Below are 243793 nucleotides of genomic sequence, written 5' to 3'. Positions count from 1 at the left end.
TTATAAAAAGTGAAAAAGTAAATTTGTGTACCTGGTAGAGTGTAGGGCACATGTGTGTAATTATACAGTGTAGGGGAACAGGTGTGTGTACCTCGTGTAAAATTAAGTACAGGTATATGAGTACCAGGTACAGGGTAAAGGTACACTGTGTAACTTAACATGTGTGCACTTTTACAAGTTATAGAAGAGTTTTATCGCAGATAGTAACAAAATCAATAAATTAAGTCTGATACCACAGTGAGATGATGACTCCGTCATTTGGTATCGTTAGATTAGGAACAACATGTGCTAAAGAAACTCTATGCCACCGGTTGCAGCAAAATTAAAATCGTATGGTCAAAACTTTTACCACCAGTAAGGTCTTGTCACAAGGAACACCCTTGCCAAATATGAAAGCTCTTACTGTGTACTAGTTATGGACAAGGTTAAAACTGACCACGGATAAACAGACAGCACAGAAACAGATCTTACGATCCGGGCATTTGGGGTACTGTAAAATACCGAATATGATACAGGAGGGTTAGTCTGTTTGGTAGTGAGTGTGATTCAGAGGGGGTAGTCTGTATGGTAGTGAGTGTGATTCAGAGGGTAGTCTGTATGGTAGTGAGTGTGATTCAGAGGGGGTTAGTCTGTATGGTAGTGAGTGTGATTCAGAGGGGGTTAGTCTGTGTGGTAGTGAGTGTGATTCAGAGGGGGTTAGTCTGTATGGTAGTGAGTGTGATTCAGAGGGTTAGTCTGTTTGGTAGTGAGTGTAATTCAGAGGGGGTAGTCTGTGTGGTAGTGAGTGTGATTCAGAGGGTAGTCTCTATGGTAGTGAGTGTGATTCAGAGGGCAGTCTGTTTGGTAGTGAGTGTGATTCAGAGGGTAGTCTGTTTGGTAGTGAGTGTGATTCAGAGGGGGTAGTCTGTATGGTAGTGAGTGTGATTCAGAGGGGGTAGTCTGTATGATAGTGAGTGTGATTCAGAGGGGGTAGTCTGTATGGTAGTGAGTGTGATTCAGAGGGGGTATTCTGTATGGTAGTGAGTGTGATTCAGAGGGGGTAGTCTGTATGGTAGTGAGTGTGATTCAGAGGGGGTAGTCTGTATGATAGTGAGTGTGATTCAGAGGGGGTAGTCTGTATGGTAGTGAGTGTGATTAAGAGAGGGTAGTCTGTATGGTAGTGAGTGTGATTCAGAGGGGGTAGTCTGTATGGTAGTGAGTGTGATTCAGACGGTTAGTCTTTATGGTAGTGAGTGTGATTCAGGAGGTTTATGCTGTGTTGAATGTAGCTTCGTTTTTCATATTATGGAATGCAATATCTCGATATCAATAATCAAACAAGACATGCTAACGGTGAGAAGTATATTTACTCCTGCTGACTCCGAGTTTGGTCTCCGTTCAACAATTACTTTTGAATGTTGCAATAGGGTTTAGTCGGTGACCTACTGATCGAATTTCAATGATGTTTGCCAGACAAACTTTTATGAGGTTCGTACCAGGTCAATTTTCGCTTCGAAGCTGGAACTTGTTAGATCAGTATAAGAACAAAAAATATCTTGAACATCGATTTTTTTATATCCTCTGTCTGTTTCATAGTGATTTGGATAGATCATATGAAGAAAATTATAGTCTACCAAAAATTGGGATTGTTGTATGCCAGAAGCGGTAAGGTGGCAGTATATATAAATTGGAAATTCGGTGCTGTTAAGTAATGGTTTCGTTCGTAGTCCTCTGTCTGAAGCGCTGCTCAGCTATAAATTCACTTTTCAATATCTTCGTGGAATTAACAGGAAATGGCCGTCTGGATATGAAACAAGAAAATAATTTCTTATGACAACCGCAGTCTGGTACACAAATCGGCGTGAAGAATTATGTATTCGTACAAGTACATCGTAGGTTTGGCATTCAACAAAAATCAAATGTCTCGAGATGACTTCAAAGTACAACGAATATTTGTTTATTCAAATTATCTTTTCTAAAACGCAGTCTAAGACATCGTACTAATGACACTTTTGTTGAAATTGTATGAATTCAACACCTATAGTCAATCTAGTCTTGAAGGCTAGACGAGTTATTTCCCTTTAAAGCGAGGCCGATTTCGCTGTGATTTTAATCATGACTCTAGAAGCATTATCCATGCCCTTGAGTAATTGAGCCAAATGGACCGATTAGTCTAGTTAGATGTACATTTGCCTCCGTCTGCTAACACACACACCGAACCTAAATACAGGCTCAGCTACGACTTTGACCAGTCAATACAATTTATCTAGCATATGAAGCTATTTCAGTATTTTAAATACCTTTGGCAATATTTGTCCTCATATCTTAGAAAAGTACCAGCCAAGTGCCATGATTAAATGCGACTCCGTTCACCAGAATAAGCCATATGAGCATTTTAATAAGTTTGACTCCTGATACCTTGAATATCGTGTCAATGTTATTTCTTTTTGTAAACTTTGTCCGGCTTTATCCCAAAAACCTATAGGTGAAATGTCGTGAATCTATGCATTTCAGACATCTAATCGTTTGAATTCGTTTGAACATTTTAGCGACTTTTATCCCCATAGCTTTGAATATAATGTCAAAGTAAGGTCAACGTCACGTTTAAGCGTTTTAGTTGATTTGGCTCTAGTGACCTTGATTATGGATCAGCCTCTGATGTGTTTATCGAGATCTGTTTTAAATGGACTTCGTCTGTCTCTATGGCCAATTACTGATATTTTTCATTCCAGGTTCCAGAACACTGAGATGGTAGGTGGTCTCTCCTGTGGATGTTTAGCTTAAGGTCTGGATTTGAAATTAGTTTTACACTTTCTAAGGAGACTTCTTCGAAAGATAATTCCATTTGTCTACCTGTCTTTTAAGGGGAGCTAAACGTCCGCACATTTGTTCTTTGAGATTTCTTAACAATATTTTCGTTGTGTCCTCTAAATGTTCTGCTACTCATTGTAAATAAGGTGTTGCTATTACAATTGCCTATCCAATTGAGTATCCTGTTTACTTTTTATGCCAGTTCTTTGACGGCGGCGGAGAGTAAACCTAAATGAGATAGCCTTTCTTTTTAGTTTTGATTCTCTTTGGTCATGCTACCTTTGTTTTGGTAGTAACTGCATGCTGGTTTCTAGATTATTCCCAATTGTAAATATGATTTTGTACATGTGCACAAGTGAGTTTTGTTCAGAGGTTCAAAAGTTCTATTACTCCAAGAATTTCTCGACTTTTTATTTTTTTATTTTTGTAAATGAGTTGCCATTTATTATGTGACTAGCTCTGTAGCTGGTCAGTGTTATCAATGTCATCTTGAAACTTTTTTCTAATCTTCCTCACTGTTGATATTTGCATATAGTTGTTTTGTTGTTGTTTTTTTTGTTAAGTTCTGTGAATAATTTCAGTGTTTGAAATTCCTTTTGTGATATCACGCATGCGTCGATGTACATGTATGTATTGTATTCGACCATTTCTTTTCGTAAACCTTCACGTTGTTGAATTGAGAAGCTATTTAAGGGATTTTTTTATCATCGGAGGGGCTACGTGTACTGACGCAGTGCCACGTGCACGGACGGCATAACGATTTGCCTAAAAGCATCCAAAATACCACAAACTACCCTAAACTTGACATCCAAAACCTTCTTCAAAACATTCGCAAACTTCCCGAATCACCCAGATACTACTCCTATATCTGTTATCGTGAGTAAGGGTTATACCCCTTCCAAAACAACGTCGGGAGCTGTAATTTCACAAGGGTATGAAAGTAGCTTTGGGTGTTAGGGAGTAAATCGTTCTGCCCTTAGCGGAAGCTCTTAGTTAGCTAATTAGGCCCTTCAACCAATAAGAGCTAACTTAACGCCGTGTCATATATATTCAGACTGAGACCTGAGATACTCAAATCTAAATTTAGTTGACTTTCGAGCTCCCCAGCTTCGAGTCCATACGTGTACCTTCATGTCAACAATGTATTGTATATGCAATACGAAAGTAGATATACATAGCAACATCTCCAGTAATCTATATACGATACATGCTAAAATATGTCATTAAATTCAACTATCTAAATAACGCCTTCGATTACACTTCCATACCCAAACGACGGCACACGTGAAGTTGTAAACCTAACGTCTAATGTATATACATGGTATATACAAGTACAAGAAGTTAGTCACCGTTGAAGCTCTTTTGTTTCATGAGGTAATAAAATGGTACGACTCAGTAAACAAGACGGAACTGTCATGGATCTATGCCTATAGCCCGATTATTTATCGATAAAATGGCATCAATCATTTGCGATGTCGTCGACAAGGACATCGTGCGATGCAATGGAACGGATTACAAAGCCGAGGAAAGACTGACCTATAACGACGAATGGTTCTGGATATATCTTGGCATTTATGTCGGTCTCGTGCTTATGGCCGGTACGTCTAGCAATATCATCTATCAGCTGTCATGCAGAATGCTGATGAAGACAACCCTAGTTATAGACAGTTTTATTGCATCTATACTTTAAATTATCGCCAGTCGAGTACCTTGTTATGACATTAATCAAATTAGGATTGGTGTAAATGGAAGAGGATATTACATGTACAATTGGACATTATGTAAATTGATTAAAATATAAAAATGCAACCAGGGGCATGTACAAGGAAAATACTATTATATACAACATCAGAAACACACAGTAGTTTGGGGAAATGACAAATATTGTAATTTGTTTTAACCATAGCACAATATACTTTCGAGGCAACAAGCCATTTTTTATATTGAATACCATATACAATGTACATCATTTAACTTTTTAAGTTACAGTTGTTTTTGTAGGTGTAATGTTGTAGGCTTTGTCTATAACAACATTACAAAGGAAGAGACCAGGTATATATATTAGTATCAACATCATTGCAGCCACAATGTATAAGTACATACAACACTAAGGGACCTATTGTGCCATTGTAGGGAAGTCTGGAATCTAACCTAGCTGACATATGATCCCTTGCAGCCAGTATGTATGGAACCAATGTTCGACGAGAAATTAATCTGAAACTCATGCTTGAGTACATTCATCATGACAGTCAGTGAGAATGTCATCACATTATTAGTGATCACTGTACCGGGGCATCTACATGTATACTTCTAGTAATGACAAATCAGTCTGACAACATCCACGATTTCACATTCATACACAAACAAGCCTTTAGCAATTACATAACTGTGATATCTTTCTGGTCACTCATGCACTTGCATTGTCTAGCCAGCGATATAAGAACACAATTGTTTTGATTGTAGGAATGATGTCTGGCCTGACTATGGGACTTCTGTCACTTGATTTGATGAGTTTAAAAGTGATGAAAGATGGAGGGACTCCCAAGGAGAGAAAACATGCAAAGAAAATTTTACCTATGGTGTCGCGTCATCATCTCCTTCTCGTTACTCTGCTTTTAGCTAATGCTGCTGCAGTTGAGTCAATGCCTATCTTTCTTGACAAGATTTCAGACCCAGTCACTGCCATTGTTGTCTCTGTTACTGCTGTACTCATATTTGGGGAGTAAGTTATTCTCAATATATATGTATTGTAAAACACTGAGTCCGATAACGAAAAAAAGTTTGAGTCAGTTGAGCTTCTTAATGTTTTTGTTGTCATGAAAAATGAGAAAAAGAGTCATTGTGTAAGTACTTGGACATCTAAACTTTTTCCTGATTGTGTTGTAATAGATGATAATTTGGTATAGTTGTTTCCTTTCAGAGTAATCCCACAGGCAATATGTACAAGATTTGGGTTAGCAATTGGAGCAACTTTATCACCGTATGTATATATCGAACAAAATTTTCAAATTCCTTCAAACTGGTATACTTAAGTTTTTAAAGTAATTTTTTTTATGTAGATTGTGAGATGAATCTGTGAATACAATTTGAACATTCAGTACATGTAATCATGTTTCATGTCAGACCCTGTCAGTAATCTGTCATTGGTGTAATTTCATAACAGTTCAATATCTTAATTTCATAACATTTTAATCGCTTTACAATGTCCTTCATTTAGTGTATATTCTACATTGCATTATTTAATTAACACTTCAATGAACAAATGGTTGTAGTTATGCAATAATGTTATTATGCAATATATCAAACTAAATGAACCATAGAGAAACCTATATAAATGTACCTTAGACAAAATTTTTGCAAAAATTGTTACCTACATAAGGCTTATGTCACTCAACTGAAAGGGCCTGCTACTTTCTTATCAGATTGGCAGGATTGACTTTTTTTCCTATAAATTCTAGTATGGTATATTTCTCTGCTGTCTGACTGCAGGTTGGTGTACTTTCTGATGGCTATATTCTACATCATTGCTTGGCCCTTGTCCAAGATCTTGGACTGTCTGTTGGGGAAGGATCATACCACTTTCTACAGGCGTGCCCAGTTGAAGGTCCTGGTCAACCTCCATGGTCCCAATGGCTCCAGCCTGCCTCCTGATGACTCCTCTGACGAGCATCAAGGAGAGCACCTTAGCATTGATGAAGTTCTTATCATACAGGTAAATAAATTTGTCAAGGTCACATAAGACCAGCGTTTGATCTTGGCAGTATTTTCCTGCAGATCACACTTCATGCAATTTCTGAATACAGACACTACTGTATTTCATCATTTTAGACATGGAAACAGTAACTCAAAGATGCAATAGAGAAATTTTAATTTGGAGATCTGTAATTAATTACTGCAATTATCATCTTAGATAATTATGTTACCTGTAATTTATGTTAGCAATAATCATGTTATGAGTCTGTGGAGGATGCTTCAGTTAAGGACAATTTCACAGAGAGTAGTAGATTTATATCACATATTTAAACCTCTGTCACGTATTGTATTCCTCACAGGGTGCCCTGGACATGAAGACCAAGACTGTCAAGGTTGCCATGTTACCTCTGGACGATGTGTTCATGCTGAGCATCACAGACAGGATGGACAAGGCCACCATGTTGATGGTGAGTAAGGAGACTTAACCCTTGTTGATACTTAATGATAAAGTAAGATATAGATTCTTACATGGTATGGCATTAGAAATTGAGACATGTTTCATAAAAAGAATGTTATTATCTTAATTTCAATATTGTTTATGAGATAATCTTAAAATGGCTAACATCTTCAAAACGTTTTGCATTTTGTGAAATATATCATTTGGTTTTGTAATTTTCTATTTTTAACATCATTTCATATATGTTGTCCCTCAGTATCTCACCAAGTCTCTTTTTAACTCCAAAATATCTGTGGAGAAAGGATTTGTCTGTGGACTTATATAACCTGATTGGTAGTACTTAACCATTGTAATATTTCTGTGGTTAAAAATATTTCAAATATGCCTTTGGTAAACACTGGTCACACATATAATGTTCTGATTTATTTTACAAGTGTAATTTTAAAATGGTGACCTCTGAATATTTAATCAAAATCAACTAAACTGTTTTGTATGATTTTGTTAATCTGATAAATGTCGTAAATTAAAAAAATAATGGTGGATTAACTTTATAATAGGTCATGGAAAAAGCTCACTCACGGATCCCTATCTATGATGGTCCATACACTAACATTATAGGAGTAATACTGGTGAAATCTTTGATATTACTTGACCCTGAGGATGCTACACCCATCCGTACTCTACTACATAGTCAGGCAGTAAAGACAGTCATGTTTGTTGATGAAGACATGCCTCTATTTGACCTCCTCAATATATTCCAGACTGGCAAAAGTAAGTGTCTTTTGACAAATAAGTACTGTAATTAAATCTAAAGGGAGTGAAGGTCCTGGTCATATACAGTAAATCAAGTTAAATCTAATGAGTGGTATGTGCACTTGTATAACAATAATACATATCTAAAGGATGAAGATGATTTTAACCTTTTCTCTCTGCTACAGAATCAAGTACAATGTGCTGTCTTAATGCTTAGTTTGGCCCAATCCAAATTATGGGAAATAAGTATTAACTTTTTCCGAAGAAAACAGCATAATGATGACTACGTTCATCCATAGTAATTGATCTACAAGCAATATAAAGAAATTGCTATTTGTGCAATCATATTTTAGCGTAATACTTATATCACTGAAAGCACTAAAATAAAATATCCACTGTAGGTTTACATAAATTGATCAGAATACTGAATATGTTTAGTCACGTTATATGTATATTTTCCAGGTCATATAGCTTTTGTACAGAAAAGTTCTTCCAGGGAGAGGCATGATGACCAGGCAGATGATGTCCATTTACTGGTCACCACAGCTGATGAGGATTGTGTTAGTGCTAGCGCTCAGTCCTCTGGACCAGTAAGTGTCTCGAGTTATCTCCCTTATGGATATTTTCCAATAATCCCTGTGTTTATCTAGTATTAGCTCTATATCTTTTGTTCACTCATCATTTCAAATTAGACAAGTTTAATAAAGGAACATTATTCAGCTAAAGGTTCAAGAATAGAAAACATAACAATTATTATTGTTAAGTTTAGATTTTCTAGTGTGGGCACCCAGTTGCTAATATTGATGGTGCACACATGTTAATGACATATAATGTACATAATGTACCTTTTACTAGATATCTTACTAGGTAGAGAATTTATGTTCATACTCAGAGAAAGTTAGTCATGAACTTAAGAACTAAACATCCCCCAAGAATGTCTTTGGGCTAAATTCAGACCTTTGAAGTAGTACAATAATTTTGAAAAAGATGAAAATGTCATTGAACAGATGTTATATGTGACCATGTAAATGAAAGTGGGGTGACTTACAGTTTGGAAGAAACTGATTAGATTAGATGCACTGAATTAATTGATTTATTTTTCCAAAGAATCTTTTGATGTAGTTGTCAAGCACTGACTGATCTACTCTCCATTTTGTAGGTTGTAGGTATAATAACTTTAGAGGATGTGATTGAAGAGCTCATTCAAGAGGAGATAATTGATGAAACAGATGTTTATGTAGACATACATAAACGGATACAGGTAGCAAGGGCACAGAAAGCTAGGCGAGATCAAAGGGTAGGTGGTGTGTGCTCTGGAAATTTCTTTATTTTACTGATAAAATGTCAGAAAATAAAGAAAAAAGATTTGTTTTCGTTTTAACTGGATGATTAATAATTCATGAAGTTGTTGATGAAATGTGAATTAAGTGAATAAAAAATGTTCACCTATGTCAAGATTTGAGAACTTCTTCATGTTTACTTCAAAAGCATGCAGTATTTACATTAGCTTTGCCACAATATTTTGTTTAAAGCAATTTTCTAATTTTGGCCCTGTGTACAAAACTTCATAAAAATTCAGTTTTGTTGATTTATCTTTTGTTTTTCTCTATCTTTTGTGTTGTTTGATCTTACGCACTTGATATTGGTTTGTAATTATGATGACTGTATATTGTGGTTTTTTATTTCTTTTTTTTTTATTTTGATGGCAATATTTCTAGTTACTCCTCAAACCATTCCATTCTATATTCAGTGATGGGGAGCAGGACACAGTGTCCTCCTCCGTTTAACTTATCTGGTTAGGTTGGCTGTGTATAGTTTTTATTTAATCCTGTTGTCAAGGTCATTAGGTTTGCCTTCCTTCCCAGTTATATGCACTTCCCTTTACACAGATCCTGCATAGTCGCCAGGTCTCCATGGAGAACCAGGGGGCTGACTCCGGGGTCACCACTGACCCTCAGGGATTAATGGATTCTTTAGACCTTGTGAGTTCCAAATTATAAAAAAATCTGTAGTGAAGTTGGAACTGAATGTGTTGCCTGTTTGCTCCTAATATACTGTACTAACCTGGCATACTTTAAGATCCAGCTCATTTAACTCATAGGAAAGACCTTAACATCCATTTCTGTATGCAGCCTGCTAGAAGTTCCTATTAGAATATATACACCCATTCTCAACTTGACCCTATTCTGTGTGAATTTTCTACTAAATCTCTACCTGTACATATTTGCACATACAGAGGGACATTTCAGTCCTTACATTTCTATTTTTGACTATGTAATACTGTCAACAGTCAGTGTTGGACTTAATGACAGTTTTAGCTGTTAGTCTTTGTTCCCCTACAGGTATGATTCTGTTTGATTCTGTTTTTTCACTACCTTTTTGCTATGTTTTAGTAGTTTCCTATTTTCTTCCAATTTTATCTGTTTCACTGTAAAAACATCTATATGTTGGTTATTTCTTATGGATTGTAGCAAAATCCTTGATTAGTAAAGTGTTAAAATAAATGAATGTTCTCAAATTTGATTGTGTTTAAACTATTATCAATTAATCAACAAGCCTTTTTCTGAAAACATTATATCTAAAATATGGAAACAATGAATGATAAGAATTAGTATGACAGAAAAATCTCTGTAGAGAGTTCTGTTTGTATAATTGTTATGTAATGTTGTTGTCAACTTTGTATTTCACAGTCAATGTTGAAGAGTCGATCCAATCCAATCATGAGGAATGACCGTGAAAAAGAGGTCGTGGATTGTCACACCTCATATTCGATGCCAGCAACAGAGAGTAATATCAACAGTGACAGAGAACCCCTTCTTGGGCCTCCAGTAGTATACACCTAGGGTATATTCAAATGCCAGCGGTGAATTCAACATCAACAGTGGAGAGAACCCCTTCTTTGGCCCCAGTATTGATAGCCAGTAGTGAATAATAATATCAACAGTAACAGAGAACCCCAGTTGGGGTCCCAATGATGTTCACTAGAGATGAATCCTTCTTGAAACTGTGTAAATGTATTCCTGTTGGTTAGAACTATTCCAATGTTCTATCAGCATTTTTTTTATATTGGCCTTGATGTTGATATTTTCTCTTTATAACAATATACATTTAGCTGCCGAACATTTTCATACTTGTGTCATTGTCTTTGGATTTGTTCAGCCTCTTGCCAAATCAGACTGGGATCATGATTCATGATTCACAATGTATATAACTTGGGTTTTAGTCTTGAACCACGGCTTTAAAGTTTTAGTAGTGACTGAAATGGATCCACTCTTTATAAAGGAAACAGGAATGTAAACCGCAGTAAAGTATACAATATTGAATTAAATGAAAGAAATGATTAACTCATTTGACAAAGATAAGCTTATGGGGTCATTAAAAATGGAGAAATAATGTGAAAATCAACATTGCTTGTTGATGTAAGTGGATTTTTCAAAAAAAATAAAAAACAAATCCTGGATCTTCCTCATGGTATCACATGATACTACTTTTCTTTGTATCTATTGTGTGTAAGTGATTTGAAGAGAATATGTGTAAAATGATTTACATTGGTATGAACAAGTGGACCATAGTCAATCTTAGGATGATGAAATGTATTAAGTATATGTTTAATTCTAAATGTACAATTGGTAGTAGCAATTCCAGATCATGTTCATTTGTATTAATGTGTTCCTGTGTACTCTATTGATAATATGATGATATTGATAATACTTTAGTCTTTAAATCGTCATTATCATTATACAAGTGTATATACTAGTATGTCTTTTTAACACTGGTGTTAGAGGATGACTATACTAGACTTACACCTTTGCTGTAACACAAATTTCAGATTTCATTTTCCATAACACAAATATAAGTTGCATTAGAATTATTTGAAATGGTTTCAGCTTGACTTACAACCACGCAATATGTAACATGTTCATTTATTTTTGTCTCTGAACTGATGCAGCTTTGAGATTCTCCTGAAGATGTAGATATTCAGATAGTGATCATATTGATTTTTGTGTTCACCTAGCCCTAGATATTAATATATATAAGTTTATTTTTTATATCATTTTACACAATATTAGGAACTTTTCAGGTTTTTTCTCCTTTTTTTGTAGATTTACTTACTTAAGTAATAAAACCCTAATATATGAATAAACAGTAATAACAAGTAATCCTGGGGATGGCTACTAATTGTACAACACTACAGATTATATCACTAACTGCAGTCTCACTCCAGTCTTCAAATGTTCTTTTGTCAACTCTCCTGGAGCCCACTGTGTTCCGCAAGTCACTAACACTGGCTGTTGTAACTTACTTCATTAACAAATTATGATCAAAGGTGCTTCTCTCTAGACTTCTATATGTGTTAATGGAAAATTTTATCCTTCCTCTTGTACTTCACATTTTGTATTCCACACTCTTGAGTCTGTGATAATGATATTTTGTTTTCTTGATCAAGATCTAAGGATACAACCGGGTAGATTTTATATATTCTGATCATGTACTTCTATCAACTTTTAGGAAGATTAATTAATGACGCAGTTCATGTTTTTTTTATCTGTTTTACATATCCTGGAGATATTGTTTCACTGAATCAGATATGTTACAGTATAAAACATTTGTTACTTGTTAGAATATTACATGTGTTCATGTGTAGATTTGATCTCCCTACATCTATAAATATTTTTCTGTGACAGAAGTTTTGGTTTGTACAAGATCCTGGATCAAATTAAGAAAGAAATCAGAAAGATAAAATGATCAGTTTGTCTGCTACAATTTAACAGCTAGATTAGAATTTTGTTATAATTTGTTGTTATTATTGAATAGTTACCTTGATATCTTTGAAGTCTCATTACAGGCATTCATATACTACTGTATTTTGAGAAGCTTTATCTGTTTAGTGAGGCAATACTTGTAAGCCTTCAGTTTTCATTTCTCTGTATCTGTAGAGCATATAAATGTATATTGTACCCACACGCAATTTAATTGCTGATTCCCCTTATAGTATTGTGCTTGATGCTTTTAATATTACTTTGTATGTCTGGATGTACCGTAATGTTTGTGACCTTACTTATCAGTCAAAAAGTGAGATGTTGTATATGTATGTAATCCACCTTCCTTGTCAGGGAAAGTGAGATGTTGTATGTAACCCGCCTTCCCTGTCAGTAAATGTGGGATGTTGTATGTTACCCACATTTCCTGTCAGGTAAAGTAGGGTGTTGTATGTAACTCACTTTCCCTCTAGGATAGAAAGAGATGTTGTATGTAACTCACCTTTCCTGTCAGGTAAAGTAGGGTGTTGTATGTAACCCACCTTTCCTGTCAGGTAAAGTAGGGTGTTGTATGTAACTCACCTTCCCTGTCAGGTTAAGTAGGGTGTTGTATGCAACTCACCTTCCCTCTAGGATATAGTGAGATGCTGTATGTAACTCACCTTTCCTGTTGGGTAAAGTATGATATTGTATGTAACCCACCTTTCCTGTCAAGTAAAGTAGGATGTTGTATGTAACTCACCTTCCCTCTAGGATAGAAAGAGATGTTGTATGTAATCCATCTTTTCTGTCAGGTTAAGTAGGGTGTTGTATGTAACTCACCTTCCCTGTCAAGTAAAGTAGGGTGTTGTATGTAACTCACCTTCCCTCTAGGATATAGTGAGATGCTGTATGTAACTCACCTTTCCTGTCAGGTAAAGTAGGATGTTGTATGTAACCCACCTTTCCTGTCAGGTAAAGTAGGATGTTGTATGTAACTTACCTTCCCTTAGGATAGAAAGAGATGTATGTAATCCACCTTTCCTGTCAGGTTAAGTAGAGTGTTGTATGTAACTCACCTTTCCTGTCAGGTAAAGTAGGGTGTTGTATGTAACTCACCTTTCCTGTCAGGTAAAGTAGGGTGTTGTATGTAACTCACCTTTCCTGTCAGGTTAAGTAGGGTGTTGTATGTAACTCACCTTTCCTGTCAGGTAAAGTAGGGTGTTATATGTAACTCACCTTTCCTGTCAGGTAAAGTAGGGTGTTGTATATAATCCACCTTTCCTGTAGGTAAAGTAGGATGTTGTATGTAACCCACCTTTCCTGTTGGGTAAAGTATGAAATTGTATGTAACTCACCTTTCCTGTTGGGTAAAGCAGGATGTTGTATGTAACCCACCTTTCCTGTTGGGTAAAGCAGGATGTTGTATGTAATCCACCTTTCCTGTCAGGTAAAGTAGGGTGTTGTATGTTACCAACCTTCCCTGTCAGGTTTAGTTGGATGTTGTATGTAACTCACCTTCCCTCTAGGATAGAGCGAGATGTTGTATGTAACCCAACTTTCCTGTCAAAGAAAGTGAGATGTTGTATTTAACCCACTTTCCTAGTTGGAGAAGGTGAGATATTGAATGAGGTGACCAAGTACATACAGATATTAGTGTAGTGTAACAGAATTTGTTATTTAATTTCCTTTTGTAAAGGCCTTTAACTACTGTATATAAATCAGGGATCAATATTTATGTTATCTATCTTGCTCTGAAATTTTGTCATCCACAGGTTTTCTGCTGGTCTATATGTCTGATGACATGATCAGTCTGTGAATGTTATACATATCTGTATTTTGATAGGTCCTTGTATCACTGATGTTTGATGTATCATGATTACTTCTATAATTACCTGCACACTGTCAATGCATTTAATGAACAGGTGTTAGCATCAAAATAGTATGGATGTACATCAGTCTAACATATAAATTAAGCTGATAAGTGTGACTTCCTTCATCACACTGGGATACTGAATTTAGATATTGAGAAATGGTCCAACACCTAAGTCTATATTGGGAACAAAAGCATTCCTTTTCAATATTAATATCAGTCTCACCATTATCTTTATGCTGCTGACCATATGTGCCAAAATAAAACTTTATACAAGCATAAAAAAAATTGTGAGGAACCATAATAAGTATTTACCTTCAGTCTCACGGCAGACAAGTGATTTTGTTATATATGGGTATTAATCACACTCTACACTTCTGACAGTAAGTTATGTTTAATACAAACTGATAGCAGATGGATCACTGATATTGTTTTCTTCCATGCTTCACAGGTGCATTCCCATATTTGCTAGAGGAAGATAAATCTGTTTTTCCGTACACAGTCAACATGCTCCCTGCTGTCACTGTTTACATTCAGGTTGTATCATAATTTTATTTAGGTCAACAACTGCATTTGGATAACATCATCAATTTTTATTTTTTTGGTTTTGCAAGTCATTGATGATCACAAAGTTTGGGAGAAAAATAACCAATTACCTCTGTATGATGTCATTACAACCCTGGGAATAATATGTCCGAAGTTAACATTACTCACTGGAAGAGATAATTTTGGCAACAAACACACAAATGACTCTTTCAGCCTTTTATTTAATTATGTAGATGTTACCTGTAGATGCATGATATGACTGTTGTCTCACATGTCTGTAGTTATTTGTAGTGTATTAAACAGATCTTTATATGCAAGATTGCTTAGGTTAAGGATGGCATTTTTTTCTTTCATAAATATATAAAAACTTTTCTCTTTTATGAATATTAAACGCTTGTTTTCTCTTTCATAAATACAATGAATTGCTTTAATGGTTGTTTTTTTTTCAATGATTCAAATTTTTTCTGTGTTTTACTGAAAAACTTGATGCAAAAGGGATGTATATTTCACAGAAGCTGGATAATATTTTCAATGTTCCAGTTTTTCATGTTTTTTATTCCATCAACGAAAATATTGAAAAATAGAAACCTGTTAAATACAACTTTCAGGGCATTATCAAGTCACTATAAAGGGACATTTATCAGTAGATAAACATTACAAAGCTATATCAGTGATATACAGTGTGTACATACAGATGATGAGATATATCTGTAATGGAAACTGTACCTAAGATATTAGGTTTGATAACTTTTATAACACTTGCATTTTTGTTTAATTCACCATTAAGTATTTTCTATGTTACTATATTTATTATGCAAGCATTATAACGGTGCTTTTATGATATATCCTACATGTATATATTATTCCTTATTGTGCTGTGATATAGTCTAGAGTATCGTAAATAAACATGCATTAATCAATTCTGTTACCTTTTCATTGAAAACCTATGGTTGCATGATTAGCCTTGAGTTCAGTGAAGGTGGTATGATGGGACAGACCTATATGCATTGATCCATTTTTAAACTCCTTGTTCCATCACTTTTTTAGGATGTAACGTGTTATGGCATCCATCAATCCTAAACTACTGTTTTTGAATGGTCTCTTTGGAAGGTGACTGCCATTATTATCATCTTGCAAATCCTGAAAGGAAAGTGGTGTTGAGATGGGACTTCCACTATTGAGTTGTTTATGGTCAACAGGTGCTCCAACTGACTACAATACAATACGATATCTCCCACTTGTCTCTAGTGCAGGTAATGTACTAGGGATTACTTACTAGTGACGACTTTAACATGGGTCATCATACCTGTAGCTGAACAGTAACAAAATATATTACACAAATAAAATTCCTTAAAAGGTTTTTTCACTTTTAATTCAATGTATTAAGTATAAAGAAATCAATAAGTAAAGAAATGTGGACAGATAAACATGACAATTAATATACATGACTGTAACTACACTAAATAAACCGTGTCAAGAAATCCAACACATGTGTTAAGGATCAAAGTATGTATTTAAATTACGACGCAGAAACAGAAAAAAAAAATGCTAAAGTTATGATCCATCAGATTACAAATACTCTCCAGCAGGGATAAAAGCCATGGAAATGACGGGAAATGATTGATGTGTCATTCCACCCAAATAGGTCAGACAGGAGACTACCGAGTGAAAGCCTTTAAATCCTGTAACTGGTACATTTGTACATAGGAACAAAAATAGTGTGGGGCTGATCATGAATACATTATGTACTAAATTCAAATTACTAAATAAGATATTGGGTAAACAGTAACAGATTTGATGTGTCCACAATTTTCTGATAAGGATTCATTTACACAGATCCACTAAATATATTTAACAGTGACAGATTTGATGTGTTGACAATTTTCTGATCAGGGTTCATTTACACAGATCACCTAAATAATGAATTTAATCCACTAGTATTTCTTATGGTAATGGCTGTCGATTGACACATAATAACTTAGACTTAAAACTAGATATTTTCATAACATTTAAGAAACACATATACATAATGATACAATGTGAATCATGTCTGAATGCATTAAAGGCATTAACTCCATTAAGTACAAATGATAGAACTAATGCAGACATCCATATATCTAAACCTCATACTGTATAATATAGACCCTTTATCATGTATTCACTTTCTAGTTTCTGTAGTTGACTGAATATCTTATTGAACGATTAAATAACTTGAGGAATGCATGACCAACTGAATCGCGATCTGACCTACAGCTAGGTTTTATAAACATTAACAATAAAATACCTTATACATATTGATTTATATGTTACTATTTTAAGAGAAGTAAAGAATTGATATTTGTAATTTGGACTAACTCTACAAGAGAACTTGTCAAAGAATACTATAAAAACAACAATGATTTGGATGCCATTCACAAAGATTTTTTATATAATACACATAGCTTTATATAACTACATACAGCTATTTGTCACTTTTTTAAAGTTTTTTCCTTCATATCACATTGAATGGACTTGAAGACAAAAGCACTGATATCACATATTGACTAAATCTGAAAGGGAATAATGCTGACTACTAGCTTTCTTTTCCTGTGGACAATAATTTCAGAGCTTTTGTAAGGTTGTCTATGGCTGTTGGAGAATCCTCATACTGCAGGGCACTACTTGCATATTTACAGAACTTCAAGGCTTTTTGGTACTGGTCTGCTGTCAGTTGTACACCTGCTGTGAAAGAGAATGTCAAATATTTATTGTTATAAAGAAATAGATAAAACATACATAAATAGATATTAACAAATACACAGACAAACCTTATACACCATAGGGTATGTTTCCTTCACCTTGATCTTAAAGTCCAGCAGTGGTATACATGCCTATAGGTTGAGTATTTCAAATATTTCAAAATGTCAGCTCAGTCAACCTCTTCAGTAGGACATTGCAATGTGAAAATTCTTATATCATGACTGTCTTTCTCTTTTGATGCCCAGTAAGAGTGTATATGATTAATTAGGTTGGTATCTCAACTATGTCAAAAATATGACCCAGAAATTATGCCTCTTGAGGTGTGCCACACCCAAGGGTCCATACTTACATCACAAGTGTGTTTACCTCTGATACAAAGCAACTCTATATATGGTTATGGGATGGAGATTTCAACAGTTTAAAAGATACAGCCTAGAAATTAAGCCCAGAGGGGTGTGATCACACCCAGTGGACAGTCCTTACATTGTGATTGTGTTTATCTCTTGATAACCAGCTTTGTCATATATGATTTAGGGATGAGGATTTCAACTGTTTAAAAGATATAACCCAGAAACTATGTCTCTTGGGGTGGGGCACACCCCATGGCCAATTCTTACATCATGAACATGTTTATCTCTTGATGCCAATAATTGTTATCGGAGGCTATGAGGTGGGGATCTCAACAGTTTCAAAGATATAACCCATTTCCTCTATTGGGCCCCTCCCTTCCTACCCTAAGTGGCCAAGAACTGTCATTTATACAAAGTTGATCCCCTTTCACCCAAACAGGATTCTGACCATATTTGGACAAAATCCAATTATTCCTATATGAAGAGTAGGATTTTAAAGAATTAGCAAAATTTCCCCTTTTAGACACCAACCTTTAGGTCCTGGGGGGTCAGGACACACCATTTAAAAAACCAAAGTCCTTCAAAACCAAAATGAAATTTATTTGAAAGAGTTTTTTCCGCAGGACTTCACTCTATGTCACTCTTTGTAATTGACCAAATTTGGAACCTAATTTTTAATAACACCACAGCTTTATCCTCTCTCTGACATACCAGTGTTTGCAGGTGGCATCCATGAATCTGCTCCTCCTGCTGGTTGTTGTGGCTGTTGAGGTGTAGAGGGAGGAGCATGGGCCCCAGGGGGATACTGACTACCAGCAGGTGACGGAAGGTTGAGGTTCCCATAGGAGGGGTTACTACTGCCTGGCTGCTGAGGTGGGGGGCCTGGCTGCTGGGGTGGGGGGTATGAAGGCTGTTGTGGAGGAGGATATCCTGGTGCAGGGTCTGGCTTGGAGTAACTTGAAGGTCCTGGCTGAGATGTAGATGAAGTCACAGGAGCCCCACCAAATGCTCCTACAATAGACATGCATCACTAATGAACTATATTATTTCTATCAGTATACTTTATCAGTGGTAATTTGAAAAATTTATTAATAGACTATGTAATGTTTGTCCAAAAACCTGGTAACTGACACAATCTTGAATAGGAAGAAGATAATTTTCTTGATATAATGAGTGAAAAAAGGTTTGAAAGAATTAAATCCCTCAATATTTTAAAGGAAATGTTGCAAAAAAAAAGACATGTCACAATCAGTGTACCATGGAACTGGGAGAATGCTATAACTACAAACCTAAATCATTTTGTGGGAGTTAATCTTAAGTAATGGTAAACAAAAGTGGAGGGCACATAACAACAAATGGAACACAATGGTTATAGGTCATTCAACCATCCACACTGCTGAATTTTCAGTGCTTAAGTGATAGTAATAGCCTAATTTAGAGTGACTGTTTCCATATGCAGTTAAGTGACCAAATTATTTTTACCAATTACATTTTGCTATCAGTATATATCTAGGTCCAAAATCAGAAGCTTGATACTTCTTCAGAATAGTAAGTACAGGTTATTTTTATCTGAATTTACTATACTCCGAGACTTATAATACTGACCACCTTCTTGTTCATCTTCTTCCTCATTCAATGGACCAGGGACAGGTGTTTCTCCGTTTTTCAGACACCTATGTATGTAGGCTGCTTTCCATTTTGCATACTTTTTGTTCTTTTCAATCTTAAAAAAAACCCATAAATATACACAATGTATATGAAAATGAAGCTCTTTGTTGTAGTTTGACAAATTTTAGATTCCCATGTTTCTGACAGCTGTGGACCAAGAATGGCTGATTTAGTATGAGCGAATATGAATAAAGGTTTTGGTAATATGTTTTCTTCAAAAATAGCGAGGAAAAATTTATGAAGATAAGAAGTAACCCTCCAGCAGTTTTCATTACTTAGTAAAAATGTACTGGTAATTAAGAATGAAATAAAATGAACTTACATCTTCGCTTGGTTCTCCAAACACACTTAAAACATCAAACAGCATACCCGAGGAATAAAAAGATTTCACAACATTCCTGAAAAGTAAACAAAACTAATCATTCTTTGACTCTTCTCAATGATTAATTCTAAACCAACACTGAAAGTTTGTTGTCTTACTAAATTTCTATTCAAGTACAAACTGTACAATAATGAAATAAATAAAATAAATGTTTGAAAAGCTGGATATAATGATTTCACATTTCCATTATGTTCATCATTTTTTTTTCACTTTTCAACAAATAATCAATAGGCAGACAGGCACTTGAAACAAACTTACTTGTTAAATCTACCTGCTCTGTCCTCATTGTCTGCAAACAAGAAAACTTTGAGGGCATAGTCCTCCACATGGGCTTGTCCGACTACCTCATTGGTAATTGCCTCATCTTCAGTTGATGTCTTCATCTACAAATACATTCAGCTTAATGAAATGTTGAATAAAACTTCAGAATCAAAACTGAAATTATCCCTTCCATGCATCTTTATAAAGTGACACTTCATAAATATCATGGTATGTATGACTGTAAATTTTGTGTTGTGAAACTTGTATGACAGATTGTGGATCTTCTCCATTTCTTTGTGATACATTTGATTTACATGTATAAAGGCGATCATCAGCAATTTAAGAAAATCTAACAGGCTATCACAAATACACAAAAAATTAAATGGAGCATGATGAGCATTACCTGTTCCATATAGTCCATCAATGTCACTAGGAACGTTCGACATTCAGGAGACTGTCTGTCTATTTCCATTCCCTTCTGCATTGCGTACAATCGACCTAAATTTTCAGAAACAAAATTTAGATAAACAAAATTAAAATCAATAATACCAAATAAACAAATTTTATTTATATTGGAGCTGATGACCAATGAGTTGAAAAATTCATTTTATATTTCTTTAGTTTCCAATCTGCTGATATTAGTTTCTCAGCGAAATATAGAACATTTTGGAAATGGGTACAATTGTTGTGTCAGTTTACTTTTCAGTAGGTTTTTAAATTAGATTTTGTAATAGCAGCCATTACCAAAATGTGCTTGAAACTGTGGTTGGTAGAAAAAATGTTGATATATTTAGCTATAATGACCATCAGTTACTTTGACAGTTATGTAGGTTAGCAGAGATATATTTCATCCATCACACTGTTGTAAATTACATTTTCTTTTATGTGAAACATTGCCTGAAAGCTAAATCATGCACAGGGGGCTTAAATCCTGTGTGTTTACATGTATATAGCTAGGAGTATTCTCTCTATTGACCACAGCCAAGAAAAAACTTTAAACCACCAATACCAGCATAGATATGGTAGTCAGAACCCTTTGGACTACAGCATAGAGTATGGCTGTAAATGTATTCTTTCAGCATTTTACAGAATGATGAGCATTCCGATATCAATTCAAATTCAATTCTGGATTTTTGAGTTCTTGGAATATCATAATAAATATTAAACACCATTATGTGATCTTATCATCTAAATTAAGGTATAGTGCTATTTGCTTCATAACATGTTCTGCTTCAGGAGTTGTAGTAAAGACATATACAGTTAGATGTAGTTTAATTTCAACATTGCACAGTTAAAAGCTGGGATGGTTGTTTATAAGTTGGTGAGGAAAACCTGGTGTGTGTAGCTTAAGAAATTGTTGGCTCTGTAAATGTAGCTGTCAGAAAGAGATAAGGGTCGGGCGGTACAGTATGATTATGTATACAGGTAGTTATGCAGTACACTGTGATTTTGTATATAGATAGTTATAAGTGATGCTGTTAGCCTGTGGTACTAACTTAAAATTATGGAATATGCTGTTGCATTCTTCAGTGATTTTGACTCATGATTTTCCTGGTGAACTCCCTCAAATTTTGCTGTCTCTTAGTAATGGTACTAATAACAATTTTGGACAAATCACTGATTATTTCGATAACATGACTCATAATCACTCACAATATTATGTACAGGCATCAGCAGTAAATAACTACCGAGATAGTCATTCACGACTTTCAGGACCATGATAACAGCACCAAGTCCTTGTGATACTTACAGTAGTATGCCACAACTGGATCCCGTTTGTCATGTTCTATGGCTGTCTTTAAGTAATGCTGTAAAGCTTTAAGTTTAGCAGGGAGTGGAGGTAAACTCGACATTGTTACCAGTTTCTTCCTAGACAGAACTATCTAATAAGTCAACACGAACAAGAGTTACTCCAAAGGGAGCTAACTCCTTTCACCATACACGAAAATGTACTCGTAACACCACTACAATGTCTTGTGAAAGCGGTGTCGGGATTTAGTGTCTTATTAGTTATATGACTTTCATTGTTAGAATTGAATTGATAATTTATTTGGAGATAAATACGTCCAATGTTTCAGTGTCTTTACTAACAATAGTCCATATCAGGAAAAAAATGCACTTTAACTTCATTGTCGATTTCGAAGACCACTAGATTATTAGATGAGGGTCGGATAATACATTGCAGACCCCTTCTTTGATCATGATCTAATCAAAGTTGATGAACAGACTCCAAATTCCTACCAAGCCCATCTGCCAAAATTAACGCATCGTTTTAAAAAAAAATATGATTTAGCACACCAAATTCAGTATGGCTGCGCATGACAAAGGAAACATTTGACTGAACGGAGATTTTGAGGGGAATGTAAGACATGGCCAGTTTTGTCACACAGAGAGAATTGCATATTTTCTTTTAAATGTGTTATTGGTCCTTAGAGGATATTTCAAGATGGCGTTGACGAAGCACTCATAGTCTTCCCCTTTATGATTTCGTCAGACCTTCTGAACATAGAAGACAAGCTAGAGTGCGAAGGACACGCATTTTAAACTTAAATTGAACATAAAATTGCGCATTTTGAAAAATGTACATGAGTAGAATAAAAAAACAGGAGAGGTGTGAGAACAGCTGGAATCAGTTCATCTTTGAAGACGTCAACAGAAACACTGTAATGGCCGCAGGAAGGGCATTTCATTAGACAATGGTGTGCAGAAAGAAGGACCATTTGACGACGTCATTTGTTGCAGATTTACGTCCATCCCGCGGGGTCACAGCCACTTTCGCTCTCTGCACCCTGGAACATGTCACGGCAAAATTGAAGGTTCCACATGCGACACATTGAAGACAGGACGAACAGACTAGTTTGATCATTTGATGTCCATCAACGAATATCGAGGTACATTGTAATGGCTTTAAAGTTGAGTGTCGCTCCATTGTAATCTTTAACTGCAGCGTATCAGCCTCTGATTGGTCAGTTGTTTTTTTCTCTTCTGCTGGAATATAGAATCAAATTACTTTGCTTGTGTTATGGTAGTTATTGTATATATATATATGTATCTAGCGGCATGTCGTTGACCCCCCCCCCCCCCCCCCACCACCACCACCACCCCACCCCCTTCTTTTTGTTAAGGTTTTTTGTTGTTTTTTTATTGCGTTAACGTGGTCGCGGGTGTCCGGGAATTCCCATACACACACACACATGTGTATCATTTATACTAAGTTGGGCCACACTAGTAAGTTTTGGCCTTGTTAATGGGGTTTGAAATCAGTGTCACCACCAAGTACTTAAAATTGGCGGCAGAGCTTATATTACAACAAGTGGTTTTGTAGCGTGTATGACTGATAGTGAGGTAAAATTATTGGAGTGAAAAACCATTGGCCAATCTACTTCTCACCTGGCAACTGCTTCAAGGTCTGACTGAAGTTGTTTACTGTCACTTCGTAGGCAGTGTCTTAGTTGGGATTCACATGATCGGGATTTACAGAATCAATGTTGTAGATCATAAAGGATTTATTTGATTCAAGATGTGACATTTCATTACTGGTTATTATATGTTCAATGATCTTACAACATATGTAGGTCAGGGATAAAAGACGATCATTTCCCGGATTATGCTTTCCGCCGTTTTTTTTAATGATGACGCCATTTTTGTTAGGTTCCAGGCCAGTGGTGTTTCTTTTGTTTTAAAACGGTGATTATGATGAAAATTAATGCACTTTATGTTATTGCAGTTGTTTCAGTATACGACCACTAATATTATCTGGCCCACTGACCTTGTGAGGGTCAAGGTTGAGTAGATGTTTTTATTGGACACGACTGAGGCTTCAGCATGTTGACAGGAAGTGACTTCTGTATCCGGCTAAATGGTATTATAAGGTGCTTATGTGTCTATCGTATAACCTTTGAGATAGAATGTGGTAGACCCTTCTAGTGGACTTTTAGTTCTTCAAATATCAAATTACGAAATGTATTGTATTATGGAGCCAGTGCACCTACCCATTTATATTTTTAAAAATATTTTTATCACTTCAGATTTTTCTCAGACTACTTCCAGGTTTCAAAGATTTGGTCCTGAACAACATCGACGAGTCCCAGAATGACGAAACAGCTGTATGATGTAGCATCACTGACGAGTCCCAGAATGACGAAACAGCTGTATGATGTAACATCAACGACGAGTCCTAGAAGGACGAAACAGCTGTATGATGTAGCATCAGCTGTATGATGTAACATCACTGACGAGTCCTAGAAGGACGAAACAGCTGTATGATGTAGCATCACTGACGATTCCTAGAAGGACGAAACAGCTGTATGATGTAGCATCACTGACGTGTCCTAGAAGGACGAAACAGCTGTATGATGTAGCATCACTGACGATTCCTAGAAGGACGAAACAGCTGTATGATGTAACATCACTGACGTGTCCTAGAAGGACGAAACAGCTGTATGATGTAGCATCACTGACGATTCCTAGAAGGACGAAACAGCTGTATGATGTAGCATCACTGACGATTCCTAGAAGGACGAAACAGCTGTATGATGCAGTTGGATTTATTATTTTGTTCTACGTAATTAATTCTAAACTGTGTTTAAAGGTAATGCTAACGTATGTCATTTGTACAACATTTAGAAGCAACCAAGATGGGTATTGTTGTCGTTATTTCACCTCGCGATGCAAAATACCTGGATTGATGAACAACTGTTTCATTTTTTCGTTATTTCGTGTTATATGTATTGTTTGTTTCGTTCTGCTGCTGCAATAAAACGATGTTTAGCGTGTCAAAAAGGGATATCCTCGTTATAGCTATTTCCCGCGAAATAACAGTACGTGTAACACATCATTTGTATATGCCAAAGTGTTTTCGTATGAAGACGAAACAGTCAACGTCCCCGAGAAGTTAAATTGTGACCAGCGCCTGTGGGAGAGCTAACTCTATATAGTAATTATCGTTGTATTTAGTTTTTGATTGCTGGCAGACATCATATGAAATGATGATGGATTTGGCATTAAAACAGAAAAAGGGGCAGGTGTTTGTTCTGGGAGGATAATTAGGCAGTGACTGCTTTGATGCGATGACCCAGTAGCCGTATATGTACTAGTCACCAGTGTTTATTTACATTCACCATTGTTAAATAAAACACAGAACACATGTGCACAACGGTTTGAATGCTACATAGCGTAGCGGGAGTATAAATGGGAACAATTATAAGCGGGATGTGGACTTGTGGTGCTCCCAGCATCAGTAACCTATAGTCGCTAGCTGATGGGGTGTTCAGGGAGCGCAGTTGTCGTCAACAGACATGCGTCATTGACGCTGTATTTCTATCCTGTGTTACATAAAGGAAGGAAGTAGGATAGTTTCATATTGGGGCTTAAGTTATTAAGCGGAAGGACATGTATATAGGGATGAGCTAAAATACTTCAATATCCACTGCTTGAAGCTGTCATTCGGGAAAAAGTCGGTCGATGGTCCATCGTAACCATTCAGTGTACACAGAGCTGATAAAGCATTAAAGGCATTGACGTTACTATTTCTTATATCCAGAATGGAGACACCAATATTGGATCCCAACGATCGCCAAGGTTAGTAATCCTTATATAGCGATATACACATCGTACACACCCGAACTGAGGATCTATTTCAATGCTTTTATTTCCATCTCTTATCTCCATGTCTGGTCTAATTTTCCATCCGACGGCTTCTGATCTCCCTAATTATTACTTATAATACTATTTGATATGTAAATACGTGTACTGTATCTAGTCGTTCTTATTGGATTTTGTATAGTCCTTTTTCTGTGTAGTGATAGTGCTGTAAACCGCACGGGTCCATCCATGTGCCTTTTCTAATCAGAAGCTTGATGATAAGGTAAACTACAGTTTGAACAGTCGATCTAGACATACCAGATTCGATATTGATAGAAGCACTGGCTTTATAACACCAAGGCACGTGGCGAGGCGTTGTGCTATACATAGTGAATCTGCATGCAGACGAACTAGGCCCTTGACAAAATTTCCATAAACGCGTTTGTTTCCTAATATCGCTGCGCTTTGAAAAACTGAATTAAGATATCAAATTTCCGAAAACCAACTACATTTGATCTTTTGGTATTGAAATGATTCTTTATTCCTGGGTACACGTGAACAAAAGTTTTCCGCTGCCTAGTCGACGATCGATAGAGGAACAGAGGAATACCATTGTGAAAACGGGAAGCTAGGATATGCTTTTCTCACGTTTTTCAGTATTCCGAAGTTTTGATAAGGCCACATAACAAAGGTCATCTAAAATATTTGAGAGAGGAAACACGGAAGATACATGTATATATTTTACGTAACAAAGATTAAGGAAATTAATAGATATGTGCTTTATCTAGCTAAAAACGATTGCTTAACAAGTTATTTGGGAAGACAGTCTAGTGCTGTTATTAGCCCCATTGTTGCGTTGCTGGGGATCATAAAGAAAAAAGAACAGAAGAAAAAGATTAACTAAACGATTATTTCTATACCGTTGGTGTAGAATATCCGGGATCTGTATTGAATATTCTTAAGCCGCCAAATTTGTATTGTCATGTTAAAGGGATGATTATTGTCTCAAAAACCGTCAAGGCATCGTCCGTAACTTTGAGGTGCAGTATTAAGCGTGACATTAAAAACTGAAATCTGTTATCTGTTTTCATTCTGATGTCACAAACTCGTGTAAATTGTCTGCATCCTACGAACAGATAAATCAGTACTTTAAAACGGTAAGCTAATTTATAATCTCTGTATGATGTAGAGAGAAATCTCAACTCGTTAGTAAGACTTGGGCATGCTGCGTGCTAGACGTCAGAACACTTTTCCTGGTCTACTTCAGACCTATAGAAACAGAGGATGTTGTAAACACGAGTGCCCACGTCATTAGGAAATTACTGTATGTGTACTACAAATCATCAGTATTAAACAGAATTGACTCGAGTATAAGATTATGTAAAGGGTTGGAGATTTACTTGTAACCAAAATAAAAAAGATGCAATATTTGCCAAAGATAAGCGTTAAAAGTCTTTGAATTATATTTATTACATAATTCATATGTTTGGCTCTGACTTTGTGTCCTACATAGGCTACAGCATAAAATTATGTTTATTTGTGTCATGTAGCATAAAATGATGTTACTTTGTTTCCTACAGCACAAAATGATGTTACTTTGTGTCCTACAGCACAAAATGATGTTACTTTGTGTCCTACAGCACAAAATGATGTTTATTTGTGTTATGCAGCATAAAATGATGTTACTTGGTGTCCTATAACATTTATTACATCAGTCCATTATACGGCAGGCGAGGCTGAGGATCGTTGAATTTGTGGATGTATGGATATTTTTGTGTGACAAATTCAGTGACGCGATCCAATAGTGAAACATATGTAATCCATTCAGCTTTAGTGTTTATCGAGCCATGAAGTTGGGTATCGGCCAATTGGTTTAGGGTCGAGCATTACTTGAATTCACCAAAAAGCGTGTATAGCAACAGAGTTGATCTTCATATGTTTCTATAGGTACAATGTTTTCTGTATAACTTCATCAGCCCAATACCGATTCGATGAATTATATTTGTTATTACAGGAGGAAAGGCGTTTGGTTTATTGATGGAAGAGAAATTAAAACTACTGGAGAAAATCAATGAGGTAAGTAGAAAATTGTTCCAATAACATATAAGCAGTTGATAATTTTTCATATTCGATGGAACCTTTCAGGATGTCGCACACTGAATTTTATAATGGTTCATCAAAAGTGTTATGGTCACCATGGTGATCTCATTGAGAAATATTCTTTTTCTCTGAGCGACATGAAGCTGGACGCTTTTGATGCTCGATAGTTTGCCTGTTGGTTCCCTTGTTGTATACCGTCTTCTCGTTTGAGAACGTGACATTACTTATTTGGATTGAGCAAGGTTTACATGGCAGGTGTCGTCGATGAAGCAGAAGACGCTTACTCTTCCGGAACACATGGTCTTATCCTCATTGTACTTTTTCAGGGGTCTCCGTGTGAATCTTTCTTTTATTCATTTTTTGATCTAGTTTTATTGAATTTGAGTTTGAACTGTGATTATGTCTCCATGTTGCTTTTTTTCTTGATGTTTTTATAATTTGTTGTCAAAATGATTGTGTCTTGTCAATGTCTTTAGCAAGACACGTTGTCCTAATTACTCGGAATGAAATGCGACGAGTTTTCAGTATGTTTTTTTTCTGTAAGGAAGCTACCAGCTATTACATGGAGATTCCACCTCAAAATGATCATGGCTGTTCTCATGGCGATAAACCCTGCAAATCTTAAGTTCCAATGGGTTGGTTTGTCGTTGTTATAAATTATTATAACAACTATTTAGAATTACATGTTTAGTCACTTGATTCCCATCTAATGACCTCAGATAGACATAAAAACACAGACTGAAGTACTGCCCTATCGTTTTCGTCTCATTGCTTGTCTCACAGGAGAGGAATATTTAACAGAAAAAGCAGAACAGGAAATCACTATACACTCTTGATATAGTGCTAAAAGTCAAGTATCAAATCATAAAATGAACGTTTTACGTCAACCATTGTCAATTTTCTCAAGCAGCTTGACATGTGTAACGTGAGGCTAGGATGTGGACAAACTAGGAAACACGTTTTCTGCATATAATTCTAATTATACCGTCAATTTTCAGGGACGGAAACGTTGAAATGATAGTAAGAAGTAGAATAGTATGACATGTATAAAGTTCCGGAAAGCAATGCACTAGGCCTAGTTATTCAACAATTTTCTATTTATATCTTTTTATTTATCAAAAATATTAGATATTTATTTTCAACCTTGGTTTTGTAATTTTGTCCGACATACTCTATGCACGGACTTTTTATGTGTAAGCCCAGACTTTTTCTTTCCATGGAAGCTACGCCCCATAATTACCTGTTTTCTTTCTATCAGGTACAATGTGCATCATATAATTTCTAACCATTTCTGTACTTTTTGCAGGAATTTAAAGACGATGATACTTACAAAGAAATGGAGGATCTGGAAGAGAAACTCAATCAATATAAAGGTCAGCTTTCTAGTCAAATATTACAAAGAAATACAAGGGGAACGATAGAGTGATCAGGTCAAATTTGAGAGAAGTTCCAAATTGATGTAAAAGCTTGTAATATTTTTGTTCGAAATTGGTGACAACATGTTTAAATTTCTTTTTTAATGAGCCCATGTTTCCCAAATTTCCTGAACTTGAAACGCATTTAAGATAGGGACTAAACATAAGTGTCGATGTTATATGGTGGGTTTTATAATATGATTTAAATAAGAAATATTACGAGCCTTTAGATGACTGAAATAACAAATAACGATATTTAACAATTTAAACTAATATCATATGAAACGGAGTGCAATATTTTACAATCACATAAAATTTCTGAAAAAAGTGAAAATTCTAAAATCAATTTCACTGCAATACCAATGAAATCTGTATGTGTTCTAAATCGATTTATCTCAAATGAGAGCCAGCATTCGAGGCGAATAAGATGCAGAGGTTTGGGATACGTGGTTGGGGTAGGTTGGCATACTTTTAGTCACCTTCTCTCAACATGCAGTGGTATATAGCAAACCCTTAACTTGAAGGAGACATAATTGATTTATAAGAAAAAGTAAGAGAAATCTATGCATATTTTCTGATTTTTTATGGCAGTCTTGTGGTTACAGGAAACACTATATGAAAAAAGGCGATACAGTGTATGGGTAAAAATGGGAAAGTCCAATATGTAAGAGGAAATAGTACTGCGATTATTTCTGTTGACGGATTGCCACATATGTATATACCCTAATGCACACAAAGTTGAAATAACGGCAGCTATGAGACCGATCCCTAATATTGTGTGTGCCCTCCCCGAACAGCTATAGTGTCTTATTCAGCGTAGCACGGAGTTCACAAGAACATTAGTGTCATGACATGTTCCAGGGGGTTCGGAGAGCGAAAGTGATCGTAATCCCTGGAGTATCGATGATGTCGGTAAATGCGTTGGCCAATTGGCAGATGTCATTTGGGTTGTTTGCTTAATTCCGATTTGGGACATACTGAGGCTATATGGAGGCTTATAAATAAGGAAGATGTTCTGGGTTGCAAGAAAGTCCCCACAAACTCTTGCAACGTTTTTGAATAGTGTTATCATGATGGAAGTCAAAAGGTACCTTATAATGGAAGCCATGACACGAATTCTAAAGATCTCAACTCGATAGCGCACAGCCGTTAAATTGCCGTTAGTTGTCATTAATAGTGTCTGTAAACCATGAGAAATTTCTTCTCAGACCATAGTCTACCCATCCCCAATCTATCGTTCTCCAAAACACTTCGACGCCGGTACACACATTGACAGCAATCTGATCGAAATAACGTGAATCGAGATACAACCGTGAAGAGCATAGACCTCCAACGTCTCATAGGGAGACATCGTTAATAATAACATATTTTGAGTTTCAGAAGGTAACATGTTTAGTATAAGAATACTAATCTTCCACTCGGCCCTCCAAAATGATTAATCATCAACAAATACTAACAATCAGGTACATGTTCAGTCAACAATCGCAAACGACGTGGGCGTTGATTTGCCTCTCGCAGTCTATTTCTCAGTTTTCGGGTCGATTTGACGCTTTTTTTCACCAGTGGTATTTGGTGCTGTTTTGGCTGCCGTTAATTGTGGCCTGATTGACCAGAATCTCCTGTCACGTCAATGTGCAAACCTAATGAACCGATCTCGACGTCGCGATGTTACAGATGGACGTCGAGATCTCGGTCTGTCATTGACTCTTCTGAGTCACAAACTAACCGACTTAGAGTCGATTTGTGAACTCCAAATTGAGTAACGTCTGCTTTTGACACATTCGATACTCCAGCGGTTACGATCGCTTTCACTCTCTGATACCCTGGACCATGTCATATATCAACATGAAATAACTTGATTGGTTCCAGGAGATAACAACTGACCAATCACAGGCTGATACGCTCGTTTTGAAGGTTACAAAAGATCAACATCCAGCTTTAAAACTATGACAGTATTTTGTTATATTCCTCTTAATTTCTACACCACTAAGTTTATTCGTTACAAAATATTTTGTGGTTAAAGGAGTTACTGTTCTTTATCCCTTCAATAAACATCGCGTTAAGAGTTAGTACGGAAATGATTAAATAGCTTATTTCTGTGTGTCTTGATGGTAAACAACAAAGGTGCAGAACCGTACACGTAAACTAGGTGTAGAGACCACGAATTCCGAGTATAATTGTAGTATTGCACGTGAGTTTACTCTTCAATATAGAAAGTCTTTAGTGATAAAATATATTAATTACAGCCGTTGTTTTTGTTATAGAGAAGTTCCTCGAGTTTGACCTCGACAATTCTGGAGACATAGGTAGGTCTTTTGTTGACAGTGATCAGGAAAGTATCATAACGTAAAATAATCAGTAGTGACAATTATGTCTCTAAAGTATTTAAGAAAAACGCAGCTAATATAAAAAATCTAATAGATTGGTTACATTCTAGGAATATTTTCTGTGTTGTAACAATATCAGGACTGGCATTAGATTTCGTCAGGATATAATCTGTATATAAATTCATACAAGCCTGTGTTCCATGAAAAACATAGAGTACGGTTGGTTTTTAATCACTTGTGTAGTAAAATCCCGATATTCACCCTACATAAAACTTCTACAACTCTTCTCCATCATACAACAGATTTACTGGCACTGACAAGGATGTTGGAAAGACTGAATGCAACTAAAACACACTTGGATGTGAAGAAAATAATGGACGAGGTTGACACGACGGGCACGGGAACAATATCGTACAAGGAGTTCGTCACGATGATGTTGGGCGGCAAGAAGTGTATCCTCAGGCTGTAAGTACCCGGGCACTTGACATTTATTAAGTAGGTAGTAGTGTACATGTTAAATAGTTGTAGGTCATCTATAATGTACAAATGTGATTGCAACTTTCACATTTCTATCACATGTACCTAGCACCAAGGCACTGGATTTTTTATTTATTTATTTATTTTTTTTTTTTTTTTTTGGGGGGGGGGGGGGGGGGCGAAAGGGGATGGGTGGGTGGTTCTTTACTGTTTTCCTCTGCTTACCGTCATTTCAATAATAGTTTCAACGAGTGCAGTCTTCTTGAAAAATGCTACGTACTTATTTAACCATTAAATATCGGTCCGATTGTATTCATTGTCAGTTAGGACGTCATGATTATTTATCTGGCTCCCAAATTGCTTTCATATTGACAATAAATACAATCACGGATATTTAATATTGTTTTTCCCATTCAGTTTTTTTTCACCTCTTTCGATCAATTTTTATTTTCCTCAGCTGCATCTTAGTGTTAAAATTGCAGCCTTACTATCACTGCCGAGTCCTAAAAGGACGAAACAGATGTATGGTGCAAGTTAATTCATTATTGGATTTTACTGTATATAGCTGTTGATATTTTCTTTTATACAATCTCGTAATCAGTCGTACAGTCAAAGGTTTCCGGTTAGCCGTCCAGTTTGGCTATGGGCTAATCTGTATGACCTTTGAAAAATGCATATATCCAACAAAGGCGTTAACATGTACGATTTCAAAATGGACCTAACGATTGCCATATTTAAAAGATATAATTACCCTAGGCGTGGTAATTGGGTAGATGCTTACAAAATGTGTATGTTGTTAATGTACGAATTTATGTTAACGATATTTCAGGATATTGTTTTTCGAGTCTGCTGGACAGGAACCCGAGAAGCAGAAAGGCGTGGCACCACCCCGTACTCTCGACTCTCTGCCGTAACGTCTGACATAAATAGACCATTCCAATCTGTGGAAAGTCCATTGATCGTGCTAGCGTTTATGTGTCTGGAATACGCTAGTAAAGTGTTCTTATTATCCGAAACATCATATTTCCCAATGTCATTTTGCGTAATCTGACATCTTCTAAATTATTCACAATTTAAGCGCGCAATTTCCTCTACAGAAGTCTTGCTAGGTTGCATGAATGGTTTTCGATGGTATCAACTTTCCAGACGTTTAATTTTCAATCCACAGACGGACTTCATACATTTACTTTCTAGAGTTTGGAAATAGTTTCCCCAGTCGTTACAACCTGCTTTATTCACCCGAAACAATTACTTTTCATTGAAAAAGCTTAATCATCACCCATATAAGAAACATGATTTATAATTTACCATTATAACCCATATAAGGAATATGATTTATAAATGACAATCATCACTCATGTAAGGAAAATTATTTATAATTAACCATCATCATCCATAAAAGGTAATGATTCATAATTGACCATCATCACCCATATAAGGAATATGATTTGTAACTGCCATTTTGTAATAGATCATTCACGTCTAATATGTATACATTGTGTATAGTAATGAAGCAATATATTTTCATTAACTGTCGTTCTCAACAATTAGATATGTACACTGTTGTTTTTATATAGTTGTCTGCCATATCATACTTTCATGAATTAAATTAAATATCAGTGCGATATGTATTAAAGTGGAATGTTGTTTATAGTTACATAGCATCACAAGTAGTCCATCAAGGACAAGACTCCAACAAGGAACCATTAAAATGTACACTGACTGTTTCCCTATATTTAGCTACACACATTATACAATGAAATACAAAGAAAGTGCGAACGTCGCAGTTAGTTCCGTTTCAGAGATATTGTGAGTTATGGGAAATTTTTGCCTTTTACTCAACGGCGATCGCCTCGACATGGGTAGCCCACATCTGTGACGTCATAATACCAACGCTCTCAAAACAGCCCTAGAGAAATCATTTTCGGTCCCATCATTTTCCTTATACCTTACTGACAAGATTGAGACGAATTGCAGTAACTCTACCAGGAAGTTCCCATCGTGTGTTCGATATGCGGGCTTTTTGGCTACCTGTGTGATGTATTCTGTTGACACATACTTCTGTAGGCTATGTTTAAAGTGCTACATAATAAAGAAATGACTTTTTAACAGATTCAATTATGAGTTTTCCCATCTGAGTAGACGACGTACTGTATTTGGGTGCCTGATCATTCGAGATCTGACGTCGAATAAATCTGTTTTCATAATTCTTGAATCTAGCGACGGTAAATATTATACTTTTAAAAATTTTCCTCTGGAAATTATGACGAACCCTTAATTTATACAACACAAGCTGACAACTGGATAAAATTCAAATTAACAAAAGCGTATCCACCGCTCATATCTTTTGAAATGCAGATATGCTATATTAGAACAGATACTCTAGGGCAAAGATCTATGCTCACAATGAGAGGCCACAGGTGTATTTCAATCTGCAATTATAAAAAGCCTGAGACTGAATAAGCAGGGACGTATAATACAGTATTATACGTCCCTGGAATAAGTATGTAGTATTTGTGATAATATATCTGGAATAGTTGAATTAATTAGAGGTAAGGAAGTATACTTGTGATATGTACTAACCAAATTAAGGAATTTAGCAGAGAGAGCTGTCCATTTAAGTCTCACAAAGATAAGTAATACATCAATAAGCCATCTGATCAAACTTGCACATTTCAAACATCAATATTTTTCTTCAAATTAGTCCTTACACATTTCCTCATTATAATCACTGAGGCTATTGTTGTAAAATGGAAACTTGAAAGAAGCATAACCTACACCAATCCACTAACTTCAAGTCCAGGTTACCCCATCCCCACCTATTGATATCCCACTGATCTCATTGGGCCTCTTGTCATTTCAGCAAGTGACACATGTGTTTAGTGGTATCTACACCTTTCACACCTTAATAGACTAAAAAGTGGACTGAGATGATTTAATTAAACCAAGATTCTGTATCATAACTTGTGTATATTGCATGTATATAAAGATAAATGCAACCTCAGGATTCACTTATTATTTTGTGATAACTATAATTACTGAAATATTGTATCAAAGTCTGATATAATTCAGCATCACATAAAGAAGTATCTTAAATAAATCAAATACTTTAATTGTCCAATCTAACATAGAGGAATATATAATAATGTTAATTTGTCATTATGCTATATACATATTTTGTCATTCATCTGATCATTAATCAAAAACAGCAGACACCAAAGTTGAAGTTAGTTTAAAAATACTGATACATTTTTGTATTTTTGGACAGAAGTTGTACCATGGTATGTTACTTTGAAATACAGAAATTCTTACAGGAAAACATACAGTAAATTCCTCATCAGTGCTCAGAAGCTGTTTATAATACTACCAGGCTTTGACACCCTGGAGTCGCCGTTTGGTTTCAATTATACTCACTAGTAAATTTAATTAAGCTTCTTGTACTTATAGTAATCCCTGTGAAAACGTATGAGAATGAACATTGTGTTTATTGGATACAATGCTGTTTGGAAATCTCGCTGTAAACCTTAATTCAAATATCTTCAAACTAAAAAACACTGTAGCATATAATAACCAGAGGCCAAAGGACCTTCACAGTCACATGAGTTCTATAAATGCTGTAACTTGTTTTGTTTTAAAGCAGGAAATTAAGAATTACCAATTATATTATACATTTACATGTAATTTAAATGCAATATATGCATTAAAATAAAATATTGATTCATTCCATGTTTTTAATTCTAAGCCAGTTTGAATTATTTTGGATGGAAGTTTAAATGTCATGTTCAAAAATGACACTTGTTTAGATGAATTAAAGTAAAGTTAACACCCTCCTCAGGGTAAAGAAACTGAACATCCGTCCATCATGAGCTATTTGATTCTACCACTTTGAAAGATTTTAAAATGTCAGTCAACTTGACTCCTTTTTTCCCCCGCCCCTTCAGTCCCTTGACATGGGCACCATGATATAGTTAATATAGCTAACTATTCTGCTTCATCTTCTACTTAAAAGGATTCTTCCCAACTCCAAGGATCGTAACTAATTCAGGTGTTCCTGAGAAGTCCTGCGTTACCTAAGAATCCTGTAAGAATGGGCAGACAAAAGAAACAAGTATTGTTTAGAAAAATACATGCTCCATACTGACTCTTGCAAGCTGCGCTGTAATGATTCATATGTATTAATTTTCTTAAAAAAGGTAACAGTGACCTTGCCCTATCAACCCTGAAACTCCAGCTCGTCTGAGATCATTTGGTGCTTTATAAGTGTGTGGGTGTCATAAGAATCCCTCAGGGAACAGAGAAGCTAGAGTGCTGACAAGGATTTTCTAAAAATAGTACATGTAATAGTGACCTTGAACCAAAAGTCCTGATACTTGAACTTGTCCAAGATGTTTTGATGCTCAATGAATTTGATCAGAACCCCTCAAGGAATGAAACTGCAACAGTATTGACAATCTTTCACAGATGCAGGACGGATGGACTGAGAGGAAACTATTGCTCTACCCCTCTTTCCTTCTCTTCCCCCCTCTCCTTCCTTCTCCATTATTATGGGGCCCAAGAGAGCTGTAAGCTTTGACAAACTTGAATGCACCATTGAAATGTTTACAAAAACAAAAACATCTAATTGCAAGAAATTAGGAAAAGAAAAACACATCATTTCATGTTCATCATTCAGAATACTGGCTTTTACACGTAAATACATAAAACATACAGGGTATTTAATGGTTTCCTATTGAATTAATGACAGAATATACATATTTTTCAGGAGTGCAAAGCATGCATGGAAAATATAGACATTTTTTGTCACACCAGAGAAATATATATGATATTTAATGGGAAACTATAAAATTTTCTTTTTAAAACAATTGGGTAAAAAAAGGAAAAAGAGTAATAAATCCAATCTAAACATAAAATTAAGCAGTGTTCTAAGAGTCCGGGAAATAATAGGATGTTTTTTTATGTCAGTGAAATTATGATGGACAACATGACCATTTTCAATAGGCTGCTTTCCATTTATTCAACCATTTTATGCTGTTATCTAGTGCAAATCATATTCAAAACCATTATTATATACTAAATTGGAGAAAACAAGAAATGTACACAGGAATTATTTGATGGAAATTTCTTTGACTTACACTTCACTTCATTTGCATAAAAACAGGAAAATCTGAAAATTTCAATGAAGAGACTAGAAAGCACCAATATGGTTGGTCAATAGTATGAAAGTTTTATCATGACATGAAAAGCTTTCATAAATTGATAAATTTCTAAACTTCACTGGTAAAAATGAAATGAAAACTAACATAAAAATGTTTCACATCACACTTGCAATCATATTCATTGTTAGATCTTGTTCCAGTCATTCTCCACATCAGTTTCTTCTAACGAGTTCACACTGGTCTGCTACCACAATGTCACTTTAATATACTGAAACTACATAATCGTCACACACATACACCATGCACAAATTTCAACGCTGTTGACCAGATTTACTTTTTCCTGATCTATCACAAAGAAACCTTGTCACTATCAAAAGGAATCTTTTCAGGAGGGATGAGTGCTGCTGCGACATGTCTATCTTCTGCACTTAACATGTTAAAGAGACCACAGGCCTCCTCCTGAAACAAACAATAAATTAAGGTGTAAATATCACATAACATGTGATAGACTGATGAAATACTGTATTAATATCATTTATTTTAACAAACACTGACACAAATTAAGAAGAATACCCAGAGAGATCATAGCATCCATCATTTTGAGGTCTTCATTTTTGTCACATGTTTATATAAATTGAAATTTCATCTTTGTTCTTTTTTCTTAAATATTACCAGTAAATTGATACGGACATGCTGCAATACTATTAAATGATTGTACAAAAGACACACAAGAGAATAGCACCTTGATTTCTTTCGATTTTTGAATATCTGATGAGGAATTAAAATTTTTGAAATTAGTGGAAAGTAAGAGAGAGAACCATGAGACAGATCATTCTTTCCCTGACCAGTACTTACTGTTGGTAAAATTTCTACATTGATGCCCTTTTTTTTCATATAAATCTGGATATCAGGGTTTACCTTGTCCGTTGCCATACCCTTTCCAATTACTAACATGTCTGAAATTATAAAAGGTGAGAAGGTATGCATCAGTCAAAAAGGTATAAATGAAATGAAATGAATTCCAAATCTATTTATATCAATGCCGATATTTCAACTTCACCATACTGTAAAATCTCTCATTTTCGTGAGGCTTTTATTTTCGATGATTTTACAGGTCTTCTTAATGAATTTATATGTCCAAGAACTATCAAAATTAGTAGAAGACAATGTGTACAGGTACCAGAAAATTCTTCTGAAACTTGAACAGAAGGGAGGTGAGTATTTGTCAACGCTGCTGTATCCTTCCCTATGGTAATCTTTGCATAGGCGTGTTGGAAAACTGCTTACCATGCTAGTGTTATATGTTTGTACCAAGATGTCTATGGAGCCTGAACAAACTACATGGTATATATCACTTATATCATTGACCATGTATTATGTGAAATCTTAATTACCTGGTACCTACTTTCTATGATAATGAATTGTTCCTGAAAATCTTACCCAGTTTAGGTTCCAGCATATAAAATAGTGAAAGACTGTGTTTATCTATGTGTTTGGCTGACTTCACCTGTGGAAAGAGTTTATGCAAAAATGTATACATGTTATACACATCTATGGTTTATGTACAATACATTTTTACCTGTTTACAGGTATAAAGATTGAAAATTTACAAAAATTGTATAAAACTTTATAAATAACAGATAGTCGATATGATGCACTTGCAAAGATATATATATACATATCGTCTAGACATTTGTTACAGTCTGTTACAGATTTTGATTGGTCATATTGTTGAAGTATATAACATTAACTATTGATCTCCTAACCTAGAACTCCGGAAATTATGGTTAATGTATCATGTGACACTTCCCAAAAAGAGATAAAAACTGTAATTAAATCCAATCATCATAATACTTCAGGAGTATTTGTTTCATTGGCAAATTTGGGTACTTTTAATTAATACACATTTTTACATGTCAAACATCCTCCCAGATATCATTAGATAGCCAATCTATTCAATCTGATGCCAGTATTTTGTTGTCTATAACAAGTGAAAAAATCAACTATGAATAATAGGCCACGCCTCCTTGCATTTATCTTTACTACGAAAGTCCAAACATGCACATCTTATATTGAAAAAAAATCATGATTCTAAAATGATGACTGCATTCTGATTTTAATTACCAAGTGAGTTGTAGACCAGCATGTGAAATATTACATTTTTTGAAAAGTTTACGGTATGAAAAAAAAAGTTCAGTCAGAAATGTGGCTCATTAGAGAGAAAAAAAGATAAAACAATAAAACCTAAGGTATGAAAAAAAAAGTTCAGTCAGAAATGTGGCTCATTAGAGAGAGAGAGAAAAAAAATAAACCCTTCAATCTTGTCCTTTAGAAAAGGGGCAAACATAGACACAAAAATTCACCATTTTCTTGACATACTTTTAATTTTGATTTTTCCCCATTGAAATATCATTCCCATTCTAAATGAAGATTTTATATAAAATCTAAGCACTTCTTGGCCACTATCTGGCTTACTCAAGCTTTTAAGTGTCTCTTTGATTCAGTGATGTCACCAGAAACAAAAGTGTTGACATGTTTCCAATACACAGGTCGGCCATTTCAGATTAGCAAATCTGAGATGGTATTTGTGGATATCTTTCAGAAAAATACTCAAGATTCCTTGATCACTTAAATGAAAATGTTTTATAGTATGAACATATTTCAATACTTTTATGTATAAATTCAGTTGCAAATCATTGATGTAGCATTATGACCAAGATACAATTAATAAGGGGTCTGAAACTAATGCACTTAGGACATATTATTCATGAGGAAAGTCAAAATGTTCACAATTTAATATAATATCCCTTCCAACGTCATACATGTAAAAGAGGCATAACTCTGCAATACTACCCAAGAATCAGCTGAAGGTTTTCATGAGACTTTGATTACAGTAAAATACTGTAATCATATTACATAACATAATGAAATAATCACATGAAAAAATACTCTTTTACAAGGGGCCCCTGGTACTGGTGTAATGATAAAACATCTGAAAAGTGACATGCCTATAACCTAGAGCATCTTGATTTGTTAAGATTTAAGAATGATCTTACATTCCAGTGGAGCACAGTGTTAGGAAAAACTGTGATAGGTCCAACCACTTGGATACCTGGGCTGATCTTAAATCCAAGGTTGCTGAAACTGGAAATGATGATCTTTTCCTCAGCCATAGCAAACATAGACTTCATTTTTGTTGAGGCAAAATCTGAACGGTCACACATACCTCTCACTGTGGCACTACAAATGAGAAATAGTTTTGTATAAAAATAATGGCCATTTTTGTAACAGATCTTCATGTCTTATTTTGATTGTTGAACTTGAAAACATAGTAAAATAAAGATTCATCCTGATATTTTTTGTTTTCGGTTTTTAGCATTTTCATCTTTGAGATATTATATATAAGCATCCTTTTCTTTCCCTTCATTTTTCCAACATGAAAGATTTTAAAAAATCAAGAAACATGCTTCTTTCGGCAGACACTTGAAATGAAACTGAGATGCAATGTCCCAACACCAGACAATACAACTTTCTGAACTGCGCTACTTGGTCACTTGCTCCAAACCATTCCTATACATATACATGTATATCTGTATAACCCTGGTAAAATACTAGCTGCAAGACATGTACACCACTTGACTAGCAAGAACTTCTCTTTAGCTTGATCGGTTGAGTGTCACGCTAGTAAGCCAGGGTACCCAGGTTTGAATCCTAGCAGATCTAGAGGCATTGAAATAAATAATAACCTCTGTTACATTGGCAACCATGTAGGGATTCGGGAATAATACTTAGCAATACTTTCACAAGCATTGCTGTACCCCCTGAAAACTCGTCTTTCATGGAGGGGGAGTATATAACCCTGGTAAAATACTAGCAGCAATATACCACTAGGTCAGAGAGAAATTCTCATTAGCTCGCTCGGTTAAGCGTCAGACTAGAAATCCAGGTCCCGGGTTCGAATCCTAGCAGAGGCATTGAAATAATGACCTCTGACTCGGTTACCGCAGAGTAAAATTTGCATTGATCCCCATCATTCTGTCAACACATGGGTACCTGTTTGTAATGTTACATCACCTTTCTGAGAAAGCGCAGCCTTATGTACAGTGCAAAATTACAGTACTAGGCGGACTGAGCGTCTCCGATCACACATAAAGCTATTGCGTGGTTCGTTATTTATAAGTGCTATTGAAATTGAGTCACCAGTACCTGTGCTCCGATTAAATGAAGTGAATGATTTTGAAATAAATCATGATGTTAATTATATTAAGACTAATAGAAAAACATACCTGCTACAAGGCATCAGTCTCCGACTGAAGTGCCATAGAGCACGACTTGTTAGAGTCATGTTGATGTTCTCCTCAACCTCAACCTGCCGGTTTCATAACAAAAGTGGAGAGTGATCTCCCTTAGAAATTATAAAATTAGACCCAAGCAACGCTAATAATATCCGAATGGTAAAAATTATTGCCGCTACCGAGAATTTGATATTATGTAAAATGCCACTCACCTTTTCATCTAGGCAACCAGAATGGGATTTCCCGATTGGATATGTAAAGGTGTGGTGTCACTTTAGTTGCGGACAAAAAAAGACTGATACAGAGACTCTTGAAAAAGTACATAAGAATAAGACAAATATTGGTCAACCCAATTAATTAATGTTACGTTCTCAAATGAGAACAAGGTATACAAAACGGAGTCAATAGGCAAACTAACGAGCATCAAACACGAACAGCTTCATATCGAATAAAGAAATAGCATATTTCTCAGTGAGATAACTGCTTCTTTTGATAGCCGTGTTACGAGTTTGTCTTCAGTTGACGACTTCTTGCACGAAAATCGTGACAATGAGGACAGACACTTGAATATCAAATCAAATGCGTGGCTAGAGATGAAGGAATATTGGAATCCAGAAATGGAAATTTCACAATTGGAAAGTTGAAATCATCATGCTTATTATACAAGTTGCCGGTGACAAGCTGTCCGTGTTGGTTCCGTTGTTTTAAAAAAGTATATATATCTATATATATATCTGTCCTGTACGTTTGTTATATACACGTCATCTGGTACTTTCATGCAAATGCACATGTACCCCGCCACCTATTTTATATGTTTTCATATATTTTCGTCGGGTTCAAAGTTACTTTTTAATCACTATTTTGTGGAGTCTTCTAAGTTTCGTGGATAAAAAGAGCTCAATAAGCTTCTTATACTAGTTTTAACAGTTCGTGGACATACCAATTTGTAAATGGGGAGTACTCACGAGTCAACGAAAATTATTTCCTCACAAAAATTATGATGATCTTGCAGTAGGTCTTTCGGTTAATCAGAAACAGTTATTTAAAGATTTCAACACATTTTATCATTGTGACCAGGAATGTAGGTCAAGGTGATTTATTTTCGCAAACTTTGTTGGGCTTAATCCATGGAAACCTTTGAGTCATATATTTTGATTTTTGGCTTTTTGCTTTGAGAAGAGCCTATTAAAATGGGGGAAAATGATGCCAGACAGACGATGGATGCTACACTATGGCATAAGCCTACATGGTCCTTCCATCTATGTGAGCTAAAACACATTTTAAATATTTCCTCTGGACAACGTTTCAATAAAACATTTTTGTAACATGATTGTGCAATCATCGTTATTTTCTTCTCAAGTTCCACTGTTGAAATTTATCTTAAACTTGTCTTAAATGATATTTAGATGATCCTCAAGAGAATATATATATAAAAAAATTAACAAATTTCAGAACCGGTTTGGATTGTTTTAATTGCTTCAAAACTGTATCCATTTACACTACTATAACAGTACTTTAGTTTGCTAGTAAAATAAGATACTGGTTCACAGAAGTGCCTACATTTGTAGTTAATTAAGTGAACAAAGCAACACATGACAACTTTATAATATAGATGTATAAACTCTTATTTCTGTTACAATTCAACATGTATCACTTGGACACAAAGACATAACAGATATAGCCAATATCCTGTACATCCCAGAGATTCCTTGTTTGTTAACACACACACCCTTCACACTGATACAGATTTGACATAAACAGTTTTGTGGTGAGGTGCAAGGAATTTAAATTAATATCTACAGTTTTAATACAAACACTTATCAAATGTATGTACATTTTCTAAAACATATCCGTTGATAAAGTAGCTCATAAATCTAAGTGGTTTAATGAATTCACTTTAAAAAGAAAAAAAAAATAAATAAATTTTGAACCAATGTATCTATCTACGAGTATAAAAAAGTGTTTAAAAAAATTCTAAGGTTCTTTCTAAACGTTTGTTATTTTTGTTTCTTCATAGAAAATAAAACAATGATCAAAGAAATTAAGCAATGATTAAAGCATCATATGTTTTTTTTATAATGAATAAACATACAACCAATGGAATAATCAGTATGTTACCACTCATGTGATGTCAATACATTTACATGTACAAGTGCCTGATAACATGTCAACAGCATTTTCTTACAAAATCTTCAGTCTGCAGCAGGTTGATCAGTTAGATGGTATCATAACACTAGCTAAATAATTATTCAATTATGATGTAAATAATCACTTAATCCTAAAACCTCTATTTGTTTACATCCTGTATGGCATCAACTTAAAAAAAAATTATACATAAAGATGAAAGACAACAATCATAATATACAGAGACACTCCTTAATATCAGACAGATTATATCATACTACCAACCACATACATCATATACAGAGGATTTCAGGCAAATTTTTTCATTTACACTGTTTATATTTCCTTATATTAGTGAGCAAAAATCCAAATCTCATTGCAAGTTTTAGAAAAAATACAAAAGTCTTGGTTTTCAAGACAACTTCATCTCATAATTTTTTCACATATTGCAGACCCCATGCTTTTTTCATGTCCTTCCTAAAATGTTTGGCTTTAGGAAAGTGCAAGGCATGTATACACTTAATAACAGGCAGTTACATCATTCACACTGGAGATGATATACTTGTACACAGAACAACAGATATTGGTCACATAGGCACTTTTATGTAGAAATCTGGGAAATAATTAGAATATATCGACTACACATGATACATGATCACCTCAATAAAACTGGTGACACAGATCAATTCCAGGTTAAGACAATAAATCAGAAAATATATGTCATTCAAATAGCAGTCCACAATAAATAAATAGTATTTCTATAAATGCATGTTAGGCCAGGAAATTCAGTAATCATAGATACAAGTTGTTCATTCTGCTCCTTCAGTCAACATTCCACTGAAAAGATAAAAAAAAACATGCACTCTTATATGTATGGACCAGCTTAAAAACATGAGACAAGATGGATCAAGAGACACATTTTATTACAGTGCTACCTGTTCTGAGATACAACAAATCTAAGCAAACCTTTCTTGTGAGAATGGTCTGAGGTGATGTTTCTTGTGAGAATGGTCTGAGGTGATGTTTCTTGTGAGAATGGTCTGAGGTGATGTTTCTTGTGAGAATGGTCTGAGGTGATGTTTCTTGTGAGAATGGTCTGAGGTGATGTTTCTTGTGAGAATGGTCTGAGGTGATGTTTCTTGTGAGAATGGTCTGAGGTGATGTTTCTTGTGAGAATGGTCTGAGGTGATGTTTCTTGTGAGAATGGTCTGAGGTGATGTTTCTTGTGAGAATGGTCTGAGGTGATGTTTCTTGTGAGAATGGTCTGAGCCAATGTTTTCTTTTGAGAATGCTCTGAGCCATTGTGAGAAGGCATGGACCAAACGTTTCTTTTGAGAATGCTCTGAGCAATTTTTGTTGTGAGAATGCTCTGTACTCATCTTTCTTGTAAGAATGCTCTGCAGATCTTTCTTGTGATACTGCTCCCAGCCAATGTTTTGTGAGATTATTCTGTGCATATCGTTCTTGTGAGAATGCTTTGAGCCTGTCTTTCCTGTGAGAATGCTCCAGCTGGTGTCTTGAGAGATTCTAAAAGGCCTTTTCGCTTAAGTTTTAAGGAATGGATCAGAAAGTCTATTTCATCTTTCTTAATAGATTCACCAACAGGATAATCAGAGGACAAAATTTATTCCTTATCTTATGCTCTTTAACAACATTATAACATTGTCATGTTTATAGATATATATACACACTATATGGCAATGTAAACTAATATTTGCCTTCTTTTCTAATTTGAATCTAAACACATAATTTACAAACACAATCATTTCACCATAAACTCCTCAATAAAATGAAATGATCTTAAAAAACTTTAGAAAACAAACTTTAAGGTCTCCTCCTCCTCCCCCTCCCATTCTGGCTCGTTTATTTTCCTCTTCTTCAAGCTTTTTTTGGGCTTCTTGTTTGCGTTTGACTGAGGCTGGGTCCTTGATTCCTCGGTTGGCTGCATTCTCTTGTCTCTTCATGGCTGCTGCTGCCATATTCTCACGTCTTGCTTCCTTCATATCAATCATATCAGCACAAATTAAAATAATAAAATTATAAATTACATCTATCAAAATATAACATTATCTAAGTTTGTAACTGTTAATTTGCAATCATTAAATGAGAAACAATCCTTAAGTAAACTGACCATTTACTGACCAATAAGAAAAGAGTATGAAACAGCAGAACAACAGCACCACTAAAGACAGCAGGTGACTGTTACACAATGAATCTCACTTATGAAGAATCAATATCTTAAATTAAGTTTAAAATTGACGTCCCATCAGGCCCTAGTTGCTCAAAACTTGGCTAGGATTAACAGTGGTCATTGAAAATTTTCAAATGTTAATTAACCTGAATTCTGAAGACCTTGAAAATTCTTGATATTCAAACCTAAAGACAGCAGGTGCCCGTTACACAATGAATCTCACTTATGAAGAATCAATATCTTAAATTAAGTTTAAAATTGACGTCCCATCAGGCTCTAGTTGCTCAAAACTTTGCTAGGATTAACAGTGGTCATTGAAAGTTTTCAAATGTTAATTAACCTGAATTTTGAACAGTTATTATCATGTTACAGAGGAAGCTTTCATGAGAGAGGTCAGAGTGATAGGTTTGGATTGCAAGTTTTCCTTCGAGTCCTTGTTTTCTTCCATGACAACAAATTAAACTTTTCACTACTCACTGATTAACTCTTTCCAACTTTGAGCAACTAGGGCCAAGTTTTTATAAAGTTAGATTGTAGTCATTTGGCAATTAATTAAAACAATTGATACTTATATTTTAAAGCTTCTGTCTCCTAAAACAAAAAAATAAATTTCAATAAAGTTTATAATTTCTGTGCATGTTGCTATATACATGTACTGACTCCCTAACTGACACTCAGTTTTAGTGATGGTAAGGACTGTTTACCAGGTTGTCAGTGTAATGTGACTTCATGAAGTGCCATGCTATATGTACATACATAACTAACCCCCTGATTGACATCCAGATTTAGTGATGGTAAGGACAAGTTACCCTGTTGTCAGTGTAATGTGACTTTATGACGTGTATACATAACTAACCCCCTGATTGACACTCAGTTTTATTGACGGTAAGGACTGGTTACCCTCTTGTCAGTGTAATGTGACTTTATGAAGTGTATACATAACTAACCCCCTGATTAATACCCAGGTTTAGTGATGGTTAGGACTGGTTAACCTCTTGTCAGTGTAACATGACTTTATGAAGTGTATACATAACTAACCCCCTGATTAACACCCAGGTTTAGTGATGGTAAGGATCTGTTACCAGGTTGTCAGTGTAATGTGACTTCATGAAGAGCCATGCTACATTGTACATGTACAGAATCTTCATTTACATATATATATAATACTGATAAAACACTTGCCACAACATACTAGTCAGGTTAAAAAAAAAAAAAAAAATTCAGTTCAATCAGTAGAGTGTAAGAATGATGAGTCAGAGGTTCTAGGTTCAAAACCTAGCAAAGACATTGGACTAACTAATGTCTTCTGTTTGTGTTACAAATTTATATGTGGAAAGTGGTATACATTTCTTTTGTATCTGGGTGGAGATAAAGGGGAGAGCCTTGTTCTGGGCTGGGGACGCTAGATAAGTTATGCAAGGGTACTTACTGTCTTTCTATATATATGTTGCTATGGCAATACCTGAGAGCTATTTCTATTCACAGAGATTTCCCTGACATTAATACTGTGTACAAAAATGGGAAACTCAGATCATCAGATCATGGCACGACATCCATCATGAACCTGTGGTCAAAGCTTCTTCGTATTTTAAACAAAAAGAAAAACATGCATAGAAATGGTCGGGCTAAACTTAAAATTGTATGCCAAATCGCTACCTCATAACACTCAGTTAATTGGTCAAACAGAAAGTACATGGAGGACAACAGAGACCGTATTAACAGTGTCCGCGGAAATATTTAAAAAATAACACCATAAAACCAAAAACAAATTTAGGAATATGCGAACTTACACGCGTTTGATTATCATCGTATGAGGAATCAGAACCTCCGTCGAAACAAGGAAAACATATGCCCATTCTTGAGAAATTTTGACAGATTGGTAATTGTACGTGATGTAAGCGACTCAAACTATGGTAATTAGGGCACGTCAAATTCAAATGAGAATATCTTAGAATAATAATTAAAGTTAGAAAAAATCATATCTTAATTTTGAAAAATGCACACTCTACAGTAACAACGCAAGAAAATAAATTATTACATTAATGATATTTCCATTTCCGTATTCCGTGCGCGAACTAGAATCGCCTTTCCGGAGCCGCTTATGTATTGCAGAAAACAACAAATATTTCTCTGTTGTCGGAGACCAATTTGTGTATGGGATTGATATTTAGGTAAGCCATGCTAGATTTCTTCAGAAAAACCTCACAGAAATGTTATTTTAAACATTACTTCTGCTGTAGAATTAAATACGTTTGTACTTGTTATTTAAGAAAAACCTGGTGATTGCACTAAAAAATAATATGTGAACAGGTGATTGAAGATATCGAGTTACACACATATAAACGATGTGAAGTAAAGTAAAACTATGTATCATAAAGCTAAGACTTAAGAGTGCATCGGAAAAAGTTGTTCACTCATTTTTACTTAATGTGACGTAAAATCCCTCATCTGCAACAAATTGTAGCGTGAAATCTCACAGACCAGTATGTCACTCTGAGTCCCATGATAGAATTGGGCTTGGCCTTCTGCTTTTAGCAAATTTGCCAGATTAAGCAAATGGATCATCGTTATACTGTTTAACATAACCTGGTTGGGTCCTATTGTGGATTGCCTATCAGAGCAGTCAAGGAAGTTGACCAAATTATGTGGAAAGAAATACACATAAACATTTAGAAAACAATTAGGAATGAGTCAATGATGACGGGGTGTAGTATGTCATTGAGAGAATGCCAGACATTTCACCCCAAAGTTGTTTCACACCATGACGTTCCACACCCCATCAGCTGGTTCTTACCAAACTGAAAATTCAGAAATGACATTTCGCCCTCAATGAAAAATACTAGTATCAATTATGGAGAAAAATACATGTTTGCCCAAAGTTGTTTTTGAAAGTGTAAAACCACGTTAATTTATCATATGTCGTTGTTTTGACAAAAAAATATTACAGTTAATGATGTAGACACATGACACACAAGTGCTTCTTGCGGCATGCTCAGCAAGAGAAGATGAAACGATGGAGGAAATTGGTGTGCTCATAATGAGAGTTTTGGTGTTTTCGATACAACAAGTAAATGGAGGTATAAGTGATGGTTACTCCAGAAATCAATTCTCAACCATGTCATGTACAACATATACCTGTAAATATAAATCAATTGTCTTTCCTTAAGATATACATGGTGAATGTGGAATGAGCAACAAATTGTAATTAAAAAATATCATTTCTTTGTGTTCAATCTCAGTAAGGGATACATTTTTACCTAAATACCATTGGAAACCATGATTAAATGGAGTAAACTGTAGTTTAGATAACAAGTCTTTACTTCCTGGTTGAATGAAAAGTGGAAGAAATCAAGCGAAAGAGTTTAACATTTATCTTTATCTATACACAAAATGTAGACACAGTGAACATATAAATAGAATTAGTTATATCTATACTCATAATAAAAAAAATAGGGTGCAAACATTCGTGGCATTAGGAGCGAAACGTTGTGGTGCGAACGATGCTGGATGCAAAATGACTTTGTGCAAACCTGGTTGAATGCATAACATCAGGATACCATATATAGATAGGGACACCATAAAGAAGCCCAGAGTGGTGTAAAATTGAGTGACTATGAACTCAGTACATGTAGGTGGCCATTAATACCTATAGAAGTACTGTACAGTAAAATAAATCCAAACGTATCACTTGGACAAACAGTAGTCATAGATAAAGTTAATTTAAACATCAAAATGTGAACAGGCACCCTCTCTAAATTCACATTGTCAGCATGTACATAAGTAATTCAGATATATGAAACACAAGTGTAAAAACAGTACAAGTGTATAGAATAGTATATAGAATGTCTTTAACTGTGAAAAAAGGAAGTAACAATAGTATTGTACTATGTTGACATAAGTGATTAAATTTTCAATAGCTACATAGAGGTTTCACTAAATAACATATACTGCATCACCTCGTGCTGTAGTATACTTTAATTTAGAACCAAAACCTTTACTGAACTAACATGGATTCTATTCTGAATAATATCAAAATTAGATATCTTATATAACAATAACTGAAACATGAAATAGCAGAAGTTAGATTATATTTAAGGATATTTTTTCTCACAATTAAATATTACCTCCACATATATTCACTTTGAACTTGTATTGTACAGTATGTTAAAATTTCTTGCAGATTTTGGAGGTCTGTTCTGTCCAAATATTTTGACTGCCACCATTACCTGGTAGGTTCAGTGGTGTAGAAGATGAACTGATTATCATTCAGCATGCTGTGATCATACACCATGTTGCGACACAGTGTCAAAAAGAGGTGAGAGAATCCGTTTTTAAAAGATCGAACACAGAAAGATTGAGTTCATTCGAAGTATACTGATACAGTTAGTATTATACATACGACAGCTATACCTATACAACCTGGTCATTCATACCTTAATTACCATGCCTGGTTTTACATGTATGAAATTGTCAAACTTGTATGACCTTGTTTACACGTAGTTGTGTGGACTGGTCATCATAAAAAAATCAATTTCCCTTTTGTAAATTTTCCATTTCTTGAGAGCAACATTCCTGCATCCGCAGTCTGTGGTGTTTACATGTCATAAGTGAGTCGACATTCAAGGGCTTCTTTCCAATGTCACTGTTTTGTGCAAGATGTTGGCAACTAACTTTGATGGTCGTCATATTATATAATGGTCTCATTAGTAGCGAATATTCTATTTTTGTATGCGATATAACCTTGAATGTGTTTGATACTTGTTTGTTTACCTGATCGTTCAGTTGTTGTTTACAGTGTTCTCGTGTAGAAACATGACATTACATACTGTACTTGGATTGACAAAAATTTACATGGCAGATGTCATTGATGAAACAGAAAACACATACTTGTCCAGAGCATGTACACCTTGTCTTATTCTCCTTGTCCTTTTTTCTATTTTCATATTTTGCCCAAGTTTGATTGAATTTGAGTTTGGATTATGATTCTATCGAAATGTTGATATTTTCTTCTTTTTTTTTTGTATGAGTTTGCAACTGTTTAAACTGGTCATGCCTTGATAATATTGTCATCATGCTATAACAATCTTCCCATACCTGTGCAAATGAGTTATATCTGCAGTCTAATTCTACCCTGTATAGAATGTGTAAACTGGTCATAAACAAATATATAACTATATAACCTGTCTATACCTGTGTATAAATAATAAAAGTACATGTATGAGATGGTGACTGATCGTACCTTTCTAAAATGGCCAGAACAAGTCTGGTTCACATTATAATCTTTCTTCAATCTTTATTTTTACTCCAGTGCTAGAGAGAAGTTTATATTTGACCCTACACAGCGATGGCTGTCAGACATTCGATGGTCAACGGAGACAGAATGTATGAGCGTTTTGCAGGGGAAGTCTCTCCTCACAGAGATGGACAAGTATAGCCTTCATGCTGCTGTAGTGAAAAGTATGTACATTCAAAAATCAAAAGGAGGGGAATGAAAATTGTAATGTCAATCTGAAGGACATTAAAACATTTGAGTGATTGATATCAGGAATGAGGTTGTCTGTTGGTCTATTTAATGCTGGAATAATATGTATGTATATATATATATAATTTAAAAAGATAAATCTTTGTGTATCGTATATACAGAGAAAATTAATCACTTCACATGACAAACAAATATATCACTAACGTTTTCAGGCCTCGCGGCCATCTTCAGGTGATTAAATTACATGTACACTGTACATTACTTAGTAACCTACATTGTGAAGTAACATTACAATGTAGGTTACTAAGTAACCAAATCAACATGGATGCCATCCAGAATTGATTTTGTAAAACAATTAATTGATGATGGACTTTCTCCACACATTAATGCTAAATTAAAACCTACACAAAATATAAGTGATTTACAATATTTCCATTATTTGTAACAGATTGAGACTGATTCAATCTTCTCCCTGTACCCAGTAATGGGCTCATCAACAATTGGATGCATAGGTCTGTGAACCTTGCTGATATTTATACCTTGTTTTTATTTTTTTGTTTCCTCAGATGGGATTGACACGATAAGAGATGACTCTCACCACATCAGCAATGAGTTTACAAAACTCTTTAAGTGAGTTTTAACCTTAAACAGACTGCACTATGAGTCTGATATAAGTCTAATAAATGGATGTATATTATCTCATAGTAAACAATTATCTTGATACTTAAAGATTGTATTTTTTTGTTATAACTTGTTGATGATGTAATTATAAGGAACGATTTGATCATATGATTGTTTACTGACAATGGAAGGGGCTTGATGTTTTGTTTATCAGCTTTGTGTCTTTATAAAACTGATTGTAATTTGTATCGATGTACATTTCATTGTTTATCTGATTCATAGGTATGTTGAAGCTGAGAAGTGGTCAGCTGTGCGGTCACTGGTGATACAGCTGACTTGTCATATCCGGTCACTTATCCAAGAATGTAACCTTTGCCTGCCGGAGCCACCTTCGTATATACTGGAGGTAGGTGTATAAAATGGTTGCATGATTTTATGACCTTACATTTTTGTATGCCTGTTGACGATGGGTAGAATTATGGTATACTCTGTGCTGTCTGTTCATTAAGATTTCCTTGTTAGTGCTCCCTTACCTTTATTTATAGACTGACCTTACCTATATTTCTAGACTGACCTTACCTATAATTATAGACTGACCTTACCTATATTTATAGACTGACCTCACCTATATTTATAGACTGACCTTACCTATATTTATAGACTGACCTTACCTATATTTATAGACAAACCTTACCTATACCTTGACACACTTTCAAGGTCATAGGTGTCAAATATGTAAAAAAAATCTTCTTCTCAATAACTGAAAGGTCAGGGGTAATGATATTGGGCCATAAGCCTGTATCTTGCTGAGATGAAGAGCTAACAAGTTTGTGTAAGTAAATGTCCTTGAACCACTTTAAAGTTCACAAGGGTCAAATTTGTTTTTTTCAAATGACGTCTTCTCAATAATCAAAAGGCCCAGTGGTCTGATATTAGGCCTGTAGCATGGTGAGATGAAGACTAAGTTTGTTCAAGTGAGTGACCTTAATGCACTTTCATGGTCACAGGGGTCAAATGTCTGAGTAGTTGTAGTCATTTTCAGTTGGCATTCAAAAATCAGGTTGGAACTCCGTTGTCAAGGAGGTTCAATGTTTTGAAAACTTCAGTGCTGGCCCCTTAGAGTTGAATTTGTTAAAATTTCTGCGATATCATTTTAATCCACACTTGCTACATACATTTCTCTGCAGGCTTTAATTTGTATGCTTGATATTGGATAAATCAGTTTTGTCAAGTTTGTGGTTGTCATTTGTTGAAAACAAAAATTGAACTGAGGTGACCGTTATGGCATATGGGCCTCTTGTTTTATTTAACAGTTATGATAGTGTGAATTTTTGGTTAGAATGCATTATGAAAATTTAAATACTTACTGATGGAGGACTGGGTATCACAGCAGCGGTATCTCTTATCTTTTCTACAGCATCAAGAAACAGTGATGGGTGAATGTGCCAAGCTAGCCCAGCAGGTAGATAGGTAAGTCAACCTCAGTCCCAGTCTTATCAGAACAGATACCAAGGTAGATATGTATGTAAATGTCTTCAGTATACTGCTGTTGGTACTGACAAATGAACCATAACAGATATATTTTCACAATCTTCATGTCCTTATTTTGGAATGTATCATACTATACTATTAATCATAATGACACATTTGATTTGTGTGTGAGTGTAATTATGGTCCTTGACGAATGTTGAAGCATGCAATGTGTATTAGATTTCTTTTTATCTTACATTGGTACAATGAAAATACATCATAACTGGCACTAATATATAAAGTGTTGATTCAGTGATGTTTGTTGGATTTGTATGACCCTTCTGTTTTTTAGATTGCTGTGAAATGTGTTATAATATGTTTGTTTCTTGTTGATCAATGGGATCTCCGCTGATCGGTTTAGTTTGTGATTATAATAACACTTACAAAATTACATGTCTTTAGATACAGATTTATCCCCCACGGATCTATTATCAGTTTCCTCTATTAAGACTAGAAGGTTTATGAGATTTATTTCTATCTTTCATGAGAAATTGAAATGAATGAAGTGTTTTTTTCTATTCAAGCACAGTCGTTTTTCTTCCAAATCTTTTTTTATACCATCAGACTTGTGTTAGAAATAACTTTAATTAGATAGAATGCGAAGATGTTTTGTTTTTTCCAGAAAGAGCATTTCTTCAAAAGAAGACCGTACACCACCTAAGATCCCTGTCACTAACCAGCTGACATTCCTGGGTCAAGCTTTCAGTCGCCTAGTAGACCTGGCTCTTGGACATCTACTACAGGTTTGTCTTGTCTTTCTATAGGAATTATCATGAATAAAAACAATGAAGATCAATACTTAGAAAACATCAATTATGTTTCATTCAAATCATGGATTTAGGCACTTACTATAAAGATGTTAGGATGATTTCATGATTTCAAATTAATGTGATACATACAGGACAAAAAACGTCAAGGATCAGGAAATTGAAACAACATTGTTTTTCATACTTAGAACTGTGATGATATGTTTGGTTACAGTTTAGTCATTGATTACACATTCATATTTCATGTTAAATGTTACTTAGAGCAGATAAGAAGGAGCTCCCTGTAAATTAAAGTGTTCACAAGAATACAACACCTGAATCACAGGGACAAGAAGTTCAGAAAATGACATTAGAATCTCAATAGAGAACATGATCTCTGTTAACCTTACAACTGCCCTGCAACATTTGCACAAGCTTCTTATTAGTCATCTGCGACTGATCTGTGGGATACATTGTCATTCCTCTCGTAGTGCTGTCACAAGCTCATGGTGGTTTTATAGAAGGTTTGCCGAAGCTGAAAACCCATTATTGCAAGTAATCCCAAGCATGCTTGATTTGGTTTAAATAAGGAGATGGACTTTGCAAGTCTGAAGGACAATTGTTTCCCTCTGATGATAGTTGTCCACATTGGACCTAACAATATAGTGTAGAATCTATTCCTTGTAGTAGGCAGTGATTAAGGCTTCATTGTCAATGATGTAAGGGTCTGTATAGAAATAAATATTGATTCCTGCCTATCCAATGACACAAGTGCCAGTTTGAATTTTAGGACAGCCAATTGTTGTCCAGCTTGCTGATAAACTTGTCAGAATAGGTCACATTGTTAGTCTTTGAGCCATAGAATTAGTAGCATGGAGTCTGTTTCTAACTGTCTGTGATGAAATCCTTAGATTAATGGCCTTTTCAAATTCAATGTTTAGAACACTGCACAGATCAATATGGGCAACACATCATTTCATCTTCGAACATATCGTGATAACACTTTATGATCCGTGACTTATTTTGTCCAGTATATTACTACTTGGATTGATAATTACAAATCAATCATGTTCAATAAGGAAATTATAGTGTCATCAGTTAATTAAATAAATATCATCTATCTGGGAAATAGGGCACAGCATATGAGCATAACTGTGTTTGGTTTTCATGTTACAGAAGGTGGTAGAGACTCTGGATGAGGCCAACAATCTTTCGACCCTGTCAAGTGCCCTGGGGACAGTGGTCAGTCTCGGACTTGAGGGAGAACACATGTGCTATATATTTGCTAGGGTAAGATTTTTTATTGACAAAATCATGGAAATGTGAAATGTGTGTTACCCTGATCAAATACTAGCCACCATATACCAATCAGCTAGAGAGAACTTCTCTTTAGTTCGATTGGTTGAGTTCAGCCTTGTAAGCCAGAAGTCCTAGGTTCAAATCCTAGCAGGACATTGAAATTAACAATGACCTTTCTTACACTGGCACTTCTGTAGTGACTCATGAATAATACCCAGCATTACTTTCACAAGCATCTACAGTGTTGTATCTCTGGAAATCTTGGATGAGTTGATGATTTCCTATAGGGGGAGTATTTAACCTTGGTAAGATACAAGTTGTAAGGCTCTGGGCACTACTGAAGTTTTCTTGAGATTATGTATATAATATTTACCAGGGTAAAGGTTTCTCAGGTGTCACCTTCTATAATAAGAGATTATCTACCGAGGTAAAGGTTTCCTGGGTGACACTCTCAGTAACAGGAGATTGTTTACCTGGAAGTTTTTTTTTGTGACATGATATCTAAGATATTTGTCTTATAATGTTATACGTGATTAGTTGGTATGTGAAGAAGGATAAGTTCTGAGAAAGTTTAACGGAATAAGAAAAATGTTATTATTGAACACCCCCACAGCTCATGTACATTGGAAAATAATTGAATTTCATGCATAAAAAAGAGAATATCCATCAGAATGCCTTACATGTTACCTGAAATGAGTGTGTGTAGAATTAGTGTTATAGTATAGTACATGCAATTACTGCAGATATGAAAAATATTAGAATTTGTTACTGAAATAATATTTCAAATTACATTTTCTACTATGTTCATTATTCAGGAGGGAGGTGTAAGGGCATTACTGGACATCTGTCGGACAGAGTCCTTGAGCTTCGTACATCCACAGACTCTAAGGGCCCTGGCTACCATCTGCTGTGTTGCTGAGGGAATATTTGAAATAGAAAAGGTGAGTGCGTCATGGAAAGCCATTGCCTGATTCTGTGAAATACATGTATGCATTTAGGTAAAATGTAAAATTGTTGATTTTCTATTTTGAAATTAGCATTGTTTTTGCTTTTAACAAGACACTTACTGATTGTAACAATAAACCACCCTACCATTAATAAGCAGATACACAATATACTGTGATTTAAAAAAGAAAGCGGAGAAACAGGCTGGTCTGTGTTGTAGTGGTAATGCATCTATGGCACAATATTTGTAGGTGTGTGACAAGTCTCCCATGGGTTGTTTTTCAAAGGTCCAACAAAATTTGTTGCTTGACAATATATGACAATTTTTAGCTTAAATTTACTGTAAATGGTTATGTGATGTTACAGGAAGGAGGCGTAGAATGTCTGATGGACATCTTATGTGACTATGCTAACAGTGAAAAAGTGCGAGGAGAAGTAGCAGGAGTATTGGCACAAGTTACCTCCCCTTGTCTTGAAAACTTTCAGCAATTATCAGGCTTGGTGGAAAATTTAGATGAAATATTGCGGGCATTGATAGGTAGGTCATCATTGAATGTTTATTATTTTGACAGAGAATTGAATGATATTTGAAAGTATTAAATAAAATGTTTGCTGTTTAGTTTCAGAAAATTATATAACAATACTTTACAGATCTTCTGTCTTTTCCATTAGATTTTGGTATGACACTAAGAAAGTGAACTTGTAGAACAATATTTTTTTAGGGTTTTTTTTTGTAATGTGATGTATTTCAGTTTGCCTAATTACATTTGAATTGTGGGAAGTACATGTAATATTTTAAGTTTTTAGGATAAACTAGATTATTAATTGAGCAATAATTTTCAATTTCCATCAGAATTCTTATAAGGATGCTACATTACACTGTTATGTTTAAATATCAGGTTTATGTGCCAACACTCTGTCCCATGAAGTGTTCCTGTTATCATCAGCAGCTATTGCTAATATCACGTTTATGGACAGCATGGCTTGTGATATTCTGCTTAAGTATGATGCACCTCGTGTTCTTATCCAGTCCTGTGGTACAAGTGTAGCACAATCTCTCTTCGCCAAGGACCAGGTATATTTAGGAAATCACCTGTTAGTCTCAGTATATTCATTAGAAATATACTTCCTTATTAACCAATGGACAGATTAAGTATTGCTACGTAATTATGAATCGTTTGCTGAATTAATTAATAACCTAGAATACAGGTAATTAACTTTGATATCCTCAATGTCTGCTAAACAAGTGTCATGTAAGCTTTGTATACAGTGCTAATCATTTCCCAACAAAAAGAGGTACTGATAAAGACACTGATGATAAAATAAAGGAAAGTGTTAAGAAAAAGTACTTTGAAGCAATCAAAATAGTGTGAGTAAGTGATATGACTAATTTGACGAGAAGCATCACATACAGAACTACACAGTCTCCTGTGTTGTTTTATATATCACAGAACAATGGAACCTTATTTCTATTACTTGTATTACTTTTAGATTATACAGTATCAATGTCCTTCTTAGCTCACTAGGAAGATATTTAAACATGCAGACATATGATATTCCAAATCATTTGGTTGTTATGGCATTTGTTTTTCTTTTATCTGATTTATTACATCTTCATAATATCATTTAAACATGTTTCAGGTGGCTACAGTCCTTGCCAATATGGTAGCTGTTGACAACTGTAGACAGTGTATTATAAATAGTGGTGGCCTTGACCTTTGTCTGCAGCTGCTACAGGAACGACCTTTGACCTATAAGTCAGCAGCTGAGACTGCAGCCTGTGAAAGGGTTCAACAGAAGTCTGCCATTGCCCTGGCTAGACTCTGTAGAGAGGAGGAGATCGCACAAATCATTGTAGAAATGGAAGGTAGGATTCTTAAAAGATATGTATACTAGAGGAAAAAGAAACTGTGCATGGGTCTAATATGCTGAAACTTAGGAGATAAATAAGAAATCGCCAAAAAAAATTTCAACAGGGGGAGATGAACGACCAGTATTTCTGGTTCTAAAGAAAAAGATGAACCACAAGGGCCTATAACAGTTTTTCTGGGAGATGAGGGCTTGTATGTTATACTATAACTAGTAAAGGGACTAACAAAATACCAGAGAAACATACGTAGCTACATCAGGGAATTTACCAGTCTTGTTTCACTACATCAGGGAATTTACCAGTCTTGTTTCACTTTCAGTGTAATGGTAAGATGTGTAAATTTAGCCTGCTTTAATTTATGTTGTGTTTTTCTCTAGGTTATTTATTTGTGATCATTTTGGTACCAAAGATGTAAAAATTGAATGGTATATATCTGAAAACCGACAACTGAGGGTGGTGAATTTCTCTCTGGTATTCTGTTGGTCCCCTTTAGTTATCGTATACCATACAAGTCCTCATCCCTCAAAAACATTACTACAGGCCCCTGTGATATAAAGCCTACACCAGGGCATTTTAATCAGTTATTTGGCTAATGGGATAAACAAAACATATCATGACAGTTTAAAAGTTTGGATCCTTTGTGTTTAATTTTCTTGTGCTTTGCGGCTGATATGATAATATAAACTACGTAGATATGATGTGTATCTGATTAATAAGTGATTGTTTTGTTACTGTAGGTATACCCCGCCTGGTGGAGCTTTGTAGGAACAAAGGGGAAAGAAACAACAGTGATGCAGTATTAGTGGCCTGTCTGGTGAGTTACCAAGTACAGGTATTCAGGGTCCAGGAATATAGTAGTGTCAATACAGGTACTCGGGGTCCAGGACTATAGTAGTATCAATACAGGTACTCAGGGTCCAGGACAATAGTAGTGTCGATACAGGTACTCAGGGTCCAGGACTATAGTAGTATCAATACAGGTACTCAGGGTCCAGGACAATAGTAGTGTCGATACATAGTAGTATCAACTACAGGTTTATAGTAGTGTCGATACAGGTACTCAGGGTCCAGGACTATAGAAGTGTTGATACAGGTACTCAGGGTCCAGGTCTATAGTAGTGTCGATACAGGTACTCAGGGTCCAGAACTATAGTAGTGTTGATACAGGAACTCAGGGTCCAGGACTTTATAGTAGTGTCGATACAGGTACTCAGGGTCCAGGACTATAGTAGTGTCGATACAGGTACTCAGGGTCCAGGACTATATAGTAGTGTCGATACAGGTACTCAGGGTCCAGGTACTCAGGGTCCAGGACTATATAGTAGTGTCGATACAGGTACTCAGGGTCCAGGACTATAGTAGTGTCGATACAGGTACTCAGGGTCCAGGACTATAGTAGTGTCGATACAGGTACTCAGGGTCCAGGACTATAGTAGTGTCGATACAGGTACTCAGGGTCCAGGACTATAGTAGTGTCGATACAGGTACTCAGGGTCCAGGACTATAGTAGTGTAGATACAGGTACTCAGAGTCCAGGACTATAGTAGTGTCGATACAGATACTCAGGGTCCAGGACTATAGTAGTGTCGATACAGGTACTCAGGGTCCAGGACTATAGTAGTGTCGATACAGGTACTCAGGGTCCAGGACTATAGTAGTGTCAATAGGTGTATACATATACATGGAGTTTCACTATGTAATTAGGAAGACGTACAAATGTAATAGATGTGAATTCGTCAAATAATGATATTTATATTCAGGGCGGCTGGGTCATTCATGCCTTACAGATATTTTCTGGTTTAGTTTTTGTGTACAAATTATTATACAGAATTAAATTGTATGAAATTGTTTCTTTATGACAAATATGTACATAGTTTGATAATAAGATAACAATTTCTTATTTCAGGCTGCCCTGAGGAAAGTGAGTGCTTTATACAAAACGGAAAATATCATAGATATTGATTTCAAACAGCTGATTCAGCCACGACTCATGGATTCGTTTCTCATTTGTACAAACACTGATGAGAACTTTGTATGACAGATATCTAGAAATGGAGTGACAAACTAACTCTTATTTACAACGATATTCCCTGCAGCATTCAAAAGGCTGGAATTAATCTGTGTGTGAATATGTTATTCACAGGACAAGCTGAATCAGTTCTAAATGAAAAATGGTGCATGTAATTACATTTCAATAAATATTATGGAAAGCAGGCCGATTCAGAGCAAGATTTGAAATATATTGAATCTGAAGTTTCCTAAATGATTAAAACATGATGGTGGTGGTGATGAGACACACTGTTCAATGCTAGATATATGATATATACAGCAGTAGATTTACATACAAATGATTGAGAGTTTCAGAAATTAATAGATTTGAAAAAAAAAATCATCACCAGATAGTTAAGTGACAGGTTGATTGATCATTTTCTCTCCTTTACATGTGTTAAAACCTCAAGGTAATGTTCCTTTTTGTATTTGCCACCTAGACCTCTTCTTTGCATTATCATTAATGTGAAGCCAACTCTCTTTCACAACATTTTGCTAGATAGATGATGACAACATAACAAGGTAGTATTGAGTACAGGTCTTTAAACTGATTTAGTAGCCAGAGGAAGGGAAATGATGAGGAGATAAATTTAGATGATATTACAGCTTCTTTAGACTGAGCTGCTTAAAACTGTTAAAGAAAGACTGGATTTTTTGGGGTAAAAGGTAAATTGAGTTTGATAAGAAATTTTCGGTTTTTATAGTTCACACCATGGCTATAACATCCAAATAAATTTTTTTTCTAATTAACTGCATCGCTAATGTATCTAATTATAACTGCATTTGTTATACATGTATCTATTGTAAAACTGAGTTATCAAAAGCACTATATAGCTGAAGTATGTTTTTATGTCAATTTATAATTTTTACAATGAAATATTTTTTTATTTGATCATCATCTTAGTATCCCTGTTATTCATTGTTTGTCATGTTGAAGTCTCTTCTTCCTTGTACAGATTACAAATCAGATCTACACAATTTTACACCATATTTCACACAATGTGACAAACGTTTCCTTATGTATGTTCTGTAGCTTTGATTTGTTTCATATCTTCAAATTAACTTGATTGTCAATAGAATGTGTTAAGGCCTTTTAAATAGGTCTATTCCAGACTGGATATGATTTAGACATTATCAAAATATGTCCTTACCAAGCTGGGTATGATTTAGACATTAACATATGTTTCCCCTGGCTGGATATGATTTAGACATTAACATATGTTTCCCCTGGCTGGATATGATTTAGACATTATCAAAATATGTCCGTACCAAGCTGGGTATGATTTAGACATTAACATATATCTTACCTGGCTGGATATGATTTAGACATTAGCATATGTCTTACCTGGCTGGATATGATTTAGACATTAACATATATCTTACCCGGCTGGATATGATTTAGACATTAACATATGTTTCCCCTGGCTGGATATGATTTAGACATTAACATATATCTTACCTGGCTGGATATGATTTAGACATTAACATATTTTTCACCTGGCTGGATATGATTTAGACATTAGCAGAATATGCCTGAACCTGTCGATGTTTTGAAATAAGAAACATTAGTTTCAATTGGAATTGTAACTCAAATACCCTGTCAAACATTAGTGATAATATGTAAGTCATTTACAAAATATAGCATTCTTTTTTGGAAAAGAAAAAATTAGATAGAATATATTTATCAGGAGAAAGAGTTTAGATTTTTCAGATGTTTTTTTTTAGGAAAGACTTTGAAAGTGTTATTTAGAAGTAAGTGGTATATATTTTATATACATAGCTTGTGAAATTCTGTTGGATATCAGTAAAGTAATTATCCAGTAAACAAGGAATAGATGATATGACCTTAATGTTGAAAATTTGCTTGTTGAAATAACAATTCCAATCCATGTTAAGGGTAGAATGCTTGAAAGAAAAGATATTTTTATTGTTAGTGAATTCTATTCATTATATTAATGTGTCCTTTACACATACATATGTGTCTTTGTTTGAAGTCAAATTAGAGTCAAAACCCATCAGTATTCAACAATATTGAATTTACATGCCAGTGTAGTCATTTCACTATAGGTTTCAGTTATTTTAGACATTTTTGATAATAATTCTTTAATGTATTAATTGTGTTTATTTTGCTAGTAATTTGTTATTTTGGTCTCCTTTGCTTGAGGACATGATACACAGTAAAGGTTGTCTCAAAGATGATGTTTATGTGTGTGTCAAGGTTAGCTTTCTCCTGCTGGCTTGGATATAATATTATTGTTCGTTTCTTTTTAAGAAAATGATATTTACATTCCACTGTGACTGTGATCAAATGACTGGTAAAAATTTTATTTCTATTTTCATGCTTATACAAACAATTTGTATCTTTGTGTGTTTGAGAAATGTCTTAATAAGAATGAAGATATGTTTGATGTTAAATACTCACTTGACACACGTCATATTCATGTAATCAATTTTATGGTCAGTTCACTCAGTGAATGTACAAACTGCCATTTTTCTCTCTATTAAGATAACATTAGTACCAAGTAAGTTATAATCTGCAGGACAATGAAAGAAACTGATAATGGAGGTGGAAGTTTCAGAGTTTATTATCTTAATCTGATCAAGATTTTATCCACAGCAATAAAAACTCATCAAAATGTGTTCTGTATAAAAGTTCTGAATTACCTCATCAATCTTAATTGTGTTGATTTCATTCTGAGACATTGAAGTGTAAAACTCCACATCACACTACATGTAGTAGGTGAACTGTCTGGACAATCTTTGTGAGGGCTGATCCATGTTCTTTTTGTATGGATAGGGAGGGCAATGGTTCAAGAGTTTAAATATGTTTAAAAAGACCCCTTACAAATCACCTGTATGATTCTGAAGCATTTCCTTTATGTTGTCTTACGAAGATGACAGTGTAATCATGGATACATTTTCTGACTGGTTTTGATATAAAGATATCTATTCAGTCTCACATAATTATTTTGATATAATCTCAAAGTTGCTGTTTTTTGTTAACAGATATGCAAATGTATAGTACTTGTTATACATGGAACCTCATACCACAAACCACAAAGCTAGCTAGATGTTATATCATCACAATGGATGTTCATTCTTAATATCAATAATGAAAAGTTCATAAATATATTTAAGACAGTATGGTATGATTTAGGTCCTATGTGCCTGTACTGAATACACTGATATAAAGAAGTGTATAATTACATCTACATGTGGTTGATAGCAAAGTTTTCTTGTATAGTTTTCTTACACAAATGTTCACACAAGGTGCTATTCTACCAATTTGTTTTAGTATGTATGTGATTTCCAGCAACAAAGATTTGATATATAACTTTCATTAAGCAAGTTTTATCTGTTTTGCTGGTTTTTAGTAACATTTGAATTAATTCAAATTGCATTTGTACAGTATATTATGAAATTAAAGCCGAAGGAGACTTGATAAGGATAATGGAATTTCTTTTTGTCAATTCTCCTATGAGATTGATATCATGTTTCAGAACATTGCGTTCTTTAGAGGCGCTGTCAAATGAGTTTTGGAAAACATTTTATAACATAATACATGTATTGCATTTATGATTAAACGCCTGTAGCTACAGGTATGTAGAAACCATCATTGTGTCACGGTATCAATAGCTACATAATAAATGTATAGGTGTAATGTCACGTGATCACATTGTCATATCTCCAAGATAGGATCTAAAAGGTGTAACATTTGCCACTAAGTCAGTGATTTGTATAGATGCTGTGCTGTGTCTATTGATATCAGAAAACTTTATACTTATTGCAAAATAAGACACTGGAGACTACAACAGTCATATGATTAATTGCTCTGATGATCTTTTTTATACAAATCAAATAATATTATCACTGTATTGGAATTCTATCTCAATAAGGTTTTATAGGAGCATCAAAACTCTTTCTCGACAATGTTACTGTGAGTGTATTGAAACTCTGTCCCAATAAGGTTACTGTAGGTGTATCACAACTCTGTCCCAATAAGGTTACTGTGGGTGTATCACAACTCTGTCCCAATAAGGTTACTGTAGGTGTATCACAACTCTGTCCCTATAAGGTTACTGTTGGTGTATCACAACTCTGTCCCTATAAGGTTACTGTAGATGTCCAATAAGGTTACTGTAGGTGTATCAGAACTCTGTCCCAATAAGGTTATTGTAGGTGTATCACAACTCTGTCCCAATAAGGTTATGTGTAGGATAAGGTTACTGTATCATCAAACTCTGTCCCAATAAGGTTACTGTAGGTGTATCACAACTCTGTCCCAATAAGGGTACTGTATGTGTATCACAACTCTGTCCCAAGGTTAAGGTTATCACAACTCTGTAGTAGGTGTATCAGAACTCTGTCCCAATAAGGTTACTGTAGGTGTATCAGAACTCTGTCCCAATAAGGTTACTGTAGGTGTATCACAACTCTGTCCCAATAAGGTTACTGTAGGTGTCCAATAAGGTTAATGTAGGTGTATCAGAACTCTGTCCCAATAAGGTTACTGTAGGTGTATCACAACTCTGTCCCAATAAGGTTACTGTAGGTGTATCACAACTCTGTCCCTATAAGGTTACTGTAGGTGTATCACAACTCTGTCCCTATAAGGTTACTGTTGGTGTATCACAACTCTGTCCCTATAAGGTTACTGTTTGTATATCACAACTCTGTCCCAATAAGGTTACTGTAGGTGTATCACAACTCTGTCCCAATAAGGTTACTGTAGGTGTATCACAACTCTGTCCCAATAAGGTTACTGTTGGTGTATCACAACCAATCATAACGTCACTATAAATGGATCTATTTTCATGTGCTTTCACTTTTATCGAGGATGGAATATAATTGCAAAAAAGCGGCTCGCAGAAAATAAGACCAACAGACGTAATAATTGACTTTTTATAATGGCTTAAATGTCCAACCATTTGTTTCAAACTTTTGGTAAAGCAAAATTTTCTAAACTATAGAAATCTGTTATCGACAGTAAACCGTATGTAAATTTATTTCGTTACGATACAGTAGTCCTCGATAATCTGGATATCTTCGTGACTGACAAAAGTCGTCTGGATTTTCCACCCAGGCGAGTTTAATAACCTGCCAATCTGAGTTGATTACAGGGATTTGGTGTGATGCCACTGCTTGTTCGGTTGTATTGTAAAACTAATTAAATTGTTTCTTACCTTTCATGAGACAATTGTTAACATATCTCTATCACGTATACCTGTATGATCACATTTCTATTAACAACGATGATGTTTTGTGAATTTTTAGTTTTACATACTGTTGTCGGAACTTGTAGATTGGCGAGAGTAGTTTTTGAAACTGAAATGTGAAAGTGGAAGTTCGTTGCGCTATCACAGGGAGAAACTGGAGCACTGTATACAAGAAATTGTTCCAAGTAAACTGATAAACCAGAACATAAATCTGGAGATCCTAGATATAAAACTGATCCTGACGAAAAAAAGGAATATGTTTATAGTACTTATAAAGATCCCAGTAAGGAAGACATAACTGTATCTGATCAAGAAAAAACTAACGTTCCCGCGCACTTCTTTCAAACCTGACAAGAGAATCGAGATTGACAAGGTTAACTTAAAACCGATTGCGAGACTCGATATTACTGCGGACAAGATGCGAATCAAACTACTTGAATTGAAAAAAAAAATCAAAATCTCTGGGACCGGATATGTTTCATCTCAGAGTGCTGATATTCTAAACATCCGTAAGTACCGGGAAACCACCAGAAGACTGGAAATGCACCAATATAACCGCTCTATTTAAAAAGGAAGACCGTAAGGACGCTTCAACCAAACCCCGGTCTGTCTAACGTGTGTAAGGAAAGGGAGTCAATAACTAGTGAGGAAACATAAACCTTATGAGACAAAAAAAACTTTTTCAGCCAAGCACAGTTTGGCTTCATTGATGGCAGATTTACGTTTTCACAGCTTCTAAAGGTTTTCAATGAGTTGACTGAAATTTTGAGAAAAGGAGGGGATGTCTATGTTATTAATTTTTATTTTATTTAAGTATTTGATAATATATGTCATCTACGCATACTACATAAACTTTCTCTTTATAGCGAACTATGCTTATATAATGAAACAATCGTGTCTATTTTAAAATATGATTCTTTTTGCCAAAAAGTCAGTGTATTAGAGAGAGAGAGAGAGAGAGAGAGAGAGATAGAGAGAGAGAGAGAGAGAGAGAGAGAGAGAGAGAGAGAGAGAGAGAGAGAGAGAGAGAGAGAGAGAGAAATAAAAGTTCAACACGACTAATGTGTTTCGGTAACGTTCTCAGGCCCAACGGTTAACTAAGGCGATTGATAATTTTAGTATGTGGATATTGACACCATAGAATTTCCTTTTTATCAGCATTTAAATAAATATCATTTGAAAGCACTGCATGTAACGTGTAATCAAAACACTATATACGATGTGTCTATAAATACATGTGATATTGCCTTGGCTGTTATTTCCTGACCAATATTATATGTATATATTCTTATTGTATTCTTTTCAATTTGATTTAAATGAGGTTTTTGTCACAGAACTGTTAGTTTCCAGATAAAGGTGTCATCACACTGATAACCTTCATGGACTGATTGACCATATAATCACATTTTCATATATATATATTATATTTTATACCCATAAATAATTTTCTCAACTATTTTTTGTGTTTTGCCTCATTTACTACACTTACTGAATTCTTTTTGTACATATACTGACTTCACAACTTGTCGTGAATGAATTCTGTGAGCTATTTACTTGTGAACACACATTTCTTTTGATATATGTGTATTTCTTTTTGAATATTTTAGGATCAAGTTGCATTCCTTACGAATGTTCATTACATGAACGTGTACAGTATAATGAGATAATAAAACCATTATGTCAGAAATCACATGATGCATAACTTTGTTACGGTAGAGCGATATAAGAGCTATTTGTACAGTAGAATGGACTAAATTTACATATTCAATAGAAAATATCAAAAACTCTCCAGCTGTGACAGCAGCCTTCATTTCTAATTTAGAAATATGTATTCTTGACCTTCGACCTGGATTTAACAAGCATTGGATATACTAGCAGCAGTGTTGGTCTTTATGTGTGTATGTAATGATATTCTGTACATTGTTTTTGGTTATTTTTGTTACGTTCCTTTGTGAACATTCTTATCACGAATTCAGTCGCCATTTCATATGAACATGAATACATACTTAATATTTGTTTACGTAATGAAATCTAACATCTGTGTTAGCATGATAATGACAGTGGATTAGTACCCGAAGTCACGTGTAGTAGGTGACCTTTATAGCAATGGTCAAGGTGAAAAAGATGCAACTGCCGTTTATCTGAACGACCATGTATTATTATCCATCGAAATGAATACGTTGTTGAAGTAAATGTCATAATCCTTCGGTATTGCAAATCGTGTAAAATGCGAGTAAAAATAATTGAAGTTGAATAAAACTGAATCCGCATAACCTTACATAACACTGTACATGATTAGACGAAAGTTACGCCAAATTTATTTTTCGCATTTTCCCGGTCACAAACTTTTTTCTATTTAGTCTTGTCTTAATCTTGTTGGATGAATGTTATTAGAGGCTTTAGTCCACACAATCGAACATAAACGACTGTATCTTCTTGTTTTTCGGATCAGTCGACCTGGACAGACTGTTGGTGAAGTCAGGACTATATTTACTGGCGCCGGTTGTTCTGCCATACACATCCGTCACCTCGCGGAAGAATGCTGGCGAGTTGCCACAGCACAATCCAATGTACTGAACACCGAGCTCTTTGGCTTCTTCTGCGAACTTGCGTACCTCCCAACGAGTACAGAGCTGAGCTGACAGATTGTCAGGGTAGAGGCGATCACCTGTTGATGTCACAGAAATCAATTAACCTCTTCACAACACCGATTTATGAGCTTTATATGCACTTAATTAATGTCCAAGTTACTTCTATAATTATTACATGTCAGAACAAAAGTACAGCGTGGACGTATGTCCTTACCTGTTTCAGGGTCCAGAAGTGACTGGAAGGTTTTGTACTTGCCCCTGCATCGGAAAGGGACTGGGATAGCCGCAAGGGGACCCTAAAATGTAGTTCGGGTTTTGTTATGCAGTTTTCGTTGAAAGATTGGATAATAATTCAAAGGGTGTCCCAGTATCACGATTTCCGCATTTTTTTTTTTTTTCGCCAATCAAAGTTCAAACGTGTCATTAGAGAAAATCATGTTGAAGACTGCCACCGCTCGCGATCATGATACATTTGGAAACGTTTTTTGCGATATAAAGTTTAAGCAATTAGATGCACAGTGTCGTTTTCACTACTAAATGTCTCTTTATGAGAACGTGGCGTTCGATCAAGATTAAAATTTTCTGGAAAATATGATCCCATTATTCAGCTTTCTCCAATCAAGAACTAAGATATGTCTGCTTAAGACGTTTTTGTTACCTTACAGACTTTTCGGATCTCTTTCAGTAAGGGCATCATTGTTTGGGGTCCACGCGCACAGTTCAGGCCAACTACGGCAGCCCCAGCATCTTCGAGCCGTTTGCATGCCTCTGGAACAGGGACTCCGTCTAGCATTACATCCGGTTGGTATACCGTCAGTGTTATGACAGCCGGCAGCCCTTTAAACGGAAAACAATGATTTCTGTATATGCTTTGAACATTTAACACGAAAAGATATTCTTTTTCGAATTAAAACATTTTTGCCATAATGTTGCCTTTTCTTATAAGACCCCACATTGTATTTGTACTTATAAGGTAGCAAGAAATTGTACTACCGTTTCCGTGTTCCTTGATCATTTCGAGTGCAATCATGGCTTCTCCGAAGTCCTGGAATGTCTCCCCGATGATGTAATCAGCCTTTTCCTGAACAGCCCATTCGATTTGTTCCTGTTCAAACAAATATAATGAAGTTATGCGTTCAGCAGATATAATAAGGTGATACTTTCATGTAAAAATGGAGAAAAATTAAACAACAGTAAATAAAAAAGAATAAAAATAGTTGGTAGATATTTACCTTAAACATAGCTCTTAATTCCTTCATTGCTTCGGGATTATCGGGCTGGTAGTGCCAGGTATGTGAAATATCTCCGGCCATGAGAGACCCTGTGGCGTCCGCGACTTCCCGGGCCATTCTTAAAGCACGTCTGTTAAGTTCTTCCAGCCCTTCCTCAATGCCAATAGCTCGCAAGCGCTTTCTGTTGCCTAAATACTTCAAGTACGAGAAAATTCCAAAGTTTGAGCATTGAATTGAAGTGTTAATATTTTTTTTTTACTTTTTCATGTCTAGCTTTAGCGATTGCCAATTTTTTCAATACTTTCAATGGAAAATTGATATTAAATTGATATATTTTTGCGAAATTACAACAAGGTTGTATAAAAAGGAAGCGTCATTTCTTAACAAATAGACATTTTACCTTGTTTTTACTGGTTACTACTTAATCTATTGCTGCGCTCTCATATGTGACCTTGAATATTTGTTAAAATAACTCAGGTGATATTATTAGTTTGTTTGATTTTTTTGTTTTTGTTTTGATTTTTGTTTTTGTTTTTCTATTTTTGCATGGATATTTGTTTCTTTCGATTTTAGATAGGAGAACTGGAAAGCAAGCTATAAGTTTACAACTCATCTCCTTTCTATATATTTCCGCAAACGATATCTTAAAAGGAAATATTAAAATAGTGTAATTTATGTGTTATTTTACAATTGGATAAATTTTGTCGGAAACTTTATCTGAAATAAATTCAGTTGTTGGATTGAGATTTCTAATAGTTCAATGGCTATCTTTTGTGCATTGATAAATCTTACCGTAAACGCTTCGACGACGTCACTTCCTGCGTGTGCATATTCTTCATGCATTATTCGCACCACTTCTGGATTGTTCAGAACTACTTCCGGTGTGAACTCCCCGAACTTTACGTAACCCTTTCTCTCAAGTTCCCACATATATCCCTCCGCAATGATAATAGCCTCGCCATCATTTAATCGTTGTAAGAAACCTGAATGTGACATTTCAAATACAAAGGCACTGATACTTTATGATATCATGAAAGTAGATTTATTCACCTGTATCTAGAATGTAAACATCTCAAGCAAAAATCAAGTCCATTATGCATCATACAAAAGGTAAGAAACTCAGTCGCTGTAAGACGGAAATACGTCATTTCTATAGATTTTCAAGGAGCTGTTCGGTTGACTGGCTCTGGGGAGTTCCGACTGAGTGATATTTTTTAGAATTGAATGAAGTGCTTCCGTCTTACGATATGGATTGACAAGCTGAGAAAGAAAAAGTGACATTTCATGGCGAAACTTGGTGTGACATATGTTCTTGATGTTAAATAACGGTTAATCAAACGTGTTTTAGTGGTTAACTTGGCTTTCAAATGATGGAAAATTTCATTTTTTTCCGATCAGCTCCGAATGTCGTTCCCTGCATGTTTCTTGCCTTTTTTCGCTTGAATTGTGTGTACGTTCCAGATCAAGGTGCCAAAGGTATGTGTGAGAGTGCAAGTATATGCGTGTCGGAGATACAGTCTGTTTCGTGTTCATAGTGTGTGTCTACACTATAAGATGATTCGTTGTTAGTATGTGGTGTCTAAAATATGATATGTTCCGTTGTCAGCACGTGTGTGGTTAAGCTATAAGATGCTCTGTTGTCTGTTTGTGTGTGGCACAACAATAAGATGTTATGTTCCTGGCCATGAATACTTAAACGTCATTGTCACATAACTAAATAAAACTGCATTCGACTATTGACTAAAGTCAAATCGGCCCACAAACATAAGTGGTCGTATATCTTCAATGCCCTTACTCACAAATTCAGAAGAATTCTCACACACATCGTACATGTCAACCAGCTGATAAGGGATATTAATGTTTACGATATTATATTGCTAAGCGACATTGTAATTGGTCAGCAAAACGTTTTTCAGCTTATAAATCTAGATGATTCAGAAATTTCCATTTTATTTCCAGTGGAGAGGTATCTGACTGTTAAGTTAACCTAAACAAGCACTCTGCACTTGCCACACAGTTCACTGTTATATAAATGTAAGACTCTGGGCCATATGGCCTTTAAAGTCACCCAGCACTTTTTAATTGAAGTACTTGTATAGCTATGCCACAGAACATTTTAACATGTTTTATAATTCGAGAAAGAATGACTTTGTAAATAACGCTTGGTTACAATTTGACCGGAACACAAAACATATTCATACCATAAATTCAGTGGGCGTTTGTCTTGCATCAGTATAAGTACAATGGTGGTAAATTCTAATTCTTTTACTTTACATTATCTATTTACTCCCTGTAGGCCATTCCTTGTACTGAAACCCGTAAAGTACACAGCTATACAACCATAAACGTGTTTGTATACTTTACCTTTCGTTGTCATGCTGTAAGTCTATAAGATTTGAACGGTTAAAGCCCTCTGTGTAGGCTAGTGTGTGTCGTATCTGCGGGAACCGTCCCTCGAGCTGAACATATTTATCTAACTGATGTTGTCCCCTATCTAGCCGCACTTACGGAACCCGGAAAGGGACATCAGGAAAAAAAATGTTAATCCGAGGTCTCGTTTTAGCAATCCGTGGTCTCGGTTTATTAATCCGCGGCCTCGGTATAAGTAATCCGTGACCTCAGTTTAAGTAATCCGTGGTCTCGGTTTAAATAATCCGTGACCTCAGTTTAAGTAATCCGTGGTCTGGGTTTAAGTAATCCGAGGTCTCGGTTTAGCAATCCGTGGCCTCGGTTTATTAATCCGCGGCCTCGGTATAAGTAATCCGTAGTCTCGGTTTAAATAATCCGTGGCCTCGGTTTAAACAATTATACCATTTATAAATACGTAAATAATATGCACTGACTATTTTATTTAACTGAAATGATGGTTTACTTAATGGACTTGGCAGTGATCACCCTAAAGTGTGCAACATGACACGTCTTTAAATTATCAAAGGAAGATAGTTATCAGTATAGTTGGACGTCATTTGTAGCTTTCATGGTCACAGGTTTGTGGCTCCTCCACATGATCTAAACTAGTGAGATGTTAACTGTCATATGAAGCTACTATTTTACTACTGAGGTAAAGTTTTATCATGGAGGAGCATGATTGTACAGTAAAACAGTCTATGGAAATTACTGATCAATTTACGTAATGTGTACCAACTTCCGAAAAAGGGGAGATAACCGAACTACCTAAGCATGTTGAAATATCTATCATGTAGTTTAAGAGGGATAGCGGGTACATTTTTGCTTGCCCAGTGGCGCATAACTTTCGGAAGAAGGGAGTAACCAAATCTAATATAGATTATGTACATTAATGGCCAGCAAGTTTCGTTAAAATCCATCAAGTAGTTGAAATTAGGTGGAGTAGCTGGTACATCCACATGAATCGGGCGTTCTATGCGCGAAATATAGCTATTATACTGTAATTAAATAGCAGGGTTTCTATTGTTATACATGTATATAGAAATCCTACCATTCAAGTAGTATAACAGCGATATTTCACACAAAGAACATCCGACTCTTGTGATACATCTACAGACGGACTGACCACATGCTTTCAGTATATCCTACCCCCCACCTCAGGGGTATAATAATTTTGTTTCTTTTGAGGTAATGTTTTTCCATTTCAGTGAAATAATATACAATTTAAACACGTACATGTATATATATATTTATGGTGTAAAATATATTCCACTTCTGTGAAATAAATTTAAAATGTATTGTACCATATTGTTAAAAACTATCAAATGTTAAAAATGGCTTGCCATATTAATGGTACAATACACAGTCAGCTTGTGTCCTGCATTTCAAAGTCCTATAGTCTCGATCAGGTGAAAGATGACCCAGACGAGGTGTTTTCTGTTGATGAAGGAATACATATATGTCTAAATCTGTGAGGTGAGATGACGTGCCTGCTGCGTGTGATTAACACTTCATCAATGCAATGGAGTTTGTGGGATAAGAACAGCAAGAAAAAATCTATAATAACACATAACTACCAATTATCTTATTTTTTGTTCTTATTCCATGCATATTGATACTAGCTACTGTGCTTCGTGTAAGAAATATGCTGGAAAATAGAGATGCATTTTGTTGGAAAAACAAATAGAGACGGGGTGTGGACAATGCTTTTTTCCCATGATACAGGTGTAATCAACATCAACATAAAATAACAAACTAGAACAATAAAGTAGAACTTTTATTGAAATATCAACACATCTGCAGTAAGATGCAAAAACTGATTTTTAAAAAAAATCATTCAAAGGCAATTTTCTTTCTGGTAAAATATTAGATTTGGTTGCAGAATCTGAACCACAAACCCACAAACCACTAAACCGAGACCTCGCATTACTAAACCAAGGCCACGGATTACTAAACCGAGACCTCGCATTACTAAACCAAGGCCACGGATTAGTAAACCGAGACCTCGCATTACTAAACCAAGGCCACGGATTAGTAAACCGAGACCTCGCATTACTAAACCAAGGCCACGGATTAGTAAACCGAGACCTCGCATTACTAAACCAAGGCCACGGATTAGTAAACCGAGACCAAGAATTACTAAACCGAGGCCTTGGATTTAAGAAAAAAAAAACTGTGATGTCCCTTCCGGGGCTCCGTACGCACTTGATCATGTGACTAATAGCAAACTATACAATGCCCAGGCGACATACTTGCTCGCAAGCTGTTAAATTAATCTTTGATAGTGAATATTTTACGTCCTTAACCACAACCCTAGGAGTTCTGTGTGGAGACGGGATCCCTTAGAACAAATTCATGTTCATGATCTTAGATGATAGGAAAATTATGCATGAACTGTGTTAATCAAAACAGTGTTTCCTATATATATGTATAAGGGGTCTGATAGGGAAATGTACAAATACAGTATGCTGTGTGAAATAAAGACGTCATCTCGTAGCGATATTAATGTATTTCACGAAACATCATAGAAATGACATCGACAAACACACTCATCTTGTAAACTTTTCGATGATAATGATAAAAATTACAAAGTAAACACATAATCAGACATTGCGAAGCCATATTGCATAGCTTTCCTTTAATGTAATTTAAATCAATGTGCTTTTACAAAACGCGCCCTCATTTCTTTCCAGTTCCAGCGAATTCCCTTAACTTCGAATAACTTGGTTTACTGTCCCCAGCAAGAACACTTAACGAAAGGTCGGGTGAATATTTGCTGGCTCCAGGTCTCCTCCCATATACTTCCGCCAACTCGCGGAAGAAGAATGGCGCATTCCCACAACACAGTCCAACGTAATTTACACCAATATTCTTAGCTTCCTCTGCAAATTCCCGGATGTCGTCTCTATTACAGGTCACACAAGAAACGTTTGATGGCCAGGCGAACTTGCCTACAAAAATCCAATATTCTTTATTGGATATTAGTTTGTATAAATATATACTATTATTTTCGAGGACGGATCAAACAACACGAAAATAGAAACCTTGAAACTAACATGTACTTTTTGCAAGGTTTGGATGTAACAAAGAAAGGAACTACTTTTGGTCGTGAAAAAAAAGAGAATAGAAAAAATTATCACGAGGACTTTGAAAAACAGCAAGATGATACCAGCATGTTGACAAAACCATAATACAAACGAAATAACAGAAAAATAATTGAAATGATTTAGAAAAGGTTAGCACGACAACCCGTACAAAAGTACAATGTCTGAAATCCATGCAATGTCTCAATGAACCTTGTATATACTGACAAAGACATCATAGGACATACTTAAGGGCACCTGTAACTTAAATCGCACAAGACTGTAGGGAGCGTAATGGTTAGTGTATAACTACATCATTATCTTCATCTCCCTTCGTCTCTCGATTCTGTCTACGTCTTTCCTATCTATCTGATTCGCGATAGAACTAAGAAAACGATTAACACTTAGGAGAAGCAGAAAATGATTCCACGGTAAGTCGACAAACATGTCAACGGTTGTCTTTATCTAGAAGTTATACCTGTGTTCGGATCCTTCAGCGATGTCCATGTGCGGTTTTCCTGTGTAGTTCTAAACGTCACAGGAAGAGCAGCTATTGGACCCTATGGAAAACAGTATGAATAGTTACATACGTCAGGTGGTTCTAGGCAGATTGAGAGTGTCGGATTCTCAGCAGTCAATATTAAAACTGAACAAGTAAACAACAAATCGCCAATTCATTTACTTCAAGTTTTTTAGTATTGTTATTATTGAAGTAAATTAAGCGGAACCTTTGTTGGGTACGCATTGTATTATTATTATACAATAAAACGGTCACAACGATTACTTAATATCGGAACAACCTTAACCTTGCATGTTTTCCTGATTTCCTTGATAAGAGGTAACATGGTCTTCGGGCCACGCCCACAATTCAGGCCGACAACATCTGCCCCGGCCTCCTCCAGTCTGCGACACGCCTCCGCTATTGGCACATCATCCAGTGTCATGTCAGGATTGTAACAAACAATAGTTATCACTGCCGGAAGACCTGGGGTGGTACATTGTAATATATGACTCAGTGTAACATGTACAACATTTGTTCAGACTTACGGCCTTCGTATGGTATTTTGCATGGAACCATCAGGTCGTTTGCGAAAAGCAAATGTGCTGTTGACAAAAATGAAAGAAATATCTTTTTATCTTTCTTTGTGATTCAGTCTGAAAATTTAAATTACCCATTATATCAACTACACCGCCATGTTTATATGCTCACAAAATTACCATCTACCCCGCCTCACAAGACAGGCATATACACAGGATATATTAATTACCTTTTCCGTATTGTTGTATCGCCTCAAGAGCTAGCTTAGCTTCTCCGTAATCATTGATAGTTTCCGCTATAATGTAGTCAGCACCCTCCTCTACCGCCCACTCCACCTGTTCCTGTCACATGGTCATTTTTGTTTTGTTCATTATCATTTTTTGAGTATTTTCTCCGCCTACTTTGTCTGGCATCACTGACCATTGATAAATAAGAGAGCTTTGATCTGATATCATTACGTTAATTATGTGTTTTGTAAATTATAGGTTTTACAGAAAACCTCCAAAGAACCCTTTTTCATCGTTGAAACTCGAAACTTGGATTAGTATAGATCTTTGACATTATGACTATGTAAGTTACCTTAAACATAGCCCTAATTTGCTCATCTATTTCCGGTTGGTTTTCCTCATAGATAGTAGTACTACACAGTCCACCAGCCATTAGAGTCCCAGTCTCGTTTGCCACTTCTCGAGCGATTTTGAGAGCGGTTCGGTTGAGTTTCTCTAGGTCTTCCTCTCGACCTATTAATTTCAGTCTCTCCCTGTGTCCGTAATACTGACAAACAGAACATGTATTTTAAAAACTGACAATATTCCATCCCAATGCAACTAAAACCACTAGTGTTTAACTGTGTATACAACAATTTAGGAAAAATAAAAGATCTGTCAAAAAAAGGTTGGAAGTAGGAGCACAACCTGTCATTTTAGAAAATAATAACTATATTTGCTGATTTTTCGCGGAGTCAGAGTATTACATAACACCGGAAGTGCATGTCAATATTTTATATGTTGATACCACCTCGAGTGTTTCCCTCAGTTTTGCTCTTATTACCGTGAACGCTTCCAAAACATCTGTGCCAGCGTGTACAAACTCGCGATGCATATTTCGAACCACATCCGGGTAATCTAAAACCACGTCTGGTGCAAATGAACCAATCTTCAGATAACCTCTTCTCTCGGATTCCAACATGTATCCTTCCGCAACAAGGACGTTTTCACCATTATTTAGGCGTTCTAGCAACCCTGATTGGGAGAGGATATAACCAGTTCTTAAAAACTCTGGCACTAAATACCTATGTCTATGCATTATGGCGAAAAACAATAAGAAAATACCAACATGTCAATGAAATCACAATCCAAACTCAAGTTCCATAAAACTAAGGCAAAATATGAACAAGAGAAAGATTTACACGGAAAAGTGTTCCGGAAGAGTAGGCATCTTCTACTTCATTGGTTCTTTATAAATCCGAGCAGGTAATCAAAAAATCAAGTATTCCCCTCGTTTTGTAAGCAGATTCAACAAATGATGTTTTAGATTTGGCAGAATTAAAATCGTTTTTAATAATAAAAAAGACGAAATCGTATTCTATGTTTGTTTTTATTCTGACTCAAGTTAGTTGTCACGGGATGATTCAGTTCATCCGTTGGGTTAAAAATATGTGCAAAACAGAATTTCTCACGTATTAATATCAAATCTGATGTTTAATGTGTTTGATGTTTGTTAGCTTGAGAACGTGACATTACTTACTTGGATTGACCAAAGTTTACATGGATGGTGTTATCGATGACACAGAAGACGCTTACTCCTCCGGAACACTGGTTTTATTCTCCTTACACGTTTTCAGGAGTCTCAGTGTAAATCTTTCTTTGGTTCATATTTTGCCATAATTTTATTGAATTTGAGTTTGGAATGTGATAAAGTTGACATGTTGGTATTTTCTTCTCATTGGTTTTTTTTAAGATAAATATATTAAATCTGTCTATCGATGATCTCAAGATTCCTTATATCATCAATACAGCTTCACACAAACACAATTTAGTTATGACGAAAGTGAAGAGATTTAAAAAATAAAAATTGCAGTAAGAGGAGTCTTTTGAATGGTTCAAAATAGTCTGAATGATATTGATTTCATTTTAAGATAAAGCGATATCAACAAAACACCATTCTTAAAAATACGAGGTGTCATTCATAAGTAATAAGTTTTAATAGATGTGTTATTGTAGAGCCGTATTCATTTCTCTCGCCCTAGGTCTTAATGTGTTTCATGGTTCGTATAACATCTACAATAGACGACAGAAAGATGTTTCGCATGACTTGCTGTGAACATGTGGTTTCTAAAAAAAATAATCAAATATATTAGCATATGTTCATACATGATTAGGACCTATAACACACGAAAGGATTAATGAATAATTCGCATGACTCACCGTGTACTTGTGGCGTCTGAAGAATGATGAACGATATTATCGCATCTTCATGTCCCTCGATCACAACTCGGTACCAACAGTAAATTTATAACCTAACGGACTTCACTAGCACTTACTCATGTATGACTACGTGTTGTTAATGTACAGAATGTAGATATAGCACTGGTTTACAGGCAGACATGAATCGTAGAACGTTTTTCTTACCTTTTGTTGGCATGGTTTGTCAGTTGAGAAATTCCTGGTCAAGATTCAGGAGTACAGGACGTGTAAACAATTCTGTTGATATCCTACAAACGAGACTAAACGTGTATTTAGTTTGTGCCATCCACGTGAGCTTCAGTGCACACAAAATTAGAGCTATGTGTGTGTGCCTTCGTACGGAAGCGTATTCCGGCCAAGTTGTGTTTTATTTTATCTCGAAATTTCGAGATAGCAACTCGAAATTTTGAGTTAGTAACTAGAAATTTCGAGTTAGTAATCCGAAATTTTGAGATATTAACCCGAAATTTCGAGATAGCAACGCGAAAGTTTGAGATAGCAACTCGAAATTTAGATATAGCAACTCGAAATTTTGAGTTAGTAATCCAAAATTTTGAGTTAGTAAGTTGAACCCGAAATTTCGAGATAAGAACTCCAAATTTCGACTTACTAACTCAAAATTTCGGATTACTTACTCGAAATTTCGAGTTACTAACTCAAAATTTCGCTCGAGTTGCTATTTCGAAATTTCGGGTTAATATATCAATTTTCGGATTACTAACTCAAAATTTCGGTTAACCAACTCGAAATTTCGAGTTACTATCTCGAAATTTCGAGTTCAAATAAAACACAACGTAGCCGGAGTACGCTTCCGTACCTTCGCGATAACAGAATACGCAAGTAGGTCAACCAAAATGGCGTCGCTCTCTGGGAAAAGTATGAGACATATATATATATACATGTGTTCAATATGGCATCACTATACGTTAAGTGATGAAACATCGTTCCAAGTAAATATACCAAGAGCTGAAATAGGACTACTATACAATGAATTGATAATGGGAAAGTCACATTTGACTTGGGTTTCTAAATAATTATTTTTATTCACGGAACTTTTTTCTGAAATGTGGTCAATGGCACACATGGATGGCAGTAATGTATACAAAAATGAAACAATCTGCCATTAATATTATGTCTTCTATTTTCATGTCAGCTTAACATTTACCCATTATTTCTGTTCCTTTTAATCAACAACTGGACAGATAAATGTTCTATGAGACAGCATGACCGACATGCCGAATAATGTAATTCACACAGCCACTTCTAAACCGACAATGACAATCGGTTAGTACTGGTAAAATGATAATGTTGTAGTCATAGCGTTAAAGTTTAGTTTTTTTTATTCAGATCGTTAGCTGGATGTAAAAATCTACACTGTTAAAAACTGTTTGATTTCTTAATCAATTCGCAAAATACGAGTAGTATGTAACATTTTGTACCAAATCTATAATACAGTAAATCAGACAATATGTAACATTTTGTATAACAGGATTGAAATTTATAATACCAAATCTATAATACAGTAAATCAGACAATCGGCCAAACAGGATTGAAATTTATAATACTGTGAGACAGACAATCCATCAGTCAGGATTGAAATCTATAATACTGTGAGACAGACAATCCGTCAGTCAGGATTGAAATCTATAATACTGTGAGACAGACAATCCGTCAGTCAGGATTGAAATCTATAATACTGTGAGACAGACAATCCGTCAGTCAGGATTGAAATCTATAATACTGTGAGACAGACAATCGGTCATTCAGGATTGAAATTTATAACGCAATGAATCAGAAGATCGGTCAGCCAGGATTGAAATTTATAACACAGTGAGACAAACAATCGGTCAGTCAGGATTGAAATTCATAAGTACAAAAAGAAAGGGGATGCAAACCAGTTTCACAAATTTAATACTGTGTCGCATTAGTTGTAATATCCATTTTGTTCCTATCGGGAGACGTTCGTACCAATCCAGGAACAGCGGATTTTTTTTCGTTAGATGACTGGTAGCGTTAGAAATGAAGCTGTTTTTACCAACAATCTAGACATCTTGTGTTTAATAGAAACGCATCTTGATCCTTCCATTCCCTAACTTCTTTTCACAAATCTATCAACAGTATTCAGACAGAAATGCATTGGTGGCGGTGTCATGCTTGTTTCAACATATGACATGCTGCCTAAATGTAGACATTCAATCAATAAATGACGAAATAATATGGATTGAATTTTGTTCTGATAATAAGAAAAATCTTCCATGTTTATTATTTAGACATTCATTGCAAAATACGAACTTGGACACGTCTAATACACTCTCTCGATATAGCTTTTAACTATACTGACTTACTAACAGGAAATAACAATGAGCTCAGCATTCTTTCACAACAATATAATTTAATTAACCTGGTTACTAGTTGTACCAGTTTTAGACAATATTACTGATCACAGAGCTATCATTGTTTCATTGTCGTCATAACTGCCAAACCCTTCGTCATTCAAGAGGAAAGTATGGGAATACAATAGAGCAGATATGTTTAACCTTAAAACAGAAGAAGGACAGGCAAACGAAGTCATTTTGTTTTCACATGTCAAAACTGTATTTAACCTCGTTGACTTACCGTCTTAGTGTTGATTTACTTTTGTTTGGCGATCCTCTTTTATCTTATGACCAAAAAGTAGAAATATTGCAGCTACTCAAAAATTTATAAAATCGATTGAAAGATTTAGAAATAGTATCTAGCATCCTATCGATATAACCGGGGAAATTCATCAATTCATGTATTCATGTTTACAATATTTATACTTATAAATTATGCACTCTTGCCTTATTTTATATACCCCCTTTTCTTTTCTCTTCTTCCATTTTCTCTTCCTTTAGTTGTAAACTTGTTCGTTTCATATTATAAACATTAGTTAAGTTACATTATAATCAATTCACTATATGCTGTCAATGTAAGGGTTAACATGTAAAATTTAAATTGCTGTATTGATGAGACGGGCTTAGAATAAGTACATTTGTACTTGTTTCCAAATCATCTTTATGTTTTGTGTGTCACCAATATGTACATGTTTCACTTGCCAATACAAATAAAGTTTAAACTAAAACTGTAACTGAATGTAATTTATTTACTTACAAACTTATTTTCATTTTAGAGAAACATATTCCCCAAAAATCATACATGTAACTGAAAACAAACACGACAAACCATTGATAAAGATAGATATCTGAAAAGAAATAAAATGTAAAACCATATAAAGAAAAGACATTATAAGAGTGAAATTCCCATTCTCAGAAGCTAGATATAAACGTGCAAGAAACAAAGTTAATAATCAGTAGTAAACTTAAACACGTTTAAAAACTCTTTATGCTAATGTAGACGGATTCATCAACAAAAACTCTTTTATGCTGATGTAGACGGATTCATCAACAAAAACTCTTTTATGCTGATGTAGACGGATTCATCAACAAAAACTCTTTTATGATGATGGACGGATTCATCAACAAAAACTCTTTTATGCTAATGTAGACGGATTCATCAACAAAAACTCTTTTATGCTAATGTAGACGGATTCATCAACAAAAACTCTTTTATGCTAATGTAGACGGATTCATCAACAAAAACTCTTTTATGCTAATGTAGACGGATTCATCAACAAAAACTCTTTTATGCTAATGTAGACGGATTCATCAACAAAAACTCTTTTATGCTAATGTAGACGGATTCATCAACAAAAACTCTTTTATGCTAATGTAGACGGATTCATCAACAAAAACTCAGCTAACCCCAAAGTGTACTGTAAACTAGTAAACACAATTCTAACAGACAACTACCCTACTTATCGCACCCAAATAACAACCACAGATGACAACGTAAACTACAACATTGTAAACAACATTTTATCATCCGTTTCCGACCTTGATGACCCTAACGTAGATAGACCATTCTTCGTTAACCAAACAGGCGCATGCTTTACTAAATCTGTTTTCAGAGAAAATGAAGTTTTAGATAAAATTATCATTTTAGATATTTACGGAGAAATAGCTGCACCACTCTCCCTTCTATTAAAAGCTTGTCCCTCTGTACTTCTGCTTTTACCGATTCATGGAAATTTGCTGCTTATTTGGCAATCATCTTATAAAAAGGAGAACCTTAACTACAGACATATTTCGTTTCATCGGTATTTTTTTCGCGTGACTTATTTATAAGCACATTTACAATTACTTTTCATCACTCACCAATCCATAGTCTTCTATCATATTATACTTAGAGCCATGGAGAATCATGAACGTACTGCCCTGTTGTTGTTTTTTTTTATGTTCCTATTGTGTTCGACCGAATCTGGCACAAATGCCTTTTGATTGAACTAGAAAAATAAGAGGTTAGAGATAAACTTTTAGACTGGATTGTAAACTAATTAAGTAGCAGTCGCCATTCTGCTGTACTAAAAGTGCAATATCTTCAGAATGAACAAAAACCGGAGCTCCTCAAGGTACAGTATTAGGGCCTCTCCTGTTTCTCCTATACATCAACGACATATCAAATGAACTATAATCAGTTACTAGAGTTTTCGCTTATGACAAGCATTAGTACTCTTTTCCAATCCAATCTAAATATTCTAATTGGTAGGTTAGAAAACCGTTTATTTCTATTTCTAAGCGATTTACCTTTTAACATCTGACTGTCAGATTGGAGAGCCAAGATACATACGATGTCCTCTGACTATTCTAACTTTCCCTTCCCTCCACCCCTCTCTTATTCTAGCCTCACCAGGTCTTCTTACACAAACTGTCATTCTATATGTACATGTACTTCATTTATCTATTTATTTCACAGCTCCTATATCCATTCATGTCTCAGTTGTAAAGATTAGATAAAGAACTGTCTGGTTTTCCTTATCTGGCTGGGTAAATATTTAGGACTGTTATTCTCTGAAGGACTAGGTGTGATCACGGTGAAAGGCAATTTGCAGCGCGGGATGTGATGGACTTTAGAAAAAAAGTTTTACATGTGTAAAGATTAGTTGTGTACTTACGCAAACAAGATTAGAAAGATCACACATGTGAATGTGTGAATTAATCTAAAGCTATTGTATGATAAATCATTTTTGCATGCTTTTATTTGTTACTGAAAGAGCGTAGGTAAGATGTAATAACTTTTGTCCAATCCATTTGTCTTTTGTTTGAAATGATATTGATTTAATCTAAACCGCTTTCTCCGTTTTAACTGATTGCCATTGCAACTAAGGACACCAGCTGGCTGACCTGTTTTGAACTTTCTTCCGAGAAGGCTGATGGTAATTAAATGAATGTTACACAGTTTGATTCAAAATCCCTTTTTATTGGTAGACAGTGTATTGTAACAGTACAAAGTGTCATTTTGTACTAATTTTGCTTAACACTATAACCTTGTCACATATAACATTGAACAAATTGGTCAGGAGAGATTTTCGTGAAGGCTTCAAACTATTAAGAGACATGAAAGCGAGATGAGTTTCGAGAAAAGGTTTAAGATGTGTTTTGCTAACGTAGATATTCAAATATTGTCAACTCTAAGAAATTCTTTCATCATTTCTGAATGTTTTGTAGGTTTGCCAACACATGAATTAGCAGTTTTATCTGGTGAATATTTGCACGAGTCAGGTTTCCGCCCGAACACCTCTGCTACCTCCCGGAAGTAGAACGGGGCATTTCCACAGCATAGTCCTACATAATTGACTCCAATTGCTTTCGCTTCTTCTGCAAATTCCTTGATGTCATCCCGACTGCACATAACACAGGTCAAGTTTGTCGGATACACGTCCTTTCCTGTAAATTATGTTTTATGTTTATGTGAGAGATGTGTATTGCATACAGATATGGACGAATGTGTCATATAAATACAACAAATATATCGGTTATCGTTTACCACTAAGCTGTACGATTAGAGTGTTAATTTCAATTCCCTCTTGAACTTTCCTATTCTGGAAAGGAATGGCTTTAACATGTCGCAGCTGATCGATGTTCATGGACTTGTTCTCTATAACACGATTTCCGTGCAAGGTTTTCGGTCGACATACTGGTATCATCAGGAAATATCCCATTTCCTCGTGCGATTATCTTATTCTCATTTTGAGCGTGACATTACTTACTTGGATTGACGAAGATTTTACATGGCGAGTTTGTTTCGATGAAGCGTAAGGGGCTTACTCTACCGGAACATACAGTTTTCTTTTTGTACTGTTACATGGATAGGCGTGTAAAATTTTCTTTGGTTCATAATTGACCTTCGATTCTTTGAATTTGAATGGCGATTCTTTTGACTGGTCGGCATTTTTTTGGTCTACTAGTAATCTGTGTGACATCTATGTTCTTTACCATGTCACATCATGACTTACCAGTTTCTGGATCCTTCAGAGATATCCAAGTACGACATTTCTCTGTAGTCCTGAATGTCACAGGAAGCGCGGCTATTGGTCCCTGTCAAAAACACGTCATTTAGTTTGAATGGCCTTTTGTAATCAACTATCAACTTGTTTCCAAATACTCCTAATGTCATTCGTATTCATACTGTATTTTAATCATCTTTATATCTTCCTTGTAAATGGCGTTATAGCATAGTTATGTATCAAATGTACCAGTTCGTTCTAACTTTGTAAGCCTTAGATAAGTAATCACCATTTTACAAGTTCGTTCTAACTTTGTAAGCCTTAGATAAGTAATCACCATTTTACAAGTTCGTTCTAACTTTGTAAGCCTTAGATAAGTAATCACCATTTTACAAGTTCGTTCTAACTTTGTAAGCCTTAGATAAGTAATCACTATTTTACAAGTTCGTTCTAACTTTGTAAGTTTTACAAGTTCGATAAGTAATCACTATTTTACAAGTTCGTTCTTACTTTGTAAGCCTTAGATAAGTAATCACTATTTTACAAGTTCGTTCTAACTTTGTAAGCCTTAGATAAGTAATCATCATGTTTCAGTACCTCGTAATGATTATAAAATCTTGAACACAAAACAAGGGTTAGAGTTAGTTTCTCTGTAAATGTACTGATCTATGATTTTGTTGCATTGTGCAAGCATTATATTGAATAGTAATATTATAGAACAGGCATTTAAAAGACCAAAACGCATTTCGTAAAATTCCCCTTTATCATAAAACCTGATATGTTCAATCTATAGTGTCCGTTTCGTTCAGTTTGTTGATTCTAGAAAAACAACCCAATACATTACACTTATGTATAATATCTACGTTTTCATATTGTATCAACTATGAAATAGTGCAGGTACGTCCATAATTTAACTAACCTTGCACACTTTCCTAATTTCTCTTATTGTAGGTAACATTGTCCTTGGGCCACGCCCACAGTTAAGACCCACTACGGCCGCCCCCGCCTCCTCCAGTTTACGACACGCTTCAACAATCGGTAGTCCATCGAACGTCTTGTTCGGAACATAGCAAGTTAAAGTGATAACAGCCGGGAGACCTTTACATAAAATACAAATAACACTTATGATCAATTTGTGACGCATGTACGTCATTATGAAAACAATGGGATAATTGTTGTTTATCTGTTGGTGTCAGTGGACACTGTTCACATGTGATTGAAAAATTGCACCCTTATTCTTTCTGGGATATTTTGCGTTGTATTCAATATAAACTATATTTAGAATCAGATGGCATCTGACAAAGTGTGTTTTTTCAAGCTTACAACATGAAAATACCTTCCATGTTTTTATATAAAAACCGTCTATTTTTGTCTCAAACAATCAGTGTTAATCTGTAGCATTTCCGTCACACTACATACCGTATTCGACATACTAACATAGTATTTACGTTGTACTGAACTTGAGTTACTGTACTTTCACCATAGTAATTATGTGTCTAAGACAGAGAAGCAATCGAGTACGATATATCATTTATCTTTGGACCACCCGAATTGAATAGATTTAAGAAACGTCAGTGAGGTTTTCATCAAACTTCCATGGTTTACGATAACTTACGATCGCACTGGAGACATTTTGCTCGCGATATTGAACAAAAAAGCGAAAACTAATCAACTAATCAAAGTACTTACTTTTTACTTACAACGGAGTGTTAACCCGGAGCTTACTTTCACCATGTTTACCTTTTCCATACAGTTGTATAGCCTCCAGAGCTAGTTTAGCTTCTCCGTAGTGACCCATCGTTTCTGCTATCATATAATCGGCCCCCTCTTCAACCGCCCACTCCACCTGTTCCTGAAGTGATAAAAAATATAATCAAGAATCAAACAGTATATACACTTTCACTTCTTTTCATTTTATTGTAATTGTTAATGACTGCTTCCTTGCATGTTCATTATGGCTGCTTCATTACATGCTCATTATGGCTGCTATCTAGCATGTTCATTATGACTGCTTCCTTGCATGTTCATTATGACTGCTTCCTTGCATGTTCATTACGGCTGCTTCCTTGCATGTTCATTATGGCTGCTTCCTTGCATGTTCATTACATTTGCCTCCTTGCATGCTCATTACGTCTGCTTCCTTGCATGTTCATTATGACTACTTCCTTGCATGTTCGTTATGGCTGCTTCCTTGCATGTTCATTATGACTGCTTCCTTTCATGTTCATTATGACTGCTTCCTTGCATGTCCATTATGACTGCTTCCTTGCATGTCATTACGTCTGCTTCCTTGCATGTTCATTATGACTACTTCCTTACATGTTCATTATTACTGCTTCCTTGCATGTTCATTATGGCTGCTTCCTTGCATGTCCATTATGACTGCTTCCTTGCATGTTCATTATGACTGCTTCCTTGCATGTCCATTATGACTGCTTCCTTGCATGTCATTATGACTACTTCCTTGCATGTTCATTATGGCTGCTTCCTTGCATGTTCATTACATCTGCCTCCTTGCATGTTCATTACGTCTGCTTCCTTGCATGTTCATTATGGCTGCTTCCTTGCATGTTCATTATGACTGCTTCCTTGCATGTTCATTACGGCTGCTTCCTTGCATGTTCATTACGTCTGCCTCCTTGCATGTTCATTATGACTACTTCCTTGCATGTTCATTATGACTGCTTCCTTGCATGTTCATTACTGTCCATTATGACTACTTCCTTGCATGTTCATTATTACTACTTCCTTGCATGTTCATTATGACTGCTTCCTTACATGTTCATTATGACTACTACCTTGCATGTTCATTATGACTACTTCCTTGCATGTTCATTACGGCTACTTCCTTGCATGTTCATTATGACTACTTCCTTGCATTTCCATTATTACTACTTCCTTGCATGTTCATTATGGCTGCTTCCTTGCATGTTCATTACATCTGCCTCCTTGCATGTTCATTACGTCTGCTTCCTTGCATGTTCAATATGACTGCTTCCTTACATGTCCATTATGACTGCTTCCTTGCATGTTCATTATGACTGCTTCCTTGCATGTTCATTATGGCTGCTTCCTTGCATGTTCATTATGACTGCTTCCTTGCATGTTCATTATGACTGCTTCCTTGCATGTTCATTATGACTACTTCCTTGCATGTTCATTATGACTGCTTCCTTGCATGTTCATTATGACTGCTTCCTTGCATGCTCATTATGACTGCTTACTTGCATTTTCATTACGTCTGCTTCCTTGCATGTTAATTACGTCTGCCTCCTTGCATGTTCATTACGTCTGCTTCCTTGCATGTCCATTATGACTGCTTCCTTGCATGTTCATTATGGCTGCTTCCTTGCATGTCCATTATGACTGCTTCCTTGCATGTTCATTATGACTACTTCCTTGCATGTTCATTATGACTGCTTCCTTGCATGCTCATTATGACTGCTTCCTTGCATTTTCATTACGTCTGCTTCCTTGCATGTTCATTACGTCTGCCTCCTTGCATGTTCATTACGGCTGCTTCCTTGCATGTTCATTATGACTGCTTCCTTGCATGTTCATTATGACTACTTCCTTGCATGTTCATTATGACTGCTTCCTTGCATGCTCATTATGACTGCTTCCTTGCATTTTCATTACGTCTGCTTCCTTGCATGTTCATTACGTCTGCCTCCTTGCATGTTCATTACGTCTGCCTCCTTGCATGTTCATTACGTCTGCCTCCTTGCATGTTCATTACGTCTGCTTCCTTGCATGTTCATTATGACTACTTCCTTGCATGTTCATTATTACTGCTTCCTTGCATGTTCATTATGGCTGCTTCCTAGCATTTCCATTATGACTGCTTCCTTGCATGTTCATTATGACTACTTCCTTGCATGTTCATTATGACTACTTCCTTGCATGTTCATTATGACTACTTCCTTGCATGTTCATTATTACTGCTTCCTTGCATGTTCATTATGGCTGCTTCCTTGCATTTCCATTATGACTGCTTCCTTGCATGTTCATTATGACTGCTTCCTTGCATGTTCATTACATCTGCCTCCTTGCATGTTCATTATGGCTGCTTCCTTGCATGTTCATTATGACTGCTTCCTTGCATGTCCATTATGACTGCTTCCTTGCATGTCCATTATGACTGCTTCCTTGCATGTTCATTACATCTGCCTCCTTACATGTTCATTACATCTGCCTCCTTCCATGTTCATTATGACTGCTTCCTTGCATGTTCATTACGTCTGCTTCCTTGCATGTTCATTACGTCTGCCTCCTTGCATGTCCATTATGACTGCTTCCTTGCATGTTCATTATGGCTGCTTCCTTGCATGTTCATTATGGCTGCTTCCTTGCATGTCCATTATGACTACTTCCTTGCATGTTCATTATGACTGCTTCCTTGCATGTTCATTATGACTGCTTCCTTGCATGTTCATTATGACTACTTCCTTGCATGTCCATTATGACTGCTTCCTTGGATGTCATTACGTCTGCTTCCTTGCATGTTCATTATGACTGCTTCCTTGCATGTTCATTATTACTGCTTCCTTGCATGTTCATTACGTCTGCTTCCTTGCATGTTCATTATGGCTGCTTCCTTGCATGTTCATTATGGCTGCTTCCTTGCATGTCATTACGTCTGCTTCCTTGCATGTTCATTACGTCTGCTTCCTTGCATGTTTATTATGGCTGCTTCCTTGCATGTTCATTACGTCTGCTTCCTTGCATGTTCATTACGTCTGCTTCCTTGCATGTTCATTACGTCTGCTTCCTTGCATGTTCATTATGGCTGCTTTCTTGCAAGTCCATTATGACTGCTTCCTTGCATGTTCATTATGACTGCTTCCTTGCATGTTCATTACGTCTGCTTCCTTGCATGTTCATTATGACTACTTCCTTGCATGTTCATTACGTCTGCTTCCTTGCATGTTCATTACGTCTGCTTCCTTGCATGTTCATTATGGCTGATTCCTTGCATGTTCATTATGACTGCTTCCTTGCATGTTCATTACGGCTGCTTCCTTGCATGTTCATTATGGCTGCTTCCTTGCATGTTCATTATGGCTGCTTCCTTGCATGTCATTACGTCTGCTTCCTTGCATGTTCATTATGGCTGCTTCCTTGCATGTCCATTATGACTGTCCATTATGGCTGCTTCCTTGAATGTTTGCTGTGACTTTTTGAGTATTTTTCATTTTATCATACGGTCGGACTCCCAATTTAACTTCGCAATTTCAAACTTACTTCCTAGTCTGTTTAACTTTTCCCGCTAATACAATGGTAGTCTAAGAGATGAAATCATATTATGGCATGTTCATTACGTCTGCCTCCTTGCATGTTCATTACGTCTGCTTCCTTGCATTTTCATTACGGCTGCTTCATTATGACTGCTTCCTTGCATGCTCATTATGACTGCTTCCTTGCATTTTCATTACGTCTGCTTCCTTGCATGTTCATTACGTCTGCCTCCTTGCATGTTCATTATGGCTGCTTCCTTGCATGTTCATTACGTCTGCTTCCTTGCATGTTTATTATGGCTGCTTCCTTGCATGTTCATTACGTCTGCTTCCTTGCATGTTCATTACGTCTGCTTCCTTGCATGTTCATTACGTCTGCTTCCTTGCATGTTCATTACGTCTGCTTCCTTGCATGTTTATTATGGCTGCTTCCTTGCATGTTCATTACGTCTGCTTCCTTGCATGTTCATTACGTCTGCTTCCTTGCATGTTCATTACGTCTGCTTCCTTGCATGTTCATTATGACTGCTTCCTTGCATGTTCATTATGGCTGCTTCCTTGCATGTTCATAATGACTGCTTCCTTGCATGTTCATTATGGCTGCTTCCTTGCATGTTTATTATGGCTGCTTCCTTGCATGTTCATTATGGCTGCTTCCTTGCATGTCCATTATGACTGCTTCCTTGCATGTTCATTATGGCTGCTTCCTTGCATGTTTATTATGGCTGCTTCCTTGCATGTTCATTATGGCTGCTTCCTTGCATGTCCATTATGGCTGCTTCCTTGAATGTTTGCTGTGACTTTTTGAGTATTTTTCATTTTATCATACGGTCGGACTCCCTCGCCAATTTAACTTCGCAATTTCGGAAACTTACTTCCTAGTCTGTTTAACTTTTCCCGCTAATACAATGGTAGTCTAAGAGATGAAATCATATTATGGCATTTGCATTTTTGTCAGCTGTTACACACAACCGAGCTAAAGGACCAATACCTTGCTACGCCACTAAATTTAAACATAAATTGTGTATTCGGTTAAGAAATTGGCTGACATGTTACTTTCTTGATAAAAAGCTTGAATATCGATTCTTCATTACGATGCCAACAGCAAGAAATGCCGATGTTTTATCATTTTAACATTACTGAATATTGTCTGCTTTTGACTTCATCCTGAGAAACGGTTGATATACGGGTTTACGACATTCTAAGTTATGTTGTAGACTTCATAACTATACCTTGAACATTGCTTTCGCTATTTCATGTGAATCGAGATTATCTTGATCATAGATGTTGGAGTTACACAGACCGCCAGCCATCAAAATCCCAGTCTCGTTCGCCACTTCTCGCGCGATCTTAAGTGCTGTTCTATTGAGTCTCTCTAAGTCATCCTCTCGGCTAATACTTCGTAATTTCTCTCTATGGCCATAGTACTGAAATACAAGGCATAATATTCAAGTTAATCCTTCAGAACCTGTCCATTTTCGATAAATAAGCATATGTAAATTGTGTATATATTCAAATTGAAGTTTATTTCGAAACCACTTTTTATAACACTGACTCGATAAAGAACTGAAGATATTTAATTGATTATGGAGGATACGCAAGAGAGATAAAGAAAGCCTTATGAAATACACTTACTGTGAATGCTTCCACCACATCGGTACCAGCATGAACAAAATCTCGATGCACACCTCGCACTATTTCCGGATGTTCTAAAACCACTTCTGGTATAAATCCTCCCGATTGCAGGTAACCTCTTCTCTCCAATTCCAGCAAGTATCCTTCCGCTATAAGGATTTGCCCGCCATTTTCAAGACGTCCCAGCAACCCTTCGGTTATACATTAAGACAAATATAACTTTCCACCAAATACACAATGAATGTATATGTAGGGATTATTTATATCACACATATTCCTAAGTGGTGTCTCACATAACTCTTCATTTCTACTTAACTATACAAAATGGTGTAATTAAGTACAGCAAAAATATATAGGACATTGTGAAATAATGACTTGTATTTTCAAAGAACAGAAATTTACATGCTATCTGATATAAATAAATAGATAAATGATGTAACTTGTTATGATATACATCCAGGCTCCACACGACGAGCCTTCAAAGATTATCCAAAAGGCACACAAGTGAGTAGCACCATTGGTACAAATTTAGAGTTAGATACAGTACAGACTTCAGTATGTGTTATATAAACCGTTGTGTCACTTATTTAGAAAATAAACGCAAAAGTTATTAATAAATAAGGTCTATTTAGGGTTTGTAAAGAACAGTTTCAATTAACAGTATCTAGTGCTGTATAAAATAATGCTTTAAAAAATTGAGAACTCATGAAATAAATAAGATATTGTTTTCCTAAGGCCCCATCTCATTCCTATATTGATTCCTTTTTCAGAAGTATAAAGCAATGCATGAAAATAATCTACCATTTACAGGTTTTCTTCATTTACTACAAGAATATTTTTAATAACTTGATATTTGTTAAAATCATTTAACACATTGTACATAAGACACATAAGTGAATAGCACCTGATTCAGAGTGAGATACATTAGAGCCAAACCTCGAATTACACCGCATCATACAGTTGTTCATCCTTCCAGGACTCGATACTGATGTTAAGGGCCTAAAGTTTGAAACATAAGTGGCGACAAAGGAAAATCCAATGTGATCGAAAGAAAAGTCAAAATCTAGACGGGGAGGTGCAGCAGCCCCATGATTCGATAAATTTCCTAATTTTCATAAATCAGATAATTTTAGAATAGCGTTAAGTACATGTGTAACAAACTGAAATGTATATGTTACCGGCAACTTTAATGCTAGAACAGGAACTAGACCGGATTTTATGGTTAATAGATCTATTACAGTGATGATTGAAATATGAAAATTGTAGTAACATTGATAAATATGTAAACACATTGTGTAAATCTAAAGGTATCCGTTTAGTCAATGGTCGTCATACCGGTGACAAAGACAGAAGTTTTACACTTTGTTGTAACAATGGAACAAGCCTAATTGATTACTTATTAGTTGACACTAATTACATAGTTAATGTTATAAACTTTAGTAGGTCGATTCTAATACCCTTTCTGATCACTCACCCTTATATTTCTCTATCAATACCAGTACATGTAGCTATACTGTTACGAATGACCACAACGGTATTTTATGTACAGGTAAGACACTAAAAATATATGTCGGATAATGTGCATAAAATTTGTAATGGTCTTAATGTGATAGCTGAACAAAAATGTGATATGTCATTAGGTACTCAAAAATAACTCGTATGTCCGTCCCTACCACGTGACTTCAATATTCCTGTAGACTCATCGTGCTTTCATTCAAATGTATGCAAGTCTTATAGGGCATATGTACTGAAAAATATCAACATATTTATCCAAACAATACAATGATAATATTACATTCTTGTTTCCAGAACACGAGTAAATCAATTAATATTCTTCCATTCAACCTCGTTTGAGTGAAACAAGCTTGCTCCAGATATTGTCCCTAGCGACCGATTCGGCAAATTCAACCTTCCCACACAATACAAATAAAGACAAGACCTACCCATTTTATCCACTGACTTTTATCAAAAACTTATTTAAAAGCCAGAACGGTATGTAATTAGAGGTCAACAGAAGTGCAGAATACGTTGAAAGCACTCAGGTGTAGTGAACGGTATAGAGTTAGAGGTCAGCATAATTACGGTACACGTAGAGAGCACGCAGACGTAGTGTACGGTACAGAATTAGAGGTCAACATAATTACGGTACACGTAGATGGCACACAAGTGTAGTGTACTGTACAGAATTAGAGGTCAACATAATTACGGTACACGTAGAGGGCACACAAGTGTAGTGTACTGTACAGAATTAGAGGTCAACATAATTACGGTACACGTAGAGGGCACACAAGTGTAGTGTAGTGTACAGAATTAGAGGTCAACATAATTACGGTACACGTAGAGGGCACACAAGTGTAGTGTAGTGTACAGAATTAGAGGTCAACATAATTACGGTACACGCAGCTCATTTTCTACATGTAGATGTGTTTGTGTGAAAAAGAAATATCCTGCAAACGTAAGTACCATTTCATCATTATCGTGATGACCTATCGAGAAATGACAGAAATATGTTTATCTTCAGATCATACCTTTAGAAGACATTTTGGTTCAAGTCAATGTTGCTCCAACTGACGACGACGGCGGGTGCTGTTATAATTCAACGTTTCTTTTGGTGTATGTAACAGGTGTTCAACTATATGGAACACTCAGAGCGGTAAGAGAGTATTCGGTCTATATGCAACAACCTATTAATACATGCCTGGCGATGTATTCCTTACTGTGTATAAAACATTAACTAGTACATAGCCACCAAACAGGAACTGGAATAACTTATGTTAATTCAGTTCATGCACCAGAAGTCAATCTCTCTTTCAATAGAAATACAGCTTGCCGTTCTATAACATACAAGTAGTATACGTGATCATTCTAGTGTGACGCTATTATCCCGTTCGATGACTACACTGAGTCATTCAACTAAAACGACTGTGTTGCAAGGCAACACTAGTGTAACAAACAGGAAATTTTCATTTCCCGTCGGAGGTTCCAATTGTAACACAACACGTGCACAGTAGTGACGACACGCAAGTCCAAATGTTACTTAATTGTTTGCCCTGTGACTGCCGCTTTCGCTTGTCGTTCAATTCATCGAGAAGTTACTGTTGAGAAGTCTTATCTACGGAAGCGTATTCCGGCCACGTTGTGTTTGATTTAACTCGAAATTTCGAGATAAAATAAAACACAACGTGGCCGCAATACGCTTCCGTACTTATCGGATAATGGAGACAACAATTTATGACATGTGTAACTTTTGTAAATTTGTACCAACGCATTTATCAGCGTGGTTCAGTGAGCGTAACGAACTTTAGCTCCATCAGGATGTACAATTTTAACATGAAACAGACGCTTTACACTAAACCTTGAAATACCGGGTGGTGTCCGAGCTCGAAGCACATGCCGTGGTCGGCCATTATTGTTACACATAAATCAACCCAATGCTTCTCTCCGTTCTCAAAATGCCCCTAGGCGTTATTAAATAAAAAGCTCTACATATAAGTGCATCTCAATGCCATTTAACTCGTTTACCAAGTACATGGGCCCCAACATATCAACTCAGACACCGTCAAATTAAAAACAATAATGAAACGCACACAAACACACACACACCACCACCACCACCTCACTAACCACAACACACCCACACACCACCACCACCACCTCACTAACCACAACACACCCACACACCACCACCACCACCTCACTAACCACAACACACCCACACACCACCACCACCTCACTAACCACAACACACCCACACACCACCACCACCACCACCTCACTAACCACACCACACACCACACACACCACCACCTCACCTCACACACCCACACACAACACACCCACACACCACCACACACCACCACCTCACTAACCACAACACACCCACACACCACCACCACCTCACTAACCACCACACCACACACCTCACTAACCACAACACACCACACACCACCACCACCCTCACTAACCACAACACACCCACACACCACCACCACCACCTCACTAACCACAACACACCCACACACCACCACCACCACCTCACTAACCACAACACACCCACACACCACCACCACCACCTCACTAACCACAACACACCCACACACCACCACCACCACCTCACTAACCACAACACACCCACACACCACCACCACCACCTCACTAACCACAACACACCCACACACCACCACCACCACCACCACCACCTCACTAACCACAACACACCCACACACCACCACCACCACCTCACTAACCACAACACACCCACACACCACCACCACCACCACCACCTCACTAACCACAACACACCCACACACAACCACCACCTCACTAACCACAACACACAACACACAACCACCTCACTAACCACAACACTGATTTCAGACTTTTTCGAGCACGATCTCACTAACCACAACACACCCACACACCACCACCACCTCACTAACCACAACACACCCACACACACCACCACCTCACTAACCACAACACACCCACACACCACCACCACCTCACTAACCACAACACACCCACACACCACCACCACCTCACTAACCACAACACACCCACACACCACCACCACCACCTCACTAACCACCTCACACACCACACACCACCACCACCACCTCACTAACCACACACACCCACACACCACCACACCACCACCTCCACCACCTCACTAACCACAACACACCCACACACCACCACCACCTCACTAAACACAACACAACCACACACCACCACCACCTCACTAACCACAACACACCACCACCACCTCACTAACCACAACACACCCACACACCACCACCACCACCTCACTAACCACAACACACCCACACACCACCACCTCACTAACCACAACACACCCACACACCACCACCACCTCACTAACCACAACACACCCACACACCACCACCACCACCTCACTAACCACACCACACCCACACACCACCACCACCTCACTAACCACAACACACCCACACACCACCACCACCTCACTAACCACACTACACCCACACACCACCACCACCTCACTAACCACAACACACCCACACACCACCACCACCTCACTAACCACAACACACCCACACACCACCACCACCACCTCACTAACCACAACACACCCACACACCACCACCACCACCTCACTAACCACAACACACCCACACACCACCACCACCTCACTAACCACAACACACCCACACACCACCACCACCACCTCACTAACCACAACACACCCACACACCACCACCACCTCACTAACCACAACACACCCACACACCACCACCACCACCTCACTAACCACAACACACCCACATACCACCACCACCTCACTAACCACAACACACCCACACACCACCACCACCTCACTAACCACAACACACCCACACACCACCACCACCTCACTAACCACAACACACCCACACACCACCACCACCTCACTAACCACAACACACCCACACACCACCACCACCACCTCACTAACCACAACACACCCACACACCACCACCACCACCTCACTAACCACAACACACCCACACACCACCACCACCTCACTAACCACAACACACCCACACACCACCACCACCACCTCACTAACCACAACACACCCACACACCACCACCACCTCACTAACCACAACACACCCACACACCACCACCACCTCACTAACCACAACACACCCACACACCACCACCACCACCTCACTAACCACAACACACCCACACATCACCACCACCACCTCACTAACCACAACACACCCACACACCACCACCACCTCACTAACCACAACACACCCACACACCACCACCACCTCACTAACCACAACACACCCACACACCACCACCACCACCTCACTAACCACAACACACCACATTTCTCAATATAAATCAAGACATCATCGATAGTAGCAACTGATAACCAGGAAATAGTTTATAACATGAATTTAGAAAGGATGGGCGACAGTACATCAACGTTTAAGAGTTTAAAGGAGCATAAAAAAATCGTCCTTTAACTTTGGCTGTTTGGGAAACACCCAAGGAGCTACACATGTTAACAACGGATGTCCTGGAGTGGTCGCAACGAATCCCGGAAAAAGAGAAGCGAAAAGCGGAAACAGTATTGCAGAGATTAAATGATAAATCTAATTAACGGTATGTTATTAAGTCTCTAGGCGGAGTCTAGAACTAAGCATTCAATGGACGGAGTCTAGGAGAGTTGTAACAGTCAATAGACGGAGTCTAGGAGAGCCAAAGCAGTCAATGGACGGAGTCTAGGAGAGTTGTAACAGTCAATAGACGGAGTCTAGGAGAGCTAAAGCAGTCAATGGACGGATTTTGACGAAATGCATTACTTTTTTTCAGAATTAGTTGCAATCACCATACATCATCATCATACATTACCATACATTACCATATATTAACAAGTCTATATCATGTGGTACAGGTAAATTCATATCGGTTACGTGTTGGAAAACGCTATTTCTGTGAACGAAATTACGAGTATAAAGTTTAGGCCTAGTCTCCAATACCTACATGAGAAGGGGGAGTATTAAGATCAACCCATCAAGGAAGGTCAAAATGATAACATATAGAAAGACAGGTCTCGAGCTGACCAGGGGTAACAACGTGGTCACAATCATATGGTGTCAGCAGAAGGGAAAACTGCAAGGTGAAAGGAAGAGAGAAAGATACAGTGTGACAAGAGAAGAGAGAGTAAAGACAGAATGATAGTGAGCACTAGGACAAAAATGAATGAAATTGAGCGTGAAGTAAAGAAAGAGAGAAGGAGTTGTTAGATAGGAGGGAAGAGAACATAAGGCTGGTTTATTGCGATACACGTCGGAGTTCCGGTGATGATAGTGTAATTTTCGTGGATGGAGAGGGATTTAGTTAAGAAATAGTCAGAAAAGGATTGGTTACGATAAAACTGTTTTTGGACACTGATTTGTATTTATTTGTAAATGTTTATCATCACAATGACCAAAAAGGTAATCAGTGATTAGATCATGCATCAGCAGTAACTTTCATATCAGGGCTAATTTCTTATAAAACTTGCTTCCATTAGTGTAATTTTCATTCACAAACGTGTTCTAACCAAGTCATGTATTTATCTCTCAAATAGAAACAAAAAGAAACTGCAGATCGAATTTTTTGGTCTCTAAAATAATATTTTATTGACTAATTCAAATTTTTGAAAGTTGATTTTATTTTTCCATGGACGAAAAGAAGTCAGATAATGAGATATTGTAAACATTTGTTAATTCACTTTTATTTATTTATTTTTTTTTTGTCGTTGATGTTTTGGTAATATCGAGCTAATAAACATGAAATTATCAACTCATTCTCTGTCAGATATTCAAATATTGTCAACTCTCGTAAACTCTTTCATTCTTTCTGCATACTTTGTAGGTTTGCCTACAAACGAATTAGCAGATTCATCTGGTGAATATTTGCACGAGCCAGGTTTCCGCCCGAACACCTCTGCTACCTCCCGGAAGTAGAACGGGGCATTTCCACAGCATAGTCCTACGTAACTGACTCCAATCGCTTTCGCTTCTTCTGCAAATTCTTTGATGTCATCCCGACTACACATGACACAGTGCAAGTTTGTCGGATACACGTCTTTTCCTATAAATAAAGTTGTATATTTATGTTAGATATATATAGGATCTACAGATGTAAACGACTGTATCACATTAATACCACAAATATATAGGTAAACTAAAGCATACAACTGGTAGCGTGTTTCATGAAAAAATCCAAATCTATACAGAAATATACGGGACACAAATCGTCAAAATGATCGAAGTTTGGTCTTCCAACCGATTATTGGCATGCCTATAGAATAAACTGTGCTGCTGCCATGATGGACTTTATAAAATCGTACTAGATTGTCTAGCTTATCAAAACAGGTCACAAAGATATTACCAATTCAGTTTCAGTTGAAGACATATCAATGATTATTTGTCGTTAATGAAAAAGAAATTGATTGACCATATCCATTGCATAAATTAACATCAATTGGAAATTAAAGACACGATAGACTTCTACATCGGCAACAACAAAAACACTTTGGGCAGCTTTCCCAAAGCTTTATGATAGCGTAATGATGTTTAGAATTGGACGAAACAAGTATGGCAAAAGTAATACTGGGCAGTCGTGAACTTATTAATGTTGAAGATGATATCTGGGAACAGTTCATGATTATGAATAGTATCAGCATAGCAGCTATGGTTAAATCCCTACTTAAACACATATAATGTATTAAAGGACAATGATAACGGCTGAATAGCAATATATTTTGTATATAGTGTCTATTTTCTCAGTACTTTCTTGATCTATATATGTTTGTAATCTTCATATATATGGAGGAAATAAAGATATCTATCTATCTTGTCTCTATCTATCTATCTATCTATCTATCTATCTATCTATCTATCTATCTATCTATCTGTCTGTCTGTCTGTCTGTCTGTCTGTCTGTCTATCTATCTATCTAAAGAAATATAAAATTTCCTCGTGCGATATCAACATGGACTTGCTGCTTGTTGTTATACCAGGTGGTCCCGTTGTCGCTTATTTTCTTAGTTGTTGATTAAGTATTCCCAGGAATAACTAAGTTCTATGCCGTATCTTATCTTGATTTACCAGTTTCCGGATCCTTTAACGATACCAAAGTGCGACATTTTTCGGTAGTCCTGAATGTCACAGGAAGCGCGGCTATTGGTCCCTGTTAAAAAACACGTCATTTAGTTTGGAGGCTCTTTTTAAATCAATAATTTTCTTTATCTATTTTATCTGAAAGTAATCATCAACTGCTTCAGACTCGCGTGCTTCATAGGCGACAACACCTTTTATTTACATTTGTTTATTTAAAACTATTTTGTATACATACCGCATTTTATCATCTTCATATCTTTCTTATCATAACGTCGTTTTTCTGCATTAATCTTGTTTTTACTTTGATTTATCATTAGATAAGGGACATACTGTATGTCTATCATTTTTACAATAGCACATAGAAGTTATACAATCTTTGACACAAAAGAAGGCTTAAAGTTAGCTTCTCTGTAAATCTGCTGGTCGAACCTATTTCTATTTTCGCACTCAAAATGAGATTTTGTTAACCTGACACTATCTCGTCTGTAGAATGTCTACCTCCACCGTATGTAGTTTATACTACTGATTGTACACGTAAGATAAAGCGAGAGAGAAGGCAGGGATTGTCCTGATAATCAGGCAGACTAATGTTAGAACAAACGATCCTGGTCTAAAATTCTGTCGCGTTGTAGCATTGTATTGAGAAGCAATCTCGGTAATTTTTACAACTGGCATTGAAAGGATACAAACAAATATTTCATAAACTTCCTTAATTAGGAAAACGATATATTCTATCTTCAGTGTTCATTACAGCCAAGCTGGGTTTTTTCTAGAAAAACAACCCAGTGCATTACACGTATGTATAATAATTAATTTTTCATATTGTATCAACTATGATAAAGTGCAGATATGTCCATCATTTAACTAACCTTGCACACTTTCCTAATTTCTTTTATTGTTGGTAACATTGTCCTCGGGCCACGCCCACAGTTAAGACCCACTACGGCCGCTCCCGTCTCCTCCAGTTTACGACACGCTTCAACAATCGGCAGTCCATCTATCGTTTTGTTCGGAACGTAGCATGTTAAAGTGATCACAGCCGGGAGACCTTTACATAAAATACAAATAACACTTGTTATGAATTGGTGACAATCGAAAAATTCTTTCCCGATTTCGTTTAATTATGATGTGTTCGAAAACAACAACAACAACAACAACAACAACAACAACAACAACAACAACAACAACAACAACAACAACAACAACAACAACAACAACAACAACAACAACAAAAGAAAAACAAAAAAACACCGGTGCATGTTTTCTGTAACAATTTAACGACATAGTCTTCTTAGAGGTCAAGAAAAAAGCAAGTCCTAAACTTTTTTTGTCTGATGATGATTTTTTGAAAGGTTTGATTTGAGGAAGTAGATTAAAAACAAAACATCAATAGGTTTCCACACTATTTCTTCCGGTACAGTAGTCAAAATAAGTATAACAGGATATAATTCATTCTCACACACCAATCTTATTTATTATCACGATAACAGCCATTCTCAGTTATTTTCGTGTTAACCTTTTTCTGAAATAAACTTTCATTCATTTCAAGGTAAGGGTAAAATGTATGGACATTAAGAAAAAAATAGTGTGAAAATGTTAGGTTTTCATTTGATTTAACGAGGTTTTAACTGCATAGCAACCAAAAAATTAAAATGATCCAAAATGAGTTAAATCGTTTATTTGACCATCTTTTAGAATAAAACGGTTTTAAAGTCTTTATATTTGGATAGAAACATTTTCGATGATACTTTTCATGCTTAAAAAAGAGAATGTATCCGTCTTTCAATTTTTTGCAATTTTCACCAAAATAATCAGTTTTTCAAGATCAAGAAACAAGCTGAAACATCTGTACAAGGGCCCTAAATTCCGGGAAAGTGGTCCACCAAATTGAAATTAGCAAATCTGAAAAAGTTGAGGCTTTTAATCAAATCACACCGCCGACTACGCAGGCAAAAAGTAGACCATATGTGAAATTTCTTCAAAACGTCATAAAATCGTCCTTTTTAAGTTTACAAGTACAACTATAGATAAGAAATAATAAAAGAACAAACCAAAATCAAGATATTATGCTGGAATACAATTATATTGAATTATACCTTAGTTCCTGTTACATCCTTAAGGTAGCGTTTCCATACCTTTGGTAGTACTACTGTAGCCCTTATATCTACAGATTCCCACTCAAACCTTTACGGATCGTAGTCACGTCCATTCTCAAACTTCTAAATTTCACGACTACTTATGATCGTACTAAACACCTTTGGCTCAAAAATAAAAAAAAAAAAACGAAAATTCTCATTTTACCTGTTACTTGTATTCCCAAAAGAAAATCAACTTAACAAACTATTTAAAAAACGGATAATCAAACCCGTAGTTAACTTTCAGTGTGTTTACCTTTTCCATACAGTTGTATAGCCTCTAGAGCTAGTTTAGCTTCTCCGTAGTAAGCCAATGTTTCTGCTATGATATAGTCAGCCCCCTCTTCAACCGCCCACTCCACCTGTTCCTGAAGTGATCACAAAATATCAAGAATCAAACAGTAGAAACACTTTCTCGCCTTTTTTGTTGCATTTATTTATGAATGGAGAATGCAATTTAGAGGAAACATATTTCAACATAAATGTGTTTTCGGTTACGAAATGGACTGACATGTTACTTACTTGATACAAAATCTTGAATATCGTTTATTCATAACGATGCCAATAGCATGAAATGCTGATTTTTTTATCCTTTTAACAAAACTGATTTTGGTCCTGGGAAACGGTTGATAAACACTCTTAGTCAGTTAGACTATAGTTCATAACTATACCTTGAACATTGCTTTCACTTTTTCATGTGAATCGAGATCATCTTGATCATAGATGTTGGAGTTACACAGACCGCCAGCCATCAAAATCCCAGTCTCGTTCGCCACTTCTCGCGCGATCTTAAGTGCTGTTCTGTTGAGTCTCTCTAAATCATCTTCTCGGCCAATACTTCGTAATTTCTCTCTATGGCCATAGTACTGAAATACAAGGCATAATATTCAAGTTAATCCTTCAGAACCCGTCCATGTTCGATATATATATATAATTTTACTTTTCTTCGAAACCACTACCCATAACATTGTCTCAACAAAGAACAAAAAGATATTGAATTGATTCTGGGGTATACAACAGAGAGATTAAGAAAGCCTTATGAAATACACTTACTGTGAATGCTTGCACCACATCGGTACCAGCATGAACAAATTCGCGATGCACACTTCGCACTATTTCCGGATGTTCTAAAACCACTTCTGGTATAAATCCTCCCGATTGCAGGTAACCTCTTCTCTCCAATTCCAGCAAGTATCCTTCCGCTATTAGGATTTGCCAGCCATTTTCAAGACGTTCCAGCAACCCTTCGGTTATACATTAAGACAAATATAACTTTCCACCAAATACACAATGAATGTATATGTAGGGATCATTTATATCACACATATTTCTGTGGTGTCACACATGATTCTTCATTTCTACTTTATTATACAATTCGTTATAGCTACAAAGATTATACAAAATACTCACAAGTGATTGGCGCATTTTGCTAATTAAGAGTTAGATACAGTAAAGCCAAACAATGCATTTATCTGCATCATACAAATGTTTTGTCCTTCTAGGACTCGTCAGTGATGATAAGGGCTTAAAGTTTGAAACCTAGGAAGCGAAATAAGGAACAAGAAAATTGGAAGTTTAATAATAAGCCTAAGACCGTGATCAGTTTATGTATCTACGTACTGTTTTACAGTATCACCATAATATGAATTAGTCAAAACCTGACCAGGGATCAAGAGGTGTGAACCGTTTATTTAAAAATCAATGGCATGCAGAAGAGCTATGAATAATGATGATAATCTTGATCTATCTTATGCAAATGTGTCGCCAAAAATCTAATCTTCTACATGTTCCTAGAACCAATGAATTGACATGGTTAAAATGATATAGAAATCACTCTCGATAAATAGCCGAGGAGCTCAACACATGCAAGGCGTCCGATATCGATAAGATGTTTAGTAAGTACACAGAATACTTACTAGTAATATATAATTTTTTAATGTAATATTGAACTCTAGAGTAAACTATACCTATCTATAAAACATTTGGGTGATCCTCATGATACAGACAATTCCAAAGTCGTATCAATAGTTATCTCTCTCGTGAATTAGTTTATAGATATTTTGAATTACAGACCCGCTATTTACTCTATGCACATGCTATAATCTATCATAGTCAAGCAAGATTCTCGTACAGGGCGTATATCATTATATTTAATTGATAATAACTATGTATATACAACATTCGTCGACCCAGGGAAGTCTTTGTCACGGTATGGAGATTTATACAAAAGTAAACTTTTAAGACATGTTGTTTATAGTAATAAAAAAGCAGCATAATATCAAATCATATGAGGAATTTTGAAATCTACTAAATCTGAATTAGTTTTAGTTTTGTTTTTATTTTCTACTTTCCTTAATGATACTGAAGACATTTTTAGACAAAATGGTGTGCTATGTTAAGAAGCGATTAAGACGAAGCTAAATAATTTGGAAGAACTTTTGGACATGTTGTACGCCAATAATACCATTCTTCTGTCTGACTCTACAGACGATCTGCTAAAGCTCTTGATGTCTTTCAAATATATTATAACACGTGGAAAACTAGAGGTTAATGTTAATGTTAAGAAACTGTCAGTTTTGCAATTCGGTTTTTCTTTCACACTAGCATAAACTTCAAATATGTTCCTATCAAAGCTAAAGTGGATCTGAAATATGATGTTACGAAAATATGACCAGCGTTGAACAAATTCATTTGTAATTTTGTAAAGGAATTTTTTGGATTGATATATCAAGCATCCACTAACATTTAATGATATAAGAAAAACAAGGCTGATATCCTTTAAATATAGTTGTAAAGCATGGAATGACAAAGTTTTATAAATAATGACACTGAGTTTTCGTTTTCAGTAATTTTCGTGTTAGTAACTTTTTAGTATATCGATATAAATCGATCATTTTCCTTTCATTTTCCCCTGACAGTTGCGCATATTGCGTTTTGAATAATCTGAAAAAATATAATCAATATATCATAACCATATGTCTGATGTAATCTATACAAGATCTATTCCGTCGTTGACAACAAATGTAAGGCACCCTGTGATGTGTGATGTCGCACCTGTTGCGTGTGATGTCATATCACAGGTAGAAAGCAGGTGTGCAGTCATTCGAAGGCTCGCTGTTTTTCTATCCATTCTTTCCCCTGAAAGTTGCGTGTATTACGGCTTTAGATAACCCGAACAAATATTAGTTAAAATTTCATTGACCTGTGTTATTGTATTATAACATGTCATATGATGCATTTTGATACATTTGAGAAAGACAAATAAATGGTCGACAATCAAGAAACTAAACTGCTTTTATTTAGTGAATGAAGAAATTTCCCTATGTTTTATTTATACAGACATTTACTGCTGTTGGGCTTCAGATTTATCTTACAAATACTTAGTACATGAACAGTTGTACGACATTTACCCGATTGTATTTCTAAGTGTAACGGAGACTGTTACATAAGTCCTCAAACTGCCCATTCTATCGCAAATTAATGTAGGAGATAATTCTACTCAACAGCTAAGTTTATCTACACTATAGCAAGACACCTGACCTCTTATGTACATATGCTAGACCTGAGATGCATAAAGTGATTATCAACATGGGCAGAGTGGGAGAGCCTTGACAATCACCATAAGAAACAATAAAGTTTTAAACTATTAACTATTTCGCGGCCTTGTTAAATAAACAAAACTGATTGCACTGATGTGTTCCTTATGTAAGACCACATACATAATTTTCAGCAAAACATTTAAATCTCTCTTCATGTGGTGGCCATCTTGAATTTTTTGGGAAAATATGTCTAACTTATATGAAAACCTTTCCAAACATATCGATACAGAGAGAGAGAGAGAGAGAGAGAGAGAGAGAGAGAGAGAGAGAGAGAGAGAGAGAGAGAGAGATCTTGATAAGACAATGTAGTCATTAACTTTCATCTTTACACCAAATTAATAGATGCATTCTTTCATATTACAAACAATACCCATACAAGATTTCGACTGATTATCTCCCTCTTATCCTCCCTTCTACATGTACCAGGTAATATGGCCCATAATATCTGTGGAGGCAGATACTCTACCTCTATGTCTGAAATATCATATCTGCATTATTTCATACACATATTATTATGAATTTGATACGTATAATATAACTGTTTATGTCATTTTAGGACAAGGTATACATCAATAATGACCAGATCGATCTATTTACAACAACTTTTAAATACATTATATTCAGCAGCAACCATATCTATGTTTCTGTGTCAGGAGATAAACTTTTTACTAACATTGTCAATTAATTGAAAGTTTAAAAAAAAGGAGAAAAACAGAAACATTAAGTATGATACATGGGTTATGAACGGTATCTATGCATGTAGGTCTGATATTTGACATATGTTGAATACATTGAAAGTGAATAAGCTTTTTTTGACCTGCTATGAAACAAATAGTCTCTTGGCGGAAAACTAAAATGATACAAAGAAATTACACCTGGTTGGACCTAATTTTGGTAAGGGATTTCACTATCAAGCATACCATCAAACATGTTGCCCTAGAAAATGCACAAATTACTTTCAAACTGGAAAACACTAGGAAGCTTACTAACCTAAACATGAAACTGACAATTTAAATATTTTACAAAATCTAACTTATTATCACCGAAGTAAAAAGAATTTCTATCTTATCTTATGTTTTCATTCCCTGATAATTACTGTCAATTTGGATTTGTTTAAATTTGTTTTTTTATTAGCTTTAAAATATTTCTTAAGTCTGCATACACCTTTCTCCTTCAATGAATAGCGAAAAATGATATAGAAAAAAAATATATGTTTTAATATTTCATAAAATGTCTAGACGAAGTTGTAGCAAATTGGCAAACTGATATCCACGTACCTTAAAACATATCAAATAAAATTGTAAAAGAATTATCTTTTTCAAATATCTATAAAATGCTTTTAAGTTTCTTTTTTGTGTATTTTCAAAGAACACAGATCATGTCAATTTATGCTAATATGCCGTTAAAATGTGGCGTATCGTCGATCGGTGTACAACCATAAATATGCGCCTATCTTCATTTTAATGTTTACAGTAAAATTATGAGGTTATCAGTATGATGTGGTTCAAAATATATACTTACATCTCATTTGTGCTGGAAAATCATTACTTTCGATAGGATAAGCTGTTGTGGTGTCTGTTTTATACCCTTTACTCGCATGGTGTCAATTTGGGTACACGTATCTTGTTTAATTCCGCGAGTGACGACATATCATATCTACCGTTCTATTAATTAACACATGGTTTCTTTAAGTCCAACCAGCGCACGGAGCAGAAATTTTTGATCACTCTTCGTCAATATAAAACATTTGATCCGCGGAAAACGAAATATCATGGTTAATCATTGAAAAATTGGTATCATTTTTGGTCGCGTCACGTTTAATCCGTCCAAACTATACGATTTAAATATATCTGTAGACTAACTATGCATTTGTTTCTAATAAATGTTTTCCTTCGTATGCAAAATTCTTATAGGGAATGTACTGAAAAATATCAAACAAATAGTAGAAGGATAGTATTTTTTACATCCATATACACGTGTTTGTGTGAAAAATAAAAATTCTGAAACCAAAAGTGTAACTCTATTCCGTTGCATCACTCCCCAATAGGCTAACGAGAAATGACAGAAATATATATATAAATTTGTTTTCAATTCATACCTTTAGAAGACATTTTGTTTCGAAGTCAATGTTGCTGCAACTGGCGATGAAGTGAAAAGACTGACAGTTGCTTTGATGATCCTATGTCTATCTTGGGGTATGTAACATATGGTAAACTATATGGAAAAGTCGAGCGGTAAGAGAGTACTTGGTCCTTATGTTACAACCCACTAATATGTGTCTAGATTTGTAGCCTATATTGTATATAAGATATCATTAGTATACAAGATCATTATAATGTTTGTCCTGTTCGATGGCAATACTGAGTCAGCTCAAACGACTGTGTTAATAGTGTAACAAACAGGAAAATTGATGTCCTGTCGGAGGTTCCAATTGTAACACAGCATTTGCACTGTGGTGGCGACACACAAGTCCAAATGTCTGCCGTGTTTGCTTGCAGGTTTCGTTAACCACATTGAGATGTTACTGATGAGAAGGATAATGTAGACAGAAGTTAAGTTCGGCAATTTATGAGGGAATTTTGTAAAATTGAACCTAAATATTTATCCGCGTGGCTCATTGAGTGTAACAAGCTTTAACCTCATCAGTATGTACAATTGTAAAGCTAAATTTCGGGCGATGTCTGAGCACATGGCAGGATCGGCCATTACGTTACACATAAATCAGTCCAAAATCACTTTAAAAGTTCAAAATGATCGTAGGTGCTATTAATTTAAAGCCACTACATATAAGTGTATCCTCATGCCATTTGACTCGTTTACCAAACACATGGGCCCTAACAAACCAACAAACTCAGACCCCGTCAAATTAATAAAACACATCAAAATTCACCTTATAAATCAAAAAGACATCATCGATAGCAGCAACCGATAACCAGAAAATTGTTTAGCCTAACAATAGTATGTACTTGTCCTTTTACTGCTGGGAGAAAGACCCAAAGATCTATACGTAGTCATACGGAGCAAGAGAAGCGGAAAGTAACAATCGTTACAATAGTACCATATAGGATCAACTAAAGCAGTCGTTGCACTAGAAACTAAAGAACAGATTTAGTTATCTTGTAATTAGCCAACAGCGATTAAAAAAAAAAAAAGATCATAGGTCATTCAACATGTGTTCATGCTCACAATATAATCTTATCCTTTATTTTGTGGTCCTGAGTAAGACAAAACATGGATCACTTTCGATTAGGCTCTTAGCTTCACTGATGAGTTCGAAGAAGGACGAAACAGCTGTATAATTTATTGTTTTGATCTACTGTATATAACTCTAAATAATTCACATTCGAGAGTGTCTTTCCTACAGGTTTAAAGGTTTATATATTTATTAAAACTAAAGATACCAATGAAGTCATGAAATATTTTATCACTACAGAGAATTAGGAGGTTACAAGAACAAATCGACCAGGGTAGATGGCCAATAATACAGTGTCCTGATTATCAAAGGTAATGTATAAGATGGTCTACACGTAATGATGACGTTATCCCATTCTGAGTAGTCTACCTAATGAAAGATTTACCTTTTCCCTACCTAAAAACGCACTCCACATTATCGGTAATATCCGTTCAGTTCCTTGGGTACTTTCAGGTGTTATCAAACCTCCGTTCGAAAACCTTACGACTATAGGTACCCTCTTCTCTCATTGTAATCTGAACATCCATTTTGGAGACGTCCCAATGCTTTGTGTTTTGCTTTAGAAAGAAGAGTAGAGGTACAGTATGTGGCTTACCTCTCAGTGAAGAAAATGTTATCTCATAAAAGTAGGATAAATATTTTTCCCATCAAATCAGGTATACATATGATCGTAAATAATGTAATGAGATGTAACATTCACACTGGTTTTCCACAGGGAAATAGAGCTATATATTTGACGGTTAATCTGCAAAACTGAAATTAAGGTAAACATACGAGGGCTGGTTGATAAGTTGTGAGCCACGTATTTAAGAAGTTAAGCAGGGGTGTCTTTTTCAGCTCTACTATTCACTGATTATTATAAGACTCTTTCATATGCGTGTATGTAGGATAGGGATATTCCACCCGAGGTGAAACCCGAGGCTCTCACCATATTTTGTAACCCCGAGGGTGGAATATCCCTATCCTACATACACACATAATGAAAGAGTCTTTTTCTCTCATATATTTACCAAAAGTTTGGGAAAAGGACAGTCGGTAGGCCATTATCTTCATTTTGTTTTCATTTTTTAAATCAGAGGTTTTTATAAAAAACGAACTGGATATTCTTAACGATCATACCCATATTTTGCAAACTTTCAGTTTGCTGTCAAATTTCAAACCATTTTCGGTATATTGCAGGATGAATATATTATTCGCAGATGAGAAAAAAACAAAAATGATCTCTGTGTGATTATAAAGTATGTGTAAGTAAACAGCCGCGAAAAGAAATTGTTCCGTCAAATACTTCAAAGAAATCAACAAGGAACGGATTTTTATAATTCATCATATAGTTTTATCATCAAAATAACATATCTGATCATTTTAAGAAATATATCAATGTATCTTTTTACTGTTTTAACATTTTTTCAAAATACTGTGACGCTGACATGACGTCACCATAGTCAAAGGAATTCCATTTATAAATTCAAGGCGTGACGTCATACGATCTCCGATTCCGAGTCGCTGTCGCTCTCACCATGATTCGACGACGTTTGGGTGGTGGAACATTTGTGGTGATATTTACGGTGATTTGGCAATTTTCAATGTGAGAACCAGCAAACAAGGATTCGATGCGAGTTTCAGATTATCTATTGATAGCGTCTTTGATTTTCATCTAAAGTTGTTATTCTTGTATGTATTATTCATAATTGAAAAAATTGAAAATAAAAAATATGAATATATACTATTCAAAAAAAGTAAGGTAACACTACTTTATTCTGTGATTAATAAATTAACCCCTTCATAAATCCTTACCAATCATGTACGAATAAAGTAATTGATCAATTCTGATAAAACTGCAGTCATGGTTCATTATAAAACTTTGCTTTCAGTTGATTTTATTCGACTATAAAGGACGTTGGGGTCAATTTCAAAGGTAACACCATTAGTAACTGGTATGGCCACCGTTTGCGAAGTAAACAGCATTGCAGCGTCGTCGCATGGAACTCGTAAACCGGCGGATAATTCGAGGAGAGATGTTGTTCCAATCAGCGATCAAGGCTTGGGCCAGCTCCTGCAAGTTTGACGGATGATTTTGACGTTCTCTCACGCGTCGCCCAAGAACGTCCCAGACATGCTCAATCGGTGACAAATCATGTGATTTAGATGGCCAATCAAACACCTGTACGTTATTCTGCTGCAAGAAAGTTCTGCTGACGCGACTGGTGTGCGCTGGCGCGTTATCCTGTTGAAAATGGCGCCAAAGCCATGGCGTCTTAGGAATGGCAGAACCACTGGTCTTGAAATTTCGTCCCGATATCGAATGCCGGTTAAATTGCTATTTAACACAACAAGCTTGGTACGAGTCCCCCCCACAAATACCACCCCGAACCATTACACTTCCGCCGCCAAAGCGGTCCCGTTCTGCGACGCAGCAGTTCGCAAAACGCTCCCCTCGTCGCCTCCACACTCTGCGCCTTCCGTCACCGTGTTGCAGACAAAACCTGGACACATCTGTTTCTATTGTCGTAAGGCCCAACGATGGTGAATACGGGTCCACTTACGCCGATTATTACGGTGACGTCGCAACAAATTGGGTCCAGTGTAGGGACGCCGCGCTTTCAATTGGTAGGCCCTCAACCTGTTGCGGACTGCTTGGGGAGACACACGACGCCTAAACAATGTGCTTGTAGTCTCTACTGCGGTTACGAATCGATTGCGCAAGTGTATCAATCGTATACGACGGTCATCCCTGGCGGTCGTTTTACGGGGTCGGCCGCTTCGGGGACGATCGGATGTTGACCCAGTTTGGTTTAAACGACTTACCAACTGGTAAATTGTCTTAACACTGCAACCAAAATGCCGTGCAACTCGACGGCGAGACTCCCCAGCCTGGATCATGCCTACAGGCCTTTCTCTCTGTACTTCTGACAGCCGGGGCATAATGATAAAGTTGATAGATAACAAGATTCGGTGATTTCTCAGTCCTAAGGATCTAAGGAACAGTTGTCAGTTTGAAAGTTTATGAAATTCAAGCGAAGATACAAGTTAGTCGCAGAAAACCTCGTAAAGCTCTTTCGCTAATACAGACTTTCACGCTTGAATGATTTAGGTATTTTGTAATGTAAAACATTACCATTTTCTAATATTGCACAAACGTCATTTTGATTTCACTCATTTACAGGTATTCGCCAAGGAAACATGTTAACTTTTCTCTTTTTGTTGAGTATATTGTCCAGTTCTCTGAAAACGTGTTGAAATACACTCCAGTCAGTTGTACATATTTATAGACACCTGTATCCAGTATACAGTACACGCATTTTTAATCAATTAAATCTCAAATAAACACTTTGTTGACAAAGAAATATATTTATTACGTAGTAAAGTACCTTTTATATGTTTATATGTGTTTTTTTTTACATAATTTGTAATATGTGGTTATGTTATAAATGCTTTAAAATAGCATTTAAGGTGTCGTTCTTATGTCATTCCATGAGAGACAGGCTTCAGTCTAGAGCGAAAAATATGTATAAATAGATTTTCTATCTGATTATTAAAAGATATCCCTCTTAGTATAGGGACTTTCGCTACATTAAACTAAAGCATAATACCAAAGAGTTGAATAGATAGTTTTGTTGCTAAAACTAAACCTACACAAATGCCATATAGGCAGTTATGTCACGTTGAACAAATATATATAAATATATATATACAACAGTCACGTGGCAGGTAGGATATTGTGTACTTTAAACAAAGACATACAAGTTCAAGTGTCAAAGGTTCGCGTCACTTTTCAAGAAACAAGCACAAGTGTCACATAGGTTACTCAAACGTAAGATAAAGGCATTGTCGTCTTCTTACGGAGTTTTTATATGTGGGTAAATCTTCTATTATCGGTATGTAATTGTAACGTGCATTAAATGAGTACAAGAAGAACAGTGATAATACACTGTTTAATGTTAGACAAGAAGTCACAAAACAGAGACATTTCCTGTCGAAGCTGTAGCAATGAATCAGTGAGGAATCATATAAATTAGTTCGTCCTTACTGCTAAATAACGGAGTGTAGTGATCTAATTTCAGAAAATGTTATTGACATAACAATATCAAAAAAGTACTTAGTAATTTATTCATAACATTATTATTGTGAGCTCTGCCGTATCGGAATAAAGTGTGTATTAGAAAAATGGGACATAATTGTGTCTTTGTCTTTTAGGACATGTATGGTGGTAACGGATGAAGAGGATTGTAAAAAGACACTCAAGTGAATAGCACCTTTTTCACAATTTAGAGTGAGATACAGTAGAGCCAAACAATAAATTAAACTGCACCATATTGCTGTTTTGTCCTTCTATGACTTGTGAGTGATACTAAGGGCCGAAATTTTGAAGACTAGGAGGCGACTAAGGAAAATCCAAATTGATCAAAAGAAAAGTCAAAATTTGGACAGGGTGATGCAATAGCCCCATACCTAAATAAGTTTCGCAAATTCTTACAGAAGACAATTTTATTCTATAATTGTATCAAAAAGTGTTATTCGCTTGTTTGTCTTCCGTATAATCATTTAGGCTGTAGACATTATTGGTGGACCTTTAGACTCCAGTGTTTGCCGGAATCTGCATACTACATTTCGATTTATTCGAATTGTTACATAGTTCACAATATACGCATATCCTGGCGTTTTTACCTGAAATCATTATATTCAAACTCCAATATAAAGATAACTTGGATAATTACGAAATGACTGAATTATGAGGCTCATTCACCTCCTCATGGAAATTTTGACATTTTTTCCCCCCGATCACTTGGATTTTCCTCAGTTCACACAAAAAGGTTACACCGTGCTGTAATACCAGCCAATACCGAAGTTGTACTTACCTTTTTTACTCATATCCAATTATGTTGGTATCAGACAGCACTTGATGAAGTTCGATGCACACCTACAATAAAAATAATACGCTATGTTGATCGTGCCCCCTAAAGTGGACAGTAAATACGTGTCGCCAAACGTTATACCGTTCCATTTGGGATATGGTTATTTATTCCGCCTTGAGTGTTCATGCACATACATTGATGTTTGCTAAACTAAATACAGAATAATTTGACCGTTACTATTGTGATCTAATTTACTCGTTTGGCATGCCATGCTAAACGTCACGCTGTTTTTGTTTTTGTTTTTTTAATATGGCATCAATCAAACATACATTTATATTCGTTGTTTTGTTTAGATGTCCTATGATAAGGCCGTCTATACCTTTATTATTTAAAGACATTTACTTCTAGATATGAAACGTTGCTTAAGGAAAGATGTGACTAAAGGCTTATATATTAGGACAAAAGAACCGACGCAAAACCGAAAATTGATTTCCTTTTGACAAGGGCTACACCGACATTGATATTGTAAAATGTAGAGTACGACAACTAGTTCTGCTGTAAACATTTTTAGGGAATACCTTTTGAAAAAAGTTCAAAACTTGGTCAGGTTTGAAAAAAGTTTCTTCAGATATCATACTACAACATCGTCCAAAACACTTTCTATATCTAAATAAAATGTTAAGGAAAGATAAGACAATGACCTCGTCATCTAGGACAAATGGACAAAAAAGCTGCACCGACATTGATATCGCAAAATATAGCGCACGACAACTAGTTCTGCTGTAAACATTTTTAGGGAATACCTTTTGCAAAAAGTTCAAAACTTGGTCGGGTTTGAAAAAAGTTATCTAATTAAAATTTCATTAATCTTATTATTTCAGCATTTTCCTTTCAGACACTACAGTTTGTTTCGACGTAAAAGATTAACCGCATACTTTTTGCTGTGTCAATATTTCACATCATTTGCTAAAAAACAAAATTGGCGTCTGAAATTTACCTATTTATTCTACTTATGAATGTGATTTACGTTAACTATTTTACCTGTTCAGCACACATCTAATCACATACCGGCTGAACACGACAAAGACTGAATCATAGAACCTACCTGTAAGGGGTTCGTATATTTATATTTTACTCTGTATGTACAAGATAGAGAAGTATGTACTCGGATAGAACACCATTCCGCCAGCGATCTGACAACTCAGTCTCAGACTAGCCTTTACAAAGTTATTCCTGTCTGTAGGGTCCTACAAGATTCATGACGTCTTTTTTTCATTTATCGTGAACTGATACTAATATCAAACGTACCGTTATTGATCCGAGTGAGTGTAGCTTCTGTAACAGATTACTTAAAGTCTACATCCCACGTGATATGAATATCAGCACTATCACAATTACGTTTAAAATGATGAAATCATTACAAACGTTTGAATGACTATGTATACTTTCAGGTGGTCCAACGTGTTTGGTATGATAAGCAAATATGACCGCAGAACGGTGCTTCGGAAACCAACGGAGAGTACAAAGAATACTTGCATGTAGAATGAACAAAAAATTCCAATGAATATCGCGTTTTAATGATAACATATTTGTTTTTTCCATTCATGGCAGACATATTTACTAACATTTTTGGCTGGTATATACCTACATATTTTACTTAGAAGTTAAAGAACCGATTACACGATATTCTGAGACAGAAAACAACACCCCTCATCTGCTCCAAGACGTTTCCGGCTGCACAAACACTTTATTGGAATTGGAACAACAGTATGACTAACGCAATCACTTATTGTTACTTTAGAATCAATATTTACCCTGTTTATCGTTTTTTGGTGTACGCAATCGTCCATAAGCGCTGTTATGTACACCACTAGATTTGGTATTATGTTATTTTGAGTTCGTCTTTAGACGTTTGAATTTCAACATCATAGATGAACTCAAAAACACATAATATCAAATCTGGTGGTGTTCTCGTTTGAACTCCATGTGTTTAAATAATAGATGCCTCCAACATCTCGTTCTTCCTTGTCTCTAAGATGCTATCAAGAATTATGGTACGACCTGGTACAATTACGTCAATGCGGACCGAGGGCATTATCTTGATATTTATGTTCTCCCTATAACACTATTCCTTATGTATAATACTTGCGCCACCTCTCATATTACAGTATTAGGGCGCAGACATTCTTCTGAACATCATACTATATAATAAACATCATACTTTAAAATAAACATCATTCTTTATGATAAATATCATAGTATATAATTAATAGATTATTCAATAAGTCTATAATTCCAAAGACAAGGTTGAACTACTTTCCTCCTTAGTGCAGTTTTGAATAACTGTTATTACACGTATATTTCGATAATTCACTGTCTTTCAAGTTATTCATCAATCCACAAACGTCAGCATCAAAAGATTATTCCTATCATAGTATTGTCTGTAAAATAAATAATTATTTCACTCTTTGTATATTTGTTTCAACAACGGCAATCCTTTTCTCAAAGTTCGAAAAATATTAAAGCACTTTTTTGCTCACTTCAACGGTGTGTTTTTAATATTGTGTAACATATTAATGTAAAAACATTTATGTTCTCCCTATAACACTATTCCTTATGTATAATACTTGCGCCACCTCTCATATTACAGTATTAGGGCGCAGACATTCTTCTGAACATCATACTATATAATAAACATCATACTTTAAAATAAACATCATTCTTTATGATAAATATCATAGTATATAATTAATAGATTATTCAATAAGTCTATAATTCCAAAGACAAGGTTGAACTACTTTCCTCCTTAGTGCAGTTTTGAATAACTGTTATTACACGTATATTTCGATAATTCACTGTCTTTCAAGTTATTCATCAATCCACAAACGTCAGCATCAAAAGATTATTCCTATCATAGTATTGTCTGTAAAATAAATAATTATTTCACTCTTTGTATATTTGTTTCAACAACGGCAATCCTTTTCTCAAAGTTCGAAAAATATTAAAGCACTTTTTTTTCTTTTGCTCACTTCAACGGTGTGTTTTTAATATTGTGTAACATATTAATGTAAAAACAAATTGAGTTCTTAACATTTCTTTTATCCAATAATAAGGTGCTGTAATTTTTTTAGGTCCTGTGATGTATCCGAATTGTTCCATGTTTAGGTAGTAATCTTGGAAATATTTATATTCAATTAAGTAATAGGAATAATTTGCGGCTTTTCAACATACATTAAAGAGGTCGCTTTCTTCAATTTTTCCATTTGTATTATGAAATAATTTTGTTATCTACTATTTTTGTGTTTCCATGAAACCCATAAGATCGAAGAAGATTTGTGTATATTCTATGTTGAATGTTTGTTTCCACAGTTGTCGGCACTTACTCAGATTCATTGGATCAGTTATTATCCGTTTCCATTCGTAAGTGATTAAAATTAACATAGGCAAGTACATTATGATGCAACTTATGTTTAGCATAATTTTGAATAATTGAATTTTACATGTTAACTTCTAATAGTTCAGAATTGACTTTTTAAATAAGTTACTTAACTGATCCGATTATATTTTTTTTTCAGTTATGAATACGGATTTCATCTATTTCATTGCGTTTGTTAAGTATGCAATCTACATGTATATGTATATATCAATCCGCTGTTATTGATCAAATGCATTATTCTTTCTTTTTAAATGTGGTAGGGTTTTTGGGATCGAAAATTTATTGAGACAAATGAAAGCGATTGCATTAAAGGTTTGTATAATTCAACAATACTTTAAATCTCTGAAAGCTGGCGTGGCCGTTATTCAGAGAATTGTTTTCGACCTAAAAGGTGACTTTGAGGAATCGGACTAGCTTCTAAATATTTCTATTGCAGCTGAGCAATTTTTTCTTCCCTTGTTACACAAAATTTTCAATGTTGTGTTTATAGCAGGATACTTCCCTAAAGTATTGTCTGAGGCTTTAATTGTGCCTTTTTTTTTTTAAAATAGGCGACACGACTGACCTTAGTAACTGGCGTGGAAATAGGCCTTTTAAGTGATGTACTAAAATCATTCACTAAGGTTAAGTAAATGGGCAAGCGAGGACAATATATTATCGGATGCCGAATATGGTTTCCATTCAGGCATGGGAACAGTAGACACAGTATTTCCGTTACACTATATTATTTATTATTATTTTATTAATAATAAGAAAAAAACTGTATTTCTAGTAATTACCAAAAAGCATTCGATAATATTGACAGATGTTAAATGTGGTATAAAATAGATTGGTGTTCGTACAACAAAGATGTCGGTAGCAAAACCATTGAATAGTCTCATCAACTGCAGGGAAAATATCTTATTTTAAAAGGAAATAACAGGACCGGGGTTTTACAAACGGAGGTTATATCACCAATTCTGTTATCTTAACTGTTAACGATTGTGAATCTGAACTCTTACACGCCGGTATACAGTCGCTTGAATTACAAGACTTGTCACTATATTTATTATTGTACGCAGATGATATGGTTTTATTTTCTGAAAGTATACATGGTTTACAGGCTATGCTGGACAAACATGATAACTACAATGAAAAGTGGTGTCTGGCTGTTAATGTATCTGAAACCAAAATTGTGGTTTCTCGTTAGTCAGGACGATTATCACAATGGTACTTCAATGATCAGTTGCTTGAAAATGTAAATAGTATTTGTTACCTTAGCTTGCTGCTACATCGAACGGTAACTTTAATGCATCGCAAAAACAGTTAGCATCTCAAAGTAGGAAAGCATTATTCGCACGGCAAAAGATTTGTGTACCTATGTACTGGAATTTCTCCACATCAATAAGTCCCTTTGACACATATTTAGAAGGGTTGCTAGTTACAGTAGCTACGTATGGGGATTCGATACCGCCCCCGATTTAGAGAAGACACAATCAGATTTTTGTGAAAACATTCTTGGGGTTAAACGGTCGACCACACCAAACTTTATAGTATACTTAAAACTTGAGAGAGTTCCGTAGTTTCTTTTTCGTAAATAAATAATATTTAAGAATTGGTGTGAGATAATCTCTACCAATAATTGTATTTTAAGAGGATATTACGAGTTCATGTACGGCGAATGTAGGACTAACCCGTATTGTAAAAACTGGGTTGCGAAAGTCAAACACGATCTTGGGACTATTGTAAAACAACATTTGAAGGACATTTTCAAGCAATAGTGTGGAATAAGTTTTTGCCTCGTCTCCTAAATGTATTAAATATAAGCACGTTGTAAATCGTTAAACATTGTAAACCTATCTTTCAAACCCTATCAATATTAATTATAAAATGTTACCGTAAAAATACGTTTATCTTTGCATTGTCTTCTCATCGAATCTGGCAGACAAAGGAATGATCCTCGCCAACTACGTAATTGTTCTGTATGTCGTCATTATTTCGACAACGAATATCCTTTAAATTCACCCTGTCCTTTCTACAATGATCTGAGATAAACTTATAGCAAGTTTCACTATCGTTCGAGTCCTCCTGTAATTAAATTAGTTATTTTTTTATCATCTTCTAACATAAAAGAACTATATGATTAAGGAAAATTTATACCTTGCGAAATCAAATTAAGCCGACATAATTATTTAATAGAAAATAATGGAATTACCTGAAAAATGTAATCATTCTTAATACAAATGTTGTATCAATGAACTGTATAAGTATACGATGAATAGAGAATATTATTGAAATAAAGAGCTTGGATTACTTCTCAATCACATGATTTACAATTCAAATAAATGTATATACCTTGAGTGGACATTCAAACCAACGGGTTATGATGTGGTATACACGTGTGTTGTATTAAAGTTTTGAATGAGTCTGATACAACGAACATGATATAAACACAGGTTGAAGATTATATTGATGATTTCCAAGGGCAAATAAACAAAAATATAAAATCGCTTACATATTATGTTACAAACTTCAAGCCGAACAGGACATTTTTTACTGTCAATAATATTTTGGCGCCTTTGATCATATTAGAGTAATTACAAGTGGTTTCTAACGAAAGTCACGACATCGGTATATTGCATGTCAGAACAGGCTGTTTTGTGCTAAATGTATTTATCATATTAAAAGGAAAACATTCGAATTGTAGTCTGATATTATTTTAATGAAGAAGCAATCTTTACTTTTTAATTCTTTCCAAACGCATATTCCCTCAACTTTTGGAAAGATGCGTTGGTACTCTCCAACAGCACGCTTTGTGAAAGATCTGGTGAATATTTGCAAGCTTCTGGTTTTCGCTCGTAAACTTCTGCCAACTCCCTAAAGTAAAATGGGGCATTCCCGCAGCAAAGCCCAATGTAGTTCACTCCGATTGCCTTTGCCTCCTCCGCAAATTCGCGAATGTCATCTCGGCTACTCATTACACAAGCCAGGTTTTTCGGATAAATATGTTTTCCTATCAAAGAATAAGCAAATTCCTTCAAATTCAATATACTTTTAGCGTATGATATTGGAAATGACAAGGCACAAAAAGCTAAATATTCCACCTGTCAAAAGAAGAGCATTGAAAATCGGGAATGCTATTACTATATGAAATCTCAACGTGAAGAACATCCTATCCTTTAAAATATTTGATAACATAAATGAATTGGTTTTTTTTTTTTTTTTTTTACAGAATTACAACTTCTATTCCAGCAAAGTTAAAGTTTGATTAAATGTAGGGATCAAAATGAAATCGTCAAACTACCAGAGCTAAAGCTTTTACAACGTTTTTATGGAGAAGTGATTACCATTCAATAGAGAATAGTGTTAAGCTAGAAGATCGCTTCCCTCCTCTCAAATGCAACAAATACTGTTTGTAAGACTATTGACAATGAATTGCTTTCCTGTGTCATTTCTATCAAATAAAGAATAGTATAACAAGCGCTGTGGCTTGGCATAACTTATCAAATAGTATGTACACACCGGTTTCTGGATCCTTCAGCGAGTGCCAAGTACGGCAATCCTCCCTCGTCCTGTAAACCACGGGAAGAGCAGCAATTGGACCCTGAAAAAACAGTAAGAATTCTTAACAGTCATTTTAGATTGATAACAATAACTTGAGAACAAGATTAATACTGGCGTTATGTACATATTACTACCGTTCTGGAAGACAAGGGCATAAAAATAGATTAAATAAGACGAATGTTCCCTTCATTTACCTACTCACCTTGCATAACTTTCTAATTTCTTTTAGGGCCGGAAGCATGGTTCTTGGGCCACGCCCACAGTTGAGGCCCACTACTGCCGCTCCAGCTTCCTCTAGTCTACGGCAAGCCTCTGCTATTGGCACACCATCAGTCGTCTCGTCCGGAATTAAACACGTGAGAGTTATTACAGCAGGAATTCCTGTATTACAATTAGAAATAGATTAAGGAAAATAGTTTTTCTGATTAACTCTCAGATCCATATTCATCAAATTTTTTTTTTCAATTGCATTTAACAATACATTTTTGTGGTTATGATAACATTATGTGTACCTTTCCCGTGTTCCTTAATTGTCTCGAGAGCTAGCTTCGCTTCCCCGTAAGAGTGTATCGTCTCCGCTATCATATAGTCCGCCCCCTCCTCAACTGCCCACTCTACCTGTTCCTGTAAAATAAGAACTAAACAGGATAAGTTTTAGCATATTTCTTGTCCAACGGAAATTATTTCAGCGTTTGACTTTCTTGAATGACAGTGATTGTTCAGATGATATAGGCCTAGTCCACATGGTCGCTACTTCAATTGAAGACAGTAACCAGAACGTTACCACCGGAAAAGATATCTTACACTATCCAATAACACTTTGATGTTAGTTGCGTTTTCCTCTAAAATAAAAATATCGCACTAGAACAACGTACCTTGAAAATGGACCTGACTTTGTCATGTGTTTCCGCGACATCTGCTTCATATACAGTGGTACAACAAAGTCCACCAGCCATCAGAGTGTCGGTCTCGTTAGCCAACTGTCGGGCGATTTTGAGAGCCTTTCTATTGAGCATTTCAAGGTCATCTTCTCGACCGATTGATGCAAGTTTTTCCCTGTGTCCAAAATACTGAAATATGAATGACGACATTGTAGAGAGGATATTTCCGTTCGGATCTTGTCTATGTTTAGAATGGTTTGGGGTATATTTCCCTACGCGTACTACTAGTAGCTTTAAAAATGCGGCCAAAGACGCATAGCACAAGCAAACCTTGGTCAGGTACCTCAGATTTAGATAAAATTATAGGTCATATGATGAACAGAACCTGATATGAAGACATTGATGACATTTTTGTAGTATTTTCCATTTTTGCTCGCCAAATGTCAACAAAAATAGAATATTCAAAAGTCGTGTCATGTCTGATTCCCTAATGATAAAGAAAAAATATAAAATATAAAAATGGCAGCGTATCAAACATTACCATTAATGCTTCCACCACGTCAGTACCAGCGTGAATGAATTCTTGGTGTAATCCCTGAACTACTTCCGGGTGTTCTAAAACAACTTCCGGCACAAATCCTCCCGATTGTAGGTATCCTCTTCTCTCTATTTCCATTACATATCCCTCTGCTACCAAGACGTGTCCACCATTTTGTAGACGTTCCAACAAACCTTGGTATCAAAGATGTGTAAAATACGCTTTATCAACTCACCGAAATTGACATTGCAGTATATAGTTCAAAGGATTGTTCTCTGCAATTTCGCAGAGCATAACAAATCTAGGTCCTTAGCATCGCTGACAAGTCCTAGAAGGACGAAACAGCTGTATGGTGCAATTTGATTTATTGCTTAGTTCTTCTTCATCTGATTCTAAATTTGGATGAAAATGAACTGTGTCTTCTGTGTATTCTTCGAGATTACAGGTGGTAAAGTAATTTGCATTCTACGTTTACTTTCAATCGAATTGTGACACGGCTCACAATATACGAATTTTCTTGGCGTTTTTTCTGAAATTAATATATTCAAACTCCAATATTTATATATAACTTGCATCTATCGTAAACATATTACAAAACTGATAAATTATGGGGCTAATTCACCTCCTCATGTAAATTTTGACATTTCTTTCGATCACTTTGGATTTTCCTTAGTTCCCCCAATAAGGTTACACCGTGCTGTAATACCAGCCCATACCGAAGTTGTACTTACCTTTTTTACTCATATCCAATTATGTCGGTATCAGACAGCACTTGATAAAGTGGGTTAAAACGTGTTCGATGATCACCTACAATAAACACAACACGCTATGATCAACTGACCATGCCCCCAACGTCAAATACCTCTTGATCAATAAATAGAACTTCAAATGTATTGTACAACTGATTTGTGACTTTCATGTAAATTATCACAGTGTCTTTTTTTTTTTTTTTATTTCAGGCATGACAAGGCGATCATGCATAGAATTACTCATTGTACTGTACTATCATGTAATATATATATTAGTGTTGCATACTATTAGACTGTATATTAATTTGTCAATAGTGTTGCTAGGGCTTACACTAGCGGACTACTTTTTAAATTGCAATTTTGTTATCCTAAGAGTTTATGACACGAATTTGTATAGTCTAATTAATAATAAACAATCAACTAATGTTTGCAAAGTTAATCCCTGTGAGATATAATAGGACTGGTGAATAAAGTTTGTTTGGCTGAATATCTTTATATGTGGTAACCGCTTTGCCAAATGTGTGAGAGCGGGTTTTGGTGCAAGTAATATGCACATGCAAACTCTTCAAGGTCAGAGAGCAACTGGCTTTTTGTCCGGTATCTGCTCTGTTTGTATTTGTAATATGAAGAGAATAGTTCTTAAAAATAAACTGTGTATGTATACTCATACATATATTGAAATCTATATGTGAGGAAGCATTAATTTCTTAAAATTTCAGTTTTGTTATTTTTTTGAAATTGTGTAAAGTTGCAGCAAGTTCAGATAAAAAAAATAGATGTATGATAAATGTTTACAGCATGAACAGTAAGGATCGGTCTTATGCACGGACACACTACGGCGAGGTTTTACTTCATTTCAAATGCATGGTGACTAACATCTGCCATTTCGTTACTTACGCTGTCGCGTTGCTCCGATTAACACCACAACAAAATACTGCTTAACAGCAACTCTAAATAGCAACACATTATATATTGTTAAGCACTGTCCTTCTGTTGCTCCTTGACGCGAAATAACAGCTACTTCCTGTTGTTGCTATTTCACGTAAGTTTCTTTTTTCTCTCATTTCGTTATGTTACTGCGAAAGGCGGTGTTTAAAGTGGCAATATGTAGTCATCGTTATTTTGTTGCGACAAATATCAACAATCAAGCAAAATTTCGTTACATGTGAGTGCTGCCCAAACAAATAGACAATTCCAATTATCCTTTTATATATCTTTGTTGGGCCTTTCGAATTGCCCTTCTTTCATTGTTCGTAGTCAAGGCCTGCCGTTCTTCCACAAAACGTTTGTGCTCTCTCGATTTCCCCTGAAAAATGACTGACAGGTTTTTCTCTAATATTTACTTGTAGCTTTCAGTGGATTTTTTCGTCAGGAAGCCAATATCATAGGGTCTATAAACACCTGCAAGTGGGAGATCGCTCTGCAAATATGTATGTAAGTGTATGTGCGTAAACCTATAGACTGTAAAGCCCTTGGAGGCTTTTCAGTGTTGGTTTGTTTGTTTGTTTGTTTGTTTTTTTTTGCAATGATAAACAACCGTGAAATAATTTATTAAGAAATGCTCCCCTCTATGTAGTTTCAATATACGTATACGTTAGCTACATTTTTTGAAAATTCTGTTTATAACAATGTTTGGTCAAGGATTTCCCTGGCGGAATACTTGGTTAACATGTGGTGTTCTGAGGTTGTACATTTTGATGTCATTAAATGGTGCTGTAGCCATTGAATTCGATTTATGAGTTTAATTGTGTTTTAGTTAAAGCGTTGTAAAAAAATGAAGATTTTTTATTTAATCTATTTCATTGCTTTTGTTTAGTATACAGCCTATGTAACATGTATATTCTATATACATTGTTCTATTTATTAAACTGTACATCATGTATTGTTACATAGATTAGAAAGTAGCTCTAAAAGGTAACCATTTTTTTACAGACCAGTAAGTTAAGGCGTCACTACTTATGTTAGGAATTGCATTTTGTTATTCTATTCACCACATGTGCATTTGTTTTTTTTTTGTTTTTTTTTTTTTTGTTTTTTTTTTTGGGGGGGGTGGGGGTTTTCCTATCCCATAAAATTATCTGTCAAATTGCTGATAACTGAATAAATTATTAAACTAACATGTATGTATATCTATATTTTATTTATGGTTATTTTTTACTACAATCCTCTTTAGTAAGGTTTTCTTACTTTTCTATGTTGATTTTGAAAATAAGTAGATTGAGTTTAAACTTGTTCAGAATTTCCCTCGGAATTATTTTCTAGTTCGCTTTGCATCTATCCACCAGGTTTTTCCTCCAACCAATATTCAACATTTCTACAAGTGATTCAGTGTCTGTTCAAACAAGACCTTCGTTTGCTTAACCCCAAATTAGTACACTTTCAGATATGTTTCTTTTCTTATTATTTGGATAGCTGAAGAATTTATTACCAAAGATTTTCTAATCGTGGTTAAGTTTCTTTTTTTCCCCAGATCTTTTAACATTTCATCGGTGGTGGTTTCCGGTCAACCAGTTGTTGTTTTCCGATCAAAAGTCCTAATTAATTGAAAAGCCCGTTTGAAATCTTAAAATAAAGCGCCAATTTTTATATCGTTATTCCTGTAAATCTATTTTATGTGCCCGTTTTGTTCTGTCTGCATCGTTTTATGTATAATCTTTATCTATTAGCTAGTGCATGCGAAACTATTTTTTCTTATTAATTAACGTTACTAATCACATTTTTTGGTTTAATCTTCCTATATCGTTATATTCCATTCAATGCTTCCATATTTCCTGTATCAGACCAACTTTTTCATGGAATGCTACTGAAAATAGTGTGTATTGCTGTTACATTAGCCTCTTTCCATGCACTGTGCACAAGTACTTCAGATTCGTTTATGGTTTAGCCAATGAATCTGCTGTTTATCTAGTCTCCGCTTCTCCATATCATTAGAATTAAACAATCGTGTGCTGTTGTCTTTACATCTATTGTTCTATGTAATGAAATAATGAGTAACACAACTTTACGGACAAAAACATTGCGTGCGCTAGTTTGTTACCTGGATAACATTGATAAATAATTGATGATGGAAAAAATGAGAGAGAGAGAGAGAGAGAGAGAGAGAGAGAGAGAGAGAGAGAGAGAGTGGGGGAATCTCTGATTTCGGCTTGGACGTTAACGTTGAGCTTGACCAAGCTTTTGATGGAAGAAAATGAATTGAAGTAACACCGCGCGAGATCGGAACGAGCTTGAAATAAATCCGTGATCCGTGTAACATTCATCAACTTCCGTTTGATAACTACTTTCGATTTGTCTTACCGCTGTACCGGAAGACGTACATACATGTGGAGCACACATCTCCCAAGGTTATTACGTGTATGTGTTTTAAAGTTAACTGGAACTTTTCGACATCAAGGTTGCATGTCATGAATACTTAGCGCAATGCTAAGTCTGTACACAAACAGAATCACAACGATTGTACATGAATACACTGATAAAACATGTAATTGTAGACTCAATTCCAATAACATTTAAAAATAACAAACCACACAATAATCGACTGCTATATTAATCTGTTAATAATGTTCACAGGAGTCCGTCGTTCGATCCTTTAGAACATATGATAATCGCCGAAATAACCCACGGGCTATTTTTGAGCTATTATCGTACATCCTTATCGGCAGAACGTCGGACTCACGTAATCTGTTGTGGGTCGTATAGTTCGAATGGCGAAACCCCTTAAAATATAGAAACAGTTAACTTTAATTACGCGTCTGTGTTACACACATGTACCAAGTATTTTATGCATAGCTGCTTGTTACCATCACAATATACATCCTTTGTCTGGATACACGGAGGTATACAACGTGATTGAAGGATGTTATATACGTCACAATTTAACGATGGATATGTCTCCTCATTTTTAGTACCTTAGGGGTAAAATTGTGCCCTGAAAAAGGGCCCAAGAGGGCGAACTGGTGGACAACAATAAATTTAGAAACCATGCCTCTTCACCTGTTGTGATTGACTTCTATGTTTTAAAAGTATTTTATGTAATCAACCTGACAGTATACATCATACATTGCATACCTCTACATTTGTACATGTAATAAAAAATCACTCCTTACCCATCTTAGAGAATTTCTGACAAAATATCTTGTATTTATATAACAGTATTTGTTATAATTTGGCATTTACTTTCAGTTATTTTTCTTTGCAGGCTGGTAGAAAAGTAACGTTTCGTAACATGTCGTCCAGTGCATGTCTAAAGAATGTGCTGATATACAGAGGAGAGGGTGCTAAAGAGGAAAATGTTGAGCAACTGTTGAAACAAATATCAAAATATGTATCACCAGATAAGTACAAAGTCAGGACCATTTCTGCTGAAGAAACCAAACAAGGTATAGATTCAATTATTTCATTCCTTGAAAGTAATTTGATACTGTTTATAATGTTCAAATTTTTGGGTAAAAAAATTTTGTTGGAAAGAAAACGTATTTGTGGTGAGGTATTTTGAATTGTCATTGAGCTTGACAAAGATTAAATGTCTAACCTACAGATTGTACGGAGACTTGACAAGTTCCCTATCCCATCTCATTTGTATTATGATGTAATATGATTCATACAGAGAAGAAAAGTTCTCCAATGTTTGCCCAACTGCAGCTGAAGATCCAAGGTGCATGACTAAGCATTACATACCTACCCAAATTGGTTTATGTTTCTCAGGAGACAGGTCTGTGCAACTGTGATTGTGTCCATGGACAAGACAATTTACCCTTATTGCTCTGAATACCATACAACAAGACTACTGTATGTTCAGCGAGGTAGCCACCTGTTATTTCAGGAAACCCAACCTCAAATTAATCCTGGCTGTTCACAGAGCTATCTAACCAGCCATTAGAACTAGAACTGTCATCCTGAGAATAACTTATACACTAGATGTAAAGAGTTTAAACCCAATTATGGCCTAACATTAGAGAAAAAAGAGGTCAATGATGTTAAATAACTACAAACCATTAATCACAAAATTGACCTAAAAAGGAAGGCACTGAATTGCTAAGAAAGCCAATTAGCTTATGTTATATTATGAAATGTACATTGGTTACATTTAAAAAAACACAGTTCAAACAATGACTCAAGTATTACTAATTTGGAGCCTCCATTATATTTCCTTAAATTTCTGTAATTTCAATATTTTAGGAGCTTGGACATCAACCACAGCTTTATATGTGATAGGAGGAGGGTATGATCTGGGTTTCATTAGAGCACTTGGAGATGAGGGTACGCTGAAAATTCGTGATTATGTACGGGCTGGTGGCAGATATCTAGGTATTTGTGCTGGGGCTTACTTTGCATGTAACAGCATAGAGTTTGACAAAGATGGCCCACAGCAGGTGTGTGGAGACAGAATACTTAAGTTTTTCCCAGGTAAGTTTTTCATGGTATTCAGTTTTCAGAATTCATTATTTTCCAGCTTGGAACAACTAACAACTTCCCTGAAACCTATTCCCGTATATCATGTAAACAACAGCACTGCAGACACACAGTGACAAAATAACCACACTGGGGACATGATGATGAACAAAGATGTGACACTGAAGACATAAGAAACACAGAATTATTAAATATCCACTCTGACAAAATAGCCACATTCAAGTAACAATATTGATGATGACAAAGTAGTCATACTGAGAAATTGTGGTAAATAACTAGCGGTACCCTACAGACATGACTACAATGACCATGTTTAATCTTAGTCAGGTGATAAAGAAATAATGTTTTTGTTTCGATTTCCTATTTTGTAGATTTACTTAGCTGATATATTCTTCTAAAACCAAAGTTGTAGACTTGATACTTTGTCAAGATTAACACAGTATCAACTGTTGTATAAACTATCTCTTTTAAAGACAAATATGTTGGTCTTGTTACTACAACAGCAATGTAATAATAATAGACTTCATTTATTTTACAATTGCGAAACAAGTTTTTCCAGCTTATATTAATCACTCTTGTTGGCCGGGATAAATGCACATGAGGGGTCTTATTGTGGGGGAAAACCAGAGTACCCTTGATCTTAAATTTAATCAAGGTCATTCATATGAATAAACTTGGTAGCCATTCATGCAGCATGTTACAAGCCAATATCATTACACCTGGCCTTTCAATGATTTAGAAGTTGTTTAAAGGGAGAATTTAATGCTGGGCAGGTGGGCTTAAATTACAGGTAAACATGCGTTTGTTTTGTGTGCTATGACCCATACAACTACATGTACAATATGGTGGCAAGTTCCACTAGCATTCTATCTATACATTAGAGCCTTGTTGTATTGGATATGTATTACAGCTGAGTGTGTTTGGGTTTATGTAACAAGTGTTAGTATTGGTTTATAAATTACAGGTGTATGTGTTGGCCCTGTCCATGGCCCCTACAACTACAATATCAAGATCAGTGCCAGAGCAGTTCCAGTTGAATTCTCAGACCCTTACTGGAGCCCTAAACAGAGCATCTCCTTGCTTGGTTACTATAATGGTGGCGGGATGTTTCTGCCACAGGAGTTGTTCAACAGTAGTAAAATTACTAGAGACTCGGAAAGCTACGACCAAGACCTTAGTGGTGAGGATGACAAAATTCGTCAAGAGGCCAAGGACAGACGTGTTGGGTGTACTGGAAACGAAAACAGAAGTAAAACAAGATGAAAGCTTTAATTACAAACAATGCGGAACTGTAGAGAATATTCTTTGTCATTTTTCCGAGGTCAAAGGTCAGCCGTTAGGGGCCATAACATGTAAGGTTGGTGATGGATTGGCAGTATTGTCGGCCTTACACCTGGAGGTGGACAGTCAGAGTCTGGACGAACAGGACAAATTCTTACAGCCCATTATCTCAGAGCTGACGCCGTATGAGGGGCAACGAGAGAGGTGTTTTGGATCTCTCTTACATCATGCTGGACTGGACATTTTGATATGTTGAAACAGGAAGGACCGAAATAAATGAGAGTTGCAATCTACATTTACTACTGATGTGTTCCAATATTGTTACTCACTTTGATGTAGTTGTTGAACCTTTGTAATTAACTGGATTGTATACAGTGGTTAATGAGTATTGAATGTGACATTGTAATGTCTTGATATGGCATTTATGGTTGCTAAAAATGACACAGCTTTGCAGGCTAATGTCATAATGTATGCTTGCACAAAATGCAAAAATAGTCAGGAATTAGTTTATAATCCTACATTGCAATGTACTTGATCATTTCATGTTTATGTCTTATCAGTTTACCCAATGCCTGTGTCTGAACTTGTCCTACAACATTAGCTTTTGGGATATCTGTGGACAGTCATGATACATTTTGAATGTTGTTGGGAAGCAAAACATTAGATAGAAAACACAAAAGCTTTGGGCAATTATAGTGTGGGAGTGGATTGAAAAACTACTACCTTTGTTTTTGAAAGAGTCTGCCTAAAGTATGAATAAATAAGGAACTGTTTTGAAAACAACAACATGTATATTATCATGTGCAATTGTTTATTTCTTTTTCTGTTTAATCTACAACAATAATACATAGGTAAGCAAGTGATGATAATTATAACTGGCAACAGAAGATATGTTAAAATGAATCTGTGTACAGATACTTTAACACCAACTGTGGTTGGTACAAATGTATGCAGTACAAAAGGATGTGATTACTTTCTATTTCAGATTTTTGAGCAAAACACATCAGCCTTTATAGAGGCTTTCAGCAGTGAAATATTTTATTTCATATTGTCTTCATCATGTCATTCCTTATACATATATGTAATTCTATATTTATTGAAAATTATTGATGAATTAGTTTTAAAAAATGTTAATGAATTGGAATGTGTACTGGTATATGACATGTTATCATTTGAAAATAAAATTAAAAGAATAAGGTAATGCTTACATTTTAAGTACACTAGATTTTTCTTATATCTGACCAAGGAAAACAATACCAAATGTTTTTAATGTGTCTATTTATAGAAAGAATAAATTAGTTATTATAGTTTTATAAAACTTGCATCCTTCTCATACAGTCAATATTATTAATGTGGGTAACAAATTCTTCAACAAATAAAATTATTTTCCATCCAGGGTAAAAACAATGATATGTTTTTTTGCAATGATGAGATTCAACAATCACCACATGTAAGATGGTGATTACAGTGACAGGCATCTGTCAGACAGTGCCAATAAAAACTTAATGAAGCTCTCACTACTATTAAAACAGAATGTATCACAGGAGACAATACCCACAAGATGAAATCTTAATTGATAGAAAAATTTCTCCAAATTGAAAATATACATGTATGAAATTTGTACATGTCAAATCCAACCCAGTATCCAACTTTTGACACATATTACTAAAATTCCTGAACTCTGTAACAGCAGTGATGTAGAGCGATATATTAGTATATATCCCTGATAACAATATTGCTGCCTTGGTATAGTCAATTATGGGTGTTTTACAAAGATAAATATAACACTGAAATTAGCAGTAGCTCCTTTGAAAAGTAAACAAAAAAATACATACTGTATATATGTACATAGTATAGTTTTAGATGTAAACTGTTTACCCTTCACTGCTCCATACACATTACACAGTTAACCAGGAGACATGTTGGAATGGGACCTATGGTTGTACATTGTGTGATAAATATAAATTTTCACTGGTGCCTGTACAAGTTACCATAACAAAACAGGAACTTTTGACAATCTGATAAGTCTAGCATCCCATTCTCACATGATGAAGTAATATATATAACACACAGAAGAGACTTTAAAACTTAACAAACCAACCATGTATTTAAAAAAATGTCTATATCACAGCTTTGCTATATTGTGTGTCTCACACATATTGCAAAAATACATGTCAATCTAACTTAAAAACAACAGGTACTCACTTTCAATATTGAACCTAATACTCCACATATACTAGGTACTTTTTTGTACTATTGTGATTTTAACATAACAAACCCGAATCAATGCTCCATATTTATAACAATCAAATCTCTATGGACACAACATATTAAAAGAATAGTAACACAATAAAATGAAAAGCTTTAAGCAAAAAATGTAAAAACAGGAAAACTACCAACAAAGAATTCAAAATATGTAATGCTTCTTTTCACATAGGTAAATGATATATCTTCTACATGTCCTAATGTTGCTGCTGTAAAACCGATGAAACAAATAAGTGATTTCATGTTTTCCATCATTGGTCAATGTTAGTTTCCAGTTTATTTCTGTTCTATACATATACATGTACCAATAATCATTACTTGTGTAATTGAATAATGTTATAAATAAATTACAATGTGAAATGTTTATACATATCAATACTGCTATGATAAAAACCTGAATTTGAAAGATTTCTTCTTTCCATTGTACACAGTAAAAGCAAGTAGAAACAAATCCTTTCATATTATTAAATACCTGTAGTCTTGTTTGGATCAAATATTCCTTAAATAAGTTTTTTATAGAATATTTTGTCTATTTGAATAATGGAAAAAAAAAATTTCCTTCACCCTTTCTATGATAACTCATAGAATCAAGTTCCCTGTCATCAACCTGAAATCTTTTCTTTGAGGAAGAGAACATATATGTCACCCACCAACTTTGTCTGAATTTTCTTTGTCATAATACTTTGTTTGCTTTATTAACTTGAAGTGAAGTAGACTGGTAAAATATGGACTACATAGTGTATGAACCACAGACAATTTAGGCAAATGTTTCATATGACTTCCTGAAATCATCTGAAGATTTTAACAGACTGTTGCGATAATCCACCAATTCATCCCAATGGTTTTCATGTTTCATCAATTCTGTATTTTTACTACACTCATAGTGGAAGTCTGGACCTTTAGACTCATACCTGCAATGTAAAGAATGAATGTATTAATAAGAACCTCTTCATCTTTGAATTTACCTTAGTTTTTCATAATGACAAAATTGGGGCACAACATCACTGGGCCAACAAACTAAATGTTACTTTAAATGGTATGGTCCACTCCCCTGGAACAAATTCGTGAGACTGAAGAAGAAAAATGGAGACCAATCTTTATAAATAATACTCTGTAAGATGTCCCTCCACCCCCACCACACACCACCACTCATCCTCAAGATCTCCACCCCCACCACACACCACCACTCATCCTCAAGATCTCCACCCCCCCCCCCCACACACCCCACTCACACACCACACACCACCACTCATCCTCAAGATCTCCACCCCCACCACACACCACCACTCTTCCTCAAGATCTCCACCCCCCCCCCACACACACCACCACTCATCCTCAAGATCTCCACCCCCCCCCCCCACACACCACACACCACCACTCATCCTAAAGATATCCACCCCCCCCCCCACACACCACCACTCATCCTCAAGATCTCCACCCCCACCACACACCACCACTCATCCTCAAGATCTCCACCCCCCCCCACACACCACCACTCATCCTCAAGATCTCCACCCCCCCCCCACACACACACACACACACCACTCATCCTCAAGATCTCCACCCCCATCACACACCACCACTCATCCTCAAGATCTCCACCCCCACCACACACCACCACTCATCCTCAAGATCTCCACCCCCCCCCACACACACACACCACCACTCATCCTCAAGATCTCCACCCCCATCACACACCACCACTCATCCTCAAGATCTCCACCCCCCCCCCCCACACACACCACACACACCACCACTCATCCTCAAGATCTCCACCCCCCCCCCCACACACACACACACCACCACTCATCCTCAAGATCTCCACCCCCATCACACACCACCACTCATCCTCAAGATCTCCACCCCCACCACACACCACCACTCATCCTCAAGATCTCCACCCCCACCACACACCACCACTCATCCTCAAGATCTCCACCCCCACCACACACCACCACTCATCCTCAAGACGTAGCTCTACCTAAGCCTAATAGTTATCAAATGTGAGATGGCCAATGTGATATGTTAAATTTTAACTTTTCCAATTGATACAGCATAACAAACTTAATTGGTCTCTTGTTAAAATTTCATTTCTGAGAGAAAAAAAACAACAACAAAAAAAATACCATCTAGGGTTTGGTCCACGAATCCGTTCTATTTCTTCAAAGCGTTTCATCTCCAGCAGCCTATCCTGCTCAATACGTAGACGTTCCATACGTAGTCTGGCAATCTCTGGCTGGTATGGGGAAGTAATCACTTTTGATGACAAGGCTTTGAAAAAGAAATGGACAGTTTTGAGTGAAAACAAAATATATGTATATATATATATATAAAATGATTTCATTGCAGTGTAAAATTTTAAAAAGTACAAATTTAATTTTGGACACAAACCATTCCAAAAATCTCAGAGTTTAAGAGTGATATAAACTTGTTTCAAAGGAATCAGTTTGCTTATCAATTGTCAAATTCTGTGATAGATATTGATATACTGATGAGGCAATTGTCTCTATCAAATCAGATTACTGTTTATTGTTGTTAACAACATTTATCATTACATTTCTTGGAAATTTCATATAAGAAGTGATCCATGATTAGCAGCATACTACAGAAACAAAGAGCATAGTATGTAAAGAAAGGGTATCAGATATCTATATCTAAGAGAACAAAGAAAATAAGAATTGTCCTACTTCTTTTCAGCTTAGTAGATTAAAATAGTGCAATAAGGTACCTATAGGATGTGTGACAGAATTATCATAAAATACAATTATATCTGTAATCTGTGTTGTGGGGAAAGAGCCATAATTTCTCACTTGCATTTGATTTTGATTTTGGAAATGACTATAGTTCCATTACTATGGTATATCTTAATTTTTGTTCGTCTTCAATAAATAATAACTACAAACATTTTACACTATCACTTTCTCAAATACAGGTCATTATACCCAAATTAGTACATTTTTGTTTAAGGTTTCTCACTGATTTAGGGTTAACTAAAGAGAGCCTAAAACTTCATTAATTTGAACAGATTATATTATATTACAAACATTTCTTTTCCCACAAAGTATCTATACAGTAAACAAAGCATATATATGTGACTTCTTTTTTAAGTTTTAAGAAATGGTATTTGTAGATGTTTTACCTGTAGCTGGGGCCTCAGATGACATAAGAAACATTTTGTCTACATCACTCCTGGTGAATGGGCCCACTTTTGACTGGGATTTACTAGGCTTGGAAGTTGTAAAACGTGGAGCAGATTTAGGTCGTATGCTGTGTTTTTTTGTGGAAGGAACATTGATATCTAAATAAGAAAGTTCATAAGGAGCAGACATAGTGACAGGGAAGAATCTGAGAGACAGAGAGTCATTGGTACTAAGAGGGTACTCTATCTTTTCCTGCTTTGTAAATTCCTCCTCTTCATCCATCTCACCTTTGTAGGGATTACTTGTCTTGTATTTGTTGGTTATGTTTTGAGACATCCAGGAGTTTGATCTGTTTAACCAATCATTTTCATTTACCCTTAATGGCTGACCTCTAAAGCTCAAGTCTGAACTCTGTGAGCGGAGTTGGGATAATTCATCTTCAGTGTTAATGAAGTTTGTGAGAGACTTATTGCTAAATTCTTTGGATTGCAATTTTTTGCTGAAAGAGACACTTTTGTCAAGATTTGCACTGAGGTTTCCTAAATTATTTGCTATATCTCCCAGGGATTTGACATAGTGTCTGTCACTGTATTTTGCTGGGTTAAACATTGTGTGTTGACTTGTAAGCCTTGTCGAAGAATTTGTTATTTGGGAATTGGTCAAATAAGCTGGTTTTTCCCTGAAATTAGAAAAAGAAATGCTTAATATTGTTGTAATGTATTATTCGCTCATCTAAACATATCACAAATGTACACAGAAAAGAACAGTATAATGAATTTTGTTTCAGATAAGAAATGGAAATTTTTTCAAAGAAAAAAAATTAAATAGAACCTTATTGAAGTTCTTTTCCATTTTTTTCTTCTCTCTCTCTGTTTTTCCTTTTATTTTAAGCACACCTGTATAAAGCAGTATCAACATCCTTAAATTTGTAACTAGAACCATGCAAACAATATTTTTTATCAAACAATCCATACTAGCTCTTTTTTTATCTAATGGAAAGGAGAGTTGTAACTTGTTTTGTAGCAGCTCTTTATTTGTGTGACAAATTTATAACTGAAGTTTCAAATGATTTCTTGATATTTAGACAGAACTGTATAATGTGTATAGAGTAGAATGTACACAATGCAAAAATTAAGATAACTTTATGTTCACAATTTAAATAGTTTGTTTCAATGGCTAGTATTATCAGAGACGTGATATATACATCTCTGGTATTATTAGGAAAACACATACAGTTTATCAAGAATAAATAACTGATGCAGTGATACCACCAATGTGTTGTGAAAGTCAAACATTTATGTTTTGAAGATACTGTACAAGTTAGGTCTATGGTTTTTACACTATATATTTCGCTGCGTTTCAAATTTAGCAAATTGACTGTTATATCTTAATAGAAACTTCTGTGTCTGTTGCCAGAAAATTAGATTAGCTTAGACATACTTCTTTTGTTTGAACAAGCATTAACATATCTTAAATTTCCCGCCTTTCTAAGTATAGTTAAATACCGGTAAGTTATTATCAGCTGACGAACATATCGACTGATGCAAGATATTCAACAACTACAAAAAAAGCAAACAAATCATACATTCCAGTTTCATATCACGGGAAAAAATGCATTAGAAAGTTCTTTAAGTTTTTTTTTCTATCATTGGGAAATTGCAGAATTCTGCAGATGACAATTTGACATTCAAGAATGCAACGTTCTTTGCTATCGATCCTTTTATATTTTGGCAAAAAGTACTAAAGAATGCATAATCCTCATTTACCAGAAGGAAGAAGAGCGTCCATGCAAGACGAAATCTTCATCTGGATTCCTGAAGCCTGGACTTCGTCTGAAACTTGCTGTCGACATATTTGTTTACGGAAGTGAAAGTGATTAGAAACAACGCATGCGTGTTAAGACTTCCTCTCTTAGCAATAATCTGTGTCGACTGTGCTCTTCAATCCATAACAAGTTTTGACCTGTGTTACAAGGACATGAAAGACGTGGAAATAGCAAAGGCGTGCAATAGTGCTGAGGTACGGACGGAAAATAAGACTTACTTTACTCATCAGAACTGAAAAAGTATATTAAAACCGAGTTCGTATTGAGGGAACAGAAGCACAGATACCATGGCCGATCCCGAAAGATTTGATGGAATGTTGCTAGCAATGGCTCAGCAATGCGAAGGCGGAGTGAAAGAGGTATGGTAACAGGGAACAGTTACTTTGCATTTTTCCTGAAATTATTGGTGATGTTTGAGATATACAAGTACAGTAGTTTGATTATATATAAAAATACATCACTACATGTCTATATATTTACAAACTACATAATAATTACATTAGTAGTAGAGATTACATGTGACTGTGTACTGCTACCTAATTATTCAGTTGTGAAAACGAAACCATAACCTATGTTCTAGATTTTTCTGTGAACAGATCATGATTCTAATAAAAAGTTATCATTCTTTTTATTTGACCGATTGATCAATATGCATTTATTTGTTAAATAAAGTATAATCTAAACAAGATGTTGATTGCAAATTGCAGGCACACTGAAAATTTGTTCCGTTTTCTGTTAATGGGGCTGGGCATGACACAGCACATGTGTAATACAAGTGATCTGCTGTGTTGTCTGCATTTGAGGGATAGTTGCTGCTGTAACACAATGACTAAACACAGTGTTTACTTGGGTTGACTGAAACGTTTATTTCATCGTATAGTGGTTTTCCATAGTTAGTACTTCGCGTTAATATTCATTACAAAAGATAGTTCCTAATCAACATACAGCAGCATGTCGTGGCACCAAAAATAACCACCTGTGTAAGGCAGACAAAAACTAAACACTTGCCCGTCCATATCAAAGAGTTCCATACAAATGTCCATGGGCAAACTTGGCCAGGGGCAGGTCCCATATGGGACTCTGCCCGCTCCACGTCCAACTCCCAACTCTCTCTAGCTACTCGATCCCAGATTCGACTAGACTTCTGCTGGCTATTGTCTTTGTATAAATAATACCCAAATACTTAATTTCAGCCTAGTCCCAATTGGACAACAGCCCCCGGAGCATCTAATTATGAGGGCACGTGCGACTAGGAGTACCGTTATCAACTTCCCGTCTTTGATCTACCTAATACATTGTTTCTTATCTTGTTTACATACAAATATATTCGCCAGCGCGAGACATACAAAAGAGAGCATCTATCTGTCATGATCAATCATACTGGCTAGATTCTGCCACAGTGCTTCACACTGGGGTACACACCCCACCCATTATCAGGCGTGCATCACTACCTGTCACTCACAGGATTTTTACCTTGGTCCAGTATTGACTGACTTTTTACCTGATGTACTTTAAACTAAGATGCTGCTCTCTACGATACACATCCTTCCAAAGTTACTATTAAATCCATTTTTTACTCATTTTGTTACACTGCTTTGTGTAATCAAATTAGTTACCCAAATGCAGGCTCATCTCAAATAGAAACACAAAAAGTTCTTTTACATTCATGTATTTGCAACATAAAAAGGGCGTCATCTTTTGAACATGACATCAACATTGTATATATTTGCATGAGAAAATTAATTTGTGTTATCTGACTTTGTGCTAAAATGAGAATTTGTATCACTGATTTTGTTCTTCATTTGCTATAGTGTATAGAAATTGGGAACTATTAGTGTAAATGTCATAGATGGGCATGAATTTACACGTATTCTATCTTTGGTCACATTATAGGCAGTGGAGATTATAAAGATTGTGTTCTTTACCAAAAGTGAAACTATCAAATTATTCAGCTTTTCTTTAAAAATGTACAATATTGCATTGGTTAATGGGCTACATCCAAAAATATGATGCCCATTTTTGTTGCAATTGTATAAAAGAACTTAATGTAATTTTATTTCAAATGATACTGGATTTGGGGAACTTAATGATTACTTAAAGTGGTAATATTCCCTCAAATGCAGGACTATTACCCATACAACACATCCAGTTTAATTTACAATGCACCTTTGGAGATGTACAATAGTTGGAACCAACACATGTACATGTCTAAATGATCTTAAAAACAATAATGAGTCAGGTAGTACCTGGAAGAGAGAAGGTTATACGCCATAATGATGTTCTGTAGATGACAGTATCACAGGAAATATAACACAAGGAAGTGTTGATTGACTTGTTAGTGGCTAAAGAAATTAAGAGAAATTGGAACACTACAGTGAATGACTGCGATATTGTGACTTCATGATTTTGGTTTCAGTTAAACACCTTGTACTTAAAGAAAAAAAAAATTCTAATTTATGTGAAATCACACTTATGTTTAGTAAAAAGTTAAAGTATCTTAAACAACTTCAGGAAAGTAAAAATGTTGTTGTAGTTTTTTCATAAAGATAAGCTTCAGGAAGTGCAGAGCACCTATGCTCAATGCCTTTCTACTACTGAAAGATTTTTTTTCATTGTTGCTTCATGGCCTGTTATGAATTGAATTATCTCCCAAATACCGGTAATAACAATATAGAGATCTGCTCAGACATCTTTAACTGTTATTGCGTGGTACACATAAACAATTGTATATATAAAAGACTTTTTATGTACGGAGAAGAAGTTTTTAATAGTCTATGATACAGTAAAATTACAATTTCCACTACAAGCTAATCACATCACTAAGTGTGTTCCTGTGTAATCAGCGGACTAAACCTTATTTGATTTAATTTGATATTGTTTCAACTTTGAAATATTACAAGTGTGAGAGAATTTTGTAAATGATACGGTTGCCCTCTAGGTTCACACTTAGAGATAATTAGAGAAGGTTCCCCATGGTCCCAGGCTACACCCTCTTGAGTTTGGGACTGATAAGAAAAATAAAACTGCAAACAGTCGTCCATCTTTGATTTGATAGTAAGATTATTATTGCTGTTTTTTTTGAGAGAGAGGAATTTTAAGATTTCGTATATGTATGATTAAGAGGAAAGAAGTGGAAAGATCCAACTTGTAAAGACGAAATGAAGATTAAACATTAGTATGCACAGAGAACCCTTGAGATCTCTTGGTTAATGCCCTTGATTCAGATTTAGAGTAAAGGCTGTAATAACAACAAACTTCAGCACCAAATTTTTCTTTCTTGAAAATTGATACTTTTATACTGGAAACAGGACTCTTCAATATATTGAGCTACCTCTTCTGTTCATGTTGTTCTTGACGATCGCTTATGTCAAGTCTTGTTATCTTTACAATAAGTCAGAAAAAAAGTAAATGAAAAATGCTATCCCTGTTGTCTTTTTAGTTTGTGTATGATCCAATCATATACCATCATATTAAATCTGGAAGAATGCCCAGATTCTTTTGATAATCTATGTATTTTTTTTAACTGTTTCTTCAGATGGCAGGTGAGCATGATGACTAAAGGCTTTTTATTAAAACCATTTGTGTACATAAAATGCTTAAAGCATTAAAATCTTTTAATTAACCTTATCGTGGTCTTAATTTGAAAAATGTTTAATCCCATTTTTGCTTCATTTATGCAAATATAGCTTTGATATGAATACTGATTTTCTGTTTCAGATTCTGGATTGCGTTTTCAGTTTTTTATCAAGAAAGACAGACTTTTATACTGGTGGAAAGGAAGGTTTAGCTGAAAAAGTAAGATACACATAGAGAGAATAAAATAAATAGAAATAGTAAACATTTATGATGTGATGCAGAAAGATAAGCACATACTCTTGTGCTCAAGACATTTCCAAAAATGTAGCAGGAGTTTTTTTAATCAGTGTTATTATTAAAACTTTTTAATAACCAAAATGTGAAAACTGTACTTACTCTGATAATTCATGATGGATACTTTTATACACATGAATTTCAAGTTACTGAACATATTTTTATATGAATATGATGTCTTGTAAAATATGAGTTTAGCATGTAGAGTTTGTATGCATGTAGAGGTATTTTTTATTTCATCACTTGACTGAAATTTTTTTAATTGATTGGCAAGTGAAATTTTTCTTCGACGAAAATGCTTTCATATTTTAAGATTTGAAATGAAAGAACACAAATTGAAAGCATATTTGACCTTGTTTTATAACTTTTGAATAAGAGATAGCAATTTAGTCAAAATTGTGACCAAATGTCTAAAACATTCTATTGCTTTTTGGAGATTTTACATTTACAAGCTAGAATGTGATTCCTTTCTTTATTAGATTGTTATGGATGCATTCAAAACGTACCAAAAAAGTGCAGAAGAAGAAAAACGAAAATTAAGAGAGGAACGAGAACAGGAAGAAATGCGGAGGAAAGAACGTCTTGCTAAGAAAAAGGCAGAGACAGAGAAAAAAGCTCAAGAAAAAATAGCTAAAGAAGAGGAACCCAAAATCAAGGAACTTACAGAAGAGGAGGCCGAACAACTTCAGAATGAATTAGATATGGTATATTATTGTTATACATTCTCTTTATATTCTGAGGTCTTTCTTGTGACAACAGTTGTTGTAATATTCCCTTGTACATTGTGTAATGTGGAAAAAACAAACCAAACTTTTTGATTAATTTCAACTTATAATCCACTAATATTTTTAATTTGTTATGTAAAAGCCTTTGATAATCCCAAGTGGAAAAATAGTTGGTACTAGCATTTATTTTGGACAATTTGTTCATTAAAAGTCTTATGAGAGAAGATTTGACTGATTTTCCAAGTAATTGTTAAATTTTCTGAAGTTAAGATTACTTTTAATAGGAAAAATCTGGAGAAAAACCAACACCAACAGAAGAGGCTCCAAAGGCAGAAAATGGTGAAAAGGTAAAAAATAAAATACTTGAATGTTCTTGGAATGATATACTTATCTAAAATATATAAAACGAACAGAAAAAATTAGAGAAATTGTGTTATCCTCCTCCTATATAAAAAATGATATAGTTTGATCTTTTTTACAGACTATATATGTAATCATCTATGATTTTTTCAAAGGGAAATTACTTGATTTTGTCAGAAGGTAGGGCTAGTTTTAAGTAGTACCTTGTCTAGAGTACATTTCCTTCAACAAATATCACATATATTTATACTAAATTGATTTATTTAAATATCTGGTCCGTTCGATTAACCTTTCCAGTCAGATGATGAAGAAGATGAAAAGGACAAGGGGAAATTAAAACCTAATGCCGGTAATGGAGCAGACCTGCCTAATTACAAATGGACACAGACACTTGAAGAAATTGAGGCAAGTAATTACCATGATATATACACTGAGATAACAAAGTTTACATTACCACTGAAATTAGGCAGTTATATACATAGGTGAATAGGTTGTCAGTAACAACGATTACACCATCACCTTTAGCAGACTAATTAAAAAATATGGTCCTTTCAGTGTAAAGTCTACGAAACATAGCATTATTCAAAGTTCCTTGGTAATATGTTCATTGTTGGCGTAAATGTACATATAAAATGTAACCATTTACATTTATTTTACTACAATTTAATTGCCATGTCATACATTCTGTAAATTTGGTTTCTTAATGTGCTTGCTTTACTGGTCATTTGTCTGCTCAGGGTGACAGTCATCGAAATCTTGTACCTAAATGATTTATTCATATCTACATGTATTATTCCATAACTGAGAAATAACATGGATGATATAATAGTGTTATTGGGGACAACAGACCTACCCTGACAAAATATAAGATGATGTTTATATAATCACTATCATGAAGTATGAAATAGATTTCACCAGAATAGGATATGGACAGAAAAGGATACACGTTTCTGTTGTGAGAATAACAAAAATTACAGTGGATTATTGATTAGGAATAACATGTATTGATTTTCTGGTTATCTTAACAGCTTAGAGTACCCTTTAATGTTTCGTTCCCTCTGAAAGGAAGAGACATGGTTGTCCAGATTGACAAACGGGTAAGTTTTGTAAGAGCAGTGTTAAACAAGTTTAAATACTTTAAATTCACATGAATTGTAGGAGCATCATTTTTTTTCACCCTTGGCCACCATTCCGTCATAATATTGTTTCCACATATTTACTTTTCTACAGATATAAAACTGTAACTTGGTTTGTTGGTTGTATCCTGATACATGTAATCTTGAGGTAGAGATCTGATTTGGTTATGGTTTGTTGATTATTTCCACAGTTGTAGCCACTTAAAAATTTTGATTAAACTTTCTTTATCAAAATGGTAAGACCAATACTAAAGGGCCTTGCCAAATTCAGTGGGAATTTAAAAACACCCATCAACAAAATAAATAACAATAAAAAGTTCCAAACTTCTTGATTACTGATAGGGATATTGGTATCACTCCAATGTATCCAGTTTCTGACTCTGAATTGAGTATATCTTGTAACGTTTTGTTTGTTTACTGATTGAAAGTTAGACATGTAGTGACTTTAGAAATGAAAATACCATTACAATGTTTTACAAATTGCTGTAAAGGTTGACATTCCAAAGTTAACATGCACCCCAAGATTACAGTGGTATCATAGTAAAACGATTTTATTTTACAGATTTTGTTTGTCATTGCATATATATATATATCAAGTGTATCACCTTATGAACAGTACAGTTGGATTTTATTGAAATATACACATAAACAGAATAATTGTAGAAAAGAAATCTTTATCTGCTCATCAACAATCTGTAAACAAAAAGGACTTCCCTTCTGTATCATTTGTGACAATGTTCTCACTGTCATTTCTGCCCATCATCATGAATGAACTGCCAATTACAATGACAAAAAGACAAAGAAATATTCAAACAGGTATCTGTTATTGTCAGAATCATTAATTGATTGTGGAAGTATAATGATGACAGTACTGTTGTAGCACATCAAGGTGGGACTGAAAGGACATCCTCCTGTGGTCGAAGGTGAAACATACAATGACATTAAGGTGGAGGAGTCGACATGGTGTATTTTGGATAAGAAGGAGCTGGTAGTCAACATTGAAAAAGTCAGTCAGCATTGTATATTATTGTTTAGTATTCCTTAAGTCAACATTGAAAAAGTCAGATATCATTGTGAATTGTCATTTAGTGCTTTTAAAGTCAACATGAAAAAAAAAAAAGTTTGACAGCATAACATTAATATCATGAGGTGTTTCTATAGTCAACAAAAAACAGTGTAGTATATTATGATTTAGTGTTTCTGAAGCCGACATACAAAATTTTGAACAACATAAAGTGTTTTTGTAGACATCATAGAAAATATTGATACACCTGTATTAAACATAGTAAAGTGGACATTTTTTGACAGCTAGTCAACACCATATATGTTTGTATCAAAATCAACACAGAAAACTCTGTTGACATCTCATTCAATTTCTCTTTCAACTTCTAAAATTCCGTCAACATCACAGCTGTGGTCCTCATAGAGTTGTGTACCCATAAAGACTATTAAGTCAGCCTAGTAAACATGCAGCATTACATGCCATCTATTTTAAACCTGATTCTAACTGGTTTTGATTCTTGCTGTCCTCTTGTCTAGATAAACAAAATGGAGTGGTGGAGTAGGATAGTCACAACAGATCCTGAAATTAATACCAAGAAAGTTTCGCCTGAAAACTCCAAGGTAAACCTACAGCTTTGAAACCTGTTCATTACCTCAAAATATTCACTTTATTTCTTAATAAAATTGCAAACCACAAATTATCTTTTTCTTTTTAACACTCTGTGACATTTTAGATTTTTGTAGGTCAGTCGATTGTCAAAATGAAGTGTTGCTCCTTATTTCTAAAGTGTAACATCATACATTATGCTATTTCTTTTGTAACATATCTGCTTGGACAAGTTTGTATCAAAGATATGCTTGGGACTACAATGTAATTTTTGAAAATCAAAAAACTACTTTCTGTTTGTCAAACAGTTGTCTGATTTAGACGGGGACACAAGATCACTAGTAGAGAAGATGATGTACGATCAGCGACAGAAGGAGATGGGTCTGCCAACCTCAGAAGAACAGAAGAAAGCAGACATTATGAAAAAGTAAGTTAACATATGTACATATAAACATCATATCCACTGTTTATCCCATCTGGTAACAGTTTATTGTTTCTATTTCCATTTTTAGACATGTATATCGATCAATGAAATGAAAACACGGAATACAACGTTTGAATTTCCCGCTTATCATAGGGTTGACGTCATCAGATCAGTTAACGGAAGGAGCAATGGTATAGTTCCTTAAAATATAGTTCCATGTGGAGTAAGAAGAAAAACCACATACAAACAAAACCTTTGTGATGATGACTTTTATTTGGAATGCTATTGTTATATTTAAATTAATTTAAAGTAATAAAACACAACTATAAAAAAAAAGACGAGTAGCTATGCGACCAAATATATGGTGTAAACAGTAGTGAAGCGTCAAACCATGAGGCGATGCCGCCATGTTGGATATTGTTGAACGTTCAGAAATGTGTCTCTGTCTCACTTTCCAAAGTTAATAGTGCAACCATGAAGTGTTGCGTTTGTGAAGAAGCCAGGTGTGGACATCATCGCTGTATTAGACTGAAACGTAATCTGAGACGGAGCTGTCTAAGAATGTGTATTCATACACTTGACCAGATGGGCGTGTATAGCCTGATATACTCCCATCTGGTTAACATAGAGTTACAGGGGAAAATGATAGTAGAATGGAAATATATTAGAATGCCTGCCTTTTTAATAGGTTGAAATTATAATTACAGACGTTTAGAAATGAAATTGTAGATGAATTATTCAAACACCTTTAATTATGTTAGACCCATTAACTATACCTGTGACTCTATGATCACAAACGGTTTTTTTTCTTTGCAGATTTATGTCACAGCATCCAGAAATGGACTTTTCCAAGTGTAAATTTAACTGACTGCCTCTATAAAGGCAACAAATATTGATAGAAAAGGCGACACTACAGCACGTTTGATTCTAGTTGTGAATGTGAAAACATGACTATTCCTGTATATCATGAATGATATCACATCAAGGAGCTGTAGTATTCCTACCAGTGGGTATTACATATACATCCTGCAAGGATCAAGAAATAATCTGTAACATGAACAGAAAAAAAACTTTATACAGCCAGATAACGTGTTCCTTAACTACTGATTGATATATGTCTAATTCAGTGTTAATAGTATGTAACATTTCTGTGTAAAATCTTGATTCATTTAATTCATGTTTATCATTGATTACATAATAAGTGAAGCACACTCAATTTTCACTTTTTTATTAGGGCGCTGAATTGGATTTGAAATAAATGTTAAATGTTATATGCAGTGTTGTCTTCTATCTTCACATAAACGTTATGTTATGGATCTTTATTTTTTATTGATTCAAACATAAAATTGACATACATAAGGACGGAGGTGCAGCTATAAATTAAATTTGAAAAAGATCCATTCAGTATATCTCAGGAAAAAGCAATAACATTATTTACAGACAAACCGACCATGGATATAGGGTCATTTGAAAAGTCCACCATATGATGGTAGTTAAAATATATACCATAGCATGGAGGTCTGAAGTTAGTCATCCTGGTATTTTCTTTGCCAATAAATACCTTAGCAACTTGGGCTATGATGAGTTGTTTAATCCTTGTATTGAATTGATGCACACACCTTTTGTACATTGACTTGGTAGTAAATCATCTACACTGGAACAAGTGGTGTTGAAGAGTATGTAGTGTTTCAAGTGCATATGGTAAAAGGTTTTTATTCATTTTCTTATCAAAACAATACATTATTGATATGTTTGAAAGTGGAATGAAAAGACTTTAAATCCGCAATTTACATGTCATTTAGCAAATTCACAAGATTCAGAAAGTTTCTGAGAAAACTTCTACTTGAAAAAAATATGAAACTATTAAAAAAATTATGCAAAGACAATATTAAAACATACATAACACTTAATTGAAACAAATCGAAAATAATAAAACTGGTCCCCAATGAAAATATAAACCGATGGTTTACGAAGTTCCGCCTCGAAGAAAAAACGCGACTAATTTGCATACTCGGATTTACAGGTGTAGTAGGTGCATTTATAGAAAACGTGTGGTGTTGCACGATTTTCGTGATGGTCCAATCACAGGTAGAATGCAGGTATATTGCTTGCTGTGTAGTCTGATTAGGAACATTCACGGAAACGTTTAAAGTTTTCCCGACATCTATATTAATACAAACCCAAGGTATCGTCTTCGGTATTTCTCAGATTAGTTAATTCTCACTATAGCTATATAAACAATCTTTTCCATTTTTGTCGTAAAAGTTGGGTATATTGTGGCTTTAAAGCCGTTGGTATTTGTATTGGTGACCTGTATAAAATATTCAGGCTTAATAGATCAAATGCTCGTTAAGGGATGATACAAGTCCTTTTTTTTAGTAATTCTTTTATTTTTTGACATGTTTTTACATATTACACGATACACAATATACAAGAGAAACCACACAAAAACATACACCCACACTCTCACACTTGTGTGCTCTATATATATACTTGAATATGATACAAGTCTTAATTTTAAGTGTTTGATTCTGTGGGAAACATGCTAATTGGTCGGATCATTTCAGTCACCTGATATCACTCGGTGACAATGACATCAACGCCCTGACTCATCAAATTATTTAGTTGAATTACCTTAATACTTACTAATATTAAAGATTCAAGTTATAAAATAATTCAAGCACATCACATCATCTCTAGACAAACACTCTTATCGTGTTAACCTACGTTATATTCCCCACTTATAGCGTAATGTTTCCATTGTAACTGAATCCAATACTTTATCACTGTCTGCATAGAGTCCATACTGAACATCGTGTTTAGAATCAAAACGACCCATAAACCTTCTGTCAACCGGTTCAGAGGCAGGCTGCCATCTACAAATGAAGAGGGTATAGATGAAATCGTTATAAACAGTGAAGAAATCAGTATAAACAGAGAAGAAATCAGTATAAACAGAGAAGAAATCAGTATAAACAGAGTAGAAATCATTATAAACAGTAAAGAAATCGAAATAAACATTGATTGAAGAAATCGTTATAAACAGAGAAGAAATCATTATAAACATGGAAGAAATCGTTATAAACATTGATTGAAGAAATCGTTATAAACAGAGAAGAAATCATTATAAACATTGATTGAAGAAATCGTTATAAACAGAGAAGAAATCGTTATAAACAGAGAAGAAATCATTATAAACATTGAAGAAATCGTTATAAACAGAGAAGAAATCATTATAAACATTGATTGAAGAAATCGTTATAAACAGAGAAGAAATCGTTATAAACATTGATTGAAGAAATCGTTATAAACAGAGAAGAAATCAGTGTAAACAGAGAAGAAATCAGTATAAACAGTGAAGAAATCAGTATAAACAGAGAAGAAATCGTTATAAACAGAGAAGAAATCATTATAAACATTGATTGAAGAAATCGTTATAAACAGAGAAGAAATCATTATAAACATGGAAGAAATCGTTATAAACATTGATTGAAGAAATCGTTATAAACAGAGAAGAAATCATTATAAACATTGATTGAAGAAATCGTTATAAACAGAGAAGAAATCATTATAAACATGGAAGAAATCGTTATAAACATTGATTGAAGAAATCGTTATAAACAGAGAAGAAATCATTATAAACATTGATTGAAGAAATCGTTATAAACAGAGAAGAAATCATTATAAACATGGAAGAAATCGTTATAAACATTGATTGAAGAAATCGTTATAAACAGAGAAGAAATCATTATAAACTTTGATTGAAGAAATCGTTATAAACAGAGAAGAAATCATTATAAACATTGACTGCAGAAATCGTTATAAACAGAGAAGAAATCATTATAAACATGGAAGAAATCGTTATAAACATTGATTGAAGAAATCGTTATAAACAGAGAAGAAATCATTATAAACATTGACTGAAGAAATCGTTTGATTGAAGAAATCGTTATAAACAGAGAAGAAACCAACCGTTATAATCAGAGAAAAAATCAGTATAGGTACAAATCTATTGTGTGCGAAATTAAAAGTCTCGTGCAAGATTTAGATGAGAAAACATATGGATTTTTCTAACTCAATACATCTTTCGATGTTGATCTGAAGGTGGAGTAAAACTCCTATTATGCATACCGTGTGTCACAGCTTATCCGTATGAAATCTGTCAAATTGGAGGTCGACATATGGACAGTTCTGCAAGGCAAGGCAAACGAATAAATGACTATTCATACTAAACTACGTATATCAATCCTCTCCCTTGTTTTAAACACAAACTAATTTCGCTTCCTTCCCATCGTGTTTTCGCCCTCTCATTGCTTCGTGTTTTGGTCAAGGAAGTGATGAAGCGATAATCAAAATCGGATCTTAACGGAACATCACACAATTAGTATTTTAAATGCATATTATTCAGATCCATACATTAAATCATATTTAGTTATTGACTAAATTGTTCATGAAATAACTGTTAGGTAACTACGAAAAGGAGGCTGGGACACGATGATATATAAATGATATCTGACGTCACCTCATGGTAAACAGAAGGACGTCTCCAGCCTTGAAATCTGTTGTTTTCCATTGACCGCCGAACCTGGCACTGATCTCATCAGGATCGTGTGTGAACCAGCCGCTCCCTTCAAGTGAATTTCCAGGGATAATAATGAGTATTTTCAATAATGAGATAAATAAATAATTTTGGATTAAGAAATACAACTATCAACTTAATCGCAAATATTTCTGGTCTTTGAATCTCCTTTCAGACCAAAAAACTCAAGTCTTTCAAATAGCTTGAAAAGTAATCACGTTACAGATGGCCACAACAACTGATGACAGTATAGTCACGTTACGGTCTAGTCATCTTCCTTTCACTGTTAGAAGACAATCCATTTGGTAAAACAATGTATACTGGTGTTATTTCTATTTTTTTGAGAAAAGTATCGAGAAAACAAGGATTGTTTTGTTTCACAGCGGAACATTGAATAGACAGATAACGATATGTATGTGACAATGACTATTGATACCTCATAATGCATACCTTTAAGATTGGCGGCTTCGACATCTAAGCTACCGTATGTTTCCTGAAATCGCTTGAAGCTGCAATCAAATGAAAGTATAACAGATCAGTATATCTATATATGATTGACATACTTGTAGTACCATTTCGTACAATATGCTTCATCAGCAGGTCTAGTATACACAGGAGTTCTAAAGTTAACCTTGATTTATTGCTTCAACTACTGGAAGATGAAATAACGTTCAAAACCCAGCTTTATCCGTGGCTTGCCATGTTTTTTTTTTATCACATGACTGTCTTATTCAACTCATATATTCTTGTAATATTTTTGCGTATTGCACGTGTAATATAGTTTATTGTGACGTCAATCTGTAACAAAACTCAGGAAACCATATATGTTGAGCGGACATGACTTGAAGTTTGGCGAACCAATATTTTCCACAATATTTGCCTAAATAATCATGTTATTTAAAGTTCTTAAATTTATTTCATTGTTATATGATTAACGATTGTGAACTCGTAACGATTTTTTTTCATTTTAACTCATCAAAGGCTCATTTGTGGAAAATTTTTAGATTTTTTTCATAAATTCACATATAAGATATAAACTCATGTAAAATCCTATAGTTTATGTATTTATATACCATATCAGACACTACACACCCCTCGAGCTTGTGTGATCCCTCACACATGCAAAGCGTGCCCATTTCCACGTTGACGTCACCGAATGGTGTCCACAACGTCACAAGATTCTGACTGCCACGACCCATGTACACGTTATCCACATGCGCTCCGGTAAACGCGCGACGGTGGATCCCTCTGAAAGAGATATTCTATTTATACAAACGTTAACTGTTTTAATCTGTCAGTATAACTCTTCTAGTCATCAAACGGGCATCGATGTATAGAGAATGCATGGTCATTGTCTTAAAATATAGGCTGTATTATAATACACTGGCTATGTATTCCAATTTTCTCGCAACATTGACTGTAAATCAGAGTAGTGAAAATTAAACAGTGTTGTTGTTTGGTCTATGCCAACTTTACGTTGACGTTACGCCGAATTTTGCCTGATGACGGACGCCAAAATAATTGTTCCACGCATAAATTCCAAACTTTACCGGATACAACAGCGATTTTATGAATTCTCATCAATCAACAAAAAACGTTAGGTCCTTCAATACACGACTCTATGTTAGTTTGTATTTTATTATATCATGCTCTTCATTCTTCAACCACAGCACAAAAATTAAACACAACCATTACACACATGTAATAAGCCTGAATCATTATATAATGAACCGTCGAGTGCCTGTACAATCGCGCACTGTGTATGTGTATGGGTTTTATAAAAGAAATTCAACACGACACCTCGCTGACGTTAGCTGTTGTGTTACTGTAGGTATATTTAAGCCATTGTTCTCACAGGCGTATTTTTGGATTGATTGCGTGTATTCCGCTTCGGTACACCATTACCTGGAAAGCAAGTTAACAGATATATGCATGACTTAATCACTCTGTAAAATACATACACAAAATCTACATGCTACCTATGGGAAACGTGCACTCAGCAGACATCCTGTAGATAGGGAGCTGGCAATTTGTGATAATGAGTGCTAAGGTATTGCGAAGCTATGATCCAATGAGACACTATGTCAACAACGTGTCGGATTTCGACCCAGCCATTGTGAAAGCCTATCGAGACAAGGACTTTACCAAAATCAGAGAACTTCTTCAAGCTGGCGACAAGACGGACTACGATGTTTTCATTTGTGTTAACAGGAACTGGCATGCATTCGTTCTATGCGCGGCGAACAAGGTCGATGAGGAGCTTTTCGCGGATATGTTGTCTACAGACCCGTTTGACATTCCGGCACTTTTAATGGTGAGTGAGTTAGAATTATGTTTCGAAAACGAACAACTTGGGACTTACAAAATCAGGAAAAAGATGGACTTGTTCAAAAACATTGAACATAGAATCGCCAAATCGTATTACATAGGACATTACACGGATGTGAACATCAAGGCTTTCGACTTCGCAGCGTTAAGAGCAGCTCCACATCGGTATAAAGCGCTGCTTGACGATTGTGTAGAATTCGCCAAGGAGTTCTGCATTCAAATGTTGGCTTACTGTGGTAACCACCGCGACTTGGAGGCAGAGGTTAACAGACGTATCTCTGAGGCTACTGCCACAGGGCTCAGCGCAGAGCAGCTTTCTAGGAGGATCAGGAGCTCGGGATGGCTCGGCAACACATTTTTAGGAGGAATTGAGGTGACCAGCGTTTTGACTAGTCAACGGCCGACTACTCTCTTCCTGATCGTGTATACAATATTTGTAGCAGTTGTCGTATCATGTCTGACCGTTTATTTCTTGAAATGATATGGGACTGTATTCCCGTTAACCTGACTTTGTCAAACTATGTAATGTAGCCTGTTATCAATAACACACAACGACACAATAATAGCCATAATGTGTCAGCTTATGATAATGTTTTATCAACAAAATTTATCAGAGATTGGAAAACTAACATTTTGTTTTCAAAGACTCATAGATTCTGGAAAGGTACGCTTGATGTTCTGTAATGTTGTTTGCAGTATGTTTATACAACAAGTGAAAGCAGGCGAACATGGTTTGGTATGACATTTGTAACTATTTTTTTCTCTGAAAACTTCATTTCAAGTATGGAACTGTTGCATTTTACTGATAAAACTTTAAGTCTCGTTTTTTATCCATCTATTTGCAGTTTTTTTTAAAAAATATTTTTCATAACTTTAAGAAATTGTGTTTCCCACAGGCATCCTGATTCAACATTTCCGAAAAAAGCTATCACCCTTTATGAATTGCATAACTTGATGGCCTTATCTATTCTTATAGCGCTGGTCCTGCCCATTGCATTTTGCCTAAGCAAATTTTCTATAAATTATCATTCTTTGCAGTAGAATTTTTATACGGTCAGGATCTTCCGTTAATTCCGGTAATGTCAGTGTCAGTTGCAAGATAAGTTATGTTTGATCGTCTTGTTTACCTGTATTCATTGAACAAACAACTGACCCTCCAGTTCATGGTTATGTTCCGTTATCTTAACGAAATTAGATCCAGTCTAGAGACGCTGACTTACCTTAACCATTTGTAGTCAAAGGTAATACTTTCGGAACCGAACAGCTCTTTGAAGAATTTCTTGGCTGAAGAAAATAAATACGTATGGAATGTTGTAACACTGTAATAACATTTTAGCATCACTGTATGGGCTTCATCCTTTACAAATTTCTGCGTTTTTTTTATTTTGATCGATGATAAACTGATTACCCATACCAATATTCATGTATTATAATACAACATACACGTCTTTCCGAAACATCTGGAGACTCTATTGCCCTAGTGGTATCATCCCCTTGGCCTCTATTGTCCTAGTTGTTTCACCCCCTTGCCCTCTATTGCCCTAGTTGTATCATCCCCTGACCCTCTATTGCCCTAGTTGTATCATCCTCTTGTCCTCTATTTCCCTAGTTGTATCATCCCCTTGTCCTCCATTGCCCTAGTTGTATCATCCCCTGACCCTCCATTGCCCTAGTTGTATCATCCCCTTGTCCTCTATCGTCCTAGTTGTATCATCCTCTAACCCTCTATTGCCCTAGTGGTATCATCCTCTAGCCCTCTATTGCCCTAGTTGTATCATCCTCTAGCCCTCTATTGCCCTAGTTGTATCATCCTCTAACCCTCTAATGCCCTAGTTGTATCATCCTCTAATCCTCTTTTATCCTAGTGGTATCATCCCCTAGCCATCTATTGCCCTAGTGGTATTATCCTCTAACCCTCTATTGTGTTATTGGTATCTTTCCTTAACATCTTTTTCTACATTTGATATTAAAGGTGTACAGTATGGACACAATTTATAACAGAGATGGATTTTCTGATATTATAACCACACATACTAACTTACGCCTTGGACCTTCAAGTACCCGTATTACTTCTTCCGTATGTGTGATGTCATTTCTTCCCTGTAAATGCAAAAGTGTGGTTAAAACAAATCTTCTTCATCTGTGGCTATTTGTGCTCTTATTTCTGAAGTTCTGTCTTTCTTAAAAATCTTTTAACATTGTGACAGACTATGAGTAGGTCACATTATTATTTTTTTCTGATTTCGCCTTCCGTGTGATTGATTACAATTGCAACGTCCTGAGAATCTGTTTGGTCTGTAACACACTATAGGTATGTCCTGTCCAACTGCTGTAAGGCTAACGGTCATTATTCGATGTCGCTGATCCCATTATTAAAGATTCAAATGAATTGTGTGTTTTATATACACCAACATGTAGTTTAAATGTCCAACTTGAAAATAAGGGATCCTTAAGTTATAAAATACCTTCATACATTCATACTAGCTGAGTTACAATGGAAATGAAATAACACAAGAGCTCTCTAGAACGACATTCATGTAGATCACAAAAGAACCACCATGTCAGGATCTTGACCATAACACACTGCAGCTAAATTATCGTCATGCAAGACAAGATGAAGATAGAGTGAATTATATATGAATCAAACGAGAGGTTTTGTAATGTTCCGCAATCTTAAACCAATACCTCAACTGTAACGAGAAGAAAACCCATACATAATGCTTCATTTTTGGTTTTCCTATGTCGTGGACTACGTAAATATTAGTTTTAGTGTTGCAAAATGTAGACCGATGTACAATCTGCTTTTTTTAAAATCCAGAATCATTTCAAATTAACAGGAGCATGAAAGCTGATGGAAAGGGATAACATTGTGACCTGTTTGATAATTATGTCTACACAAAATGGCACATTAGTAAACAATACCCAATGGCATTTACAGACGATAAATATATCCTACAGTATTTATAAAACCTGTCAAATCTACAAGAATATCTAGGTCTTGTGGAGTGAATGTATTATTATATGTAATAGCATCTTTTTAATTCAGAATATCCTGTGTTTTATAAATACAACGACACGTGTGACACATGACGCTACCTCCATGAAGGGAATACATCCAATACCACATCTGGAATCAAGCACTCCTTTTGTTGCGGGTTCCATTATCTTTCCGTTGCCCCCAGAAGCCACATATCGTATAACTGCCTCTCGAGCTTGTAGAACCTCTTCTCTGTCGTGAAATCCTCGAAGAAAGAGGTACCTGGAAAAACCGACATTCAACAAGCTAACCTGTTCGTTACTTTATGTATTCAGCTCCATTTTATTACAACAGGAACTACGAAACAGTTTTTTGACATTTTCCGTCTGATCACAGCATTAATAGTTTATGTATTTCAGTTCAGTATGGATTACGCGGTCTTGTTAAGTGCTATATATACTTTCCTGCAAATCTCTGATTAATAAGATCGTAAATAAAAAAAACAACACTGGTCAATGCCTATACTTACATCCTTTGAATTACCCTATACCAATTATAACTAGAAATCAACTGAAATAAATTACGAGGTGTCAACTGTGTAATCCGTCAAGTGGAAGTCGCCATGTTCAGAACGATTACGTTATAATGGCCACATGTATGTCAATTATGATACTATAAATCACACTTCCTCTGTTTTGTGTATATAGTATAGCATCTTTCTATACCAATTTAGAACTATATACACTGTAGCCAAATAAAGAATAAACACGTATTATAGGGTTGTTCTGCCCTTCAATGACTCGCCATTGATGTAAAGGCCCTGGTTTAAGTGATAAAATTCAGGAGGCGAAAGAGTAAACTCCAAATTTCAAAATCGATATTATAATTATTGCTATCCACGCGATTAAATAGCATGCAGTTGTGTACTTCTTTTACTATGAACTATTCTAATAAGACTTGATTTGATAGTTGTAGCTGATCCTATATAAATATACCCTTGCTCGTGTAGTTTGTCCCGTAATGCCTGTGTATTTCCCAGAAGATGATTGGAATCTTGCAGTTGCTGGAGCTCTACCGAAGGAAACGTTACGACACGTGTTCCCAGCTCCACTGTTCGGGGTACATCAGTCGCCATAGTTATTGCAAGACCAGAAAAATGTGAAGATGACTAGACACTATAATATAAAAATACAAAAAGTTTAAATCATCATTAGTCACACCAGTGAAGTGTATTTCGTTCTTTGACTTGACCTATCACCTGCTGCAACGAGGACGCAATATCTTAATGGCTACTTAAGGTAACAGGATGTTATGACAGGAAAACATGAAGTACTGTTGTAAATTCACCGTTTAAACATACATATGTGCGTTGAAATATTGTGGCTGAGCTGACTCATATGCCATTGCATTATTTACAGCGCATTAGGTAAACAGGAATATAAAATATATGTTATTTACCTCGTTGTGGTTTTATTGCGCGCTACCTGGTGTCTTCTCTCCGTGCTATCAACTGAGGTATGTGGCCCTGAACTGTTGACATAAATATGATATACCTGTAACACATCACGATAACTATAGCTTCAGCCTGACGATCACTTATTTTAATAGAATCTTACTGAAGGTATTTACGTACACCAGATACAACTAGTCTCCTTGCAAAATGCGACAAATTACCAGAATATCACTGTGATCCTCACGTATACTTTGGTGTTTTTTTTTCGTTTTTTTTAAGATTTCCTTTCGTCTCCGAATCTCCTTCGTTTTTTTTTTGTTCCATTTGTGTCTATTTAACTCATTTCCTCGAATTTCATCAGATCCTCGAATCGTCTTTCCTTTCAATTTGACGTCACTTCTTTCCTTTCTGCTTAAATGTTATTTGCGCTAGCTCACTGTTTTATAATGGCAGATCGACACAAGCAATTGCAACAATTAACCAATTCTTCATATAAAACATTAAGTTATTCTCAAAGGATTTTACTTAATAATTATGATACAATGTTACAAATTGTTCTGTTATGTATATATTATTTTCGGGTTCTAACTGTAAACGTCGGTCGTTTAAAAAATATCAGAATAATCAACCGATATACAAATGACCAACAATCATGTGTATTGTACACTGCATATTCCAATTTAAGAAATGAGAAAGCCCATTAAAAATTTAGAAAGAGGTGTACATATGGTCTGAAGAATTTCACTTTCCTTCATTCAGTGCATGCGTTAAGTGCGTCGTTGTGCAAAGCTGACATATGTTTGTGTGATAAGTAAGGTGCATTGGTCTAAAGTAAGTTAAGCATAAAAGATTCTCTGGTCCTTCAATGAACGATCCTTTGTGAGTTTGTTTTTTTTTCACACGAGTCGCTCTACATACATGTAGTAAGTCTAGCAACAAACATAATTACACCTTTAACTGCGGATATGCATGTATTTCTAAAAGTTAAAATCAGTACCACAGTTCGCTTTCGATTTCAGGCCTAGAGGCCATCTTTAGTCGATGTTTTGTTACATGTTGTCTACAGAACTTTTTTTGGCTTAATCGCTCTAGATCTGTAAAATATATACACAAAACCTACCTGCTTCCTAATGGAAACGTATCAATTTTAGCATTCACCAGACATCTTGTAGATAGGGAGCTGGCATTTTGTGATAATGAGCGCTAAGGTATTGCGAAGCTATGATCCAATGAGACACCATGTCAACAACGTGTTGGATTTCGACCAAGTCGTTGTGAAAGCCTATCGAGACAAGGACTCTTCCAAAATCAGAGAACTTCTTCAAGCTGGCGACAAGACGAACTACGATGTTTTCATTTGTGTTAACAGGAACTGGCGAACAAGGTCGATGGGGAGCTTTTCGCGGATATGTTGTCTACAGACCCGTTTAACATTCCGGCACTTTTAATGGTGAGTGAGTTAGAATTATGTTTCGAAAACGAACAACTTGGGACTTAAAAAATCAGGAAAAAGATGGACTTGTTCAAAAACATTGAACATAGAATCGCCAAATCGTATTACATAGGACATTACACAGATGTGAACATCAAGGCTTTCGACAGCAGGTGTGGACAGCAGCTCCACATCGGTATAACGCACTTCTTGACGATTGTGTAGAATTCGCCAAGGAGTTCTGCATTCAAATGCTGGCTTACTGTGGTAACCACCGCGACTTGGAGACAGAGGTTAGCAGACGTATCTCTGACGCTATTGCCACAGGGCTCAGCGCAGAGCAGCTTTCTAGGAGGATCAGGAGCTCGGTATGGCTCGGCAACACATTTTTAGGAGGAATTGAGGTGACCAGCGTTTTGACTAGTCAACGACCGACTGCTCTCTTCCTGATAGTGTATACAATATTTGTAACAGTTGCCGTATCATGTCTGACCGTTTACTTCTATATTTACAGGTACAAAATGTGGGCTAGAAGGAACTGGTGTGTGTTTAAGAACAATGGATTTTAATTGCCCTAAAAGTATAGTCTCTTTCATAAAAATCAGTAGTTTACATTATATATGTATATAAGGGTGAATTTCTGACATTTTCTTATATATTGATATATTGATATATTATATTATATATATGCATTGCACAAATATTTTTACAAAAATATAAATATTCTCACTTTAACAGCAATATTGAAATAAAAAGCACAGTAAAACAATATACAAAATGTTTAAACTCATCCTTTTTATTTCAATATCAAAATTTATAAATTCATGATAAACATACAGTTTTTTACTCATCTAATTTTAATTCAAATGTAATTCTGTGAAATCTCATCGTGGCCAGAGGTGTTAATGGCGGTGTGTCGTCAGTGTGGTTAGTACCCGTGCACCAAGTTGAGGATGTGTGGTTTGCAGCACTAGAAAACTTGAATGACGACCGACCAGGAGTCATCCGATTCACTGACTATGTCACAGAGACCTGGGTGTAGACTGATCGCACAGAATTCAACCATTTTGACAACGACGGAGCAAGAACAACAAACCATGTGGAGGGATGACACAGCCGCCTTAACAAGATCTGCAGAAAACCCCATCCCAACATGTATGCTCTTGTACAGATGCTTCAGAAAGAGCAGGCAACCAATAAAGCAAAGATTATTCAAATCAATGCAGGAGGAAAACCAAGATCAGAGCGAAGGAAATACCGGCAGTTGGATTCCCAGTTACAACGACTGAAGGACAGATTCAGAGCCGGACAGATGGACGTGGTGCAGTATGCAGATTCAGCCTCTCATCTTATTCATGTGGAGTAAATGTGAAAAATAGTTTTAAAAGTTTGTCAATGGATATTTGATAGTAGCGATATTTTAGTTCTGTAAGTTTACTTTTTTCATGTGCTTTAGTATTTCATATACAACAATAAAATGAAATAAACAGTGTTTGTATTGTACAGTTATGTTTAAATTATAGTATATTAATATTTCTGTAGTGCTGTATGTGTGATGACTTTTTAAATAAAATGACTAAAAATGTTGTATATTTCAATTTTAGTATATGTTCAGTGCTGTTTTTTTAAAATGAATGACATTTGAATTAAAATTAGACGAGTAAAAAACACTTTGTTTATCATGAATTTATATATATTGATATTGAAATAAAAAGGATGAGTATAAACATTTTGTATATTGTTTTACTGTGCTTTTTATTTCAAAACTGCTGTTAAATTGAGAATATTCATATTTTGGTGAAATATTTGTGCAATGCATATATATAATACAATATATCAATATATAAGAAAATATCATAAATTCACCCTTATATACATATATCATGTAAACTATACTGATTTTTATGAAAGAGACTATACTTTTAGGGCAATTAAAATCCATTGTTCTTAAACACACACCAGTTCCTTCTAGCCCACATTTTGTACCTGTAAAATAGAATGTGGGCTAAGTGGGAATACAGGGAAAAGGTAATCATCAAAAAGAATGACCCATTGCTCTTTGTCATGGAATCCTTTTATATAATACATTGTCATATAAATCAAAGAATTCAAAAGATTAACAAAGCTTTATTCAATTAATTTTATTTAATTTATTGATTTATTTTGAGGTCAACAAAACTCTTCCTTTCAATAATGAGAAAGATGTTTTTCATAAATAAAAACAGACACATGAACAATGAGCTACCAAATAACATGATTTTATAGCCTTGCACTATTCAGCCACCTACAAAAAACTTAACCAACATCTGTAATGGCACCTTTAATCTAACATCAACAAAAGTCGTCACAAAGGACATTGCACTTTTAATCAATGGCTAACACCTCTTTTCCTTTCATTTGAATATAATGAATTTCTTGTATCAACAAGAGGCCTAGCAACTTTGACAGTCACCTGAGATATGCAATATTGAATATTAAGGTTAAAGGGCAAGTAGCTTTCAATTGCCATGAAAAGGAAATTGTGACATAGATGATGGTTAACCAGTTGCAATATATGCATACCATCAAAACTGTCATCCTATATTAATCATTCTTGCAAAGTTACTTCCAGTTGGAAATAAACATGTTCAAAAATGCTATTTTTCTATAAAAATTTTAGTAAATTAACCTCTTTCCCCAGGAAACAATGTGAGACCCATTTTCGTAATTAAAGCACCTGAAGACCCCACAGGGAATTCACAATTTTGGTAAAGCACCTTAAGACACTTTCATCCATGAAGGACTTTGATTCTATTATATCTGGGTGTTAAGAGAATATTTTTGTAATCCGAGTCAATTGACCCCTTTTGACCCGTCCAACAGCCCCTTGAGGTCAGCCAGGATCAACAAGGGCATACCATCAAGCCATCATCCTTCATACATTATTCTAACCAAGTTTGAAATATTTGCAATGGAAATTTAAAAAATTCTACTCAAAAATCTATTTTCCCCATATACTACAGTAAACTTTACATCCTCTCCACAGAGAAATGGACCCTGGGTCCATGAAATTCACAATTTTGACAAAGCACTTTTAAATGGTGTAGTCATAAAGAGCATATGATTCTGCATATCTTGGTGTTGAGAAGATTTAAAATTAAAATTTGAATAAATTTTTGGCCCCATCCTTCAGGTCCCTATGGAGCTATATTGGTGTTCACTATATTGGTTTTTGCAAAATTTCATTGAAACCAGTTCAGGGATGTTAAAATGTTTATGGATGCATGGCGCTGGACAAAGGTGATCGCAATAGGTCACCATGAGGCTTAGGTGACCTAAAAGTACGTAAAACACTTTAATATTTACCATGAGATGTACTATAGTACGGGTAAAAAGCAGCACTTTTTTTCTGCAACAGTGTTTTTAAACAATCTTTTGAAAAACAGATTATTAAGCAAGATGCCAATCTTGCCAACCTAGTCTTGATAGTCATCTAACTAACCATAAATACATATTGTAACTGTGATAGCAGGAACAATTATGAAAACATCAAAAACATTAAGACTTTTTTAGGAAGTGTATCATTAATTATTTTAACTAGTTTACAATAAATTATTTAAAAGAAGCATCTAAATGTGTAATCTTCCCTCTGACAACTGCCCATGAAGGTAAACCAAGGACTTTAAGGAAAATATTGAATTCCTGTAATTTGTATGGTTTTGTCAATATCACTTGAAAAGGGATGACATTTCTGGTAGTTGAAAACATTGTTCAAATTTTCAATATTTTACCCCTTTGGAGGCTACTACCCAGACTCATTGTGTAGCCAGGCCCCTAAATTTCACAATTTTGAAACTGAAAAGGTACACTTTGGCCATTTGAAACTGCCTTGCCCCAAGGACGCTTGTGGCCAATGAGATCAAAATTGGACAATCAGTTTTTAAGGGAATGTCAATTTATGTAAGGCAGATGGCACAGGATGGTCATCCCGACCCTTAGGTTTCCTTAGCAAAATGACTGCGGAAAAAAATAGGGGAAAATACTGCTATTTACTGGGCCACTGATATAACAAATTAAAATTATAAATAGTAAATTATTTACATGATTGAAATCTAGATTTATTAATACATATTCAACATTATTTTGCTGTAAGTGTTTGATTTTGGTGAAGGATATTCTCGAAAAACAGTTCATGTTTGTGATCAAGATGCAGTAGAAATCTGCGTATGCGTGTCTCCCTGTCTTTTGCATATTGTTGTACTCTATGCTGTAAACTAACTATGTCCTCATTACTATCCACACCACTTTGTTTAATCTCCTTCAGCACATTCTCATAGTCACTTTCTCTCTGTCTCCTCTCCTTCTCGGAATCATTCTTTTCCTTGGCATCCTGTCAGAAAAGAAAACAGCATATTGAAAAGTACAAAAAACATTTAAAGATGATTTATTGCTCCGTATACATTTTTGTACTGGTACATGTAATCACCTTCAGCTAAGTGTATTACTATGCTGAAACAAGTCAACTTTACAGTAAATATCCAAAATATTTTAAACTACTAAAATGGCATTTCATGTATCTATCTAAAATACTTTGTTTGAAAATCTACCATTGCATGTGAGCAACTGTTTAGTTTCTGTGTCAAACATTAGAGGTAATTTGTGAATTTGGATACAACGGTTCCTACACAACCATGATTTCTATCTAGTTCTAAGTAACTATGTACCATCATTATCTATATGTAACTATGTACCGTCATTATCTATAAGTAACTATGTACCGTCATTATCTATAAGTAACTATGTTCTGTCATTATCTATAAGTAACTTTGTACTGATATTATCTATAAGTAACTATGTACCGTCATTATCTATAAGTAACTATGTACCGTCATTATCTATAAGTAACTATGTTCTGTCATTATCTATAAGTAACTATGTTCTGTCATTATCTATAAGTAACTATGTACTGACATTATCTATAAGTAATTATGTACCGACATTATCTATAAGTAACTATGTACCGTCATTATCTATAAGTAACTATGTTCTGTCATTATCTATAAGTAATTATGTACCGACATTATCTATAAATAATTATGTACCGTCATTATCTATAAGTAACTATGTTCTGTCATTATCTATAAGTAACAATGTACTATCATTATCTATAAGTAACAATGTACTATCATTATCTATAAGTAACTTTGTACTGACATTATCTATAAGTAACTATGTTCTGTCATTATCTATAAGTAACTATGTACTGACATTATCTATAAGTAACTATGTTCTGTCATTATCTATAAGTAACCATGTACCATCATTAACTATTGGCAGTGGAAATTAGCATGGATATTTCTGTCAAGTAAGTCCAGACTCTAAACAAACTTTATCACTATGTTAACACTGACTTTATGTTTTCCTTCAGAAAGTGTGTTCCCTTTTTACTGTTTTACTGGCCAATGTGACATTTATAGAAACAAAGAACAAGTCTGTCTTGATATGGAAATAATTTTTGGTACATTACATAGTACTGAAACAATTTTTTGAATTATTTGAAGAGAGAGGTTTGTTGTAAAATCTTTGGATTTGATTTCATAGAAATTCAGAGGCGAAGTAAGGGAGGTAAGTCATGTTACCTGGAGAGCCTGATAATTCTTCTGGTAGTGTAGAACACCTGAATACAGATGCCAAATGCTGAACTCGGGCCACAGTACACTCACAAAGGCAAGGCAGCTGTATGCTGTCTGCAAAGACACACAGTACTTTTTTTGTTTAAAGAAAATAGAGTTGAACCTCGTTATCTTAAGTGGCAGGACTATGGGGAAACTTCACCTTATCCGAGTACTGAGTTAATTTAGTTTGAATGTTTGGTATGAAGTTTGGATGGGACTGATGAATTACTTTGAATTAAATGGGACCTTTAAGTTACAAGACTTGAAGATAACATGGTTTGACTATGCTCTTATTAAACAATATTGAAGAGTTCATAGCTTTCTGCTGTATCTTCATTATCATTTCAGTGACTTTCACAAATTTTGAGAATAATGACCTAAAATAGTGGGTTATGAATACTGGTAAAAATGGCATGCTCTGCAAATTCTAAAACGAGAAGTTATAGAGTGACTTCATTTTATTGAAATGCCCATGACTTAGCTGAAATTAACAAACACACTATATTTTAGATATATTCCTACCTGCCATAGAAGGAAGTCACTGAGTCGCACCTCTCCTGATGTTCGGATGAGAAGATCTGGATCTTTGGATTTCCTTGTGTACAGACAATTATCTAGGAGGTCCTCTGATATATCACTGATTAAGGAAAAAGATATTTTCAATTAACATGAGAAAAGTATAAACTACAAACATAAAACTGGAATCCGACCGAGTTCAGCTCTGATTATCATCCTCGACTAGTATATTCGTTCAACTTCTTTACAACACTTTTAAGTACAGGCAACGCATGTCACCAATGTCACAGCTACTGTAAAACGTTTTAATATTACATGTAGTGTACATTATACTTGCGTATACTTATCTAAGATAATGCTTATGTCAAGACAATATTGCTTTGTGTCTACCAGTTTATATACTAGTATTGAGATTGTAGAAACACATAGCCTTGGCATTTATTTCAAACCCTGCTAATAATTATACAGAGAGAGTGGAGATCTTTACAAATCTAATGAATGTAGTAGCCAACACATAGCCATGAACAAGGAATAGATGTGTTAGGAAATATAATGTGTTCTAGTACATGTAATTTACATTTAAAGAGTCCAACAATCCCCCTCAACTTCAGACCTATCCTGCTCAAATGAAAACTTCAGACTATTGCTACAAAAATGTGAAGGATCACACGGATACAGATCAAATATATCTATCCTTCAGAAGATCAATTAGTACACATACATCATACATAAAATATAAAAACAATGCTGTACAGACCTATATCTTACGTATATCATAATGGGAGCTAACTCTAGTAAAAGACAAACTGTGACAATCATATCAATTATCCCTGTATATTTAGTTTTCAATTTCAAACTGTGTCATTTTCAATCCATGTAAATAAACATTGCTAATAATGTAAAACAACGAAAGTGGTGCATACTTTAAGAAAGTTCCTTTTTTGTTCTGCAAATGTGACCCTAGCATGGATTATTAGATAGGTGGGGAATATTTTGATCATTAGTCAATAGTGCTAGCTACCATGATGAAAAGATCTAAGCTATCTTCTCCTTACATTGTAAAATCCTTTATTTCTGTTGAAGTTTTCTTTTTGTCAGATTCCTGGTTAATCCTAGTTCACAAGTTTATAGGTCCATAAAATGGTAAACAGGTAAAACTTAATATGGATATTAGTACGAAATCAAATGACGACAAGAATTCATATTTTGCAAAACCATGAAATTTGAACCCCAACAAAAATACAAGACTTCACAGAATTTACATAATAAATAGTGCATATGTATGAAGTAATTTAGTCCATCCTCCTCGACATATCAATAACACTCATTTACCTGGTTCTTATGAGTCCGTTTGAGACACCCTCAGCCAGCTCTCGCATGCCAGCACAAATTTCATCTCTGGAGGTGTATGCAAAGCACACATTTAATATTGCCCTGTCAATTATAAATTACACACGTATGAAGGTACTTTGTAAACACATTTATGTCATATATATGATACAGATATTGGCATCTCTTACAGCCGAATATGGTGTTTTTTTTTTACAATCTTACATTTTTCATAGATTTGATTGACTGATCTACAATCAAATTTCATGACCTGGTAATGTGAAGCTGAAGAAATAAAACTTGTTAACATCATCAATCATGTTATCAATGGAGGAAACTCTGGTTGACAAGACATTTCTATTTTCCCTAATGTCAATGTAAACAAAGTGAACTAGGGCAAACATTTACATATCCCCCTTCTCCTGAAGAGAAAATGGTATATGTGTGTCACTATGAGGTACCATGCAGGCATATTATTTCAAAAGTAACCAAGTGTAATCTTTAACTTCAAACACAAAACTCTTATTGGGAATTGAACTTGATTTAAAATACTGTGTTGCAGATGATGGGATGGAGAGACAATGTGATCACTTATTTCCTCTGCCTCCTTCCCCAGATCACCACTCTATTCACACATATCAAAGCATCACAGATCATCCATTATAGCAGATTTTGTGTTTCAATGAAAAATATTATGATTCAATATATTGTTACATTGCTTGTAGTTAAGTATTGTTTTACCATCCATGTAATGGAGAGGGCTTAATAAGTTGGAAAAACTTGTGCCCAATCCAATTGTACAAAGTTTTGCAATAAAATAATTATTAAATCAATTAAAATTTTGACAACATATACATAATACTAAATTTGGTAGTGTGATGCAATTCAAATCGAAAGGTTGGTAAAAATCATAAATATGGATAATGGACAAATATATGTAATAGCAGTCAGCTGACATTACACATCCATCATCTTTCAGATAGTAAGGGTTATCTCCCTTACCCTTTTAAAAGCAATCCAATGATCTGAATCACTCCATAGGATGACTTCCCTATTGATATTCATCATCATATGCCGGTATATATATTTTTTCATGAAAGAGAGTGTAGGAACACATTTTTAGAAATATAAACAACAAAATTAATGAACATGTAAATGAACAATTGATAGTTCCTTGCTAAATAAATTAAATATTTAAATAATATATCAAGTTAAAAAAAAAAATCCAGTCCAGAATTCCAATACTTAATTGAATTGTTTTATCAGAAATATCTAAAGCTGGATGAAGAGTGGGACCACATAGAAATTATGTTTTATTCTGTGCCCACAACAGCCTGCCAACTGTATATGATATATATAGTACGCATGCACAGGTACCATGCTGTGTTCCCACATGTTACAAACAACATGTGTGTTTCTAATAATAGGTATTCCTATACACAATCGCTTCAATAGCAACCATTACATCTCTGTAAGAGTTATTCATCTTGCAAAGATTCCAAATAATTTATAGTGATTCTTTTTTTTTTATTAAATATTTATTTTAGAATACAAAACCATTCAAAAAGAGTTTTACTTAATTCTTCAAGATTAAAGATCTAATCTTTTTACAAACTTTTAACCTGTGTATGCAGCTTTGAATTACTGAATGTTTGAGTGAATTGCTTAAAGTATGTTAATTTCTGCATACCTAGGTAAAGTACAGATCATGAGAAGTCTGGTATAAAAGGGAATCACAGAATAAGTAAGGCTGGGAGGTACGATTCTGTTGGATGCAGTTCTCATTGCCCTGTTTCATTTGGTGTGTTACTACCACAGTTTCAATAGTTCTTAGACTCCAATGGTGTACCTGGACCTCCCTTTTATAATTTTTAACATAATTGCAAGCTTTAAAAAAATTGACAAATAAGAAGAATTACATCATCCAATATTGATATCTGTAACAGTGTTAGTATTCATAATTCAGTAGAGATCTCACAATAACAACAGAATGGCTGATGATGTTGGGAGACAATAATGTCACTTAATTTCACAATTTTGCCCGTTTATTGTAGGGTTTTCTCCAGGCAGACAGATTGTCACTGTCTCTTAACCGTCAATATTGAATACACGCAAATTACCAACAAACTGTCAATTAGTTTTGTTCTGTTGAGTCAAGTACTTGTAATTGAAGAATGATATTGTATCACCTGGTATTTTTAAAATGGAACTGACTTTGAGGGCAAATGAGTTATATTTTGTGATCTCTGGAATGTTCCCACTAAAACTTTCATATCCAGTATATTGTAACCATCTGATGATCTTGACTAAGGATACATGTTTACAATCAAAAATGGTATATACACAATTCTGAACAAATACATGTATTTACTCAATGAAAAGTTACTTACTGGACTTTTTAAATTATCAAGCTTGATGTGGGTATCAAACTACAAATTTCATGGTAATTGTTTTTTATCTGATTATCCGAAGAAACAATTCAGCAAATCCTTTTTGTTTGAGATACCTGGCTATCAACAGATAAGTATTCCTCAGCCAGGTATCCACCATGTTTAAGTCTGTTCATACTATTCACATAGAAATCAGGATTGGAAACAAAGTCTTCAGCATCTGGAAGTTTTCTGGTCATTTGCAATTGGTTAGAATATAAGTTAATTGTATACATGTACAGCTGTTTCTCAAACTCACTATAGTTGTTAACAATCTATAACATATGACTCAACTCAAATTTCAAAACCATAGTCAAGGTAAAGGCACAACGACTTAATATTTATTAATTAACTAGCTACATGTACTTAGAAAAGTCTTACCTAGTGTTGTTCTTAGAGAAGTCAACAGCTTCTGCTACCACCTGTTGTATGTCTGGAGGCAGTAAAGACAGATTACCCAGAACCCTCACACAAACCTCATGCTTCTGAATCAGCTCACTACAGCATAAAACATATGACTACTTCACTACACATCAGACCGTAAGCTGGACTAAATGTTTGGGTGGTACACTGTTAACACACTTTTACTTTGCTGACCAGGGTTTGATTATTTAATGTGGAAGGTATGAGGTCACCTAAGTGTGATTTTTCTACATATTCCTTCCAGCATAACTTTTACAAAGCTTGTTTGGTCACAAAGCCACAAAAGGAAGTGCTATAACTTTTGATGACTTAGCAGTGTTCCTAATTACCTTTTGAAATTGGGGGTACAGTGTACCCCTTAACAATGTATTTACACATAAGAGAGGCTTGAAAACTGGGAGTAAAAGTCTTGAATTTCATCAATCTGTAGGGTTTTGTACCCTCAATGAGAAGTAATGGGGAACACCAAGTTAGCAGTTAAAGTTTTAAATCGATAGGGCACCATCAGAAACTGAAAGATATCTCTGGACAACATTAAAATGCTGAAAAAAGCAGCAATAACTCCTCCAAATATTGTTGCATCAAAATCACATTCAGGAATAGTTCATGTTATTGTTATAAATAAAGGCTACTTAAATGGCTAAAAACTTAAACAGATCTCTGAACAAGTTTCAAATGCTGAAAAACTGAAGGGAGATAACTCTTCAACTTTCATTAAATAAACCAACAATTTCCCTTAAATATAAAGACTACTAAGACTGAACACTAAATGAAGAGATTTTCATACAAGTGAACTCACGCCATGAGGGGTTCTAGTGAAGGAGATAAGTCTGCACAAACTTTTCTTTCACATTTGTCGAATGTCAACTTTTGATACATCACACACTGCTGCACCACGTTGAACCCATATCAAAAGCATGCAATTCAAGTCATAAATCCATTTATCAAGTAGTTACTAGGAATGGAGGAGACATAGCTTGGACAAACTATTTTTCATATGTAGTTCAAATGCGACATCAGAGTGACCTATTTTAGGTACACAACACATTGTCACCCATACTAAAACTATTAAGTTCCAGAGACAAGAAGTGCAGGAGATAAACCCCAGACAAGATAGGACTGGTGGAAGTACTAACACAATGCAAAACTATAGTCTCTCTAGATTCCAGTGGGGTACTAATAAAAGCCTTGATTTCCTTACCGTTCCTGCATTAGACGAGCAAACTTCTGTCTTGCTATTTCCATGAGGCACCCAACCTCTTCTTTGGAACGCTTGAAGTTCTCAATACTGAAGGCATAAACTGTTACTTCTGTTATGCCAAGATCAAGACACCATTCCAAAGTCTGAAAAAAATCATCGATATCTAATTTCTCATCAACAAAATATTGAACCTTAATTATTCAAATTCTAGAAAACATATAAAAAGCAATGGAATTTGAATTAAAAAACTTTTAATAATGTTTATAATTTATTGGCCGTGTTGCATGTAATGGAAATCCGGGTTATGGTATGGTGAATGTTGGGCGGGCGGCTAGGGGGAAAAGGGGTACCAGTTTTGTAGCATCAACTCCTCCTAGAGTTTTTGACATAGAAGCTTGAAACTTTGTAGGATGTTTATATATATGAAACCCCCTTAACTGTCCTTTAAATAACATGTAACATTACACTCATCCCGCGACCTGGACAATTATATATGAAAAAAAAAACAAAAAAAATGTGATCTTGTCATTTAAAAATGTTTAAGAACCTATAGTATACCCCCATCTGCATATAATTGTAAACAGATATGGGAATTAATAGCCTTGTATACATGTTTAATTTAATGCTCAAAGATATAATCCTTATTTTCCATTGCCTTAATGGACAATTTTGATAAAAGTTGACAGGCTGTAAACATTTACATTTTGAAAGACGTTTCTTATCCTAAGTTAATTTCTATGACACATTATATGCTTGTCCTATACACAAGAGAATTAAATGACATGTATTGAAATGAATACAAACATGGAAATAGAAAAACTAAATACCACAGGGAAAAACAGTGTGAAATGTTTTGATGATAAAGCCTTTATGGAAAAGGACTGGAAACTTCTGGACCATATCAAATACAGAAAACAAATGGGCAATGGACTGGAAACTTCTGGACCATATCAAATACAGAAAACAAATGGGCAATGGACTGGAAACTTCTAGACCATATCAAATAAGGAAAACAAATGGGCAATGGACTGGAAACTTCTGGACCATATCAAATACAGAAAACAAATGGGGAATGGACTGGAAACTTCTAGACCATATCAAATAAGGAAAACAAATGGGCAATGGACTGGAAACTTCTGGACCATATCAAATACAGAAAACAAATGGGCAATGGACTGGAAACTTCTAGACCATACCAAATAAGGAAAACAAATGGGCAATGGACTGGAAACTTCTAGACCATATCAAATACAGAAAACAAATGGGCAATGGACTGGAAACTTCTAGACCATACCAAATAAGGAAAACAAATGGGCAATGGACTGGAGACTTCTAGACCATATCAAATACAGAAAACAAATGGGCAATGGACTGGAAACTTCTAGACCATACCAAATAAGGAAAACAAATGGGCAATGGACTGGAGACTTCTAGACCATATCAAATACAGAAAACAAGTGGGCAAAGGACTGGAAACTTCTGGACCATATCAAATACAGAAAACAAGTGGGCGAAAACCTTGAAACAATATTAAATACTGAACGCAAATGGACAATGGACTGAAAACCTCCAAACAAGATAAAATACTGGAAACAAATTAGCAAAGGACTGAAAAACTCTAAACAATATTAAGATACTGAAAACAAATTGACAATACTTATCCAAAAAAATGTTAAATAAACTATTTCAACAAATAAGATTTCATGTTCTAGTTATAAAGCTATAAAAACTATTAATTGAAACCTGACAGAGGAGATCTCCAACCAATATTAAAAGCCAAGAAGAATAATTCTTCCAATTACAGTTACCGTATTCAACCAAATAAGCGCCCATGTCCCTATAAGCTCCCCCTCCCAATTCAGATACCTAAAAGTCTAGATTTACTTACATATCAGTCACAATCAAGAATTGTTTTAAGTCTGTTTATAAGGAGATGTGCTCCAGAAAAACGCAAAAAAACAGTTTATCTCCAGTCCACCAGTAACAGAGGAAAGTCAATAAGTGTCCTCTGTAACTACTACCACTATTTTCCCACTATGCCTGATAAAAAAAATCACCTGTTTTTGACAGTTCACTTGGAATGTGGCCCACTGTTTTCCCTTCTTTCATAATTCTGATTGCAAACTTGTCAAACAGATTATTATCCCCAATAACTGTATCAAGGCACTGTCCTATGAATGGTTTTCAACACTCTCTAAAAACATGATATCCCCTGACCACAGACGAATATTCATACATAAAAAACAATTTTTTCACACATTCCAAAACCACGTGGTACATGACCTTTACCTTGTGCACCTTGGTGTCGTGCACTCAGCCACAGTTACGACGACTGAATAGGCATAATCCATTACTTAACAGTTAAGATAGCCATTGATACAGCAGATTAAGAAATGATATTTTCATGTGTGATAGATTATTTGACAGAAAGAAATGAAGCAGTTAGATATCAAATGACAAATAAAATAGTTGTGCTAAAACAGGCAAGTATTAATGGAATTTCACATCTTTAACATAAATAAATTCCCTTTCGTCTCATCATATTAAGATGTTCTGAAACAATTTATTGACGAGCACATAATGACAGAGTGCACCTTGTTACAGAGGTTGACACTGAAATTATAGCGACCACAGACACATCACAATGTCACAAAGGGGGCCGAATCAAGTCGTATGAAATTTCTTTCAAGTTAGAAGTTGTGGAGCTTGCCAAGGAATGGAGAAATATCAAAACAGTACGGTATAGATTGGAGACAAAAAGAGAGTGAATTGAAAACCTCTTTACAAAACACCTCAAAAAGGAGACGTAAATTTTCGGGTGGAGGCAGATTTCTTAGCACTGAATGTGTTTCTTTTACATCTAAGATGGTCTCTAATAAGCGCCCCCCTTAATTGTAATTTTTTAAGCACCCTGGGTGCTTATTGGATCGAATATGGTAAATCAAACTGCCATAGGAAAATATGCTTTGAAAGTTTTTCAGAGAATGGTTGAAAATTGTGAAAAGCGAACATTTCTTTTGTCAGAATATTTTATTTTTCCACTCTGCACATCACCATACCCCATTCTAAACAGAAAGAATGTCTTCATTTTCTTGTTACACAAGTTTTCTCTTCCAAGAAAGATGAATGATGGTACAAATATGGTCATGACTTAGACAGAAGCACATTTCATGAAAAATACATCCAAATCAAGGAAGAAATACATTGAAAAATATAGAAAATCATAAAGTTTCTGGTTATCTACATTTTTGTTGAGTTTGGTGGTAAGATCTTCCAATAGACTTATAGACTATTTGCATACCTAAGGAAACTTACTGTGCTCTTCTGTTTGCTGACATTTTTCTGTTTTCATACAAGACTCAATTTATTGAAGATCTTATCTAACAGGTCACAAAGACCCTGCAAAGTCACAAATTCCACTTTTGAGTATACTGATGACTTCTTTTCTTTAAATAAAAAGAGAATTATTGACCATGGCCATCATATACCACCAGAATAGGAAATCAAGGACACAAGACCCTTATACATCAGCTGTATATCTCAATCTTTTCCTTCTACATGAATCAACATGGACAGGATGTGATGATTTCATTTCAACATTGTGAATTTCCCATTCTGGATAGCAACATACCTGCATCCCCAACCTATGGTGTTTACATGTCTACATTATCATCACCAACTGATGGACAAACTTGCAACAGGGTCTCAAGAGATGCAGGTTGATGAAAACAAGGGAAAGTTTTATGGCTATCATAGTGATCCCATTGAGCAATATTTCATGACCGTTGGTTTGCCTGTTGGTTTGCCTGTTGGTTCTGTTGTATACTTTGTTCTGATTTGAGAACATGACATCACTTACTTAGTTTGACTGCAGTATACATGATGGGTATTGTCAATAAAGCAGATGATCCTTACTCTTCCAGAACACATGGTCTTGTAATTTGCCCTAGTTTCTTTTAATCAGACTTTGGATCATGATTGTGTTGACATTTTGGTATTTTTTTGTTGTTATGTAAGCCCACATGATACTTTGACACATCACAACATCAAAATGAAAATTAATTTCAAAACCAACTGAAAAAAACTAGCACAAACCATGCAACAGGTCAGAGGCTAAGTATCAGCTAAGCTAAAAAAATAGATAAATAAACAGTCACAGAAAGCTTTGAACAACAACACTGCACACCATCATATGCATCTCACAAAACAATTTTGCAAAAATGATATAACCTACTTCTGCAAGCTTATCAAATCCCTTCAAATGTCCTTCTGCTCTCTCCATGCTGTTTTTCTTTGCGAAACGCCTATTTCCATCCATGATGATGGCCACATGTTTGGGGACAGGGCCAGTTTTGAGGATCTTTGTACACATCTGGTGTATCCATGATTTACTTGTCTTCTTCTCTGGAAACCAGGACATGATGTCAGTTTTTCTGTTAGAAAAAAAAATGAAGAAGTGTTACTGACACTGACCCTTGTATCTTTTTAAAGTCTCCCCAGTAGATAAGTTCTGTGCTTAAATTAAAGTAAAACTGTTTTTAAACATAATGTAATGTTAAATATACATTTATTATTACATTGATATTGAGTTAAGTATGTGATAGACTAAGTGTCAGTGTATTTATTAATGCATATAGTACATGTATCATCTAATAGTCACACATCTCATTAAAAATTTTCATTTGAACAGAATGATCTAAATGACCCATTTCTAGCTGTAATATGTTATGTAAATTTGACCAACTGCCCATATACCCTTCTCTCATATATATCTGGTACAGAATGCATAATCTACTCTTAGCGAATTCATCAACCTTAATACATCATTAATGGGGGGACAGAAATACAAAATGCTTCATCAGTCCTAAGCTCTATTGCATGTATATAATAATGGTAACCTTCTTAATTAGACATGGCCCACCTGATTTTTTAAAACGATATGGCAAAGATGACAACTTTTACTATTTAATCAAATTAGACCCGATGTTAGGGAGGTGAATAACAAAATTAGTTTCATTTCTTAATTGATGATTTTCCTTATTTTCGTTTTGTACTGACCCAATTAATCATCAACGTACAGGCCCAACTTAGAAATGTAATACAAAGGAAATGTGAACGTGCAAAATATTAATTGTAATGAAATAGAGAAGACAAATAGATAGTTTAACACCATGAGATAGAGCCTATCATACATTATTTCTCAAGCTTTCCTTCCAACTCATAAATATTGAAAGATGACTAACTGCATGACTGAATCTCCTCACCACAACTGATGGTGTCTCCTCGATATCAAATGCAGTCACATTAATCAAATGTTTTTCCAAGTAAAAGACATGTTAATGTGTACATATAATCTTCGATCAGAGTAGACCTAAGCCTGGTATCACAAACCTCATAGAGGCCAAATGTTCAAGAGTTGGTCTCAAATGTACGCGTGTAATGTTTACGTTTACACCCCTGAATCCTTCCATCAGATAACCTGATGTTTGCAATGTCAAAAATACATAATATGAATGGCATTTGTGTTGTTAAACGATCGTGATATTATAAATGTTAGGAAAAGACTGAAAATGAAAACCAGGAAATCTGACACACCCGATGAAGAATCAGCTGTACGCAAGGGAAACACACCCGCATGGCTTTCACGGTGCACAAGTGTACGTAGTGACGTATCGCTATAGGTGAAAAGGCTTGCACTACGCATCCGCGCAGTAAAGTAGGTCATATCGAACCGCACAAATTCGTAACAGTAACTTATAATTCGAACCTTGTGTATTTAACGTCCTTATATTTTAACAATGTATTTAATCGTTACTTAAAATTAAACTAATATCACACATAACTGCCATAATTCAAGAAGGTCAGTGACCTACATATTACTCCGCCCATATTCCGCGTGAAACTGTTGCGATCGATGGTCGAAAATAACACAAAAATGGCGACTCATTTCCTAACCTTTGGTTAGTTATCGTCAGATTTAGATGCCTGTGGATGTGTTCGGGAGGAGAACATGCCTAGCGAGGGTTCTTCGAACGTATCTCTTTCCACTGTTGAGTCAGGTAGTATGATATTTCTTCGAAAATGAGTCAAATTCGACCATTTGATGAGAGCACAAATTCACGATTTTCATTTTCTTTTCAGAACTTTATTTCCTAATCTCCCGGTTCCTCGCATCAGGACCATGTCAACGGGCTTCAGAGGTTAGTAGATGGTCTTTTGTCGATTTTTCGAACTTAATATTGTTTCTTGTTACTGACTATTTGATTTTCTTTTGTAGGCATTGAGACAGGAGCTGACAGAACATCAGGTAAGACGAGTCGTGGTGTTGTTGATTTTATTTACAAATTACGCGCTCTTTACGGTGTTTTCCGTACCTAACGTGGTGATTTTATGAAATTTTAAAGCTTGATTTGTATTAATTTCAAGATGTTGTCACATTTTCTAACACGTGCACGGAATTTTGGTAATATTAATTGTGATATATTTTTTAGCTTTTACCGAAACGATTGGATTGGGAAGGCAGGCAACACGAAAGAAGTTATGAAAATTTGGTAAGAAATGTGAAAGTGGATAAACTCGACATGTGGGAAGGATGCTGATTTTTTGTATTTTTTTTACATGTTTATTCGTCTTGGCTGATGCCGTCGTCATTTACAGCATTTTAATTAAATTTATTTGTCTAATTAGGTTACATCGAAAAAATTAGCGTTGTACCACTATTTACGTCCAAATTCGAATAATTTTCCTAAGCATTATCATATCAAATGTGCAAGGTCATATGCGTGATGTCATAGTGGAACGTGCCGCTCTGAGCCAATGAAAACTCGGGAAATCGACAAAGGTCATGTGGCTATTTATAGCCGCAGAGAAAAGGAAATGCCCAATAAATCTGCAATCTGATTGGTCCACATGTATAGATGGTAAACAGAAGCACGTGGTCATATGGTTGCGCGAAGTTCCAGAGTTTGGCACTTTGCTTTGGTTGTAATGTTTAGAAATCAATTTGGCCTTTAGAGCGTTTTTAGAAATATTGTTTTCCAAAGTTTTATCAAGCACAGTTTGAGGTAAAAATAATTAACTACTGATAAAAAGTCTTGCAGCAGAAATCTATCCATGCTTGAGAGTTATTTCCCCTGGTCTAGTGACATTAAATATTGCCATGCTTGTTCTTAGTTAACTTATTCCAAATTGGCAAATACTTTCATAATCACCCTGTTGTTTTTCATTAAACATGTTTTCAAAGATATTATGAATACATTTCTTACATTGCCTTGCAACATTTAAAACAGCAAAGATCTTGAAAATTGAATAGTTGTTGAAAGGTTTCTTTATTGTGTTGAAATTAATTTTATTACATCACTTGAATTTAGGTCAGTCTTAATCGCCACATATCTTCAAGTCATCTTTTGCAAATATGTCAACGTCTGGGTCCTCTCTTGGACAAGGATATCAATTCATCTGTGACAGGGTTACAGTCCCTTTTAGGAGCTGGACAACAGTCCCTTCTGAGGACCAAAGAATGTGAGTTATTCATACAGAACATTACTTCACACTAAATGAACTAACAGTATTAATCAAACTTTCGTCAATTTTACTTGTTAAGAAATGTTTTTTCACAGAACGTTTAGCTAGTCAAAGTTTAAGAGGAAGCATAATAATTAAATTAATAGATAATAAAATGTGAATATTTTTCTTTTGACATTGAAGCATTTACACGTAATCTATTTCAAGTGTATCGCAACAGTTTTAACTTTTCATTAAAACACCAAGAAATAAGCAGCTAACAGGACAATTGATGCAATTAAGTATTATTTCATTTGATTTGTATTATGTTAAAAACATTTTATGATTTATTGTCAGTAACTATATCAAATGATATAAAGTTAGAATGGATTTTTTCTATGAAAATTTGCACCTTTCAGCGGTGATCCATCCACGATGGCGACCCGAAAGGCATTTAGCTACTTATCATCACAGACCTTTGCTGCCACCTGTAAACCTGGTGGTGCCTTCCCTTAGTGAGTGCTACTGATCATATATACTTTTGAATACATGATGTGTTTTTTTTTATTCATTAAGTGAATTCTCATAAAATACTTGCAATACCAAAGAATCAGGATTTGAAAGTAATGGTTTAATAAACTTTCCTAAAAGAGAATGAATTACAAAAGTCTATTTGAGATTTTGATAAAGAACCAATATATTGGACAAGTTGTAGTTTCAGGGTCATAGCTAGATACAAGGTCAAAGTTGCTGTTTTAGAAAGTCCTTGTCAGCACTTCACTGGCTTTATATTCGTGGTGGAATTATTATCAAACTTTATATTCATATAAAGGACCAAGGTTGTAGAATCAAGGTAACTGTTGCTATTTTTACAAAATACTTTCTAGCAACTTAATTGGCAAGGCATTTTCATTAATTTTAATTCTAAGATCCTGTGCACCCTATAGCCATCACCCAGATCAGCTGTTAGCTTGCTATGGTATTTGTAGTCTGGACAGAATTTTACACTGCAAAAAGACCAAACAATGTACATATATCTCCTCAGAAAGGATGTAAAATGTGTTTTGAAATTAGTTTATGCTGTTAATTAATGAATACATGTAAATAAGATAAATAGATCAAAAATAAAACTAGAAAAGAAAATTAGAAGCTACCTTATTCTTTCTCTAGTTTGTAATTCAGCCAGATTTACAAGTGCCTTTATAGATTTTTTCAACAGCTCACCAAATCATTCCAAGCTTGATAATATATACTGTATCATTTTAGGTCATGTGACAAAGGCACGAGAGATGACAGGACAGTCTCGTAGGGACCTTGTCTGTCCTATCTTCATTCACTCCAAAGTGTCCATGCATGCCAGAAAGCTTGGCCATCTGTCAGCTGTATACTGCGTAGCCTTTGACAGGACTGGTCAGTACATCTTCACGGTAAGTACATAAAGAGAAGACGGACTATAAACTTTTTAACATGTGTCTGATCCCAATTTTATAAATGTATTTGCAACTAAGATATATATAAATCAAAATCAAGTAGATACAAGATATAGTTGACGTAGAGAATTTGGTTCAACAATTTGACAGGCTTTGTTATAATATTATCTATATCTGCTGCTTTCTTTCCATATTTAGACTTGTTTTGATTATTAATGTATTTCTCTATTGCAATAGACAGATGCATATTGTTATGCTTGGTTGTACTCTTGTTTTAGCTCTGTATTGAAATCATTGATATTTAGTTATTTTTTTTAGGGGGCTGATGATGCTCTCATTAAGATCTGGTTTGCAGCCAGTGGACGACTGATTGATACACTTAGAGGACACAACTCAGAGATCACTGACATTGCTGTGAACTTTGAAAACACACTGCTGGCATCGGGTAGCTGTGATAAGATTATAAGGGTATGGTGTTTGAGGACTAAAGCTCCAGTGGCTGTACTGCAGGCCCATACAGGAATGATCACATCTCTACAGGTACTACATACTTAACACTGATATCAACGCTAAAAGTAATGAGTGACACACCTCACAAAAAAGTTAGGATGTCTGATTAAGCTAGATCAGACATTTAAGTATCAAAATTGTATTGGTCATTTACAAGCATAGGAAGAGTGATATGAAGAAAAATCTTTGGAAAAAATATTAAATTTCATTTAGTGCAGTGTTTTTTCTGGTATATTGTAAAGGGGTTAGTGTATCTGTGTATTTAATTCATACTTCGTGAAGAAAGTGTGTACAAGTGCTGATGAAATGGCTTTACATTTGTTGTATTTTATTTTGTTTTATTGTGTTTTGATCGTATGTTGTTTGCAGTTCTGCCCTCAGGCCAGGGGAGAGCATCGCATTCTCTCCTCCACTGGAGGGGATGGCTGTGTCTGTTTTTGGACCTGGAATGTCACTACTAACAAATTCAAGTAAGTCATATTTATTCTGGTGTATATTATGTTATGCTTGTGTTTGTTATATTATTCAGGTGTATATTATAGTATGCGGTTGTGTATTACCAGGTGTGTATTATAGTATTTAGATGTGAATTGGAATATGCCTGTTGTTCATTTCACATTTGTATTAGGGGGTAAATACAGGTTTGTTCTTTACCTGTCCATAAGTTCATATATCACCTTAAAAGTTTTATGGTCATCATAGTGATCTTGGTGAGAAATATGCTTTGTGTAATATCAATCTGGACATATTTGATGCTCATTAATTTTCCTGTTTGGTTCCGTTGTCTTGTACCTTGTATTCATTTGAAAACGTGACTTTACTTACTTGGGTTGACCAAGACTTACATGACAGGTATCATCAATGATGCAGAAGACACTTATTCTGAGGAGCAACAACTTTCAAAAGCACTTGTCTGTCGGATTTAGTAACCTGGTAAAAATCATTTGTCCAGATCAGAAATTCTGACTAATCCAGAAAATTGCAATTTTTCTAAACCAAACATAGAGCACTCATACATCTTTTACCAGGCTTTGATTCAAGTTCAGTTGTGAATAAATCATACATATCTTGTGAACCTTTGACTAAAACTGTTAACAACAGTAAGTGTATTTATTATAAGTACCTGCATTCAATCATATCCTGTCACATTTATTCCTAGCTTAACAATTAGAAATGTCCAATGATCATACAAGTGTAAGCATCATCGTTTTGTCAACTTTTTTTTGACAAATACTGAGATGTTTATCAACGAACCTAATAAAACAAAGCGAACAGTAGAAAATACATATGTATTGGCTACAAATGATTTTGTTTTCTATCAAATCATATGCCTTGTTACAACTGTCTTAGGTTTACTTCAATTAACATAAAAAACTGAAGTTTAGATTCTCACTGAGCCATTTTCATTACAGATAGCATGTTATCACAGCAGTAAATAACCCATTTAGCTCATCGACAAACTTGTTTGGCGTGTTGAGTTTTCATTCTAGGAAGCATAAACATACTTAATGACAAGCTGACATTTTGTTATTTATTAACTACAAAAGAAATGCTGAATTTCTTCTGTTTGATTAATAATTGAAATTACTTTAAAAAAAGTACTAATCCAATGGACAAATTGCCAATAAAAAATGCTCTTCTGTCTGCATATTCTACTCATCAAGATGGTCAAATGAGTGCTTTTACCAGGCTGTGATAAAGTGTCAACTTTAGCACTCAATTTTGGCCTTATTCTTCTTTAACTTATGATTACTACCCTTTCTTTACTGTGGAAGACATTGCCAAGGCATATCTTGTTGATACTGGGTCAATTCTTACTGACAAATTTTACAGCCAAGTATTCTCATGAGATGGCAGTGTGTTACTTAGAAGTCGCACTCTCCATTATGTATGCTCCTATTTTGAAACATACATGTACTACCCTTTTGATTATTAATATCAAGATTTTTTTTGGTGAGGGTTTATGTTATGGGCATCTTAATTTATTTGTATTGATGGCAGACCAAATGTTAAACTTAATTCAAATAAGAAATATGTTGTTGAATTTTGCTAAATACAATGTTGACTATTGATTCAAGGCAGTGCAGGATTTTTTAAAGTTTTCATTTCCTATTAATTTTAGTGTATAATTGGACCAGTTGAAGCTGATTTTTAAATTAACATGTATTTTAAGCTTTTGCTCAATTGCTCTTTCAGCCCCAAACCAGCCAAGTTTATAGAGCGATCACGGGCTGGAGCTCAGATGTTGTGTTCTTCCTTCAGTCCAGGAGGGGTGTTTTTGGCCACTGGAAGTGCTGACCATGTGATCAGAGTGTACTTCTTGCATGTCACAACACCAGAAAAGATCTGTGAATTGGAAGCTCATACAGTAAGTGTCCCATCATGATGAATATATTATTGATGGGGAAATCAGTTAAAATGCATAATCAATTACCAGTTAAAATCAGATAGGCTTTTCAATGTAGTCAATCTATTAAATAATCAACTGACTGGTGTTCAATATTCACAGAAAGTGAATGTTTTCTCTGTTGCAGTAATTTTTTTTTAAACTTTAACCTGAAATACTTCACCTCTGTAGAATTTACATAGGAATGAATGCTATTGACAATGGTATCTTTATTAGGCATGATGTGAATTTTGTTTTTGCTAAATACAAGAAAATATTGAAGTACCGATGCTTGATTATAAAAATCACAGTAAAAATTGATGTGAATATGATATTTTTGTAAAATAGAATGCTATTTGTGTAACACATTATTTATAAGCTACAATGTTGTAGGACCGTGTTGATAGCATTTGCTATAGTAACAGTGGGGAGAGGTTTGTCAGTGGAAGTAGGGATGGGACAGCTCGGATCTGGCGTTATGACAGACAGGAATGGAAGTCCATCATTCTCTCCATGTCAACAAAACTATCCAGGTACTACGCATGTTTTGAAATCTGTTACATACTTAGATAAAAACTACTCATTTACTTGCTTTACCATAACTGACTAATATTTCTGTATCTTTCACTTCATTTTGTGTTAGCTTTAGATCTATTTAGCTTCCAGTGTCAATTTGCTCAAAGTATTTAATGCTGTTTCAAAGCATTTCATCATCTAACAATGTTTGTCATACTTGTGTGATGTTCATATAAGTGAATTGATGGTTTCATGTTACTTACAGTAACGTACAGATATCAGATGTAATCTTTGGAGGTTTTGTTTGAAATGATCGGGATGTTTTCTATACTGCAGAAGTGCTGTCTACACTTAATTGTAATAGTTAATAGCAATTTTTTACTGTGACGTTTATAACCTTGGAAAATGGTCTCTTAGAAACCATATCATTAATGGATATCAAATAAAAGTACATTTGCAATATTTGGATAAACTTGTATTCACAAAACTGCACACAAATCTGTCTGAACTACGGTATTTTCTGGGTTTTAAAATGCACCGGTAGATTGGCTGCAGATCCATTTCTTCTTTTTATTATTATTATTTAATCCACATATTAGCTGCACTAGAATATAAGCCAACCCTTTTCTTAAGATGTGGTAACCATGACCTCTACCATTCATTGATGTATTTCAAAAATTATTCTGATCATTCAAAATTCATAAATAGCAAATATCGAACTTGTTTGGCACACAGAAAAAGTCCTGATGTTACATATGAACAGTTTACTAAATAATCTCTCCATTATTGTCTGTACTGTTAAATATCAACGAAGGCCCTTGCATGCTGACAAAATTCTTACAGCTTCCTTATTTTTCTTCTCGTAATTTACACAAAGCCGTTGGTATTGTAAATAAACATGGTGGCCGTTCTAGAATTTGACCTATCACATAATGACCTATCGATCTTAGACGTGATGCAATAGGTTGATGAAAAGTTCCACCATGCCTTCTTGTAATTTCTGTGAAGTAACTATGAAAACCAAGATGATATTATGATCCATATCAAAAGTTATGATTACTTAAACCCACAAACACATGGTGGGCAGGTACTCGTAAAAGAAACACAGTACCATCTTGTACTGGTACACTACTTTTTGTGTATGTCGTCACACGTCGGTGGCGTCCATATAAAAGTTTTCCGGACTTTTTCTGGTTATGCTTTGAATTATCAAAATGAAATTAAGTATATGGATTCTTGTTGGAAGGGTACAGTTTAAGTTTGATTCCTGGCTGTCTGTAACCCTTCTTGGCAGAGTTATGCCCCTTTGAACTTAGAAAATTCTCTGGGAATATTGTTTTCTGGACTTTCTTTGGTTATGCTTTTAGTTATAGAAATGAAATTTGGTATATGGCTTCTTGCTTGGAAGGGTACAGATTAGTTTTGACATCCAGTTCGATTTCTGGGTGACCGTGACACTTTATGCAGGCAACACATACAGTTCCAAGGAACTCTTGTTTTTTTTTCTTTCTGCTTTTATTTTTTTTTTGTCCACATATAAGCTGCACCAGTATATAAGCGGCACACCAGGCTCATGAGGAAAAAAGAAAAAGTTGTGGCTTATAATCCAAAAAATATGGTACTAGCTCCAACCAGTTTTCAGCTTGATGACCACTGTTTTCAGATGTCCATGAAGGGGTAATAATATCACTTTTTGTCAGAACAAAGGTTGGCAATGTGTGATTTTGTAATGTTATTATTTTTTGTTTATCTGCAGTTGTGTAAAATCAGAGACTGAAGACAAAGGACAGAAACCACGGGTGACCATGGTTGCCTGGAACCTAGACGATAACTTAGTTGTAACTGCTGTAAATGACTGCACACTCAAAGTTTGGGATTCTCATCATGGCAAACTTTTGCATGTCTTGAAAGTAAGCTGATTAGATATGATCAATGATATACCTGCAGTTGTTGTATCCATACACTGCATTTAAACTTAATTTCAAGATTGGAATAATTTTTTTATTGGGAATGATGAAAGATTGAGAATATTGAGGGAAAAGAAATAAAGAGAAAAGGCAATAGATGATAAGTCTCTGTTCATGATTAATCTATGCCAATAAAACATTATATGATGCAAGTGCTCCAATATTAATCCATCGAAGCCTGACATCTAGGGGGATTCTTAAAACAAAAACCTAATTTAGCTATCGTGTAACTATGACGTGAGAATGAATAAAATTGATGTTTCAGGCTCACGAGGATGAGGTGTTTGTTTTAGAACACAGTCCTATGGATCCACGAATCTTCCTGAGTGCTGGTCACGATGGATATGTGATTATGTGGGACCTGAACACTGGCAACAAAATCAAGAGTTACTTCAACATGGTATGGCAGAGGTGTTGAGGTCTCCTCATATTTGGGAATCCAATGTTTCTTTTTATTTTTATCATTTATTGTAACAAAAATACTGATTTGATGAAATTAATTTTTGATGAACACTTTAACACCTATAACAGCACAAGATTTTAAGACATCCTTACTTTACTTACTCTCTTACTAGCACTTTTTCAGGGCTTTTCCAGAACTCAAAGTATGGAATATCTGGAGACACCTTTTCTTCTTTACATCTCACCACCAATCAAATATTGAAATTAGTTTAATGTAAGGCATGGTAGACAGGTGCCCCTCTCCCCGCTGTGAATTGATTTAGTGTGATTGTAAAAGCCCCTAAAGCAGTAGATTAAGGTATCTGCATGTAATATATTACAGATCGAGGGCCAGGGCCATGGTGCTGTGTTTGACTGTAAGTTCTGTCCTGATGGAAATAGCTTCGTTGCAACTGACTCCCATGGACATCTGCTTCTTTTTGGATTTGGTTCAAATGAAAAATATAAACAGGTAAACTATCAATACCTGCATTCAAGGATTGGAACTGTTTTCTGACAAAGTCTGTAGTTAAAGGACTGTTTCTTTTGGTTAACTGTTTAACTGCTGTTCAAAACATTTCTTAAAAATAAAATAGAATCTTTTGGATACTTCAGAAACATACTGTTCAGTTAATGTAAATAAGTTTAAAGTGTCTACTATTTCTCATCGTATGTATTATAGGTCTTGATTCTTCTTCAGAATATCTTGATGAATAAAAAAAATTAAGACCTTAAACTGAAATGTTTTAAAAATGGTTTTTACACTTCAAAGTTTTTTTTTTTTGGTTTTTTTTTTAAACAGATACCTCAGGAATTGTTCTTTCACACTGACTACCGTCCATTGATGCGTGACAGCAATAATTATGTTTTGGATGAACAAACACAGCAGCCACCTCACCTCATGCCCCCACCATTCCTTGTTGATATTGATGGTAATCCATACCCACCAAAATTCCAGAGACTTGTGCCAGGCAGAGAGCACTGCAAAGAAAACTTACTAGTACCTCAAATGGCTGTCAATGAAACAGGTAATTGCTCTGCAAATAAATGGTTTATACCTTCTGACAACAGATTAGATTTTTTAAAAAGTGAAACATTTGGTTCAAACCAGAACATGTTTAAGGAGTGGGTTTTGTTTGTTTTAGAGATAAGTAAATATGTGTAACTGTTTTTATATAGGGGACCAAGAAGTTGTTGGGGAGCGGGTGTCTGAGGATAATGATGAACAACTGATGCCCCCTCCTGTAGCTCCAAATAACCTTGACAGCCTTATTCAGCAGCTGCAACGTGAACAAGACAATCGTTTGGCGGCCAGTGGTTCTCCAAGGGTTGCAAGATCAAATTCAGGTTAGTTCAACAAATAATTAAGATTTAACACCAGTGTGAATTTATGAGATGGAATCTAGATCCAGTTTTGTTTTTAAAAAAAGGAGAGAAACTTGAAAATGACAATCATGATTTGTTAAATACAAGTAGAAGTTGAATACCTTGTTTTGCAATTATTGTAAAATAAATAAGGCTTATATAAAGTTTCTATAAATTTAGGTATGCAAATGCATGCCTAGTTTAATTCTTTCCTACTACAACTATGATGAAGAAATGTACCATTTGCTTAAACTACTTCTGTGATTCTTTGTCATCAAAATTGATTGTGATACTTTGTTTTATATCCCTGAGGCTTTAGGATTTCTATGCTTTTTTAACTCGGTCCACTGGAACTTGATTTTGATGTCTTGGATATTTACATGTTCTTTTGATTAGGGCTATTATTGTAAAACATCTACTTGACCCCAGGACTCCGGAATAAATCATTTCTCTTTGAGATTCAGTTACCAACCTTTTATTTCTAAGCAAATTATCAGTTAAAATCTATGGATGGTACTCCTTAACAAAAATTAGAGTCCTGGGGTGGAATAGATGTTTTACTGAAACAGCCTGAAATAGTATGTCAGTTTTATGGTTGTAGCTAGTGGCAGTAATCACGGTCATAGAGTGGGTATGAGGATGAGTGGAGAAACAGAAGGTGTGCGTCAGTCACTGGGCAACATCAACCAACAGGCCACCCAGTCGGACCTTGCTGCCTGGAGTAGACGCATCATTGTCAAAGAGCTCCACCCATCACTCCTCTCGTAAGTTTTCAGATTTATAGTGACTGATGTAAAAATATTATAAACCTTTAATTTCTTTCAATAAAGTATATAATTGTTCTTGTGCTTAAGAAAGCGTAATTCAGCACAATGAAACTAGTGTATTGTGATTTGAAAAAAACAAATTGAGCTATAGTTAGCCAGGAGATAAAATGTCTTCACATTTAAAGAGGCACAGGAATAGTTTTGTGATAGATTTCATATAAATGCTTTTTCTGCATTTATAAGCGTATATACAAAATGTTGTAAATTGTAAGATATTAGTATAAATCACCAATACTATAAAATGATGCTTATTTATGATGACTGGTAAACACCATGCCTAGATAACATTTGTTTTGAATGTAGGAGTTGTGAAGAAGTGAGAATGGCCCATGCTGAAATTGAGGCTAAGAAGTTCTTAGCAGAAAGAAAGAAGAAACCAGTATATTTCCATCATGTAAGTTAAATTTGTCTGTAACAGACAAACCTGTTACAGAACAACATATCACTTCTATTTTGTTGCCCATATTAAAGGCAGATGATATTAATTTTGAGATAAGGGAAGTACGATCCAAGAATAAAACACAACAGAGTTGTTTGACCACTTAGAGTCCAATGATCTGTCTCTTAATCTGATGATAAACCATATTTATTTCAGCAAGGTGAAGTGACCACTCCAGTAACACCACAGAACAAATCACGACGACGTCCACGGGTCGGTCAACATTCAGACACTACATCACCAGAAAATGAGGAAACGGCTACCAATAGACTAGCTACACGTGCATTGTATGACACAGAGGAGGAGGTAGCATACTTTGTATAATGCTTGTCATTTACATGTTGAAAGGCATATTTTTAAACTTAAGGAGATGATAACAGATTAGAGATGTTTTTTGAAAAAAATTCACTAAAGAATTGTTAAATTTCAAAGAAATTGTTCTTTCCGGGAGGGATTTTGGTTTCAAAGAGATTTTAATAAAAACTTTAGATTAAAACATATGTGAGACATTATATCTGTATATGGGTAAATAAGTTTATAATTAGCAAGTTATATGCGTTTTAAGAATGATGTCATAGAGATGTTATTTGAGTTTTAAATTTTCTTTTTTAAGGAGGATGAGAATGATCAGTCAGGGCTGTGGAACAGCAGCAGTGGCAGGTAAGGTGTTCTATCTGAGATTTAATAATACCAGGTTAAGATGTAAATACAACATTGCCTTTGGGTTTTCTTTTCTTTTCTCTATTTTTGTTCACAACCATTCAGGTGTATTTCTGGAGTAAATGTTACGCTAGGATAATTCTTCCTTATATAATGGACAGAAAGAAAACTGTTTTTATTTGCAGTGATTCCAGCGACTACTCAGACTGGGTGGGTGACAATAACACGACAAGTTTACAGCCACCCAAACGCACATCTCTACGGCGTCGAAAGCAAAGGCGTCTTACTTCGTCAGAGGAAGAAGATGAGGACCAAAGTGATACAAACAACGACAATGATGCAACGACGAGTAGACGGCCAAGACCACAGAGAAAAAAACCTGAGCCAAAAGAAAAGAAACCCAACAAAACAACAAGGGTAGGTGTTGGAATATCTGTTTATAGGTAACTTATAGTATTTTTAGTCCTAAGGGCCAAAAAGAACATATTCCATATAGTTCTATCCAGCAGTATTCAGATAAGGGCTAAGAGGAACATATTCCAAACCTACATGCCACCAGGAGTGGGATTGGGAATTAGGTCTTTGGGCCAATACTTGAATAATAAATACTTGGGATCAACACCTATCCACATTTCAACTCGTTGACACAGAAGAGTTAAAAAATCTGGCTACAAGAATTTGTCCCAGCGTCCGGACCCACATTTGGAAATCACAAGTGAGATCTTCACCCAATAACCATGAATGCCTTACTGGGCATGTAGAGGCAAATGCATAGCATTTGCTGTCTGGGAAAGGATGAAGTCTTAGTCCATGACTTGTCTAGTATTTAAGCATAGAAAGGGACAAAAATGGGGCAGGGACTTATCGTCAAATGAAACTATGTCAGAAAGAAAACTTGCTGCCTTATAAGAATATGATCAAGTAAAACGTAGACAATTAAAGCACTTCTTTTACATATTTAAACTAACTAAAATTAATGAAAGTAAAAGAAGGTGATGATTAAAATGTGATCTTTCTTATTAAATTAAATCAGAATTGAGATATCATAAGGATGGAAATGTTTCTAATATTTTTTGACTGTTTTGAGCAATGTCACTGAATGGTACATTTAAAGAATTTCAGCAATATTCACCTTTTGTTCAGATATTTACATTGTATTAAATTTTTGTACCCTATAGAGACGACAGCAGATAGTTAAAAAGATGGGTGGGGTTGAGGAGCTTCCAGAAGAGTTCCGACCCCCAGAGTGGCTGACAGACACAAAACCAAGGAAAACACCATATGTTCCTCAGATGGGGGATGAGGTGATGTATTTCCGACAAGGACATGCCCTTTATCTACAGGCTGTTAAACGCCATGCTGCCTACAATGTGAACTCCAATAAAAACCAGCCCTGGAACAAATATCCTCACCTCAGGGTAAGTAAAATATTGCTTTTAAAAGGATCTTCAGGTCTGTGACTTGTTTAGTGCCTGCATATATGGCACTGAATTATTCTGTCATTAAATATTCTCTTTGTAATAATATATCATTTTATCCACCAGGAACAAGAATATGTAAAGATAGTTGGGATAAAGTATGAAGTCCGTCCTCCCCGCCTCTGCTGTTTGAAGCTGGCCTTCATTGACCCAGAGACGGGCAAAACTTCTGGGGGGTCATTTAATATAAAGTAAGTTACATATTGTTTAATCACTGTTTGTGAAAACATTTTCTTGTTTGACAAAGAACATTAATTCATTTTCATCGTTTAAGATTTCTATGAGATAGCAATTTTACTCTTTTTTCGTGCATGTTTTAATTGCTCTATTTGACCTTTAACATATGGTAGCAAAATTGAATCTGTTGTAACCTAAAATGCTTATTTTTATGATCAATTGTCAGTTATATTGATTTGGACTTTTTGTCTTCCACAGGTACCATGACATGTCTGATGTTATAGATTTTCTTGTTCTTAAACAAACATATGATGTCGCCATGAAACGGAGATGGAAAGCAAGTAAGTATGAGCGTACATGATTGCACATTTTTGGAATTTTAGTGGTCCAATCCCAATGGTGAATTTAGAAAGGATAAAATCAAATTATTGTTTAAATGAAATTATTGTTAACACTCTTGTCTTCATATTGGATTGGAGTGAACAATTAGACAAAGTATACAAGATAGAAGATATGCTTTACTGTTTAACAATTACTACATCTTGAAAATCTTTATCATTGCATAAGTAACCTCATTTCTGGAGAGATTTTGAAGTGTAGAGAATGATTTAGATGTTAAAACAGTAATCAAGGTCTGCTAATTACAAGTGTAGAGAATAATTTTTATTGTAGTTACAACAAAAATCTCATGAAAATATTCAAGAATCTCCTACAATAGAATTGTGTGGTAAAAGTGAGCAGTCTAGGCTCTTTAATCTATAACATATTGAATTCTGAAAATGATCTTCAGATGACCGTTTCCGTTCTATGATTGACGATGCATGGTGGATGGGAACTATAGTATCACAGGAACCATTCCAACAGGAGTACCCGGACAGCATGTTTCAATGTTTCAATGTTCAGTAAGTGTGGAAAACCTACTTTGTATTTGATGGATTTTACCTGATATTGTAGGAATTACAAACATGGTTTAGTTCCTGCCTTGTAAAGATAGTGTAAGAAACATCTAGCCACACTTCAGAATTCTTGTACAATTTGATTTCATTGATTTGTCTTCTGGTGAATCATGAAGAAAAATCAATAAAAATCACATGTCTTAACAATTGTGTATGAAAATCACATCTAGACTGATTTTCTGTAAAATTCCCATTTGAAAGGTATTAAGAAGGAGAGTAAATTCTGTATGTGTTGCTTTATTGAGATTTGAACATTGTGTTACAGCTGGGACAATGGTGAGATCGAGAAGATCAGTCCATGGGATATGGAACCTATCGGACAATGTCGTAAGTATTAATAATATTGAGAAATATTTTTGACAGTCTACAAGTGCATGAATGACAGGTCAAATGTCATGTGTTAGCATCTTATTTAGAGAACATTGTTAGGCCAAAGGAACTTAAAATTGGTAAAACGAAGCTCAGAATGTGCCAAATATTAAAATGACATTATGTTAATTTAAATCCTATTTTGAAATGATGTGACATGACGAATTGAACATCAGGTAATATATTTTTTTATTGTTATGAATTCAAACATTTTAAAGGTATGTAAAAAAAAAAAAAAAAAAAAGAAAAAGGTATTTTGATATATATTTTCTAATAATCATTAACACCTTCCTGTTAGTGTCTGTTCTAAATTAATGCAAGATGTTGGTATGTTTTTTATTCTAGAGATGCCAGATGAGCAGGGAGGAGGCGTGCCTGTGACCCAGGATGAGGTGAAGTCCCTGATGTACACGCCCACCTCAGGTGAATGGCCGTCATGTGGGCGGGATGCAGAATGTGAACGCATTATAAGATGTATGGAGGCAGTAATGGAACACTCTATAGCGGAACCTTTCCTCACGCCTGTTGACCTTAACGCATTCCCAATCTACGCAATAGTTATTGAATATCCCATAGATCTCACCACCATCAAATCCAGACTTGAAAACAGATTTTATAGGTAGGTTATCTCCATTTGAAATGGCTTGATCACTACTTATATTTAACCGCAAGCTACTCAAAATTAGACTGCAAAAGAAAGGATATAATGGGAAATGTAAGCCTGAGATATCTGTTTTAAGATTCTTGTAAATTTCGTAAAATAATAACATCATTTTTGTAGCACTGAACTGTGCCTGTTTGACAAGAATTCAACATGATCAAATTTGCATAGCCAATAAATGAAGAAAACTTCTGACCCATTTTTCTTTTCTTCTGTTTTTTTTCTCTCAAAAATTTTCTCCAAAGTGATGTGGTTTGTATTTTTCATTTGAGCTGTACTAGGCTTCATAAAATACAGATATAGCAGTTACTTTTATACTTTTATACCATCATAGTTAAATTAAATCCTTATGAATTCTTCATTTTCAGGAGAGTCAATTCTTTACAGTTTGATGTACGATATATTGAAAACAATGCCAACACTTTCAACGAACCCGGAACCCCAATAGTGAAGAGTGCACAGATCACCACCGAAATACTCCTTAGAATCATCAGGTAAAAGCCTTTTGGTCATAGCACTGGTAGTGTGTTGTTCAGGATTTGGTACTTAATCTGAAGTATTCGCATCACTTTTAAGGTTTTTCTAGCAGCAGCTAAAACCAATATGATATGAAAATCCTGCAAATGTGTAGATTCAGATAGAAGTATTTTGTATGTATTTGAAGTACAATGTGGCCAGGTCCAAAAATACAAAATGAAATAAAAAGGAAATTAACATAATATATAACATTAAAAAAAACACTCCAAATGTTTGTTGTATGTTAGTTGTGTGTTATTTAGTAATGTTGTAATATTCTTGTATTTATAGTGATGAGGACTGTACAGATCCCCATTCTATCATCTCACAGCTGTGTCAGGGTGAGGAATTTAGCTGGGGATCGTCATCCTCTGACAGTGACAGAGAGGAAAATAGCCAGGCCAGGAAACGCAAACGTGTAAGTAAACTGGAAAGAGGTTACACACTGAGTATTTGTTGTATATGGTATTTCTTTCATTGACATGTAAAACTGACCAGTTCAGAAAAATATTTTAATTCATTACAAATTATTACAAATTATAACAAATAATTAATAACTTTGTTGTACTTACAGCAATGAATGATAGAAATCCATATTAAAATCAAATCATCACAAAAACATCTGTGAACTATATATTACACATCTTAATTTCTGCATGATTTCCTTTTATTCAATGCACAACTTGTCACCCAATAAAAAGATCAGAAATAATATACCACTATTGGTATAAATCATATACTTATCCAATTGTCTGCATGTTTGCACAATGATCTGAGACAACACAACATATTGTGATAGAGGGGTTAAAATAATTAACATCTTCTTTGACATTCTATTAATGTCTATTTTGCAGAATGCTTGTTATAGTTAATGTCATACACTGTCACCTATGTTGTAAAGTTTATTAGTCCAGTAAGGAATTTAAGTCATCTCATTGAAGCTACACGTGATATTGTTTGGCTAGTTGAAAATTAAAACAAATTCTTTTGTCGCTGTAATATGAAACTTTGACTATAAGCTTGTTAATAAGAAAGTTATGCTTACAACAATAGTTTTATACATCTCATGGATATGTTGGATCTATGATGTTATATATAATGTTTGAAGGGTGGTGACTCCGACATTCCACGGAAAAGACAGAAGGTGGAACAGCGACACAAGACCACTAACTCCTGGAAGGATGAGTGTCTCCAACTACTGGTTACAATGCTACATTGTGAGGATTCCGAACCTTTCAGGGAACCTGTTAATCTGGAAAGTTATCCTGTATGTAAATAAGCACAAGATTGTCCAATGGTCTAATAGTTACAATAACACAATTTGATCAGCTGTACTGAAATTACAATAACACAATATGATCTGCAGTCCAGTAATTACAACACAATCTGGTCAGCTGTTCTGTAATTGTGAAAAACCCAATCATATGAGATGTTCTGTAATTACAAAAACACAGTCTGATCAGCTGTTCTGTAATTACAATAGCACAATTTTAACAGCTGTTGTGTACTTACAACAACACAATCATATGAGATGTTCTGTAATTACAAAAACACAATTTGATCAGCTGTTCTTTTATAACAATAACACAATCTGATCAGCCACTCTATATTAACTGTCTGTTCTGTTATCCAGTAAGTACAAAACTGCCTTGTGATTATGAAAATAATGTAAACCAGATCGCCTATTGTTATGGCCTGAAAACATTATACTGAAAGAAATTTACTGCTTGCACTGTATTATTGATGAGTTCTATATTTGTTATGGTTTGCTGTAACACATAGGAACATGTAAACATAATAGAAAATGAGGCGACATGACTAGTATCATTAGACAGTGAGGCGACATGACTTGTATCATTAGACAATAAGGCGACATGACTTGTATCATGAGACAATAAGGCGACATGACTAGTATCATTAGAAAATGAGGCGACATGACTAGTATCATTAGACAGTGAGGCGACATGACTAGTATCATTAGACAGTGAGGCGACATGACTAGTATCATTAGACAATAAGGTGACATGACTTGTATCATGAGACAGTGAGGCGACATGACTAGTATCATTAGACAATGAGGCGACATGACTAGTATCATTAGACAATGAAAACTAGTATCATTAGACAGTGAGGCGACATGACTAGTATCATTAGACAATAAGGTGACATGACTTGTATCATGAGACATTGAGGACAATGAGGCGACTGACTAGTATCATTAGACAGTGAGGCGACATGACTAGTATCATTAGACAATGAGGCGACATGACTAGTATCATCAGACAATGAGGCGACATGACTAGTATCATTAGACAGTGAGGCGACATGACTAGTATCATTAGACAATGAGGCGACATGACTAGTATCATTAGACAATGAGGCGACATGACTAGTATCATTAGACAGTGAGGCGACATGACTAGTATCATTAGACAATGAGGCGACATGACTAGTATCATTAGACAGTGAGGCGACATGACTAGTATCATTAGACAATGAGGCGACTGACTAGTATCATTAGACAGTGAGGCGACATGACTAGTATCATTAGACAGTGAGGCGACATGACTAGTATCATTAGACAGTGAGGCAACATGACTAGTATCATTAGACAATGAGACTGACTAGTATCATGAAAATGGGCGACATGACTAGTATCATTAGACAGTGAGGCGACATGACTAGTATCATTAGACAATGAGGCGACATGACTAGTATCATTAGACAGTGAGGCGACTGACTAGTATCATTAGACAGTGAGGCGACATAACTTGTATCATCAGACAATGAGGCGACATGACTAGTATCATTAGAAAATGAGGCGACATGACTAGTATCATTAGACAGTGAGGCGACATGACTAGTATCATTAGACAGTGAGGCGACATGACCAGTATCATTAGAAAATGAGGCGACATAACTTGTATCATTAGACAATGAGGTGACATGACTAGTATCATTAGACAATGAGGCGACATGACTTGTATCATTAGACAGTGAGGCGACGTGACTAGTATCATTAGAAAATGAGGCGACATGACTTGTATCATCAGATTATGAGGTGACATGACTTGTATCATTAGACAATGAGGCGACATGACTTGTATCATCAGACAATGAGGCGACATGACCAGTATCATCAGACAATGAGGCGACATGACTAGTATCATCAGACAATGAGGCAACATGACTGGTATCATTAGACAATGAGGTGACACTCTATATTTGTTATTGTAGAATTACAACAGTATTATTGATGAACCAATGGACCTAGGAACTGTCAAAGAGAATTTAGAGAATGGTGAATACTCTGACCCAACACAGCTATGTAAGGACATCAGGCTGGTCTTCCATAACTCCAAAGTCTTCAACACCAACAAAAGATCAAGAGTGAGTTGTTTGGTTATTAATTGACATATATACATATAATTAACACAGCTGTGCAAGTGGAAACTTTGATGAAAATATGTGTCTTTAAAGTAAAACAAATTGAGCATGATACATTAAGAAATAATGTCAACTGATATTACCATCAATACATTATGCTAACTAAATATTTTATGTAACACAATTGTAGTTGTGTTAAATGCTCTGTCTGAATTTTTATCTTTTCCTGGTAGTCTACAGTAGAATTCTATAACGACTTACATTTACAGATCTATTCATGTCTATCTACAATTCTCTCTAGATTTATACTATGACATTACGTCTATCGGCCATGTTTGAAGAACAAATTAAGGACATTGTGATTGACTGGAAATCTGCCAAGAAACGAATGTCTCGATCCAGAAGTATTACAGAAAAGTAAGCGTTATTCTTGTATCTCTGTGTCTAGTGACTTATCATATACTTAAAATGTACAATAAGGTAGAGGGTTGTGTGATCAAAGATATAGTGTTTGTGGTGTTGTACAGTATCAATGACAGGGCCATTCCAGATGAAACAGTATAGGATAAGGAAGTATGACTTAGTGACAGATGGGTGATGGTTCTACAGTTCCTATGGAAGATGCTTGTCTGTAGAAGAAGGAAAAGTTTATGTATCAGTTCTTATCATGGAACAACTACCAAGATACATACTAACCATTAAAATCTTTCTTAGGTGAAATTCTTTTGGTCAAGAAATATTGTACAGCTGTTCCTCAAGTAACCCATGTCCTATAATGAGGACAGGTCAAAAACTTCACTTTTTTTCCATGCTGCTGCAGCTTTTGTTGTTACAAATTCAGAAAAGGCTTGTATGCTTCTAAATGACTGATAACTGTATGGTTATCCTCAAAATCACTCTTTTCTTCAACTTCAACAATTTTTCATGATTTTCACAGCTCGCGGTATACAGAGAGACGGCTGACCATAAACAGTTTGTCCTCAGAAGACACGCCTAATACAAGTAGTGCCAGACCAGGTCCTTCATCGTCGGGACTGATGGCAACTCGACGGACCCAGCGCTTGCTCAGTTCCTCCACTACTCAAGCTGATGATGATGAGGAAGAAGAAATTGAGGTGGATGTTGATAGTATTTCTGGCCCAAGTACGCGATCATCACATTCAAACTATGTTTCTAAACACACACGTAAGTTTACTCTCCTAACGAGACAGTCCAACACTTGTCTAGCTATTGTACAATTCCAACTTGGTAAAGTAATCACTTGGTCTATGCATACATGTGTGACGTCATTCATATTGTGATATTTACTCTCTACTAATAATCAAGAATTTTTTCCTTTAATGTGGAAGTGTCAAGTTATAGATTTTTTTAATTTATTTATATTATGTAATAAATTTATTATATATTATGTAGTATGTTATATTTATTATATTATGTGATATGTTATATTTATTATATATATTATGTAACATGTTATATTTATTATGTAATATATTATATTTATTATATATGATGTAATATGTTATATTTATTATATATGATGTAATATATTATATTTATTATATATTATGTAATATATTATATTTATTATATATGTTATTTTTTAAGATTTATATTCATGATTTATTCATTATCACTGTGTTTCAAACAGAAAAAAAAAACTTGCACAAAAGTGGCCCAAGTTTGTTTCACAACATTATCAGATGTCAATTATTTTTTAGAGATGTTTTGATTTAGTTTAAAACATTAAAAAATGTCACTAGATTTCTGATATGTTTAAATATCTGATATTAATATCTACAAAAAAAAATCTACATTTCTTTCAATGTTATTTTTGCTATTTGAGGTTAGGCTATATTATCACTTCATAAATAACAAATTCATTTCAGGAAAATCAGGAGTTAAGAAGGATGAGCCCAACCATTATGACTCTGAGACGGAAGTAGAAAGTGATACCGAGGAGGAAGAGGATATTAAACCATCAAACTCCCAACGGAAACGTTCTACAAAAACCTCAGCTCCTAAATCTGCCTCATCAAAATTCAGTATTAAAGGTTTGTAGGATTTATTTCAAGAGCAAATTCTTAGTATGTTAGGTGTTTCAGGTTTGTGAAATTGTCATCTGTCAGTTCAGGTGTGTAACATAAATGGGAAGTCATTAGGCAAAAGACCACTCTCAGCTGATTATCACTCTTGACTGAATTTACTAGTATAGTGGACCTTTTGTCAGTGAAGTCAGCTTCCAGCCAAATAAATTTTTACGTATTTGTTTTTTACCTTCTTGCAGAGGTATAAGTTCTCAGCTAGTTACAAGATATTTGTCCTTGCAACAGTAACAATCCATTTGTTTTGGTGAAATTATTAAATTACTGCATAATGCAGTTAAGATGGAAATTATGGCTTCAAAATAGAAACCTAATAAAAAAATTATCTTATTTCACTGAACTAAAAGTACGAAATTTACACCAATTTTTTTTTACCTTATTTTGATGAAGTAAAGTAAGAGAAAAATTGGAAAAAAGTATCACATATATACATTTATCTATATTTCTCCTAGGTAAGCAACCTGTGACATCAAATGGCCAGCACAAGACACGTGCTGCTACAGGAACAATCAAACCTAGGCGGTACTGTGTCGATGGATCTTTCACAGACGAAGAAAAAATGTCTTTAAAAACTGCATCACCTTCACATTCATCTTCATCCTCATCATCTTCAACAGAAGTTGACTCAAATGACAGTAGTAGTTCTTCAAGCTCATCCTCTGACTCTGATTCAGACTCGTCATACAACAGTATGGACGCTAAGCCTTCAAGACAGACTAGAAGAAGTAAACCTGTGCGACCCTCGGTCAAACCGAGGTTAAAAGCTTCTGATAACGGATTTGTGATAGATAAAAATAAGAAGAAAACCAATCAAAATTCTAAGGTGAAAAAAACTAGTAATAATGCTACCTCATCTCGGCGAACAAAAGCTTCAGGGACAGTTAAAAGAACGACAAGAAATCAAGGTCGTCAGACTGTGAGGTATCAGGAGGACAGTGATGGTGAACCTGAGGATTCACGGGGCCTGGAGGGGTCAGGGACAAGCTCTGACTCTGACTACAGTATAGGACATGATAGGCCTGACATTAGCACTAGTAGTAGGGGGCGTGTCAGGAAACTCACAGCCCGAGCTAGGGCCAGTCTCATGGGTGAATAATGAAGGAGACGTGTGTATGGGTTTAGTGATGCCAGTGTGTCATAAATTAGTGTTGCTGCCAATGTTCATTTCTTGCTACAAGATTATAACACAGGAAAGGAATGCTGATAAAATTTATGTAAAAACTTTCAGTTGAATAGAGTATCATTTTAAAATTGAATGAATCATAACAAAAAAATTACTAGAAGTGACGGAAATGTAGTCTCAAGATTGTATCAAAATACTGATGTTAAAGACTTCATTTTGGTCCAATTGTAATAGTATTCTGAATTCTGTAAACTCTTAAAGGAAAACCTTTTCTGAAATGTTAACATTGCTAGTTACTTGGAGGCACTGGTACCATCAATCAACAACGGACTCTACAGGAGGACTTTGATCTCAGCTTTTGTTATTATATATCATTTTGTTGCTATGATGATCCAGTATAAAGATAGCTATCACAAAGTGTTCCATTGCTGTAAGGTAGAATATTCAGATTGTATTTGTGTGAAGGGACCGTAAAACATGATAAGTTTGAAGCATTACAGGACTACAGTCACTAGTATATTACTTGTGTATTCATATCTAGGACGACATACCAATCTTAGTGCAATGGTCGATAACATCTCATATTTGCTGTACTGTGTTTCAGATGTGTATGGAAGTGTTTTCTGTAAGAGGAGCATAGTAGGGATAAAGAATGAACTTATGATCATCAGAGTTATATAGTGAAGAAGAAGTATTTCAAATTAAAAGTTAAGTTGTTTTAAGAATTAACAGGTAATGGGTAGTAAAAGAAGTGGTTGGAATGGCAAGGGGGGGGTCATCATGTTGTCTATACTCTTTGTAGCATTTGATGTCTTTCTGTTCTATTCTCCCTTTTACTAGCCCGCTTGCGACTGTTTCAACATGAAAAGAAACAAAGCAACGGTAACCGAGAGACAATTTGTCAATGGCCCATATCTGATGGACAATTCATAAATTTTAGTACACAAGAGCCTATTTCGGATAAGTTTTTTTAACAAATATTTAACGTGCTACTTGAAGCTTTTAAGAATTTGAAATATAGCTGCCCCTGGCCAATGCTACAGAAGTGCTTTGATAGTTATTTCAAAGGTGATCACCTGTCACCTTATAAAGTATTGTTAAACTTTCAACTTTCCCACTGCACAGCTCTCTGATGGCTGTACCTGTTTTCTGACTGGTATTGGATGATTGAGTATCCAGCGGACGAGGAGAACACTTCCTTCAGAAGAAGGTGATCTCAAGTTGTATTTAGAACAGTGAAAATATGTATCGAAAATGAGGCAACATAGACAAAAAAAATAGTACTATATGATTCTTGGCTTACATCAGATTGAGAGGTTGTTCCCAGTTCTTGTATACAAAAGCACCTGGACATTGTTTTATGAAAGAAATTCTAGATGTTGCTTATTCCACTCCAGTTTTCTCTCTGTGACAGATTTTGTTGTAGTTTTCTTCCAGCCATCTTGTTTTCATCATTACATGTGCTATGTGCAAAGTATTATGGGATTCAAAGGCTAAATATAACTGCCTAATTTTTATTTTATCTAGTCAATCTGTGAGATCGTAGAAGGATTTCCTTGATTAATTAGCCGGCATGTAATAAGGCATTTTTCAGAACTCTGGAACTTGGTATTCATTTAGGATTTTGTTCTGGGTTCTGTTCGATCGGTAAATTGACATTTTCTCCACTGGTGACCACCTTTAATCTAACTACCGTATTCGTATTAACTGAAAATGTTGGTAGCAGTTTTAGCATGCTGTTTGTTCAGAGACCCAGAAGATTCAATCTTTTGATCACTGGCAATTAATAATCCAGTAACGTATCAATTTTCAAAAACTCTTCCAACAAAAATGATAATTAGTGCCTGTCAAGATACTGTTTAAAAATTTATTATTTTCATGAATCATTTGATGAAATTGATAAGAAACAAGATTGTTTGGTCTGCCATTTGATGAATAAGAGAAACAAAGTGACAGAGTTGGTAATAAGTCTGGTACAAGACGAGGTAGTAGTAGTTGTTGTTGCCTTATATAGGGATGGAGATTTATAACTATTTTTGTTACACTCTGATCCATTCGATCAGCACCTGTTGATATCATCTGTTACTTGGTGAAAAAAATTGATACATAGATACACATAATACATTGATTTTATTGTGAAGAATTAAATAATTAAGAGTGGTTACTCGTGTTTTCTGATATTGTGAGGCATGTGCATTTTGAGAATGAGACTATTGAGGTAGGGTTTGATGTATACAAGTTCTAAGGATGAGATGTGTCTAGTTACCTATGTGTTCAGATTGCTCAAAAATGAAATATTCCAGAATATGTTTTGTTAAACATCAGTATGTTCATTTGTTGTCTAAAACTGTGGTTTTATTAATTTGTTAGGAAACTGTTGTGATTTGTATTCTCAGATGATACAAGTGTGTGAATAGTTCCAAGAGTGACTCGCAGTCAGTATGGATTTATTTACTATACCAGGCTTAATTAGGCTTGTTATTACAAGCAATTCTAAGTATATAGTTGGCTTATGAACTGTCATGCATTTACCACAGAAACTGGCTTGGCATCACTTAAGGTGTGTGTGGAATACAAATATATATTATATAAGTTATAACTTGTATAGAGATTAAATTATGTAAATTGTTGAAAAATGTTTAAAGAAGGTGTTAAGTTATTTCAGGACTAAATTACTGGATATATTGAGATTCATTATTTATATTTTCATTATAAATTCAGTGGAGAGGTAGTTTGGCTCAATTTCTTGTTAAGTACGGATAGATTTCATTTTTACTTGAGACGTTTTAATTCTAGAATCATGAGACTATTAAAAATATTTGTATTGTCTGTCTTTAGGATGGTAAAAATACCACAGATCATGTTTGTTACAGGTAATACACGGGGAATTCTAGTATTAAACATAATATCTAAACTAAACAGAAAATTGTCCCTTGGTAAAATTAGACGAGAAAATGGAGATAATTTTTTTTTAATCAAGATCATCAAGTTTCAATAAGATTTTGTACATGATTGTGTAGACAATATTACCCTCTGTCACATTTGTATGGAGGTAACTTATGAATCAGTAAATCTCTCCATAGATAAACCATTCATACTCAAACAACTTTCTTTTTCATTTTTTTCATTATTATCAGTTACAGATCATGGCCTGAAATATTTTTATTCATTTTATATCATTATTCCTATGTAATTCTGAAGAAGTGCCAAATGTATATCCTAAATTTTGAGGGATTGTACTCCATTTTCTGTGTATATCTCTGTGGCATGTTCAGTTATCTGAAGCTGTGACATGTGCTTGTGATGTCACAACTTTGTGTATAAGTGTATTATATGTATGGTGCCTAGTTCAGTGCCAAGTTCATCAGTTACCAAATTTTCATGCAACATGAAAAATGAAGGAAGTCATCGATGAAATCTTTACATGACTGTTATGTTGCACTTTGTATAACACATGTTCATTAAGTAGGATGACTGGATTTCTCCTGCCATCATGAAGTTGGAATAAAGTAGATCAATGGTTTTCATGAGAAGCCACTAGTTTATAAAATAATTTCAGTCTATAAATATTTCTCTAACTCCTTTCATGAAATGAAAAACTGTAATAATGTTATAATATTTTACTCAGTTTATCTGCCTTTATTGCAATTGTTGGCTTCAATTTAAAATTATTGAAACCACAGGGGATGTCATTGTACTTAGGTCCAATTGAGGGGGAAGAGGCAATATTAACCGTGGCTTATCACTGCACAATTCTTATAAAGAGTTGTATGGTATGTATTATGTGAACAGTATTGATCTACTGTATATATTGTGTATTGGTGAGAAGCTATGAATGATTGTCAGAATGATGTACATGTAGATTCTGTTGTTTTGTCTTTCTTTGATAAAAAAAAGAGTGTTATCATTTTATCATGAGTAAGGTGTAGAGTTTTTTAAAAATATTTTGCAGGTGCTTGGTATCTAATGAAATATTCCTACATGTATCGATTTTTGAATAGGAAGTTACAGCGTATTTGTGATGTTTGAGGTGTAGAAAGTAATCACATGTTCTTGATTCAACATGTGATAATCAGAAAAAAATCAACTTTTTAAAATCAGTTTTACAAAACATTCTGAAATTTTCTTTTTCAATATTTTTTTTTTTTCAAAAGGACATTTTTTAAAATGGGCCAGTTATATTTTCAGTGGTTCATTAAACAGTAATATCATTTTATTATAATTATATATTAAGATAGAATTACTTTAAAAAAAACAAAATCAGTCTTTTTCTGAAAAGAAGAATTATAAACTCACTAATGTATTTAATTTCAACAATTGATTTCTTTTCCAGCTCTTATTGATGAAGTGTTTGTGACGTTGCTAAAGAAAGTTTTAAGGAATAATGGTATAATGGTCAAAAAATATTTGTCGAAAAGAAGGAAATATAAATAACTTGAATTCTGTAAATGTGCATGTACTAGTTATCTTATTTTAGTGCTTTTTGTTCTGAATGTGTTGCACTAAAATATGAGACACCCTTTATTCATACTTTTTATAGAGTAATTATATCAGGGACATTTAATACAGAGGGATAAGAAATTGTCTTTATATTTTTCTAACAATATAGTGAAGACATTGAAGTAAACTAGCCTTGCTATTTTCATAAACTATTTTCTCAAGAATAATATTACTAATATTTAAGAAAAAAATAGTAAAAAAAAAACTTAATTTTCAAATTGATTGTGCTAATTTTTGCAACAAATAATTTTTGTTAACTTTTGATATCTTTGAAACAGAATTCATGTTAAAGCTACTTACAACCCTACATTGCATACCACTTTCAGACTGAAATATGAAATCATCTTTAGAGAGATGGCATTAACAGTAATTTTCCAGCTGACTCATGTAAGGTTTGTGATATAACACTTTGTTTGTATTATTATTGTTATGGAAATGAGATTCACTTCTCACCAGCTGACAAAATGGCTCTGGTCAGGCCAGTCAGTGCTTAGTCTGCACATGCTATTGCATACAGGCACAGGTAGAAAAGATTTGACAACAGCAGTTAAAAGAGGGGACTTCAATAACTTTACAGCTAAGAGAACAAACAGGAAAGTTAACACCATAGAATCAACACTGGGCCTAGTCTCTTATCCCTCTGTATCATATGTCTCTGTTATTACTTAGGAGGGAATTTATGATAGTGCTTATTTGCCAAAATGAAAATGTGCTAAAATTAGATTGCATAAAATAAGTATGATTTACAGTTTATCTCTGTTGTAAAAAATATATGAAAAATTATTAGGTCAAAGGTCAACAAATGTAAATATGTAAAAAGCAAAATAAAGAAAAATGTATGATATAAATGTCAGAGAAATGAAATTATGTTAGAATTTTAAGGCAGATTTTATCTTTCTGAAGCTGTTTTGTTAATTTTTTTACCTAAGAATTAGATTCACCACGAAATGAAGTATTAATAAGATGACACACACTGCTTTGAAGGATATTGAAGGAGATAGAAATTGACAATGGACACAGTTTAACAGCTAAAGGTTAGGAGTGGATTGTTTATAACTTCAGATTCTTGTTTTTTCTTGTTAAGAATTGGATTCAGTATTACCTTTACCCACAATATTTATCTAAAATAAACGATAGCAAGAAGTTTAGAAAATAATTATTTGTTCAAGGATTTTAAACACTGTAGCTAACAAGTGGATTTAATGAATAATATTTGCCTATCTAAAACTGCACTTCAGAATGTTTCATGCATCATTAACTATGTTTGAATGAAAGAATTTGATAGAGATAGAGTGACACAGGGAGTGTTTACAAAAAATAGTCCAGGGACCAAATCTGTGAGATCTTATCAAGCAGGATATACGTAAATACAGTCTATGGTCTAAATTTGGGGGATTCTATAAAACAGGATTTACAATAACATAGTTCATGGGACAAATCTGGGGGAGTTACAACTGGCCTGGAAAACCTTCCTTTGAATGAAATTTTCAATAAATTAAAAAGAAAATACTAAAATGTTCAACTCGTTTGATGTTGATAGAACAAGATGTAGGTAAATAATTAACAGACTGATTTATTATGAAATTGGAATTGTATATGATACTGTGATTATCACTAGATACCACACTGTTGTTTCTGTAGAGGAAAACCTTTCCCTCATCAGTTATTACCATTAGCATGTAGGACAGGTGATAATACATTTGTAAGCATATGTCTTGAGTATTTGATGAAAATCTAATACTTGTGTTCACATGATGTTGAATTTAAGGAAATTGCCTATTAATTTCATATGAAATGTGCATTTGCTAAGTTTCATGTGAAATCAATAACCAAATTTAACAGATTTTGTAGTAAAATAGCCTCAGTTGTTGTTAATGCTAAGTTTTGATTGAAGTTTTTGGTTTTGTTTTGAATCGCAGATTGGAAGATTTTGTGAGAGTGAGAGTGATTGCATGTGTTCATATTTTTTAGATCCTGTTCAGAGGTACATATTGAGGTCCCAATTTTTACAGCTGTACATGTATGTAAGGGACTGGATTCTAACTTTGCAATCTTTGTACAATAACTGCTAACGGGTGTCATACAATTATTTCTGTTCCAAATTGTCTGGCTGCATTTGATCTTTAAACATTCCTTTGCAGCCATTTGTATTAAATACAAAATTAATATTTTTTTCAGATTTTTTTGTGTCCTGTTGTTTTTATATCACTTCATGGTTGTACCACCAATTCCATGTACTTTCTTGCTATATTAGATTTTGTGTTGGATTCCCTTCGGATTGTTTTGTGTCAGGTTTCGATAATATACAGATATATGGCATTTATCCTGGGCATATCTAATAGACTATCTGCTATCATTTACTGAATTCTCTTCGATATCCAGTCAGTTCTTATATTTGATACTAACAATTAGGATTAAAGGAAACCTAACATAGGGAAGCTTATGCCATGGCCCAGTGTCAGGCTCCAGCATCTTTTTTTTTCCACCTTTTTTTTCGTTTCCAAAAAAATGCTACTTCTCATGAACAACTGAACAGATTTTAACCAAATTATTTTGTCAGATACGTCCATTGGGAAGAGGAACCAAGTTTTTATAATTATTTGTTCTCGGCCCGAGGGCCTGAGGGGCGAGACCCAAAAGAGGAAAATTTAAAAGTTCTTTAAAACTGTACTCTTCTTGTTGATATGAACGGATTATTACACAAATTCTGTGTAAAGCAATCATATGCAGCCCATTACCGATGGTTATGTGTTTCATATTGTTTCTCTCCAGAAGACTAGACAATTATTTATGTCGTACGTTACCTTTAATGCTACTAGCGCAGCAACATTAGCCCGATGGATTCGTTCAGTGTTATCCAGTGCGGGTATTAGTGCCGATTTCAGGGCTCACTCCACTAGGAGTACGTCTACCTCTGCTGCCTATCATGCAGGTGTGCCTCTTCGTGACATTTTTCGGTCTGCGAATTGGACAAATTCCCATACGTTTGCTACATTCTACCAAAGGGAAGTGCTTGGTGGTGACAGTCAGTTTGCTGATGCTGTGCTTTCTCGTAGAAAGAAAAGTTAAATTTTGTGTGTTCTCAAGGTGATTTTCCTGACATTTGAATTCGAGATTAATTTTGAACTATTGATTAATTTGAGAATTAATTTTGTACTCTTGATCAGCTAATTTATATACTTATATTTTATTATTTTATTAGGTTTTGTTGATTTTTTTCCTGTAGACATGCTCACACTCTTTGAACTGGCTATCTCAACCCCGGAGGCTATCGAAAAAAGAACCCCTACTCCCCTCATCTTAGCTTTAGTGACGGATGAGGAGGATTCTTTGAGATCAGCCGTAGACTGGGGGTTGTGTCTGCCCCTCCCTTTTGTGTTCGTTGTCTAGCTTTCAATTATAGGGCTCTCAGGCGGTTTGACACACGGATGGACTGATTCATTTGCATATATTTGTTTTTCTTTAAAACGAGGCATAGACAGTGCGTAGGAGCGAGAAAGCTATCTCGACCCCCTCAGCCTACGGCTGATCACAAAGAATCCTTATCTGTAACTAAAGCTAGGATGTGGGGGATTATTCACAAACGATATATTGTTGTTTTAGATAGTCTTGATGGAACACCTATGGGATATGGATGTTGGTGACACACCAAAGGTATACATGTATGACCACCTTTTTTGGCATTATTGACAAATGGTTTACGACAGTGTGTAGATATCTGACCACCACTGCCAATACATTTGCCGATGCTCACAGCGGCAAGGTTCCAAAGCACACCGAGCAAATTGAATATTACAGAATCATGTGTCGTTATAGAAGGGCGAAAGCCAAAACGAAAGGTGAGATCCTCCATATCACTAGGGGAAAGACAGGTGTATCATAACAAAAGATCTATACTTCATAAGCTGCCAAGTATGGATATGCAGCAAATAGTCTGGACACAGAAAAAGAAATTCGCAAGAATATGTTGCAGACCAGACAACTTCTATAGAGGAATTACAGCAAGGAGTTGATTTGAATCTTCACCTGTTCGAACGTATTGAATCCAACAACAACAATCTGCAGTGTCATTCTCTCCTTAGCCCTAGCATACATGTATTTCTGACATGTTTCGCTTCTACACTCTATCAATGTATTCGTCAACTTAAAGCAACACCGATGCCAAGTGTAGCCGAATCAACCACAGTACATTGTTACCATCTTGTGGATCATATTTTTTATAGTCTGTTTACCATCTCGTCACACTATTTTTCGACCTGAGTATACATAGGATTGTTACACAGCCGTACGCTACGCTACGCTACTTACATCCGTGCTAGTGCGCTCCACGACGGTCATTTTTTGTCTGCTGAAGTTGACTATGAAGTCAGCGAAATGTCACACTCTAATCTACTACTGGCTGTGTTAGTCCTTAAGGTCATTATGGCATTTCCAATGAAATCTACACTTCGAGACTACGGGGAAATCGGTACATAACCTTAATAGTAAAGCTAATTCGTCACTAATAAATTCAGTGCTTTTCATTCTGATGACTGTCATTTCCCAGTCAGAGACGTTTTTCGCTACCATTGTAAAGCTAACGCCATTGTTTTGGACAAACCTTGAGAGAGCCTTTACGGATACTGCTGCTCAATTTAAGGAGAGAAACACCAGTCACTAATGTGGTAGAACACGGTAATATTTTGCTGAATATTAATTTCGGAAGTTTTAAAACTATTTCATTACGTTATTGCAAAGTTCGGCTATAACATATATGGTCCCTAGGAATTTGTTATAACCGGAAATCGGAGGATTACAATAGAACAAAGTCTTTCGTGAAGTGCAGACATTTCGACCTCTTACAATACCTCAGCCCATCTTATAACCGAGGTGAAGATTCTTTCAGGTTTCCTTACCAAACCAGAACATGTCTCCAGACATCGCGATTATACGGAAATGGGTGGAGACCATGGTGAAATGCAATATTATAAACTGACATATTAAAGATGTGTCATGATCATCGGGCTTGGGAGTGGAAGAAGATGTTGAGCAAGATAAGACACAGCTTTACTGGCCTGGACTACTGAGGCAGCATGCAGCAATATGTGGAGTATGCGAAAAAAAGGTGAAAAATAAAAATACGAGAAATTTTATGATGAGGGTTGGTTCGTTTATGCCCATAGAAAGAATAGCAACCGATATCCTTGGTGGTGACATGCCACTGACCAGCAACGGAAATCGATCTATCAGTTAGGATTATTTTACGAAATGGACCGAGGCCTTTCCCTTTCCCGTGTCTAACATGACAGTAACTATCGTTGCCGATATCATAGAGACGTATTGATAAGGTTTGTGTACCTGTAGTGATAAACTCTGATCAAGGTAAACAGTTCTAGGCACAGGTTTTCTCACTTTGTGAAAAAGTGTTTCACCTTCACCACTCCATATTATCCGGCAGCAGATGGTATGGTTGAGAGATTTAATCGCACATTGATTTCAATGTTGGGTTCGTATGTTAATGACCACCTCATGGACTGACTTTTTAATATCATGGCATACCAGTCTATGGCACATGGGTCTACCGGTAACAGCCATGTCCTTGAGCTAGGCAGGGAAGTCACAGCACCTATCTATATCATCCCATCAAATCAGCGGGATAGAGAAGTAAAGGAGAAAATGGGGGCAACACATACCCATGTTAGGCAAAATTCCAGTAGGAGATCTGGACTGTGTATACTATCCAAAATATCAACTAGGTTCACACAAGTTCACAAGCTATTGGAGAGGACCATTCGAATTGGACAGAACATTCTCAAATGTTGCCAACAATTATTCTGTGGTGTCCATGGAACGCCCAAAATAGTCTATGTGGACCAGACTGAAAAGACGACAACAGTTGGCAGGGGAGTCGTCTCCTGTGGCAAAGCTCCATGGAAAGGAATTCCAAAACTCAAAAGCAAGGAAAATCCAGTGACATGAGAGATGGAACTGAGACATTTGAAGCAAGTGACAGTGTATGGGAGTGTGCTTCCTGCGCAACATACATGACGGCCACGAAGCTGGTTTTCTGAACATGTAACTGATTTTAATGGCGTTTTGGTGCAATTTGTATATATGGCAATCCAATTACCGTCTGAACCTAGGTAGTTTCTGTTTAACTTTTAAACGGTGAAGACAAAGACTACGCCCCAGAAACAGCAGAGGTATCCTGTGTGTTTCTGCATGCGTGTTGGCATTGAAAGATGCTGAACATTTTGCTAAGGTTTTCGAGAAGTAGAGAAGTCCTACATTTCTTTTTTCAGTTCACTGCCACCTCTGTTAGTCAAGAACCAGTACAGAACAACCAACAAAATCGGGGCTTTCACTGAAGTGGACAGGTGATAGAGATAAAAAGAATTAAATGACCATGTGATCTTGCTAGCATCATTAAAGTCAGACAAAAAATAGGACGCTATATTATGCCACGTCACTAATAAAATTAAAAATAGCGTATGTCATCACCAAGAATGTTTAACATTTTTCCGTGACAGAGAATATCTACAAGTCGCTAGGTGTCCTAATACCGCTGACACGTCGTTGCAGGGTCAGTGGCAGGACATGGCTTTTGTGAGTAATTTGGGTATTTTTGCTTCCAAATCTTCTTAGTTGGTCATATGGTTATTTTAACACAATTCATTGCCATAATCGTCAGTAACAGAACTGGGCACAAGTCATTACAACATTATTTAAGCTCTTTTCCAACATCTTATGCATTTCGCAAACAAAGAGGTCATAAATCTAAGCTTATAATTAAATACGTACTGGAAAGTTACATTGGTACCCGAGGTAAGAAAACAAATTAGACTTATTGTAAATTAAAATCTATTGTTGGATTTAATGACATTATGCACATTTTTAAATATGTCATGAGTATCTACAGACAGATTTCTTTTCCAGAAAGAAATAAGTTGAAATTCAAAACCAAGGCTACATATTCCAGATGAAGGAATAGCAAACGTCTCTGCTGTTCATAATGGGGACAATCAAAGGAAAATTGTAAAGCATTCGATGGCACAATTTTGGGTGAATCATATTTAACTTCCTGTCACCAAACCCGTAGTAGACTGGGGGTTTTGTTGGTTTGAAGTTTTAGAAGTTTTGAAAGTTTGCAAAGATGGTGAAGATCTAGATGTAATATCATGTGCATTCCATTGTCGAATTGTGGAAGGAAAAAAGACTTGATCTCTATTGTCATACTACAGGTGTCTAGTATTATCTAGGATAAATATTTATTAGATATCTGGCAATTATCGTGTAATAGAGAAATCGATGTCTATTTCCCTAAAGCTGTAGGTTGATTTTTCAATTTTTACTAAAGTGCAATTAAACCTTGTTGTTTAAATATCAATATATGTTAATTGGTAGATAGTATCAGAACATTGTAAAGGGTAATATTAAGTTGGTCAGGTTGATAAAAATTACAAGAGAAAACACCATCATGTCAACAGAATGATGATCCAAATTCAAATTCGGTCAAACCAGGGCAATCAACAAAAGGACGGTTTAGAAGGAGATGTCCGGAACAGGCACAGGAATGAGTGTCTTCTAATTCATCGACGACAGTCGCCATGTCAATATTTGTCAATTCGAGTAAGTTATGCTAGTTTTCAGATGAGAACAAGGTATACAACAACGGAACCAACAAGCCAACTAACGAGCATCAAATACGCCCTGCTTCATATTGTATAAAAATAGAATATTTCTTAATAAGGTCACTCTGGCGACCGTTAAACGTCCACATAATATTCATCAACCTGCATCTTATGAAACCCTGTGTTACGCGGTTGTACATCTTACACTGAAATCGTGACAATGGGAACAAGACCTTGGGTCAATTGCGACATGTTAACATCATACATTGGGGATGAGGTTGCTATCCAGAAATGGAAAAGATCACAAAAGGGAAATTGAAGACATCGATGCTATACATCTATTTATAATACAAGTAAAATATTTATATATATCACAGGCTGTTTTCAAGTAGTGTGATACGGAACTATAGTCTCGTCACTCATCTCGTTATACGTTTGTACTAGTACGTTACCAATGTTATATAATTGGTAACGAAATATTAATTTGCGAAATGTATTTTTGTACATCCTACCATCGTAATGTTATTAAACTCTCTGTGTGTGCGTGTGTGTGTGTGTGTGTGTGGTGTGTGAAAAATATAACTGGGCCTAAGTATACGTATTTGAATTGCCTGAAGTATATGTATTGCACTTGATTGCATGCGTTAGCAAATAAGAGTATCTGTGATTGAATTTAAGACAAAATAGACATGAGTGAGGAACTTCTAACAAAGAGGACCAGCGACTTTCGTTTTAATGAGTAAAAGGCTCCTTTTTCATTGATCAATTCAGGTAAAACGAGTTGATTCATCGTCCGAAAACCAAACAGAAAAATGGTGTTAAGACTGCAGCTTGTTTTCATGTCTTTAGTTAAAAAGTTAAAGCTGAGTAGCTGGTATTTACTCAAAGAATGTAGCAATCAGAAACATTCGCAGCGCCCAGATATTCTATGAACGCAACCAGAAAAGATTCGTGACAACGGATAAATTTATATATCTAAATAGTATATGGTAGGCCCACGTGTCTGTCTCAGGGATTCCCCACGACACATTTGACACAGCTTAAACATCACAGTCCGCTTGTACGGTACTATACTGATCACGGTACCGCAACACATATGGCACATCGTCGCCCGCTTACTGGTTCAATTATGGTATTACCTCAATACATGTGGCACATCTTCGCCCGTGTAGATTATATATAATATATAATATTGATGAAATTGATATGTTGTTACCTCCAGGAGGTGTGTGTAACTGTTAAGTATGTCTTACGAGTTTACATATATCTTAGTGTCCAAGATAAGATATTATCAGATAAGATCTATGAAAGGATATGACATATTCATCTTTGATCTTTGCTGTTAATAAACTGAAAGTATTTTTCTGAAACATATTGTTAGCACATTGTCGTATACGTTTGAATAACATAAGTAGATTCGTGTTTTCCAGGTACTGTAATCAAGTGGACCTTACAAGTGGACATCTTACAACATTATATCAACATAGGGTGCCATGACACCACTGAACAAGTTCTGGTTTCTTGCTTTCCTTGGCTGTAGTATTGCTTTTTATTACAACTGTATGTATATTGACGACAGATCCAGAGGGAAACTAAAGGAATCGTACGATTATATAATTGGTATGTACATCTCCTGATGTGTGCGTCTTTATCGCGTTTGTAGATAAGTAACGCCGATCTCTTATCTCTGTAGAACCACGTGGAGTTCGGTTTCAGGAAAAGCTGCCAATATCTTTATATAAAACACTTCAATATCATGTTAAACCATGAAATGGTAACACACCACAAACACGTCATGTGCCTCCCGGAAACGTGTAATTAGAATTTTACAAATTATTAAGGAATTAGTCTTTCGGATTTGTCGTTGAGTATTAAATGATAATTACAAAGTTTAGAAGATATTCCCTGTAACCAAATTTCGTACACATACAAAATATTGCTTTATAGATACGTACAATATACTTGTCGTAAATGTTTAATTCAAAACGAGAAATCCTAGTTGACAAGATGTTTATATTTACTATTTTGCTTGTAAAACGTCTGTATGATATAGAAGAATTTTATTTTCGAGAAGCCATGGTGCTATTGTACTACAATTTAAATCTTTTAACAAAACGAAAAACAAAACGCTGCCGTCTTACCACTATTACACACACATTAGAACGTAAAAGGCATCCGTATGTTTTGGTATTGTGTTCTTGATATTTAAGACACTGATGTAAGTACATTTGTCACTCGAACAGTTGGTGGAGGTACGGCGGGTTCCGTGCTAGGGAATCGCTTATCTGTGGATGATGACATCACAGTGGCTATCCTTGAGGCGGGAGGGGCGGCTGACGATGATCCACGCGTGACCACACCGTATTATTTTCCAAGCATCCAAGGGACAGAACTCGATTGGAAATTCTATACTACTCGCCAACAACATGCTCTGTTCGCCATGAAAAACCAGGTAGAACATCTCATAAATAATCATATTTGCCAGTTTCAGACTTTCCTCACAATGCGTCTTGTTTTTGTGTCATCTATAACATTCAGGTACTTTTCTCACCCGTGTAGCCGTCCGACTACGTAGGATTTCATAGTGATGCATTTTAGTCTCGTTATCACGTATTGCACCTGATGAATGTATTGTTTCCTATGCATTTTAGGTAGGATATTTACCACGTGGTAAACTTCTGGGCGGATCTAGTAACCTTAATGCCATGGCGTATAACCGGGGTGGGCGTCTGATGTATGACATGTGGGCAGCTGAAGGATGTGACGGATGGAGCTACGATGACGTACTTCCGTATTTCCTGAAGTCAGAAGATAATCAGATGTCGAGCTTAAAAAACTCAAGTGAGTTTATTTAGTTAGCGTCTAGATTTAACAATCTAGATGTTGTTCAGCCAACTGTGCTTTTTTCCCTTTTAATTCAGTTTGCAACGCATACTTACCGGTATATTTTTATTTTGCTGCAGTCTATCATTCCCGTGGAGGTCCACTCCCCATCTCAGAAGTCAAGGTAACACCACTCGCAGACCTGTATGCTGAAGCATGGAAGGAAATAGGAAATAAGGTTATTCCCGATAATAGCGGACCAAACGTAGCCGGTAAGAGTTATTTGATGTAAAAAATCCAAACGGAATTCTTTCTCGATCCATCTCTTCAGATCTCGGATCAAATTTCAGTCAATGCCTAGATTGCAACTCTGGTTAGCTTCCGAAATAGTCGCTTGTCAATCTACGATTTGATGAGCGTTTCCTTTTCTGTCGTGTGCCACAGAGTAAGAAATAAATACGGTTTTAGAGTGAAGACACAGTGTGAAGGCCATCACGGCAAAAAGACATTAATTTTGTTGTTGATTTCACGTGTTTTATAAATTTCCATTCGTGTTTCTATGCTATCGAGAAACCCCTCTCAAATTTAGCACCGATAATGTTACGTAATAGTTTTGAAAACGAGGTACATTTGTACGTAAACAATGAAAGCAATAAAGCTGATAATGAATCTAGTCAGTGCTTCTTTATCCTTATTCGCAGGTTTTTGTACCATGCAGGCCAATATCAAACATGGTCAAAGATACAGCACGTCCCGTGCTTTTCTTCTTCCGGTTATTCATCGCCTAAACTTAGATGTTCATACACAAAACCATGTGACCAAAGTAAGCTTTTTGAACGTCCGATGATCATGACAAACAGTAAACGCTACATTTTTGTCCTGCTAAAGTATAAAAGAAATGATCCATACCTCGAGCTCTGTTTGCTCTAAATGTCAAGAAAAGAATACCAAACAATCGAATTGGCTGTAAAATCTTGACATACCCTTTTCAGAATAGGGAAGCCGTTTATTTTTAACCTAGTTTAATTTATATGTACATATAAAAATTTCATAATAACATATTTATGAGCAAAGGTGAGCGAAACTATGCCATACTGGCCTAGGAGGCCAGGCGCCACCAGAGAACATGTATATTATGTTTATACCGAATAGAGTTCATTTTGATGTGTCTTCAATAGAGTGACAGTATCATCTATTATTTGGATATAGCTTACTAGTAATTTCCTAGTGCTCAGATGGAGAAATCGTTTTAAGGGTATCTTAAAGCCGGCCTTTTGTATTGCTGTTTGTGCGGGTCCTGTTCAGGTGGTGATAGAGGACGGACAAGCTGTAGGGGTAGAGGTAGTTCATCATGGAGAGCTGCGAACCGTTAGAGCGAATAAGGAAGTGATTCTCTCGGCGGGGTCTATCCAGTCTCCTCAGCTCCTAATGCTCTCCGGGATAGGACCTTCGGAACACCTTAAGGAAATTGGGGTAAGACACACAATACAGACAGGTTTAACTCGCGGAGCATACACGCACAGGGGATTAGGCTTCGAAACGTTATCAGGTGAATGGATGTGAGGCATTATTTACCTCAGCATAAGACTCATAACTTAAGACAATACGAAGAAAGTTGAATCTGTTGTCCTAAAACTTTCCGGAGAGACATATGGTGAAGGCAAAACGTTTGCTGCATGCTGTTGGGTTAGGGTTAGAAGGATTATCGTTCGTGATCTTATTGATGTGTTTGAGGGGTTGCACTTTCAGAAAAATTTGATTACGGGAGAAAATACATGTAATAAGGCGTATCTTTATTGAGCATAGAAATAAGTCTTCTGTTGACAATGAAAAAGATCGCTGAACCATCTGATGAAGCATGGCTGACAGTAAGATAATGAAATAGTACATATTCTTGTATAGGAGGCCAAATGACGAGATAAGCAATACTGTTCTACCACTGACGTATCAAACAATCGCCTACAAAAGCAGCAGAAATATGACCTGACCTTAAACTAGCATTGAATTATTACATACAGTATGTCGTACAGTTTATCAACGATCTGTAACGAAAATTGCCCGGAGTCTTTATCTGAATGTTATCTATTCTTTTGCAGATTCCCGTAGTTGCTGACCTCCCTGTTGGTGAGAATCTGAGAGATCATCTGATGTTTGCGTTCCGTCAGCTGACCAACACTTCATACTCAACTACAGATGAAGAGGCAGAGTCCCTCGTAGAGCGAATACGGTACCATGTTCTAGGCAATGGTAGGCAACTGTATTCCTGTTTTGACACTTCAATAAGTTGGTTTCAATATAGATATTTGTTAGCATGAAATCACGTGTTGTCATTCTGTAGTAAACCATTTCTGTAGAATATTGTCCAAGTGGTTTAAAACCGTTTATGTGCTTTATTTTCCTATCAGGTAAGGTTATTATCAACCACATCTTTATTAACAAAACTTAAATCTTATCATATCTCTTGACAAGAAAACGTTTCGCTGAAGCCAAATGTTTTAAATAAGGTGACTATGCTAATGCATTGATTAATATGGACACACTACAGGACCTCTTTCCTACGGCGGCCCAGAGGGATCGGCTTACTTCCATAGTGACAGTTCGAAGGAAATCAGTCAACCACCGGATCTTCAAATCTCTTTCTTCAGCAAGTCTGCCTCAACTTCGGAACAGAACACTGGAGAATTCAATTTCAGGGACGAGGTAAGTCATGATACGTAGGATGCGTGTGATTTCTCGTCAACTCTTGTTTAAATTAAAGGTTGTGACATGATAAGATTTTCAGGCTTGTATTACGAAACTGCTTATATAGTAGGAATAGTCTTCAGGAAAATATGGAAGAATACTTAGAGAACCATGCTACTCGCCTCTGGTAGTAAGTGATATTTCTGGCTACATAGGTAGGTCAACCAGATGTTTGTTGCCGAGATTTACGATCACACAGGTACACAATCTGGATTTCTTGATTTCACACATGACTCCTCTCACTCCACAGGTACACAACGTGTTGCCAGATGGCAAACGCAGTTTTTCTTATGGACTAATTCTTCTTCAACCAAAGAGTAAAGGTACAATCCGACTTCGTTCCAAAGACCCAGTTGATCATCCATTAATTGATCCAAATTATTTGGCAGAATCAGAAGATTTGGACACATTTGTAAAAGGTCAGCAAGATGAATTTGAAATACTTCATGTTATATTATAGCTATCACACATTTAAAGTTTTTCTTTTAAATGTCGGCCATTTTCATGTTGATAATTGTGATTCGATTTTTATAAGTGTACTATATCAAAGCGGTATTGTATCTAAACATTGTTTAAAGTTATGTTAGCAATAGGCAAGTCGAACCAGATATCTTATTCTCTCATCTGTTAGGTTTATGTGTACTTTTTCATCCGTGTAACCGAAACTATGTGTACTTAGGTATTCGTGTCTGTGAGAGGCTAGCAGGAACATCCACAATGGCCGCGATAGGAGCAAATGTCTCGGATGCTTTCCATCCCAAATTGTGCAAGGACCACTTACCTGGAAGTGACGAGCACTGGAAATGCATGGTTCGACACCTGGCATCAACATTGTATCATCAAGCATCCACGTGTAGAATGGGATCGGTGGAAGACCCAACCACTGTTGTCGATTCGAAGCTAAGGTAAAGTTAGCGATAAAGCACATAGGTAAACGATCCTTGAAGGATATATTTAGTCACAACAAACACCGAATATTTAGCGATAACGTTCCACTTCTTAAGTGATCCTATTATTTAGATCACATGAATATACTTTTTACATAGGACCCATATATAATACTGTGTTGTTGTAAACTTAAGATTATCTGTGGGCACGAAATGTGTCGCTATGTGATCGTTTCAATAACGTCCTTTATATTGTGGTATTGTAAATCACTTTTGCATGTTATTTTTTTTATTAAGTCTTTCGTTCGTACTTTTTGTATATTCCATGATGATTACTTCAAGAGAACTGCTTGTAACGTTGGAAACAGAAATCCTTCTATAACGAATCGTGTAGGTGAATCTCGACACATTTTATATTTATATTTGTAAAATATAGGAGTTAACTCTCGGGGAATAATCACCAGCTGTATGTTATTTGGTTACCAGCAATAATGAATCTTTATTTCTGAAGTTATATAAATCCGTATTTTCAGGGTGAAAGGCGTGGCGGGGCTTAGAGTGGTAGACGCTTCAGTCATCCGGGACCTTTATTCCGGATCTCCGCATGCGCAGGTCATCATGATAGCGGAGAAGGCTTCAGATATTATCCGAAACATGGACACGGTTCAACACCTCAAGAGAAGGAGTACAACTTAATGATGATATTACCTCGTTACCTTGTTTTGTTCCGTGTGTTTTTATTTTATTTATTCACACGTTGCACAAAACTTGTGACTATAACAGCACTTTTGTCAACACCAAGACGATTGTCCCCTCATTGGTGTTCGTAAAACGGTGTTGAGATTTTACCATTAATCGTTTGTCAAATGAATCTCAAGCAAAAATGTTCACGAAAAAACAATGAAAATTAGCTTAGTGAAAGGTGTAATCACTTTTATATCGTTTGTACAATTAAACTGTCATATGGTGTAATATGCTGAAATGCACGAGATTTATCTGACCCAAGTGTCACTTTTCAATTCACTTGAAAAACTTTTTCGAAGTCCTTGCTTGACGATTTATACAAGGACCAAATACTTATACGGCGCTTTTTAGTTGTATTCTATCTCATTCGAAAGGTGCTATTCACTTTTGTCATTTATACAAATGACGTCACACACTACTTGTCCAGTTTTATTATCTGGTTCTGATACCTTTGACGTCACCGAGACATGCATTTTCCTTAGAGTTCATAACAAGTTGTTGATTATTTAACTGGATATCCTAGTGGCACATAGAAGACAATTGGAACATTCCGGAGCATGATTAAGAGATGTTGGGTCCTTCAATTAAACAGGTAACACGACACATTCCACCTAGATAGAAGTGTAAAATGTGTGTATGACGTTGGTTTAACAGGCTACCACGGAGAATGTTCTTTAAAGATTTAATGAAATGCAACCATTCTGTATAAGGTACACTCTTTAGTTTCGAGCGCTGCTTTTTAACTTTAAACATGAATTCCAATGTTACAAATATATCCAAAATGTCCAAGTTGATGAAATCAAGTTGTCTGTGAACTTAATACTCTGTTTTTACGTTTGTTTTTATCCATTTAAGATTCAATTAATAGCTTACCAGGTGCTATTCCTTAATGTCTTTTGTACAATCTTTAAGATTGCAGGTGGTAAGGTGATAACGTTCTTTTGAAATTACTAGATATGAAAAGTAAGACATTTATTGAAATAAAGAGCCATTTTTGATTTTTGACATTTCTTTTAGTTAATTTTGCTGAGCATATAAGGTTTTCAATTTAGGCCCTTAACGTCACTGACGTGTCCTACAAAGACGAATTGGATGAATGATGCAGTTTAATTTATTATTTTACTCAAAATTTGTATTAAAAGATTCTATTAACTTGTGCGTCTGTTGTACAATCTTTAAAATTCTAAAACAAATGAAACGGCTGTATAACGATTTTTATTCATTATTTGCTTATATAACATATTGCTCTATTTAAAGTCAAAATATTAAGCAAGTGTTTTGACAATTGTTTTAAAGCATGACCATTATGACGTATTTGGATCTTGAATTTAATTATTCTAGGCAAGGAGCTACTTCCATGAAAAGTCAAAGCCACTAGTAAGTTTACTTGTTGATTAGAAATATTTTTCTTACATTACACACAATATGTAATTCTGTATTTAAATATTGGATATCTATTTAACACGCACTGTGTATCCAAGCTCAAAGAATTTTAGTTGTGAAATAAATTGCTATCTATATACATTTTGTACTGTGATAATAATAAATCTGTAAAAATTACAGAATTATCTCAGGCTTTGTAAGTTACGAGAAATTAATTACAAATCAACATTTTCTGTAATGGTCGGTGCCAGTTTATTAACTTTCATTATTGAATTGAGGTCATCGGGATAACATCTCGCATTGGTTGTGTAGACGTACGAGGCACGAGGTACACTAACAACATCATAATAAACACTCGTCACATTGTAACGGACATTAGAATATGAAATAATGGTGGCTCGGAAAACTTGCCAATAGTGTTTATTGTAGTTTGCCTAACATGGCGATAAGCGGGTAGTAAAGATGGTTACAATATCCCGACTTATATTAAGGAATAAGCTTCTTATATAACGGAAAGTAATAAAATACACAAGTGTGTTTAAATAGTAAACATTATGACTTCATTAAGAGAAAGGTATTGCTTAAAACCGGTAAAACCACAAGGTAAGAAAGGTGGGGGTCAACATATATGGGAATTTAACATTAGCATCGGCCCCCACTTGGAATTTCAAAATATGATAACCATAAACAGATATGGGTATCAGAAGCTTAAATACGGAAAAGTTAGTCTCGGTTTTGATTTCTTATAAAATGGGAGCTTCTTGACTAACACCTTAGTGGGTGTTAAATTATACACCCGCTCAAAAGTTAAGCACCGCCATCTTCAAATTTGAAATCTGAACCAAAAATCACACATTTAGGTAGATTGTCAACACTGCTTAAAACGAGGTCATTTTATAGAGATGTAACACGCGTAAACCCTTGTGCATGATATGCACGTGCCAGGTAAAATTTGCTGTTACAAGGTCCTATCCCATGTCCTCTTCTCACCCAGGACCGATTGCAGTGGTGCAACACACGGCGCGGTTGGAATAGTCGGTCATGGAGACGTGTTCATTGGTCTGATGAAAGTCGGTTTCTTTTGCACGTTATTGACGGGAGAAGCCGGATATGGCGACCACGAGGTACTGCCTACTATCAACATAACATCCAGCCAGAAATTCCATTCGGTGGTGGGTCTATGATGGTACGGGGTTGCTGTTCATATGATTGTAAACTTGACCTCGTCGAAGTCCAAGGCAACTTCGATGGCGAAAAGTACCAGAATCAGATCCTTCAAACAGAAATTGTGCCTCATTTTGATAACCATACGCTGGTGAGCCGACCCATCCTAATGGACGATAATGCCAGACCTCACCGAGCCTTTGCAGTGAAGGAATATCTTCAGCGTAACGCCATTGACACTCTTCCTTGGCTGGCGAGAAACTCTGATCTGAATCCCATAGAATATTTATGGGATATTTTAGGCCGCCGGGTGAGAGCACCAGAGTCCCTGGTGTGCAAAATCTGGCAGAACTTGCACAGGCTCTTCGGGAGGAATGGGATAACATCCCCAAAAAGCAAATCAGAAGACTCATCACCAGTATGACGAGACGTGTTGAAACTTGCATCCGTGCAAGGGGCGGTCACACCCGATACTAACAAATATTTGTGTTAACAAAGAGAGACGTATCACAAATTATTGCATCACTTTTTTAATGATAAAAAGTTGACTGGTTCGTTAACATGAGAACATATTTTAGTTACTAAATTTGATGAAAAGTTTCAATTTTAAATTACTGCTGATAAAATATCAAATATTGAATTCATCTGGTGGTGCTTAATTTTTGAGCGGGTGTATAGTTGCTATGTAATTCCTTCTAGTGCATTATAATGAGGCATTTTCAATAAAATTATGTTATTAATGTGTGCACATTGTAACAACCAACATGTTGATACCACATATCACACTATTTCAGGAGAAATGTTTCTTTTATGTTGAAAAATGTAGCCAAAATCATATAAAAAGCCATTACTGTTTTGGACACTTCAATTTTTACAATTCCGAAACCAGTCCATCTTTCATACTTGCTTAAAAGTTGGTCACAGATATCTTTCAAAAGGAGGATTCTTGGAAACAAATGAAAATCGGTAAATTTTACACATTTGCTTATAAAAATTCAAGAAACACTAATTACTACTACTAAGGAAGTAGTTTGAGCCGAGTTGTTCTCTGAACAGTTTCCGCTGTTTCAGTCGACCATGGTATCTCTCCACAACCCATCTTGACTTAGTACACTGGCGGTCCTCGTTGGCAGTAAGTGTATCATGCTGTGTCTGACCTGACTGAAGATGGGAAGGCATGTACACAGAAAACCCTGAACCTCGCAGCAGTTCCAACATATCCCTAAATCCCCGGTCAACAATCACATTGTCATCTTCACTGAGCCACAAGGTCAGTTCTCAACTGTTCCCAGAACTTTCATTTTCATTTAGTACATAACCATCTGGAAAGACAATTCTCGTGAATTTAAAATAGTTTCGCTTCTTTTGCCCACAGTATGAGGATCTTTGAAGGGGGTCATCATCACTTTTCTGGACATAAATGTAGGTACCATCAAGGATGCCAGTTACTTTGTCCCCGTAGAAACATCTTGTAAGGATTGTGTTGGGCACTTAGCGTCCTCGCGGGCAATGTGTCTTGGACCAAGGAAACGGGGCACAATGTCTGGCTCAAGGCTTTTAAGACACTACAAAATGTGTAACACAGTTTTTTTTGTCAGACCACACAAGACACCAAGTTGAGACCATGAAATATTGGTCTTCAGTTTAACATAGAAAAGAAACAAAGCATGAAATGTAGAGGAACATGGTGCTCTATTGATGTGTGATGTGCAAATGCTATAGATTTGCTGCATTTGTTCAAGTGTGTAACCAGTCCATGCTTTGAATTCTTCATTTCTGAGATGGTCTACATCTATGCCTGTGTTGGTTGGCGTACCAGCAGAGAAAATGGCGTAGTTCAAGGTCATTGATACCCTGAATAGCTTTTTGAAGATGAAGAGCCAATGGTTCCCTTGTTTGCAGATCTAGTGGCAAAGTATTCAGAAAGTCACCAATTACGTGGTCATTGCAAACACGAGCATCAGGGGGACACCATAGAAAATATCAAGTTTGTCCTGGTACGCTGGGGTATAGTGCATAGCCCAGTGCCCTCTTTTCCACATATGACACATTTTTTATGTGAATTGCCACCATAAAGTAATTTCTTAACAGAGATTAGTGGTAGTTGGATGGATGACATGATATCAGTGTAAGCATTATCTGCATCATTCGCCAGGTCATCTGGAGTGCTTATACCAGAATGTTCATACAATTCAGACTGCAATGACATAATATGCTTTCTTCTGTTATACTTATGATCTCAGCAGTCAGTAGCTGGTGCAGCCAGTTATACTGGGGTAAACATACGTCTTACTTTAGCTCGGGCTCCTTGAAATAAATCTTTCAACCTGGTTTTGCAACCACGACCTATGTACAAGTCTGACATGATTTTCAGTAAACTTGATTGGAGATTTGTAGTAATTTGAATTTGATACAGAATGTCTGACTTAAGTGTAACTTTGTCTATGTAATTGTCTATAGATACTTAGCAAAAATGGTATGAATACTTTATAGTAATACCTTTATATGTTTCTGGAAATTAAAATACTTGCACATTCAGATGTCAGACAAGGTTATCATTTCTGGCCACATTTATTAATTATTAATAAGAATATCTAACTTATTTATATCCATTATTATTATGTTTAATGATAAACGAAGAAAAATGGAATGACGATAACATGTTATCAGTAATACTGATTATTTAATCATTGTTAAGCTTTAATAATACAAACTAAACTGTCAGTTGTTCTTTAGAGGATATATTTCCAGTGCAGAAAACACCGTGTTAAGTTATACCTACTGAATTTAATTTTAAAACAAATACAAAATACTTAATGTGCTTTGGTGCTACACAAAACTGGATAATATAGCAGTTTTTGGCACAAAAAAAACAACGAAAATAAATCTTCATGATTATAACAAATTATGAAATAAGCATGTTTAAATTGTTTGAAATATATTTTACCGCCTTTGAAATCACTTACAATTTATTCAATAGACAGCATATACACGTAGAAAGTTTTTTGAGAAGTATGAAATATAGACTGAGATTGCAACTATACAAAATGAACTTGGCAAACTTTTGATATATTCTTTATTTTGTGAAAATTTTGCTTTTTTATGGAAATCAAAGTTATCAATATGCTTACCTTTTTTATGCCAATATAACATTTGTGGTATCACAATAACGGACATTTTAAGTACTTTAGGCTGGTATATAAATATTTTCATTTAAAATTCTCATGTAACAAGTATTTGCCATTATGTTAGGGTACATTTGTCACTCAACCTGGTGTTATACAAGGAGATCTAGTATGACTATAAGTAGTTATAATGACTCCACCTGGTGTTATACAAGGAGGTCCAGTATGACTATAAGTAGTTATAATGACTCATCATTTATGCGGTTGTAGGTTATTTTCATGTATCTACATATGGCACTTTGAAGTATCCATTTGAAAAAGTGCAATAGAGATATTGCATTAAAAAATGAAGATAAATAGAAGTTTTGAAGTAATGTCGACTTATAAATGTAACTAGTCGCGGTTCTTTTATCTACGATTCTATATTGTCTAGGAACAACACATAAGACCCCTCGTATCACTGACGAGTCCTGACAATGTGTTTTAGTTGATACGGTTCTGTTGTTCCTTGCACAGATATGTGTTGTTCACTTACGTGTCTGTTGAACAATCCTCTACACTTCTCCTGTAAATGTTAAGTGGTGCATGTATATGTTTTAGCCTGTTTTAACCCTTCTATATTTTAATTGAATCTCGTTTGTACATGTGGTTTGTCTTCTGGTTTTCTCTACAGAATAAAAACTCACGTGGATTTGAATTTCAAATATATTGGGCTTTGAAACACTTTAGTAACACATGGAAGAAACAAGATATATCTTTTAAGCTTAAATATAAAGTTAATATTGCTATAAACAAAGCAAAGACTGAACAAATGAAATACTTAAACGGAAGCCCAAGAAAGGTAAGAGAATAAGATTATGTGTTCCGGTGAGGGTTTAATATTTCATTACGGTTTCTTGACGAAAACTTCAGTCAAATTTCGAAACAATTACACTCATTCAAAGTGAGTCATGGAAAGGCAACAAAAAACTTGGAGCCGAATTAATAAGTATCAAACACAAGCACTTCATATCACACAAGGACAAATAAATGGGATTTTCTTGTTCGTGTCTGACATTGTTTTGAGATTTGACACAGACCCATTTTATTTCAACAAAATTTTATTGTTCAAAAATACATAATTGATCAGAAATCGGCCTAAGCCTATATAAATCCAGTTACAAATAAATGAGTAAAGTTTGTTGAAGCAAATATGTAGAAGCATACAAAATATGTACAGCAGATTGATCAATATTATGGGATGTAACATATAGAATTGATTAATTATTAGTTAAAAGGGAGAAATAACTTTCATCAAATTTTCAGTGTATCCCAAAGTTAGTTTTATGGTTATTTATTCGAGACTCAAAATATATCATAATATGTAAACGTAGAAAAATGCATGTAATTTTAACTTTGACTGATATAATGATCACCTTATTGATTCATCATTTGACAGATGTAGCCGGAGATGACGCTTCATATCACTATTGTTGAATGCTGTTAATATAATCAACAAAGGCTGGGATGAAGAGCAAAATAAGCCACTCATAACATTTTTGATCAGAGGATTGGGTTGATGATATTATGGAAATATGAAACAAAAATATACACAGCTGAAACAAGATTAATATTCATTTTAATCACTCATTTACTGGATTTCTCGAAAAATATTTTGTATATGCTCAGAACATAAACCATCAGCATTAAGCCTAGTTGTTCGGATTTTGTAAAATTATAGGCGTATTCAAGAAATACAATCGAGTAACATTATGTGTTTAATTCAGAGTAAAGAATATATATTATTTTATTATGGTTTAACTTAATATCCCAATTATCAGACAACAAATCATATCTATTAAATCAAAATTTAGGACCTAGATTCTCTTAATGGGATAACTACAATTCACCACCAACAGTGAAGTACTACAATTGAATTATTATGTATCATTAACCTCTTTCAACAATGACTAAATCATATCCCAATAACACTACTGTATTCACTTTATTTAATAAATATATAAATATTTAATACACAGGACGTCACTGCCAAATACCAAAAAGCTACGTACGATTTAGCCAACGCTTTAGATGCACCTATTAAGCAATAGTCTAGACCTACTCAATTATGATAGCTCCCTTTTCAAACAAAGGATACACTGACACTACAAATGTATGGCTAAGAACTACACAAATGTTTATTTTGTGCGAAATATATCCAAATTAAATAAGAAATATGAAAGAAAAAAATGTTCAACTGATCAAAATTCTGGTGACTTTCAGATGTAATGATGTTGTCTTATCTTTAAATGACATGAAAGTTATTGACTATGTTCAACGTTATACATGTACTCACCAGAATTGAAAAAGAACATGACAGACTCTAACATCAGCCACTTATCTCGATTTCTTTCCAACAACGAGTAGCTTCTGACCATGCTGTATGGTTATATGATATGAGTTCCTCGGAACTGTGTGTGTCGTCTGAATACATTGTCACGGTAAACCAGAAATTGAACTGGATGTGCAACGACCAACCATAAAGTTGTAATACCAAATTTCATTTCTATAACTTGAAGCATAATGGGAAAACTGCGCAAAGCAATATTCATGAGAAATTTTCCAAGTTCCAGGGGACATAACTCAGCCAAGAAGGGCCACAAACAGCCAGAAATCAAACTTAAATCTGTACCCTTGCAACAAAAAAGCCATATACAAAATTTCATTTCGCTAACTCAAAGCATAAGCCAAAAAAGTCCGGAAAACAATATTCCCAGGAAATTTTCTAAGTTGAAAAGGGCATAACTCTGCCAAAAAGGGTTACAGACAGCCGGAAATCGTGCTTAATCTGTACCCTTGCAACAAAAAGCCATATGCCAAATTTCATTTTGATAACTCAAAGCATTACCGAAAAAAGTCCGGAAAACTTTCGTACGGACGACGACGACGACGCGTGACGACGGACAAAGTGATCCCCAAGTGTCCGCCAGCTCTGCAGGCTACACAAAACCGGACGTATGTATTTGATGCTCGATATTATTGCTGTTGATTTCGTTGTTGGTTACCGTGCTCTAATTTGGAATTGTGACATAACTTACTTGGATTGGCCATTATTCATATGGGGAGTATCGTCAGTAAATAAGAAGACGCTTAGTTTTACGGAACACCCGGTCTTATTATCCTTGTTTATCAGGATCCTGCGTGTAAATATATTGTTTCTGTTGATAACTTCCCAGGTGTTATATAGTCTTGATATATTCAGTCGTGTTGATGGTCCATCAGATGAAGATATCATATAACAAAATGTAAACTTGGTTAATATTATCAATAACACCCCTAACAACGCTAATATGTAATAAATTGTAAACTTGCTGAGTACTGAATAGCATCTCTGACAAAGCTAGGATTTCTATTATACGCTAATATATATATTAAATGTAAACTTGTTGAAAACTGTCAACAGCATTCCAGACAACGTTACTATATAATGAAAAGTACTGTCAATGATACCTCTGACAAAGCAACTATACTTAAGTTCTAGACGTGTTTTTTACCGTTTATGGCAGTTAACATAGGCTAAACTTGCTTAGTTCCTTCGATGGTACAGTGACACACACTACAAACTTGTTCATGTCTGCAGCAACGCCTGCAAGTGATTGTATGTCCACAGGGTACAAATGTAGCATCTGCCGTGCGCTCCCGACATATCTCACACAGCAAGTTCCATTGGTAGGTAGCTGAATTAAAAAAAGAACCAAGGAAAATATTCAATATGATAGTAGAACATTGTTGAGTTTATGTACAAAAAACGAGGCAAATATGAACACAGTTACACGGAGATGAACAAGAACAGAAATAATAAGACCAATGTGCTTTGATAGTAAGCGTCTTCTGCTTCATCAACGACATCCGCCATGTCAATCTTGGTCAATCCGAGTAATTAATGTCACGTTCTCAAATGTTTTACAACATAATCTACAGGCAAACTAACAAGCATGACATACGTCTAGCTTCATATCGCACATGAAATAGAATAGTTCTCAATGAGATCACTACGACGACCGTAAAACTCCTCTATAACATTTATCAACATGCATATTTTGACATGTAAGCACCATAGGTTCATAATGCAGGAATGACTCTTTTAAGAAATGGAAAATTCACAATAAGGAATTGAAATCATCAGGCTTATCATACAGTTTGTTGGAAAGCTGCCCGTTCGTATCGTTGTAGGAAAAGATCGGAAAAAGTCTGTCGTGTCCTTTATTTAGCCAATTCTCCAACATGGTCTTTAACGAAATTAATAAATATCTTGAAATTCATATTTCAATTAACTGACGGGGTTTCACGATATTTAGGACCATTCATTAAAAGTTCTTACAGCCAAACATTTTGAATAATGCTTAAATCATCAGTTACCATGTGCCCAGTTGGATCATAGTTTTAGGTAACGGTAGAATAAGCTGACGGAGGACTAATTTAATGCCATCTTCATCCAGTTGTTACAGCGTTTGCTTGTAATTGAAAAGGTTGGATGCAGATGGCGTGGAGTATATGTATGAAATTGCAGGTGTTTTTATGCTTTGAAAGTATCCTGGAATGTTAGCTCGAGCAGACTTCTGGTGTAAAATATTGCTGATATTTCAGCATCCATTTCCTTACTTGCAAACGCAACCTTCATGAATTGGCAAGTTGTTGGAGAATCTAGACTATCTGTATGAACAGGATTTGTGCCACATCATCAATGAAGTCTCCAAGCTAGTTTCCACATGTCACCAGAAAGAGTATTAACTGAATTCATTTGGAGTTTTCGTAGCACGGCCAGAGGAAGCAACTATACAGTAGTTCTAACATGATGGGCAACTGTTTTCTTTTTTCTATTGAGGATATGGTTGGGCTTTAGTTTGAACAGCCTTCAAACAAACATCCCACCAGGTAATTCATGATTACAGGAAACTACTTACAACAGGTGTTTCAATACGCTGGTTAACTACGATAATAAGATAGTGAAGATAACTCATGAATACTACATAACCAATAAACAACTGTGTCATTATGCTGGATTAAATACAATAAAGTTAATTCATAATCACCAAAATCGTGATTATCAGTAATTGGTATGAAATTACAATTACTTGTTATTCGTTATTACAGGTAATTAATTATTATAGATTGATGTATTAAAGATAATTATTATGCGTAATAACTTACAAACGGTGTGTCCTGTCCGTGTTTTTCTGGTTACACGGGGTGAATATACCGTCTACGAAAAAAAAGCAATGTAAAACTCAGAAGTGAACCATTATTAGTTATTTTAGCGAAGTAAATTATAAAGAAATTTAGTTACGAAGGTATAGTAAGAAATGTGTATGTACACTGTTTCTAGGTTGTAATAAGGTAGGCGATCGGATGTTTGTTTACACATGGTCAGCAGTCTTTGTTGATCAACAGTTAATGTTACATGTAGTTTATCATTTCAATACTAGTGCACAAGTCAGATAGATAGGGCCATGTGAATTGTGTGGTCGGTGTGGCGATGCTCATCTGTGTGCTGGTTCCTTATGCAACACTTGTTTATTCCATCATATCTTATATCTAGCTAAATATGGTCTACCCATCTGACCTCTATCTGTTATTTAGTATAAAAAGAACTCTCTTGGCCTGCAGAGAAGAGAAGAGCGGAGGCCTGAAAGGAGAAAGGCCAGGCTCCATTGGCGGAACGCCCGCTCGCTAGGGCTTTTTGCCCGAGTAAGAACATCTCCACTTATAAACTTTGGTACGGAAAAGGATGGTTATTGTATATAGCACACCTACATATTGTACAAAAACATAAATATAAAGAAGAATAAAACACTGTCAACATTTTCCATCATAGAAGATACAAAATGTTTCAGCTAAAAAGGCAAGAGAAACAATCGATCTGTCGGTCACTGCGATCACTTTTTATTTAGTCTTTGTTTGGTAGAATTTCACGTTCTTTATACTTCAGTGACTGAGATTTTATCTTTTCACATTTATATGACCAAAATTAAATGCTTCCTAAAATAAGCAACTTACCTTTCGTTGTGCAACTTTTGAAACATTTCGATTCGAAATGGGCGACGGTCCTGAAACATATTTTTTTAAATATTTATTTTGTTTTTCAAACATTTTTGCATTACATAATTCATGATACACATCATCATAATCATCATGACTGTGATAAAGTATCATCATCAACATCACTAAGATGAAACATCATTACAGTCATCTATACAATATTCACACACACACACACACACACACACACACACACACACACACACACACACACACACACCCATACCCGTGCGACAAACATGAAGAGGTACATACATTTACACTTACATAGCGAGGTCATTACTTTCCGTTACTTAAATCACCCACTGTGCCACACGGCATCGAAGGCTATGCTTTGTGATTGGTAAAAATCATTTCAATACGATAAAAAGAGAATCCAGTACGTCATAAAAGTCATCAACACTACGCACTGTTATAGAGGTATTTACAACAGTCTACAATACTACAGAGGTATTGGTAGATATAGAATATATTAACACTCCGTAACAAAACTCATCTATCTCGCCGAGGTAGGGATAAAAATATAGCTCATAATTGCAAATTATAGTTAAAGTCGCCAGGTTCTATTAATGAAAAATAATGGTAAAAACCAACACAATATTTAAACTAGACTTATTGATGGAATTTGATCCATAAAAGGGTTCCCACACAACCTTGAAAACTTGAAAAAGCCAGGAAAATAGAAAACAAATTTCCTGGTTGGGAAAACTTTGTGAAATATCATAAAAAAAAAGAAGAAAAAAGCCTGAATTTCATAATTTATAGTTTTGATTATTTGATTCAGTTGATGAAAATTATTTGCACCAACAATAATCAAACAAAGGATATACTAGCCTGGTGTAAAAGAGCCAACATGACTCATTTGGATTAACCAAATATAAGTAATACATGTATTTATTTGTTGAATCTGACTACAACATAGTACATCTTTGCAGAACAGTAAGAAGCTGCATGCAATGTTATATATTCCAAAACCTTGGATTGTAGATTACCTTGAATTTCTCTTTATGACCTTGGAAAAGCCTTGAAAAGGCCTTGAATTCTGACATCAAATAAGTGAGGGAACCCTGCCATAACTATAAAGATACAATGGCCGTTATTTTGCAAAATTCAATGTGTTACCTTTTTTTAAAAATATATGAAAGCTTTCTGCTATATATAGTATATGGAGTACTGAGGTAATCAAAGATATCTAGGACTTTTAATTAATATCAAGATCTGATAACACATTTGACAGACTTGAATGTATATTACCGAGGTATTAACACTTGACAGACTTGAATGTATATTACCGAGGTATTAACACTTGACAGACTTGAATGTATAGTACCGAGGTATTAACACTTGACAGACTTGAGTGTATATTACCGAGGTATTAACACTTGACAGACATGAGTGTATATTACCGAGGTATTTACACTTTTGACAGACTCTGAATGTATATTACCGAGGTATTAACACTTGACAGACTTGAGTGTATATTACCGAGGTATTAACACTTTTGACAGACATGAGTGTATATTACCGAGGTATTAACACTTGACAGACTTGAATGTATATTACCGAGGTATTAACACTTTTGACAGACACGAGCGTACATTCCCGAGGTATTAACACTTTTGACAGACACGAGCGTATATTACCGAGGTATTAACACTTTTGACAGACATGAGTGTATATTACCGAGGTATTAACACTTGACAGACATAAGTGTATATTACCGAGGTATTAACACTTTTGACAGACATGAGTGTATATTACCGAGGTATTAACACTTTTGACAGACATGAGTGTATATTACCGAGGTATTAACACTTTTGACAGACACGAGCGTATATTACCGAGGTACAGTATTAACACTTTTGACAGACATGAGTGTATATTACCGAGGTATTAACACTTTTGACAAACGTGAGTGTATATTCCCGAGGTATTTACACTTTTGACAAACGTGAGTGTATATTCCCGAGGTACAGTATTAACACTTTTGACAGACATAAGTGTATATTACCGAGGTATTTACATTTTTGACAGACATGAGTGTATATTCCCGAGGTATTTACACTTTTGACAGACATGAGTGTATATTACCGAGGTATTAACACTTTTGACAGACATGAGTGTATATTCCCGAGGTATTTTCACTTTTGACAGACTTGAGTGTATATTTCAAATTTCGTACAGACCCCTTATATAAACATCAACACTTTGTCAGGACCGTCTCAGCATTTCTGACAAGTCCGAGCAGAATCCCACCGGTGGAACTCTAGAAGAGCAATCAGGTCAGATGACATAAAAAAAAGCATGCAGACACAAACCTATGCCGACAGCAATATATTCACACTTGGTCATCTATTATTTCATTACTTCAAATTACTGTGTAATGAACCAAATCATGAGATTAAATGTGTTTTTGTGAAATCATGTTTGACCCTTAATCACTTTTTCCAGGAAACAAGAGGTGACTGGAACACCAGGAATATATTACAATTTTACCAATCAAAATTAATTGACTGCAACCAGAAGTTCCAAATGTGACTCAGTAATAAGAATAGACCCCATATAAAATTACTGTCAATATGAAAAAGAAAATTAAGAAGACATGATGTAAAGTTTTTATTGATAAAAACAAAAAAATCATGACAATAATGAAGTTTGGAACCTGCAAAGCAACTAAACCAAATCATGGTGTGTATGTAAAAATACAGGAAACAGTTTAGGAATATTCACCACCATTAAATTAGTAGTTCTGCACACACATTTACTCATCTTTACATAACAGCATTGGAACAAACCAAGTACAGAATAATAAAACAGGAAATATGATAATAATTATATGTTATTGCAATATTCATGAAAAACCTTTCATGCAAAAAGTGTGATTTGTGTTGCTATTTATTCTGTTTAAAATGACCCAATTACCATGGATCCATTTCAGGATTGTTTTACAAAAATATTGAAAATTAGAAGCGGATGTAAACTATCGAGTAATTTTTATTTATGTTTAACAACTACAAGTTATATTCATAGTGAAAAACACAACTACAAAATTGAGAAAACATTATGAGTAAGACAACAGAAAAAAAACAGAATTTGACCATAAGGTCACAAACATTGCAATTTCTTGACTCACTTGAGTTAACATTTATTTTCAGATAGAAAAAAATAAAATAAAAAGAGATACATGAACATAGATAAAATTGTCTGTAAAACATTGCATCATTCTTAATAAGGAGGCTCCCAGAATTTTTCAATAAAATTCCTAAACATAAGATAGTAAAATGCCATGTTGTGCTAGAAAGTTTTGATCTAACGCTTGGCCACTTGGAGAGCAATCTTTATTTTATCATATAGCTATTTTGAATATATTCATGTAATATTCTGTATCTGATTCAGTTGCAAAACCACATATAAAGTAGCAATTGAAGAGAAACAGAATTTTCTGCATAACAAAATTATGGTAAAAAATTATACCTAATATGGGCACCTCCTTTGGCAAGTTACCCACACCAAATGCCATTATCAAGAATTATACAGTTATTTCTGAAAAATATCAGACTTTATTGCCAACCTGATTTACTGTATATAATCATACAAAATAAAACTAGAAAACTGATGTACTTCATCAAAAAAAGGCCCCCAGCCAATTGCAACTCTAAATTCAGAAATACAGGTGTGTAAATTGACCAATTAGAAAGAGGCTTCCATTTTTGCTAACATGGCAACCAAACTGTTATGACTATGTTAGACATAAGTCATAAGTTCTACAAAGCAAATTTGATCTACATAAAAAATAAGTAGATTTTGACCAACTAGAAGCCTTCATTAAACTAATTGAATTACAATTTAAATCCATTGCCCTATGAATCACTCTTATCACTTTTAAGTGTAATCAGAATTGGTTTACTAGAACAGTAATTATATTCCAAAATGTTCCACATTGGAAGTGAGGCCCTGGTGACCATTTTGGATTACCAAGAAAAAATTAAACGATTACTGCACATCTACAAACCATAGGCTATTACCATGTGCACTTTTAAATAATCTATGCAAACCAAATATAAATGGACAGACAGACAAGGTAGTTCCGATAGGGCTCATGTATCATAGATGCGGAAACTACATACTTCATAAGGGCTATTACAAAACATCAACCCTGGGGAAGGACCCTTGAATTAATTGCTTCTATAATAACCTCTTTCTCTCATTACATCATCAATGTAAACTTGTATCACCTTGTTTGCTCACTCAGGTGTTTAATTCGAATCAACTTCTATACTTTATTCAGATGCAATACCTTTGCAATAGGCTAAAGAAAAATGTACTTGTTTCTCAGGTCCTCTTTCATCCAATAAAAGTGTTATTAAAAAAGATATTGCCACCTAGGGCATTTACCAATCTTCATACTGTAGAAGCTACAAGTATGTGTAGAAGAATCAAACAGGAAAAGAATCTTTGGCGAAAATGCTGATGAACATACTGATGGACGCAATGATAACAAGAATTATAACACTTACCAAAGTACAAAAAAAATAAAATCATTTCAATGAAATGACTAAAATGTGATTACATACTTTGATAGTTGTTCAAAACTTCTAAACTTTTGTGGGCCCACATAGCGACCTACCTTTCCTGTTGTTTCAACATTTTTTTGGTTTTGATTTTTTTGCTTGTTATCCAATTATGAATGGTGTTTTTTATTTTCTTCCATTCCAACCCCTTAAGGCAGCTATGTGCTGCAATAGCTTCTTCACATTCTTTCCTTTTGAGTTCCTTGCGAAGGTGGACATTTCCATGAAAAATCAGCTTTAGGCACTGCTGTTGAGTCACGTTTAGCTTCACTTGGCCTGAAAATGACAAGTACAAATTCAAGATGTCATAGACACTATGTCATAGGTAACTTCACTTGAACTAAAACAATTTTAGACAAGACTTAAGGGTAAATTATTAGTCACTTTAATATCGCTTTGTTCTTGACACCCCCCCCCCCCCCCCAAAAAAAAAAAAAATTAAAGTCTGGAAGACATAAATCCCCTGATGCCATGTTTACACTGAATGTGGACAGGATGCATTATTTCATGATTTTGTTCTAAATATAGCAACAGTAACCTGTAGCCTTAGCTTGACCTTGGGACCATGAATATTTTAAAAATGTTCATACTTGACCTTCCCATAAAGTTTTATCAAATTCTGTCGAAGAATTTACTTTTAGAAGTGTTTACATGTAGTTTGAAACAACAGAATTAGTTATCACTTTCTTTATATATAGTAACAGTGACCTTGACTTTAAAATCCTGAATCACCACAGAATCTTAAGTATGTATACTCATATATGACCTTTGTATAAATGTATAAAGTTTGATCAAATGTTAAAGAATGAAGCATGAAATGGACATACAGGAATAAGTTTACAAAATTGCTTATACTAGTATTATTTTGACTTCATCTAAGAGGTTTAATGCTTTAATAAAAAATGATATAATTGATTACATCAAAATTAACTGTTTGGGGAATTGCAAATAAAACAACACAGACATTATTATGATGTCACAATGTTTTTGTTTTTTAATTTTTGTTTGACAAATGGCTATCAAATCATATTATGGAGTTTTAGAAAACTTCTATTGGGTCGAATACAGTATGCTATAATGGTAATGAAATAGTATGACATGCCTTGCTCATAGCAAGCTAGAGATCTCTAGATTGGTGGCCTTTGTCAAGCTGGAGATTTTATTTATGATATTGCTTAAATCTCACAAACAATATTCATATGAGATCTGCAATGATTTGAGGTACATTTTAGCTAAATTTTTATTATGAAAATGTGTTGACACTTTCTTTGTTTTGACAGTCAATCTAATAAGGTGGCTGTGATTTCATTTTTGGAAACAGATGACTTACCCATGTTTCAGTTTTTGATGAAAAGGGTGGTTGATTTGGTAATTTTAAAAAGACAAAATAACCATGACAGAGGAACACTTAAGACATAAAAAAAGTTGTTTACAAACATATTTAGGAATTATACAATCAACAATTATTTAAAACTTTATATCCAGTATTTACTATGTAACAGGCCTTAAATGTTTTTCGATAGTGTATTTTCATAAACAAAAAGACCATAAAAAAGGAGGGAAGCTAATAGAACACGAATACAGCAAAGACTCCATCTGTTTCTACTCCATATACAGTACCTTTTCTATTGGAATGACATGGTCTCGCTACTCTAACAGTGTGGTTCTGCTGGGGATTGGGATTAGGTGTCACTGGAATATATAACAATAGAGCAATTTCTATATATTGCTACACATACACAAATGTTGTTCTTTTTATTACAAAGAATGTCTATAAATCACTGCAGATTTATCAGGGATGCGGTAATTAAAAATGTAATGTGTAAATGAATATTTTTGAAATGAAGTGTCTGGGAAAACATTTGTATGCAATCGTGTTCTTGGTAGTTATAAACTCAGAAACTTTTTTTACTGAAATTGTTACCCCCTAGCAACAGGAAGGTCAGTATTTAAATTAGAGATGTTGTACCTCCATAATGGATAAAAGTTACAAGCTAATTGCAATGAGACTGCATGGAGTACTGTGGATACAGTATGTAACCATTAAGGCATAAGGTGCAAATGTTAATATCAGCACTGTTGCTCATATTTCAAAAACATTTCATCAATAATATGAATTCAAAAGCAATGTATTTGAGTTCCATTTCACATGCATGGAGAAGATATTTTATTGACGAAAGTTCTAACTATGTAAGAGGCGATACTATTAAAATGCTTCACTAACATTCACAGTACTCCCTCCCCAGGGGGCAACAAGGGACATACCAGGACCGAAACTCACAATTCTGATAAAGCACTATATATCTTTAAATCTACTAATTGGAGTTTTTAGTACTAGCAATTCTGGAACTACTAAAGGATTTTTGAAGAAATTAAGAGCTTGTGGTCATTGAAAAACAGCCTCTTTGGAAGGAGTTCCAATTATGTGAAATGTCTAATGTATGCAACCACTATGGACGAAGCATGAAGGCAGCAGGACATCAGATAACTGACCTAATAATAGTTGACAAATGTATTCAACAAAAAATACTACGAAATCACTATTTATATAATTTCCACAAACTCCTTACCATCAGGCGAAACGTTTTCCATGTCATCATTACTAGGTTCAGACTGATCATTTTCGTTATCAATTGGAAGTTCATCACCACCTTCAGGTTGATCATCAAGCTCCAAGTCTATAATATAGATTAAGCTAACACATATAAAGACAATGATGAGAGTTACATGGTTAAACAATTATATTCCAAATCCTACAACCCTTTACAATAAGAAAGATCAATTCATGCAAGAAAAATTATCTGAGGAACATTGCCAATTATTGACAATTAAGTCTTTTAATTAGGATATGTAGATGAGTTTGCCTTTCTCTCCCATACATGTATACCAAAGGTAAATATATTTAGTGACAATTTTATAGGTACATGACTACGTGTATAAAACACTAGAAATATGCTGGCCCTACTTCATCTGGTGGATTACCAAAAAACTTTAACCTCTCATGTACAAAAATATATGTTTTTACCCCAAAAATTCAAAGATAATTCTGCAGGCTCTATCTCTGCGAGCTAAAAAGTGTGCAAAAACTAGAAAGGTATTGATGAGAAACAGATTCCCAATTCAAATGACATTTCATGGACACAGAAGTAAGTGTCATTATGTGAATACAACAAAAAAAACACCGAAATGATTGTTGTTTCAGATTACTAGACTTGCACTTCTGGTTTTGAAAACGCCCATCTCATTTAACTGATCGTCTGGAATGGGTTGCCTTTTCGATTAGACATTGATTATAATCAATCATCAACACAAGTTTCAGTCCTGCAGAGTTGTAATAAATCAATATAATTATGTACATACCCTCATCAACTGGAATTTCTTCGATTGATTTCCCACTGTACCTGGCCACATCTCCACTGTCAAATGCTGTTAGTAACCTTCCCATTCTTGCAACCTGCAAAGTTTCCTGTGGTAACCTGTAGAATGACCTATGGATTTCAATGTCATGCCCCATAAATCCAGCAATATTTTCCAAGTCATTTTTTGTTAGGTTCAAAACCTGACTTACTGTTGCAACATGCTTTCGAAGCTGGGTGCTAGTAAGGTTTTCAGGTACCGACAGTTTGGCTTCCCTACCAAAACGTCTCAGGCTGTCTGCACTTCTGATTGGATTCAGCGAGTCAAATGAAGACCTTGGGAAAACATACTTGTTATCCGGATGAACACCAGCTGCATCTCTGTATTTCATAAGACACTCTATGCTTTTCTGTAGGGTAGCAGTTAACAAAACTGGGACAATACGTCCCCTTTTTCCACGGATTTCTACTCTTTCGAAGGTAGAACAAAGGACTTTTTCCATTGGACTTAATGATTCTTCAATGTCTTTTAGACAACTCCCTGATTTCTGTCTTTCGCGGTAATCTTTCATGGTGATCCTTTCTGCCTCACCCCCTCTTCTCCTGTTGAATAAAACAAGACGGGCCAAAGTTACTTGGTTCAAAGTATTCCAGGTGTCTTTGGAGAAGCTGATTTTCAGGTTTTCTGTCAGGTCACTAGTTTTTTCTTTCAGGTAATCCTGAACTTTTTTGATGTCCTCTGTCAATGGCAAAAGCTGTCCTTTATTCATCTTTGCTGTGCTCAGGGTCTGAAGGGCCATACCTGACACAGAATCTGTCCATTCCATTTCACACAACGACAGAAAAGCATCAGATTTGGATCCCAATGATGTGTCTTCTGTCATCAAAGCATTCGCTTTCTGGATCATAGCACATTTTTTTAAGAGATGTCCAATCTTTAAAGCAAGCGATGGATTGGCGTATTTGTTGTCATCACAACTGTAGCCACAAAGGTTTTTAGTTGATCTCACAACAGTAGCAAACTTTTCTGGCAAAAGAACATCAGCAAGAGAGTTTATTGCTGGATCCTCTTTCCGTGCACTGATTAAGAACCGACCCAACTCCCTCATTTTCTGACTTACATACACAAACAGATGAGGCAGGTGTCCATGCTTTTGGAAAAGTTTCTCCCCTAGCCGAATTATGGTGGCATCATTGCGGACAACTTGTGTAATTTCATCAGCTTTCATACGGCCAATGACCTCTTTCTGCATGGCTTCACACACATCTGCAGCAGCAGGTAGCAAAAGGTTAGCTTCTGACCTCAGTCTTGGTATGTGTGTGGCATCCTTTCGAAGTGGACACACTTTTCTATGTCTCCATAGGTTTGATTTAAGAAAAAAACCAAGACAATCCTCACATGGCAAATAGTCATGTGGTGAAAGTGTGTTATCTTCATTCCTTGTCCACGTTACAAATATTCCACTTCCACTTTTCAAAACATCAGTGTTGTGATGATAGTCCCCACTATTTCGAAGTTTCAATAAGCCTAGCCTTCTTCCCTCAGACTTTAATGGATGGGATAAAATTCGTTGGACTTCCATTTCATTCTTGTGGGGGCCTAAATAGTGTTTTGTAATGTTTGTATAACCTTCATGGCAATATAAACAGAAATGCTTCTTATCCCAAAACCGAACACCATCCTGATTTTTAGATATTTGCACTTGTAATACACTGCATTTCGAATCAGACAATCTTTCAACCTCAGTGTTATCCCACATTAATTCTGGAAATATTTCTGACATTTTTTCATCCTCTGAATCATCCTCCAAATCTGATTTTGGCACAAAATCTGGATCAGCATCAAAATCTTCCCAATCGTTAAATTCCATGTCTGAAGGCTGGTACATGTCTGAAAGTTGGTCTATATCTGAAAGCTGATCTATGTCTAAGAGCTGGCTGACTGAAGCCTTCGCCATGACTGATTGCTGAATGCCCGAAGGCTGACCCATGTCTGAAGGCTGCCTGACTGACAGGCTCTGACTGCTGAGGCTGGCTGAAGGCTGGCATCTGGCTGATGATTGGTCCATGTCTGATGATTGGATGAGTGATGATTGGTCCATGTCTGATGATTGGATGAGTGATGATTGGCCCATGTCTGATGATTGGATGAGTGATGATTGGTCCATGTCTGATGATTGGATGAGTGATGATTGGCCCATGTCTAATAATTGGATGAGTGATGATTGGCCCATGTCTGAAGACTGCATTTCTGAAGGCTGTCTGACTGACTGAAGGCTGACTGAAGGCTGGATGTGTGATGATTGGCCTATGTCTGAAGGCTGGATGTGTGATGATTGGCCCATGTCTGAAGACTGCATGTCTGATGATTGGCCCATGTCTGAGGACTGTATGTCTAATGATTGGCCCATGTCTAAAGACTGAATGTCTGATGATTGGTCCATGTCTGAGGACTGCATGTCTAATGATTGGCCCATGTCTGGTGACTGCATGCCTGAAGGCTGTCTGACTGACGGAAGGCTGACTGAAGGCTGGATGTGTGATGATTGGCCCATGTCTGAAGGCTGGATGTGTGATGATTGGCCCATGTCTGAAGACTGCATGTCTGATGATTGGCCCATGTCTGGTGACTGCATGTGTGATGATTGGCCCATCTTTGAAGACTGCATGTCTGATGATTGGCCCATGTCTGAAGACTGCATGTCTGATGACCCTGTATTTGTAACAAGGTCCTGATCTTATATTTGTACAATTTTTAAGTTTAATATCAAATTAGTGTCTCTTAAGTAATATATAGCTGGCATAGGCAGTACTTTATCTTAGAACAATATAACAGCTATTTGTGTAATTATGAATGTAAGTGTGATAAATATAAATGAGAGTTTTGTGGCATAAAAATCATCGTTAGTAATAGTTAGAACCATTAATACATGGAATGTGTTTTTTGCAACATTTTTGCATCATTTTCAAATTTGTTAAGAATATGAGCAAAACTGATGTTGATTTACAAACAATCAATTCTGACCATTAATTAATGTAATTTCAACCAATTTATACTACCACTAATCGTACATCAAACTTATCTGCTTCTTCCCAGCTTCTGATTTTGTTGTCGAGATATAATTATTTTAGGCAATCAAAGCCTTTTAATTAGTTGTTAACTATAAATATTATTTATTTTACAACAAGTAGGAAACAAGATATCTTAACTAACATTAATCACTCTTGGCCCGGATGATAGCGTGCAGGAGTCTTAATGTGGGAGGAAACCAAAGGCCCCACAGAAAATCCATGTGGTTGGGCAGGTGACCCCAAACCTTTTCACATTTGATCGGGTATTCAACAGTCGCCTATGGCTTAGAATTTGGGGACGCAACATGGAAGTTCAAATCATTGGCATTTCAGATATAAATTGATAATTGACCCCAATTAGAAAATGAACCAATTGATCAAGGACGGGTGCAATGAAATTTATCTTTTAAAAACACGGCAATAAAAACATGTCTTTATCAGTTCAAGGGGGGGGGGGCTCAAAGTTTGCCAAAGAGGAATTAAACCCAACAAACTCTGTGATTCCTAACATGAACAGGGAGTATGCATAATGTACATGGGGAAAAATTCCTACCTTTTCCTTGAAGCTTCATAAGGTCCAGCTTATATGACTTCTTGTGTTCTGCAGACAGTTTTCCTGTAAGGTTAAGATGTATTATAAAACATTTCAGCTGCTTTGACCTATTTGGTTGAGGTCCTTCATAATCAACATTTAACTAAACAATATATTACAACATAGAAAACTAATAACTAGCTTTTTATATTTTATGATGTTTGATGTTACTGTACATTGTAAAATTCAAATTGAATTAGAAATACTCTAATTTGCCTGAAATAGACTGGTGACCTCCTCAATGTGGCTTGAAATACATGTATGTATATCATTTAATGTTTCATGATAAATAATTCTTACTCTTAATTGTTAGATGCCATTTGCACATATAATACAAGTGGCAATTCAAGATGGCCACCGGCAGCCATATCCAAATCTGTTATTTTTAGACTTAAACTTTGCTGTAAAACTAGGTCACATGTAGTAAACATGTCTACCAACTTAAGTCATCTTCCTTCCTTGAAAGCATGAAAATGATATTTAGGGCAGCTAAGAATAATGGATTATCCTTAAACAGTAGATTAGCAGTCCTTATTGCAATTAATCCAGAAAACAGTCACTACAATGTCTGCTTAATTTATCTCTAGCCCCATCGGTAGGCTTTGAAGTTACAGTAAAGTGAAGTAGATGTAATCAATTTATATACTGTATTATATTTATGACAGGGAACAAAACTATAGCATAATCAATTTTGGTTCACCTGTATGAATTGGCAAATTTTCATTACAGCTCTGTTTCCAGGATGATCAGCATTGTTTGAAATTAGCTGTTGGACTGCAATTATTGCATTATATAATTCTTTCAAAGAATTACTTCCATAATATTAAATTCAGTATTTGCCGTTGATAAATTGTCAGTCACTAAGATATATATCTGCAGTCACCATTGACTCAATGACCACACATTTAAAGTCGATAAAAAAAGAGGAATGTTTCTGCTCCAAGATACCGTCTCACAGTGGATAGAGATGTGTCATGTGAAATGACAAAATAATGGAATAGCAAACAAATATTAACAATTTTTGTTAAAGTAGAACATTTTACTTGTAGCAGCCCTAATTTATATAATACAGTACCTTTACCTGTAATATGATGATGCAATGCATAACAACAATGTATGTTTCATTTACCTAGAGACTTCTTAATTCTGGTATCATCAGCAGATGGTGGAATGGGACACCAATTACTGCATGTCAATGGAATGCTACAAGGCAAAAGAATAATGAAATAGATTATAAATACAGTATAAAATTCCAGTTAAAAGCAAAAAATACAAAGAAGCAAAATGAAAACTATTGTGCAATAATTAGGTCTAAGGTCGGGTGTGGATAGGGTGGTTCTAATGACCCTCTTCAATAGGCAGGTATTCCCTTCTGCAAAATTAATTGTTTTTGTTTTTTCTGTCTTAGATTTGGATTGTTTACATAGTTTACTCTGCCAGGTTTGTCCGGTGTTATTGACAACACATGTGCATTTGATTTCATTTGAAAATGGCAGTACAAATGTTGGGGTCAGACTGAAAATCTCAAAATGGTTGGGTTACCTCTGAAGCATACATAATTATGTATTGGCCCAATAATTATTAATATGATAAACACTTTACTTAGTATTTATAACTTACCTAACCTCCTCTTCCTCATTAAGAAATGTTCCGCAACCATCAACCACATACCCTGGCCACCAGATGCCTCCATCTATCTTAATCAGTATTCCACCCAGATTACCATTAGGCTCATGCAAATCTGTAATAAAAATGTCACCAGACTCTATCGTGTTTTCAATTACAGACTCTATCGTGTTTTCAATTACATGACATCCAAATTTCTTCTTACACTATTGTATCTGACTATTTTAATTATCAATATTTTGTTATTGAATTCATAAATAACATCTAAGTAATAGGAGTGCTTTGGCATAAAGAAAACAGCTAGCTTTATTAAAATATGCAAAGATCTGCAGTCAGGCAATCCTTAATATAATCTTTGTTTGGTTCTGACAGATGCAACCTTGCAGCAACTTGTTACTTTGGTTGATATAGCCAAGGTAGTAAAAATATTTCATTTGGATGAAGTATGAAAAGTTCATCATGTAAAAGTAATTATTTATGAGTAGCTACTACAAATAATTTTATAATTTCATTTTTAAACAAAACTTGTTTAAAATGGTGATACAATACCATTTAACATTCCTGGTACATATATATGTACTCATGCAGAAACCCAATAATTTTTTTCCAGTTGGCAGTTTATTTTTGGGATGGTCGGTCAGAGTCAAACAAACAATACAAGTATTTTAATTTAGGTCCCATTTTCTTCAGGGGGTTCTATACAGCGGACCTGTGATTTATAAACCAAGCGTACATGTAGAAAAGCACTTACCATTCTGCTTTTTCTTTTTGAGATTTGTCTTTCTCCTTTTCCTCCCCATCTAAATGAAAAACAAGAGATTTATAATTTCCGAAATTGTTGAGCTGAACAAATGCATTCATACATTTGCACATAGAGATGAAATTTGAGTGAATCATCATTGATAGAGACCTAGACACCAAAACATTTTAAAATGATCCTTTTCTTGTAATGTGGTATAAAAATAATAGAGCCAGAGCAAGCTTAGGAATAACAGCACCCAAACCTTTTAATGAAACTTGCTGACATTAG

The 243793-nt window shown here is 35.3% G+C and overlaps 18 protein-coding genes and 1 long non-coding RNA gene across 22 annotated transcripts; 7 read left to right on the top strand and 12 right to left on the bottom strand.

Annotated features, from left to right (window-relative positions):
• The first annotated feature begins 4237 nt into the window (after positions 1–4237).
• Positions 4238–9480, top strand: LOC132561334 (uncharacterized). The gene is made up of 9 exons (XM_060226057.1): positions 4238–4388; positions 5254–5512; positions 5711–5770; positions 6280–6502; positions 6843–6950; positions 7498–7711; positions 8156–8283; positions 8853–8990; positions 9412–9480. Exons 1-9 carry the CDS (start codon positions 4244–4246, stop codon positions 9478–9480), a joined length of 1344 nt encoding a protein of 447 aa, XP_060082040.1. The 5' UTR covers positions 4238–4243.
• Positions 9481–16201: 6721 nt separating this feature from the next.
• On the bottom strand, positions 16202–22136 carry LOC132561312 (vacuolar protein sorting-associated protein VTA1 homolog). Of its 2 annotated transcripts, none has more exons than XM_060226035.1 (7): positions 22002–22136; positions 20655–20749; positions 20249–20373; positions 19931–20006; positions 19546–19663; positions 18652–18951; positions 16202–17572 (listed from the first exon to the last, which is right to left on the bottom strand). In XM_060226035.1, exons 1-7 carry the CDS (start codon positions 22102–22104, stop codon positions 17424–17426), a joined length of 966 nt encoding a protein of 321 aa, XP_060082018.1. In that variant the 5' UTR covers positions 22105–22136; the 3' UTR covers positions 16202–17423. The 2 variants fall into 2 exon arrangements, with proteins under 2 accessions (XP_060082018.1, XP_060082019.1); XM_060226036.1 differs by having other exon boundaries at positions 16202–17569.
• Positions 22137–25056: 2920 nt separating this feature from the next.
• On the top strand, positions 25057–33789 carry LOC132561307 (allograft inflammatory factor 1-like). The gene is made up of 6 exons (XM_060226027.1): positions 25057–25831; positions 27849–27910; positions 29241–29307; positions 31614–31655; positions 31979–32141; positions 32983–33789. Exons 1-6 carry the CDS (start codon positions 25795–25797, stop codon positions 33065–33067), a joined length of 456 nt encoding a protein of 151 aa, XP_060082010.1. The 5' UTR covers positions 25057–25794; the 3' UTR covers positions 33068–33789.
• A 3349-nt stretch (positions 33790–37138) lies between these two features.
• On the bottom strand, positions 37139–41677 carry LOC132561314 (NADH dehydrogenase [ubiquinone] 1 alpha subcomplex assembly factor 3-like). The gene is made up of 5 exons (XM_060226038.1): positions 41596–41677; positions 40366–40549; positions 38750–38816; positions 38165–38265; positions 37139–37768 (listed from the first exon to the last, which is right to left on the bottom strand). Exons 1-5 carry the CDS (start codon positions 41652–41654, stop codon positions 37658–37660), a joined length of 522 nt encoding a protein of 173 aa, XP_060082021.1. The 5' UTR covers positions 41655–41677; the 3' UTR covers positions 37139–37657.
• A 1381-nt stretch (positions 41678–43058) lies between these two features.
• Positions 43059–47803, bottom strand: LOC132561316 (uncharacterized). The gene is made up of 3 exons (XM_060226040.1): positions 47710–47803; positions 45552–45725; positions 43059–44565 (listed from the first exon to the last, which is right to left on the bottom strand). Exons 1-3 carry the CDS (start codon positions 47773–47775, stop codon positions 44551–44553), a joined length of 255 nt encoding a protein of 84 aa, XP_060082023.1. The 5' UTR covers positions 47776–47803; the 3' UTR covers positions 43059–44550.
• Positions 47804–48023: 220 nt separating this feature from the next.
• On the top strand, positions 48024–62142 carry LOC132561321 (protein inscuteable homolog). The gene is made up of 14 exons (XM_060226044.1): positions 48024–48090; positions 50100–50234; positions 51228–51376; positions 51968–52031; positions 52305–52428; positions 53440–53492; positions 54175–54295; positions 55475–55588; positions 56413–56538; positions 56909–57080; positions 57442–57617; positions 58184–58409; positions 59150–59226; positions 60319–62142. The coding sequence occupies exons 2-14, from the start codon at positions 50209–50211 to the stop codon at positions 60448–60450; spliced, it is 1560 nt and encodes a 519-aa protein (XP_060082027.1). The 5' UTR covers positions 48024–48090; positions 50100–50208; the 3' UTR covers positions 60451–62142.
• A 5831-nt stretch (positions 62143–67973) lies between these two features.
• LOC132561311 (betaine--homocysteine S-methyltransferase 1-like) lies at positions 67974–78822 on the bottom strand. 3 transcript variants are annotated; one of them, XM_060226032.1, is made up of 7 exons: positions 78659–78822; positions 70293–70483; positions 69501–69695; positions 69262–69373; positions 68927–69105; positions 68483–68564; positions 67974–68345 (listed from the first exon to the last, which is right to left on the bottom strand). In XM_060226032.1, exons 1-7 carry the CDS (start codon positions 78669–78671, stop codon positions 68077–68079), a joined length of 1041 nt encoding a protein of 346 aa, XP_060082015.1. In that variant the 5' UTR covers positions 78672–78822; the 3' UTR covers positions 67974–68076. The 3 variants fall into 3 exon arrangements, with proteins under 3 accessions (XP_060082015.1, XP_060082016.1, XP_060082014.1); XM_060226033.1 differs by lacking the exon at positions 78659–78822 and adding an exon at positions 71865–72016; XM_060226031.1 differs by lacking the exons at positions 67974–68345; positions 68483–68564; positions 68927–69105; ... (1 more) ...; positions 69501–69695; positions 70293–70483 and adding exons at positions 74510–74857; positions 75468–75549; positions 75796–75974; ... (1 more) ...; positions 76608–76802; positions 77079–77269 and having other exon boundaries at positions 78659–78812.
• A 5203-nt stretch (positions 78823–84025) lies between these two features.
• Positions 84026–94270, bottom strand: LOC132561327 (betaine--homocysteine S-methyltransferase 1-like). Its single transcript, XM_060226050.1, has 7 exons — positions 94258–94270; positions 91730–91920; positions 91327–91521; positions 86598–86709; positions 85777–85955; positions 84867–84948; positions 84026–84297 (listed from the first exon to the last, which is right to left on the bottom strand). Exons 1-7 carry the CDS (start codon positions 94268–94270, stop codon positions 84026–84028), a joined length of 1044 nt encoding a protein of 347 aa, XP_060082033.1.
• Positions 94271–99076: 4806 nt separating this feature from the next.
• Positions 99077–108224, bottom strand: LOC132561326 (betaine--homocysteine S-methyltransferase 1-like). The gene is made up of 7 exons (XM_060226049.1): positions 108212–108224; positions 103568–103758; positions 103186–103380; positions 102771–102882; positions 101249–101427; positions 100368–100449; positions 99077–99348 (listed from the first exon to the last, which is right to left on the bottom strand). The coding sequence occupies exons 1-7, from the start codon at positions 108222–108224 to the stop codon at positions 99077–99079; spliced, it is 1044 nt and encodes a 347-aa protein (XP_060082032.1).
• Positions 108225–120318: 12094 nt separating this feature from the next.
• Positions 120319–123301, bottom strand: LOC132561333 (betaine--homocysteine S-methyltransferase 1-like). The gene is made up of 7 exons (XM_060226055.1): positions 123289–123301; positions 122561–122751; positions 122014–122208; positions 121651–121762; positions 121341–121519; positions 121097–121178; positions 120319–120587 (listed from the first exon to the last, which is right to left on the bottom strand). The coding sequence occupies exons 1-7, from the start codon at positions 123299–123301 to the stop codon at positions 120319–120321; spliced, it is 1041 nt and encodes a 346-aa protein (XP_060082038.1).
• A 3305-nt stretch (positions 123302–126606) lies between these two features.
• LOC132561320 (uncharacterized protein CT_035-like) lies at positions 126607–131208 on the top strand. Its single transcript, XM_060226043.1, is given in 5 exon segments — positions 126607–126660; positions 127505–127685; positions 128485–128712; positions 129683–129935; positions 129937–131208. Coding segments are annotated over 5 exon segments (1014 nt in total). The 5' UTR covers positions 126607–126627; the 3' UTR covers positions 130256–131208.
• A 1813-nt stretch (positions 131209–133021) lies between these two features.
• Positions 133022–137256, bottom strand: LOC132561343 (uncharacterized). The gene is made up of 4 exons (XM_060226065.1): positions 137171–137256; positions 135404–136083; positions 134391–134535; positions 133022–133175 (listed from the first exon to the last, which is right to left on the bottom strand). The coding sequence occupies exons 1-4, from the start codon at positions 137254–137256 to the stop codon at positions 133022–133024; spliced, it is 1065 nt and encodes a 354-aa protein (XP_060082048.1).
• A 147-nt stretch (positions 137257–137403) lies between these two features.
• On the top strand, positions 137404–146624 carry LOC132561317 (nuclear migration protein nudC-like). The gene is made up of 10 exons (XM_060226041.1): positions 137404–137588; positions 140947–141024; positions 141579–141803; positions 142109–142171; positions 142482–142589; positions 143213–143281; positions 144201–144326; positions 144860–144943; positions 145238–145356; positions 146170–146624. Exons 1-10 carry the CDS (start codon positions 137517–137519, stop codon positions 146219–146221), a joined length of 996 nt encoding a protein of 331 aa, XP_060082024.1. The 5' UTR covers positions 137404–137516; the 3' UTR covers positions 146222–146624.
• A 1457-nt stretch (positions 146625–148081) lies between these two features.
• LOC132561347 (uncharacterized) lies at positions 148082–156372 on the bottom strand. The gene is made up of 9 exons (XM_060226073.1): positions 156233–156372; positions 155357–155519; positions 154303–154360; positions 153481–153544; positions 151025–151180; positions 150383–150441; positions 149876–149981; positions 149485–149544; positions 148082–148229 (listed from the first exon to the last, which is right to left on the bottom strand). Exons 1-9 carry the CDS (start codon positions 156370–156372, stop codon positions 148082–148084), a joined length of 954 nt encoding a protein of 317 aa, XP_060082056.1.
• Positions 156373–160233: 3861 nt separating this feature from the next.
• LOC132561308 (dehydrodolichyl diphosphate synthase complex subunit DHDDS-like) lies at positions 160234–175330 on the bottom strand. Its single transcript, XM_060226028.1, has 8 exons — positions 175270–175330; positions 173909–174107; positions 169675–169817; positions 168432–168548; positions 165625–165726; positions 164299–164413; positions 163741–163848; positions 160234–162491 (listed from the first exon to the last, which is right to left on the bottom strand). The coding sequence occupies exons 2-8, from the start codon at positions 174092–174094 to the stop codon at positions 162240–162242; spliced, it is 1023 nt and encodes a 340-aa protein (XP_060082011.1). The 5' UTR covers positions 174095–174107; positions 175270–175330; the 3' UTR covers positions 160234–162239.
• A 354-nt stretch (positions 175331–175684) lies between these two features.
• Positions 175685–198645, top strand: LOC132561325 (bromodomain and WD repeat-containing protein 3-like). The gene is made up of 35 exons (XM_060226048.1): positions 175685–175733; positions 175816–175874; positions 175952–175981; positions 176166–176225; positions 177045–177195; positions 177597–177692; positions 178444–178604; positions 178926–179147; positions 179487–179587; positions 181314–181485; positions 181897–182036; positions 183776–183929; positions 184252–184386; positions 184771–184899; positions 185230–185455; positions 185607–185774; positions 186394–186556; positions 186923–187013; positions 187215–187364; positions 187672–187718; positions 187904–188135; positions 188897–189136; positions 189263–189387; positions 189632–189714; positions 190164–190275; positions 190595–190656; positions 191044–191317; positions 191728–191853; positions 192167–192293; positions 192984–193142; positions 195113–195265; positions 195564–195679; positions 196200–196447; positions 197152–197316; positions 197820–198645. The coding sequence occupies exons 1-35, from the start codon at positions 175685–175687 to the stop codon at positions 198461–198463; spliced, it is 5370 nt and encodes a 1789-aa protein (XP_060082031.1). The 3' UTR covers positions 198464–198645.
• Positions 198646–212093: 13448 nt separating this feature from the next.
• On the top strand, positions 212094–220767 carry LOC132561332 (L-sorbose 1-dehydrogenase-like). The gene is made up of 12 exons (XM_060226054.1): positions 212094–212220; positions 212844–213052; positions 213252–213441; positions 213564–213695; positions 214125–214246; positions 214729–214896; positions 215520–215670; positions 215969–216123; positions 216416–216584; positions 216845–217070; positions 217586–217737; positions 220145–220767. The coding sequence occupies exons 1-12, from the start codon at positions 212094–212096 to the stop codon at positions 220765–220767; spliced, it is 2424 nt and encodes an 807-aa protein (XP_060082037.1).
• A 3783-nt stretch (positions 220768–224550) lies between these two features.
• On the bottom strand, positions 224551–229559 carry LOC132561322 (uncharacterized). Its single transcript, XR_009554687.1, has 3 exons — positions 229505–229559; positions 228659–228710; positions 224551–227184 (listed from the first exon to the last, which is right to left on the bottom strand). It is a non-coding gene; the product is annotated as an uncharacterized LOC132561322 (long non-coding RNA).
• Positions 229560–234132: 4573 nt separating this feature from the next.
• On the bottom strand, positions 234133–238085 carry LOC132561328 (uncharacterized). Its single transcript, XM_060226051.1, has 4 exons — positions 237478–238085; positions 236688–236795; positions 235738–235809; positions 234133–234393 (listed from the first exon to the last, which is right to left on the bottom strand). The coding sequence occupies exons 1-4, from the start codon at positions 238043–238045 to the stop codon at positions 234170–234172; spliced, it is 972 nt and encodes a 323-aa protein (XP_060082034.1). The 5' UTR covers positions 238046–238085; the 3' UTR covers positions 234133–234169.
• Between the last annotated feature and the right edge of the window lie 5708 nt (positions 238086–243793).

This window comes from Ylistrum balloti, unplaced genomic scaffold (genome assembly GCF_031769215.1).
Source record: "Ylistrum balloti isolate Yb309-2 unplaced genomic scaffold, AGI_CSIRO_Ybal_v1 Utg371194, whole genome shotgun sequence".
In the NCBI taxonomy this organism is placed as follows: Eukaryota; Metazoa; Mollusca; class Bivalvia; order Pectinida; family Pectinidae; genus Ylistrum; species Ylistrum balloti.
Note: the sequence above shows the minus strand (reverse complement) of the source record. Positions and strands in the feature narration are given on the sequence as shown.

Bases quoted from the DNA above. Each gene is read 5' to 3' on its own strand.
- LOC132561333 (XM_060226055.1), bottom strand. The intron at 121,763-122,013 runs GTACGTTGTTCT...CTTATTTTACAG, and splicing joins AAGTCAGGTCCATTTTCAAG to GAACAGGTAGAGTGGGCAGT. The intron at 121,179-121,340 runs GTGAGTAGGTAA...CTGTTTTTTCAG, and splicing joins AAATTAGAAAGTTATGCAAG to GGTCCAATTGCTGCTCTTCC.
- LOC132561317 (XM_060226041.1), top strand. From the start codon at position 137,517: ATGGCCGATCCCGAAAGATTTGATGGAATGTTGCTAGCAATGGCTCAG. The intron at 143,282-144,200 runs GTAAGTTTTGTA...GTACTGTTGTAG, and splicing joins TTGTCCAGATTGACAAACGG to CACATCAAGGTGGGACTGAA. The intron at 144,944-145,237 runs GTAAACCTACAG...TTTGTCAAACAG, and splicing joins TTTCGCCTGAAAACTCCAAG to TTGTCTGATTTAGACGGGGA.
- LOC132561332 (XM_060226054.1), top strand. From the start codon at position 212,094: ATGACACCACTGAACAAGTTCTGGTTTCTTGCTTTCCTTGGCTGTAGT. The intron at 212,221-212,843 runs GTATGTACATCT...TCACTCGAACAG, and splicing joins ATCGTACGATTATATAATTG to TTGGTGGAGGTACGGCGGGT. The intron at 214,247-214,728 runs GTAAGCTTTTTG...GGTCCTGTTCAG, and splicing joins CACAAAACCATGTGACCAAA to GTGGTGATAGAGGACGGACA.
- LOC132561328 (XM_060226051.1), bottom strand. From the start codon at position 238,045: ATGAAAGATTACCGCGAAAGACAGAAATCAGGGAGTTGTCTAAAAGAC. The intron at 236,796-237,477 runs GTATGTACATAA...TCTATATTATAG, and splicing joins AGAAATTCCAGTTGATGAGG to ACTTGGAGCTTGATGATCAA. The intron at 235,810-236,687 runs GTAAGGAGTTTG...TATATATTCCAG, and splicing joins GGAAAACGTTTCGCCTGATG to TGACACCTAATCCCAATCCC.
- LOC132561343 (XM_060226065.1), bottom strand. From the start codon at position 137,256: ATGTCGACAGCAAGTTTCAGACGAAGTCCAGGCTTCAGGAATCCAGAT. The intron at 134,536-135,403 runs GTAAAACATCTA...TCTTTTTCAAAG, and splicing joins ATCTGAGGCCCCAGCTACAG to CCTTGTCATCAAAAGTGATT. The intron at 133,176-134,390 runs GTATTTTTTTTG...TTTACATTGCAG, and splicing joins CGTGGACCAAACCCTAGATG to GTATGAGTCTAAAGGTCCAG.
- LOC132561327 (XM_060226050.1), bottom strand. The intron at 86,710-91,326 runs GTATAGTTATGA...TTATCACTTCAG, and splicing joins TAGCGAAAGCAATGTTCAAG to GAACAGGTGGAGTGGGCGGT. The intron at 84,949-85,776 runs GTTAGTTAAATT...TGTTTTTGACAG, and splicing joins AAATTAGGAAAGTGTGCAAG to GGACCAATAGCCGCGCTTCC.
- LOC132561325 (XM_060226048.1), top strand. From the start codon at position 175,685: ATGCCTAGCGAGGGTTCTTCGAACGTATCTCTTTCCACTGTTGAGTCA. The intron at 184,387-184,770 runs GTATGGCAGAGG...AATATATTACAG, and splicing joins TCAAGAGTTACTTCAACATG to ATCGAGGGCCAGGGCCATGG. The intron at 187,365-187,671 runs GTAGCATACTTT...TTCTTTTTTAAG, and splicing joins TGTATGACACAGAGGAGGAG to GAGGATGAGAATGATCAGTC.
- LOC132561307 (XM_060226027.1), top strand. From the start codon at position 25,795: ATGGAGACACCAATATTGGATCCCAACGATCGCCAAG. The intron at 29,308-31,613 runs GTCAGCTTTCTA...TTTTTGTTATAG, and splicing joins GAAACTCAATCAATATAAAG to AGAAGTTCCTCGAGTTTGAC. The intron at 32,142-32,982 runs GTAAGTACCCGG...ACGATATTTCAG, and splicing joins AAGAAGTGTATCCTCAGGCT to GATATTGTTTTTCGAGTCTG.
- LOC132561326 (XM_060226049.1), bottom strand. The intron at 103,381-103,567 runs GTAAGTGTATTT...CTTGTATTTCAG, and splicing joins ATGTGGTGCAAGCATTCACA to TACTATGGCCATAGAGAGAA. The intron at 102,883-103,185 runs GTATAGTTATGA...TGATCACTTCAG, and splicing joins AAGTGAAAGCAATGTTCAAG to GAACAGGTGGAGTGGGCGGT.
- LOC132561312 (XM_060226035.1), bottom strand. From the start codon at position 22,104: ATGTCGAGTTTACCTCCACTCCCTGCTAAACTTAAAGCTTTACAGCAT. The intron at 20,750-22,001 runs GTAAGTATCACA...CTGAAAATTTAG, and splicing joins TCCAGTTGTGGCATACTACT to GTCGATTGTACGCAATGCAG. The intron at 17,573-18,651 runs GTATGTCAGAGA...TCTCTTTCACAG, and splicing joins GATGCCACCTGCAAACACTG to CAGGTGTACAACTGACAGCA.
- LOC132561316 (XM_060226040.1), bottom strand. From the start codon at position 47,775: ATGGGCATATGTTTTCCTTGTTTCGACGGAGGTTCTGATTCCTCATAC. The intron at 45,726-47,709 runs GTAAGTTCGCAT...ATTGATATGAAG, and splicing joins ACGATGATAATCAAACGCGT to GAAGCAAGACGTGAGAATAT.
- LOC132561347 (XM_060226073.1), bottom strand. From the start codon at position 156,372: ATGGCGACTGATGTACCCCGAACAGTGGAGCTGGGAACACGTGTCGTA. The intron at 151,181-153,480 runs GTAAGTCAGCGT...TATCTCTTTCAG, and splicing joins TTTGACTACAAATGGTTAAG to AGGGATCCACCGTCGCGCGT. The intron at 150,442-151,024 runs GTGTGTAGTGTC...ATTTGATTGCAG, and splicing joins GGATCACACAAGCTCGAGGG to CTTCAAGCGATTTCAGGAAA.
- LOC132561308 (XM_060226028.1), bottom strand. From the start codon at position 174,094: ATGTCCTGGTTTCCAGAGAAGAAGACAAGTAAATCATGGATACACCAG. The intron at 165,727-168,431 runs GTAAGACTTTTC...TATAATTGACAG, and splicing joins TTCTCTAAGAACAACACTAG to GGCAATATTAAATGTGTGCT. The intron at 163,849-164,298 runs GTAGGAATATAT...GTGTCTTTGCAG, and splicing joins GTGACTTCCTTCTATGGCAG to ACAGCATACAGCTGCCTTGC.
- LOC132561314 (XM_060226038.1), bottom strand. From the start codon at position 41,654: ATGACTCTAACAAGTCGTGCTCTATGGCACTTCAGTCGGAGACTGATG. The intron at 40,550-41,595 runs GTATGTTTTTCT...TCTCATTTGTAG, and splicing joins AGACTGATGCCTTGTAGCAG to TGCCACAGTGAGAGGTATGT. The intron at 38,817-40,365 runs GTAAGATCATTC...CTCTTTCCACAG, and splicing joins ACACTGTGCTCCACTGGAAT to GTGAAGTCAGCCAAACACAT.
- LOC132561321 (XM_060226044.1), top strand. From the start codon at position 50,209: ATGTTGCGACACAGTGTCAAAAAGAG. The intron at 53,493-54,174 runs GTAAGTCAACCT...TGTTTTTTCCAG, and splicing joins CTAGCCCAGCAGGTAGATAG to AAAGAGCATTTCTTCAAAAG. The intron at 55,589-56,412 runs GTAAGATTTTTT...TTCATTATTCAG, and splicing joins TGTGCTATATATTTGCTAGG to GAGGGAGGTGTAAGGGCATT.
- LOC132561334 (XM_060226057.1), top strand. From the start codon at position 4,244: ATGGCATCAATCATTTGCGATGTCGTCGACAAGGACATCGTGCGATGC. The intron at 7,712-8,155 runs GTAAGTGTCTTT...TATATTTTCCAG, and splicing joins TATATTCCAGACTGGCAAAA to GTCATATAGCTTTTGTACAG. The intron at 8,284-8,852 runs GTAAGTGTCTCG...TCCATTTTGTAG, and splicing joins GCGCTCAGTCCTCTGGACCA to GTTGTAGGTATAATAACTTT.
- LOC132561311 (XM_060226031.1), bottom strand. The intron at 75,975-76,257 runs GTAATTAATATA...GTACCACCCCAG, and splicing joins GATACAACAATACGGAAAAG to GTCTTCCGGCAGTGATAACT. The intron at 75,550-75,795 runs GTTAAGGTTGTT...TGTTTTCCATAG, and splicing joins AAATCAGGAAAACATGCAAG to GGTCCAATAGCTGCTCTTCC.